The sequence below is a fragment of the Talpa occidentalis genome, unplaced genomic scaffold (assembly GCF_014898055.3).
Source record: "Talpa occidentalis isolate TD23 unplaced genomic scaffold, MPIMG_talOcc4v2.1 talOcc4.11, whole genome shotgun sequence".
In the NCBI taxonomy this organism is placed as follows: Eukaryota; Metazoa; Chordata; class Mammalia; order Eulipotyphla; family Talpidae; genus Talpa; species Talpa occidentalis.
Window position 1 is genome coordinate 96,990,527 of NW_023601104.1, and position 288,358 is coordinate 97,278,884.

Below are 288,358 nucleotides of genomic sequence, written 5' to 3' on the forward strand. Positions count from 1 at the left end.
GAGTCCGAGGGCACCCGAGCCGCAGCAATTTCAGCTGAATTATAAGGAAACTAACCTTGGGGTTGAGAAATCCTGGGCAAGGGAGGGTCAACGTGAGGAAGAACTGGAAAATGCTTCCTGTGGCTCAACAGAGGCCCCCAGATCCCGCAGCAGATACACAGGAGCTGTGGAAGGCTGTAGGAGTAGCCTCCAGAGGGGCGACCACTTCAGGCTTCAGTGCCAGTGGAGGGGTCCACCGGTGGGGTCCACCGGGCATGGCCTGCCTCAGCACCCGCTGTGGTTGCCAAGTCACAGCCCCGGCACGCTGGTCTTGGAAAAGAAAGCTGTTGGGTGGGTGCTTCTTCATTGTGAGAAAAACTGCACACAGACTGGCTTATGTCAAAAGGAAACCGGGCTTCCATAAATGACAATCTCAGAGTTATCACAGCTTCAGGCATGGCTGGATCCAGGCGTTCAATAGATGGTGGTGAGATGGGGTCCAGCGGTCTCAGGCCCACGTCCTGGATACCTGAGAGGCAAGCTTGCCTTCTATCTGTGGCTCCAGCAGGCACCCTGAGAGCAACTCTACTTTATTTTACATTTTATTTTTTTTTTAATTTTTTCCCTTTTTTTTCAACACCATCCTTCTACCCCTTTGACTTTTTCTCCCTCACCCTCTCTTTTAACCTCAGAAGTCACATTTCATTAGTGTCCACTCATTTTTATAAGTATTTCTCTTTCTCGAATCACCTACTTGGCAGACATCTAATCTAATATTTCTATTTGTCCTTCTGACGTGTTTACTACGCTTCACCCTCCAACTCCTTCCATTTTGCCAAAAATGGCAACATGCCGTCTTTCCTTCTGCCTGAGCAGTATTCATGGTGTACACAAAGCACCTCCCCTTGATCCAGTCCTCTGTGGGGAGGCATTTCCCTGTCCCGGCCATTGCAAATAGCACAAACACGGTAAAGCACATGGCTGTTTAAGTTGTTTCAGTTTCTGGGGTAGACGCGGCAGGGGGGATGGCTGGGACACGGCGTTTCAATTTTCAGTTTCTTAAGCTAAGTCCAGGTCACTTTCCCAAATGGCTGCACCAAGTTTGCATCCCCCCGAAGTCACCTCTCACTGAGCCACTTTTGGATCGCACACTCGTCCCTGTGGTAACCAGCCGCACTGACCTGGGGGTGTGATGCAGCGGCCTACCCACGGCACTGGGTGGGGGTGGAGTTGGCCCCTCTCAACCCACGTGAGCAGCTGTGGCCGAGGGCCTCCCCACAGGGACATCCACATTCTATTTCCAGAAGAAGAAGCAGAGGGCAGCAGAGGGCAGAGGGCCAAGGGAGGGACCGGCGACAGCAAGGAGCCTCTTGGGGCTCCTGGCGTACTCGGGATCTGGGGAGACCACCACTGAGGCTGGTCCAGGTCTCCCCGTGGACCCCGGTGCACCAGTACCCCCCAACCAGTAAGGCGGGGACAGTTAACATTCTGGCCACTTGGGGAGGGTCGGGTGAAGGTGCAGCTGGAAGTCAAGAAGGACTGGGAAAGGGGTGTACAGGGGGCTCTGGCCCAGAGGGGCCAGAGGGTGCATTCTGGTGCCCCCAGTGTCCCACACCTTCCCGGGTGGCTCACAGCCTCAAAAAGGCGGACGCCCGCTCTCCTGCCCGTGGCTGGCATGAGCACTGGTCCCACCCACTGGCCAGTGGAGCGTGTGAACAGAGGCCTGGGCTTCTGGAAAAGGTGTCGTGGCTGGTGTAAAACGTCCCAAAAAGACACACAGTCCCGTTCCCCCCGCTGGCTTTCAGGGTGCGCACAGCCTGCCTGGCACCGGGTGGCCCCCTGAGATCGGGCCGCTCTGCGGAAGAAGGCGGGTTGGGGGTGTCCTTGGTGCCTTGAGCGGCTGACCCAGCCAGCCTAGGGCCGCCACTTGGGGAAATCCCGTCAGCTGACAGTGTCCTCGGGCTTGAAGCTAGCTGGGCTGGGGTCTCCGGCTACCCGGCATGGGAAGCCCCTACCTCACTTATTGCCGCCTGCGGGCGGGCGGAGCAGGAAGGAAGGGAGGCTCGGAGGGCTCAGCACAGGGCCGAGGGCCAGGCCACGCCGTCGCCGTGGAATCACCAACGAAGCACCTTTCACCGTCAGGTTGCCTGGCAAGAAACTGCTTTCCCCATCCCTTCGAAGCCATGTGGGGAAAATTGTTTCCTAAGTAACTTTCCTCCCCTGGATCAAAAAAGCCTCCTTCAAAAGGGCCAAGGACATTTCCTTTTTCACCGTCAAAAAGCAGGCCCCCCTCACTGTCCATCAATGGGTAATTAAATCCATTCAACTAGAATCACCTGGCACCTGGGAGCCCAGGCGGGAATGAGGCTGACAATCGATGCTTCCAGATGCGGGAGGGCTTTGTGTACCCTGCAGGAGGGGGAAGTAATCAAAGCCACATCACCGTCTGACCCCACCTGACGTATACAGTTCTTTAAGTTATATACACCCCACGAGAAAGACTGGCAGGAAAGACAGCAGAGCTTCGAGCCCCAAAGGGTAGCATTTAGGGCAATATTTATTTTCAACTTTCTGTTCCTGCCTTCATTTTCTAACTTTCTACAGTGAGCATGTACTCTGATTATAACCATATATATTACGATTATAACTACATGTATTATATGTTATCACTACCTAGCATGACTATAACCATATGTATTATGATGGTAACTAGAGTGAACATCACAAGAAAGCGCTGGAAGAGGAGAAGGAAGCCTCCTCTCTGCTTCCCTCCGGTCTTACACGGGCCCGGCCCGGCAGGCCTGAGCAGGAAGGGGCCTCCTTCAGGTGGGGCGAGCCGTCCTGCTGGGAACAAAAGGGAAAAGGCAGGAGCTGCCTCCTGGCCCCAGGAGCTTAGGAGCCTCCTCCCCACCCAGCGGCTCCAGCACCCCCACCCCGGCTCCCACCCACTCCCACCCGGCTGGGGAGTCTCCCCCTGAGACAGAGAAGCCGCGGAGCCCCAGGAGTGGCTGGTGGGGAGCTGACCCCACACAGGCTGACTCCCGAGAAGCCCCTCATACTGGGGAGTTTGGCACGTGGGAGGTTAATTCTCTTATCAAAACTGTACAAAATCCTAATTTTGCAGAGTGGCAATTTGGGGGGAAAAAAAAACCAGCAATGGGAAAATGTTCGTTATGCAGCACTAGACATTCAGTTCTCAGGGGATCAATTATAAAAACACTCATTCAGCTATTTCTATTCAAATGAACACCTGAAGAGGAGGCCTCAATGGTTTTAAAAGTGTGTGGATATTACTGGATAAATGTTAGTCCAATAAAAGAGATCATCATCCGCTATTTGTGTACATTTAAGTTGACACTAAAAAGATCTTTGTGGAGGATCGCTGCGGCTGCTGTTCTGCCTGCATCTTTTATCTCCGGTTCCCTTAACACTTTAGGAACTGAAGAAAACAGACCCGTCGCGCTGGTCAGGGGTGCTGGTGTTTTCTTCTCCCAAGATTAAAGGGTCCTGTGCTGGGAGGGCCACACCCGACGTGGGAGGGGCCCCCACACTTATAAATATGTCACGTCCTGTAGGAGGCCCAGTCACCGGCTCCTAATAACAATTCACGAGTCTGGGTTTGAAAACAGATATTTGCATTTGCCCTGGGTCACGGAACGCAGGCCATTCTTATTCAAAAATGTATTTTTCTGGTTGTTTCCAAGGCCTGGATCGTCTCTGTCCTTGCCACAACACCCCTGCCCCATGGCCTTCTTTTTGTTCTCTGTAAGCAGATATCAGGAGAAGGGGGCCCAGAGCCAGCACCCCTTCCCCGGCAGCCTCTAAACCTGGGGACGCCCCCCACCCCAGTACTCAGTTCAGAGTGAAATGCAAAAGTAAAAAGAGGGGCCAAAACAAATGGGGGAGGGTTTGTTGGGACTCAATGGCTCCCCAAAAGAAAGGCAGGGTGGGGTTGCCGGGGAAGCCACGATATCGACTCCAGGCGCGGGACTGTCTGCACCTGTTGGCACCATGGTGGCTGCTGCTGCCGCCTCTACAAGACGGTAGGGGGCGGGGGGGCAGGGCCAGAGTTTCGGGTAAATTCCTGGGGAAAACAGCACGGGCTGATCATTTTTGGAAAAGGGTCTTTTCAAAGATGGCCTTTCTCATCCTGAGCCACTAAACAGTTGGCTGTGTAACGAGGGCACACATGCCACCATTTGGGGACCAAGACGCTGAGCTGGATGCCCTGCCTTTACTCGGGGCTCCCCTTCCTGGCTCTGGGGCGCGTGTTCCCACGGGCCCTCCGAGGTCCCCAAGGCCTCCGGGCCGGCCAGCCCCCACCGTGCACCCTGCACTTGCCGGCCTGGTGGCCCTGCTCGCGTCCGGGCTGTGGCTGCGCTCCCAAGCCCCAGCGCGCCCCCTTCCAGAGGTGGCCGAGGTTACAGGGCGAGCCCAGGAGCACCCCAGCTCGGAGCCCCTGCTCGTCGCAGAAGCCTTCGGAGTAGGGCTACGCGGAGTCAGGGTTATCTTTACTTTACCTGGGGATGCCGCGCTGGGTTAGGGCCTCCCTGGCGGAGCTGCCACTCACCTGACCCACCGGCCAGGGGCCAGGTGGTCCTTTGTGGGCACCCCGGGGCCAGCCGAGCCCCTATTCCAGGCTAACAGTGACACCTGCAGTTTAACCAGCCACATGCCACCTGCTGGACAGTCGGCCCCGGAGGGGCTGGGGGTCCTCTGGTCACCACCTTGCCGCCAGCCCCACCAGATGGGGCCAGTGGGCTGGTGTCCCCAGGGAGGGGCAAGAAGTCTCGGGTCTCAGTTCCCTCCCGTTTTCCAGCTCTGACCTGCACAGCCAAGGACCCAGGCCCGCGGCTGTGCCCTCAGGCAGCGCCGGCTCCCCCGTAGCTCACCTCCAACCTGGGCATCAAGGTCAGGGGCACTTGCTGAGCAGGCAGCCCGGGACCAGGCCTGGAGAACCTGTGGGGCAGCAATTTCCTCCTGGCCCCTCCCCACTCAGCCAGTGGGGACAAAGCTGTGCGATGCCCCCACTTCACAGAGGGGCACACTGAGGCTGGGGGAGCAGCTTGGGCAGGTCTCTCCAACAGCCCCTGAGTGAGGCTGACCTCCAGCCTCTGACCCCACAGGGCACCCCTCTGCCTTCCCCAAGGCCCTTCCTGGCACTGCCCCGTGAGAAAACACGCAACTTTTTCTTTTGTTTTTTCAGGTATTATTTTTATTCTAAAAATTATGTTTATTGAGATAACATTGGTTCATAACCGCATATATTTAAGCTATAGGTTTATACCTCCTCAAATGTAGGTATCACCCCCTATCTACCACCAAAGCTCCAGTAACCCCCCACCCTAGTCCCTGGGGCCCCATCCCACTTTGCTCCAGCCCCACCCCATGCACACACACACACGCACGTGCACACACGTGTCCACAGGCCCGCACACCGAGGGCGAGTGGACACTGAATTTCTCTTGCTGCTCGGAACCCAGCGCCAGGCGCAGAGTCGGGCTCCCTCGGCCTCCGTCCACCGCAGACCTAGAACGTCTGAGCCGGACGCTGGGAGCTGGGAAGGAAAACGAACCATCGCAAAGATTTCTTTATAATTTTTCTCAATATTCTGCTGATTGCTAGCGCAGTAGCAGATGTGGCAAGCTTAATGATGCATAGACAAGAAGCAGCCCCTAATCCCTAAATGAACTTCTTATCTCTAAATATATACAGGGGAAGCTATATAAACTCAATTTAGCCCCTGCTCTTTCAGCTATCCAAATGGAGGCGTGGAAGCGACGGGCGCCTGGAAGGCCTGGCCCTGCAGTGAAGGGCAGAGGGGAGAAGGTGGGGCACCCGCAGGGCAGCTGTCCACAGCGCCACCTCTTCCACTGGCCATGCCAGCCCTGACGGACAGGCAGCCCGTGTCCCCTCCCTGGCCACGGGGTTCTGAGGGGCTCCTCCCTGGGGGGCTGTCAGTGGTGCAGCGACAGCAACACAACCCTGCCCCCCTCTCTAACCCTTTCCCCTTTTAGCAGTTTTGCACCAGAGGTGCCCAGAAGATCCCCCTCAGATTGCCTCCTTCCTAATCTCAGCCTCTGCAAAACACATCTGTGGCAAGATCCAGCCAGTTTTAAGACTGAATTCTTGATAAAGGGGGCAGGGGAGGTGAAAGGGGTGTCAAGCACATGGGCCTGGGCCGTGTTCGTGCGCAGGGGCCAGTAGGCGTGAGTGTGAGTCCAAGGGCAGTGTGTGCCTCTGGGCCATGGGGACACAGCCCTGCAGGGGTGCCAGAGAGAGGGCAGAAGGAACAGCCCCCCAAAGGCTGGCAGCAAGAGCGCCCGGCCTGTGTGGGGGCTGCCAGGTAAGGCCTGGTGGCTGGAGGGCAGGTGGAATGGGGGGGGGGGGACCCTCGGGTTGCTGCTGACAAAGACTCCTGCCCCCTGCAGGGTGGGTGGGCAGGAGGTGGGTGCTGGTTCGGAACTCAGGTCCCAGACATCCCAGGCCAGTGCAGGCTACCGGGCCCGGACGGCCTGCTCGCTGGAAGGAACCCAGGAAAGCGCAAAAAAGACGCAGAGGAAAGAAGAGAGAAGGCGCCTCAGCCCCAGCCGCGCAGGCCTGATGCATATGCAGCGCGGCCCACTCGGCTTTTCCATTAGCCGCGCGGCGAAGCCTTGGCCAGGTGGGGGGGATCTATATTTCACCTTACGTTGCACACAGCTGGGTTCAGACTGGCACCAGAGCGAATATGCAAAAAAGGCAGTATCTGTATTCATCAGGACTCTCCCCGAGACACCAGGAGGGGCCGGCTCCTGCATTCCAGAGCCAGCAAACAAAGAGAGATGGGTGTAGCCCGCCAGGGGTGGCGAGCTGGCAGGACAGGGAGGGGCAAACAGGCCACTGGACGCGGGAGAGACCAAGTCTTAGTCAAATCAGCCTTCAGGGGAGAAAACACCCAAGGGAACTTGGACCCCCAGCCTAGTGGCTGGAGGAGAATGTGCTGAGACCCAGGCCTGGGCCTGGGCTAGTTTGGGCTCATATGCAAATGCAGTTGTGTTTGATTCTAACTCTCACGCATACGGGTAGAGAAAGATCCAGGAGATGCTCAGAAGCTCAGGTCTATCAAGGAGGCTTATTCTGCTAAGCAGTGTGGGGGAAAACACGAGAAGCAGAGAGGGGGGCTCGCCCCCAAGGTGTGCAGGCTGAGCGGAAAGGGACCAGCTCCTGTTCTGGGCGTGAGCCCAGGGCGCAGCCACCTGCAGTGACAGTCGCAGGAGCGGGCGCCTGTGTTCCGGGGGCAAGTCATGGAATCGGCCGCTCTCCACGCCAGGCCACGGCTAGGCCACCCCACTCCCCACCCGCCTCGCTGCCGGCAGCTGGCCCCCCCATATTCACCCCGACTGGCACCTGCCTGCCAGTGCCGCTCTCAGCCCTGCTCTTGGCTCCTCTCCCCAACGTCCTTCCTTTGGACTGTGCCCAGGCCGGTGGGGGTGGGCGGAGGCAGAGAACCAGCCGGGCTGGCTCATTGTGTCTCTTGAAAAGTCCAGCCGCCGCCCCTCCCCCCACCTCCAGTGCAATTAGCAAATCGATTAGCAAAGTAGCTATCTCGCCTAGACACATGCACCCTACAAGCCGGACACCTCTTATCTCAACCGGCTCCCTAATCCGTAAGATGCAGCTCAGGCCGCCTCACAGGCACTTTGCGCCGAGAGATCAGGTAAGGGCCGAGGTCTTGGTCGCTGGTAGACAGGAAGCTCTCCCAAGCTAGCGGCGCCTAGAATAATGTGGCGTGAGGATAATCTGGGCTGAGCCCTGCGGACAGCCCTGGCTGGGCACGTGAGTGGCCACGAAGCCCCCAGCGCTGCCCCCAGCGCTGCACTCCTGGAGAGGCCGCGGGCATTTCCTGCCGGCGCAGCTGCTGTCCCCACTCCGGCAGCCGAGCACAGAGGACACGCAGGCCCGGAGCAGGCGCCTCACCTCCCGCGCCTCCCCTGCACCTCGCCCACTCCGTTACCCCCGGCAACAAACTGTTCAGCCAAGAATTGTTGAGGCTGAGTGGGACTCTGCTCCGGGCGCTCTCCAAGGCTCTCAGCGGCCACCGGAAGACGTGAGATTCAGACAGTGACAAAGAGGAATCATCGGCCAAGATGGTTTGGGGGGGACTCACTTACGTGACAGCCAGAGTTCCCGGGGCAGCGCTAGTCCCTCCCGGCGCTAGTTTGGCTTCGCCACTCACAGATTTGCTGAGTCTCTGCCACTTACTCTGCAGCACCTGCCACAGCCAGGGAGGGGGTGACCTGGAAGCCTTTGGGGGATGTAGGGTAAGGTAAAAGCATCAGGCTTTCCTGCCCTCCCGCCATTAGGATAGATGACGGAACCCTGTGGTCCCGAATGCATGCCTGATGGCGGGCACCTGGAGCAGGGTGTGGGCGCATGTAGACGGGATTCACCTGGGCTGAGACTGGGCTTTTAAGGGTGGCGTCACGGGGACGCCAGCAGGAGCAGAGAAGCAGCAGCAGAACCACGAGAGAGCAGAGCAGCAGAGACCACCAGAGAATACTGGAGAGCCCAGAGTGAAGACTTGCTGGGAGGCCTGCCAGCCTCCTGGCCCCCTGGCCCCCCTGCCTGCCGTGTACCTGGTAAACCCCAATAAAAGTCTGAAAAGCCACCGAGGTCTCCAGGACTCTCTCCTCCTTTACCCCGTCTGCTCGGGTCATAGGAAACCTGCTCCGTGCCATCCCTGCCACTACAGGGGACCAGCAATCGGCCCTAGTCCCAGGAAGGGCTTTTGACGATGACCCCTGAGATCTAGAACTTGTAAGTTAACCTCATCCTCATTAGCTGGGCTCCTGTGATGGTTTATTCTGCAGAGAAATGACAATAGTAAGAACTGTTTCCCTTCCAAGGTGGGAGAGCCGCAGGCAGATACAGGGGGACCCTGACCTCAAGGCCCCGGGGCTTGGAAAGGGCCAGAGGTTTGGATTCTGACTTGACTGCTTCCTGGCAGGTGCCCTTGAACTGCTTGCGGCACTTCTCTGGATCCTGGGTTCCAGGCACCCGCCACCGCCCCCTCCACGGGCTGTTCTGAGAACTGGATGAGGTGCAGGTGCGCTCACCAGTGCCCCATGCAAGGACAGGCGCCTCCTTCCCGGCCTCTAGACACGCCCGTCTGAACACGTGGCTCCATCATCTGGAAGGTGTGGGACTTCGGCCAAGTATTGAACAGCTGTGCCTCAGTTTCATCATCTTTAACATGGGAACTATATTATGCGCTTAAAGGTTGATGTGTCAAGATGGAAACCAGCAGGCATTTAGCATCGTGTCTAGAACATCAAGTCTGGGCAAACACTAGTGGGCGTCTCCCCCACTCCCCAAACCTCGGGGGCTCCTCAGGGCAGGAATGGAGGAGACTTTCATTCCCTGAACTGCCATTGCCACCACCCACCACACCTAAGAGCTGTGGCCCTGGCACCAGTCAGACTCAGCCCGGCTCTCCAAGAGCGCAGCGCGTGGGGGAGGCATCAACGCAAGGCCAGCGCTGAAAGACTCGGCCACTGAATGGTTTGGGGGTGTCAGGACCTCACCCAGGCTGAAGGGTCAAGGCTTCTCAGTGAAGATGCTTTCTGAACTCCAGCCTGCAGGGGTGAGTGGAGGTCAGCACGGTGCGGGGGACGGCCCAGCTGGGGCAAGTTTGCAGGGCCGGCCGATGGAGGGGCAGGCGGCTTGCCCCTTCCTCACACCCACCAGGCTCGGGACGCCAAGCCACACCCTCCCCGCCCGTCCCCAGGGCAGACCCCAGCAGACACCAGCCCACCGGTCTGGGCCTGAAGTGGAACCCGAGCAATGGGAAGAAGCCTGAGGGCAGCCCATGGGGAGCTGTGCCCACCCCAGCCCCACCGGTGGCTACGCCCGGCTGCTGCGAAGAACCACCGTCACCCAGCACCCAGGGGCCCGGTTCCCATCAGCTCCTGCTCTCCCGGGTGCCGCCTCCCCTGCAGGCCTGCAGGTATGGGGGGGCCCATCCTCCTGGGAGCACTGGGTTACTCTCCGAGTCTCCTGGACTTGTATTCATTGTCGCGGGCGCCACCGGTATTTCCTATAGAGCACGCGCTTTCGCCAGGCCCGGCCAGCTTTGCTCCCCACGTATGTCTAGCCCCAGCCCCCCAACTGCTGAACCAGTGGACCCACATCTCCAACAGAAAGGGCCTGGGCTTTGGACTCAGCCAGGCTCCACCCGCTGCCGGCCTGGCCCTGCCTCGCGACTGCCCCGCAGGTGTCACCTGCCCCAGTCACCCAGCAGTGGGGGGCTCCGGGGCTCTCGGCTCCTGTCCCTGCCCCCCGGCTCTCTCTGCCAGCATCCGGACACCCACACCGCGGGCCAGCGGCCATTTGTGGAAGGACGGACGGAGACGGCGGGAGGGCCCTGAGCGACAGAGCCTTGTCCACCGCCGCACCGCAGCCCGGGAGGGAGCAGGGAGGCCCTGGCTCAGGGAGACCTTGGGGACACACTCGGTTTCGAAACCATCCGATAGGGCCTTCCTTCCAGCGAGAAAGACAGGCACCACAGCGAAACCCCACGCTCTGACCCGCTCCATAATCAAGAATTCCAGGGGGTCTCCGACCATCACGGGGCCGGGGCTGCCCCCCTCTCCGCTGCCCCTCGCGAATCCCCTCAGGGCCGTCCACAGGGTGCACAGGGTGGCCTCGGCTCCTCGCCAGACCTGCTGGCCTCCCGACACCGTGCGGGGGTGCTTATGGGGTGAGACTGCTCACCCCGTCTCAACCATGTAAAAAATGAAAGCATGAAAGACAAAATACACCAGATATTAAAACCTACCTCTGAGGGGTAAGATGATTGGGGATGTTTATCCTTTATCCTTTTAGTATTTCTCAAGTGTGACAATGAATCTGTATTACCATTACAATCGGAAAAAAATGAATTCCAGATAGCATCGGTTTGGCCTCCAACCAGCTCAGCCAACAATGCATTTGCCAAGCGTCGTGCCCACGAGGCCCCGCAGTTCCCCAGTCCCCGAGCCTCTCCCCAGGCTGGACGCCCCACCCAGTCACCTGCGACATCCGTGTCTATTTCCACCTCCCGCCAAAAAAAAAAAAAAAGTATTTGTATTTAATTCCTCTAACTGTACTTCTGCCTTAATTCTGTTTTAATAAAAATTTATGCAACAAGTCGGTCCAGAGCTGACGCGGGCGGTCGCGCGGCCACTTTACTCGCCCTGCGCCTGCACCGTTGCGAATGCTTCAGCGCTTGTTCCAGGGACTCTTGGGTCTTAACTGGCTTAAAAAGGAAAATTAAAAAAAACCTCCTGATCGATAGGGAAGTTCATTTTTTAAAAATCCAAGTTCTAGGCAACCCAATGGCTACCAGGAACTGGGCACGCATGGGTCCGTTCGCCCCACACTGGCCAGAGCCTGGAACTCCGGGCGCCAACACCCTCTCAGGCTCTCTCCTCAGGAGGACCCGCCCGCCGCGGTCACTCACCGTTCTTCATGGCAGATCTGTCCCTCCCGCCCGAGGCGGCCTGCTTGGAGGCGCGTCTTGGAGGGCGGCCTGCCTGGAGGGCGCCCACACAGCAGAAACATGCTTCGGCCGTTCTGAAACTAGAGGCTGCACCAGGGTGCTCCCAAGCCTGGTCCCCCAGCAGTTGGCTCGCACCCCACGGGGTGGGGCCCCCAGCCTGTGTCAGCACTGAGCTTCAGAGCAAAGCAGATGCAGGCTCCCACCCCAACCCTCTGTGTGACCCACCACTCATTTCACCAGCTACCCGTCTTCCAACCTGCCAAAGGCGGCCACACTGGCTGTCGGGGTCCCCTCACCAAAGGCGGTCAAGGTCCCACGCCCACCTGGCACCAGCTCCTGTCAGGAGCCACGGCTTGCTCCTGTCAGGTCCACTCTGCTTGCCCCTGGGGTAGAGGAATGCAGGCCCCGTCTCCTTGCCTGTACTGTGCTGCACCTGCCTTGGCACCAAGGCAGAAAGAACATTCTCTGGCGAAGTCTGCCCTCACTCCACATTAATTTTTGAAAAAGGGGGAGAAGTTTGTCTCCCTGCTCTGGTCTTGCCCACAGCCGAATCAGGAAGGCAGCTCTGGGTGTTAGGGGGTGCCCCCCAGCGAGGCCTCCCCAGCGCACCTTCACGGCTGCTCACTATTCCAAATCAAGCCTAGCCCATCTCTTAAAAATCTGATTCTCTAAACACCTTATTACGGACTAGCTAAGCCACGTGAGATTCCAAACAGAAACAAAAATACCGAGAATGAGTCAGGAAGGGGATGCGTCCACTGGCTTGCTGGGGCGAGGCGGGACCAGGCTCTCCCTCTAACCGAGGGCAGTCGCACACGCGTGTTCAGGAGCCCACGCGCAAAGCCCGAGGCGTACGGCGGCACAACTCAAGCAGGAAGGCTGAGGGCCGGCAGGATTCAACTTGTCTTCCCCCCAACTCTCACCTGGGACCTTCCAGTGGGGCAGGTTCAGGCCACTCACATAAACCAGAGCGTAAACTCCAAATGCGCTGGTGACCGAATTAGGCTGAAATGATTATTTACAAACAACATCGACTGATCTGACGCAGGGTGGGCGAGCGCAGGGTAGATGAGGCTAACCCTGCACTTGAGCAGAACCTTGAGAACGCAGCCTCTTTCCAATGCCAGATCCCCTAAACGCGGCCTGAGACCCAAGCGCGCCTGGCCACAGCCCCGCCTCCAGGCTCACCCAGAGAACATCACGGGTCCAGGTTTAAGACCCGCAGGTGTTCCAGGTGAAAGCGGACGTGCTAAACTAGACCCCAAAGCAGCGGGCCCGAGAATAGGAATTCTTTCCATCACCGCTCACAAACGGGGTTCCTTGACGTTCCATGTTGACAAAGTGGCAGTCAACATGAACGCCTTGACGGCAGCTTGGCTGAAGACCGTTTCAAGCATGTGCCACACCTGACACGAACAGCTCCTTGTCCCATTGCTTTCAAGCCAGCTCTTGTCTCTCCACAGGGGCCCAAGCCCTGACTGACTTGAGTCCCACCAGCCTTAAACAAGCCGGTGGGGTTCTCCGTCCAGTCTTCACCCCAAGTGACTACCACAGCAGACCTCATCAAGACCAGCACTCAAGTCAGCCCCATTCCCGCTGTAACGTCTGGTCCTTCACTCAGGGAAGCTCTGTTACAGCCAAGTGTAACCAACCCAAGATCTACAAGTGAGAGTTTCCAAGTAATTCTTAACTAATGTTTTACTAATTTCTGTGGTTTGGCCACTAACTTGTGTTACTAAAATGTAACAGTATTAGCTTCCACAGGAATGCAGAGTCCACAAAGCCAGCGACTAGACCAGGGCTGCCACAGAACCTGAAAACATCTCAACAATAGAAGGGGAATTACGTTATTTTTCTCCAGGCTTCTGGCCTCACCTTACTATACATTTGCTTCTTTATCCCAATTGTATCACCCTCTGAAAAATCTCATTCACAGCACTTCAAGTCTAAGCCATTGCAAACCCTTCTGGAAATGAATATTCTCAAGCTTCCCTACAACTTTATGACAGCTGAATCCAGTTCATCAAAGCACCACAAAACCAAGAGGAAGTAAATGGTAGTTCTTCTACCCACCACAGTTGAAGATGCTATTGTGTCGGGATTATAGTTGGGAAGCCAACCTGGGAGCTGCCTGATGAAATTCTTGTGGGGCAGTCCAGGGGCTCTGAGAACAAAGCTGGCCTCAGGCCCTTGAAGCCAAGGATGCCAGCACTCTTCACACCTGGTGCCGTAAATGTTTTTATTTCCTCCCAAATCAAAGGTGGGAACAAACAATGCAGAATAGCAGGAAAAAGCTAGGGTCAGACAGATGTGGGCACATGGTCACTGACAGGTGTTTCCGCTGTGAATTACTGGCTTCTGTGTTCCTCCTCATCCCTGTTGTCAATGGATGCCCAGCTCAGCAACAGCTTTTGCTCACCATGAACCTCCAAAACGCATCCTAAATGCTGACACAACCCTGAAGTACGAGTAACTGCCTAACTCCCATGAGCCCTTTACTTGGGGGATTTGGCCTGACGACACGTCAGAGTTTAGCCCAATTCCCCTACAGCACCCAGTTCTTGGACCATGCAGCCAGGGTGAGGAGCCACCAGCGACCTGCTGATGTCCTCTGGCTCAGGCCAGGTCCAGCCTTGACACACTCTTGACACACATCCCAGCACACGGTTTTACTCAAAAGCCTGCTTGGAGGGCTTCATATTAAAGGTGGTAGACTGGTTAGAGCTTGCTTCTGGAGAGTGAGACTTCTCACAACCAACATGGCACCCAACCTATGACTTTAAATACTGGCCAGCATTAAAAACGATAAGATGCGAACTTCTCCCTCAATGAAAATGGTCGAAGCTGTCACGGATACAATAAATTTGATGTTTCATTGGGTTCTTCCTAGTTCTGAGATTTTTATGAACAAATTTAAATTGTTTTAAGCATTGTGACTCGTGTGTCATTTATTTAAAGTATTATAATTAAAATACATAACTACACTGCAATCCAACAGTTTTGGCAGATGGCAAAAATCATACTAGCAAGATTAATTTTTTAAAAGATTTATTTATTTATGCATACAAGAACTGGGGTGCAGGCCAGAGGTGGGGGGCGGTGAGAGGATTCACCAGAGTAGGGAGAATAGGCGGATCCACTGAAATACACTGCTGAGGGGAGCAGCGGGCGAGACAGGAGAAAGTCTGCTGTGCCATGTGGGTCAGCTCCCTGGCCGGGGATCGAACTCGTGCTGCAGTGGCTGCGGATAGCTTCACAGTGCTGACACTTAACCCCTTGCACCACCAGGGAGGCCCTAGCAAGATTTATAAGAATGTTTAGATTATCAGGAAATTGAAGTGTGTACATTTGGGCCCCTTCATAATACATGGACCATGATAGAACCTTTCTCTCGGAAGAAATCTGACCAACAGTGTCACAATTAAGCAATTAAGGTGAAACACCTGCATTCAGTGTTAAAACAGTAAGACAAACCTGTATCTCTGGAGTATCAGAGTGCCCAAATCCTACTGGGCAGCTCGGAGGACTGGACGGAACGCCACCGCTGCCCTAACCAGCAGCACTACCCAAGAACATGCAGCAACCATTACCACCGAGGAACACAGCTACCCACACACCAGGACTCACAGTGATCAATGTTCTTGGAGTTGCCAGACTTGACCCCTTAAGACCTGAAGGTTAACATGTAGAAAACACTAAGGTTGTCTATAAAATCTATTAAGGTATTTTCAAAATAAAACAATGCTGTCAAACCACCTTGGGATGAATTGTTTTTAAGAATTTGCACCAGGAATTATTTTACAATTGGAAAGTGTCCTATTTGCTAATATATTTGTCCCAAGTATTCCATAAACTCCAGGGTAAACATGGGGATCTGTAACAAGCCTAAACTAGAGAGATGTAGTTGACGAGCAGTCCTGGCACAGTGTCCGGGCACGGCCGGCTCTCTGCTGGGGGCGGCTTTCTTGGCTGTGAAGGCAGAGCATGCCCTCTGTCACTCATGGGGAGCAGTTCTGCCCAACTGTCTCTTTTCAACAACTTTATCATCAATCTCTTTATTAACAGCTCCACTGCAGTCAGAAAACGCAAACAAGGACCTGTTCTCGTGCCAGGTTTCTGGAAATCACACAGCACCAGGCACCACACAGTGTGAAAGTTTGTACGGAGGGTGTCGTGCCAAGACAGAGATGGCACCCACAAGGAACAGGCCTAAAGTCGGGACAGTGTAGATGATTATACTGAAATACTTTTCTAGCCCCGAAGTCAGAAAAGAACCCAAATATCTTTATGTGTACACACAGGGACAGAGGGCCCAGGAGCAGCATGACATTATCTATCCCCCCAAAATAATTTTGTATTGCCAAGATTCCTTGGGGCAGAAAATACTAAAAACATTTTCTGATTCAAGATTATGACATTATTAGAAAATACGGAAGAATGAAATAAATATCTGCAATGAGCTGTGGAACTCATAAAAATTATTCAAAATACATATTTTAAGCATGAAATATGTTGGATCAAAAAATAGCACCTTGCAAATTAAAGGCTTCTAAAAGGCTTGTGAAGTATTTTTAAAGAGACTTAAGACACCTAAAAAACAAAATCAGGGCGCAACCACATAACTAATAGGAAGTAAAAAAAATCCAAGCTAGTAAGTGAAAGCCGAGTAGGCTGTCTGGGTATTTTCAATACATGGAAAACAACTCGAGAAACACAGTGCATAGATCAGAAGCTACTCATCATTTTGCTGTTAATTACCTCATACTCAGGCCTAACACTTAAGCCTACCCCAGGTGAAGATTCACCCCCAATGGGTTTCACTTTAATCTACTTCCAATCTGTTGAAGTAACTGCTTAAAATATAAAGTACAGGTGAAACTATTTTTTCTAAAATTTTTGACCCTGATACTGTGGACTTTAACTGAAATGATAATAAATCTTGCTGTGCGGGGTCACCTGTGTTCTGATGAAAATGGACCTCCCCTTAGGCAGAAGGGGTGGTGGCCAACTTCAAACTGCGAGGCTGAGTATGCTCTGGGGCTTCTAGACCCTTCCTTGTTTATTCCACAATGCAAAACACCAACACCCTTTTGTCTCCCCTGGCCAATTCTGGGCCCCAGTAAGAGGAAGTATGTATGTACTGCATGTATGTGTGGTTTATTATCTGCAGTGACATTCCTTCCCAGAGACAAAGCATGTCTCTGAAGAAGAAAAGCAGAAGTTAAATGACTTCCCAAGAAACGTGTAATCACTTTTAGAATCCAGTACAATCACTTCTGAAATACATGGTTCAGAAATACTGATGCCGTCTTTCTTGATGCCAATGAAGCTATCTCAAGAAATTTTTTTTAAGAATTTTTAAAAATGATTAAGTACAAAGCATGAATAAATTGCTCTGATAGATATAAAAAGGTATTACACAGAATTAAACAGACCACTTGTTTCTATGACTGAAGTCATGTTTATTACAGAATGTACTTAATATTTATTTACCAAGTTCAGATGTGAGTTATGACAGCATCCATTTGTGATTCTGGTTTGAAGAAAATCTAACAGGAGAGGAATAAAGTAGAGAATTAAAAAAAAAAATTTCAGGCTAAAAGGCAACTTATTTTCCTTGTACTATTTTTTTATTTGAATTAAAATAGGTAAAAGTATATCCACAGGACTGTTCAATGCCTTTTTAGGTAAACAGTTTATCTTTTTGTTTAAGATACATTTAAATGAACTAACAGTTAATGTTTCCAAGGCTTGGTCTAAAAGTTTGTGTATATTAACGCTTTGTCCTTTCATATATCAATTACTACTTGAAGCTGATCATTTATTGCCACCTTGAGTGCAGCCAGAATTACTACTACGCAGAGCTCTAAAACATTTTTCTGTGTGGAGAGAAAAACAGAGGTGTTAATTAGAAAAATATAAACTTTATTCCAGAAGATAGTCAGAGCCACAACACTACTTTCAATTATCATTTTACAAATTCAGCAAGATGCATGAAATGCCAAAAAAAAATCACACAGGTGATAAAACTCCGAGTGTGATATCCAAGCCCACGTTTAGGAGTCTTTCAAAGCAGGCAAAGTATGGCAAGCTCAATTCTACTGATGTGAACAATGCCGTCAAGGTAACTGTTAACAATATTTTCCCTTTTGTTGAACAGCCCCAAAATTAAATTTTCTTTTACTAAGTTATTCCATGTTGGAGATGTATTTCTACATATAGTAAAACAAACAGACTTTGGAATTTGGAGAATACACACAACTGCATTAGAATAACAGATTGTATATAGAGGCCTCTCCCTCCATTCAAAACCCTTCAGCCAGCAATACTGGAGAGCTGACCATGGCAGACAGAGCAGTTTGCTCCTAACCCACAAGTTAAATACAGTGTCGAATGGTTGGGGTTTGATGCAAAGCAGTATCTCATTTGCGTTTAGTAAAGTGAGAAATATAGGAATCCTGGGTGGCTGTGAGCTACAACCCTAAATTCACTGAAAAACAACAGTGCCACCTGCTGACGTTCAGTGATTAAGCACCAACTGCTTTGAAGACCAACAGCTTTGCAAAAGCAGCGTGTGGGTGGCACACACACCATCTACCCGCTTGGGCGCGGCCACAGAAGAGGGCTGGCATCTGCACACACACAGCAGGTATTTCAGAGGGTGGGATAGATGAAAGAAAATGAAACATGAACTATGTTCATAGTTACTTGCCCAAGAACCAATTACATGAAAAACAAATACCTGATGATGTGAGACATGAATTATTAGGTTGTTGCTAATAGCATAAATTAACCAGAAACAAATCTTTTCTAAATGTAACCAAAGTAAATTCTTTTGCAAGTCTTCACTTAAGAGCCATGCTACACACTTCTAAGTAGTACCAATCAGATTGCTGAAAAAAACAAGAGAAAGTCAGTCAAAAGAAATGAGCCAACTGTGGGATTGTGCTGTTTTTTTTTTTTATTGTGTTTTCAATGGAGAAATACATCATCTGTTTACAAAATAGCTCTTGAAAAATACAAGGAGTACAGATACTATAAAACAAAGCAAACTCCAGTCATGAGACACTACGTACATCATGCGAAAGCAACAGTCTGATCTCCAGGTTATGAAAACTAGAATTAAAAAGTCACTACACAGAAAAGGTCCAAGTTTCCAGCTTGGCAAAACTTGGGTGCAGTTACATGAAACGTTTAATAAACTGAATTTTTTCCCCAATGTGTAAACAAAATGACAAGACTAAATCTGTGCCTGGCAATTTCAATCTAACTCTGAAGCTACACAAAACACACAGACACCTTGTACTCTTCACCTGTTAGTACGACCGTCGTTTTCCTTACGTGCTGGGAGAAAGGGCAAGGTGACTGTGCAGAGCAGAGATGTGGAAGTAGAAAGATGGTATACTAGACATTATAACGCATGGTGAAAATAAAGCCTCAATTAATGCATAGCCTAAGGGGTAAAGACTACACTCCAACTTTGGAAAATTAATTTAGAAGGACAGGGGAAGAGTTTAAGTAATTGCAGTTTAACATGAAAAATGCACATGTGATAGAATGGAGCACAATGGAGGATTCAAAAACATGCTCATCAAAACAATCTGTTAGCTTTGCTTCATCCAGATTAAGAGTTAAGTTTATCTACATCTGGCATCCCTCATACTTCCTAAAGAAGTGTTTTCTTTGAAGAATGGAGTTCCTAATCTATTGACAGGATACAACCAAAAAAAAAAAAAAAAAAGAGAAAGAGAGAGAGAGAGAGAGCTGACTAGATGTCAAGTGCTTGCTAGAAATGATTTTTAAAATGTTTCTACATGTAAAATTTACTGACATATTTTGGTCATCCACTTAAAAAAATTAGTCTAAAATTCTTGGAGAAAATGCCTTTTTGCCCATGTTTAAAGTTGAAAATCAACCATACTACAGACAGGAGTTCTGTGGAGTGTACAAAATTCCTTATATTTAGAGATCAAATGGCTACCCCAGAGTTACCATGTCTCACAGGCATTCCTTTTAGTCACCTAGAGTTTCAGCCATGGGACCACAATTTAGTGTCTGCGCCACGCAGCTGCCCGGTCACCAGCTTCAACATCATGGCTGAAGAAAATACTGGCATTTTATTTTTTATGAAGTAAGTCTTACCTTACGCATACAAGCAAAAAAGGAAATGAGAAGGGGGAAGAAGCAAACAGCTTTGCTTGTTTCGAAGACAACAGATGGAAGGCAAAAGAATAGGGAGCTTTAAATAAGCTCAAAGAAAAGTATTTGCTGGCTGATCACTGATTTGTATGCACTCTAAAACAACTCTATAAATAAAAACCAATATATCATTTCTTAATCATGACCCCATCAAAAGCGAGTATTTCCTAATTATTCTTCCAATGTCAAATATATATCCGAGAGCTGACATTTCATTTTTATGGATTACAGCTACCTCACTGGGACTGAACGAGCTGTATGTTTATCCTTTCTCTGAGGTTTCCCAGTACACCACTGCACAATGGCATCTAATTTAAAGACTAATGGTAAAGAAAATTCCTTAGGAAAAAAATGAAAATCCATCAAGCTGAAAATCTAAAATTAGTTCTACTTTCTAATAAAAAATACATAAAAGTGCATCATCAGAATAAGGAATTCTTATGCCAGTTTGTATTGCAAATTTTCCAAATAATGTATCAAACATAAACCCAATCCAGATGTCAATTATGGATACAAATATAGCTTGAGGTTGTTTTTTTCTTTTTTTCAAGGCAGTAATTTTTTGAAATAGTTAATACAACTGTTGCTAACACAATAATAATAGTACTCCTGGCTTCACATACTAACCTGGACTTCCGATCAAGTGCTGATTAGCCCAGTAAGGGAGGTCACAAAATTTAAAGGAAGGAAAAAAAAAAAAAAAAAAAAAAAAAGCCCCTAAATCCATTTTCAGTCATGTCTAGTCTTGTACCCTCCATTCTCCTTTTTTAGCATTTGAAGACAACAGGTTGAGTTGGCAGATATTGTTTATGGACCCCTGAGGTGGTTTTTACCGATTCAATCTCAGTTTTATTGAATTCTTGATAACAGGAATAGGATTTGCAGGGAGAGCGGGGATATCAGAAAGGTCTGTACTGGATGTTTTCTGAGAACGAAAGCAAAGAATACAACATTGTTCAAAGCACTGTAACTTAACAATAAGATTTACTTCCTAAGAAATGGGTGGGGCCATAAGCAGTATTATAATTTTAAAGAAAAACAATGTAAAATGTTGTTAAAATGGAGTGTGAATGATTATTAAAAAATTATTTGTTCTATATTTGCAGAAATTTTCAAATAAGAGTATTTTAGCAATATATAGAAAACACTTATTTCAAATACTGCACTAAGAATCACCCATCCTATCAGTAAGTCCATGAAAAGTTTTATTTACTTGCAAATAACACTAACAGTTGCCATTATTAACTGGTATTGGAGCACCCCCGTGTGGGAGAAAACTTAAAGTTCACCTTAAACATAAGCACAGCAGTTATCAGTAAATCTATTACTTTCTGATTGAGAAAATTGTAAAACTAAGAAATATACAACTGAGTGATAAGTTACTCTCAATTTTTGGGAAGCTTTATTTATATTGCAAAACAGATTAAATCAAGGCCTCGTTAACATTCAAAAACATGAATTTTTTAAAAAATAGTTTATTATGGAAAATTCCAAACATACACAAAAACAGCAAGCACTGTATCATAAGTCCCCTGTCGTCTCTACCTGGGCATCATCAACTGCCAACCAAAAGAAGGCCCCTGTCCTCCCACCTTCACTCCCAGATCATTCTGAAGCAAATCCCAGAGATCCTATCATCTCAGCTATAAAGGTCTATAAAGGACTCAAACCTAATTGTAAGCCAAATTGATCTCCAAATAGCATTCTTTGTTAGACCAGGCACAACATTTTAATCACCTTCCCAGAAATAATATGCCCCCTTCTATCACAATACATCAGGATATGTTTTTAATCAATATAAACATTCTTTTTGTATCTGGGGGAGTTTTCTCCCAATGACTCTAGGATCTTTTAATCTGAAAGAAAATCCCACTTACTCAAAAATATCTAAAAGGCTTTTGTGTACTTATCAGTTACAGGGAAGAACTATGATGAACTATGAAACTAGATCCCTAGAGGGTAATGTGGCAAGCAAAAGACATGCAATCACAGGACAGTGTAAGTTTTATAAACAAGTCTGTCCACGTGTCAATATCAAGCACACTTAACTCTGTCTCCCCAAGTTTTAGGAGATAAAGATACTCCAGAATGTAGACATAACATTTCTATCTTTAGGGGCTCTGACGGTTAAAAGCCAGCAAAACACCTCTTAAAATAATCACATTTTAAGTAACTGAATCTCAAAGTAGCAAAATATCCTTCTGTCGGTGAGCAGTATCCCTATTCAGCGGTGGTTATCTCCATTATTTACAGATGTTAAAACCCATCAAATGTCTATTATTTAAGAAAATATTTGGTGTCAGTTTGACCTAGACTCTGGAGTTTACTCAAGTTGAAAAGATTTAAGAGGAAAACAGTTATTTCACAAAAAAAAAATTTTTTTTTTTTTTTCCACAAATCAAAGGAAAAAGATTCCAGGTGCCTGCTGCATACGAAGAATTGTCACAAGCAGAATTTCTAGGACAAATTGAAGACTATTTGCAAAAACTATATGCAAAAACTATTTACATAAAATTATCAGAGATGAAAAAGTCAAACAGAAACACAGTTTAAAAATAAGATCATCTTAACATTGAAAAAACTAAGAATTTCTAGCTGTGTCATAATTTAATTATACCACTCTCTGACCTATAAATAAAACTTCTATACTGTAATGTGACTAGTGAGGATTTAAATGATTGCAATATCAATAATATAAAAGGGTATGAGTTAGTATCTTCACATGCAAAAAGAACAGCTTCCATTAGTCCCAGTCCTTGCTTTTAAACTACAATAAATGCATTTGTGGGCTAGCAAGTAATTACTTTAACAAAGATAATTTTAATAGTCATATATATCTATATATATTTTCACTAAATCATTATACCACACTAATCTTAAGAACATTTATAAAACTCTCCTTGCTTTTTGTACTTAGTACCTGAGAGGCCAACAGAGAAGCCGCTGTCTGAATAGTTTCTGATTGAGTTGTACTTGTCTCTGTATCAAGTTGTTCCTGTGAGACAAAGAGGATGGGGGAGGAAAGAGACTTAAAAAAGAATAAAAGAACATAACTGGGTTTGGTGGCTAATAAGGAGACAAACTGGAAGACAGGAGGGATCAAGAGAAAATTGCAACTACATTACAGAACTGTGTCTCAAGCCTAACAGCAGGCAGTCACACCATTTCAGATGCACACACTTCCTCTTGCCTACTTATAACGTGTGAGTTTAAAATATCTAGTGACTTCCTAACCAAATCCAACAGAGATATTTCAAGCAAACAATGACTAAAGACATATACAAGCACATTGTGAAATGTTGCCCAGGCAGCAACTACCAGAATATAAACCTAAGCTCTTAGCTATGTGAAAACAACGAAACCCACCCAATGATAAATAAAATTACCCCAAAAGATAAATCTTGCCCCCATACCTGCCTTTAATTAAAATTCAGAATGTCTCTAAAACATTTCTCCTTCCTTATGGTGTCTCTTCATGTCATCAATAATCAATGTTTATGTACTGATTCTACTCTAAGCACAACTGGAAAATAACAGGTGAACCATGTAATCCCACTGCTATCAACTTTTTTAAAAAAAGAACACAAAAGCAGTAACACACACATATACAGATAAATGAAAATAAACCTAACTTTTTCAGTTTCCATTAAGCAATATATACAACAACAAAAAAAACCCCAATAAAATACCAACTTTCTCTTATGAAACTGGAAAGGTTATATATAGGGGGTAAGGAGTAGAAATGGAATAAGTGTGGTCTTTCTGGAGCACAACTTGACAATACATATCAAGTTAGCCATAGTAATTCCCCTTTCATTAAGTTATCCTATGAAATAAACATATAATAGATGGCATGTATTTAGCTACAGTCAATACTACAGTAGCATAAAGCAACTTTCTTCTTTTAATGGAAACAATTGCTAACAACAGGGAACTGGTTGAATAAAATATGGTTAATAGCCTTAAGATTGCACTGTATGTAGCTACTAACACTATCGTGTAGAACAAATAATTTCATGAACAATTTTTCTTGATTTACATACTGAGTAAAGATTTGAAAGCAAAAGGTATCAGAAGGTAAGCACACATAAAAACTAGATACCAAAAGAATATATATCATGAGAATTTGGATAATTTGAAGGGAATAGACTTGAATCTTTCTACAGGAAGGGGAAAAAAGTTGAAAGTCTTACTCAGTACATTTCAATTTCTGATAAAATGACATTCAAAGTCTAATAGTTTGGTTACAATCAGTATTCCAGCCATCTACCTTGCTTCATCGCTATGCGTCCCAGGTTCTAGCCAGAAGCTATCAAAAACTGGTTCTCCAAACATGCCACCCTCACCCCAACAGTGAGGTGACTGTCTTATCTTGGACTGGCAAAAACCCCACACTCTCTAGCTTCTATAAGTATCTCAAATTCTACATTTGCCTTCTCTGAGTCTTTCACTGTTTCCAAAGTGAAAAAAATAACATCACACCCTCTCACCCAAACCCCCACTCAATTACTTCAATTTTCTTTGATAATGTGATTCATCAAGTCTTGGCTTCCTCTTCTCACCTTAATTATGTTCCTTTACTCTTCCCTCACCACTACTTCTAGTCAGTGTTCACCACATTAACCGACTGTGGCAGGATCTCAAACACTCGAGGAATTCAATTTCAGCATTTTAGGTAACATTAAAAAAGGACAAACACGTCTCTAAAAATAATAGTGAAGACGATCTAAAACCTACAGAACGAAATACAGTACAATATTCCAGAGACAATTCTAGAGCACATCTTCTGTACTTTTCATATTGTGCATGTATCCCAAGGCTAAATTAGTATACCTTTGTTTCTGTTTTATCATGTCCACTCAAAGCAAGACAGTTAGCATCTTCACTTGTTTCATCCTGTTTTTAAAAAAAAAAGCTTTATTCTCTAAAATGAAAAATTTAGATTATCTGCCAATCAATGCTTTATAATTTTTTAAATTATAATTTAACCTGTAAGATCAAGGATAGCCTTAAGATAACCAATTAACCAATTTAATTTGGCTTTAGTAACTATCAAAATTAAAAAGAACTTAAGGAAAGATGTTATTTTTGATCATCACCATTTCCCACACCACTATGAGGTCATAGAATATTTCTGTAAGAAGAGGACAAAAAAAGTTCCTTGGTCAAACAATTCAGAAACTTAGACTACTATGACACCCCCACCCCAACCCCTCCACCCCAAGTTTCCACACACATTAATTAAAAGTTATAAGAAGTTCCATAAAAAAATACCTCTAACTTCCCCAAACTTAGCCACAAAATCCTCCTGCTAAATAACACCTATTAACATCGGGAAGAACAGGAAGTTTGAGAAATGTTCTCCTCCAGTTTTAATATTTTAATTATAACTCCATTAAAAATAACTCACTTTTGGTAAAAAGGTGGGCAGGAGCCAAAAATAGCTGTACCTTCCCAGTCCTGCAGTGATTTACAATAAACATCACTTTCGTAAGAAAAACAACTCTGACACTAATTTTTCTCTGCTTTATTTACTAAGCAGAACTAAAATTTAATCTTAAATGTTGCTTAAAACAAGACCTAGAAACCACACCCTAACTTATAGCTTAGAGCAGATTTAATAGCAACATTAACTCCCAGAAGGACCACTATTATATCCTGGGAACATACAAAATTAAAAAAAAAAAAAATCTAAATCACAACATGGCAAATTTCAGCACAGACTGGACATGTGACACTGTGGAATTGTTAATATTGGTAAATATACTTATGTGTGTCTACACACACAAATATATGTGGTGATAAAAATACTCTAATTGCATTTTTCAGAAATGGGTATTTTTAAATATAAAATGAAATATGATTGAAATAATATGCCTGGGATTTGCTTCATAACTATGGGGAAGGGGGTTGATGCGTAGTTGAAGCAAGGCTGGCCATAAGTTAACTGTTGAAGCTAAGTGATGCAAACAGGACTGTTCACTATACTTTTGTACATGATTGAAATTTCCCATAAAAGTTCTCCAAAAAAAAAAAAAAAAAGTATATATATTTTTAGCCATATATATAATTATCATTAATCACATAATCCAAGTGAAGGGACAAACCTTTTTTTTTTCCTAGTTTTACCTTACATTCCTACCATTTACATGTATTTGAAAAGCTTTTGGGTAGGATGCAAATTAAGGAAATACTTTTAACTATTCTCATGTCTACTGAAGTAGTAATAATTGATTAATTGATTAGGACCAGAGTTTCTTTCTGGCTTGCTAAAATTGCTAGTATCATTATCATTAAGAGAGAATACAAAAGACCTAGTTTAGGAGAACTACAAAATTAAATATTTTAACAATCTTCTTCAACTTTAGCACCATGAAATTTAGGCCTGAGTTCTAATCCTTGCTCTGACTTTCTAATTGTATAAATGGGAAAGCCACTGGATCTCAAGTTTCTCTTCTGTGAAATAAGGAGATCAGCCTATGAAATAATAAACAAAGATCCCAAGTTCCTTTCTATATCTGAAAATTCTGATTTTTATTAGTCAACTCCATACAACTGCCATAAGCAAAAAACAGACTGTGCAAAACTATATAAAAAAATTGCAAGAAAAAAAAGTCTGTTTTAAAGGACAATAAGACATCAATCAAGGGGTCTTATTTAGTTTCAGATTTAAACAAAGACTGTTAAAAAAAAAGGGGGAGGACATCTAAGTACTGACTAGATACTTGATGTTAACAAATTGTTCACTTTTCTAAACAAAAGCTTGTTTTGTTTACGCTTTCTTTTTTGTAACCCTTATGTTTTTAGATACATTATTTTTAAGATACTAATGAAATGAAGATGTCTGGATTGGGCATTTAATGCAAAGGGGAAATGTGAAGAAGATGGAAAAGGCAGAAGGAATTAACTGTACAGGAACTGGCCAAGAGCATTGTAACTGCAGCTGGATGATGGTATACATGGGGACATGAAGTGATTTCCTTGACTTGTGTTTGTATTTTAAAGTTTCCATATTAACTTTAAATTGCCTCTCTAAACTAGATAGAAAACAAGCATTATTCTACACCAAAGTAAATCTAAACAAAATTACAAGAATTGTGTTGTACCTATTTAGCCAGAGCTCTCAGGGACCATTAAAAAAATTCATTAACATTAAGGAAGTAGGACGACTGGCGTCTACAGTTAAGCTTACGTACACGCCAATAAAGAGAAATGTGATTTCTGAAAGGCTCTGACAACTCCAAGCAAACAGAATGTGGAGTTACACCTAAGCTAACAGGTTCTCAGGCTGCTATACCACACAATTAGGTAGAAACGTGAAGTTTACTAAGAGCCCCAAGCCTAACTCCTGGAGAGTCTGATTCAGTGTACCTGGAAGAAATCCTAAAAATCTGTTTTTGAAAAAGAAAAATTTAAAAAGTAATTCTGATGAACAACCGAGGCTGAAAAATCATTGCCATAAGAGACAGACACACACTCAACTGGTTTTTAGAATATATCTTTTAAAGATATACCCATTTTTTCATTCTCATTTAGCATCATCACTGATAAAAAGCTCATCAAATTATTCGTATTTACTTAGTGGTGACCATTTCCAATAAAATCCAAATCAAAAGGTTTCAGAAAAAAGCTATGGTACCAAACACCAGGGACTGAAATTTTTCACCATTATAATCAAAGCACTCCCTGAAAAAACTTAGGTTCTTTCCCCCATTCTACAGAAATGTTGGTGTGGCAAATTCCTAAATAACAAATTACCAGCCAAAATTCATATGGAAATTGGTGGTCATGGACTATCCTCTCTGGGTCAATGAAGCAGGTCTCAGGAAACAACATGAGAGGGACTCCAGAGAGCAATGAGATTGTGTAACAAGGCTACTTCTAAAACTATTTGACACTGACAAGTTAAACCAGCCATTTTTATAAAAAGCAAAAACATTGCTAGAAAGGTTTTCCTGAAAGTGTTAGGGAAAATAATCATTCAAACTCCCAAAACTAATCTGACTTTGCAGCTTGGCCAATCATTCAGGAAAAATTCCCTGAGAATCTCTTGTATTAAATCATCCTGTAATGCCATGTAAACAGAGAAACTCCCAAACTTCATTTGGAACACAGAAGGAAAAAACTGTGTTCAAAGGAGCTGTCAAAGAATCACTACACGTAAAAGACAGAGTCATGAGAGAATAATAAAGATGACATGTTATAGCTATGCTAAATTGTGCTGCAGAAGAGACATGCTGTAAAAGTTTAAACAAGAGGCACAGCTTTAGGGACGAGGTAATAATAGAGGGGTGAAGAGAAACTATGGCACTAAAGCACAGCCTACACAGTTTCTGAAAGCTTTCCTCCTTGTTCCTTCTCAATTTTCTATGACTGCATCTTAAAACTGGCAAGCTGGTACACCCACAGCTAACTAATACATAGATACCTCTTCTGTTTTGGTTTTCTTGGGACTCTCTTCTTTATGAGGTGAGGCTGTCCTCTTGACTCCTGTAGGGTTAGGTATTTTTGTTGCTGCATTTCCTGAAGGTCTAGGTGGTGGGTTTACCAGACGTGTTGAAGAAACAACTCTGGAGACCGTAGGCTTTGGTGGTGGTGAAATGGCTGGCTGTGTGGCAGTTTGAGGAATGCTTTCACTCGATGTACCTGAATGGTAAGGACACAGATAAATAAAAATTAAAATACATCATGTGGACACTAAGCTACAAGTGAAGTTTTATGTCTGTGAATTTAATTTCACTGGTAATTTTACATGTAAAATAAAATGGCATTAACAAATTGAATTCAAACTTATCAACAATAATCTTTCAAAATGAAGGCTAAAATCAAATACAATATAGTAGTCTCAAATCTATCAAACTAATCTCCTTACCCCCTGAGCTTTCACTGGAATTTACTTGTGGCACAGAAACTTCAGTAGCCTGTATGTTGGTCACAGATGCTGCTGTTACAGCTGGAACAGGACTGTTTCTGCTAAAAAAAGGAAGTAAAAAAGCAAAGAGAAGTATATAAAATAAAATTCATTACAAAATATGTACAGATTTTGTAAAGTAAATGATTAGTTTTAATTCTCACACATACACATAACTGACTTTACCTGATAAAATATAACCAACAACCAAAAGCAGTGTTGTTCACTAGGATTTTAATAATGTAAATATCCTATATCCGCACTAACCACTATGGCAACTACTGTACAAATACTCTGCACCTAAAATACGGATAGTGTGAAACTGAATACTTCATTTTTTTTAAATAATAAATTTAAACTGTCACATGTAGGGCTAGTTACTACCACATTAAACTTAATCTAAAAAAAAAAAAAAGGCTGTTCTTTTCTCATTTGGGTATAAGAAAATCCTATCAAAAGCTATAACCAAGAAAATGGCCCGAGAAATAAATTCCTACATACAAAATCTAACAGCCTACCTAATGGCACAGATAAACACTAACGTCTCTCAAAGTCCAAGTCCTGCCATGTTCTATATTCCACTCCCTCCTGTTATTTTAGGAAACTCAAATCATCCCTCTAATCTCTTAAATGTCTGTTTCAAATAAATACTATAATTAGCATTTAAATAATGAATTAATATTACCTCCTCAAAGAAAAAGGGCAAAAAATACTTCATGGTTACTCTCTCTCCCTCAGCTAGAGCTCATGCTCTGGAGCTGGAGGATGCCATGACAATGGGGGTCAGCACTACAGGATGTAATACTTGGTGTGCACCTCACATTCATATGCAACAACAGGGCAGGTGGTTTATTAAAGCTCTGGAGATCACTAGCACACGTAAGTAAATGAAGTCAACAGCACAGGTGAAAACCATACCCTCAGGGAGAATATGAAGGTGAGATGAAAGACTGAGGACAGAGTCCTGAAGGGCACAAGTATAATGATTAAATGGGAGAATGTGTGAAGAAAACCTAAAATAGCTAGAGGAGAGGCTATTATATAACAAATACTCAATATGTGTTGGACAAATGTATAGTCCAACTTAAAATGCAAAAATGTTATTTATACATGTTGTCTAATATAGTTTCGAGAAACTTATTAAACTTCTGAAATGACACAGTAGTATGTATGTACGCTTTATTTTATAAACACATGCATAAATTCAAAGAACACAAAGGCTTTCATAAATCCCAAAATTCTTATTAGAAGAACTATTAGTGCTTTCTTCACTTAGAAAAAACCCCATTAAAAATAAAATCTGAAAGTTAACCCTCTACAAACACATAATCGTTTTTACGTTCACACTTGAAGTCTTCAATTATGAATGACTAGTCTAAAAACACATCTTGCACTCAAAGTCTGAGGGAAAAGAGAGAACCTAGTCACTGCACCTCAACATTTTCTATTTCACTCTTATCCAGAGAATCATCCCAACCTGTGCCTTTGTCACTGCTTATATTTTAATGATGCAATTTTAAAGTGTGTTTTGTAACAACTGAAATGTAATATGCATTCATAAAAATGTTCAGGTTTTAAGTCTCAACATATCAATTAACAATCTGGTCAGTATAACCATGACAATTTAGAGTATTAGCAGCCCAGAAGTCTACCATAAAGAACTCCCTTCGCAAAAAACATTCTGCAATTTATAGAAGCTAAATATAAGCATTTTTTTTTTATGTTCTAAGTTTTTTTTAACACCAGAGTCTGGTAATAAAAAGTTTTAGCTGCTTTAAATGTTTTTATAGAGACAATTCTTCAACAAAAGGTTCCTCTAATTAAAAACATTCTTCCTTAGAAAATAATATCTTTACAAATATGGTCCCTGTTACACCAGTATAAGCAGTTCCAGGACAGAATGGTGGTTATTCTCCCTCTTACCTATCCTCCTTAGCCAAACAGTTAATCTATAGGCAGGAGATGTCACTATATAAAATGGGAGGAGTAATGGTGCTAAAGTTTATTCATAGCTGACCAAATAAAGACATATCTATCAGAAAAATGGCATGAGACAGAAGAACAAAAGTAAGTTACTTTCCCCAAAACCAGAAGTTAAACTGCTGTTTTAAAAAATGTAGATAGTGGGCTATTCTTAATAGAATGTAGATAGTGGGCTATTCTTAATAGATGACTTTAACAAGAGAACATATCTAACATGTGTTTAACAAACAGTCAGTTCACTTCCATGCCCTCTTTTCCTTACCCCTGAGAGCTGCCAGAACTGTTCAATGGACTGGTCTTCATAGCACTAGTAGGTGAAGGCACAGACATGCTGTTATCACTGTCCATAGACAAGTCAAGGCTGCTGTCATTCAGAGGTGTCAATCTGACACCTTCCGTTGAATGCTGCAATTAATAATCAAATACGTTTTTATTTTATTAATTCTTTAAAATGTATCTTTTAAACTGATATGTGATTTCTACTAAAAAGCACAAATCAAAGTTTTTATGAAAATGAGAAGTAGCTTGCTCACTACCAAGGCAAAGATTTGGGAGACACCTACTTCCTGCCTTCTGAGACCTTCAACTTAACTATAATTCTCCTGTGAACAGACAAAGAGAAGGAAGGAATGCTACATGAACTGTATGCACTCAATTAAAACACTGCAAGTAAAAAACACCATAATATGGAAACACATGATTCTCAAGTCAGTGGGCTATAAACACATATACATACACACATATAAATATCTATCAGAAAACTTTGACTATAAACATGATACCAACAATGAATATTTCTAGCTAGTGAGAATAGGATTTTTATGGTTTTTGATTGCTATTCTACAATGAATACGAAAACTATGTAATTTCAAAAAACATTATCAAGTAAGAATAATTCAGTGCCTCTCCTATGTGTAAACAAATGAAGAGTCACTCAAAAAGCAAGTGTTTTCTAGTGCTCTAATGACCATTTAGGATTTTAACACAATAAAATAGTGTAAACTCCTATGAAAATAAAAGCAGAATTTTTTGAAAAGTAAAGTTGGTTCTTATTTTTAAATATTAAAGCATTTATATTTTTAAAGAATAGTTACCTAATGTAAGAAAACCAAAATAAAGCTAACAGAGTTAAAAATGATATTATGGGATGAAATTTGACTTCTCAAGTGACAAAGCTCCCATCTCTGCAATCAGTGCTATTATGTCACATCGATTTCAACTACCTCCCCCCCCAGAAAACCTCTCACTTCAATCTTCACTTACTCTCAGAGACATTTTAATGGAAATAATTTACTATGTTGACAATAACCCATTCCCCCAAACATTTATGTATAAATTCTCCCACTTCCAACAACAAGATATTCTAACTGTAGATTTAGTACTACAGAGAGACCACTTGCATATTACATAAGTCAATACTGATCAAATGGGTAAGATTACATTTGGCAGAAGTTAGAGGAAGAGAAAGTAATGCCGCCTCTTTTGAAGTCAGTTGTGAAATAAATTTTCTAACATTCTAAAAGAACATCTTTCCTGTACAAAAATGCTACCAAACTCATTCTCCACAAGACAATTATTTGTTCAGTAAATAAATTATACTCAATTATTTACAGTCACCTGCCTGACCAGCCAATCCAACACCTGTGAGCTAACAGACTACTGTTGGGGATAATCTGTGAAGGTGAGTTTTTTCACTAGTTGATCTGAATACCAAAAAAGCATTATACTACTTTGCTTTGCCCTCTGTTAGTCTACCAAGTTTGGTATAAGAGACTTCAATGCCAAAACTCCATAAATATTCTATCTCTAATAGAATAAATAAAATTAATCTCTAATAAAAGATACAGATAGGGTAAACCACAGAGAGAAATAAACACAAACTGTGAAATCAAACCTAAGTCAAATTCACAGCTCATACTACTTGACATTAGGCAAGTTTTTTTTTTTACTGCTGTTTTTCTATAAAGGAAACAAAACCCCTAAATTGTTGTCTCTTTCAATATAGAAAAAGACTGATATAGTACTTTGCAAATAGCAGTAAATAAAAGGAAGCTACTAATAAGAGTACAAAGAAAATATTCATAGATCTAGATTTCCAGATGCTTATTACTTATAAAAGTTAAGTCCTATTTTCTAGTAGAAATGTGGACATAATCTAAATGACGTTGGAGGACAGATTTAATCATACTGTAGTCATAAAGAGATACTGAGCAGGGCCTCCCTTGGTGGCGCAGGCGGTTGAGCAAAGCGCTGTGAAGCTGTCCATAGCCTCTGCAGCGCAGGTTCGATCCTGGCCAGCCAGCAAGATACCCACATGGCACAGCAGACCTCTCCTGCCTCACCCGCTGCTCCCCTCAGCAGTGTATTTCAGTCAGTCTACCTGTTCTGCTCCCTGCTCTGTCTCTGGTGAATCCTCTCACCCTCCCGCACATCTGGCCTGTACCCTGGTTCTTATATAAATAAGTAAATCTTTAAAAAAAAATAAAAAAAGATACTAAGCAATTATTTAACATTAGTAATTTCATGTAATTTAGATAGCCCCACTATTGTAAACACCCCCAAAAAACAGGTCACAAAATGCTATTAAAAATCTTAAAAATAGATACATATGGTTACTGAACACAGAATAATCTGTGTAAAAATAAACATTTAAAATGTTAAGAGTACTACTGGTGATGAGATTTTAATTAAACTTCATTTGATAAACATACTTTTTGGACAAAATTTCTGATCATTAGTGATACTTTTTATAAATTCTACAAAATTGTATCTCCACAGATAGGGCTTCAATAGACTAAAAATTAAATTTCCATAAACTATACACTAGCTGTTCCAAATATCAATTCTATCATGTAAACAGTTTTAAAAGGTAATCTAAATCAAGGACTCTAGAAAATCTAACTACTCTCAGTTATAAATAACTGATTTAACAACACAAATAGGCCAAGTGTTAAAGAATATTAACTATTTATCTTCACATCTAAAACCACATAAGCACACTGAATATTTTTATATATAGTTAACACACATTTAAATACGGTTGCCTTAACCCATTAATAATATAACACATCAAGGGACAATTAGAAGACAAATGTCTGACTTGATAGTTTAGTTTAAAAATAAAATTATTCAGTGGTCAATTGTGTGTTAAGTATATTTTACAACAAAATAACATTGCTTGAGAAAAGACAGTACATCTCTGTTACTTCCTAGATTACCTAATTAACTCATAAAACAGGTTAACAACAGCTAGCAAGTTAAGCCATGTAAAGCTTTAAAGTCAACACATTACTCTTTTAAAGTGAAGCATACTTTCAAAAACTGCATTTTAGACCCAAAAAATCCAAGTTTCTCTACGCCTTAGTTATGAAAAATGGTAAGTGATAAGACCATAGACAAATATGAGAACATTTACAAAATGCAAAAGTACTAAGCTAACAGATAATGACTCATTTTATCTTCACAAAATACTGAGTGAAGTAGGTAAACATCCCTATTTTAAAGATGAGGCAAACCAAAAATGTTTGTTATACAACCTGCCCACATCTCACATCTAGGAAGCATTGAAGCTTAAAATTGAAATCAGACAGTCTACTCTAGAGTCCATACTCTTAACTTCACTGCTTTGTACCATAATTTATTTCATTTTTAAATAAATTATTGACCTCGTGAAGATTTCACCATATATATCAAGAGCAAATCACATTGTACTACATCGGCAACTAATGTCACATGTCAAGTCCATCTAAATTTAAAAAACAAACATTATATTAATTTCATCCTCTCTTCCCAGTCACAGATAACCAACCATTCATTATCCCAACTGCCAGGTACCATTCTCTAGTACATACATTTATCTGAAATTCTGAAATAATATACTGCTTTACATTTTTTAAACTTATGGTACTCATCTACATCCGTTTTGTTTAACTCAGCATATTAATACATGTAGCTCTAATTAATTTATTTTCACTGCTGTGTAAAAGTAATCGAAATAAGCCATTTTTGGAACTACTTAAAGTAAAAATGTAGCTGTCACCTCTGCACTAAAATTTCAACATATCCTCTATCAGAAGTCCAAATAAGAACATGGCTATAAGTTATTAACAGGAAAGATTAATACCAGAACTCAACTGTCAGTGATCTGTATAATCAATAAATTTTAATTTTAAGTAATAGATATGTACAATTCTTACCAAAATAAAGCCATTTTACTAAAAAAGTCACATAATTTACTTTATTCACACATTACCTAATTTTGTTGTCACTTAGAAGAGAAGGATGTTAGCTACTGATGTGGGGCACTAAATAAGAATAAAAGAATAAAAAGGAATTTAAGTCTATAAAATAAGGATACGAAGCATCACTATTAATGACTCTTAGGTCGGAAGCAAGTGTGTGCAAGAAACCTGGCCAGGAGCAAGGCTTTACATAATGGAGCTACTCCAAGTAACTTATTCTTAAAATGCTGATCTAGTTCAAATATGGCTTATTAAACTGAGTCTAAATTTTAACGTGTTGATAAGCTGGGTGCATAAAACAGGAGGTTAGTAATGCTTTTGTAAGTACTTTCTAAAATTACCTTTTTCTTTTTCTGAAGCACATGATTAGGTAGTAGTTGATGGAGTTGCTTTCTTTTTACATGCATTGCAGCAATTTTCATATCCACCTCAAACATCTTGCTGTTTATTGCTTGCCTATAAACTACACAATTAGGAAATTGTTATAAGAAATAGAAACATTTTAATAAAGGCAGTTAAACTAACATAGGAGAAGGTTTTCTAAATCAGAATCCTTTTTCCATCAACACCACTCGACTGTAAAAAGTACCAGGTCAAAAGCTGCCTCTAATCTGACATTATTCATTGCCTGTTACCAAAAGGTGTGCATGATGGATAAAATTCTTCCAGTGCAGTAACTCCTTAAAGTATTAACTTTAAAGAGTAACTCCCTGAAGAAATGCAGAACTGGAGAAAAGGGGTTTCTTAAACCCCAATATTTTTTATGCTAGCAGTGGAATTTAAAATTCGAACCCATGTATGCAACAAATGCAGCAAAACAAGTCAAATTAAGTATACCTAAAGACACCTTTTCATGAATCTGAAAGAAAAATTTTAAGACGTTATTTTCTATTACAGAAATAAGTGAAATCAAGAGGTTACAGAAACAACAACAAAAATTACTAAAAATAAATGGATCCAAACAATTTAGTTCCAAGGGATCCCAAAATGGAAATACTCATTTGTTCAGACCTACAATGAATACTGCTGATGCCCTATTAACTGCATTACACTGTTTTTGACAGGCAGCTTGATGTAGCAGAGAATAAAGAGATCAAAAGTACTTCAGAATCTACATTCTGATAGGGAGAATATAATAAACAGAAAAAAACTAAGCAGAATATATTTCATATTACATGTTGTTAAGTGCTATGGAGAAAATTTGATTAGGAAGATAGAATGGCTCAACCTGGAAACTGAAATTACATCTGAGCGGAGACTTCATGGAAGTGAGTGAAGGGAGAATACCTAGGGGAATAGTACTCCAGTAAGAGCAAACATCAAAGACCAAAGGTCCTGGGCCTCCCCTGGTGGCGCGGCGTTTGAGTGCTGGGCTGCGAAGCTGCCCGCAGCCTCTGCAGCACCGGTTCAATCCCCGGCCACCAGCGAGGGTCCCACATGGCACGCAGACCTCCCCTGCCTGCCCATTGCTCCCTACAGCAATGTATTTCCTCAGTCTGTCTGTTCTGTTCTGTTCCCCATTCTGGCTCTGGTGAATTCTCTCACCCTCCCGTGCTTTTCTGACTGTACCCAGTGCTTGCATAAATAAAAAAAAAATAAATCTAGGGGAAAAAAAAAAAAAGAAAATGTTTAAAAAAAAAAAAAAAGACCAAAGGTCCGGAATGAAGAGGATGCCTAGAATATCCGAGGAACAACAAAAAGGCCACTGAGGAAGAAGAAAAGATCCATAATCCCTTTACCTGTCATTCTAAGACCCCAAAAGCTGTGGACACAGTTTCTCCTAAGACTGACACAAGAGCTGATCTGGCAACAAGTCCTGATGAACTGTTTGAAGCCATTTGTTCTCTACCTTTATCAAACAGTTCCTTGCAGAAATGTCACTGTCCTTCACTACCAAATGCTACTCCAGGTCCCACTAGGAATATTACTAACTTTACTACTCTTCTGGCCCTTAGACATGGATAAAGATTCTGAACGTAAGTCACAAACATAATGAGAAGCCCTGATTAGGTAAATGGTCATAAACTCCCCTAAGGATTTGAACTTGTTATTCCAAGTGAGATGGATAACCATTATTGGTTTTATGCAGGCAAAACATGATCTGGCTTAGTACCATTTTGGATGCAGGCTGAGAATGGGTGAAGGTGGATAAAGGGCAGAACAGGGGAACCAGAGCAAGGACAGCCACCCAACAGGGTAGCGGTAAGTGGTTTGGACTAGGGGAACAGCAATAGAAATAGCAGTAAATCTCAATGTATTCTGAAAGTACACGCAAGTAGTTTAATGAATTAATATCAAGGAGGGGGCAAACAAGAATCAAGGAAGATACCAAAATTTCTACTTTGGACAATTACAAAGATAGAACTGTCAGCATCTTAGGATCAAAAACATTTGAAGAGATGCTGCAGGAGACTGGTTAAGAATGAATTTCCAACACGTTAAATTTGTTTGATTAGAAAATCTGACAAAGTATCCCATTAAAATGTTTCCAGATTTTCTTTACCAAAAACTTCAAAGTTCCTTGAAAATCCTGGTGGTTCATTAGCACAATCTGATAAACAGCTCAGCTTTGATGCGATGTACAAAACAAATTTTCTAATCCAAGTATTTCTCCATGTTTTATTAGTTTATAAATTATTTAAGTATGTTAGAATTCGTACTTTGGGAGGGGGAAAAAAACAACATTTTGATATGTGCTCAGCAAAAGGAGTACCACACTCCAAATCACATCCTCAAGTTCGAGTGCTTTTGTTGCCACAGGGACTAAAGGTTACTACCGTTAGGGACAGTCCTTCGATGCGGACAGTTCTTCACAATGAACAACTGTACCATCTCCTACATAAAGATAAAAAAACCTACCTGTCAACTATTTGAATCAACAGCTCAACTCAACCTTCCATAAAAAAAAATTTTTTAATCTGAATTTTCCAGGAAGTCAACTCCCATTTATATCAAGAGGTGACTTTTTGCTTCCATTGAAATGTTACCACATCCCCAACAACTGCAAGGCTGCTGGTGGTCTCTGAATCACAACAGGTAATGCCTGTTATCAGTAGGAATCCACAGATGTCAACGACAAGTGAGTCTACATAAAGACAAAGTCACCTGACTACCTGTCGTCTACTCCTTGAACTTGAACCTTTACACTCTGAAACACATTATTTTCCTTTTGTATCTCCTTCTGCATGAGACACTGATTTTTAAAAATGTACTGATTCTTGTCTCTCCTTCTCCATGGAGGTAAATAATTTAATGTTAAATCTCAATGCCCTCTGGGGAAAACTTACAAGAACAAGTGAAAATAACACTAAAATATTTTTAAATGGGGGAGAAGGGAGACATATTTGAAAGAAAAACATAGTCCCAAAAGAAGACACAGTCTTCAATGTTCCTATGCATGCTTACCTGTCCCTTGAGAAGCTATGTATCTACATACAACTTTAGCTCTGTCAACATCATTCACCATTTAATTAACACATACCTTTACTCTAAAGGTATGGGTCAATCTGAAATGTGACTCTAACTATCCTGTTCTACACCCACGAATTAACATTTCAGTCTATATTAGACAAGGATAAATTCCTAAGGGTCCAATACTAATAAAGCAGTCAGAGACTCAAGTCTTCTGGAGAATCACATACATTCAAGTGGTTTCTGATGTCACAGTAATTGTGGATAAATCAGATTTAACTTTATTTAACTTTAGGTATATCCAACAAAAAAGTTCACTTAATAACTAATCAAAACAATAAATTTTCATGATCACTGTTCATTATTTCCAAGAAATTTCAATAATTATAGAAAATAGCACTACTGTATAATATGAAGAGTATCAAATATGCAAAGTATCAAATATGCAAATGCATATTTTGATTATTCAAGTAGAGACATACCTGTATCTGTGAAAGACTGAATATCATAGGTAAGATCAACACTGAGATTTTCAGAGTTTTCTGTTTTTTTAAACACTAACCCAATCACCCACATCGTGCGAAATTCTTCCCTGCAAAGAATGAGGAATATTACTTAGTTTATCAGAATTTAATAAAATTATATTTGTGAATGAGGCTGAGAACCTGAGGTACATGGAAAAACTTAGAATGCAAATGTGTAAGCAAACTAAGGCTCTAAGCCCAAATTCCATCAAAATTCCCTTTACCCCCCTCCCTACACTTGTCTTTTATAATAAAGTGTATAATCAGAACATTTTATTATAGCACAATCTTAAACCATTTAAATTCCAATCTTTCTTGAAGCTGACTTAAAAAAAAAAAGTTCAATCCTAATACTTCCCTCACCTTTCAAATGCAATAAAATATAGGCAGTCTCAGAATGACATGGCAACAAACCAGAAACTGACCTATTAAAGAACATTAGAAGTTTAAAGTAGCCTGCTTTTATTACTTTGTATTCTCAGTGTTCTAGAATCCATCATAAACTCTGGTCAAAGTATGCTTTCTTTAAAAAAAAAAAAAAAAAAGATACTGACATGGCAGGTATTCTGACAACCACAATTTAAAACATGGAAGAAAGGGATGTTAACAAATGCTAAAGGGTAGGATCTGGGGAACTTAAACCTAGTTAAATACGCACCTCATAATTACTGATGTCTATCAGAGAAAACAACTTATTTCATTATTGAAGCAAATTTTTCCCAAGAAAGATCTTCACTTTGAATTTTCTAATTAGGAAAATCTGAACTATAAATCTCAAAGTGGATGCAATCAACACAATAGTGACAGCAGTTGCTAAAAATTGCCTGTAAGCTCTAGAAACGCTGAAAAGTGGAAGAGCAAAGAGATTCAAGGTTGCTTACTTGTCAGGATTTTCTTTGGGTGCTGGAAATGACTGGGGATTCACATGAGCCAGTGTAATAAACTCATTCTTCTCCAAACTTCCAACCAAGATTCGGATTTTTGATTCCACCAAGCCCACCCTGAACAAACGTCACTTAGTATTAATGAAAATACTGGTGATTTAAAAAAACTAAATCAAAGGTACAAAATCAAATGTTTATAAAAAGTAGTAACATGAAGATCATACTTAAACACACATGAGGGCAGTTCAACTGTTTGAACCCAATACATAAAACCAAAGTTTTATGCTCTAAGCAAAAATGTTGAAGCGAAAACTGGGGGGAAGAGAGAATCAGGTCATAATTCAAAGTAGGAAAGTTATAAAAAGATATCCCCACAAATAGCTATCTAAAGAAAAAAAAAATCAACATTAAACAAAGCAATGTATAGTTGAGAAATACATGGACCTTATAAAGCAAACCAAAAAAAACATATATCCCCCAAACTCCTGCATTTCCAGTACATGTAGTAAAATTTCATTTATGAATAAAACAAAACTGGATGACTAAAGGACTCTCTCCCATTTCCTACTGTGTTCTCTGGCTACCCAACTCATTTTTTCTGTAAGAACTAGTCTTATACTCACCATTCTAGGCGTTGTTTTTCTGTTGGTGCACTTGCTAGAAGTACAATATAATGCCTTTGAAGATAAAGACAACATGCTATTTATTTCACTTAAGTGCTTTGTGCTGGATATCAACACCATAATGTAATAAGTTTCGTTACAATTATAGATCAGCATCAACTGAGCATGGAGGAATTGCAAAAATCATAAAAGCTAAATTCCTCAAGTTTCTAACTACTGGAGACTTTAATTCTTCTAAAAGAGTTATTTTATAAACAATTACCCAAAAAAGTAATATAATGCAAGAACACTAAACATTGACAATAGCTGGGTGCTTTATTAAAATTTTAAGAACTGCTCATTAAAATATAATCTATGAAAACAAATTCTTTTAATGGCAATAAAGCATCAGGGCTTTGGCCCCCAAAACAGGATCATTAGATACACATTACAGAAATACCTTTAAAAATAGTATCAAACACATCATGCTACGTAATTCAAAGGTAGCAAAGATTAAATTGAACACTGAACTTGGGCCTCATGATTTTTAAATAGCAGTATGTTTATATAATGAAGAAGTTAACACTAATATGAACAAGAAACCTGATTTCTATGTGGAATCCAAACTCATTCAAATTAAGGGTAGGTTTTTTTTCATTTTAGAAAATAGCACAATGACCATATATCTATTTTGTCATTAAAAAAATTATCTGCAACTGAAGTAAAATTAATTTATTTCACTTTCACAAGACTACTAAAAAGTTCAGTCCAATATACTCTCCTACAAAATCAAAAGGTACTGGCAGTCAAACTTCTCACCAGAAGTTTAACCTCAAAAAACCCAAACTGACATCATTATCTAGTACAGATCTTGACTTTGGAAAGTCAGGTATGAACTAAAATTTACCACTACTTTACTCTTCTAAAAGGCTGAAGCCTTTATGGTTTTAATATTCTCCAAATGAAGTTTCCAACCAAAAGGAAAATTCTAACCTAGACCTAAAAAAACCCCAACCCTAATCCCACTTAACCAAAAACGGAGGGAAAAAGGATATTTAGCCAAGTGATACTGAAGATTTGCTAAATTAAACATGTTTTTAAAGTCATGCTCCTTTAGTCTATTTGACTGTTATTCATGCTCACAAAGTACGTGAAATAGTTCTTAGTCTTCATAGGTATGTAACTCTCAACAGGTCTAAGACTTGTTTGTACCATCTATAAAATGGGATACAGATCTTACTGGGTGAGCAACTATGAAGTGCAAATGACTTCAAGTATTTCTAAACTTAAAGTAGCAGAGGTAATATACATACATATGAAAATAAGTTGACAGAAAAATAGCAGCCCAATCTATACAGTCCAGTCAAAACTTCTTTCACCAGGTTAACTGTTCAACATTGTTTGGAGTAAGCCAAATATATAGAACAAACATAGATGGGCCAAGTAATAAGTCAGTAAATGTCACAAAAAAGCACCAAAAGCTTATGCATTTTACAAAGAAAGGAACCCATTTTCAGAGCCCTAAATACTGGAAAACCAAACAAAATCCTAACAAGTTTGGCAACCTAGTTTCTATCCTAGATTTTAAATGGGCAAAAGAACTTTTTAAATAAATAAAAGTGGAGATGAAGGAAGAGTTCTCTGACAGAAGTATAACAAAACAGGAGACAACAAAGTTATAAAAAACAGGCATGCACACAAAAACTTAAAAAATAACAAAGTTGTCTGGTTAACCAAGGATAAGCACCACAATTCAGAGTCTCAATCACTTTGGCCACACTAGTATACTGGATGATCTCAACAGCCAGTTTTCCACAAAAGCCAAAATCATGTACAATGTTCAATTTAGGAAGGCAAAATATACGATCCATTTGAATATAATTTTTGGTGTTTCTAAGTTTAAAGTTTTGAAGTTTGATTTCAAGTTTGGTTCCCACTGAAATGGGGGGAAGGAGAGGTAATTATGGGTGGAAGGAGAGGCAAATTACCTTTTACATTGTTTTTGCACAGAGGTGCTTGTTTACATATAGCTAAATACTTTAAATAAAAACTAACATGTATTTGTGCTGAGGTTAAATGTCCTTTACTCAGCAATAATTAAGCGAATTTAAAGTGGGAGATTATCAATACAGTGAGTTTAGCAGAAATGATCTGCAAATATTTATGTGGATTAGAAATTCATTTACAAAATCCATCTAAGAAAATGAAAACAAAAGCCAACTCAGTTTGTTTTAAAAGCCAGAATATGTATTCAATTCCTAAGATCCCTATCAGAGCAGAGGCTAAAAGTACAAGTTCTTCCACATCTGGGCAATATTGTGTTACTCTCGCTCAAAATGTTATCTCCTATGTCACTTAAAACTATCACACTGGAGATGCTCTAATGCCTTTGTGAGTTCTTTAATGCAACTGTGGTTAACTTTTCCCCAAAGATGATCAGCTTCTGATGAAAAAAAAAAAAAAATTAACTATAAAAACGTACCCCGAATGAACTAAAATCTATTCAAATACTCCTAAGTTAGAACACATACTTCAGTTGCTTTCATCATCAAACATCTATTCAAAAAAAAGCATTGTTAAATAGGTGTGGTCATTTCATCACATTAACATTTTACCTGGACAGATCATACTTCTCCCACATGTACTAAAAATGGAATTATCTCAGGCAAAAGTCCTTGCAATTCCATCTTTAACTAGCTCAGGAACAAGAGTTAAAGTTTTCAAGCACTTTATGGATATTCTATACATACATACATATAATGAATTTAAAAATAATCTTTACACCTCAGAGAATGTTTTTCTAAGTACCTTTCCTTCCTTGCTTCCAAGTGAAGCAGAAAACCTGAAGCATTCAGTTGTTAATGATTTATTTTATTGCTGCTTTATTGAGTATCTTGGAGGAAAAGCAAAAATTTTCTTAGACTTAAAATTTTACCGAGCAATGTACTCTATTTCTGCAGGGACACCATTAGTTTCTGAAAGATGATCTGTATGCTTTTTAAGACAAATGAAATTCTCTACGTTTCCCTCCCTTGCAAGAATAGCAGGTAGTTACTACATGCAATCTAAAATCCTACACAAGACAAATGGCAACACTTTCAGGACATCCTTCCTATACACAGCTGAATAACTTTGAGTCAAGGGAAAACTAAGGATTTCAACTCAGTTGTGCAGCCAACTGCTGGTGTAGTTCATAATTTTTAAAAAATCCGTATGTTTGACTACATCTAAGTCAATGATAGTAATCGCAAGATACCTTGAAGAAGGAAATTTTGGGAGAAAAGTTAAAAACATAAATAGAAATTGGCATAGATAAAACTAGCCTATTGTCCTATTTTCAACTTACTTTCCTCAGAACTCACAGCCGAAATTTAAATGTTCCTGATAAAATATTCTATGTTTGTTGCTATTATCATTTCTAATGTTTAATTTTTGATAACCTAAAATGAGCTTTTTCACTAGAATCAGTAGATAACAATCTATAATATTTTTATTAGTCAAATGAAAATTTTCTAAATATTATTTGGCATAGACTGAAGGTTACCTTAAGAGCTAAAAAAATAAAGCAAACAAAGAAAAAACTTCAAATTCTCACAACACAAACTTCTGAAATGGAATGAAGCTATCATTTTGTGCATTTTCAACAGTAACCTCTCTCACAGTGAAGAAAGTCACTGAGAAAGTCGGTACTTTCAAAACCCTCATTCTACCCACTTCCTGAGATAAGAAAAATAATCTAGCTTCACCTTTGATTCTCAGGGACTAAGAGATGCTGACACTTTTCTACAAGAATTTATTATTTTCTACTTATAGGTAATAATGTACTCTTTCAAGCTGTAGTTCTTATAGTATCAAACATCCATTCATTAGCTTACATGTTCAAAGGTACTTCCCTCAACACTAGTTAAAATAAAAATAAGGAAAAATTATCTGCCAAATGGAACAGCACAATTTATGGGGAGTAATAAACGAGCATTCAATGTTATGCTAGGTTTTTAACTGACATAGCAGTGTTCCCAGAACACAACAATTAAGCTGGCTCCATTATTGCTTTTTCATGCAAAAGATACAGAAACAAAACACAGAGACATAATGAAGGTCATCATTCTTGCTTTTAATTGGGGAAATAGCATAACGCAATCTTGCTTAGATTATTACAAAACACAATCCAACACAAGATCAAATGGTCAAGTTTCAAGTGCTAAAGGAAAAAAAATTTAAGTGGGACTCTGGCAAGATTTCAGCTCAGGGCAAATAAAAGTGCAAGTCCATTTTTTTTTAAAGTAAGATTTATTGTAACTTACAATTTTCATCAAAATCAACACAATCAGGCTATTAACCTGTACTAAGGTATTAAATCATTATATTAAAACCGTTAGTAAAATTATTACACCCACTTAGATCCCATGAAACCTATTTGTAGGAGCTTTAAAGACATAGGGGGGCAAGCCAATCATAACCTTAACTATTGAAAAACATCTGAATATATATTGACATTGTATTAGCTTTGCCTGAGTTATAAAGAATCTTAGAGATAAAGCCTCCAGAACTAGCTGAAAATAATTCTCTTAACAGAGCATATTAACTACAGATTTAACAGTTCCCTCTTTTGTCAAGGTATACAGTTCTGAAGACGACTAGAAAGTGCCTATAAGAACTGGCGTTGCTACATGTAGAGGTTCTGTTACAGCAGGCAGCAAATTGTAGGGGCTACAATTTACCTTGACAAAAAAATAAATAAATAAGGGGTTTACTAAATATAGTACACCCTTTGCGATAAAGAGAATTCTATAGAATGTTTGAAGGAAAGTTCAAAATGACATGAGTCTATAAAGAAGAGATGTCACATATGCTACTATTAAACCATTACTTAAAAGAGAGCAACATGTCCAACATGCCTTAAAATACATACTTGTACTTCTGAAAGAAGTTTGGAGCTTCAAAAAGTTTGGACCACTCTGTCTTACTCAGCAAAATTTCATCTGTGATAGCAAGACCTAAATTAAAAACATATTAAAATGTTTGCATGCTTCAGTCTAACAATCTAGAAATTTTAAATTCTTAAACATACCACATGCATTCAGTATGATCCTAAAATCCTAATTTTAACAGAAATTTTAGCCTATGACTATAGAGCACAGACTCATACATACACATTTTCCAAAACGCTGGAGGGTTCTGGGAGTCGGCTTTCCAGTAAACTACTAGCACTCTAAATATCATGCCGGTAGGATCACTCTAGCAGCTTAGGCACTACAGTTACCCATTTTTCTAAAAACACGCTTCCTGTTGTTTTTTAAAAGGACAGCAATATCTTCCAGTGAAGAGTCTCTTTAGACTATAGAAAAAAATTTTACTCTGCTGAGTTTAAAGATTGTCATCCAATAGCTATTCCCTTGTCTGATGTCACAATCAAAGATCCTGTTCCAGTTACCTTCTCTCAAAGATTGGCAACAGCTAAACCTTCAAATTAATGGTACAGAGATTCAGAATAGTTTAGAGGTTCTTTCAAAATGTCTGATCCCAATCCTGCTTGCATCTCTGCTGTCACCCAGTAGAGACAAACTATGATTAGTCAACTTTACATGGCCACAGTATGGCACTCACCAGCCCAAGAAGGCCCAGCTAAGGACACGGCTTTTACTAATGGTTAATCTTCTAATATATAATCCAAAATAAATTGCCTAAAAGAAAATTAATCTGAATTTTCCAAGGAAATTCTCAAGTATATACTGTAATCAATTAATGACTCCCAACATTCATTTCAGTGAATGCTTTCTTCAGTTTATACTGGACTGGGTCTACAAGGGCATATAAATCCTCGTGTTTAAAGGAGAGCATAAGGATAAACACTTACCTTGTTTAAACTCCTCAACCATGACCATCCGTGTTGAAACGGACACATTGTACGTAGAGTTCTGTTGTGGGTATGCTGGTGTAATTATAGGCATAAGATGGTACCTATCACTGGGGTTTACCTACATACAACAACAGCCAATCAGTTTCTTCAAGTACATATGCAACAGATACTTGGACTTTTTACCCCTTGTTAAACTGAACCAATGATTAAATTTATTTCATTCATAGCTGGAGTTGAGAAAGAAAAACCATGTAAGCAGACACTGCATTTACAGGAATTCTTTATAGAATCAAGAGATTTGGTTTAGAATAATGGGGTGTGTAGCAACCATGTGGGCATGACTAGTCTGCAATCTTAGTAGTAAAAAGTGTGACTATTAAGCTAAACAGATTCTACCTGGGGAATCCACTGAAGTCTGGGTTTCCTTTTTTTTTTCCCCAATAGAAATAGGAGTGCACACACAACTATGCTTTGGAGAAATGTCTTACTATATAGTATGTTCTGTGTAAAACAAATTTTAAGAAAAATGGAAACTTATTTTCTAATATACCCTTAACTTAAAGGAATATAAGCTTATCAACAAAGACTACAACTACATATCCATATTGGTATTTTAAGAGAAAATAAAATGATTTAGTAACTGTTACTCCAGTACTAATGATTAGTGGCATATTTCCACAAAGGAAAATGTAAACTCACACCCCTCCATAACTAAAAACCTTGAGATTTGGAAAACAAACAATGGGTGTGGGGGCCTGACATAGCTTAGCTTGATGTAATTAAGAAGTTAAAACTGACATTTTTGATACTGTAATAAGACGGTAAATTGATGTAAAAAAGACTTTAAATCTAGAAAGCCTTATTCAAACCTACATCTCTTTCATCAATTAATAAAGTGCATGTTATTAGCATTTAAACTAAGCAAACAATAAAGATCATAACTTCCTAAGCAGCAGAGCAGAAGCTCTTCTGTAGCCCAACCGTGCTTTCGTAATCTATAATATCCAAACCAATTGTCACAATTACAGCATACTAATTAAAATATTGCCTAGAAGTTTATCTGCCACATGGAAACATTAAGCAACAGTTTTCCTACAACCCAATTCTGACAAAATATTTAGATCAAATAAAAAAATACAGGGATTTTTAGTATCCTTTTATTTTGTTTTTAAGCACAAATGCCCACACAAGTTTCTCTTACAAGGCAGTTCTATATAGAATAAATTAAAATGTTAGTAAATTTGGTATTATAAATTATGTACAATTAAATGTTTTTACAGAATACATAATGATGCGTCTCACATCAGAGGACAATTATAGTTGAGATTATCAAAGATAGTGTAATACGGATATGTCCACTCATATGTAAAAGGATGGGAAGTCTCCCTGAAGTTTATGCAGATGATTTTTACTTGTTATTGCACAGTGAATTTGTAGGGGAAAAAATAATACACTAACCCTTGGGTCCCATACAGGCAAATTAAGATTGCATTCTTCAGGCTGTTTCAATAGCACTGGATTTGGCCATTCCCTGTTTAAAAAGATTGTAGCACTTGATAAGACTATTGGATATTACCATCTAAACGTACTTTGTTAAACATACAGCATTTGTGAATGTGATCCTTCTTCATTCATTCTGCCCTCTTGGTATATAAAACCTTTTATTGCTCTTTGTAGACATTACATTATTCAAAATACATTTCCTCTTATGAAATTAACCTAAAGTTATTTTGCAGCGGAAGTCAGCCATCTTCTCTGCCTCTCAAAGAATGAATAAAGCACTATAAAATTAAGAAGTAGTATCCCAAGACTTATAATGTGTTCATCTCAACCTTGCAAAGGTTAAATCTCTCCCCAAAATACAAAAGCCCTGCCTTTATACAAGTTCCATCCAAAGACAACGGAGGTTGAAAAAATTAACTGATTATAGGCAAAGGTGTATGAATAATTACAAAAATTGATTAGGAAAACTTTATCTCATAACTTAAAACTTGTAGCATGAATGTGTGTAATAAAACTGTGACATGAATACACTGTTTTTAAGACGCAGTCTGTAAGTTTGTTACTTCATCCTTTATGGAAGAGATTTAAAACTGCACAATGTATGCCACTTTTAATATCAAGATTAGCTTCTTTAAAATAAAGCTTGCTATATATGGGTAGCATTAAGAGAAACTCTGACATTCTCAAGTCTATATAATCACACCTGATTGTCTATGATTAGGTGTAATCAAATCTTGAAAGAAACGCATACTGGAAAGTGTAGCAGAATTCTAAATCATAAATTACCTCCAATAACTCTAGTTTTTATCAAATAACTAGAAAAGAACTTTTTTCCAGAGGGAAGAGATATAGGGGGTGGGGTAGAAACAGGGAGGAAAGACGAATAACTGAGATCAATTCAACGAAAAACCAAGAACTCTGAATTTTTTGGGCCAAAGCAGCCAATATGAAATGGCGATAACCTTTTATCTTTTAACCTTAAAAGAAATAGTGGTTGACAAATGTTAACCTGCCAAAGGGAGCTATTTAAAAAAAAAAAAAAAAAATCTCCTGGATTAATGAGTAATCTCACTTTTTCTTTTCCCCAACCACTGTTAATTCTTAATAGCTTTTTATACACATTTGCATATTTAATATCATGCCAAAAATAAATGGACAGCTGAAAGCAAAAAACAGTCACAATAAACTAAAGGGCTATAGATTAACATGAATTCGAAGAGTAAAAAAAGGTAGTATATATAAGTTTTATCTAAAGTAACTGATATCCCAACCTACCAACTCATCATATTTTAACAAACATTATAGCTCAGAGTTTATTTAAAGAGTAAGTTTATGCATGGATGTATAAATAGCACCTGCCTTACTATCCTGGGAAATCTAGGGGAAATAAATGGTATTTAGGTTTTCCATTTTAGATACATGATCTCCCCAAGACTATCTAAATGACTACCATCATGAACTAAACTTTGAATCTGAAACCAGCTGCAGAAATGTCATAGAAATAAGACTAAACTTCAGTGTCTACAAACAATTTTATTTTAATGTAATCTAAACACATACCATTTAGAAAATACCAAGAAAAATTTATGTACAAGAGTTGATGCTATTGCATTTGGATAAAGCTGGCAAGTTCTTGCTACTAGCATAGCCCAGGAAACACCACCGAGGAAACCTAATATATTGGAATAGATGTTGTGGCCTGTTGATAAGGGAAAAGCAAAAAGAAAAGTTAGTGTTGAACACAAATTTAAACATTTTTAATAAGCTAGCCAACAAATTCTGAACTCACGTTTGGCCCACAGTTTGATAGCTCTCAGAGTTAACCTGAAGTTGTCAATGTTTGGTACTAGATGTAAAATTTCATCGGTTACCCTGCAACCTGATTAACAGGAGTGAAAAACAGAATGTTAAATCATCCCAAGTTTAATGACAATATTCCTTTAAATTTTCTGAAAATGATGTCAAATAAAATTTATTTGGAAGAACCAGAAATGCTAATAACAAATAGAAAAATCTAAAACTTTTATCTCCTATGAAAAGCACTACCTCAACCAAAGCGCTACCTGCCTAATAGCTAGCTTTCAACTGATAATTAAAACTTCTTTTAGTACAGATACACTAAGGAGTCTAATCCACTTAAATTTCCAAAATTCATTCAAGAGTATAGTAACAAAGCAATGCTAATATAAAAGTGTTCAAAAGGTAACCCTTTTGTGTAACACAACAGCTGAAAATATTACAAAGGATACCATGATCAAAATTAATTAGGGTTATAGCAGTGAGACTTGAATCACTTACAAGAGAATACAAACATCAGTTTTTTATATATTAAAAGGTCCCAGGAAGAAAAGTGGCTGAATATGAGGCCAATGAGTAAAACGAAAGAACCAGATTCCTCCCCCCCCCATCATCTATTAATTTAAGTTCACTGTACTGACTTACTATAAACATTAACTATAAAAAACCTTCATTATAAAATTTTAGTTAAAACCTATTTCATGCTTGACAAAAACTGCTACTATGCAGAGAGATATTAGGTTATGACATACCATTAAGACTTCTTATGCATCTTATATCTAAATTTTTAAGTAGACTGTCATCCCGTAGGTCCAAATCTTCTGGAATAGTCTGCAGTGCTAATCTTGCAAACAAAATATCAATCTAAAACAAAACCAAAATGTAACACTCCATATCTGTCAAACTATTTTTAAGGCAATTCTTTAAAAAACACTTAGTACTCCTTAAAGCCAGGCACTTTGATCAAATATGAACAGCGTCTCCAAAAAAAAAAAGGTCAAAACAATATCAAATTATATCATATTTTAAATCAGATGTTAAATCATGGAGATATGAACCAGAACTTGTACAAATATCTATTAATCATTTCATCACACTAGGTTTGCTAAGTTTACTGAATACATCTAATGGGTTTACCAAGTATGTTACATGCATATACTGAATTAATTAAAATTAACTATATGAACTATGGACTATAGACCAAAGGATGCCCAAATATAAGGCAAATAACCTTACAGTAGCCCAAACAAACCTCTGAGCAAAAGAACTTATATCTATAACACTGAAGTACATTTCTTCAATTTAGTTTTGACTAAATGGAAAGGGGGGGAGTAAAACGCTGGCTAATTTTTGGATATTATATAATGCAGTTTTGTTTTTTTTTTCCCCATTGAAAAGGAGCAAGGCAAAGGAAGTACAGATGTGGCAGTTGTTCCTGAGGGTATGACTTCATGGTTCCAAAAAGCTGCCTGCTGTTACAAATAAAACTTTTATAAGATCACTTTAAAAAAGCAGTATTTTAAAAGGTTATAGTGAAAGATGATTTAAATAAAACTATGAGATAGAAAAAAAACTACACTCTTCAAATTAAGTACTTGAAGCAGAGCATACATTTTCTAATGAAACAGATTGCAAAGTCTAGTATTCTTCCCCAATATATACAAAAATAAATATTATTTCACAAAAACAGTTCACTCGAAAAGCATTCCAGTGATGAAGGAGACTTTCTTATGTTAGGATAAAGTATTTCACAAAATGTTGAAATGGAAATAAATTCCTTAAAATAGCATTGTATTTTATAGAATGTGTGGCTAGAAAACATTAAATATTTCATTAGCCATTTGACTTTTCATTTCTAGCCCATAAAGTTTATATAACTGAGGTTGAGTATCCCACCAAAAAAATAAATAAATAAATCTACCCTTTGTTAATATTCTTTTTTAGGGAAATAGGGCATAACCTTGTGTTACATACACATTGTTTCAAATTTATTTAAACACTGGCAGTAAATCATAACTACTTGAACTTGAGAACTGTTTACTAAATTTAACATTTTATGTGAACTTATTAAGGTCAGGTATGACATTTCGTGGAAGATCGAGTTGGGTTATTTTATACAGCAATTATAGAAACTTTTTCATAAAACAATGAATTATTGTTCTTCCAGTTTCCAAATTTTTATCATCTTCATTATGACTTATTAGTGACATTCCAGCACCATTATGTATGTCAGCATGTAACAAAAACTACAGTTGCTTCACTGTCACTTTTGTCCCAATTACTTTCATATGATCTCCAGAATTTAGGCTCATAAATTCCTCCCCCTTTATCAGAAAAATTTTTCTGTTTACAATGTATCATATCACGATTTTATCTCAATCTCTTTAAATATCTAATTTAAAGTCAAGCGAAAGTTCTATTTCCAAAAAGATACTGTGCAATTGCCTTAGAGACTAGAAGTATATAAAATTTGCAAATGGAAAAAACTTACAGGTAAACTATCTTATAGTATCATTTCATAGTCAAAGTGTCACTATTTCTAGCTATATTTCAGTTTCTAATTTCACTATGCTCTTCAAAAAGACAAGACTAAAAATGACATATTCCACAAAGAACAGGCAGTAGATTCTATTTAAAAAAAACTTATTACTATCACACCAATTCAATAATTATAAAACTTTAGATTCATAAAACCTTTACATTTTAAAGCCTTTAACCTACATTGATCAAAATTACACATAAGCAAAAAACATATAAACTATGACCCACCTCTATTCCATCAAAACACAGTTTGATAACGGGTACAAATGCCTCTTCAACAGCCTGTAAGAAATTTAAACAAGCTCAGTTTTTCTGAAACTACACATTTAGACCTATACTTGCTTTAGTACTTTTCAATAAATTTGATACTTGAAATTGTTTAAATGTAGCTTAGCATAATGCTTGACATAGACTAGGTTCTCAGCAATTAATATTAAGACACTATGCTCTTGACTCATACAAATCTAGGTTCAAATTCTTGATTTCTATCTTTCAGATACATATTGTGGTCAAAAATTACTTACTCTGTTTGCCTCATTTCCCAATCAGTACATGATTACATTTATGATAAAGGCTAATATATAAAGAAAAAAATGCAAGCATACAGGCATGCACTTACAAGGGCCTGTAAGAGTTCAATAAATGGTCACTGTATCATAAAATTCACTCAACTAATTTTTTGTAACCCCTCCCCTGAACCCCAAACATTTACGCACTCTTAGATCTTTTACTTCTTCCTGTAATTTCAACTTATCATAAAATGAGGTGAAAAAGTCACTTCGATCAACATGTCTTGGTGCAACACACAAGGCATCAATATCGGCACCTAAAAGAAATTAAGTCCATCAACCACTAATTGTAATTATGAGAAAATTATTTTGTATCTTACCGTAACAGAAATTGTATTGAAAATCTATTAGTATTATACAGGTGAACCACTACAAATACACCCCCTCCCCTTAAAAAAAATATAATAGTAAGTTCAGGAACAATATAATTGTAATTGATGAATCGTTATTTTTTTAGTGAATCAGCCATTAACTGCCCAAGAAGAGCTGGATAAGAAAGGTGACTCGGGTAGGACTTTTATGGTAGAGAGAGGGAATTATTTAAGAAAACACATAATATCTTGAAGTTATCAGTCAGTCACAGTCAAGTTTACTAGTGTTTAAAAAAAAAAGTTCTTTATTTTTATTATTATTTTGTATGTTATGTGTAGAACTTGGGTGTAGGCCAGAGGTGCGGGGGAGGGGAAAAGGGTGAGAGGATCCACCAGAGACATAGTGGGGAGTAGAACAGGGAGATTTTTTTACTGAAATCCACTGCTAAGGGGAGCAGTAGGCAAGACAGGAGAGGTCTGCTGAGCCACATGTGAGCTACCAGCGGGGAAGGGGGGGTGCGGTGTCAAACTCAGTCCATAGTGTTGATAGCCCCGAGGCTTAACCCAACCTAGGCCACTAGGGGGTCCCAAAATACAATTTCTTCTATACATTATGTGACCAGTGCTTACAGATTCCAACCTGGTCCCTAAATAGGATCTATAGAACAAATTTCTAAAACCAATGGTAAGAATCCAAAGAGCAGATTGTGGTAAAAGCAGGCCATGCACCGAGTATATAAAGGGAACACTAAAAGAGAACAAAACAATTGAGACCACAAAAGGGAGAGATCAATGTGGAATCAGGTCAACCTCATCATTTTCCTAAAAAAACTCAACAGCTGAGGCAATACTCGAAAGCTGTATGTTTAGCATATTCCCGATGGGGGAGAAGGGTGGAGAGTGCACAGGATGCATCGAAAGCAAACACACTACCACTGTGGGAAAGAAAGATGTCAAAACAGAGCACATGGTACTGGCAGATGCTTTCAAAACATAGAGGTGATTAGAGAGGCCCTCGGATTGCCCAAGGTAGGAGAGTCCTAGCTCTGCCAAGAGATCACAGAGGGAAAATACTCAAGCTCCATCACCTCATTAAGTCTCAGATGCCTATTTGTTACATGAAAGTACTGCGAGGAATAAATAAGGTAACAATCAAAAGCTTTAGCCTAGGAGAAAGAATTCAATAAATGTTATCCACCATAATATATTTATTGCATATTTAGGCAGAGGAAAAAAACTCCAAGTATACATAACAAAACATTGACAGTGATTATCAGTGGGCTGTAGATAAACTTTTTAACTGTTTTGTTTGTATTTATTACAATTATAATAAACAAATGGAGAAAAAAGAAAATCTACAGCCTTTTTTTAAGCTGTAATTCGTATTTGTTCTGCTTTCCAGACTAATATTCCTCAGAGAGGAAACAATATACAGAGTAGCACTATCCAAAAGATTCTGATGGTAAAGATGTTCTGTGTCTGCACTTTCCACTGTGGCAGTCACTAGCCTTGTGTGGCTATTGAACATACATATTGAAGCTACTTTTCCTGAGGAACTGAATATTTAATTTAGCTTAACACTGCACAGACAGAGCAGGTATAGAAGGCAGCATTTCATATCTTTTTTCTTACCAAATCTATCCTCCCTGAAGTACCCTCTCTTCCATGCAAACCTAAGCTTTAAGATAACACAAGTAACTGACATGAATGCATGAATGTCATTATAATTTTTAAGAAATTAAAAAAAGCATTCCATCTCAAGATAATTATACAGTATTTACCTTTTGTATGTACTCCTAATCGGTAAGATCCAAATGTAAAAATTTTTCCTCCAACATTTTCAATTACAGACTGTGGAAGATTCTGTCAAAAAACCAAAAAGTGGTCATTTTGTTAGTGAAACACAGGGGAAATTATTCAAGTAACACTATATTTAAAAATATAGAAGGGGGAAAAAAGCAAGACTTCAGTGCAAATTTATAGAAAAGGTAAACAAACCCTATAAACGCTACAAAATACCAGGTCTTCACAGAGCAACCGAATTTGAAATTCAAGCAATTTTCAACTCTTAATGAGTGTTGGTTAATGAAGACCCAAACTGTGCTTTCTTCAGCAGAACATATATTAATGAAGACCCACACTATTTTAGAATTTTGCCATATTATGGAAACTGCTATAAAGAGAACTATGGTAGAAGACAGCATGTGATTCTACTGGACCAATGTTAAAAATCAGAGATTTTATTCATGACAAAGATGCTGCAATAAATTATGTCAGAATATAACAAACACAAATTCTGACAGCTGATAACAAAACATTCGATGATCACAGTAAATATTTCAAAGTATACTGATGCATAATTCCACCATATCAAAAGTGACTCTCTTTAAAGGTATTACTACTGTAACAGTTTAGTTGTTTAGATTTCCAAGAAGTTCTGATGGGAAGATTTTGAGCAGAACTTACTTACTGATGGTTTCTTATTAAGAGCAGAAACACCAGGAAGATGAAAGTAAAGCATTTAAAAATCTTCCTGACGTGGGCACTCATCTAAAGTATGATGGTGAGCTCTAATGGCCCTGGTGGTAGGGTGACGACTGTCTCAAAAAAAAAAAAAAGAAGGCATGATTTTGGGCCTCCCTGGTGGTGCAAGGGGTTAAGCACCTCACGATGAAGCAATCTGCAGCCTCTGCAGCAGTTCGATCCCCAGCCAGCCAGGGAGCAACCCACATGGCGAAGCAGACCTCTCCTGTCTCCCTGCTGCTCCCCTCAGCAGTGTATTTCAGTAGATCTGCCTGCCCACTGTCTCTGGTGAATCCTCTCACTCCCCACACCTCTGGCCTGTACCCAGATCTTGTATGCATAAATAAATAAATCTTTTAAAAAAAAAAAAAAGGCATGATTTTAATATGTGCTAGGTCAGTATTTCTCTTTGTAGCTTCTAATTACTCAGTAAAGTCTCCACTCAGTCTCAGAATATGAAAAGATTTCTTAATTCAGGCTGTGGAAAACATTTTCAGTTGCAAAGTAATTTTTTTGTTGTTGCTTATTTCAGGATTACATGGCAAACAAACAACAAAAGAAAATTCAAAAAATCTCCCCAAAATAATATAGCTTAATTATAACTATATATTAAATCAATGGTTTCTTAACCAGGGATGATTCTACACCCCCAAAGGATCATATTACAATGTCTGGAGACATTTTTGGTTGTCACAATTTGGGGAGAAAGGCTGCAGGGGCAGTGCATCTGATAGGCAGAAGACAGGAATACTGCTTAACATAATGAACGGGACAGACCACCTAAAAAACAACCATCTGGCCCCAAAGTATACACAGCATGAACATCAAGAAATCCTGTATCAAGTCTTAAAACTAACCAGACTGAAAAAGAAATTCTCTTCACAAAAGGCAGATACAAAAGATCAAAACTTGTGAAGCCTCACTGACTTCTTTAGTCCCATTTGCTAACCCACTATCTATATAGTAAGCTATAAAGAAAAAGACATGACAAATGTTAAGAGAAATGAGCATTAATTTCACTAACCAAACAATTCTTCCTGCAAGAAAACAGGCAGGAAGAATTGTATCAAAATTTTCTGTAAAAGCAACTAGAAAGTCAAGTGACTGAAACAGAACTATCAATGAGGTAATATTCTTGTTTCACAAATAATTTAAGTCTGGCCTTGTCTACCTGACTATGTTTTACATCTAAGAAAAGGCTATTACAAAGCTATGTTCCCTTATGAATGGTTAAGGAAATACCAAGTTCAATAAAAGAGTAAAGAATACTTAAATTTCAGAATGAATACTGTTTCACTCTGTAGTTGGGAAGGGAAAAAAGGTATATATTTTATTTATTTTTTTAGATTTACTTTATTTATACAAGAGCTGGGGTACAGGCCAGAGGCATGGGAGGGTGAGAGAATTCATCAGAGACAGAGTAGGGAGCAGAACAGGCAGACTGACCCAAAACAATGCCATGGGGAGCAGCAGGCAAGACAGGAGAGGTCTGTCCCGCCATGTGGGTTGCTCCCTGGCTGGCCAGGAATCAAACTTGAGCTGCAGAGTCTGCGGACAGCTTCACAGCACTAAGCTCAACCTGGTGCGCCACCAGGGAGGCCCAAAAGGTATATATTTTAAAACTTAAAAAAAAAAATCTAAACATCTTTTGCTCAGCTAAAACTTCCTTTTCACAATCTGACTTTTATCAAAAACTCTTAACAATGAGAAACATTTAACAGACCCCCCAATTTGGCATATTACCATTACGAAAGCTTTATCAGCCACCCGAAAAAAATACACATAGTTTTAAGAAAGCAGTTATTATCGATTTGACTAGAATTTGAAGACTTTAATTTACTTATCTTCTACCCCTGGTTCTCTTTCCATCAGTTACGGATTAAATATTCATTTGTACCATCCTGAAAAAATCACCACTATTTAGGGGATTTTTAAATGGGTGAAATGAATTCCACAACTCTAAGAATATATTTCCTTTACCAGAAGCTCAATCATGTATTCACTAGCTGTGTGTACAATTTTTCAAAAAGAAATATTAGGAACTCAAAGGTGGTGGTTATAAAAAGAGATTCAGTTTGAAAGTCTAATATGTGAAAACCTAAAAAATTTTCACTGTTGTAGGACTCCTTAAACATTAACAAAATTCTCAGATATGTGATATGTGTTTACATTTTTAAAGCACATTTTCAGAAAAATATCCATTTCTTCTATGAACTACTTAGTTTCAGCTTTAGAATGTTGCAACCAAAAATGTTTATGGCATCACTGAACTCAGTTCAGTTTTTCCTGCTCTCAAAATAACTAGAAACAAAATACAAATTTTGTTATCAGTAGTCTAAAATGAACTGTGTTCAATTAAAAATGAAATCCACTCAAATGAGAACAGACAGTTGCTGTGTTCAACTGGCACATTATTTTATATGCAAATAAGTCACCTTACCTTGCTTTCACTGATTTCTCGTATCCACTCTTTTACCAGGTTATTTAATTTTCCCAAAATTAAAATCCTGTTGACAGAGCAAATACAGTAAGTAATCAAGCTGTTTGTTATTATTTATCACTACCAATTAAAATGAAAACATTTTCAATAGATGTTTTCTAAATTTTAACCAGCGTTTAAGTTATGAGAAAGAACATGGTGCTTAGCGATATCATGGGTACTGTAACATGTGGTACAGCATTCCTTTAGGTGAGCAAGGCCTTCCCATTTCTCTTGACAATACTGTACTACTGCCAAAGCATTAGAATTCAAAATTACAGAACTAGAACTTGGTATAGAAAGTTTTCTCTAGGTATTGCTCTTGTTTAATACATAAATGGGAGAATCCTGACTTTCTGAATGGAGAAAGTCTCAAAAAGTGCATTATATTAATTAAAATTATAAATTAAAAATATGTATGATAAATTTACCTGCGCTGCAGTTCCTCTTCCTCTTCAAAAACCCCAAAGGGCTTCAGTGTCTCAATAAGTTTCTGTGTAAGTATGCAGTCAGTCTCCTTGGGTGCTGCTAAGCTGATAGGAGAGGTAATGCCATAGTGCTTCTGTGGCGGCTGTGTTTGTTGTGATCCCTGCGTTGTAACTGGACTACAAATGAAATTGGATAAAATTATTGCCAAAATAGCTCTACGATTTAAAACAAGTCGGCATGACCAGAAAAACTGCTTAAATAAAGTGCTTTTCTAAATATAGTTGATTCCTTGCCATATCCAAAAAGACTAAGAAACCTAAACCAAGTGACCAAAAAGAAAACATTTCTCCTCCAACCCCAAGGATTTTAACTTTGCCACTACCTAAACATCTAAATAAACTATTGACAAGAATATAGATCAACTATAACACTAGAGAAAAAAATCAATGCTAAACATAGTGAATGTCTAAGAAATTTTACTTCCTGAGGAGGAATGAAAATCTGTTTCATTGTTATTTCTAAAGCACAAGCATACTATGAAAGTACTATTTTACCAATACAACTGGAACATCTGAGTTTCAAGGAGTAAAACCCACAGATAATAGGGCAAATAATATAAACATAACCAATATAACTTGGGGGAAGGATTACTTTATTCACATTAAGCTTTTACAGATTTTTAGTAGCAGATTTACACTTCAACAATGATGCTATAATCTATAGATTATAGATCTTTGCATTTGAAGAGAAATTCCAGATTTGTTCAACCAGCAGGATTTTATTTAACTGGTGAAAAGTTTGTTTAGAAAGAACCATTTTGATTCAATTATTTTTTGGTGATATCCATTGTTGTTTTGAAATAATAACTTATAAGTCAATGGACAAGGACTTCAAAGATAAACAGAACAATTATTTAAAAGCTAACAAATCAAGTATTGTGCAAAACTAGGTAAGGGCTAAGGAAAGAACCTGATGTCTGGATCTGGTATCTCCCCCACATTCTGTTCCACAGGAAATTAAGTGTTCGTTTTCAAACACACACTCCTACACTTTCCCAAGTTCTAAATACATTTTTCTTTTTAAAATTAAAAGTGCAATAATCTACTTAATCAAAATGCAAAAACTAAGAATATTGTGCAGTACTCACCACTGTGTACTACCTACCCACTTGGGTTCTGATTTATGCTGTCACTGCTGGATGTGTTTAATATTTTGTCTCCTAATATTAACACAGAATATTAAGAATGCCAGGAAACCCATAGTGCTTGTTACTTATTAGCCACTGGGCAATCATCTAGTCAATATTTCCTAGTCTTGGCATGTACTGTTTCTCTTTTAATTCAGATTTTACAGTAACATTTACTAAACAAACATGAATCAGAGTCTCTCTTACAGCAATTCACATTATTTCTTCCTACTCCTTTATTCTGGACTGCACAGCTTTACAAGGCCATGATATTAATTCCACAGAACTGGTGATCCAAATGAGCACCACTGTCTCAAGACTCTTACATTAATAATATTCTATTTTCCAAATTTATGTAGCCTCTCCTGTGATGAAAATACACAAATTATTGATGAATTCAAAATTTAACATATTTTCCTCAGGTAACAAATAGTTATCAGGTTCCATAAAACTGACTTCAAAAAGGTAACCCTCAAAACTGCCATAACCATTTGAATTCTCCTTCAGACAATACTTTCAGCCAATTTCAAATGAATACTGAATTATAAAAAAAAAAAATACTTGCCACATTATAGCACAATACTGTTCTCTCACAATGTCTACTGCTTCATGAGTTTAAGTCAACTATAGTCCCCATGACTATCCCAGGATTATGAACAGGCACTTTTATAAATGTTTTGACTATGAGTATAACTAGAAATGAAAACAAGCGTAAAGTTCATTCTAGTTAGAAATGGTTCAAGCTAGTTTTCAAGCCAAGTGTTAAACTGTATTCATGTTTTTATAACTTCAAGTAATAAACCACTACTGGATTGTATTTTGTTTGGTTTTTTTTAAAGATTTATTAATGCATACAAGAGCTGGGGTACAGGCCAGAGATGCAGGGGGTAAGAGGACTCACCAGAGACAGAGTAGGGAACAGAACAGGCGGATGTACTGAAATACACTGCTGAGGGGTGCAGCAGGGAGACAGGAGAGGTCTGCTGAGCCATGTGGGTTACTCCCTGGCTGGCCGGGGATCAAACTCACGCTAAGGAGGCTGTGGATTGCTTCATAGTGCGGTCTTTAACCCCTTGAGCCACCAGGGAGGCCCTTTTGTTTTCTGGTTTGTTTTTTTTTTTAGATTTATTTACATATGCATACAAGAACTGGGGTCTAGGTCAGAGGTGCTGGGGATAAGAAGATTCACCAGACAGGAGTGGGGAGCAGAACAGGCAGATCTACCGAAACACACTGTTAAGAGGACCAGTGGACAAGACAAGAGAGGTCTACTGTGCCCTGTGGGTCAGCTCTCTGACTGGAAATGGAACTAGCCTCAGTGGCCGGTGAGAGCTTCATAATGCTGAGACTTTAACCCCTGTGGCACCAGGGAGGCGCTGTGTTTTTTTATTTTGAGTAGTTATTATCTTTCTCATCAGTCTTTTCCTTTCTAAAGAGGTTTAACAAATTTATTACAATTGAGTCTGTATTGAACAAAATATGCATATCCATTTTCTGTGGGGTTAAGATTCCTTGCTTATTCTCTTGCCCATTTTTTTTTGCCTTCTCAAATATCAGGTTTTTCATCGTCACATGCAAAAAAAGCTTGAAATCTCCGATCTACTTTAACTATCTTAACAAAATAATAGGACACACCAAGTTTGTTCATCCTAATTTGGAATTAAAAAAAGATGTCTGCACTGGTTCCCACATTAACATTTTGATAGCAAAACAAACCATACTCCAGTTGCAAGTTTTTAATTACTTTATTCAAAACATAGTCACATCATCTAAGATAAAATGACATTTGTCCCACCTAACTACAGAACATATACAACATGTATACATACAGGCCATATATCTAATTCAAACATACAATTCGGGGAGGGGGGGAACAAGTATGAAAGAAATCTAAAAAACACAATCAAATATAAAGAAAGAAATACAGGTTTTGAAAGTTAAAGATACCTGCACCCCCAATAAAAATGGCTTAATCTAAGCTAAAGAGGATGGACTAGGAATTCCAGTGCTAGATGCTTTGGTTGTCCAAACTGTCCCTAAAAGCTTCAGTCACAACTGTACTTTAAACAGAGGAAATAAGTTTTTCCATTCAATTTTAATACTAGAAATTAAATAAAGCGATAAAAAACAATTTAAGACATTTGTTAACTATTTCTAACAAAGAAATTTTTTTTACATACTCCAATATTGAGCAATGTGAAAGACTGTGCTTTATATACACATTGAAACACCAACTCTGCCTCTGAAATCATACCACACAGCTATTAATCCCAACAATGCAAAGCCATTTCTTCCCATTCTTGAACACATTAGACATCTGCCCATGTCCATCACTTTCTGGAGACATTTTGACCAGTATCTAAGGTTTTTTTTTTAGACACTGTACCTTAAAAATAACTTCCACAACTATGTGAAACATTTTAAAAAATACCCTAGATGGACAGTATTTGTGGTTAATGAAAATCCTGTTCTGATTTTCAGTATCAAGAATACCTGTGCTTTTCTTCAGCAACAGATATATCTGCACCTCATGACTATAATTTGTATTTACCCTAAAAATACCATTACCACTAGAATACCATGAGTAAAACTGATAGCCATCCAGGAGCTCTCTATTAGAATCCAAACCTACTGTACTTCTGATAATCACATTCAAAACTGTCTACAAAGTCTGATCTCAACTCAGAAGCAATCTGATAAGGCAGCAATAAAGAAAGCAGGGATGATCTCACTTCCCACTAGGTCTAGCACTCTAATTTCACATGCCATTTGGGTACATTTTTCTTATTACCTCTTCTCTGTGTCAGATGGCAAACTAGGAATTTTAATATTACAATAATAAAAAGGAATTTCAAACACACGAAGTTTTTAAGCCAATACTCAAAATAAAGGTTTTCCTTTCCCCAATGGTAGGCTCTCCAAGACCTGACTCTAATTAGATATTTAGGTAACAGAACAGAGACATTTTTTGTGACTATAGGCTGCTTATTTTGCTAATTTGTCATTTCAAAAGTTTAAGCGTTCAACTAACAAATATATACACTCTAAAATATCAAAAGCCACGCTGGCACAATAATTATAAAGCAAACTCAATTAGTGCAAGTTCATAAGATTAGAAGTTAAGTGTTGCTGAGTCGCCATACATCCAAAGAATGGGCAATCTTTGGATATATTAAGCTGATAACCTTTTTCAAGTGAGTGAGAAAAGAATGGAATACGATAGTACCCCATTATCTGTGGTTTCACTTTCCTTGGTCAGTATGTAAACTTGTGATAACACATGGTCCAAAAACATTACATACAATAAGATAGTTTGAGAGGGGCCACATTCACACAACTGTTACTATATTGTTATACTTGCCCTGCTTTATTATTGTGTTAATCTCTTAGTGTACCTAATTTATAATAAAAATTAGACTATCACAGTTATGTATGTATAGGGAAAAACAGTGTATACAGGATTCACTACTATCCACTGCTTCAGGCATCCATGGGGTAGGGGGTGAGGGTTGTTAGAATATATCTCCTGTTCAAGGGGGGACTGCTGCACTAAAACAGCTTTGGGATAGCCACAACAAAACCTAAAACCCAAATATGGTGATATTTCAACATATTTAAGAACTACAGGCTTTTCAAAATAATAAAGAAAACGAACACTATTTTCAGAACCATATTTAAGCTACTCACAAAAGCCACACGCAAAAACAGATCTGCCTACATAAAAATTGCAATTTTTATATTGCAAAAATACATCAAATGCAATGTTAAAGCAAAAAAAGTTTGCTACACATCAGGGAAGCAAATTAAGACAACCATTTTTCTTTCACATTGAAGAAAAACAAAGCTGATATACTAGCAATATATAGTGTAAGAAAATGAGCAATAATCCATAATGATAGAATGAACTTGGCACATTATTTTAAAAAGCAACCTGGCAATACTCATCAAAATTATAAATACACGTATTTCAATTTAACAAGTTTATGTCTAACAACTTCATCTCTAGTGATCTATCTTAGAAAAATATTAGGATACAGGACTCAAACTGAAGGTCCTATGTTGGGCAAGACAGCCTCTTTAATTCACAACACATTTTTAATATATAAAATAGTACATAAAATTCAAGCTTCTAGTTATTCCTGCAACAGGTGTATAAAGGACTAGAAGGCAGGTCAGATATGGGCCCAAAATCGAATAAAGCAAGAATAAGCTTGAAATGAGCAGTGTCTCATTTATCCCTGATAGACTGGGCAAGCTTGGTATTTACAAATAAATACCTCCCCCGACCCCACACTTTCTGGATTTTAATCCCATAGGAATAAGACCAAAAGATATCCAAGGCTGTGCACTGGAGCACTATATGCAATGCACAAAACAAAATGAATACCATTAATATCCACCAATATAAGATAGGTTATATACAAGTCTTACAATGTAATACTATGCTATATATACACGCATATAAATAAATTACGTGGTTATTACATACAATAGCATAGAAAGATGCTCACACTATGTCAGGTGGAAAAAAAGCTGTTAGCAACTATGCTATTAACTAGCACTTATTAAAATCTCAATGCAACTCAGATAGTGTATCAAGCATTCGACATTATTATTAATTGTTCCTAACTCTATTAAATCCATTGGCCAAGATATGAATCCAGGCATCTATAATCGAAAACGTCTGTGTTGCAGTGCCTCTATACATGTCACAAGACACTTTTGTACCTTTAAAAATTATCTATGTATTCGGCCTCGGTGGTGGTACAAAGGGTTAAGCACCACACTTTGGAGCAATCCAAGGCCTCTGCAATGAGTTCCGATCCCCAGCCCGCCAGGGAGCAATCCACATGGCACAGCAGACCTCGCCTGTCTCACCCGCTGCTCCCCTCAGGAGTGTATTTCAGTCAGTCTGCCTGTTCTGTTCCCCGCTCTGTCTCTGGTGAGTCCTCTTACCCCCTGCATCTCTGGCCTGTACCCCAGCTCTTGTATGCATAAATAAATCTTTAAAAAAATTACCTGTGTATTATGTTTATCTATGCATAGACACACCCACGCTTGACATAAGATGGGAGAATTTCACTTTATACTTTATAAACTTTTGCTCCAATCTGTTTAATTATTTTTACAATAAATACTGTTACACAAAGTTGAAAATCAAATTAAAATAATGGTAGTCAGGGAGCTAAAATCACTCCCCAAAAATCATTCTGTGGCAACTAGGAACACCAAACAAGTGCTCAATTTAAAATACTAATTACTTTTCCATTATTAGCTAAAAAAGCTAATCAAAACACAGTATTTTACAGTGAAATAATACAAGACTTTAAAAACAGATTTTTCCATGCAATACTTTGTGATTAAAATAGTAGATACAAAGAAGATCGTACATATTGCTTCAGAAAACTGTTAACTCACCCAAGGTTATCAGTTTTCCGAAAAGCACTTTTTCCTCAATTAATTAATTTTTGCCAGAAAGTATAGTATTTACCAGGCTATAATTTACTGAATTCCTAAATATGTCGGTAAGAATGCTAAAACTGGGAATCCAAAGATTACCTCTGTTCTTAGTGACAATCTTAAATTTTAGTGTGGGATTCTGACCCTTCCAACAACAGGCCATGCTAACAGGTGACGGACGTGCACACTGAAGACAGGACAGGAAAGGCGGACAGGGACCATCTAGGCAGATGACTCGCACACATGGAAAGGATAACAAATCACTAATGCTCTTTTCCCAAACAGTTACTACTGAATGACACTGTATCCCAATTTAAGCAAAGCTCATTCTGATGTGATCCCGACTCCTCATACTGGACACCTGGAAGATGTTGTGGCCCACCTTACTAATTAGAACAAGTGGCTCATTTTATAGCTATTAGCCAACAGAAAAGCACTTCAAGTTCATTTCTCCCTAGTTCAATTTTAGTCAAGTTAAAACTGCAAGCTCAACTTGCTTGACAGTTTTCTTTGGAAGCACATAAATCAGAATAACTTATTGAATGAACAATTCACCACAGTATATTTACTGTTAAGGCTTTAACCTTAAACATACAGTCCCCATTCAGAGCGAGCAGGAAAAAAAGTTTGGGGAGGAAAAGGAATAAGGGATCTCTTTAATGTATCTGAATGTGTATTAAATATTCTTAGGAGAAATAATATAATCTTTTTAACAAAAATTTAAACATTTTAATTGTACTAGTAGCTTACAGTCAATCAATGTATTGCCTCACTGAGAAATTATTCTAAGGATAGCAACACATTGGCCTGCCAGGTGTTCTGTGTAAGATACTAACTATGTAACTATATTCTTAAAATATGTATTCCAGGTGGGTCATTCAGCCAGTATTTAGTAAGCAGCAGCAGAACTTCAAACATAGATGAAGTGACAATTTATGCTAAAATGGAATTATGATGAATCCCAAGGTCAAACTTTGTAAATGCAAGGTGGATTAGAAAGGAAAATGAGGGCCTCCCCAGTGGCGCAGTGGTTAATGGTTAAGCGCTGGGCTGTGAAGCTGCCCGCAGCCTCTGCAGCACCGGTTCGATCCCCGTGGCCCATGGCCACGGACGAGGGTCCCACATGGCGTGCAGACCTCTCCTGCCACGCCCGCTGCCATCCTCAGCAGTGTCCTCCATCTGTTTGCCAGTGTCCTCCATCTGTCTGCCTCCTCTGTTCCCTGCTCTGGCGAATTTTCTCACCCTCCCGCGCTTCTAACTGTACCCAATGCTTGTATAAATAAATAAATAAATCTTAAAAAAAAAATATAGAAAGGAAAATGCTATCTGATACTCCAAAACCAAGTTCGTTTGCCTGCCTTCCTTCGGGGTACTTCCAACTGCCCCTATGCCCTCTTCTCCAGATGGTCAGGACAACTTAAAAATCTAGGCAAACCTGGACCTCCCTGGTGGCACAGGGGTTAAAGTCTCAGCATTATCAAGCATGAGTTCCATTCTCAGCCAGGGAGCTGACCCACATGGCACAGTAGACCTCTCCTGTCTTGCCCGCTGCTCCCTTCAGCAGTGTGTTTCAGTAGATCTGCCCGTTCTGTTCCCCACTCTGTCTCTGGTGAATCCTCTCACCCCCGGCACCTCTGGCCTACACCCCAGTTCTTGTATGCATAAATAATAAATCTTTAAAAAATCTAGCCAAACCACAGCACTCCTGCATCAATTTACCAAGGACGACTTGAAAATGAAGGAAATATAGAGAATCCGAAAAGGTACAGAAAAGAAAGTCAATATACAAGCCACTCTCATTTTATCAAACCTCATAGATCCTGCATTTTTTTACAAAGTGAATGTGGCAACCCTTCGTGGAGCAAGTCTATAGGTACTATTCTTCAAAGAGAATGAGCTCACTTCCTGTCTGTGTCACATTTCATTAAAGTATATACATTGTTCTTTACATATAACTATTATACACTGCATACTACAGTGTAAACATAATTTTTACATGCACTAGGAAGTAAAAAAATGGTGTGACTTGCTTTATTGCAATATTCACTTCATGATGATCTAGAACAGAACCCACCATATTTTCAAGGTGTGCCTATATAAAAGACAAGTTCCAGGAAATGCAACTGACATGTCTCTGATGACCAATATGATCTACTACTCTTTTTTTTCCTTTTTAGGAACACTATTCATAATCCAAAAACTATTTCCAAAAAAACCTGCCATAAGATGTAAGAAGCTGGGTTCTGGATGAAATACAGAGGGAATACAAATTTGAAAGATAACTGTGACAGAAGAGAACAAAATCCATACATATTTGTCCTCCCTAATCCCTTAACTTTCCACAAATGAGAAAGTTATACAATTCTGCAGACCTACCACCCGAAGATTAAAAAACACTACCTTCCCTTCCATTGAAAGACTGTGATCACAAAATACAGTCTGTGATTGGTGAATCTGTACATGACTTTAAATAAATAAATTCCGCTAACACACTATCTTAAGTTCTATAGTACACTACACTTTACGCACATTCTAAGCATGTAATAAATCTTCCCAGTGTGAAAATGAAATTCAAATGTCCTACACACAAAAAACTTGATCATGGAAATTAATTCTATTTAAGACGTAAACAAATTCAACTTAGTTGCTCAAAAATTCCCAACAATGTCCACAGAAGATGATATAGTATTAGAATGTAACTTGGAACACAGAGGTAACTCTCAATTTACAACTTAGCAGCTTCAACACTTCAAACAGGTGACTTCAATTTAACCAACTTTAAGGTGAACTAATGCCTCCGACAAAGTTGGAGACATTCACAGAGACAAAGCTCTGTGAATCATAAATTGAGATTGTGCAATTATTAAAAGTTGCCGGATAATCAGAACAGAATAAAACACATGCCTCCAAAAGTGAGAAACCCACCAAAAATGAGAAATAGCTAGAACTCCAAATGGCCTCATTTTACCTCAAAGTCGCTTTTATAACTTGCCTAGATACAACTGAAGGTAAAATTTAATTGCACTATTAACTTAAAGGTGGCTTAGTTAACCAGTATTATGACAAATCAAAACATCTTTGAAGTCCTGTTGTCAAAGTCAGAAGCCTTCCCCTGGAGGGAAACGGGAATAGGTATACAGATTTCCTCAACTCCAAAACCTCCTCCCAACTGTTCCATCTAAAAGCATAAACTGGGCCTCCCTGGTGGCACAAGGAATTAAGCATTGTGAGGCTATCCTCAGTCTTTATCGCGTGGGAAGCTGCCCACAAGGTGCAGCAGACCTCTCCTGCCTTGCCCACTGCTCCCTTCAACATTGTGTTTCAGTCGGTCTACCTGTTTTGTTCCCCACCTTCTCTGGTGAATCCTCTCACCCCCACACCTCTGGCCTGTACCCCGGTGCATGTATGCATAAATAAATAAATCTTTACAAAATAAATAAAGGCACAAACTAAAAACAGTCTTAAGACAAAATACATTTCAAATCTATTTTTTTTTTAAATAGAGGCATGTTTTATTTATTTATTCATTTATTTGTTTGTTTGTTTTTGTTTATACATGCACTGGGTACAGTCAGAAGCGCGGGAGGGTGAGAGAACTCACCAGAGCCAGAGCGGGGAGCAGAGCAGGCAGAAGGACCGAAGCACACTGCTGAGGGAAGCAGCGGGCGGCAGGAGAGGTCTGCGCGCCATTGTGGGACCCTCCTCCGGTGGCCGGGGAGCAGCCGGGGATCGAACCGGCGCCGGAGAGGCCGCGGGCAGCCTCGCAGCCCAGCGCTCAACCGCTGCGCCACCGGGGAGGCCCCTACATTTCAAATCTATAACTGACATTTACTAAGCATCAAACAATTCACTACAAAATCTCTTAAGGTCTAAAATCTTCAAATCAAAACCTCTCAGAAGTTATTTTCCTTTAAGGCCAACTAACACATTGTTTTTCACAAGAAACAAAAAATGTCTGAAAATAATGTGCATCCACTCCTGCAGACTGTGCTCAGAAACCACCTTACTGCACTGGCACAAGCACTGGAAACAGCAGTGTGAGGGGCAGCTGTTAGCTATTATACCAGAGCAGTCCTAAAAAAGCTCTCTACCTTTTTGGCCTTAGGATCTTTTTATAACTCTTAAAATTTATCAAAGATGCCAAGGAGTTGGGGGGGGGGAGGGCGGCAATATTTCCCACATGGGAAATTATTGTAAATATTTATTCACTTAACAAGATATTAATCACTTTTATAAAATGCTTTCCAAAACAAAAATTAGTAAGAATGACAATGTTTTACTTTTTTGCAATTCTCTTTAAATCATACACAGCAAGATACCTGAATCTGCTCCTACATTCAATCCCTTTCCATAAATTGTTTTGGTAGATACACAGGAAGAAAATGCAGCATCACGCCATTATTAGTTAAGTCTACATTTTCAAATAACTGAATATTCTCCTATGACACTATCAAAACTCCAGAAGTGGTTAATTTCTTAATGAGGAGCTACAGTGTGAAAGCTGAAACCTTCATCAGTGAACCCTATGTACTATGTTGCACTGAAAGTCACTGGCTACTTCGAATGTGCCTTTTACCCATGTAAGATTTTATTACATCATGATTGGTGGCTTGAAAAATGTGGCTTCACTGAATTATGTACATCTTCCAAATGTTGACATGTTATCCCACAACGTCAAAAAAATCTTATATTTATTAACTATCACCACTAATCTAACCAGAAACATTCTTATTGAGAAGCTGTCAAGCTCAGAATGGCAGAAGCAAGCTTTCCAAAATTTGAATTTTTGCTTGAAGGCTCAAATTTTATCCGGGCCCACTACCACCACCATGATCTCTAGAGTGACAGCCTCACTAGTCAAGCATGAATGCCCACAGCTCATCACTTGTTCTTTCAGGTCAAGTAGAGTTCCGGAGTAAAGCACTAGTTTAGCTCACAAATCAAATACACGTACATGTGTTCTTCTCAAAAAAAAAAAAAAGAAAGAAAGAAAACACCGTATCTTTAGTATAGTGTTATGCACAACTTCCACCTCATAGTCTCACAGCTTATTTAAGAAACTCAAGGGTCAACTTAATGAAATTAGCACTTTTTTGGTACTGCTTCATCAAGGGCTGGTGTGAGAGAGAACACGGTGACTCCCTGCAACAGGGGCGCCTCTTCCTTGACTCTTCCTATGGCACAGGCAGCACTACAGCCCACCACTGCTTCTGCACCACAGGTGAAAATGTCCAGAGTAAAAAAATAATATCACTTCAGTGCCATTATTATGTAAAAGTATGATTTTAGCTATTTAACCCCTGAAAGGATCACACGGAACTCCTTCCTTTCCCCCCCAACCCCACACACAAGACTTGGACAAAATCTCACTCCATGAACCATGTTACATGGTTATTACTACCTACTAACAGGTCCCAGTTCTACCTGCTATGAATACACGAAAATACTCCAATTCCCTCGTTTGTGGCAAGCTGACAAATATTTAGAAGTCACTGTTTTCCCCCAAGTCATGCTCTAAATCTCTCTTCCAATAGCTGCAACAAGTCTATGAATGTGGCATGAATGCCAGGTCACTGATACTCGTTACGCGTCTTAAAGTTTTTTTACGTAAGCATAATAGTTAAAACTACACTGACACAAATTATGAGACTAGTACAGTAAAGGGAAAATTAGAATCTAGTTTCCCTAAAGGCACATACGCAGAAGTAATGCAGTGGTTCTCAACAAGGAGGTTTGACCCCAGGTACATCTGGGAAAATCTGGAGACATTTCTGGGTGTCATCACCATATGAGAAAGGGGGTGGGGAGGAAAGACTTGAACTCTAGTAGGTAGCGGCCAGGGATGCTGTTAAACACTTTTCAATACACTGGACAGCCCCCTGCAAGGAATTATCTAGCTCGGTATCTCTAAAGTACATACACAAAAAAACTCTGAGTTAATGGATCCTGAGACTATCAAAATTTTGGGGAGCTTCGTCACCATGGCTCCTAAATCACATCAGTCTTTCAGTATTATTCATACGATTACATGATCTTTAAACAAAATATGGACACCGTCCACAATGTTTTGTAATGACCGTAAACCTCAATAATCTGTTGTGGTTTAATCCAGTCTAACTAATTGACCTATGGTCTATGCCTTACCCCCCACCTCACCAAACTTAACAGGACAGGCACACGAGCAATGAAGTGGAAGTCAAATACAATATAGTCTGGAAATAACTCAAAACACCAAAGAAACAAAATAAATGAGTGTGACACCAGAATATGAAAAACAAAGGAAGGAAATTAATGAGGAAAAAGGCCCATTTAAGTAGGTAACCTTTGGTCACCATGCTGTTTACTAAAGGATTATAATGCCTTTAGAGGTAAAAAGAGAGACAGCGAATGAAAAACTGGCCATATTGTTCACATTTCAAGAAACACACTGCAAAGGCGGTATCTGTGGGTGATGTGCAGTCTTGACTGTCTTCCATTTTATACATTCCAACTAACTTCCAAAGAACTGAAGCACTTAGATCTTTCATGGACATGTATAGCTCCCTTCTGCAAAGAATGCTGGAGAAAAGTAGGTATAAAAGTACTTTTAATCCCTAGAAAGACACAAATTATTAAGTTACGACTTCATTAAAGTCTTTTAAAGCACGTATTTCCTATGGAGGATCAATTTTTAAAACTGACATTGTGAGAAAAAGCATTTTCAAAAACAGCAATAAAATATGCGCTGACAAAGAAGTCACATGGCATCACTGCAAACATTAAGGTTTATCTTAATTGCTGCTAAAATGAAAAATGGCACAAACATCTTGCTGAGACGTAAGTTCTCCCAGCGTCTTTGGACCCTTCTCTGAATCAATTAACAGATATCGTGCAGATTCTCAAGTGTTGGACCTGCATATTTAATAAAAACAAATATTCTCATTAGAGAAGAAACATGTTCAGAAGGTCTCTAAAATGTCAGGAGTGAATGAAAAGGAAGGAGCAGGAAATTCCTTCTTACTGTAAAACGCAAGAGATATTTTTAAAGCCTGTGTTACAACCTCGCCTGCACGCACGCATTTTAAAATCGTAAAATAACCATATTTGCAAGAAAAAAAAAAAAGTGTCCTTAGTTTAAAAACTAAAACTTGCGGTGCTGTTACACATTAGGTGTCCAGAAATCAAAACACTATCAACTCCCCCCCCCTTAAGTGAAACTTCCAGAGTCAATCACATGCTTCGTTTGGGGACCACAAAGATGAATAAAAAACCGTGCCCCTCGTCTCAAAGGGGCACTGGCACACGGGCACCTCCTACACTGAGGAACGCGGTCTCGCGCCTCGGGCCCCGCCAGGCAGCGCCCCGGGGGGGGGGGGCTGCCACCTCCCCCGCTCCCCGCCCCACGACGAGTTCTCAAATTACATCCCGTTCTTTAAGGGAGGGAAAAACTTTTTTAATACCCGAGAAAGTACGACCCAGGCCCCGCGAGCCCAGAAGGCACAAACAGACCAACTTCGAGTCCACGGCCAAAAACAAAAGAACGGGGCGCACCCGGAGACGCGTGGGGCGCGAGCGCCGCGGGGGCCCGGCACAGCCGGCGCGGGGCGCGCGAGCGGGAGGGCAGCCTGCAGCGCGCCCCTTCTCGGGCCGGGGGTCCCCGGAGCGGGGCTCGACGGTCACAAACGGGGGGTTTTGAACGAGCGTCGCGCCAGCTCGGACGCGGAAGGGGCGAACCCGAAGCCCGGCCTGGGCAGCTCGGGGCGGCGCGGGGCCCGGGAAGAGGCGGCGGCGGCGGGAGGGCGGCGACCCCAGCCGCGGCCCTGGCGCGAGGAGCCGGGCCCGCCCGCCGCGCCGCCTCCGGGCCTCCTCCCGCGGGCCGGCCGGGGGCGCGGGAGCCGCGGGGCGAGCGGCCCCCCGGCTCTTCCGGAAGGGGAAGGCCCCGGCCCGGCGGCGGCAGAGGCCGGGAGGGGGCTCGGGGCGGCGAGCGCGCGGGCAAGCGCGGCGGCGACGGGGCGCGAAGCAGGGGGCGCCGGCCCCCCCGGCAGCCCCGCGGCGGGGCCCGGCTCGCGCCCCCCTCCCCTCCCCCGACGCCCCGCGGCCCCGCCGGCGTGCGAGCAGACAGAACCCCAGTCACTTACAACGGCATCGTCTCCTGCGCCGGCACCGCCCAGTCACTTCCCCCCGCAACCGCCGCCGCTGCCGCCCTGGGCATGATCCACTGAGGCGGGAGGGAGGGGGGGGCCTGCCTCAGCCCTGGGTCCAACCCCACTCCCGCGCCCGCTCCCGCCGCTTTAAGCGCTTCTCCTCCTTCCCCTTCGTCCTAACATGGCGCCCGAGCGCTACCACAGCAACGTTCTAGAACCGCTGACGCCGCCGCGCACGCTGTGCGCGCGCCTGCGCGCCAGGGGCCCGGCGCCGCGAAGCCTCACGGGAAGGGTAGTTCGGCGGCCGGCCGGCGCTCAGGCGATTTCCGCCCCCGGCCGGTCGCGCTTCCGCGGGGGCTGCCGGGGGCGGGGCGCCTGGGGGAAGGTCGGCCGGTAGCCCTCGGGCGGGGGCGCGGCGCTCGTCCGCCGGCCCGGGCGGCCCAGACGGCGGGAGGCAGGGCCGGGAGTGCCCGGAGCGCGTGAGGCGCCGCTTCCGGCGCGTCGGGGGTTGCGCGGCCGCGCTCCGCCGGGTCGGCGTGGGCGGGGACGCCGGGAGGGACCCGCGCAGGCCCGAGCGAGGCCGGCGCTGGCGTGGCGTGCGGCCCGCGCTCCCGCCTCGGCCTCCTCGTCCGCCCGCGCGAGCAGCGCCGCTCCCCGGGGCGGGCTGCGGGGCCCTGCAGGCGTCGTGGCCCCCTTCCTGGCCGCGCGGCCCTGCTTGCGGGTGAACGCGGGCAGGACCGGCCGCGACGCCGCCCGGTTCCGGAGCGCGAGCTGAGGCGACGGCCCGACACGCGGGCCCGGGAGCCGGGGTGGCCCTGCCCCGCGCCGGACGCTCGGACGGCGGCACGGGAGCGTCACACGTTCCCCTGAGGCCGTTTTGCACCCCAGTCGATCCGGGGGTGCGGGAGGGACCTGGGAGATGAGCTCCCCACCCCCAGCAAGATTTTGCCAGGGTCTGGGACAGGCGGAACCGGGGCGCCCCGGGCTCTGGGTCGCGTTCTGAAGCGTCACAAGGAAGGCTCAGCAGAGGGGAGAGGCCGGGAGGACCCGCACCGGAAAGCTAGTCGGGACGCGGTAACAGGCGCTTGTGAAACTCAGGAAACTTGACCACGGATTTCCCTCTTTTCACAGAACGTTTAGCGGGACTGGGGTGCTCGGTGGGGAGAGCACAGGAGCTAATCTCGTGCGTCCAGAACTCTAGATTACCACGTGGGGGGAGCCCTGGAAGCTCCTGCAGTTAACATGAGCTGTAAGTGCAAAATAACTGCCCCTCCGAGGAGCTGTGTTGATTACATGTCAAAGTAGGGTTTTGGCTAAATTGCGTTATAGCCAATGTAAGTAAATTAATTTCATGGACAGGGAAGCAGCTTAAATGTTTACGGACAGTTGGTTGGACCAAGAAAATGTGGTGTAGCCACACCGTGCAGTATTCTAAAGCCGTAAGAAAGGTGGAAATGCACCACTCCTAGGTATTTACCCAAAGGACCCAGAAACATCAATTCCAAAGGGCACCTGCACCCCTATGTTTATAGCAGCACTATTTACAATAGCTCAGCTTTGGAAACAACCCAAATGCCCAAAAATAGGTGACTGGATCAAGAAGATGTGGTCCATATACACCATGGAATATTACTCAGCATTCAAAAAAGATAATAAACACATGCAATTTGCAGCAACATGGATGGAGCTGGAAGGGATCATGCTCAGCGAAATAAGCCAGAAAGAAAAAGAAAAATACCGGATGGTCTCACTCATAGCAGGAATCTAGAAAACTTAAATAAGGGACCAGGAAAAAGAATAACGATAAGAAAGAAAATATCAAAATCAGCAAACAACTATGAACCAGAGACACTCTATGGGGGGTGAGGGACAGGGAAAAGAGGGCTTGTGGTCAAAAAAGGGAGTTGTAATTGTTAAGGAGAATATAAAAAAATTTAAATAGTAATAAAAAAAAAGGTGGAAATGCAAACATTTTCAACAAGTGCAGGGCATTTGAGCGAATTATGCATAACAAGGAATGTTAAATACTAGATATTTATATAGCAGATAATTTGATAACGTGATACTCAAAAGCCAGTGAACATCAATAACCATCCTGAGGGATGTGAGGTTAAAGGGGCAGGGAGGGAAAGCGACAAGGGGATAGAGGGAGGTTATAGTGGGGGAGTGGTAGTTAACCTCACCTGTTTTTAATTTTTAATATGTGGCTACTGCAAATTTTTATTTTTTTCCTAAACATTTATTCATTTATGCATACAAGAACTGGGGTACAAGCCAGAGATGTGGGAGGTAAGAGGATTCAGCAGAGACAGTGGGGAACAGAACAGGCAGATAGACCGAAGCACACTGCTGAGGGGAGCAGCCTGCAAGCCATGTGGGCAGCTCCCTGGCCGGGCAGGGATCGAACTCATGCTGCAGGGCTGCAGACAGCATCACAGCACTGCGCTCAGCCCTTTGCGCCACCAGGGAGGCCTGGAAAGTTTTCAATAATACATGTGGCCCTCATTTCCATTCAATAGCACTGAGCTGGAGACAGACTTGCATGGAATCTCAATTCTTCTGCTTATTCCTTTACCCACTTGTCATCCAGGTTGGGGTGAAGGTGTCAGTAGCAGACCTGTCCTTAAAAGCTTGAAAATCTGGGTCTCCCTGGTGGCGCAGGCGTTTTGAGTGCTGCACTGTGAAGCTGTCCGCAGCCTCTGCAGCGCGGGTTCGATCCTGGCTGACCGAAGAGAATCCCACATGGTGCCGCAGACCTCTCCTGTCTCGCCTGCTGCTTCCCTCAGCATTTCGTCAGTCTGCCTGTTCTGTTCCCCGCTCTCTCTCTGGTGAATCCTCTCACCCTCCCGAGCATTTGGCCTGTACCCCAGTTCTTATATAAAAATAAATAAATCTTAAAAAAAAAAAAAAGCTTGAAAATATGAGATCCAGAAAAAATGATAAAATATTGGCTGTGGTCTTAAAAATGACTCAAAGATCAGCACTGATGTCCTTTCTGCATTAAAGAAGGGGAACTCAGAGCCTGACATCTCAGAAGGCAGTGAAAGAAGAGAGGGTCCTTAATCTCTAAGCTTTCTGCCTGTAGTTGCCCCATAACTTTTTGATTCACCCTTCCAAAGAGGGACAAGATAGCACAACTGAGGTATCGTGCTACCAGCTGAAGACTTTTAGAAAGATCTATTCCTGCAGGTGGAGCCAAGTAGACTTCATGTAGGAGGTGATAAAATGTTAGGATTAGTAAGTAGCTGGATGGAAAAAGCATGTCTGGTCAAGGGAACAGTAAAAAGGGAAAGAATACTGCAAAGGATTTAAAGTTTATTTGAAGAAAGGGAGATTTTTGAAGTCATGACCACAAGGTAGATGGTGAAGAGTTGTGGAAACGAAGCTGGAACGTCCAAGTGAGAAGCCAATCATGAGGGGTTTCACTAAAGTGTAACTGCACACGTGCCAGACCACATCGATATCGATGCTCTAAGGGGGGTTACTTCCCTCTGTGAAAAATACAGACAAATGCTGCTTATTCGATGGGACTATTTTTCCCCCAAAATCCTCCAGTTTTTTCAACTCACTTGTATATAGGTATGTTTCCTTTTTTTGTCTGTAAAAGAATGCATTGGGACTTGGTATATTAAAGGAAGTTCCTCAAAGTGCCAAATATGGATTCAGGGAATGCTAAATTCTTCTTAATTTAATATAATGTATCCTGAATAACAAGGTTACTCTCTTGTCACATGAACAAAATAAAATATGAACATTGATCCTCAAAAAAAAAAAAAAAACACTACAGTCAAGATCCCTGACCTACTTAAATACAACATTTAAGAGGGTAGGAGGGAGGCAAGTAATAAACCCATAAATAGACAAGGGGATTACAAAAAAAAATGAATAAAATAAGTGATAGAATTATGGGGGGGAAACAATAGATAGGGTGTCATTCCAGGCCTCTCAGAGGAGCTGACCTGAAAGCGTTAAGAGAGATTTGGATTTTATCTTTATGAATGGGGGAAACTATTGAAAGCTTTAAAACAAATGAAATGACATTCATATTTTTGGAATTATCACTCAAAGGGGAGGGAATAAGTTTGCATAGGGAGAGGTTTTGAAGCTGGAGAATGGGTGAGGTGGCACTTGCTGTAATCGGGTAGGAGATGAAGAAACTTGAAATAAAGGAGCAGATCTGAGATTTAGGGGATGCAGTTAATCCTGGACGCAAGATGTGATGGCGTAGAAGAAGACCAAGTTGATTCCCAAGATTCCAGGGAGGGTGACAGAATGGATGGAGCTGAAATGTAAATGAAATAGGAAACAGACAACCGGCTGGGTGAGTGGATGGAATCTTGAGGGGAGTGTGACACAGGCTGATTTTCAAGTAGCTGTGGGTCCTTCAGAAATGTCTGTCAGCAATGAAAACTATGTTTCAGGAACTGAGAAGAAAAATCTGGCCTGGAGACAGAGATTATCAACTCTGGAAGCAAGAATCGTGTCTTGAGATCAGGTTCCAGTCCCGGAAGGGCCTTTAGATATATACAGATATATCCCCCCAGACACTACAATCTAATCCAACTCACATTTGACAAATGGGTAAGGACCTAGATATCCGCATATCCCCAACATTTAGGAACCCTTCCGAGCCAAGGGAAATGGAGAATGAGATAAAGCCAATTACCAGTGTATTAGTAAGACAGTATCTTGCTGTATTGGTAAGACAATATCTGTGTTGTTATTCTGGCCTGGCTTGTCCTCAAAAATAAGCCTCCAGCTGCTGCCTCTTCACTGCACCCTACCCCAGCGCCTGCTTGCTTTCTACCAATTGCTGGGAAAGGGGCAGATGTTTCTACTGGTCTCTTGGTAGCATTCACTCAACATTTTCCACACAACAAAGTCCTAAGCAGTGGGAGGAATTTCTAAACTGATACTGGTGATATGGAGATTTTCTTGCCAATCATCAACTACAGTGATTCATTTGGCTACTAATGGTGGATTGTAATCAACAATCACATTTATGAGTCATTAAAGTAAAATTAATAAGTAAAATTAATAAACACTTTCAACTAATGAGTACTGTGCTCCCATCTTTTCATTGAATTCTCATTCCCTTTTAGATGCTCATTAGTTTGTTTTGAAGAATGTGTCTTCTACCGTTCGCATGAAAGAAAGCAGCACAATAACATGTTGGTTAGAACTGCCCCGAAACCTGTGCCATCTCTGGTTTCTGTCTCTACGTCAACCCCACTGTCATCTTCCAGACTCGCCAAAACAAGAAGCTGAGTATCCTTTATGCCATCCTCTCCCTCACTACCCATATCCGATCCATCACCACATTCCATTGATTCCACCTCCAAACTCCATGAAATCCAGCCTCTTCTTGCCATCTCTACTGCCACCACCCCCATCCTCACCTTGTCTTCTTTAGCTGCTCCTCCCCTGCTTTCATCATCCTGCTGTCCGGTCCTCTCACCACAGAGCAGCTGGACTTCCATTTTATTTTTATCATCTGATCCTTCTCCGGCCCCTGTCCTCATCTTCCCCACAAGAATGTAAATCTTTGAAAGCACGGGGCTTGTTTGTCTTGATCACCAGAGAAGGGAGTGCCTGGCATTCTGCGGGTACTCAATGTGTACAGTGTGGGGGGGGTGAAGAGAAATTTAGGCAAGAAACTGGTTATTCTGTACTCTGTTCTGACTTCAACTTTCATGAAAGCAGTGTGAGAATTCAGAGCTGGTGTTCAGAGACTGAGATCTGCCCCCTTCTAGACCTGCCGATAGCTGGGTATCCTGATGTCCGCTTTTCTTCTTTCTCCCTGTCGCCATCCTTTATGTCTCCTCATCCCTTTCTTCCTTTCCTCTTCCACTTAACCTCAGAACCCTCACTTTCTTTATTAATTTGTGGTTGGCCTGAACGGGGAAGATGACCCCTGTGGTGGAAGCCACTGTACTGCCTTCCTCCGGGCCATGAACAGGTATTTCTGTTCCTTCCTGAAGCTGATAGCATTGGTGCCTGACAATACCAGAGGGCCTTTTTAACTGGTAACACAAAAGAGAGCAGCAGCTATTCCTGAAATACCAATAGTCTTGTGATCAGCTACGCTAGACTGCCCAGCACCCAGCCCCCATCCTGGACCTGAGAATGAAGAAACTCTTCCCCATGCCTGCATGTTCTCACATCCCTTTCTTTCCTATATAAGCTTCCTTCACTTGCCACTCCAGGGAGCAGATCTTCCCGAGTCCTGACTCTCCTGTCCTCCTGACATGGGGCCACTCACCAATAAAAAGCTTCCTTTGTGGAGACAATCTTGTGGTTCAGGCTTGGACTGAACCATCTTTGTGGTTCAGGCTTGGAGCATGAGCAATGAGAACCAATTAGGGTTTCACAGGTATTTTGCTTTGTTGAATCTGTACTTTTAAAACATATTTCTGATTTTATCAGTCCCCTGCATTAAACCCAACTTAATAGTTTCCCATCGTTCTGAAGTCTAAAGCCTTGTAAGACCCTGCATGATCTGGCTTCTGATTTTCTCTCCAGCGCCTTCTCCAACTCTTCCCCTTTCCTGGTCCTGCTTCAACACCACTGGTCTCTAGTCTTTTTCTTAAATACACTAAACCTCTCTCTGTCTGAGTGCCTCTGTCCTCATCCCCATCAGAGTGCCCCCGAGTTCTCCCTATAACTGGCGTATGCTCAGTCTATCAAAGCTCAAATGCCTTTTCAGATCACCTTATTGAAACTGCTCATTTGCATTATAGTCTTCATTACATAGAGCCCTCTTGTTAATTTTTTTAATTATTAATATTTTCTGTCATCTTCACAAAATCCAAACTCCATGAAGGTAGGGACCTGACTGTACCTGCTATTCAGACTATTCTAAACCCAAAGCACAAGACAGGACCTGGCACATATTGGTATGAAAGAATTACCACTCTTTTAATATTGTCTTCAGAAGTCTTTGTCCACCCTTAAGAAGAAGCCCTCTTATGTTATATTCTATCCTGTAAGTTTTATTATTTTGACTTGTCAGAGCAAGAACCTATCAATTGCTGGGAAAGATGCAGAGAAAATGGAATTCTCAGACATTGCTGGCAGGAATGTGAAATGGTATAGCTGCTATGGAAAATGGTTTGGCACTTCCTCAATAAGTTAACACAAAATTACCTTATGACAAGAGGTATTCCTTTTGTAACTACACAATTCTACTCCTAAGTATCTACTCAACAGAACTGACAACAGGTATTCAAAACAAGAATTTGTATATGAATATTCATAATAGCGCTATCACAGTACCAGAGGTAGAAATCACCCAACTGTCTACCATCGAAGGGATAATTAAACAAAAGTGTTATTGTATCCCTACAATGGAATATTATTCAGCCGTTAAAAAGAATGAAGTACTGATAATATACATGCCACAATGTGGATGAACTTTGAAAACATGCTAACTGAAAGAATTCAAATACAAAAGGCCACATTTTGTATGATTCCATTTATATGAACTATCCAAAATAGACAAATCCATAGAGCTAGAAAGCAAAATAGTGGTTGTTAGGAGCATGAGGGAGGAGATGAGGAGGAGTGACTACTTAGTGGCTACAGAATTTCCATCTGGGATAGTGAAAAAGTTTTGGAGCTAGATAGTGGGGAAAAGCGGATGTGTTATTTGGTGAATGTGCTTAGTGTCACTGGCTTGTGCATCTTAAAATGGTTAGAATTTATGTTGTGCACATTTTATTGTTATGTATGTTATGTATAAACAGTATAGTTATGTTCAGATTACATTATTTAAAGGAATGAAAGATATGTGCAGTTAAAATAAAACTAAACTAATTCAACAATTACTATTATTCTGGGAATTAAAGGAATCTTTAGAGCCAGCAAAGACCATAGGGATTGATTGCTTACACCTATATTAGTTTGTTAAAAATATTCAGCAACTTTCTAATTATCACAAATATCAGAATTACTCAGCTTGTGATAAAATTTTTTCATCAAGAGGTTTACAACTTGCTCTACTCACTGACCCTGAACTCAAAAGCAAGCCCTTGGACACCAAGGATGTTCAACTGACCCTCACTCAACAAAGCATAAACCATTCACATTTATTTTCATTTCCAATTTTGGCATTGGGGCCATAACAGATTTTGTAAATTCATTAGCTTACATATTAGAATAATATATAGTCTGGCTCTCTTCATACTATAAATTACTATAAACATTAATGTAAGAATGAACTATTAAACCATATTTGTCCACATGAGCTAGGCCAATTTACCTTTCAAATATAGCTTTAACAAAGTAGTGACTCACCCATTGCCATATAACTTTTTATAATGATTTCTACTTAATAAAATCTTTGTTTGCAGGAAGAAAAAAAATGGATTTTTCCAAAAACTTGAACTGCACTTTTTTAAAACAATTTTTCAGCCTATAGTGTCTAGCTCTGTGAAGGTGTAGGATGCGAGATCTTTAAAGTTTCACTGCACCTCAGGATTGTTCTTGAAGAGATACTCTGCCTGTAATTGAAAGAAGGAAAAAAGACAAGAAAAAAAAAAACAAAAACAAAACTAAGTTAACAATTTAGAAGATACGAGATATTTATTAGTCATATATGTGTACTACTCGTGTTTACAATTAAAAAATAAAAGTACATAAACCTTTTGCACACAAATGAGTAATAAAAGTCTTATTACAAACCGTGAAGGTATTAGAGGCTGTCTCCCAAATAACCAAACACAGTCTCTCGATCTTAACTGGCTGTTTAGATTCAGGCACATCTTATTTTCAAATTGATATTTAAAACAAAAAATCTCTGGGGCCTCCCTCGTGACCTAGTGGTTAAAGTCTCAGCACTATCACTGCTATGCCCCATTGTAGTGACCTGAATTTGATGCCCGGCCAGGTTGCTGACCCACACGGCGCAGCAGACCTCTCCTGTCTCCCTGCTGCTCCCCTCAGCAGTGGATTTCAGTAGATCTGCCTGTTCTGCTCCCCACTCTGTCTCTGGTGAATCCTCTCACCCATCCTCTCCCCCACACATCCACCTCTGGCCTACACCCCAGTTCTTCTATGCAAAAAATAAATAAAAAACTCTTACCAGAAAATCGACAGGGTCATCTGGCCTGACCGTGCAGCATTCGCTCAGGCCCTGCATGAGAGTGGGCATCACGTAGGTCATCAAATAGTTCCTCAGGGGGAGAGACTGGGCCTCTAGTAATTCTCTCTCTTCTCTTTTCACTTCCTCTAATTGTTTATTCTACAAGTAAAACATTTGGGGGGGGGAGTAAGTAAACAGATTGTCAGAAAAGTGAGAACCCCCAACATAGCTCCCCCCAGAGTGGCTCAGAACTAGATACTGCTGCAAAGGAGCAGCCTGTAGTGGTGATGCCGGCACTTCCCATCAGCAGAGAAAAGATGTAAGTGGTGTTGTAACAACTGCTGAGTCATTTAGAAATAGCCAGCTGGACCCTGACCTCACTTCTTAAACAAAAAAAAAATTGTAGCCACTCAGATAAATCACAGTTTAAAAAAAAAAAAAAAAGATGGGGGAGGAGAGGGAGGGAGGGAGGGAGGAGAGAGGGAGGAAAGAAAAATAAATCATACAAGTGCTAACAGAAAGTCTGGAAGGTCAGGAATACGTGAGCACGTATTCTTCCTTGCTCAGCCTACAGTCCCCCTTTCTCGGGAATAATAACTGCAGTTTTTCTTTGAGAAATCTCTCTTCTCAGTCTAGTGTCTTGGGTAAGACTTAGCCCATGAGTCCATGCCACCTCCTGGCTGTGAATGTGAGTTAAGGCCCAGCACACCAGGGAGAGCCTGAGAATGATGCCAGCATGGAAGGCAGAGAGGAGAGTGGCCTGGTGCTTGCGGGCGTTGCTGAGTCGCTATATCGAGCCTGGGCTGAAGCCAGCCTGGCCTCTGCTGTGAATGTATACATTGTCTGTCTTCCCGAGCCATTTTGACTTTGCTTTTCTGTCACTTGCAAGATCAAAAGTCCTAACTATATAATTTGTTTGAAAAGAAGTCTTTGCCAGTAAGACCGCAACCTAGAAATCAAAATGGGAAAAAGACTGATGGATTTGATTACTGTGCACATAAAGCATTTTGATGGCTAAAAAGCACTGTAATGTTAAAAGATAAATGTTGAGTTGAGAAAAACTACGTGTCACGTACTATAAAAAGCCAGGGTATTGTGAGAATGCACACTATTGGCCAGGTTGTGTAAGTATTAACTCTTCGATCACCACCACGACTCTACAAAGGAGGTCTATCATCATCCTCATTTTACAGATGGAGAACAGGCACACAGAGGAACTTGCACTGGGCCACATACTGATAAAAAAAAAAAATTTGGACTTCAGCAGCACAGTTTGGGAGATCCTTATCTCCCAGGGCCATTCCTGTTTCTGTTACACTACCTTATCAGGAGTTGTTCTTGCAAAATAGTATTTTTAAAAAGGCACACAGCCCACACATGGACAGAGAAAATGTGCAACATGAGAACAAACAGAAATACGTAACACAGGCAATGCCATTAAATCTATGATCAGAGAAATGAACACCAAATAATGAGATAGGCTCGTTTATCAGATTGGCAAGTGTGAGCAAAACTAAGCAAGGAGAGCTGGAGAAGGTGTAGAGAAAGGCACTGCCAGATGGGGTGTGAACTGGTTTAACCTTGCCGGAGGATAGTTTAGAAATATGTATCAAAAATAAACCTATTCTGATCTAGCAAACATTAGGAATTCAGAGTTGATATCCAAGATATATAAAAAACTTATTTGATATGACAATACAATACAAAAAAAAAAAAAACACTGTTAACAAATGGGCAGCAGCTCTGAGTAAACACATTTCCAAAGGGCATATACAGAAGGCCAACAGCAACATAGAAAAACAGTCCTTATCTCTTTTAATAAACGAGAATCAGGTCAAAACCACAATGAGATATCCTTGCATACCAGTGAGATACAGTACATACTGAAAAACAAAAAAGGCAGCATTCCAACGAGTGTTGGCGAGGGCGTGGAGGAAGGAAGCCATCACACTGTTGGTCAGAACGAGAACTGGAGCCACCATTTTGGAAAGTGACCTGGATTTACCTTAAAAAGCGAAGAATGGAAACACCACGTGATCCAGCAACTCCACACTTGGACATCTCTCCAAAACACAAGAAACCATCCAAAATTTATCTGCTCTACAATGTTTATTGCAGCATTATTTACAATAGTAATGACCTGGAAACAACCCCAGTGCCCGCTGATAGAGGACTGGACCCAGAAGAGCTGGCATATGCACACCCAGGAACACCACGCAGCCAGAAGGGAGGATGAAATGTTGCCACATACAGCGAAACAGAAGGAGTCTTGGGGAATGATGTGCAGTAAAGGCAGGCAGAAGGACTAAGACAAATACTGAAAGTTTACATAGCAGGCTATGGGGCAAAGCAAGACACTTATAAAAATGGGTGTATATAATAAAGGAAGTGAGGTTTGTGGGGCTAAGAGGGACAGGAGAGGGAGAAAGGGTCAAAAGATTTGAAGGAAGGGGGTGGAAAAAACTGTTTTTCAGTCATTGGCTGGTGGTGGACTGGCTGGGATGAGCAAAGCAGTGGGCAGTGCGGGACTGGGGAGAGACAGTGAGCTCCACTCTGGAAATTTTGGGTCTGTGTCTCAGGGAAATCCAGACGATGGTCTAGATTGTAGAACACAGTTTTAGAAATTGGGTGCAGTTTGAACTAGGGGTAAAAAAACTGGGCCTCATTTATTTTAGTTCGGTAAGCTTTCATTTAACACATATTCACATACGTCGTGTTAGACAGTTACTGAGGGCCGTACTGGAAATGACTCATCAGTAGCCCGGGAAGATGGCGGGGACATTGCGGAGGACAGAACTCTGGGAGAAAAAAAAGACTTAAAGAAGAGAATGCCCTTGAAGAAGCTTGAGGATGTTATAGGAAAGAAATGGCAGAAGAGTGTTGAGAGATCAAAGATGAGATTGCATTTGAAGGAGGAAGTGGTGAGGTGGTCAGGTTCCATCAAGAGGACAAGAAGGCTAAGACTGGAGAATAGGCTTTTGAACTTGGCATTTCAGTCCTTTGAACTCTGAAAGGGAGGAGTTTGCAAAGCATGTCGGGGTGCAGATGGAATGGAAGTGGTGGGTGAGAAGTAGAACTAGCAAGTATAAATTACTCTTCTGGATTATAAATTATGTAGTCTAAAAGGAAGGGAAGTGGGAAACAAGATGGAAAGTTGAGCTAATGGTGATGTGTTTGTTTGCAGTCTGGAGTGTGTGTGTTGGGGGGGAATCTTAGGAATTCATGCTGAAGGGCCAGATCTCCACCCAGCAATATGTGTGCATGAGGACAGTTTCCTCCCTCCTGTCCTTCTTCCTTCCACAAATATGTGTTGGGTGCTTGTTACTTGGCGGACATTATAAATGCAGTGCACAGCACAGACAGGAATTCTTGTCCTCATGTAACTTAAATTCTGTGCAGGGAAAAGACGATAAGCAGATAAACATATTTAAAAATATATAGTAAATTAGAACAAAGGCAAAGAGGGAAGTTAAACATTATAAAAGTGGATGTGGCATGTTGTCAGGAGCGGCAGGGGTTGAAATTTTAATATGGTGTCTAGAAAAAACCCTGTTGGAATGGCACATTTCAGTAAAGACACTAGGCAAGTGAGGAAATTAACCCCCAGACAGGAGTACTTCAACATCTCCAAAGTCCCTACCATAAATTTCTTTGACCCACTGTTTCTATCAGTGAACTTTTCCCACAGCATATGCATTCTTGAACAACCTTTATAGCTGCATGGGTCCCCTTACAGTTAGACAGAAGAAGCTGCAGGGTCCCCAGGTCCAAACTGATCAGAGCCAGGCATGCGTAGAAAGACCGAAAGTAGCCCACTAGCCAAGGGCTAGTATAATACCAGCATCTCCACTTGTGGGTGGGATTTGGCTTTCATTTTCTGAACATGTGGCATATGATGGAGCAGGTACAGCAACTGTGCAGGTGCCAGGGAAACAGACAAGAAAGAAGCCACCCAGGTATGATGGTGTCTTGTTTGCTTCTTGCCAAAAGCCCCTGAACACTATTAAAAAAATCAAAGCTACAGTTTTGATTGAAGAGTCTCTTCTTTAGAAGGGGACTCCCTGAAGTTCTGGATTTTGCTCTGTTGCTCACAATTAACCCTGGTGTTCTGACCTCCGCTGGGTGTCTCGAGCCCTCTTGAATGAGGTTCTCAGCATGCAGACAGGTGACAGACCCAAAGACAGTCACTCAGAGGGCACTGGGCACTGAGGCATTGTTTAAAATTGGGAAATAGGGGCCTCCCTGGTGGCGCAGGGGATTGGGCGCAGCATTCTGAAGCTGTCCACAGCCACTGCAGCATGAGTTCGATCCCCGGCCAGGGAGCTACCCATATGGTACACCAGACCTCTCCTGCCTCGCCTGCTGCTCCCCTCAGCAGTGAATTTCAGTAGATCTGCCTGTCCTGCTCCCCACTCTGTCTCCAGTGAATCCTCTCACCCCTCCCAGACCTCTGGCCTATACCCCAGTTCTTGTATGCATAAATAAATAAATCTTTAAAAAATAAAATAAAATAGAATTGGGAAATATAAGCCACGTCATAAAGGACCGGGGGACAGGGAGTCACAATGAGGAGTTGGAACTTTTGCCTAAAGATGATAGAAAGTCTGAGAGTTTAAACAGAGCAGCCATGATGGATGTGTGTTCTGGAAGGATGGCCTGGCAGCAGCACAAAAACACACTGAAGCTGAACAGGGGTGGAGTCGCGTCTCAGAGAGACCAGCAAAACGGCTCCACAAAACCCTGGGAAGAAACACTGGCAGCAGAAGTTGGGGAGCTGTCTGGGGGTAGATTTAGAGCTATGTTAGGGAGTGGATTAGGTAAGACTCAGTGATTTGGGCAATAGAGGGGGCGGGATGCGGCTCACCAGCCAGGGGAGATGGGTCAATGGAGGAAAATCAAAAGGAAACCACAGTGCTGACAAGCAGCAAAAATGCTGCACATTAACGGGAGGCAGACGGTGACAAGTAGCAATGGCAAGGGATTATCATTATCATTTAGACAATGCAAAAGACCACAGGCATCTTAGTAAAAATGGTACATAACACACACAAGTGTTTGGGTATTTTGGGGATACTTCTCTAGTAGCAGGCTGGGAAGTGGCCAGCCCCCCAGACTCTCTCTCTCTCTCTCTCTCTCTCTCTCTCACACACACACACACACACACTCACCCACTCCTCCCAGCGAGCAATCCTCTGTGCCAGCTCCAAGGCTTCCTTCTGCTCCTGCTCTGCCTCCATTGCCGCCTCTTTGGCCAGGCGTTCCTCTGCAGCCTGCCGCTCCTCCTCTGCCTTTTCTTCATCCGTCAAACCATAATTCCGTGGCTCCCCAATCTCTTTGATGAGCTGTTTGATAGCAAGTCTGTTCTGAGCATCCTCGAGTTTCCCTACATCTTTAAATACCAGGAGACAGAAAGGAGAGCCACACACATGCTTATATTCTGAGTCTGCCAGCAACCAGGAAAATTCTTTCCTACTCGAAATCCCACGTACTACGTAGTGCAGCCTGTCAATCGCCACATTGCTCTTTCCTTTTCTAGTTGTCTGCGTAGTTCAGAATTTCTTATCTCACTGGCAAATATCGGACTGGCACCTGGGAGTCACGGGAGGAAGTGGGTGCCTAGGGGTCGTTAAGTTGATTTCAGTGGATGGATGAGGGAATGGACCCCCTCAAAAGGAGTGAGTTTGCCATCCCTGGAGGCATCCAAGTAACCTTCACCCCGAACGAAACTGAAACATTGAGCCTTTCACTAAATGCGTGTTCTTCCAGTCATTGTCCTTTTCTGGGTGGAATCTTACACAGGCGCTGCTGCTGTTTAAAGTTCAACCGAAGGGCCTCCCCTGGTGGCGCAGCGGTTGAGCGCTGGGCTGCGAGGCTGCCTGCAGTGCCGGTTCGTTCCCCGGCCGCCGGCGAGGGTCCCACAAAAAAAAATATATATATAAAAATAAAATGTTTTTTAAAAAAATAAAGTTCAGCCGAAGAATCAGCCAGAACAGTTGAAACCTGCAAGTCTAGCAAAGGGGGCAAATGTGCCCTGAGAAAGCATGTGCAAACCCGAACCCCTAAGGAAACCCTGACACCCCACTTGCTTTAAAAGCAGCTCCCTCTCACAACCTACAAGGGAAGTTGCTTGGAAACCTCTGTCCTTCGGAAGTTGTCCCTCCTTCACTGCTTGTCAAGGGATGAGTTCTGCTCTGCTTGTCCCACCCTGGTTATGTACTAACTGCTTGGCAATCACAGATGGCAGACCCAGGGAGACCTGGCACTTCACCACGAGCTTGAACAGAATTCACTCTGCACATGTTGGGGGTTAGGCAGGGTGGACTCCGGGTTTCTTCTGAGAATCAGTGATTCTGGGGGCACGTTTTCAATTCATTCAAAGTAAAAAAAAAAAAAAAAATCACCATTTCAGTTAGCCTATTTGAATAAGAAAAAGTCCCAACTCCAGAATCTCTGACCATGTTAATATCAAGACCAAAAGAAGGAAAACAGACTTGTTGGGGTAACAAGGAATTTCCCCCGGAGCCATGAAGGTAGTAACTTCGACATCACTCTCTTGGATTTGCTTGACAAGTGTCTGCTTGGAAGGGTGAGCAGTGGGTGTGTTTTAACAATGAGCCCTGCTCTTCCTCTGGGTCACTGCCGCCCCCACACACAACCACTGCTGTGCTCTGCACCCCAAGTTTGCACTGCAGAAACTTGACCCAACTGGAGGCACCATCAGCTTCTACTGAATAACACAGGTCAAGGGAAAGAACAGGGCCCTGTATGGGCGGTGGGTGAGGAAGCAAGCCCCTTAAAAATAAAAATCAACAAGCAACTATAAACCAGAGACACACTATGGGGGGTGGGAAGGGAGAAGGGAGTAGAATGAAAACAAGGGAATTGCATGGGGACTATAACCAAAATGAAAATGCATACATTGTGCAAAAATAAAAAAATGATGTAAAAATATATAAAATTAAAGAAATAAAAAAAATAGAAGGAAAAACCACCAAAACCAGACACACTTACATCTGCCACCGCCCTCTTTCTTCTTTCCCCTAAACTTGCCATGTGCTGTTGAACGGGGACAGCTGCCAAATTCATTCTCAATGACACCTAAGAATCCCATCCACTGCACCCCATCATCTGAAACCCAGCACAATCACCCCAATGTCAGAGGATCAGTGAGGTGCAAACTCCAAGCCAGTGAGGACCTCTTTCAGGACTCCACCCCCATCTCCAAATCTCCAAAATTCCCAAGACCTCAAATGCCTAAACTCACAACTCCCAGCATGCCCTGAACCTGACGTCCTGGTCCGGGGCTGCTGGGAACTAAGGGTGCAGCTGACCAGCTGTGTTGAACTAAAAATAACAAATGTGCAAACCCAAGCTTTCTTTTTCTAGCTTCAGTGCTTTGTCAGGGGGGAGGAACCCACCTCTTGAGAGACTCTCTTGGCAGATGACGGCAGCCACCACCTGGACCTCGTTGTGGATTCAACTTGAGTGGGACTTTTTGAACTTTAGCTCTCTTCTCTCGGCCTCTTGGGCTCTGTGTAACCCCCTCGTTTGTGATTCCTACCAGCATTTGTTCCCTGGTAGCTTTGCTTTTTTTTTTTTTTCAGCAAGCTAAAAAGTGGTTTAGAGACCATGTTTTTTTTTTGGCTAAAAAAAGCAAAGCTACCTTTCCAAGGCCAGTCCACTTCAGGTCCTGCTGGTTTGGTTGAACTCAAGCCCACGAGGGGATAGTTAATTTCAGAGTTGGATCAGGAGTCTAGATTTTGAAATCCTGCTCTCCCCTACTCCTCTTTTTCCTCTTCCTATTCCCTTTGAATCTCTCACTTATTAAAAACCCTTCAGCACACAAGAGTCTGTTTACTTTGTTTTTGTGCCCACCAGCGGTACAAACTCTTAGAGTGGAGAAGGTTTTTCCCCTCTAACTGTTTGGGGTCCCTGGGCACCTCTTGGCTTTGCCCAATATTTGTCTTGGTTCCCTGAAATTTTGCTGGTATCACCAGTTCTCCAGGGTCCAATTGTAGCCCCATGTGGCTCTTGGGAAGGCCTAAGGGGCCAGCCTGGGCACCAGGCTGGTGGAGTCTCAGCAAACCCAGGGAGTTAAGAAGTGTCAAGATCCAGGAAACCAGAAAGGAAGGTTGAGGGATCATCAAGCCTAGGGGTGTAAAAACAGCAATGGCAGCTGGGGCTGTGTCCACAAGCAATGTCGATGCAGGTGAGGCTGATGAGAGACCACATTTACAGGGTGACTGTTATAAGCAAAACTCTTGTTTACAAGAAACAAGGAGGAACGCAATGAAGAATTATTTGCTTTTTTGAGCAGCATTAAAAAAGAAACGGACCCAAAATGGAGTCAATGACACTAAGCTCCACCAAGAATTAACATCTGACCCAACTGCAGTTTCAGCTTCTCCCAAAGTGGAATTTTAAACCAATCAATCTGGAATTTTCTGGTTAGTTGTAGGGTGGTAATGATCTCTTGATAAGAACCCCTGCCTTGCCCTGAGGGGAGGGAGCTTTGCCTGAAAAATAATCTTTCTTTCCTCCAGCTAACAATCTTGTCTTATTCTCTTTCTGACTTGAACCACCTTCCATTTGTCAGCTCCTCATAGTGCCTTTCTGCTTTCCAGAGGGAATGTGGCCTAGTTCATGAATTATTTAACAGCATCTCTAAAATTAGATATTCAAAACTTGTCAGGAGTGTTTTGTTTTTTAACAGTAACTATGGGGGTGAACTGGCTGGTCTGAACCCAGAAGGGGCTGCAGGAAGAGCCCAGAGCCCCCAGCACACTGTGGGAACGGAATGCTATCCCCAAGGAACCCCACCAGCAAACACACATATCTCTGACGTGTCCTTTAAAAGAATGCCAATTTGGTGTCTGACATCACAGTATATTCGTGTTTTCAGATAACAACCCTCCCCCTCATCAGACCCTCAAGCAGGTCGACTCCCCAGGAAGAGTGTGTGGTCCAGGCCGTGCCTCCTAGCACTCCAGGCACAAGATCACACTTTCCTGCCCTCCCCCAGCCCCACGAAGACAGGCGCCAGGCCTGGGGGGTCTTAGCATTTGGGGGTCTCATTCAGGTTATCCTGAGTTCATCTCATACCGATTTGTACCGGGTGGATTTCGAGTTCATCAAAGTAGTTGAGGACTGTCTCGTCGTCAGTGTTGATTTCCCGATAGTTGCTCAGAGAGCGGAGGAATCGGTCCTGGCTGTAGTGGGTCCCCGCCACCACGCTCTCGGGCAGGTTCATCACCCGCTCCTTCAGGAACTCATCCGAGGCGTCCAGTGCACAGACGAATTCTGGGGAGAGAAAGAAGCTCCTGAGTCAACACAATGACAGCAGGGCTAATGGGCACACCGGCCACCACTTCACTGAAATGTCTGGTGGCCAGTGGGGCCTGCTATAGCTGCCCGTCACTGACAAACTGAGGACAGAGCCGGTGGAATCAATTCATCACTGTAGTCTATTACTTCCCCTTGCTGGCTCAGTTGGTTTAGTTTAGATGCTCATCTTTGATCATTTGATGTCTGTAAGTTACATTTTGAAAAGTAAGACTGACATCTGGGCACCCCCCTCTCCCCAGTGCTGCATGGTACTTAAATCAAAATTATGCTCCATGATGTCAGAAATCTACATCAAAGCTTAATAATTCTGTTAGCTAGCTAATAGTTTCACAATATGATACTGTATCTTTTCCCAGAGATCAGGAGATGAAAAATCTCAAACAACCAAATATTGTGAATAATAAGTAATATAGCTGGCTTCCAATTTTCAAATAATTGCAATAGGATGAAAGCTATTTCCCAGTCCTCCCCGGTGGCGCAGTGGTTGAGCGCTGGTTTGCGAAGCTGCCCGCAGCCTCTGCAGCGCCGGTTCGATCCCCGGCTGCTCCCCGGCCACCGGAGGAGGGTCCCAGATGGCGAGCAGACCTCTCCTGCCGCCCGCTGCTCCCCTCGGCAGTGTACTTCGGTCCTTCTGCCTGCTCTGCTCCCCACTCTGGCTCTGGTGAATTCTCTCACCCTCCCGCGCTTCTAACTGTACCCAGTGCTTGTATGTATAAATCAATCAATCAATCAATCTTTAAAAAAAAAAAAAGAAAGCTATTTCCCACTATGTGACAATATATTAAAGTCCCTTCTCTTTTATGATTCAGAGAGAACGTCAGGATTTTGCAGTATCTCAAGATAATTATTCAGGGCATCTGCTTGCCTCAAATTGGCTAATCTATTAGCAAGTCATAGATTTCTGCTTGCTAAGATTGTTCATAACAAGGGGGTGAACTGTAGTTGGCTATCTGGAGTCACGTGAAAACGCTTTTCTATCATCATCTCATAGGCGCACCTTTAAACCTGGCTTCTTCAACTAGGAGATCTGAAAAGGATCAAATTGGATACAGGCCAACAGCAATGATAAAATGCATCCATTCATCAATGAGAGGTGAAACCACCTAGAACTTGATTACCTAGATTCGAAGTTCTCATCACTCAGCTCAAGTATGGATGCTTATATCGGTCATATTTATTATTTTCTGTATCTTATGATGCTTTGACATCTTGAGGGAGCAAAGTTCTTACAGACTCAGAGGGGGACTGCCTCTTTCAGGGCTAGCTAATTCCCAGTGACAGCACAGTTTCCCAGGAGCAGGCCTCTCGTGTGCAAATCAACCACTCTTTATACAACTCTCACATGCCTAGTCAATGCTTCCCCTGCTTTAAATCATGCCACGGTTAGCTGCGTGGCAACTACAGACCAAAGTCCACTGAAATGACTGAAACTAGCCAGACCCTTAAAAAAGCTGTAAACGCTGCTCCTCCTCACCTTTCCCAATAAGTCCCAATAAAGGGCATTGACTTCCTCTGCCTCCTGCTTCTGCTTCCTACCAAGCCCTGCAAGGTAGCATCCCCATTCTGGGGAAATACGAATAATAAATTCCACCAATGGCATTAATCTCTCCATGGGGGCAATTAAAATCCTGTGGGCACAAGTGAGACAATACTCTAATATCTTTCAGGAACAAAGAAAATAATGACAGTTTCTGGAAGGAGGGTAATTTACTAAGAAACAACTAAACATTCCAGAAACTTTGGGACTATTTCCATCCATGAGAGGGCAGCCCAGTGGACCAGGATTAAGATCAATCATCACTTTACCTCTGGGTTTCCCATCCTTGTCTTATGGAGGGGTTTCATTAATTCTGGGTTTTGGAGGCAGTGCAGCGAGAAGACCCCAGCATGCTGTCAAGCAATTCCATTTACCAGTTATGTGAACTTGGATAATCTCTGGGCGTTAGCTTCTGGCTCGTGGAATTGTTAGGGGGAAAAGGATGTCCTAAACTTAATTCCATACAGGCTTTGTGGACTCCACCCTCACCCCAGGCCAAAGCCAAAGACACTGGGAACTCCACATCCCATCCCCACCAAAGGGAAGGTAGCTGGGACCTGAGGGTGGGGTTCAGCAGCCAGGTTGATATAAAAGGCAGACAAGTGGGCTTTGGAGGGGGGTCCCCCATTCTGGCTCTCCGTCAGCTCACAGCGTCCGGCCAGCTCTGAGAGTGCCTTTGGGTTTCCAGGTCGTTGGATCAGGTAGGACGCATTAAAGACTTTATTTCCCTATTTTCTCCCTGAGTTGTCCATTTTCCTGATTTCCTTTTCCCTTGTAAATAAACCTTTTATTAACCTTTTGTGTGTGCCTGCAGTGGAGTATTCATAATTCCCTTTTAAGCGCGCGGGTGAGGACCCACAGCCAGGAACCCGTTTAATATCAGGGCTGCTCTATAACAGCATCACGGGGACAATTGCTGCTTACAGGTTCGTGGGAGGTCCAATGAACTCCTGCCTCAGTTGCTGCCTGGCTTGTGACAACTGTCAATAGGGATGAGTTTCATCCAGCGCCTCAGCCAGAGCGCAAGGTCTCAACAGGGTTTGCAGCGAATGGCTATTGCCTAGAAGGGATGAACTCTCAGACAATGCACAGACCTGGCTACTTAAAGCAATAAATTTTTTACCTTTTTCTGAGGTTATTAGGTAAGTTAATGGGAATTCTGAGGCAATCCTTCTCGGCATTTCTTCTTTCTGCCACAGGTTTCAGAGCCCTCAGACCAACAACAAAATCCCAGCCCTGAGGTAACTGCTCTCCAGTGGACCCAGTGCTTTCAGAAGCTGCCATGGCAGGCCTTGCCGAGACCAAGCAGAGGCCATTGCAGTCTTGAAACAATTCCTCCCTAGATTCCAGCACAGCTAAAGGCCCTTTTGAGTTACAGCCATGTGCCAAAGGGCTGAACATGACTGTTGTATTTGCCCTAAGGCCAAACATTATTTCCTATAATAACACCTCATGCAAATTGATCAAAAAAAATTTTAAGCTCATGGCGAGGTCACAAGAAGTGCTGGCCAGGTGCTCAGCTAACCCTTTCTTGCAGACTGCTGCCTATGGTTTTGTTTTCAAGAGCACGTCGTGAAACCCCCATGTAAATATGGTATCGATGAAATCTGCTGTGGAATTGACAGTTTATGAAAAGCTTTTAACCCACTCAGTCTCAATTTTGGACTCTGAATGTGGTCTGGAAAAGCTAATGGCATCACGAGTACCTAACACAACAGCCATCCAGCCCCTTGTGGTCCCATGTCTGACTGAGAAATCAAGGCACCAGCAGGTGGGCTTTGTGACAGGGTTGAGCAGCAGAAGTAAACCCTTCCGCGGGGCTTCCGGCCCTATCATAACTTTAACATCCCTGACATTTACTCCCAGAGCATCCTTCAGTTGAGAAGTTTGGTTTTAAGTGTATCACTTTACACTTTTTCCTAGAAAAAAAAAAAAAACTACTTTATTAACATCCAAAAGACTTTCATTACAAAAGAGATAGTGAATGACATTCCTTTAAATGTCATTTTAGAGACATATTTTAACCTTACCTGGTATGATTGATTTATCGAAGGGAAATGATTTGCCTCTGACTTCCTCCTCCTCCTCTTCATCTTCTTCTAAGAAAACAGAATATATGATTTATCATAGTGGGGTGATTGAACAAGGGAGTGGAGGCTTGTCTGAGTACAAACGGTCAAAGTAAAGGGAACTAGAACTCACGGTTGAACAGGTCTTTGGCTTGATCATAGGTCTTTGGGTAGCCGTCCAAAACATAACCTTGATTCCTGCAAGGCATGGATTTTAGCTTTTCTTTCATAAATCTAGTTATATATTGATCTTCCAGGCGGCCTAAGAGAAAGAAAAAAATTACTGGGAAGGCATGTTCTCCACAGGCACTGCACCCTAAAGGCATCTCAAGAATTTTTGCATCATCTAAGTTACTATTGAAATTATTCATTTCCCCCTTGAAGCGAATAATTATGTGGTTTTGTATTTTGAACACAACCCCTGAATTCTAATGCACGATGAAGTCAGAGAGCCTGGAGGCCTGGCTTACAGGAAGGAACAGAGGAAAAACACGGTGATGGTCTCTCTGGGGTCACGGCCTTTTGGGTAAAGTTGAATGAGAACTCGGGAAATTCAGAGGGCTCCCACTTGCCAGTAGGGTTGACTCAATTCTATTTTGATATCATACCTCTATCAGCTTAATACAAAAGGTTGTTGAGAATTAAGTGAGGCGATAGTCATGTATGTTGGTTTACAATAGCAGGTGCTCATAAGTACTTGTGCATTTGAATACAAATCAAGCTTGATCTGACCCCACAGGGCACTGCTTTCTTCAAAGCTGCAGAACAGGGGTTGTCCTGCCTGCTGAGTTTTCCACTAGGCATTTCTGACCTGAGCCCAGGGGACAGCTCCCTCTCAAGCACTGGACCCTGGGTGCCTGCACTGTTTAAGGGAACTGAGTGGGGGAAGAGTTTGTTCTAAAGGAGGTTAAGAGGCAATACCTACACCCCAGCTCTTGTCTTTTTTTTTTAATTTTATACTTTTTTACATCATTTTTCATTTTTGCACAATGTATGCATTTTCATCTTGAACAAAAAAAGACAATATGATGGCACCCCACTGCTGTCTTCATTTATCATCACTTCATGATTATTGAGCAGCTAACGTTTCTAAGACACCAAGCTCCCCGCCGCTGCTTTGGCAAGTTCAAAATTGATCTCCGAAGCTCTCCCCAGAGTACATGCTCCACTTTTGGCTTATCAGTGAGTCTATAATGTTAAAAAAATATGTTTTTGGCCTCTTCTTTATCACTCTGTTAATGACAACATAAGGACATCTCTCCTTTCTTCTGATTTTCCCTGTGACATGAATCGCTAGGCAGAAACTGATTCAGAAAAGAATTGTGTTTTTGGACATTTAAATATTATGATAGAGCCCTCCCCTATTTCCCCCCCCAAAAAAAAATCAAAGGTGTTCTTTAATATAATGATATTCCTCTAAAGGATTTTTTTTTTCTTTTTCTATTTCTCTAAATGATTTTATATCACTTCCCAGTAAGGGTCACAGCGGTGCAAAGAAATAAAGGCAGTTTTTTTAAAAAGTCAAGGGATTCACAAAGATTCAAAGGGTAGGTTTATTTACACAGTCTAGCCTCCATTGTCTAAGGTGTTGCTGGAAAGTAAAGAGATCTGCTCAGAAATCTGGCTTCCGGTTTATAGTTGCTTGTTGATTTTGATTTTTACTTTATTATAATTGTCTTTTTCCTGGTCCCTTATTTACGTTTTCTAAATTCCTGCTATGAGTGAGACCATCTGGTATTTTTCTTTTTATTTCTGGTTTATTTCACTGAGCATGATCCCTTTCAGCTCTATCCATGTTGCTGCAAATGGCATGAGTTTATCTTTTTGATGGCTGAGTAATATTCCATTGTGTATATGTTCCACATCTTCTTGATCCAGTCATCTGTTTTTGGGCATTTGGGTTGTTTCCATAGCTTAGCTATTGTAAATAGTGCTGCTATAAACCAGAGACACACTGTGGGTGGGGGTAGGGAGAAGGGAGTAGGATTAAAACAAGGCGGAGGGGGAATTGTATGGGGACTATAACCAAGATGAAAATGCATACATTGTGCAAAAATGAAAAGATGTAAAAAATAAATAAAATAAAATTTAAAAAATAAAAAATTCAGGAAAAAAATAAAGGACTTTATATATTACACTATTTTTAAGAGACACAATTTAAAATAAATAAATACATAAATAAAAAAAAGAAATCTGGCTTCCAACACCCCTTAGTTTATTTCACCTGCCAGCTTTGCTGTTTATTCCGGCTTCAGGACACAAGCGCTCAGTGTGCGCGAAGGGACCGCCTGGGCGGGTGATGAGCTCCTGGGAGCAGGACAGGGACTCTGCTTTCAAGTAAACGAGCACAGCCCTGCTGACAGCCTCAAAAATGCCATGTTGTTGTGGTTTTTTTCCATTTTAAAATCTTCCGAACACCAGTCATAATTAAAAAGCTCATCTTAAAAATACCATTTAAAAAGACACAGCAGCAACTGAGATTTTAAAATAGATGCTGTGAAGTTAGTACTTTGATAACCCACCACTATCCAACTTTTTATTTCTAAACTCAGAGAAGTTGAAAGTCACTCCAATGGTCACTTGGAACCCCGCCCGCTGGACCCAACATGCCCATCACACTTGTGAAATATGTAGAGGGAGCTAGAAATACCCACAGCTGGTGCACCCTGGTCTGGCCTGGGGGGCCATGGCGGGGGGGGGGGGCGCGGTCAGGAGGCCGCTGTGGAGGAGCCTCACCAAGGGAAGGAGAAACCTGTCATGCTAGAATCATGTGAAAACAAATCGGGTCTTGCGAGGGAGATGGCAGGGAACTTCTGTGTTTCCTGCTGGAAAATTTCTACGAGGTCTGCGAGTAGGTTCAAAGGTCTTGTTTGGTTCAACCACAGTCAGGGTCCATGTTCCAGGTTCAGGTAAATATGAATAGGAGGGGTGTTTGGACAAACTTGAGGAAGGAAGGAAAAAATAACCCTAAGGTTAGAAGGGATGGGATGAGTATTTCCGGTCTGTAGGACATGGGTGGCTGCTGGGCCTGCCAATGGGGTACAGGGAGGGCAGGGAGGCTGCTGCCTGCAGAGTGTCTGCTCCCCCAGTGTCCCCAGATGCCGCCTCTGCTTGCTCCCAGTGCCCCGCCAGGCAGGGCTGCTGAGCAGTTGTGCGTCTGTAGCTTCTGGGGCAAAAGCTGGGTCTCCTGCCAAGGACAGGGCTTCTCACCTGGCCCTGACTGCTTCTCATTTAATGTGCCCACCGCCCAGGGCTTGAAAAGAGCTCAGGCCTTCCCGTTACATGAAGGCCTTGGATGAGATCTGTGGGTGCCTGCAAAGAGCAGTGAGTCTCTTTGTCAGTAGGTACCCAGCATTTGTCTCGCCGGTTAATCTGAAGAGCCATCCTGCCTTTCCACCGGGGCCACGCGGCTCACAGCTGCCGGCGCCCTGTTTCTGGCCTCATTCCTCAGGCTGGAACTGTATGTCCATATGGCCATAACCTCCTGAGGATGCATAAAATGCCCGGCCCCCTACCATTAATGTGGCCTTGCCAGATTTCCTGCCACGAGCATCCTCATGATGGAACGTCTCATTTTGGGCTTCCCCAAATAATGGGAGCAGGGACTCTGGCAGATGTCTGCTCTAAAGCCAGGACAGTGACTCCCAGATGTCTCAGGGATGAGGCAGAGGAAGCGCTGTGTCTCAGAGCATGGATCTTGTTTGCTGTGACCCTTCCTCTGCCTCTGGGAAACCTCTCTAGGCTTCTAAGTCCCATTTCCTCAAGGACCAGCCACATCCAAGCCAGAGCCACAACTCAGTCATCAGTCAGTTTAAGTGGGTGCTTGGCACACAGACAAGACCATTTTCTCCACCCCAAAACTATATTGGTGTGGCCTGGGGGGAGAAAGGTAACCTGGACTTCTGGGAGAACAAAAGGGTGGAGAGCCAGAAGACTGGGGGTGGGGTGGGCAGTCAAGAGCTGAGCATGGGGGGCGAGGGGGATTCAGTTGGTTCCTCAGGTGTGTGTGTGGGGGGGGCGTCTGGGAAGCATCCACAGAAGCACACCACCAGGAAGGAGCGGCCAGCATGCATGCCTTCTGTCACCCAGGGTCCACTGACACCCCTGTCCTCCCCTATTTCCCACTAGCCCCAGCCCAAACCCCAGGATCAGAAACAGCCAGCAGCAAGACAGGAGGAGGAAGAAGGAAGAAATCACATGTCCTTTGGAGGATGACTAGGATAGGCATCCAAACCCTTGGCTACATGTTGCACTGATCTTAGACCATGCTAGAGTGACCAGTTTGACCAGTCATTTCTTCCTGTATGGATTACTGGTTTACATTCATTATTCATTCATGTTTTCTCTACTAAGGATTTTTCATGATTTTTCTTATTAGTTTGCCTGAGCACTTTACATAGGAAGGTTATAAACTCTTAGTCATATTTGTGGCAAATATTTTTTCCTGGTTTGTCTCTTACTGAGTAATCAGTGATATTTGATGCTTATAAAATAATTATGACCACATACTCGGCACATTTGATCTTTTCCTTCTTAAAAGTAAGAACTTTTTTTTTTTTTGTCGAAAGTAGTTGATTTGCCAATTGTTTACATAACTATATAGTTTTGGGAGTACAATGTCATCCCTCCATGTGTTTTTTTTTTTTTTAATTTATGCAGTTTTTTCCCACCTTTGGATCACATAAGTTACCAAAAAATGTTAAAGGTGATTTCTTTCCCTGGGGGAGGGGTTGGATTACGAAAGCCTTTGCTGCGGCTATTTTTGTCACTAAGGCTTCTGGACCTGAAGACAGTCCAGCCCATGCGGAACAGCACAGCCCCATTGCACGTATTACCTGAGTTCTGCTCCATGCTTTCCTTGATGCCCTCTAAGAGCTCCTGAGCGTCTTCCACATTCTCCTCTTCCTCCTCTTCTTCAACTTCCTCCTCTTCTCCTTCCTTAGGTGCAACGATCGCCTCCTGCACCAGAGGGACATTCACATTGTGTGATGCCCCACCTTGCTTGGCCACTCACAGCTACCTGGCACGTGATCTTGGGAAAGGCTGGTACCAGTTAGGGGGAGCATTCAAGGGCCAGTGACCAGCAGTGGGATTTGAGGCTCTACATCCACAAAGTGGATGAACACCTGGAAGTTTTCTTACACTATCCCTGGGGAAACTATCTGCCCATGCCAGAGCTGCTTAAGCATCAATATTTTCTTGCTTGAGCATCAATACTTTCCTAGCTCAGGAGGTATTACTTGAAGGACCCACATTTTGTGGAAATCAGGACTTTTGGTGATCATTTATGGGAATGTACCTCAGTACCCACCATTCCCAGGAAAATGATAACAAGCTCTTAATTTGCGGGTAGGGGAAGGCAAGGCATAGGGGATGTTTAGGGCAGTGAAACTACTCTGTATGTCACATAGCAGTGCCATCACGGTGGGTACTTGTCATCATACACTCACCCAGACCCATAGGAAGTACAGCACCGAGTGAGGCCTAATGGACACAGAGGCCGGGGGTGGGGAGTGATCATGATGTGCCAATGCAGGGTCATCCTTCGTAACTAATGTCCCGCCCTGGTGGGGGTGCTCGTAATGCGGGAGGAGGTCGTATATGGAGGGGCTGGGGTGTATAAGGCCTACCTCTCAATTTTGCTGTGAACCTGATAAAGCTGTTTTAAGGATATGAAGTCCTTTATATATATATTTTTTAAAGCAGTTACTAAATAGTCAAAGAACCATGCATCAAGAATGAAAAAAACCTAAAAATGTTCTCTTCAAGAGTAAGCACACTAAGAAATATTTCGAGCAACAGCTAGAGACAGACTAAATTTCAAGGGCAATGCATGAAAGATGCTTTCATTGCCCAGAGGAAAGTCCTGTGGGAGTTTGTATTTTCATAACTGAGGCCGACAATACACCCCAATTAAACTAACAGAATCCCTTGCAGGACGTCATGTAAAATGAGTGACTTCCTTATTACAGCACTCAAAAGGCATTTTGAGAACATAAAAACTCCCACTAAAGTAGTTTAAAGTGTTACCAGTCTCGCTATAGCTTCAGTAACGACATCCTTTAATTTGATGTGATGCAGTTTGTAGTGCTTGCACAAAGCCTCCGCGACGCTGGTCTTCCCCACAGCGGGCGGGCCGAGGATGCAAATCTTGATGGGCTGAAAGACAACAGGATGCTCTGGTGGGTTCTGAACCAGCTGCCGCAGGGCAGTGTGTTGGATTTCAGGGGTGAGCCTTGAAAGCCTCCAGATCCTGTGACTGTCAGAGTCACTTCCATCACTGCCCACTGTCAGGGTCATTGCCAGGTCCTCCTGGCAGTGCTTCCCACTCAGCTAGTGGCCGTTCACGTCCACTCATTCGGCAGGTGTAGAGTGAGCACTGACTGGGGGAGGGGACACTCCACAAGCAGCACCTCAAGGGCACCACGGGATCATGTATCCAAGTCTTGCAGCATTGGAGCCATAACAGGGAGGTGGGGGATCAGGAACATGGTGGGGCGTGGACAACGAGAGCAGATTTCTGGTACCTTGGAGGTGGGTGAGGTAACATACATCTGAGGAGGTGTTAGACCCCTAGGTCAGATACAGTGCTGTAAACCAATGTGATCTCAAGCAAAAATAATAATAAACAACAAGCAAAATCCCCAAAAGAACTCAAATCTTAAAAGCTTCCAGCTTCCTTCATGCTTCCTGTTACTTTCATGTTGATAACAAAGAAATTTCTAGCTGGTGTGCAGAACGCTTAATTTATTGCCTCATGACTATTGTTTCTGGGCTGAACTTGGTCTTGGATTATTCTTCCCTTTTTTTTTTAATTATTTTTTATTTCTGCATACAAGAGCTGGGGTTCAGGCCAGAGGTGTGTGTGTGGGGGGAGGGGGTGAGAGGATTCACCAGAGACAGAGTGGGGAACAGAACAGGCAGACAGACTGAAGCACACTGCTGAGGGGAGCAGCGGGCGAGTAAGGAGAGGTCAGCCGCGCCATGTGGGTAGCTCCTGGCCAGCTGGCCGGGGATTGAACTTGTGCTGCAGTGGCTGTGGACAGCTTCACAGGCTGTGTCTTAACCCCTTGCACCACCAGGGAGGCCCGCCTTTCCTTTTTAACACTGCTAATTCATTCTAATTTTTAAAGATAGCCTCATTGTGAACACCACCTCCTTGTCTTCCACTAAAAAACTTGCTTAAATGCTGAGGAAATTCTGTCACATTCATACCCAGTGAGTAAATTAAAACACTAGTTACAAAGAGTCATTTCTTTCAAAATTGCCCAAACTATTATGAAATAGAGGCCTAGTGTATTGCAAGACAAATTAATTTTTAAAAAACATGCCCATGGAAAGAATTCCCATTGCCAGAGGGCTGGGAAGTTGGTCTGATTGTCCCTATCTCCTGGGAGACGAGAAAGCCAAGGCTAAGGAAGCAAGCCTGGACACTGCAGGGGCCCCAAGGAGGAGTTAGCGTGAATGGGCCTGGTTGGCTTGAGACGGGGTCATGACCATGATGGCGGGCAGCAGAGGGTGGGCAGTTGCCAGAGAAAGAGACTGGTGCCGAGGGTTGAAGGGCAGAGCTGGGCTTTGGGGAGCACTAGGGACATTCAATTCGAGCTGAGGTCCTGCTGTCTCTGCTCTGCTTCAGGGGCCCGGTGGCGTCCACACCTTCTCCAGACCCGAAGTCAGGATGAAGCTTATTCATTTATGAAAAGAAAAACAGGGCCTCCCTGGTGGCACAAGGGGTTAAGCACAACACTATGAAGCTATCTGTGGCCTCTGCAGCAAGAGTTCTATCCCCAGCCAGGGAGCTGACCCACAGGGCACAGCAGACCTCTCCTGTCTTGCCCCCCGCACCCCTCAGCAGTGTACTTCAGTCAGTCTGCCTGTTCTGCTCCCCACTCTGTCTCTGGTGAATCCTCTCACCCCCAGCACCTCTGAGCTCAGACCACTCCCAGTGCCCGTGTCCCAGGTGGGCGTTTACTCCCTGGGGGCAGACAGCTGTGGAGACAAACTCCAAGGCTTTTGGTCACAACATGTGGAGTTAGATGAATGGATAGTTGAGTGACGCAGGGCCTCTCTCTCTGCAGGGATGACTGCTTTGAGAAAGGAACTGGGATCATGGAAACCTCCTCTCTTTGGAAGTGCCTGGAAAGGCGCTGACTCACTGCCAGGTGCTGTCTCCTGACTCTGCTTCTGTGCCGAGCCGTGCCCCCAGGGTGTTCAGCTTCGAGCTATGCTTCCTCCTTCTCCCCCTTTTTTTTTTTTTTATCTTTTTTTTAAGTTTTTTTTTTTTTATTTATACAAGAACTGCGGTACAGTCAGAGGTGCGGGAGGGTGAGAGAATTCACCAGAGACAGAGCAGGGAGCAGAGCAGGCAGACGGACCGAAGTACACTGCTGAGGGGAGCAGCAGGCGAGGCAGGAGAGGTCTGCTGGCCAAGTGGGCTGCCCCCTCGCCGACCAGGAATCGAACCTGCACTGCAGAAGCTGCGGACAGCTTCACAGAGCGGCGCTCAACCCACTGCACCACCAGGGAGGTCCCCTTCTCCCCGTTCTTGTCCAGTCTTGCTGACCAGGAGCCAGGAGTTTCTTCCCTTTGTCTGGTTTCACACTGGGCCCCAGGGACAACCCAGGGGAACCCAGGAGAACCCCTGGAGTTGCTTGGTCTGTGTCTCAGAAGAGTCTCCAGGGACAGCCACCTTGTATCTCAGGTGCTCAAGGGACCATTGTTTCTTTTACTCAGTGGCTCACCCCTGACTTATTAATTCGTTTTGATTTATGATTCCTCAGATACAAGGCAGGGCCTCCTTGCTCAGACCCCCACGCAATGTGATTACGCTTTTGGTGGCCCCTGTGACTCATACTCTCCAGTGTTCAAAACACTTCCTCATCTCTTATCCACTTTCATCTTAGGAATGCTAGGACTCCCTGGGCGAAGCACTAAGCAAGACCTGGGCTAGGGGTACACTCGTCTGATTTCAGAGAGGGAGGCGCAGAGGCCCTAGAGTCAGGCAGGCTGTTCTAACTGGGTCCCTCACTGCTGTGTGACCTTCAGGAAGGTGCCTCTCCCCCTGAGCTTTAGTCTCTTCACCCATGTTATGGAGACAAGAACACCTACCTGGAAAAGGTATATATAAACAAGTCCCCCGGCCGGCAGGAAGCGATCAGAGTAATAATCATGCTTCTTGCCGTCCTTTCTCTCCACTGTGTTTACCCAGGGCTGAACAGGCAGCCAGTGTGGCACCTGCTAGATTTCATTGTACAGACAACTCTGTGACGACCTTGCACTAAGGTCCCGCTCCTTGTGTGATACGCCTGGTTCATCACCTGTGTTAATTTGAAGATGTTTAATATTCTGCTGATTGCTACTAATACAACATACAGGTCAGGACCTCCCTGATGGCCTAGGGGTTAAGTCTCAGCACTATCACCGCTACAGCATGAGTTCGGTTTCCAGCCAGGGAGCTGACCCACATATGGTGCAGCAGAACTCTCCTGTCTCCCTGCTGTTCCCTTCAGCAGTGGATTTCAGTAGAGCCACCTGTTCTGTTCCCCACTCTGTCTCTGGTGAGCCTCTCACCTGCTACACCTCTGGCCTACACAGTTCTTCTATGAAAAAATAAAAAATAAAAAAAATACACGTCAGTTTGGTAGACCTCGAGCCATGGGCCAAATTTGACAAAGAATTTGAATTTTGGAGTTTGGACACAGGAGAAAGAAAACACTTTCACAGGCAGGATGGCCCTGGAGGTTCCATGGACCTTCCGGACACCAGGAGCCCAGACAGGGCCGGGCAGTTACCAGCAAGCCTCTGCTCTGCTTGTACTCCTTGAGGATGTTGTTGATGTTCTCCACAAATCCTGACTGTGCAGTCCAGCGGATATTAAAATTCTCCTTCACATACAGCGCTTCCATTCTCAGGCTGACCAGCAAGTGGTCCAGACTCTCTTGCTAAGAGATAAGACAATATGAGTGATTTGTCTTTCTTTCCATTTAGATGGGGGTAACAGCCCCAAACCACCACCAATAGTAAACAAAAATACACATTCAAGCTCTCGATGTGAGAGGAAGGAGCACAGCCCTTAGCATGGGGTGCTCCGGTTCACACCTCCCCCCTGACCCCATTCTCCCCCCCATGACCTCACCCTCCTCCCAAGGGGCATTAGACAAGCAACTCCAAGGGGAGAGACACCTACAGGTCCTCATCTGTTTCTCCTTAAGAAACATTTGTTACATCTACTTTTTGAAGAGTGCAAACCCCATCATTCAAAATCTAAAAGGAAGAAAATTCCAGAGGGAAAAACTCCCTTGAACCCAACGCCCCCAACCAGTCTGCTGCTCGGAGGCTCAGGCCTTTCACAACTGATCCCAGATGCGGGCTTAGGTACTATTTATCCCTAAAAGGAATTCTGTGCCAAAGCAAGCTTGAAGCTGCATGGGTACATGGTGCTGAGTTTTGTTGCAATGGAATCAGAATCTCAGCCCCTCACAGACTGGCTGAAAGGGCCCAGTGTATGCGCCCTCAGTCCCCGCTTATCTACCATTTTGCTCTCATGGCTTTAGTCCTGAGGTCAACTGTGGTTCGAAAATATTATACAGGGTATTTGAGAGAGAGAGAAAACATACTCACATAACTTTTATCACAGAATATTATCAAGTGGTTCTATTTCATATTAGTCATCGTGAATAATCTCTTACTGTGCTTACTCAGAAGACTAAACTTTATCATCGGGGTGTATGCTTATGTTTAGCGGAAGCAGGGTTCAGTGCTGGCCTCAGCTTAAGGCATCCACTGGGGTTTTGGACAAGACCCCCCATGGAAAAGGGGAGAGGACTGGACAGAGCTTGGCTCATCAAAGAGCTTTCAAATATACTTTCTGACCATGACCTCTGAGGTATTTCTGAAAGGACGACAGAGGTCTGCAGACAGAAGACAAGCTGCTTTAGGGTCGATGTCCAGTTATGCAGGAGGAGCAGAAGTTGTGTTGGGAATCAAATATTCTGATCCCAAAGTCCTCAAGAGCCAATGCATTTAGGAAAAGAGTAGGAGGGAAAAAAAAGAAGCAGTTCTTATATACTAACTGTCAAATCCTTGGTTAGGAAAGCATTTTCTTTTGGTACTCTCTGGATTTTCCCAGGGCCAGTATTTTTACTGATGCACTGTTAGGGGGAAAATAGATTATTTAAGACATTAGATAAAAACTTCCCAAAAGATTGCAAACATAACAGAATACAAGAAATCTTTGCAAAATGGAGGTGGGGCATTGAGGCTATTCACTGTTTTACTTGCCCCATTTGTGTATGGAACAGTCACCCGTGCACGCCAGAGAGTAGAGGTCAGGGTGCAGAAGGTCTGCCCCTGTCCCCAAGGAGCTCCCTGTCTGCAGAGGGAGGCAGATGGACACACACTGATGAACAGTGTTTGCGGTTGGCAGAGGGGATGCCTAGGAGCCCCAGGACAGGCACCTGACCTGCCCGGGAGGTATCAAGGAGGCAGGGGGTGTAGAGGTAGATATGGGAGAGGATTAAGAAGTTGAGAAATTAAAATGGGTAACAGAATATCCCAGCTGGAGTCAGAGGGGCATTCCGCAGACACCTGACTGCTGGGTAACCTATATTTACAACCACATTCATCACCCCCACTCCCACTGCACCCGCATCCTGACACCTGGACTTTGGGGAGTTTGGAGAGATGATGGTAGTCTCTCCAGAGGTCAATAAGCATTCTGGGACCCTGGCCTCAAGGAGGACAATCTATCAATCACTGTGCGTGTAAAGCATCCCTCCTTTCTGCATGCTCCTCTTTTAAAATAAAACATTAAGGCAATTTATCAGTTCCCTGATGGGGGCAGCTCTGCTGCAGAGAGTTTGCACAGGAGCCGTAACATGGCCTGGTCCAAGTGGTGACTCCCAGGTTGCAACCCCCTAAAAACCCTGTTCAATGCTTTCTTCTCTCTTGCAGATAAAGGTAGTTATAGTTTAACATGAGCTGAATCTTCAAGGTCAGTAGTGGGTGGGAACAGGAAGGGCAAGAGAAGGCTAACTGGGCTCCCAGGTGACAGATGGCTTTGGCCAGAGGGGCCTGGACAGGAGCCCTCACTGCTGGCTCCCAGAGCCACAGCAGGTTTGGTGACCACACTGACACTTTGGGGAGAACGTTCACATATACACCTTAGGGTGTCCATGTGTGATGCGCATGTGTGAGTCCCCGAGAGCTGCCTCCTGAGCCCCTCAGTATATAGAATGGGGCGAGGAGGCTGTGGGGGCAGTGGTTGCCTACTCCTGGCCTGCAAATGCAGACAGCGAACTTGGTTCTCAGGCCACTCTGTTTTCAAAGTCCCTGGCCTCACAGGCACACCTGGCTCTGTAACTCGATTTTAGGGTCAAACCATTCACGAAGTGCCGTCGGGCCAGGGCTGACACAGCTGTACCTTGATGATGTCTTCGAGGGTGAGAACAGCCTCGTCCACCGCCACCAGGTAGTGTGTCTTGGGCACGTGGTCTATTATATTTTGTATCACTCTGCAGACAACAGGGCAAGCCGTCGGGGAGAGAAAAAGCCAGAGAGACATCATAACAGGATGCATGGGCCCCCACCCCGTGGGCCAGGCAAGGTGGTTGGTGTTTCACTAAGTCGTCACACTTCCCTTCCAACGAGGTCAGAGTTCTTAGGTTGAGAAGCTGGGGGAGCCCATTCTGGCTGGCTTGGGTTCCGCCGGTGTCAGCAAAGGGTGCCTGAGCTGGTTGGTACCAACTCAGTCCACAGACACCCAGATGCCCAGTGAGGCCTCACAGCTGTGCTTTAGAGCCGGTGATGTTACACAAGATAAGACACAGGTTCAGAAGAGGGTGACTCTCCTGGGGATGTCCCTTAGCATGAGTCACTAAGATTTCCTGCCCAGGACTGTCGACAATCACCAGCCCTGAGGGCTGAGCTCCGTCCGGAACCTACCCAAGGGCCTCCGGGTGTGATGCCACTGACTTCTCACAGCCCGATCAGAGAGCAGTTGCCACCCCTTTTTACAAATGAGAAATCAGACCCAGAGAGGTTAAGTTACTACCCCAAATTCACACAGCTGGTGAGAGAACTCCAGAGAGAAATAATAGGGACCAGAAGTTGAGAAATAACATGCACTAGAATTCGACCCCAATGTCGACCCTACTTCCATTTGAGCTTCCTTTTCAGTAAAATGGAACTAAGACAAATGCACCCACCTGAATGTCTACGCCACATTTACTTTACACCCATTTCTCAGCACAGTTCACTTTGAGCTTCTTTCTTTCTTAAATGTTTGACAATTTGTAAGGAAACCTCAAAATGCTACTGAGAAGGGCCCCGAGTCCTGCTGTAATGGAGGTGATTTCATATGTCTGTGTGGGAGTCAAGTATTTTTTTTTTTAAAGATTTTTATTTATTTATTTATAGAAGCACTGGGGTACAGTCAGAAGCACAGGAGGGTGAGAGAATTCACCAGAGCCAGAGGGGAGAGCAGAGCAGGCAGAAGGACCGAAGTACACTGCTGAGGGGAGCAGCGGGCAGCAGGAGAGGTCTGTGCGCCATGTGGGACCCTCGCCCAGCAGCCAGGGACCCAACTGGCGCTGCGGAGGCTGCGGGCAGCTTCACAACCCAGCGCTCAACCGCTGCGCCACCGGGGAGGCCCTGGGAGTCAGGTGTTAAAGACTCACGCTAGGTATCTGTTTTAATAACGCAAAAGATTCTTCCACATCTTTAAAACTGGATGACATCATAAAGTAAAATCTCTGCGGCAGAGGGTACGTTTCAGACAGCCCATGTCCAGTGTCGATTTTGGGCTGATGCAGATCTAAGTTTTGGGTTGAGTCTGAAGCTTATAAAATGTAGGGGCATCTTTTTTAAGAAAACATAATAAAAATTAAGTTTAGGGGCTTGGAAGGGCCCCCTACAAAGGAAGGGCCCCAAAGTTTAAGTTTCATTGTTCACCCATCAACATGTAGATCCGCCTGGGGTTGTGACTAATTTCATAGCGGCCAGTGCCTGAGAGGAGGGGGAGTGTAGGAACTAGAAGCTCGAGGCTGGCTGCAGGTGTTCCCACCTGAGGGACGAGGGGGCAGCGGCAGAATAAGGCCCCTCGGACTCAAAATGTGGAACTGATGAGCCACAAAGTCATCTCAGTGACCTGATGCCTAGGGGAGGGTCTGCAAAGGGGCAGGGCCCTCGACCTGCCTGGAGCTCCGAGTTGGGACTCCCTGACCGTGTGAAGAACGTGTGTGAACCTGATCTACAGTGGCGCACACACGCTCACGGTCTTTGGGTTTAGAGCTCGCCATCTGGTTCTGGAATTTATGCTGGTGGGTTGGGCCTATCGCTCTCATCTGATACAGAAGAATGAAGGGCTAGGTCCCCAAGATGCACATGATAAGCGCTTTCTTTTACAAAACTGGAAGACAATCTTTTCTGCTGTTACATTTCTGAAAGATGAGCTTGAACTTGTCAGAAGTGTAGAGTTTTTAGCTGAAGGGTATTATCTCATGAGACGCAAAGTGTAGATAGTAACAGGTGCTTCTGCACGGTGTTGTGAAGGACATATACGATGGTACATGTGAGGGTTGTAGCGCCTGGTAATCACCCACCAGGTGTTCACCGGAGAAGATGAAACGGAGCCTTGTGGGACAAAATGGATGAATCTCAGGGGATGATGCTGAGTGAAATACGCCAGCAAGTGAAAGGCAGTTACTGGACAGCCTCACTCACTGGTGGACTATAAATAACTAAAGAAAACAAATTAGCAAAACAGAACAGAAATAATTCTTAGAAAAAATCTGTGAAAAATAATTCTGTGAAAAATATACTGGTTACCAGAGGGGATTTGCGGGGGAAGGAGGAGCAGGTCGGGGGAGGAAGAGGATCCCCTGATTCTCTGTAGAGGGTAAGTAAAGCAGGCGCACCTGTGGAAAGGGGAAGGTGTACTCCTAAAATTATACAGATGTGTAAACGACTGACAATACAATTTGAGAACAAACAAACAAACACATTAGCTGATTAATTCTCGGACAGTTGTCTCTCTGGGAGAATGCTTACCCTGCTAGATCAAGAATATGAATTGCTGGGATTGCATTCATTCCATCTCCAAAAACTGGCAGTGCAGGGACCTCGCCCAGCCAAGCTATCTAAAAGAGAGAAAAGCGAAGCTGTGTGCGACTGTTGCAGCTCTCGTACACAGCCCGTCAGCATCAAAAGCTCTTTCCCAAAAGCAATCCCCTCTAAAGATGTTTTTCAATCAGATCTGATGAGTTTTAGTTGCAGACCAAATCCTATTATGAGAAATAATGGTAACCCCAGGTCTGAAATGCTTTTCAAAAAAATCTATAATCTCATCCGCTATCTTCAGTCATCTTCTGCAGGGTATCTACGTAGGAGAAAACGCTGTCAAAGATATAATGCTTATAATTCCCATTTTAATCTACTGCTCTCAATTAGAGGCAAGTGTCATCATTCATAGATGGAACATTTAATAAATGAAGTGTGTTGTAGGGGATTACATTTCTGGTAAGTGACTGAGTCTGAATTTGAACCTTGATCTTGAACCCTGAGTCCAAGTCTATGTCTCTTCCCTTCATTATGTATTTCAGTAAATACACAAAGTACCACAGCCACATGCTAAATGATGATTTTAAGTTTCTTTTAAAGAGTGGAAAAGGTAGAGGTGGAGGCCACAGTGCATCAGGGATCGTGCAAGATGTTTTGGGCTTTGGGAAACCAATGGAGGGTTTGTAGCAGTGAAGGGCCAGCATTAGGCTTATGTTTGCTTGTGAAGGAATGATGAGGAGCAGGAATCCAAACAGGAGACGGGGGCCATGACAGTTGTGCAGACGAAATGACTGAGCCTTGTATGTGCATGGAACTTAGGGGAGTGGGGTGGAGAGAAGGGAGATATGAAGCCGGTGGCTTCTATAGGACTTGGGATTTTTGTGATGGCTGAGAAAGAAGGGGGTGTTGGGTTCTTGTTGGTGCAACTTGGTGGAAGGTGGTTCATTTTCCAAGGAAAGACCCTAGGAGAGGTTTGGAAGTGTCTGTAGCTATTGCAGGGGAGCAAAATGCCCACCCCAAAATATGTCTCACTGGTATAAGGATTATTTTGATCTGGCTATTTTTAAGAAAGAGCAGATATGGGAAAAGCTCTAAAAACTGAGTAGAAATTACCTTTTCTAAGAGAAAATCTCTTGTCTCTAGCTGAGGATATTATTTAAGGAATTGGTTCAAATCACCTGGGGGAGTTTTTTGGGGTCTCTCACGTACGAAGGTGATATACATGTCACTGAACTTTTGTTTTTCTTCTGCTAATCTCTGGTATTACAGAGTGTCAGTATCTTAGATGGGTAAAGGGAAAATGATTTTTCCTCCCCTGCACTATAGTTTGGGTTGTGCAAGGCATCCAAGGTGCTGGCTGGGCAGCCAATCACAGAGCTACAACTAAGGAGGAGAGCCCAGCTACACAATCCATTATTTGACACAGTGGGTCTTTCTTACCTCTTGGGGAACCCTTCTTAGCCTCCCTTACTGAATCCCTCCCACCTTCTTGTAATCTCCAAATATTGGGAGTGCTCAGACCTCCCCCCATGTTTATTCTCTGGGTGAATATTATTTCCTGGGTTGTCATCACATCTTGCAGCTTTAAATACCATCCACATGCCAACCTCAACTGGTGACTGAAATAAAAGTCCCAGTGACAATCAGACAAAGAGTTCATTAGATCATGAACGTGAGGACTCAAACCTGGGCTGCCGCCCAACAGTTTACTCCGTGAGAGCTGCTCCCGCCATCACGTGCTTGAGTTTAGTCTACATAGATGGAAGGGCTGGGGGCTGTGGTTTCCATTTATATGTTCAGATCTTCTGATTTCCTGAGCTATCTCGACATAAAGAAATGTTGCTGCTATCTCTGCACATGGAGGACCAATGTGGGAATTTAATAATTTCCCTGATTTCTGAAGAACATACTGGATATGCAAGTGCTAGCTACCCACCGTTAAATCTTCACCCTGCTTCTTGGCCTTTAGTGGAGGTTGAAAGCTTTTTTTATCCCCCAGCCACAGATTCCTGCTTAGGCTAGAGCGGGGAGCCTGTTCTGACTATGTCTACTCAGATGGTTTAGCTTTCTTGCCTGCTAGACCAGGGAAAGGGGGCTCAGATGACTGCATTTTATATTATGTCCACCTTTCCAAGATTATATCTCTAGTCATGACCACTGCAGTGATTTCCAAAACTCCCTAGTATTTATACTCCCAGAATGTATAACCAGACATCAGTCATCTCAAATTCAACATGTCAACACATCTTAAACTTCCTGTTGCATGTGACCCCCCAATCTCCATCCCATTTTCCCCTTCTCAGTAAATGGCAACCACATGCTTCCTTGTTCTTAGACTCAAGTCCTTGAAGGCACCCATTTCTTTCTTCCTGTCACCCTCACATCCAAGCTTTGAATAAGTCCCCTTGACTCTAACTCTCCTATGAGGGGAGGTGCAGTGCAGTGAACGGGCACCATTTCCCACCTTGGCATGGTGGCCCCAAGTGCCCACGTGCATGAACCAGATTTCCTGAGCAAGGGCACCGGGGGTGGAGGCAAGCAGCCATGCTTGATATTTAACTGAGCCCACGGGGACTTGGGGAATCTTGCTTTGGCAGCCCCGCTTGACCCTGGAACTGCTGGGAAGGATCCTTGAAGGGGACACATGGAGGAGAGTCGTGCAGACACACTTGGAAGAGACACCTGGAGAGACTGCTTTCCTGGTCCCTGGCAGACACAAGGGCAGCCATTGTCTTGATTGCACGGTGGATTATTTGGTATATTTTGAATGACTCTCTCCTCTTGTCCCTCTAGGACTTGCCTTACCCCCCTCTTGTGGTTCCCTGCAGAAGGTGTCTTAGACTTGTGGTAAGCTTTAATGTCTCAGTGGCCCCACTTCCAGTCAACCCTGTTAGGCTGGGGACTTGTCCATGAGCAAACATATAATTTTGGAAGTTTTATTGGGAAACTTGTATTAGGAATAGCAGTTTCTTTTTCTCTCTATGCACACTAATTCTATTAAAGATCGTCCACACTAAGAGTTGCTTCCTTTGCCTTTGTGCACACGGATGGCTGGATCCCTTTCGGAGGATGTACCCCTTAAGTTTGGGGCCCACAGTTGCCCCTTTGCCACATTGTGCTAAAATGTCCAAAATCTGGACAATCTCAGCATCACCACCATTTCCACCCAGGTCTATCTGCTCTCGCTTTTTATGCCAATACAATAGTTATATTTTTATACCTGAGGACAGATTATGCCACTTCTATGTTCAAATAGTCTAGTGGTTTTCCAACCCACTCTGAATAAAAGCCAAATGTCTCACCATGGGCTACAAGGAGGACTTGACCTGACTCCTCCATCACTCCGCTTCACCTATCATCCTCCCATATTTTAGCTACATCGTTCTTACAGGAAGGAAAAATCTTCCTCTATTCTTTAAGGTTCTTTTGGCAGGTCTAATAATTAAATCAACACATGAGAAGTTAAAGGAGAAAAACAAATTTAATCACATACATGGGGAGGGGCAATCATAGACACGATTGATCCCAAAACAGTAAAAAATCAGCTTAAATGCCATCTTGAGCCAAGAAATGGAACAGGGGTGTGGGGCTTCAAGGGGGAGGAGGGCATTTACAGGGTGAGCAGACGAGCAGATGTTGAGTAATTAGATGGTTGGCTGGCCATCCAGATGGGTTGCCGAGATAAAAAGTTAAAAGAAATATAGCAATAGCTCTTCCTCTGGGCTAGACCCCTTATCTAAATTCTTTTAGGTAATTAAGGTTGAGGTAAAAGTTTGCCCTTGGATCTTAATTGCCTTCAGCTCAGAATAATCCACATAGCAAAATGGCATATTTTGGGGAGACGTGTCTGAGCCCCTCAGTCTTCTTGCTGTTCTTTAACACAGCTAGCACACTTCTCTGACCTACAGTTCCCACTGCCTGGAATGTTCTTTCCCCAGAGGAGAAATGAGCCAGCACCTTCATTGCCTTTCATCTTCTCAAAAGCCACATCATTAGAAAACCCTTCAACACCCGCCATCTATAAGACACAGCCCCACTCCAGCATTCTCTTCCTGCCTTTCTTTTTGTTGTTTTTCACATGATTTTTCTTATTTTGTTCATAGCATTCTTCTTCCATATTATTTTATAGCATTTTTCGCATCATTCAACTTTTTCTAGCTAACATATTGATTGATTATCTTCTTCTCCAGTCCTCTAACACGTGAGTTCCACAAGCACAAGTACATCACAGTCACATGTTACTCAACGAGGGGGCTACTTTTGGAGAAATGCATATCATTTTGGAGAAATGCATATCATTAGTGATTTGTCATTCTGCAGACAGAATCCATACCTAGATGGTATAGACTACCAAACACCTAGGCTACGTGGTGTAGCTCATTGGGACCACCATTGTATGTGTGGACCCCTGGATGGAAACTTCGTGATGTTGGTGTATGACTGTTGCTTGTTACTGCACTCCCAGCATCTACAATTATTCCTGGTACATGGTAAGCACACAGTGTTTGTTTCAAGAGTGAAAGGAGAGCTGTGGGGTTTTTTTTTTTTATTTTTTTATTTTTTATTCTGTGAGTGGTGAACACATGTTGCTAGTAATAGGAAAGAAAAAGTGGTGGATATGGTCTGCATTCATATTCTCTTTGACTTTTTGCTGTTATGCTGCCCTAGCCAACTCTAGAAGTAATAAGAGACATCTTCAAATTGTACAGTCTTATTGTTCAAGCCCGCAGAGTCACTGAAAAGTCATACCTTAAAAAAAAAATGTAAGATGCCTCCTTCCATTCCATACTGAAGTCCAGCAGCCACTACATAAGTTGCGAATTTTTTCACCTATTAGATAAAACAGAGAAAAAGCTAAATGTGATATTATTAATCATATTAAACTAGATTATCAGGTAGAAACAGCACTTTAGGACGTGTAGCCAACATTTTGAGGCTATCACTTCCACCACACCACTCGGGATGCTTCTGAGAGCTATTAGAATGTAACTGGGGGGAGGGGGTGGCTCCCTGGTGGTGCAAGGGGTTAAGATGCAGCACCATGATGTTATTTGCAGCCACTGCAACATGAGTTCGATCCCCAGCCAGGGATATGACACACAGAGTGCAGCAGACCTCTCCTGTCTCGCCAGCTGCTCCCCTCAGCAGTATATTTCAGTAGATCCACCTGTTCTGCTCCCCATTCTGTCTCTGGTGAATCCTCTCACCCCCTCACACCTCTGGCCTGCACTCCAGCTTTTATATGCGTAAATAAATAATCTTTAAAAAAAAGAATGTAACTGGACTCTTAATGTGAGAAGAGCCAGATTTTATTGTTTGTGAAAACTTAGTATCTCTAAGCCTTACACTGGGCACTGAGAAGAAAAGAGATATAAAATTGTTCTTTCCATGATGAGCTTTGTTGGGGTACAAAGGAAAATTTCTCTGCCTCTCTGGGTTCTGCCCAGACTATTAAAGCAAAGATTTTTCACATCAGACAGATTAGTAGTGGAAAAAAACTAAATTTAATTATATATGTGGGGGAATAAAAATCTGCTAGCCCAAAACATGCCTTTTTAGGAAAAGGTTGATTTTATTGGGATGGGCCCTGAAGCTTGGGTGGAGGTTGCTTTTGGAAAAGACATTTATATGTATATTTTTCACTGCCTGGGTGTCTCCCTCACAGTAACTGGTAGAATAATCTCCTTATCTCTTTTCAGTGAAGACAGAACTTAATTCTGTATATCTTTGACTGCTGTGCCTTTGGTAAACTCCCTAACTGTCTCCCCTCTCCTCTAACCTCCTGTGTCTTAACTGAGCTACTTAAGATGGTCCTTGAAGTCAGGTGGTGAGTTATTCAGTCATGCTGAGTCTCTCCCATGTCTACTGCTGTTATTGAACCTCTTTTTGTTTTTATCTCTTAACAACCTGTCAGATGCTTCTTTGCATCTTTGCCAGCCTGGAAGAACCCAGAGGGGTACAGGACAATTTCCTTTGCCCCGGAAACACTTCCCATTTTAGTTAAATGGATACACGTAATTTCTGCTCTTCTCAAGACAGCTTGAAGGAGGTCTGATGACTGTTATCACCCTGGGAGATTAGAGGCCCTTTAACAGAAGTGGACGGAGGACTTGAGACTGGGCAGCATGGAGTGCTGTGCCCCAAACCACTAATTTCTGTGAGCAGTAGCTTCCTGTGACTTACATGGCAATGAAGAATAAAACATAAGTCAAGGCAAAACCCAAGGAAGAAAGCTAAAGTCTGGCTGGTTTGTTTGAATTCTGGTGAAACTATATGCCATGTGTGGGAAACTTATGGGAACATAAACACTAAGTTACCGGGAAGAGGTTTGCTTTTCCTTTCTGTGATTAAGTCATCAGAGAATGTGAAATTGGGGATACATAAACAGAACATTTTCATTTAATTAAGGTCACAGATATTTGTACTAAAACTTTCAGTGGCCATTCTGTACTTGTTTGGGGAAAAAAATCAATAAAGTACATGACTAACTGATTACAGGTAGTGCATCAATAAAACATAGCCATAAAATTGCATTTCCAATGTATCATAATTCACAGACACAGGTGTCTTTTATGAGCTGGGTCTTGTGGAAACATATGTGAAAACCGTGAGTATCAGAAATTATTCTACTTTAATTATGGATAAGTTGTAAAGTCTCTGGTAATTTTGGGCATTAATTCTTAATTAGCTTTTGATAGCCTGGCAAGTTTCAGAGACCATGAATATTTGTATTTATCTAAAGATGTAAGTTGCCAATGACTACAGATCAATAATGATACTGGGGCTCAGATGTGGCACTGTGATTTATAATAAGAAAAGTATATTTGGTCTTAGCGCAGCTTCTGGCTTCCAGATTCTAAAACCATTGGAATCTCCTAAGTGATAAAGTTGTCTTTTGTTATGTTAATCAGGTAACTGGGTGAGACCAACCTAAGATTGGAGGCTGCCTGCCAGCGGAAACAACCCGCACATCTAGAGGGTTGATGTTGGGCTGATGGCTCACTCTCTTAATTCACCACCTTCAGCTGGCACCCTGGTCTCGGCTCAGAAGGCACACTGGTAGGAAAAACACATCCAGACACATGCCGGCCAATTAATCTATCTCTCTCTCTCTCCTCACTTCCCTGGTAAAAAAACAAATTTCTTTAAGCGCCTCCCTGCGGGTGCAAGGGGTTAAGTCTCAGCACTATCAGGCTAATGCCAGCCACTGAGGCATGAGCTCCATTCTGGGTCAGGGAGTTGATCCACATGGTGCAGTAGACCTCTCCTGTCTCACCTGCTGCTCCCCTCAGCAGTGTATTTCAGTAAATCTGCCTGTCCTGCTCCCCACTCTGTCTCCGGTGAATCCTCTCACCCCTGCACCTCTGGCCTACTCCCCAGCTCTTGTATGCATAAATAAATGGAAAAAATCTTTTTTTTTTTAAAAAAAGGTGGGCCTTCCTGGTGGCGCAAAGGGTTAAGACGCAACCTGTTGGAGGCGGCCACCCTGCGTAGTAAGCAGAAGGGCCTTGACCCGAGTCTCTAAGGCATGTGAAAACACATGTGTCTCGGAGGAAAACCTCTGGGTGACAGGACTTGGTGTTGAGAGCCTGGAAGTGAACTGCGTACATCTCCACAGATTGACAACAACAAAATAATGAGCGAACTTCCCAGGCTCAGGCTAGGAGGCGATAAGATTATGTGTGTGAGAACTAACCGCCTGGTATCCTACTGTCTGAAGTAAATAGATAATAGTAAGAAAATAGACTAATCATTCATACGTGTTATCATTATGTGGTATGCTTTGATGTTACACCTGCTACAATTAAAATAGTATATAATAAGCACTAAGACAATAAAGATTTGCTGCATGCTGGACATGACAGTCCCCCATGTCTGATTTCCTTCACCGTCGCGGGTCAGGACTCACTAAAAGTCCACAGCAACCTATGAAGCAATCCACAGCCACTGCAGCACAAGTTTGATCTCCGGCCAGGGAGCTACCCACATGGCGCAGCAGACCTCTCCTGTCTTGCCCACTGCTCCCCACAGCAGTGTATTTCAGTCAGTCTGCCTGTTCTGCTCCCTACACTGTCTCTGGTGAATCCTTTTACCCCCACACCTCTGGCCTGTACCCTAGTTCTTTTATGCATAAATAAATAAATCTTTAAAAAAAAAAGGTTTAAAATTAAAGAAAATAAAAATAAAGAATGTTTCTCTGCCTGTCTGCTTTTGGGTCTTGTCTGAGTTTTTTTTTTTTTTTTTTTTTTTTTTAAAGATTCAGTGGCTGCTGGGCCTCCCCTGGTGGTGCAGGCGGTTGAGCGCTGCGCTGTGAAGCTGTCCGCAGCCTCTGCAGCACCGGTTTGGTCCCAGCCAGCCGGTGAGGTTCCCACATGGCGTGCAGACCTCTCCTGTCTCACTCGCTGCTCCCCTCAGCAGTGCATTTCGTCAGTCTACCTGTTCTGCTCCCTGCTCTGTCTCTAGTGAATCCTCTCACCCTCCCACACATCTGGCCTGTACCCCAGTTCTTGTATAAATAAATAAATAAATCTTACCAAAAAAAAAAAAAAAAAAGATTCAGTGGCTGCTGATAGCTTCAAAGTGCTGAGACTTAATCCCTTGCGCTACCAGGGAGGCCCTTCCTTGTCTGAGTTCTTAAGTGAGCAGGTGAGGACTCACATCCTGGGTGACCCCTGTTTCCTGAGGGTTCCCTGTAACAATGTGGGTAGAGGAGACAAGGTGTTTGACCTGGTGGGTCTGGGAACCGGACCACAACAAAGAAGGGTGCACCCACAACAGAAGGGTGAACTAGACAAACACCAGCCTGCTCAGAGAGAGGCGGCAAGGAAACATGACCCAGGCCCTAGGGGGAGAAGAGAAGCTTGATGATTCCTAACTTAGCTTGCCCTTCCCTTGGCTTCCTCTTTCAAAGTTAAATTACCTGCTTAATCCAGGGATCAGAGAACCTTGAAGTGGACAGAACTATTGGTTTTAGGCAATGGCACTGTATAGAGGCAAATACAAATACAATTTCCCTATTCTTAGACCCCTAGTAAAGGGACATCAGCTGGGGCTGAGGTGACACTTCGTGCTGACAGATGAGTGTTGGTTTGAGAGCATAGCATTGACTGCCCTGCAGGCCCAAACTGTAGGGTAGATTCTCAATGTGTGTCACCACCCAGTCCACCAACTTACAGAAGCTTTTAGAGCAACACTTTGGAAGACAGACTTTGCACTAATTCACTGTTTTCTAGGAACTCATTTGAAAGAGAATTTTTTGGGTGATAAGGAGCTATAAAAAGATGGGTATTTTTAAAAATCTTTGTGAGATGACAAGGTTATTTTTATAAATCACAAGAAAAGATGGTTATGTTTACAAAAAGAAATTTTACAACTTTTGCAATAAAAAAACACACTGGGGGCCTCCCTGGTGGGTTAAAGCCTCAGCACTGTGAAGCTGTCCACAGCCTCTGCAGTGCGGGTTCGATCCCAGCCGACCAGGGAGATACTCACATGGCACAGCAGACCTCTCCTGTCTTGCCCACTGCTCCCCTCAGCAGTGTATTTCAGTCAGTCTGCCTGTTCTGTTCCCCACTCTGTCTCTGGTGAATCCTCTCATCCCCCACATCTCTGGCCTATACCCCAGCTCTTGTATCATAAATAAATAAATCTTAAAAAAAAAGAAAGAAAGAAACACAGGTTTTCCCAGGCCATATGGAATTTAAAAGCAAATAAATGGCCATGGGCTCTGTAGCAAAGCATCTCACCAAATACCGCAGAATCAGCAATACAGAGACCACAGCCTCTGAACAAAGCTGAGGTAGAAATCAGTAACAAAAAGATAATGACCCCTGCATATATTTGGAAAATTTAAAAACATTTCTAAATAACGCACAAGTCAAAAGAGAAGTCTTAATAATTTATAAATGTTTTAGAAATAAATGATGGAAAGATTATTCAGGGCACTTCAAAATTTCTGGGATGCAGCCATAACCACATTTGGTAGCAAATTTATGGCCTTATATGTTTATTTTAGGGGGAAAAAAGACTATTAGTGAACTTAGCATCTAACTCAAAAAGCATAAACCCAACTTAGAAGGAAGATGTAATAGAGATAATGTTATAGTCATTAATGATTTAAAAAACAGAGATAAAGAATGGATACAGCAAGAGCTACCTTTTGATAAGAATAACTGAAGTATTGGTTATGATTGATGACAAAAAAAAAGTGGGGGAAAGGCACAAGTAAACAGCATAATTGGTGCTTGAGGGGGTCAAAGAGACACTATTTTCCTTCTGGGGTTCTGAAATAAGAGAAAGAAAGGGAAAGACAGATGGAGTTCAAAATACTATCTTTACTACTGATGTGGGGTGTTAGGCCAGGGGCCATGCCTCATGTGAGCAGCGTTGATGGATTTCCTAGTTTCAAACTCCAGAATAGGAATCCAGACAAAGATTTCCACTGGGGACAGGCGGCAGCCCGGGACATCTTCTGGCCTTTCTATTGGCCTGGACCCAGCATTGTATACTCAGGCCGTGAAGACAGAATGAATGGAACTTGCTGCGCTGCGTCAAAGGGTGGTGCAAGAAGGGACGAGTATTTAGGAACTGGCCTGAGGATCTGCTGGGAGGCCAGTCAAGTAGGAAAGGTGATGACCTCACAGACGTTAGTTTTGAAAAGGGAGACAAACTACAAATATGACAGAGATTCAGAAAGTCCTGCGGGACTTACAGACAACTTCATGCCAGCTAAGTTGAGAACTCAGCACGATGTGCCAGTTTCCTGTCCCTTAACCTGCCGCTACCTTCGCACTGTCCAAGACAGCTTTACAAGGAGCGTTACCAAATATTCAAGGGATAAGGCCAATTTCATACAAGTTGGAGGGTATAGAGAATTTTGTTCCCAGTTAACTGTATGAGGATATTTATGTGGATTAATTGCACCAGAGAAATACTAAAACCAGAAAGAGACAGTATGACTAAGAAAGATGAACAATCTCACTTGGTAGGGATACAAATATCTCAAATAAAGCAAACCCAGAAACGTTTTATTTTTTTAAAGATTTATTTATTTATGCATACAAGAACTGGGCTGTAAGCCAGAGGTATGGGGGGTGGGGGGTGAGAGGATTCACCAGAGAGAGTGGGGAGCAGAACAGGCAGATCTACTGAAATCTACTGCTGAGGAGAGCAGCAGGCGAGGCAGGAGAGGTCTGCTGTGCCATGTGGGTTGCTCCCTGGCCGGGGGCTTGAACTCATGCTGCAGTGGCTGGCGATAGCTTGATAGCGCTGTCCACCCCTGCACCACCAGGGAGGCCCCCCAGAAAAGTTTTAATTGAAAAAAAGTATCGTGAGTAACTTGGGCTGGTTGGAGAATATAAGCACCAAAAAGCATTATCCAGTGGGATAATGATCAGTTACAAGAAAGTTTATAAACTGCCACTGAAATTGACACAGTAATTTTTTAGGACCATATACACAATAGGTATGTTGGGACTATTTAAGGATTTAGTTTAAATGAGTTTTGCAACAACAGATGGCCAAGTCTGGTTGAAATCAATACAATAATATTTTTTTAATTCACTATTTTAAAATATTCAAAATAACCAGTGCAACTCATTTAGAGATGGGAGTGCCCAGTGAAAGCTATGTTAGGTGTGAGACAAATCAGAATGGTTTTGGCAAATTGTATAATTAATAGGGTTCCTCTTTGTCTGAAAAATACTGAGTCCATCTTGTGTCTGTGCTACAGTACATAATCAGAATTGTGCTGAAGACCACATCTGTTTGGCCCAGGGCTGGGAGTTCAGCTCGTGGTCACAGTGCCTGGAATGTCATAGGATTTAAATGCACAGGTGGTAAATGAATGGGTCAAATGATTGCTTCCAGACCCATCTACACGGTAACCAACTACAGGTTTAAAAAGGGCCATTGAAAAAAAAAATTAAAAAGGGCCATTGGCAGGACCAAGTTGACCAGATCTACCTTGTCTTATTCACAATTCAGAAGAGAGTGATGAAAAGAAAGCTGGGAATAAAAAGAATAGATGACTATTCACTTATTTTTGTTTGTTTATGTTGTTGTCAGGAACATATTTGTTTTTATTTGTTTTGTTGAACCATTTGAAATTATTCCCAAACATCATACCATTTTACTTGAATAGACAGACTAGGTCAGCATGCTTGTCCTAAAAAATATGTTCTCTTCAAAACCGCAGTATCACATTCAAGTTAATTAACGATTGACAATCATCCTCATTATTGTCTGATATTTAGTCCAGAGCTGTCACCCCAACTGTTTCAGTCCCACCTAAGCCTCCCAAACTGGTTTGCTGGGCAAGGATTGGGAGCTTACTTTTTAAATTTAGTAATGATTCTGATGGAGTTCAGGTGATGGGGTTCGGTGCGTGGAGTATTTGGGTCCCTCTGAGAAAGAATTCAGACATGGCATGTTTAATGACGAAAGGAAAACAAGGAAGAGAGATGCCTGCATAGACATAGGCGGGCAGTCTTAAAGAACTCGAGAACTGCCAGGAGAAGATTTTTTTTAATGAGATTTTCATAGTATCATTTAAAATAGGGGGCATATTTAGAGTTTTTATAATAAAGATATGAAAATGATAATAATTTTCCATTTAGATTCTCCTTCCCGAAGATTATTTTGTGTTGTGTGATCATGGATTTTTCTATCGTGGGTAATAGTCAATGTTTAATTAGGAGAAAAATATAGAATTAGAACTGGAAGAAATGTATGCCTTCTAATTAATTAAATGTATACCTTCTGTACCTTTTTGTTTCAAGCCCCCAGGGTTTAACGACTTGGTTAAGGTTGTAAGTTAATGGGCAGAAAAGAGGCTAGAATCCCTGACCCCACGTTGCTTCCAACAGCTTACACGGACAGACACTTGGATGGGCCAAGTTCCCACTGTAATATCCTCCGGGGCCACTAGGTGTCAGCTTAGCGCTATAATTACATAGCGCTACCTCAGGTGTTCTGGGATGGGTGGTGCCTGGGGGGTCTTCTGGGAAGGGCAGTGCTGGAGGGGTGGGATATGGGGCAAGAAATGAGACCTTTAGGTTAAGTTCTCAACTAATTGAATAAAATGAAGCAGAATCATTATGGGGCTTGGGGTTCTAACTATGTTCTACATATGTTAAATGTGGATTGATGGGCCTCCCGGGGGGCACAGGGGTTAAGTTTCAGGGCTCTCAAGCTATCCCCAGCCACTGCAGTGGCTCAAGTTCAGTCTCCCCACCTGGGAGCTGACCTTCCTGGCTCAGTGGACTGATGTAGGAGGTAAGGCTGGAGACAGGAGCAGCTCAGACTGCAGTTTTAAGTGTAGAACAGGTAGGATAATCTTGGAGGGCTGCAAGGTTCTCTGGAGGTCTGCAAAGGTCTGTGGAGGTCTAAATCCAGATGAATGAAGTCTGAAATTTTGAAGTCCTCAAAACCCCTGCTTATAGCCCCCTCAGAGTACCCGCCTTCAAGCCTGATTGGTTCCTTTACAATTTCAGCTGCTTGATTGGCGCAGATCAAGCTCAAATTTGATTGGTCTCTTTACAACTCCTGAATGGTCTCAAAATCTTTGAATGGCATCAGTGGGAGCTTGAAACTGTTTGGTCTGTTTTCAATTCCTTTGTGGTATTCAAAAGTGAAATTCCAGGGACCTCTCTGGTGTCACAGGGGTTAAAGTCTCTGCGCTATCAAGCTTTTACCAGCCACTGAAGCATGAGTTCTATCTCTGGCCAGGGAGCTAACCTCATGGCACAGCAGACCTCTCCTCTCTCGCCCGCTGCTCCCCTCAGCAGTGTATTTCAGTCAGTCTGCCTGTTCTGCTCCCCACTCTGTCCCTGCTGAATCCTCTCACCCCCGCACCTCTGGCTTATACCCCAGTTCTTGTATGCATAAATAAATAAATCTTAAAAAAAAAAAAAAAGCCAGTGAGCCCCTGGGAGCCTCCTGCTCCTTTCTTGTAAGATGAAGTTAAGATGTACTTGTCAGAGTTTTGTAAGAAACAAAGTGGTAGATTCTGGACGCAGGGAAATTCTGGGCCTCCTCTTCCCCTTTCCTGGAGGGGAGGGGACTAAGGGAAAGGCTTGAACTCTGCTGGGGCCCTGCTACGAGGCTTTCAACTAAGTGGGTTAGAGCAGAATCTGGTCAGGACCTCAGGACAGTAGGTCTTGGATGAGCCTGATGCTCTGAGGTCTAGAAGGGAAGGCAAGGAAACCAACACAGGTGGTACTGGACCAACACAGGTGTGTACTGGACCAACACGGGTGTAATGGGTTGGGATGAGGCAGCTGAGCTGGGCAGCAGTCCTGGACACCCCGCAGGCTGCCTAAAAGGGCCATTTCTCGCTCAAAATGCTTTACTGCTTCAGACTTACATTTTTTCCAAATTTGAGAACCATTTTTTCAGCATTTATGTGGTCCAGAAAATTCGGATGGTTCTTTCTTCTTCGGTAATCTTCTTCGGTGAATGGAATCTCTGAATCGTCCTGTAAGAAAAGTGACAGTGCTTCAGAAAACATCAGTCTAAAGAGGCTATCTGATTAAGTTCCTCTAGGCTCAAAGAAAGCATTCTCAAAGGTACTACTTACTGTGATAGTGATTTAATTTCCTGGAAAATTCTTTAGCTGGCTGAATGTTATCATTTAAACCTAATCCAGGCAAAAAGAAAATGCGGTTGTCCTTTATTTCATAGAGATGGTGACAAGTTTGTAATTGTTATCCCATAAGGGCATGAAATGTCATTTCCTATTTGCTGTCACCATGTCTGTAGTTTTGCTTTTGATCTAAATTGTGATTTGTTTCTTCCTTCCCACACAGCCCTTCCCCTTAAATCAATCATATGTTAATAAGAACATGCCAGGTGCAACCTGATGTCTGGGACCTTGAGAATTGGTCTCAGGAGATAAGTGAAATAACAAGTTGCCCTGAAAGCCAGGGGTGGAAAGTATTTCCCAACTCTCCCCTGAGCTGTCCATGACATTGAGTCTCAGAGATGATCCGAATGAATCTTAGGACAAGAACACTTAGGCTGTTCCTTGGGATTGACTGGACGAAGGCCTTTTTAGTAGCCCACAGATACGAAGAGGAAAAGGAGGACTGATGATTCATTCTGGACGGTGATTGAGCAGAACATGCTGCTGGATGAAAGGCGTGAGGCTAACAGCCAACAAGAGCGCACCCTTCAGCTTCTGAGGGAGGTTAAGAGCCGAAGGTCTTCCTCAGCTGCTAAGGTGGTCTTCCTCTACCACCTGCCCTGAAGATGGGAAGTTTGTTGTTCTTCTGCATGAAGCCGATTAGCTAAACAGACGGTCACCCCAATTACCAGGTGAATTTAGGACAAACTATGGTGACAACCATTCCCATTCAGGCATCCACGGTGACCTCTTGAGAACCAGTCATTGGTACCTTAACCACGGGCATGTAATGGGCGGCACCTGCTTGCTCACATACAGGAGAGCCCTATTGTCTTTGCAATCGCTTAGCAAGGTATGCATCACATTCCCCATTGATGCTGATTCAATAAAAAGACTGTTCTCTGTCCCCTGCCTCGTGGAGAGCTTGCCTGGGTTGAGTGGGGGGTTTGTTTTTAACTCTCTCTTTCTCATGGCACACATGTACTGTCATCTGTGTTTTGGAATCCTCTGAGAGTAGGTTATGCCATGCCCTTTCCTCTTTAACCCCAGCATGTGTTTTGTAGGGCGCTTCCCCTACATAACCATAGAGCAGTTACACAATGCAGGGAATTTCATATTTATGCAATGATTTTAACCACTGTATGGCCATACTGCAGTCCTGCGATGGGCCATGGGCAAAGTAGGAAAGAGCATTAAAGTTCTAGGGAGGTGAGGCTGTGTAGCTGCTGGGGGCCAGAAGGAAGGGCAAGCTGGCCTGAGAATGAAGCTCACATGGAGGAAAAAAGCAGCAATGGTGATAAAGATGGATGAGTGAGTTGTGAGGACAGTTTCAGCCTCTAGATGCAGCTGTGCCTGAAGTCCCTCTTTCAACATGACAATCATGTAAGTCAACAAATTCCCAGTTTGCTTAAGTCCTAGGAGTGAGCTGACAATGGAGTGGGTTCAGGCAACTGGGAAGTCAGCAAAGTGGCCAAGCAGCCAAGTGACCAGTGAGTATGTAGCAGACACTTTCCCAGCTGCCCGGGCAGCAGGAACTCTGTGAGGACTCAGATGACAACTCCCTGAGGTGCTGGCATTCAAGTAGAGGAGGCGTGTGAACTTCACAACAGGACATGAAACCTCCAGTCCTGCCCTCGAGGCGCTCCTGTTCACCCAGGGAGACATCACCAGACAAACAGCATTTGCTACCATGTAAGAAATTCGAAATGTGCATTTTCATTCACTTATTTTTTATAACTTCTTATTTTATCATCATCGAAGCAGCACTGCATGATAACAGTGTACACATTTCATGTGCGCCATTGGGAACTTGCACTTTTTCCACATGTTGACATTTCTGAAGTTACAAAGCGTCTTGTCAATGGGGGAGTCCATCAGGAAGCGATGGGTGACCTTGGGCACCACTGCTCATGCTGACTTACTTGCCAACTGAGTGCTGACCCAGTTGCCTTTTAAAATGTCTTTTGGGCCTCCCCTGGTGGCGCAGCAGTTGAGCGCTGGGCTGCGAAGCTGCCCACAGCCTCTGCAGCACCGGTTTTATCTCCGGCCGCCCGGCGAGGGTCCCTTATGGCTTGCAGACCTCTCCTGCCGCCCGCTGCTCCCCTCAGCAGTGTACTTCATCAGTCTGCCTGCTCTGCTCCCCGCTCTGGCTCTGGTGAATTCTCTCACCCTCCTGCGCTTCTGACTGTACCCAGTGCTTGTATAAATAAATAAATAAATCTTTAAAAAAAAAATAAAATGTCTTTTAGATGATATTGGTGTTGATTCAGCACATAAAGCAATCAGGCGGTTCCCGGGCAAATGTTGATCTGATATCAGTAAAGAAAATAAGCCTTGCTAGGAGGAGGGCCATGAGCCTGTGTTTTCCTGCAATGCAGTAGCCAGGTGCTTTCCAGGCAAGGAAAGTACGGCAAAGTAGCTACTGTGAAGTGACACACACAGGCTTGGCACTGAGTGAGTGTGTGGAGGTGGACAGAACGCTGGCGTGATCCAGGGAGGCCGTACTCGGAAGAAGTTAGGGGGATAGAAAACCTCTGTATTTTGCTCATGTTTTCCTTTTAATGTGTGCACAAGAATGTGTATGACAAAAATTTAGGTCTAAGTAAGTCTAAGAGGCAGCGCTTTTCAAAATAAAAACCACAAGTAAGAAGCAGCCCCTGGATAGTTTAGTCAGCAGTGTTGCAGTGAGAGCAGGAAGGGTGATGGCTAAAGAAAAATTAATGGCCAACATACCCAGGACCGCAAGAAACATGTGCCAGAGCCGATGAAGCCAGGGGGGAGTCAAGAACTGCCCAGAGGGGACCAGGCAGCCCCCACCCCACTTACAGGCAGGACGCTAAAGGCCCAGGAGACTGAGAAGCACCAAAGCAGGGAAGGCAGACCCTGACCCAGTAACTACTCCTTCTCCCCCCAGGACAATAGAAGGGGAAGTGACTTAGAAACTCTTGCCTGGACCTATGAACCAATAAACACCCCAGAAGTGCCTGTGCACCCTGAGAAGGGATAGAGTGATCAGCCCCTGCACCCCATTAAAGCAGGAGGCCCCGCCTTTCCTTGCTGTTGTTCTTCCCTGGACCTCTTCCCTGTCCTTTCGCTCTGTCCCCGACACAGTTTGCTTTGCTTGGCTTTGCTGAGATGTGGCTTTGAATTCCTTCCTGGCCAGACTCAAGGACCCAGGAAACCCAAGCCAGGAAGCGGGCAATAGCTCCGTTTTCTTTCTTAGCAGCATTTACAAAATGGGACCCCTTAAAATGGAGTGTGCTAGGGGTCAGGGCTGTAAGAAAACCCAGCTCACTGCAGAAAGGCCCCTGGACATGCAGATGACACAGAACTAAGGGTAAAATGTTGAGAAAAGAAAAGCTCAAGTTCTACTTACTGGATCCAGGGGTTTGGATCGGGCCCAGGTCATCACCGTGGATACCAAAATAAACATCTTGCGCTTTTCAAAATGGCTGACTTCTTCATTCAGTGCTGCAGGGCCAAAAAGCACAGGGGTTATTCAGTCCCGGCAGAAAGCGTGCCCTGTTAGTTACCAGCCGGCCTTCCAGTGACTCCTGCTGGGAGAAACTTGAGAGAGTGGTGCCAGCCCTGGGCCTCACTGTCCCCTCCCCAGGTCTGTTTTTGGTGTTCTCCCTTCCACGGCCTACCTCCTCTGAACCCAGCTCAAAATTGTAGCCCCTTTCTCTCTCCTGGCCGGCAGCTTTGCGCTCTCCCTACCCTGTGGTCCTGCTCCGCTCACCACAGGCTTGGCCTTGGGCACCATGATCACTGTTAACATCATCCCTGTTTTACAAAGGAGGGGACTGAGGTGGGTTCATGGAGGTGTGTTCTCTCCATTGTGCCTGAGGGCCAGTGGAGCAAGAGGGCCCCTAGAATAGGGGCTGAGAGGGTGGGCTGGAGAGGCCCCTAATTAAAAGGTGAGGTGCACTTATGGTTTTGCTTCAAGCAGTTCCGTTCGCTTAAACTGTAGTGTAAGAAGGTAATTTGGAGTGTGTCTGCCCACCCTCCCCACTCCACCTGGCCTGGGAGCATGGCTGGTGCCTGGGGGACTGCACAGGTTGGGGGGGGTCGATGTGAGGGGGGAAGGCGGGGAGGGGGGGGGTTGGTGGGCAGGGATGTCTTGGTGGGCAGGCTTGATTAGAAAGAACCCGTAAGAGTCAGGATGGAGGAGAGTCGGGGACGAAGACCCAAGGGTGAGCAAGTCATTTCCTAAGGGCTTGTCACTTTCCGGGCTGCTTTCCACACCTCGGACGCTGGCTCTCCTTGAGTGCGTTCAGCATGTGATCTACTGTAGTATTCTTCAGGACACATCATTCTTCTGAATAAAAATATCCAAAGTGAGGTCTAACTTGCCAGAGGAGCTAAGGGATTCTTTGTTTAAATAAACAAGACCAGAAAATGCTGAAATCGGAACCTGATAAACCTATGGATTCCAACCCTGCCATGAGAAAGGATTCAGACCCTACCTCCACATGTCAATCCCAAACGCAAATGTTACTTTCAGTTTCTATTTTCTATTAACAGCATCGCCTGTCTTCAGTTCAGTCTCGCTTTCTTACCCTTTCTGCTCTGTGGCGCTTCAGACTGGCCTGTTTCTGGACTGCGTGGCATCCTCAGCTGTCCTCTAAACTGGGTTATCCATTTTTTTTAAATGATCGTTTTAATGAGTCTAAAGTGATCTGCTTGCTCACTTGTTCATTTTTGTCCAAGCACGCAAATGTTTTCTCCCATTCCTGGCACTTCATTCCTTTCTCCTGTCATTTTGGCCTTCTTTAGCTACTAATTACGAAAATCAAGGCAGGAGAAATACTTTATATTAAAATATTTACAAATAATTGAATAAGGTATTAACAATTGTTGGGGTGTGGGGGGCATACTTCCTGCCCCTCTGGGTTTTTCCTGCCCCTCTAGGTATTTCAGGGGCTGGATGAAGCATTGAAACAGCATCAGGAAAAAGACAAAACTTGCAAGCTGACCATAGATCTGAGGCATACTGCAGGGGAGAGGGAGGGAGAGGAATCAAAACAGGGGAGGGAAGAGCACACAGGAAGGGGGAGACGGGTCATGGGTGCTGTGCTGGTGGGAGAAATACGGGGACTACACCTGAAGGGATAAATCAAACACCGTCCAAAAGTTAACAAAGATGTAAGAAAATAAATTAATTAATTAAAAAAAACCCAGCATCAGATGGGTCAACGAAGGGAAAAATCAATGGAATAATGTGCAGGGCGGAGGCGGACAGGAGAGTTAAACGGCTCCAGATTCTGGCCTGGGAGGCCAAAAACCACCTTTACTTACATGAGCGTTCCTTAACCTCCCTGACTCGTAAAATAGCCATAGGGCAGCTTTCCTTAATCATGGAAGAGTGAACGCAATTATTTGCATATGTGCCATCATTTGATAAAATACTTTGTGAACTTGAAAATAGTCTCTGCAAGCGTTATCATTTGAAAATAGTTTTTTCTTGATTACTTAAAGGTCTTTATTAGAATGAAAAGGGAAGGAGTGAAACATATTCTCTTAATTCAAGTTGATGAAAAGAAATGCTGTGTCAACCATTGAGAAGCAGTAAGTTCCCTGCAGGGGCTGGGGTGTGGGGGCTGTGAGCTGTGAGAGGTGAGAATCTCTTCTGTTCCTGGAGGAAGGCAGTGGTTCCCCTCTAAAATTCAGAGGACATCAACGCAGGCATTTAGTGTATGAAAAGGAAAAGTAGGTTAAATGAGGTTCCTCTGAAAACACAGGGAAGTTTACCTTTTTATTATAAGCCTTATTATACTTTTTAATTTTCAAAATATGTCCAGATTTTATTTCAGAAAAAAAAATAAAGAAAATGACAAGTGGACATTCTGTAGAAAAATCCATTTTCAAAGGAAGCCTGGCACAAAACAAAACAAAACACAGGGAACATTCATGGGATGGTGGTTTTAGGTGGCTGGATTATTTCAGAAGGCAGTTACCATCATCTGCAAATATTTGCAAAGGGACAAAATGCAGGAAGTAGGCTTCAAACAGGCTGCATGCCAAGAGCTGAAACAACGTTTGTGTTTCTGATTTGTGGCTTTCCTGAATGAAAGTCATAACTGAGAAGTCAAATCCCCACACCATGGAACCCTTGGCCATCCTTATTTCCCTGATTTTGATCAAATCGTTCCTGAGGTTCAGTTCTATTTCTTTGAATTTAAGCCAAACTAAAGTTACACTGTTGATTTCATTCAAGGGCCGCAAAGTTCAACCTGTTTTGCAAATCAAGTTTTTTGGAATCCAGCCCCTTCATTTACATATCGTCTATGGCTGTTTTCTCACAATTATGATAAAGTGGCTAAAAAAAAAAAATTCACACTCTGGCCTTTTACAGAACAAACTAGCTGACCCCTGACCTAATTCGCCTAAAAAAATAAATATTGAAGTGTTAAAAATAATATTGAAATGTATGGTGCTGAGTTTTCTTGGCTTTCCCTTCTAGCCTAGAGGGATGATTCATTTAAGTTGATTTGCTTTCTCCTCTGCTCCCAACTTAAAGAGGAGATGAGTCACACAAAAGTGTGACTACCAAATTACCAAATTGCTAATAACATCACCTTGTTCCCTTACACCCAAGGTCCTTACAACGTTTTACAGTTTCCGAAGTGTTTTAAAAGAGCAAACATTCCCTGCATGCCCTTCTTGACCTTTGCTACAGGGAGTATTTGTTGAATCAATCAGATCCTCACACAATTTCGCTCCTCTTAAAATCATACCCCTCCCGTGATTCCTTGCTCCTGAACATCCCTGTCTCCCATTAAAGTTTCTTGTTTGCTGCCTTAGCTTTCCTTTAGGGCTAGGGGACCTTGAGGGTATAATCTTTTTTTTTTAATGATTTCTTTTTCTTATTTATCTTTGCATCTTCCCAGTACATTCAATCCTGCCTCCCCTGGCAGTGCTTCCAAGAGCACTGAATTTTGAAGTCAACGATCTTTTAGCGATCAAAAAACTCCATTCTTTGGAGGCCCCAACTGTCTGCAGGTTGGGGTGGTTCTAGTAGCTCAACAGTCTACCTAAGCAAGTCAAAACCTAAATCTGCAAATGCTTTAAAGAAACCAAACCTAAGGACAAATCTGCAAATGCTTTAAAGAAACCAAACCTAAGGACAACCAATCAGAGCGCCAGCGAGGCGCCTCCAGACAAGGGGATGCTTCCTCAACAGCCAATCAGATCATTTCCTTGCTTTGCTTCCGCCTTTCATCTATAAAGGCTCTCCCCGCCTCCCTGCTGCAGCGCTCCTGACCACTGCCAGTGTTGTGGGCCCAGTTCGAATCCATTTATTTTCAATACGCCCCAGTTCCTCTTTTTGCACTACCTGCAGGCACAGTCACTGACCCGATTCCATTTCCTGTTTCAAGTGAGTCATGGGTTTAAGTGAGTTCCAGGGTCCTCATTTGCCTACTGTTCACTAAGACTCTTAGGCAAAGTAAACTGCACAAAAATAGTGTTTCTGGAGGGAAACGCCTAGACCCCACTGACCAGAGACTGCCCAGACTGCCTCTTCCACTTGCTGCAGGTTCTCGGTGATGTTGTAGATGATGACATCACACTCCATCAGACGCATGAGGAGGTCTTCTCGTGAGATGGCCTGCAAGAGGAAATTGACAGTTGTTGCCAGAAGGTAACAGCAACTTCAATTTTTGGATGGAACTACAACTTCCCAATTAGATATGCTGCACTGAAGTGTCCCACAGGAAACTCTTGCAGAGAGATTTCTAGTTAAAATGGAATTTTGACGCTCTTATGTGTGTAGTTTTCAAGTAACAAAGAATTTATGAAAATGGCCAGGAACGGATGATTAACAAATTGTATAATGATCTTAGGTACTATTTCTATATGCTGTTTAAGCCCCAATTCAGAAGGGAAGAATTAGTACACGCACTGAAAGAAGACGTGCCAGGCATTTAAATGGAACTCAAACTCTATGCAAGATTATTTGAGCAATTACATGTCTTGAATCACTTAGAAATGTTGAGGAGTGATTAATGTGGATTGTTTCAGAATCCCCAAGATGGAATTAATCTGCTCCCTTTCTAGATGTAAGGTACCTTATTACATTTGACAGTTGGGAATGTTTTAAACACACAGAAACTTTTAATGGTTAAAAAATATAAAGTTCTTACATTAGACAAAAGTAACTTTGGTGATCATTGTGTTTTAATGAGCTGCTCCTGGCTGCGTGAATGGCGGCACATTTCCCAGTAGTGCGATACCACAGCTGGGTATTAGCAGAACCGTAGAGGATCCTGCATTTCCAAGCCAGGATTTGCACTTGTTATTTTCATTGTCCTGAGGGTCAGCTATTCCCCACAGTTCCTTGACCCGTTGTATTAAAGCAATATTTTCAGATTAAACTCAGTTTCCTGCCACACAACTTGGTTAGAAAAGTAGATGAGATGCCTTTTCCTTGTGAAATGAGATGACTTCATTGGCCAGGTTAACACATCCTTGTTAAATTCAACAGCAGGAATTGCTGATTTCTCTAGCCCGATTCTATGAAGTTCTTTTGTATTCCAGCTGTTTCAATTTCCTAGGGCCACTGTGACAAAGGAGTGCAGACTGAGTGGCTTAAACTACAGAAATTTTGTCTCATAGATCTGGAGGCTAAAAGTCCAAGATTGAGCTGCTGGTGGGGGTGGTTTCTGCTGAGGGCTGGGAGGGAGGATTTCCTCCAGGGTCTCTTCTGCTTCTGGTGAGTTGCTGCTCCTTGGCTTGTCAATATATCACCTAACTCTCTGCTTTTATATACATGTGATGCTTTTTCTGTGCACATGTCTGGGGCCAAATCTCCCCCTTTCCTAAGGACATCAATCATGTTAGATGAGGGGCCTACCCTAGTAACCTCCCATTGACTTGATCACCAAATAAAATCACATTCTGAGGTCCTGGAGGTTTGGACTTCAGTGCATCTTTCTTGGAGAGGATGCCTTTCAACCCAAAACATTGTCCACTCAGTTTATTTTCTGGACGGGAATATGTAAGACAAAATGCTGATCCAAACATGGATTTTCTTATTGTCAGTAGCAGGACAATGTGAGAGGACACTGCTTTCCCAGTACCCCAGAGAGCAATCTAGAGTCAGAAATGACCTGCGGGAGAAAGAACACTGGGAGAAGTCAAAGACATGTTCTAGATGTGGTGTGTTCCGGGCAGGGTGTGTTCCAGATCTCTTTCAAAGAAGGAAGATAGAGCATCTGTGATTTAACCTGTAAAAAGTAGTGAGAGTGGTATCCAGGCACATACACTCATTAAATCATAATCATAGTTAGGATGAAACAGGAACATTTTCAAGAGGGTGGTTGTCCTGACCAGATGTTAGTGACCACATTCATATGCTCCTTTGTTCACCCAACACACATTGTGGGCCCTGTTCTCACCCTAAGGGGCGAGGCAAAAATGGATAGTATATGAGTGCTGATACTTAGGAGAATTGTGGTTATGTGTCTCTGAGTGTGTTATTGGTAAAACTTTTAGTAAATAACTATAGTCTAATGTAGACAGGAACACAGCTAAACAAACCCATAGACTCTGTACAACTTAGAAAAAGGTAACCTATTCTTGATGGAAAAATTATAAGAAGGCACTCACTACAGGACACATTGTAGCCAACAAGAGAGGTTACTTTACAGCTTCCTACTTAGCTGAGCACCCAATATGGAAAAAGCTATCCAAGCGGTGTATTTGAGGTTTGATGGACTTTTGGGAGAATGTAATTATGGCTCATTGGAGTTGACATTTGAGCTGGGTCAGAAGGGTGAATAAGAACTTACTTAGCAGTGTCTGGGGTGTTCAGGGTTAGCCGGTGGTTTACTGAGCCAGGCAGAGGCACGTTTCACACCCTGGACCAGTATAGTGTTTTCCATCTTCTACTCTCGATCACCTTTAATGTCAGTCTTTCTTCTTCCCTGTGGCTTCCCTCCCCACAAACCGTGCTCTACTACACAATGCTTTATATTGCAAAGCACCCCCTTGTATGCATTTCCTGCTTCTTCATCTGCCTGGCAACTCTACTCAGCCCCAGTCCCAGCATCTGCAGTGGAGTCCAGCCTCCTAAAGGGAGGCCCTTTGCACTGTGCTGATGGAGGCTACAGGATATCCAGATCAGAGGGGTTTGGGGGCCTTCATCAGTGTGGTAGGGAGAGGTTTAAAACTCCCTTTGCCTGGTTGTTTAGAAAAGACTGAGAACTCACGGACTGCCCTTTCCCCAGTGCTGGGTGCCCACCTCCATCATCATGTCGACTGGACTGCTGTAGAGCAACTGATCTCAGAGTCCCTGCTGGACTGGGAGCGAGAGTCCCATGTTCGCCTGTGGATCCTCAGGGTGCTCAGTATACATGCACTGAGCCAAATTCAGGCACACAGGGAGAGACGATGGAGAGCTGAGCTAAAGCAAGTGGCTGTGGGGCTGGAAGAAGGGGACTGCTAGAGAGTACTGAAGAGATAGACCGAGGATCCCTTGGCCAAGAGGATATGCAGAGAAGGGGGGCCAATAGCTCTGTGACTCCCAGCTTCAGCTGTGGGGGTGGGGCAAGTGCATGATGCACAGTGTAAAGGAGTCTTTTGGTTTTCTACAAACATGCATTTCCTTTTCTTCCTCCCCATCAGAACCCCAAATTTGTTTAGATACCCCCCTTGTCAGCCTGTGGGAAACTTACTCTATCATTAGCTTAAGGGATGGACCTTATTTATTGAGGGCTAAATGGTTCAGAAACGGCTGTGTGTTGTGAGCTGGCAGCCCTAAAGGGAGCTGGGGTTTTTGGAGAGCACCCGTTTACTCTGCGTATGGAGTTCCAGGACATTAGAAGTTCTGCAAACAGAACTTCTTCCTAGAATGACTCCTATTCTCTGAGGACGTGCTGGCTTGTGTGCATGTTCCCTACTAACCAGGAAAACTTGTTTTCAGCAGTAACTCATTAATCTGTATAAGCAAAAACAGAATTGCGTTCTATTTTCTTGTTCCTTTGTTCATATCTTTAATAAAAGCTTGGGCTGGGAGAGTGAAAGGCAGAACTTCTCTCGATGGCTCTCCCCAGCCTCCCTCTGCTGCAAATTCATTTAGACTCCGAGTCTTTGTTAATGCAAAGAACTTCATCGGCTGTCCTATCCACAACAGCCATGTAACTCAATTCAAGAAAATGAGAATCAAGGACTTTCTCTGTGGTGAGTGGCTACTGGGATGTCCATCCTTTCTCTGAGACAGTCTGTGTGTGGCTGTGTATGAACACAAAGTCCAGGACTGTTGCAGCCTTGGTGCTGGTCTGAGGGTTAAGTTGCCTCTCGAGACAGGCAGAGCCCAGGAAGGGGAAGGTAAGGGAGCTGGAACCCCTGGATCATGCCAGTCCTGAAGCCTATTCGTCCTTGGGGCTGCCAAGCTCCTAAACTAAGGAATTTCCTTATTTATGAAAGAGTTTACATTGCCTTTTATTTTATTATTATTATTTTTTTATTTATAGAGGCATGTTTTTATTTATTTATTTGTTTGTTTGTTTTGTTTATACATGCACTGGGTACAGTCAGAAGCGCGGGAGGGTGAGAGAATTCACCAGAGCCAGAGCGGGGAGCAGAGCAGGCGGAAGGACCGAAGTACACTGCTGAGGGGAGCAGCGGGCGGCAGGAGAGGTCTGCACGCCATGTGGGACCCTCCTCCGGTGGCCGGGGAGCAGCTGGGGATCGAACCGCTGAGCCGCAGAGGTCGCCGGCAGCTTCGAAACCCAGCGCTCAACCGCTGCGCCACCGGGGAGGCCCTACATTGCCTTTTAACATTCTTCCTATTACTCTCAGACAAAAAGAACCCAAACTGATAGAGACTGCAAGGTCCTTAATAAAAATTAGGAGTGAAACAGGCACAGAGGTTGTGTGGAATGTGAAATTTAATTTGGGGTATGTTGACGCAGCAGTGTCTGTAGAACATGAGGAGAGTAGACTGAGAGGCAGCTGGATTTTCAGGTCAACAGGAACTGGAGACTGATTGAAAGGCACTGGCGTGTGTGGGGCACCTGATCCCATAAGACTTGGAGCGATACCATTTGGGAAGGATGCTGATTATGCAAAGAGGGGAGTTCTGGAACAAGGAGGCAGGGAAGAACCTGAGGAAGAGCAGGAGGTACATAGGAAAGTCAACTTGGAAAGGCTGCAAGAGGTGGGAAGAGAGATTCCCCCCAGGAACCAGCAGGCTGCTGTGGGGGAAGCCAAGGGAGGTAGGCCATGGGAATTAGGAGCTCCCTGGGGACATAGACCCTGGCATTTCCTGTGATGTGGGAGGGACAGAACCTGCTAGCACTGGCAGACCTGGGAGACCTGCAAGTGTGGTTGATCCCTCTTCAAGTTCAGTGATGGCAGGAGTCAGGGGAAGAGGAAGAGGCTGGTAGCCGGCGGGGGGCCAAATGGAGTATTTTGTTACAGTGAGGAAGGTTTGAGCACACATACAGTCAGAATTCTATAACCTTGGAATCTGCATTAGTGGCCTCAACCCAGGGAAGATGGAAAATGAGTGCTGTGTAGTTAGGCCTGTGATGGTTGCAACTGTGCTGAACATTTATTATTTTTCTTGTCATTATTCCCTAAACAATGCAGAATAAAATGTACTGACATGGCATTTACATAGTATGAGCCATTGTGAGAAATCTCAAGTCGATTTCAAGTATGTGGGAAGATGTGCATAGGTTATATGCAAACACAAGTCCCTTTATAGAAGGGCCTTGAGCATCCCAGAGCTAATCGTGCCTGCAGCCCCCACATGAGGGATGACTGTATAGATGAAAAGAAAGAAGCCAGTGGAAAGTGAAGACCCAGTAGAGTGTGAAGGGGGTAAGTGGTGAGGAAAGTTCCCAAAGATGGCAGTAAGGGACTCACTTCACTTTTGCCTGTGGCTGGGCTGGGTGCCCAGGATACATGGGGAAACAGAATAAATGAGGTGCAGTCTCTGATCTAAAGGAGCTGTCAGTTACAGTCAGTGTGACCCACTGCAGAGAGATTACAGCCATGGAGTGTGACCAGTGCTATCATTTAGGCAGGTAAAGGATGCACTGGAAGCACAAGAAAAGAGCTCAGAATCCAAGCTGGGAGTGGGGAAGAAATGGGAATCACAAAGGGCTTCCAGGGGGAGGTGGCACCCTCAGTTAATATTTTTTTTTTTAGTGGTGAAAAGTTTTTATTTAGAATTAACCAGCTGGACTTAGCTTGATTGTCCCAAATTTCTTCACAACATCTAGAGCATCCTAGTCAGATGCCAGTTGATCACGGTGTTGACCTTGGATGTGTCAATGTCACAGGGTTTCTTCACAGCCTGTTTGACTGGTGTTTGTGGGCCTTGACATGCACCATAAACACAGGGTGCTGCTGTCATCTTCCCCATGGCTGACTTGGCACATGGTGTAGTTGTCTAGCTTGTTCATCCTGCGGGCACTCTTCACAGGCTATCTGGGCCACATTCAGAGTCTCAAGGTCTTGGGCTGTCAAAAAGTGGGTGATGTGCAAATGTTTTCTGTGAGTCTGCTGGACACCTCTCAGCATGGCTTTCATGGCCTTCAGAGCCTTTGCTTTGGCTTGACCTTGGAAGAAACAGGGACTTCCTTATTTAGACACATTCTTTGTGGAAAGTCTTGAAAGATGACTGGGTTGGTTGGATGAGGGGGAAAAAGTCTGTTCCAGGGAACAGCACATGCAAAGCTGTATGATAGGTCTGGAAGTAGCAGGCAGGCTGACGGAGGAGTTGGTCTGGAGGACAACCTTCTCTGAGGTATATTTAAATGTCTCAGATGTGGACCATGTGGAATGTGTCACGTGGAGGCTGGACTATTTCTCCACAAGACAGCAATATGATGGCATGTTTTCCCTGAGCATCTGGGTACCAAAGGACTGTTCTCCTTTGCAGACATCACCACCAGGCCCCTGTGTGGTGCTTGGGGCAAGGCAGGGCAGAGTACATTCCTGGGAACACCTAATTTATCACTATTTTCTTTATAAACACGAATACAGAACGTCTATTTGAAATTTTGACTTACTACAAGTGTACCCTTTATGGGGCCCTTCCTCCTTAGAGACAATTAGAAAAACAACAGAAATTCAGGTGTCATGGGGACATGGGGGTCTCACTGTTAAGGACAGACTGGCTGTGGGATCAGAGCCAGGGAAGGGGGTGGTGGCTGGATTAAGCAATTGTCATGTCAAGTCATATCAAGCAACATCCCAAGCCTGTGGGGGAGGTGTCAGTGGAGTTCTCCACCAGAGCCCACCTTGCAGTTTAATACTAAGAGGCTTTGTTCTCAAGGTCTGGGAGTTGCCACCCCGCTGGAGGACTTCTTTTCCGCGAATTTAAATAGATAAAGAAGTGCTTTGGAGCTCAAGCAGTCAAATTCAAACTTGACAGAAAGAAGCTGAAACCCCGTTTTGTGTTTTTATCGAGACCTGCCATCCAAGGGAAGGAAAGCCACTGAGCGTTGCTGAAATGCTGCTCTCAGCACTCCTCGTGGGCAGGTGCTGCCTGCGCGTCCTTCTTACAAGGCCTCCCTGACCCTGTTCCTCCCTCCCCCAGGGACTTCCAAGGCTGAGGAGTCCAGGCCGATGTGAAAGTCCCCCAGGCAGGCGGGGGTCCGCTGAAGGCCCTGAGGTCCGCTGAGGTCCCCACCGGGTCCGCGGACGCCCGAGGCCTCCCGCCAGACTTCCCGAGCGTGCAAACTCGTCTCCAGGAGCGCTGCGCCGTGCGTGCGCCCACGTGGGAGGGTGGGAAGGCTGGCGGGGAAGAATTCAGCGTGGAGGCCGGGTTGCTGTCTCCATCACAGGCGCAGGCGCACGCTCGCCCTGCCCCCAGGCCCCCCAGCTCCGCGTTTGCAGAACAGGGGGGGCGCTGGCTCCCGGAGGGGGGTGCAGCGGGCGCACTTACGTGGTAGGTCTCCAGGGCGAATCTGGTCCCGGCGTTTTCGGGCTGGGGCTGGGACACCGTGCCCACCACCTGGAAGGTGCCCTCCTTCAGCTTGGCCGTCGAGGCATCGGGCATGACAGACTTGCTTTCATCCTCCTCTTCTTCCTCTTCTGTAATTTCTTCAAGTGAAGCCCCCACGACACAGTTGGATAGAAACTGCAGGAAAACGGAAATTCCCCCAATATTAAGCACAACTTGCAATATGGCGGGGGGCTCATGGTGCTCCCAGGCGAAGCTCCCCCCGCGTCCCTGTGACACTCTGAGATGATCGTAGACAGGCGCTCAGGCAGCTCGAAGAACTTGCTAAAGGATGCGGCCGGCCCTGCTTTGGCATCGGACAGGTGTGTGCCCGGTTCATCTAACAGGACTGTAGACCTGCAAGGGTCCCACGTGGGTAATTTAAATTTGCTAGTAGCCACCTCTCTGGTGGCGCAAGGGGCTAAGCACAGCCCCGTGAAGCTGTCCTCAGCCTCTGCAGCGCGAGTTTGATCCCTGGGCTACCAGGGGGCTACCCACACGGCGCGGCAGACCTCTCCCGGCTCACCCGCCGCTCCCTTCAGCAGTGTAATTCAGTCAGTCTGCCTGTTCTGCTCCCCGCTCTGTCTCTGGGGGGTGGATCCTCTCACTCCCACACCCCTGGCCTGTACCCCGGTTCTTGTATGCGTAAATAAATAAATACTACAAAAAAAGGTAAAAGAACTAGGTGGGCTTAATTCAAGTAAGGTTCTAATGGACGCAATATCCCCAAAATTAATCTTTTAATCAAGTTAACACGTGACCGATGCAGACACTTCTAATGAGCCCTGGGCTGTGCGTCCAGGTCCTGGGCCCACTCCGCGGGAGCGCCGGCCCTTCCCCCTCCTGAGCCTGTTTCCCCCATTTACAGGGAAGGTCGTGGCCGGGCAACGGACACCAAACTCCGGGCTTCCAAGGGGGACGCTTGTCTATTCCGGGTGCGGACGGGGCCAGGCGGCACGGGCCGTGTCCAGCATAGGGACTCTCCCTCTGGGGAGACCCTGACAGCGCCGGGGGTGGGGGGGGGCAGGCCCCGCTGGGGTCGGGAACTGGGGCGAGGCCTGCAAGTTGGGGCCAGGGTTCTACTCTGGCCCGCCGCGCTCACCTTCCCGATGTTTCCACTGCTGTACGAGTCCAGCAGGTTTATGAAAACCCTCTGCACCCGGATCACTTTCTCAGTCGGGCCAGCGGCCTCCTCGTCCTCGGCCATGCCGGGCGTGGTGGTTGCTAAGGAGAAGGCGTCTCGTTGCCCAGGGGGCGGGCGCGCGGGCCTGCGGGGCGGGGCCTGTGGGGGGCAGGGCGGGGCCTCCCTTCCCGCGCTCGGAGGACTTTCCGGGGCGCCGGGGGGAGTCCCCCGGCCCCAGCGGCCTGCTACGCGTCGTCAGCCCGCCGCCCAGCGCGCCTTCCCTCCGGGCCCCCGGGGTTGCCCTGCGGCCTGTTTCCTCTCACCTTTCAGAAACTGCGGGGCACGTCCAGGTGGGCTCCGAGGGCTGAAAGGTGAAGCCACCGTCTGGACCTCTCTGGGATGTGGGAGTTAGCGAACCTCACCTTGTAGGACGGCCTGACCCGGAGGCTGTGGTATCCACCTCTACTGCAAAGAAGAGCTGCTGCCATGGGGGTTGAGGTCCAGGACACCCAAAGGGCGGCCTGAGGGTCCCCACCTTGCGGCCAGTTGCTGTCTGGCCCACGGGGTTCCACTGGCTTCAGAGTCTCTTTCGTGGGGGTGGGGTGGGGTGGGGCCATTTGTGCTGGAGATTCACCCACATTCACAAAGGAAGGGACTTGGCAGTTTTGCCCTTTGACCTTTTTGGATGGGAGTGGACACGCAGTTGGCTAGATTAATGCGCAATGAGAAGACCCATTCTTTTTATAGTGGAGAACTACGAAAACATCCTGTCTCAGAATAGCCTGATGCTACTGGATTATTTTTGTCATTTAAACATTAACTTGCTAACTGTTTAGCACAGGGAGTGATCGTGTTTCCCTCTCCCCACTGCCCCTCCCTCCACCATTGCTCATGAAGTGGAGGCGACTCCTGACAGCTTGCAGGCTCTGGACAGTCGGGAGATGGATTGGCTTTGCGTGTCAGCTCTGCAGTCGCTTGTGGGAGATTGGGGCCATGTTTTAACCTTCCCCAAGCTGTTCTTTTGGCTGTAACAGAGAAAACCACCAGTTTAATCGGGCGGTTAGGATCACCTAAGATATAAATGGGAGAATTTTCATTATTTTTTGTCCTTCCCTCTCTTTTTGTATGTCTTGTTAAAACTCTTTTGATTTGATAAAATAATGAACACTTTGAAATTTTGCAAACTCAATTTGGGCAGTTTTTTCATACAACAAAATTCTTTTTATCAACAAGAAGGTGATGTCAATTTGAAGGTTATTCACTGCAACACCAGTGCCAAACTTGAATATACGGCAGTACTTTACAAATGACTTATCAGTTCAAATATTCTAGAATTCATGAGCCTTCATTTCCTGGTTTTAGTGTGTGTTGCTGCATATGGAAATGCAGTTAAGCACTTTGAAAGATATTCAGTGGGTCTTGCTACTATAAAATATAACTCTCCTTTGTTTCATTCTCGTTTATAAATACTATGGTAACAGGCAAATAAGCTAGCACCACAGCGACAAGGGGCCGGCTTCCAGAGAATTTTATATCAAGTCCATAGATTAGGAAAGGATATTCTGTTCTACCAGTGAATGCATCTCTTAGTAGTTCCTTCCCTCTTTCAAAGTCAGCTTTCATAGAACCGCAAATTTGGTGATGGCTTTGATCACCACATACTGTGGGGATAGCTGGTGAGTCCTATCTGGGTTCTGATCCAACTCTACTAGATGGGCTGCTGAGCAGTCCGCAATCTGTTCAAGTCTCAGCTAAATCATCCACGATACAAAGGGACTGAAGGCAGAGTTGTGAAGTCCACATGGTGCATTATCAGAATCTCGGTATTTTCCTATCCTGCCCACTTAGTAGCCCAAAGGCACATTTTGTTTTGGAGCCCTGGAGTGTGTGGGGTGATCAGTACACCATCAGCTGATTTGCTGTGCAGGAAGCGTTTAATGATCGATTCTGGACCTGGAGGAAGGGTGGGAAGAGAGCCATTATGGGAAATGAGGTGTGTACTCTATTCTCTTCATCACCATCCTGCCTCCTGAAGGACCCTGGGCGCAGCCCCAACTCAGCAGGCTTGGTGCATTTGCTACAGAGAAACATCCTTACAGTATCTATTGCATTTCCCCTCCAGTGAGTACATACCAGCTAATGTGGAAAATGTGAACAAGAATAAAGGAAATGAAAATTACCTATTGTACCACTCACTGATGCTAATATTGTAGATTTTATTTCACTTTTCCTGTTACATGTAAGATTATTTTTCAAAATATATTATCGTTTCATAGCCTTTGTCCCCATAGTATAATTTCCCCCTATTGCCAATTTCATCACACTTTTTAATGGTTGCATATTTTCTCATCAAAACCATGTGGTATGACTTAACCACTTTTTAGAGCCTTTCCAATTTTTCATTAGAGAAAATGAACATCCTTGTAATATATCTTCTGCTATGGCATTTCCTTTGCTAGGACACAATCAGGATAGAAATTACAAGCTTTGTAAAGTTTTTTTTTTAATACGTTTATTTATGCATAAAAGAGCTGGGGTGGAGGCCAGATATGGAGCGGGGGTGTGAGGGGATTCACCAGAGACAGAGTGGGGAGCACAACATGCAGATGTACTGAAATACACTGCTGAGGGGAGCAGTGGGTGAGAAAGGAGAGGTCTGCTGCGCCGTGTGGGTCACCTCCCTGGCTGGGGATCTGTAGCTAGCTTCATAGTGCTGCATGTTAACCCCTGCGCCACCAGGGAGGCCCCACTTTGTAAAGATTGCTACCAATGTTTTCCAGAAAGTTTCCATCAATATATCCTCCAGGAGGATGCAAGAGTGCCCCCTCCCCAAATTCTTCTTGGTGTCATTATATTTAAATAAATGATTAAATCAGGTGAAATGGCCCAACATCGGTAGAGCTACAGCTATTTTCCCTTCTTGAGTTACTAGGCAGGCTGAGTAGCATTTAAGTAGTTACTGGACACTTGTTTTTTTATCCCCCCTGACTTGTTTAATCATATTATTTGCTTTTTTTCTTACCGATTTGTAAGCATTATTTTGTTTAGAGGGACCCCCACCTCTGGAAGTTAATTTATCAGGTTAAATTCTTTAAAATAGCCAAAGTTGAGGTTTCAGTATCTAGAGAGGGGCTTTGTATCTGTGTATTCCCTGTTCCTCTGTCATGGCAGTAAAAGAGCAACTCACTTCATATTATGACGTCATACCATGACGTACCAGCATGACATTCACAAATGGAAACGGAGGCTCTCAGAATCAATCATTTATCACAAAGCGAAGAATTTTCATTTTTAAACATACAATCACTTTTCTTCATACTTAACTCAAAATGAGTGAACAGAATTTTATTCAAACTTTACAAAAATCCTTTAGAGTTAGCCTGAGATTAAGCATGAGAAAGTTCAACCTGAAGTTAGACTTCATTGCCCAAACAGTTAAGCATCTGGAAATAAAGCTGAGAATGAACATGCACTTAGCAAACATAATTAAAGCATTCCAGAGCAATCTGACAAAGAACGGTGACCCCAACTGAACATGAATTTGCTCTGGCCCACATGATCTTCAGAGCCAAAAAAAAGTAGCTATTATTTAATAATGATTAAAAAAAGTCCGCAACTGACACATTTATGAAGGTGTGTCCAGATGTAGAATTTACTTCAATATTTCTACAGCTGCTGCTTTAGACTACTATTAAAAAAACAACTCCCCAATTCTTATTATTCAACATGTACTTGAAAACATTAGCAGCATGGTATGTATAGTTTATTAACTTCATAAATTTCAATGCCTGTAAGAAAATATAAAATACAGAGTCTTCCTTTTCAAATATTAAGTCTCTGAATGCTTCATTCATCCTTTGGTTTCAAACCCATACAATGCACTCACATTACATTGTAGATTTAGCATTGAGACGAACACTGTACATCTGTGGGGGAAGAGGGGCGCCGTGGGAATACCAAAGCACTACAGTATAGAAAGTAAACATCGCGGCAAAAATACTTTCTGAATATATACTGTACATTATGTAAACAAACATTCAGAATAAGAATCAACACAGGCCAAAATATTGTTTTTCAGGAAATCAGAATCTCCTTCCTTTTAAATCACACATATTGAAGATGCCTTTTGTTATTAGGAAAAGAATGGAACCTGTTCCTACATTTGCTTATGTGCTTAAGTATCTTGGAAACAAGTAATTATTACATTCATTTGCTAACGGTTTGTCCTCTTAGTTGGCTGGCTTTTGCAAATAAGGAATACAGAAGGATTTCAGTCTCTTCTTCATTTAATACTAGCTAAGTAATATATAGTTAATTCATGTGTATCAGTCCACATTAATATAAACAGATTAAGTGAAGCAGTGATTTTCAAATTTTGTGCAGGGGAAACTAGTTGATAATTTGTTTCCAATAAGGCTAGTAGCAAAATAATTACTACAAAGTCAGTTCAAGCTAGTAGTAAACCCCTGATTTAGCAAGCTGAATCAAAGTTTGAAGTTAGGTCATTTTAATTCCTATATTACTGTGCAAATCTAGACTTTCCTATGTAAAAGAGAGTGCTGGCAGCATCAAAGCCCTGTAATAACAGAATGAAACACTGATTAGGTTTTGAAACGCAGAGCTACTATAAAAAGAAATCTGCATGGCTTAATAACGATGGTGTGACAGCAACAGTTTCAGGATTCTCTTAATGAATCAGAAACAGAAAATGCCAATTCATTAGTCAATAATGTTCTGAATGAGTCAAAAGCCTAAATTTGAAGAAATGATAAAAGACAGAAAACCAAAGATGTATTTTCTACTATGATCATATGCAAGAACTTCAAGCCTTATTTAGTACTGGCAGCAGCCCCTTCTAGAAGGAAAAAGCTTAGTCATGACTGTCCGTCCCTTTGCAAAGCTTCTAGTCTCTGAAGAAGGGCGTTTCCGAATGCTTCCCGGTAGGCAGGGCTGAGGGTATCCAACAAGGAGTAGACTGTTTCATGGTAGGGAGTCTGTAAATGATCGTCCACCTGGTCAAAAGCATGACCGACCACCTACAAGAGACACCAGCAGTGAAGTGAAGAATTAATAGAAAGCAAAGCCCAACATTTATGTGACTCCTTCTCTAATGACAACTTCTCAACCAACAGTACTGGCATCTTAAATTTACCTTTCCTATTTAAGCAGTTTGTAACAGAGACTGAGAGCGGCAAAATGCTCTTTAGAATTCTTTTCTCAAAATTTAAAAGGTCTGATTTACCTACCTGATCCTAAGGAAGCAGAACATAAAGAATTTTAAAGGCCCACAAAAACACGCCCTCATTTTCACAATCTATAACGTGCTTCTGCTTAATTCCACCTATACTGAGGGTGGAGGCACTAAGACAGATAACATACTGTTAGAACATATTTGTGTCTTTCATTTGGACTCTTTTGATAAAGAATCTAGAAATTGCTTATCACTTTACTTTTGGCTTTATAACTAGTACGTTACTTATCTAATAGGGAAACGAATGCTTCCCTTAGCCACGTAAGAGGGCACAGTATTCTGCGTGTTTCCCCCTTTATGACAGCCAAAGCTTTTCTCCTGAACAAGATTACACTCTCTGTCATGCTTGACCAGCACAGTATAAAGCGCAATCAGTTTTTGTTGATAAGGTTAAAGCGACATAGCCTACATTCTATGACACTGTTTAAGCCACAGCTGACACATTTCATAGAAGACACAGATGAAAAAGAGTGGTGCTGTTGCTGTTTTTAATGCAAAGCAGACACCGACCCCAAGGAAGGTGAGTCACACCTCTTCAGAACCCCACTTTTGACCATGCATCACAAAGTTCCACTCGGGCCCTTCCATCCCCGCTGGGCTCTGTTCTTCCCGGTGGACAGAGGTCACAGGGGTCATGGCTCACCTATGGTTTGATTTCCAGTTCCTGACAGGGCAGCTACTCAGAAAATATTAATTGAATCAGACTGAAAAAACAAATATTTAACTACCTACCATCCAGATCTTTCTGGATAATTTTATTCATATAATTATCCCTCTTATCCTGGCTAGCTTTTTATCCTTCAGATTTTATAGATTAAGTGGCTAGAATTCAGAGAGGTTGGCTGACTCAGCCAAGATGATTAAAATTTCACCGTTCAGATTTCTGACCCATCGAACCCTTTTTCACCACAACCACTTCTGCTCAGTGTGGGAGAGAATTAATTTCCCCTGGGGCTTTTATCTCAACTTTCCATTTGCCTATTTTTATTTAAGATCTACTTTCAAAGATTTCAAGCTTATAGTACAAATTTAGGGATTTAGCCAAAAGCGAGCTCAGGTGCCACTCTCCCAGCCAAGCAGCTCTCCCTGTCGTTGTCGTGAGGGCTGGAGAGGCAGAGATGGGCCTGCAGCGTCTCCACGGAGGTAATCCTCTCACCTCCATGCAAGCTGAATCCAGCGACCAGCCCCGTCCTTCTTGAACAGTTCTTGAACAGTACGAGGTTATCCTACTTCAGATACTGAGCAACTTTTGGGGACCAACATATGCAAACAAGTCAGAAATCTGTGACCAAGACTAAAGATCTGCTAACTGTAAAGTACCACCAAAGTGTGGAGTTTCTACTGTCTGCTTCTTTGCTCACTGGGCCAAGAGCACCACCTGCTCTCAGAGAGTGCTTTCTACTACTGTGAACTCGGGATTATGATTAAAGCCACTGCCTTGGAGAGCTCACAGGCAGTAATGAGGCACTTGGAATAAAGAGCCAATGGAAATTGGAGGCAGGGTGCTCTGCTGTGACTTGACTCTGATCTAACACTAGAGAACCGAGGCATCAAGTATGTTGCTTTAGCAGAAGAAACATTTCAAGGGAATGAGAATGATCCTGTTACCAACTCACTGTCAGCGCAGCCAGTGCAGAGTGCGCCTCATTTTGGTGGGCATATTCCGTTACAGACAAGAGAGTAATTTGGGGGGTGATGATCAAAACAAAAGAACACTCTGAAAGTCAAAAATTTTTTACTTCCAAAAAATGCTCCTTTTCCACATTGGTTGAAAGGTTCCAGCATTAACAAAATTCTAGGAAAAAGGTTTTCCTTCAAAAAAATTCTGGGTGCTACTGAGTGCTGAATGCTCTCTGACCACCCTTTCCAGGTCCCTCCCTAGAACCCCTCTGGATAAAGTGGCCAAAAGTAACTATTTTTTTTCCTAAGAAGACTTACCCTGAGCCCTGCCTCAGTGAGCTCCAGGCAGTACCTGGCCCGCTCTCTTGTCTCCACGTTGATGTAGGCCACGTCGTCTGCACAGCGCAGGGTCTTAGAGACGAACATGTCGTTCACGGCGAAGAGAACGTCATTCACCACGGCTTCCGCTTCCAGCCTCATGTCTTTCACGTCAGTTCCTTCAAAACCATTAAGCTCTGACTCGTCTTCAAGTCCTGACATACTGCTGAGCTCCATGTGATTACAGTCGGTTTCCATTCTGCAAAAAGGTAGAGGCAGAGCTTGATAGATAGACCCTCCAAAATGAATCAGAGTAGCCGTGTGAAACAGAAGGGAACAACTTTTAGATAGACACATTTTCAACAAAGGGATCTCTTCTACTTCCCCTAGATGGATAAATTAGATATTCGAAACAATGTCTCAGTAGAAATCCTGGTACTTACTTCTTAACTAATTATTTTTCTAGGGTATTTAGAACTGGAATTGCTCAAAGTATATGTTCCCTTTACATAGATGGGGCCGATTCACCCTCCCCAAAAAGGCTGTTCAGCCAGTCCTCGCTAAACCTTGATGACAGGTTCCAGGGACACCGACTTTAAGAGAAACCTGATTAAGGGTCTCCATTAACAGTCACTTACAGACTTGTGGGGTGTTTTTTTCTCTCAACTTTGTATTGATACAATGAACATTCACACTGCAGTGATACCAGAGGGGGAATGCACTCCTAACCACTTGCTAATCTTTTCTAATATATTTGCCAATTAGAAAGGCAAAGAATGTTTTATTGTTTGCATATAATCCCTTGATTAAATACCTTTTGCACATTTTCAGGTATTTTTAGTTCCAAGATCACATAGCTATAAAAACCAGAAACAGAACTGCACCCGCCATCTGAGACCAGATTTCTGGTCGTTAACCACTCCAGCACACTGCCTCTCAGAGACGCCTCTCATGACTTCTGGATTTGGGGTTTTGTTTATAGTCTTTCCCATCCTGTGATTACATTTAAAAAAAAAACAAAACACCAAAAACCAAATTGTCTTCTCTATCGTAGTTCTCTATACCCCATCTCCCGCCTTGATTCATCCACTTACACAGCATAGCTTTCCTTTCCAGATGGCTAGCCTGCTATCCCAACACTGAAACGACTCATCTTTTTGCCATGTATTTGCTGGCCCAAGCACGATAATCTGAAGAAATTATTCCTTGTGATAACTTGATTCAATATCACTGCGAGGCTGCCAGGTAGTTCTGGATTCTCTTCTGTGACTGGGTGGTAATGAGTAATGTTAAAATTCAAAATATATGAATGAGACAAGTTAATGAATATGAGATTGCTTCAGAGTGTAAAGTGGGCCTTTCAGAACACATTATGCTTTCTTTTTCACCTTTGGGCTTTAAAAGTTAAGATTTCATTTCTCTGATATAAATTAAGAATTCACTGTCTTGAGTGTAGTATGGCTCCCCAACCTGTAATTTATTTATATCATTTACCTATTATCTCACAAATTCCACCTTTTCTCCTCACATTACTAACTCGTGCCCTATTTGTATGATGTTTAAAATCCTCTAAGTGGTTTTCAAACTTCACCGTGGACTCCAGAGAAACGGGATCAAAATCTGGGAAATTCTAGTGCACAGCCATTGCAGAAGATTATGAGCAAACATCTTAATGAGCCAGAATTCTTCCAGCTACATGTTATTTGCACACTATCAAAATCAAAACTATTTACTGAAAGCAATTTATGATAAACTAGAAAGCTATTTCGAAGAATTATAGAGGAAATGTACAAGTAATTTATTTTCCCAATCCTATTTCAACGTATGTGTTGAGTCTTTTAACTTGTCTCCTATAGCACTTTATAGAATTAGTTACTACCAACAATACACGTTAAATGTAAATTTACCAATTATTACCAGAGCAATTTGTCAGATAATTGACATTTACTATTTTTTTTTAAAGATTTATTTATTTATTTATACAAGCACCGGGTACAGTCAGAAGCGCGGGAGGGTGAGAGAATTCACCAGAGCCAGGGCAGGGAACAGAACAGGCAGACTGACTGGAATACACTGCTGAGGGGAGCAGCAGGCGCAGCAGGAGAGGTCTGTCGCGCCAAGTGGGTCCCTCCCTGGGGCCGGGGATCGAAACGGCACTGCAGAGCCTGCAGGCAGCTTCGCAGCCCAGCGCTCAACCACTGCGCCACCAGGGGAGGCCCTATTTTTAAAAAAATATTTATTTATTTATGCATACAAGAGCCGGGGTACAGGCCAGAGGTGTGGGGAGTGAGCGGATTCACCAGAGATAAAGTGGGGACCAGAACAGGCAGACTGACTGCAATACACTGCTGAGGGGAGTAGCGGGCGAGTCAGGAGAGGTCTGCTGTGCCATGTGGGTTGCTCCCTGGCCAGCCGGGGGATTGAACTTGGCCGGCGGACTGAACTCGTGCTGCAGAGGCTGTCAACAGATTCATAGGTTGCATCTTAACCCCCTGCACCACCAGGGAGGCCCTAATTGACATCTACCATGGTCTTACTGTAGAGGAAAGTGAAAATATTCAATTTTCTGAAAATTTCTGCTTTACTCCGAAAATAATCATTATATTCCTTAATATGACATTTGGTGTTATTTATAAGAAATGAACACTTTTGGGCCTCCCCTGGTGGCGCAGCGGTTGAGTGCTGGACTGCGGGGCTGCCCGCAGCCTCTGCAGCACCGGTTCAATTCCTGGCCACTGGCGAGGGTCCCACATGGCGCACAGACCTCTCCTGCCGCATCCGCTGCTCCCCTCAGCAGTGTGTTTCGTCAGTCTCCCTGTTCTGTTCCTCGCTCTGGCTCTGGTGAATTCTCTCACCCTCCCGTGCTTCTGTCTGTACCCAGTGCTTGTATAAATAAATAAATCTTTAAAAAAAGAAAAGAACACATTTTTTGTAATGTTAATTTTGAATATTTTGCAATGTGACTGTCCTCTATAATCTCAACATCAAGAATATCAAAGGTCTTTATTTGTTCAAGTAAACTACTAAGTGCTCAATTACAGGTGATAGAAATAATCATTACCACACAAAAAAGGTGTTTATGTGAGAAAGCTTAATAATATATAAAAAATTTAAAGAGGGCCTCCCTGGTGGCCTAGGGGTTAAGTCTCACTACTATGGCCTGAGTTTGATCCCCGGACAGTGAGCTGACCCACATGGCGCAGTAGACCTCTCCTGTCTCGCTCGCTGCTCCCCTCAGCAGTGTATTTCAGTAGATCCACTTGTTTTGCTCCCTGCTGTCTCTGGCGAACACCCTCACCTCCCGCACTTTGGGCCTGCACCCCAACTCCTGTATGCATAAGTAAATCTTAAAAAAAATTTTTAAAGAGCCTAATTCATTGCAATGAGAACCTCAATGATGGAGATAGATGAAGGATAGAATACTAGAGACAGGGCCTCTCCTGGTTGTGCAGGCAGTTGAGCGCCACGCTGTGAAGCTGTCTGCAGCCTCTGCAGCGCTGGTTCGATCCCGGCTGGCTGGCGAGAGTCCCACATGGTGCAGCAGACCTCTCCTGCCTCGCCCACTGCTCCCCTCAGCAGTGTTATATCGTCAGTCTGCCTATTCTTTTCCCCGCTCTGTCTCTGGTGAATCCTCACACCCTCCCGCACATCTGGCCTATACCCTGATTCTTGTATAAATCTAATAAAATAAATAAATAAATCTTGTATAAAATAAATAAATCTAAAAAAAAAAAAAGGAATACTAGAGATAAATCCTCATAGGTCAGTAAAGCAGGTTAGCAAGCATTTTGTCATAATCATCACCATGGGGCAGGACAGGATAGACACTTTTCCTAAGACTATGGACCATTAGATTTTTTTCTGAATTGTTTTTGAATGGTGCTTTTAATACAGACATGTTCAGAAGTGTCACAGAACATTTTAAGTTACCATTTTAAGGTATTATGGTAACACTTCCCCCTTCTTAGCAGCACCAAGATTTTCCAACGGAAACCATAATGCCCCCTTACTCTATTGAGTAAAGTAGGGAATTGGTTACTGGGTGAGATGGACCCCATCCCCATAACACATGGCCATAAACTAATCAATTCATGGACTTTCATGTGATCACTTTAATTCAGAATTGCTCAGAGCACACAGCTGCAATGGTCCCTGGTAGCCATCCTGAGATGGGGAAAGCAGTTGAGGACGATGCTGACTATGGGAAAAGAACAGGGCCAAGAGAGTCACATAAATGGCACCAGAGCCTGGGAGGCTGCCCAGCCTTTGTAATTTTCAGTTATTGGAGCCAATAAATTCCATTATTTTACTGGCAACAAAAAGCATCTACCTAACTTGGGAACCTACTCCAATGAACAAAGATTGATCTAGCTTCTCATCAGCTTACAGAAGTAGAGAGGCTAACACTGGAACCCTGATCATATTGCTGTAGAAACTGCTTAATAAAAGAGAAGAATTTGGGGCTTCAAGGCAGAATGTTTCCTTGTCTTTTTGAGTTTCTGGGGCCATCAACATGACCCCTTTTTTCTGACTCTTTGACACTTGTACCCTGCTTCCAGAGACTCTTGTGATTATATTGGGTCCCCCGGATAATCTGGGATATTGTCCCCAAGCAAGGTCTTTAATCACATCTGCAGTTCCTTTTGTCATATAAGGACGGTAACACACCCAGTTACTGCAGATTAGGACACGGGCATCTTTGAGGGTCCACTATCTGCCTGCCAGGGCCGCTATCTTATCAGCAGCGATTAGTTTACTTGTAACAAGCACACTGGCTGGGAAAAGTACAGAGCAGGGCAGTAGACATGGTCTCCTGAAAGGAGGCCTGGTGTACCTGCCAAGCTCACTGCCTTTGAAAAGGTGCACTGTCACTCCAGATGGCAGCAGGATCTACTGGGCATGGGTGTGTCAACGAAAGGCACTACTGAGAGCCTGGCAGGGCTTATAAACCGTCTCGAATCAAAGGCTATGTTCTGATTCTAGATGTTTTGATGCTCAGGTGGTAACTGGTCTTTCCAACCAGGTCCTCTCAAGTCTGAATACAGAGCCAAATAATATGAAGCCAGTTAGCCAGGAACTGCCTAACCCTTTTACTGAGGTTCCCCACCAGAAGGTACCTTAGACTTGTGGCCAGTTTTTGGACTTCAGCAGCCCCACTTTGGGCAGAACCTGCTTGACTAGGCATTTGGCCATGAGGGAATGGGTAATTGTGGGAGTTTTACTGAGAATCCATTATTTGAAATCCTTTCTTCTCTCTATACACACCAATTCTATTAAAATCTTTTACATTAAGAGTCTGCTTCCTCTGCCTCTGCACATATGGATGGCTGGACCCCTTTTACAGAATGCATCCCTTAATAGTTTGGGGCTCCTGGGTACCCAAGTTGCACACTAACACAATTCTTTTATTTTGCAATCTTTCAAAGAGTTTCTTAAACAAATATCAGAATCCACATAATCAAATATATCCAGGACTTTTTTTTTTTTTTAAAGATTTATTTATACAAGCACTGGGTACAGTCAGAAGTGCGGGAGGGTGAGAGAATTCACCAGAGCCAGAGGGGAGAGCAGAGCAGGCAGACTGACATAGTACACTGCTGAGGGGAGCAGCGGGCGGCAGGAGAGGTCCGCTCGCCATGTGGGACCCTCACCCGGCTGCCGGAGTTCGAACTGGCGCTGCAGAGGCTGTGGGCAGCTTTGCAACCCAGTGCTCAACCACTGCGCCACCGGGGAGGCCCTGTATCCAGCACTTTTCTAAGCCTGAGAATACTAATTGCCTACTGGCAGCTTGCAGTCTAATTTAGGAGCTTACATGTTGGAGGAGATAATCAAGAGGATGTGCCCCCAGGCAACCCTCAAGCTGGATCCAAGCAACTGGAGCCTCCTCATCCAGCCCTTGCTTGGAATTTTACTGTTCCCAAACTGGAAGGTGCTCCAAGCACACACACAGCCTTCAGAGTAAGGTGTTGGTCAGACCATCTGAACAACACACATGAACAAGTTAAGTCAAGGCCTCTATACAGACTTTGGTGGGTGTGGAAACTGCTCCTCTGGCGGCAGCCCTACACAAGCCTCAGGGGGCTGTCCTCTGGTTCACTGAAAATGCTATCTACACTCCCACCTGGAGTGATGATCCTCTTCTCAGTTCATTCCTTGCCTTTCTTGGGGGAGGAGGGTAGTCTCCAATTACACCTGGAAAACTGCTGAGGTTGCTATCCAACAATAAGACAGGCAAACGAAATATGTACACAAATATTAAAGCCATGTACATGCATTATAATTATAACCTCAGCGATGTCATAATAGTGAGCGGCAGATAATTAGAGAAAATGACGACATGTCTTGGTCCCACTACAAACTTACCAATTTGTATGATCTGGGGCAGGTGATGTAACTTAATTGGGCACATGGTTTTCTTATTTATAAAATAAGAGGAAATGGCCAGGAAATTCTTTACTGCTCTTGAGGGTTCTTTAGATAATGCTTCTACAACCCTAGGATTCCATTTGTCTCTGACAGAACATTTGAGTGAAGAATATTTGCAACAAAAATATGTAAGGGTTGTACTGCTGTAGCCCAAGGAATTTGAAAAGCTGTAAATTCTAGGTGATAGGTTTGAAGATATAAAATGACTAGGCAGAGGCAGGAGCTGGTAGGTTAGTACTGAGGAAGACCTCTAAGTCTTTATAGATCTCCCCACTTCAGTTATGATATTGTTCTTTGTTAAGAGTTAAGGTAATTACTGATAGCTCACCTGTTGGTATGTTTTTGGGGGCTCATGGAACTAGTTCTCAAGATAGTGATTAAATCCTTTGTCCTCTACTGCTTCACATTTTTTATTTTTTATTTTTTTTTTAACATTTATTTATACAAAGAACCAGCGTACAGGCCAAAGGTGTGGGGGGTGAGAGGATTCACCAGAGACAGAGTGGGGAATAGAACAGGCAGACTGACCGAAACACACTGCTGCGGGGAGTAGCTGGGGAGACAGGAGAGGTCTGCTGTGCCTTGTGGTTATCTCGCTGGCTGGCCAGGATCGAACCCGGGCTGCAGAGGCTGCGGACAGCTTCACAGCGCTGTGCTCAACTGCCTGCGCCAACAGGGAGGCCCCCTGCTTCACATTTTTATTCTTAATTTTTTAGGGCAAAAAGAAAACATTGTAATAAGACAAGAACCTTTAGTTAGCAACATTTAGAATCTGGGCAAAGCTAAAGGTAGTTTAACTCTGGTTTTCTGTAATATAACATTTCATCTGTTTTCAGCTCTGAGATCAATGTTTATTTTGAAATAAAAATTCTTAAATCAGAAACATTTGATGCATTACAGATATAAAGTATTTGTAATTCAATACAAAAGGCTAATTTTTCCATTTATACACTCAGTCATAAATTTTTTCTGATACCACTTTCATCGAGGGACACCTATAAATGACCCAGTAATAACAAATTAAGCCAAAAGAACTTGGCGTGCTTTTGTTGACTAAGGAGGGAAGTGAAGAAACAGTGTTAATTTGAGAAGTCTTTTAAACTGTATATAAGCAGCAACATGACAACCTGTAAAGAGCCTTTCCTTCAAATCCAGAAATTATAAATGAGACTCTAAGAAGTCTCCTGAAAACTTAAAAAAATAATTCTAGGAACTAGAAAGGGAGCACACAATCTGCCACCCCTAAAATATGTCTCTTTGGCATAAGTTAGATTATTTCATAGGGCAGGCTTTGAAGGCTGGGTGGAAGCTGCCATTTTGTAAGAGACAATCACAAGTGCTGAGGAAAATTCCCCTTTATAAGCACTTCTTGCTCCTGTAACTAGAAGACCCAAGCTCTTAAGTCTTATCAAAGGAGAAGGTAGCAGTTGAAATCCCAGCTCGCTGGGTCTCCATGGTGGTGTAGCGGGTTGAGTGCAGCACTGTGAAGCTGTCCACAGCCTCTGCAGCACAGGTTCGATTCCTGGCCGGCCAGGGAGATTCTCACATGGTGCGGCAGACCTCTCCTGCCTCGTCTGCTGCTCCCCTCAGCAGTGTCTTCAGTCCATCTGCCTGTTCTGCAACCCGCTCTGTCTCTGGTGAATTCTCTCACCCTCCCATACCTCTAGCCTGTACCCCCATACTTGTATAAATAAATAATCTTTAAAAAAAAACCTCCCAGCTAACTGACCTTCCCCTTCCCCAACATCTTTAAGGTGGTGAACGAAACCACTTTCAATTACTGACTTAACTGGGTTTCGCTCATGCACACATGCTATCCGAACACACAGAAGTGCTCTGGGAACTCCCCTCCTCGGCCTTGCAGGCAAGCCAGCAAAAGATTTTCAGTAATTTTTTAAAAATCCACTGATTTATCATTTGTTTACAATAGTTTGTATTTGCATGAATGAATATATAACATTAATATCAGTTACCGAGGTGGTACAATTCCTAAAATGTGGGTGTAATGTTTTATTGACTTCTACTTAAAACACTGTTGAGATCATAGTACTTTAAGATCACTGCCTAATTTTAATTTACGGTTCTCATGACATCAAGCACAGCAAAGGGGGATCATTATGTTAAATGTAACTTTACAGCAGGAAATGACCTATAAATCTAAGAGACATTTGATTCCTTTTTAGCATTTTTTGCATATATGTATAGATTAAGTCTATACACTCATACAACACTCTCATGTTATATGAGCATATAAACATTTTAACTTTATTGACAGAAAATTAGTAAAAAATGAGATATTTTAATTTTTTTATTTTTATATAATTTAATAAACAACATTTGAAATGTTACTGCTTATGTCTGAATTTTTTGTTTGTGTTTCTGTCCCTCTGAGTCATTGGTCTTCGAGATATTTTAATTTAAAAGTACATTTAAAGCCACCAATCTGTATCTGAAATTAACTGTAGCACATGAATGTTAATACTGAACTGTTCACTATTTAAATTACAAGTGGACAGTATTTTTGTTTTGCATGCAATTACTTGGTATTATTTAAGAGATTGTTATTTTTAGTATTGTACTGTCAAAGTATCTTAATTTAAATTTCATTGCTTTATTATCTCATTTAAAGGCATTTTGACTTTTATACAAAAATATTTAGAACTAAAAAGATACATGTTTAAACTAGCTATTTATGTTAAGAGACTTTGCTATAAGATGTAAATAACTTGCACAGCAATACAGCATGTTATATACAAGATACACAGAAAAATAAACCACTATTACGATAATTTCCAAGGGGAAAATCAGAATTATCCAATAGCTTCCAAAGACTAAATTCTTTAAGACTAAAAATTGTAGTCATTTGTATTGTTTCTGATTTTGTTGTTAAAAAAATGATAGTTTTTATGGCCTCCCTGGTGGCGCAGGCAGTTGAGCGCAGCGCTGTAAAGCTGTCCGCAGCCTCTGCAGTGCCAGTTCGATCCCTGCTGGCCTCGGAGATATCCACATGGTGGGACAGACCTCTCCTGTCTCGCCCACTGCTCCCCTCAGCAGTGTATTTCAGTCAGTCTGCCTGTTCTGTTCCTCACTCTGTCTCTGGTGAATCCTCTTACCCTCCCGCACATCCGACCTGTACCCCGGTTCTTGTATAAATAAATAAATAAATCTTTTGGGGAAAAAAAAGGTAGTTTTTAACAACATAGTTTTCAGTGTCATCATTTTGGTCTGCCTAATTCCTCATGGGAAAGATACCTCCTTTGGCTCCTCCTAAAATGCTATCAATGATCTGGTTTACAATACAGCTTTCTGAAGAAAGATAAATACTTTTTTGCCCTACCTAATCCTCCCAGAATTTGAAAACTTAGTTAAGTATTCTCATTTCATGACAATAAAAATCTGGCTTATTTGTACAGATATTACTTTTAAAATCTGATGACAAGCAGTAAAACCGACTGAAAGCAACTACGCCACTAATGTTAATGTTCATACACAGGAAACTGGTCATTCATTAAAACTAGATTTGTGGGGCCTCCCCTGGTGGCGTGGGCAGTTGAGCACAGCGCTGTGAAGCTGTCCACAGCCTCTGCAGTGCCGGTTCGATGCCGGCCAGCCAGCGAGGGTCCCATATGGCACAGCAGACCTCTCCTGTCTCGGCCACTGCTCCCCTCAGCAGTGTATTTTGTCAGTCTGCCTGTCCTGTTCCCCACTATGTCTCTGGTGAATCCTCTCACCCTCCCACGCATCTGGCCTGTACCCCAGTTCTTGTATGGATAAATAAATCTTAAAAAAAAAAAACAAAACAAAACTAGATTTGTGTAGTCTATCATATGTCTGATAGAAATGGGGGTAATTATAGGAAGAATAATTATGCTTATATCTTTGTAAATGTGGATGCTAAGAGTCTTTGAGGGTTTTTTTTTTTTAAACCTGCAAGGTGGACTGGACACTAAATTCTTCTAGCTTCCTTAGTATAGCTGGATTCCTGGTTATGCCTACATCATTGTGTGAGCAATCAGAAATTTAGCAGTGGGTCACAGCTTTAAATCTACATCTACATCACAAAATAAAGCATAAAACAGATTATAAGCTTTGCAAGGGTGCTCATTACCTACCCGTGTCAACCCAATGAAATTGCCAGGCTTAAAAAAATATTTTTTTCTTCTTGGGTAGGCACTGCATGGAGGGAATACACAACCAAACATTTATCTAAAATCAGAGGGAGGGCCTCCCCGGTGGCACAGCGAGTTGAGCGCACCGCTGTGAAGCTGTCCACAGGCTCTGCAGCGCGGGTTCGATTCCAGGCCGGCTAGGGAGATACCCACATGGCGTGGCAGACCTCTGCTGTCTTGCCTGCTGCTCCCCTCAGCAGTGTTTTTGGTCCATCTGCCTGTTCTGCTCCCCGCTCTGTCCCTGCTGAATTCTCTCGCCCTCCCATGCCTCTGGCCTGTACCCCAGTTCTTGTACAGATAAATTTAAAAAAAAAAGATAAATCAGAGGGAATATAACGGAAACTGTCACAAAAGCAATAGCTATCTCCCAATTATTCCTTTGCGTGGGTTGTACTGGGCAAGAGAACAGCTCTCATATTCTGGCTTAACAGGTAGTGTTCCTGCACAAATACCTCTAGCTGTACTTAGGTAGACACCTCTGGAGAGGTAAACAGAGCTAGACAAAACCCAGACACTGGCTGAATGGTTAAACCCAGACACTGCCCACTGACACCCCACTGTTCTTTCTCCTCTTCAACTGGCTGCTTTTGGGCACTGCTTCCTGGTTTAGAGCTATTCTCCATTTTGGACTCAGCCTTTTAGTTGCTGTAAGAATTTTTATCATTATAAAACTTTGTCTTCTCAGTTTAACTTTTCATTATAAGGTCACTACTGGAATAACGGTCTCTCAGAGCTTTGAAATGGCTACTAAGATTTATGAAATGTCACTTAAGGAAAGAGCTTCCAGAAAACAGAAAAGATGCCTGCCCTGAAAATGAACTTGAACTTAACACTCTTGTTGCCCAAATGTGACCTAAAGGCCCACATAGAAACCGCTTCCCTCTGTGTGGGACATGACCTACCAGAAATGTGTCTTCTGATGACATGTTCCACGACATGTCAGACATGAGCTTTTCTGAGAAGAAAACTGCTGCACCCCCCCCTGCAGTGACCTTCAGGGCTAATGGCTGTTGCCATGGTCCCTGAGGTCCAGCGTGGGCAAGGAACCATGCGCGCAGGGGGAGAACAGCAAACTCCCTAAGATGCAGAGAAGCCGAATGCCTGCCAAGAGATAACGACCACCAGAAGCTGCCACAAAGATGATTAAAAGAAATGCTGACCACCTGGAACCTTATCTCGCTTTCTCAAGGCCCACAAACTTTATTCTGCTACAACTGTCTTTCTAAAATCTTTCCTTTTTCTGGTCATTGATTGCTAATTAAAAAACATACGTAATTTAATAATTAGGCTAATGCAAATGAAACATTACTAAACACTGTGTTATAATAGAATTGTTGGTTTAATAATCTTTCTGTTATGTGCTTGACTTTAGTACCTTTGATATTAACTGCATGATAATGTAAATTCACCCATGACAATTAATTATGAGTAAACATGAGTAGGTAGTAGTAGTAGTAGTAAGTACAACAAGAATATAATTATGTAGAACAAGAATATAAAGAGTTAATAGCCTGTCTACTTAGAAATACAGCTAGGTCCAGATGTATTTTGGACATAAATCACTGCCCTGTCAATGATAAGCTAAACCTATGAGCAAGCTGATTTCTTTGATGTTCACTGTTCTATGCTTTTAGAAAACATATATATACTGACCACTGACTCAAATAAAGTTGCACTCAGATTTACACTTTCTTGAAGTGTGTCTGTTTGTCATTTCTTTAACCAAATCCCTGACCACCCTGCGCAGTCTCTCCACCCTGAGACGGCCTCATCGTCTACTGCTGTGCTGGTCCGCGGCAGAAAACAAACCCACCAAGCATATTAAACAGAAAGATCTCGGTCAAAAGCAAGAAATGTAAAAATCAGACCTAAGTCAAACCATTTAAAAGTAGGACTATGATGGTGGAAATCTGTTTACTGTTCATTTGTACTGAGCCAAACAGCAATTCTTGCAGAAACTGCTGAATATCCAACAGGAGATCAGGCCCCTTGATTCCAAAGACTGCTGATGTGCACTTTTGCAAGAGGACAGAAGCGGTAACCGATTATGTATAGCCAAGAACAGTTTAAGCCTGTCAACAATTCATTCTTTTCTTGAATCATTTACTTAAGTTGCTGCTTCTTTTTCCAGTAAAAACACCCTCAGGGCACACCTGAGGTCTCTACTTGGAAGTATGTGTCCTGAACTGCAATTCTTCATTCCAAACAAATGCCTGGCTGTCTCATTTTGGTTTTCCATTTGCTGGTTAATGGCTCCTTATACCAGCAGACATAAATTATTTGTGAACTGGCTCTCACTCCATCTGTTGGTATAATTTTTGGACTATGTGATATGTTTTGGGTGGACTCATGAATCTGGTTATCATGATATTGATGTAAGTTCTTTATTTTCCACGTCTTTAGTAGACTATTTTATTTCATCACACATTTAAAGTATCAAAGATCTGGAAAAGATAGAAATCTGCCTTGTCCCTGCTGACAGAAGAACGAGCAGAGGACAGTCATATATAGGGTATGACAAAAGACAGTTCCAGTTTTCAAGAGTAGTATACAGTTTCGAAATTGTTACTTTGAAGGAATGTTTGACTTTTGCTTTGATATTGCAACAATCAGGTGAGGGCTAGAACACACTATCTTTTATTTATATCCCACATCACAATCTGGAAATACTCTCCATATGAACAAGTGGCCAGCTTGGTGCAGCAGTTAAAGGGCTCTTGAAACAGACAGACTGGCGCTAGGGTCTCAGCTATGCCACTTAGATACTACTCTGTGGCTTGGAGGACTATTTAAGTCTCTCTAGTCACACAGTCTTCCTTCTCTAAAACAAGTGAACAGTCGCATCTATCTTAAAGGCAGACTGAGAACTAAATGAGTGAGAGCATTAGCAAGGTGCCAGGCACACAGTAAGCTCAAGAAAAATCCCTGCAAATTATTACTTATAAAGCGTAAAGTATTTAGAAATATCTTAAACGAAGAGTTGATTCTGGAACTCACCTGTCTGACTCCAGTTTGCCACACTGTGTAGGGGGGTGGTGATGGGCTGTGGCTGCTGCTTTGTGTTCTCTCAGAATCATGAGACAAGGAACTGAGCGCACATTCCTGTGAGCTCAGGTGTAAACCTTTAAAAAAGGTCAATAATGTGTCACCGGTTTTTCTTTTATTTCACATGTTAACATGGATTTCCTTGAAGGATGATTATTTTGACATGACCCATGCAGCTTCTGGTATTCAGCTTCTAACCTGCCACTTCAAATCCTTTTGCAGAATTTTAAAGAAATTGACAACATTTGACTGGTAATTATCTTCACCTTTCTCAGTTGATGTTAGGTGTTAGCATTTTGTGATGGCACTGTCTTTGATGAAACACAACAATAGCACTGCGATTTGGATGAACTCACACATTATTTGAGCTAAAAGGATAATGACAGGCCCTGAACCTTAACATTTACACCAAGTTCTTCTAGAAAACATAAACATGCAAGGCAACACACTTAACATGTTGAAGGGAGTATGTTGTTATAAAATCTTCCAGCTTTTATTTTCCTTTCCTAGTATGTGAAATTTCAGGCCGTCTATGGACAGCCTGAATGCAATTCCACATTCCAAAGGAAATTTGACTTGGAAGAAGTCGACTGTATCCATCTGTCAAAAGTACAGTTCAAATTTCCCAATTTGCTCTGTTTCAGATGAGAGCCTACCTTTTCACACCACCTTTGCTCATGCTCCTATGATGGCAAGTAGTAGTATTCACAAGGATGTGGTCTTGCCTTCAAAGTAGATCCAGAATCTGCTTCTCACCATCTCGCTGCTCCCACTCTGGTCCAAATCACAGTTCTCTTTTGCCTGGATCACTGCAATATCTTCCTAACTGGTCTTGCTGTTTTCCCCTTTTCCCTCCCACCCAAATTCATTCTCAACCTAGCAGTTAGCATGATCCTGCAAAAACTTAGGCCAGATGATGTCACACCCCTTCTCAAACACATTCATCCACCCAGAGTAAAAGCCAAAGTGGACTGTGGGACCCTGTGGGACAACTCCCTGATCTCCTGCCTCTGGTCTCCACTCCTCTTTCCTTTACTTCCTCCACACGTTCCTTGAACTCACCAAGCATGCTCTTGCCAGAGAGTGTTCACTTTCTGTCCCCTTGCCTGGAAAACAATTTCTTCCAGGCATTCAAGCGCGTTGCTCCACAGCTTTCTCCAAAGTATCTGCTAAAATGTCACGCAGAGGACTTCCTTATGCCTCTCTACAAAAGTGGCAGATCTTGCCCCTCTCCATTTCCTTAATACCCTTTGATTCTACAGCACTTAACTCGGAAGACATGTGAGCAGATTATTGCTTGTTTCCCCTCCAGTAATTAAAATGTAAGGTCCATGAGGGTAGGGACTGAAGCTGTCCCTTGCTGTATCCTCAGTACCTAACAGTCTCTGGCACATAGCTGGCAATCGATCAATATTGAGTGGATAAAGAAATGCACCTTTCACTCTAGAATGTAAGCTCCCAGAAGGTTCCACCGAATTCTTCCTTGTTTTCACATCACCAATCGTGGAGCCCTTCATTTAATAGACCTGTAGGTAATTCTGAAAGGATGAAAAGCAAGGGAGTTCTAGAGAATGCTTGGGCGAAGTCTACAAAGACAGAGGATCACTAACAACCCAAGCAACTAACTACACAGACTGGCGAGTGCCCGTGCTCTAAAATGAAGAGGGGGTAGCGGTATACGGAACAGGGTCTTTCTCCCTCTGTCAACATTTCTGGGCTGAGTTAGTAGTTCCAGGTTGACAGTTGTCGACCCATAAATGACACGACCCTACAATGATCGTCTGAATTTACCAGCCTTCATTCAACCGTGCGCATCAGGGCTCTGCTGGGGCTCACTCCCTACGCCTTTTCTAAGCTTCTAACCACCCTTGGTGATAAGGTCTCAGGAACCCGCTCACTCTTGGCAAAGGCTCAGAGAGGGCAGTGGCCGGTTTCAGGCGGCTCGGCTCCTAGGTGTCAGCGGCAGGATCCGAACCCAGGACCTCCGGCTTCCCGGCCAGCGAACACCGCACCCGGGCCTCTCGAGGCGGACTGAGTCAAGAGCCGGCTCCGCCGCCGCAAGAGTTGCCCGCTCCGAGGCAGACATCCGCCGGCGCAGATGCCCAGACAGCGCAGGGAGTCAGTCCACGTCTGGGGGTGCGGGGGCTCGGGGGACGCCCCTCCGCCGCCAGAGCCTCGGAAGCTCCCGCGGCCGGTCGCCAGGGACGCGCGCCCGGGACGGGGCCGAGCCCTGGAAGCGGGGAGCCGCCAGCCGGAGCCGCCAGGGGAGCTCGGGAACAATACCGGCCAGGGGCGGGGACCACGGCGCCGACTGTGGGCTCGGGGGCTCCCGGAGGGCGGCCGGGCGGCTGCAGCCCCGCGCACGCCCCCGCGCCCGTTTCCGGGGTCGGCGGTGACCCGGACGGCGCAGGCCGGACCCGCCCCCAGACCCCGCGCCACCCGCGCCGCGGGCGCCTTCCTTCCGCCGGGCGCCCCTCACGGCCCGGCCCGCGCGCCGCGTCCAGCGCGGACCGGCCACCGCTCGCTCGCCGGCCCCGGGCCCGGCCCAGCGCCCGCCCGCCCGGGGTCCGCTCACCTGCGCGCGCCCCGCGTCCTCCCGGCGCTCCCGCCCGCGGCGTCTGGCTCGCCCCGCGGCCCCGCCCCCGCGCCGCCCCGCCCTCGCCCGCCCCGCCCCTCGGAGCCGGAACGGCTCCCTTCCGGGTCCTGCTCCCGCCTCCGTCGACTCCAATGTGGCGTCACTTCCGCCCGCGCCCGGCCGCGCGCCAGGAGTCTGGTCTCGCGAGCGCGCTCGGAGCGTACCCGAGGCGGGAGCGCGCCCCGCGGATGACAACAAATTGGTCGCGCGGCGGCGGTGGGAGCGCCCGACTCAGCCCCGGCCTCGGGGCCCGCCGCCGCCCCTCGCGCTCGCCCGCGCGCCGCCCGCGAGCGCCCTCGGGCTCCCCGGAAGGCCCCGCGCCGGGGGCGTCGGGGGTCCTCGCGCCGGGCCCCCGGCAGGGCGAGCGCGAGCTGCGATGGGGTCGCCCTGAGGGGCGCCGGCGCCGGGGGAGCGTGGAGGGGCCGCCCCGGGCTTAGGCCCGTCGCCGCCGTCCGCCGCCCCGAGGCGCCGCCGCCGCCCGCCGCAGCGGGAGCCTGGGCCCGAGGCCGGAGCCGCCGCCGCCCGCCGCCCCAGCCGGCCCGGCCGGCCGCGCTCATCATGCCGTGGCCGTTCTCAGAGTCCATCAAGAAGAGGGCCTGCCGGTACCTCCTGCAGCGGTACCTGGGCCACTTTCTGCAGGAGAAGCTGAGCCTGGAGCAGCTCAGCCTGGACCTGTACCAGGGCACCGGCTCCCTCGCCCAGGTCCCCCTGGACAAATGGGTAAGAGCCGCCGCCCGCCGGGACCGCTCTCCCCAGCGCGACCTGGACGATTGTCACCCCGATGGGTGGCGCTCAGCTCTTCCCTGGGAAGTGTTGAGGTCCGAGCGGGGCAGGGCTCAGAGAAATGTGCCCAAGGATCGATTGATAGTGAGTTTGTGCCCCCAATCACGTGTCCCAGAAACTTAAGAGGGACGCCATTGAGGCAGGGGGGTGTCTGAAGGAGGAGGTGACGGGGCAGTCCCTGGCGGTGGGAGGGGCCGTGGGGTTCTGTGGCAAACAAACCCTATTTCCTGGGATGACACTCCGATAAAATTAAGGGCGAGAAGGGCTTTTGGAGGCGGTAAGCCTTTATTTTGGGCAGGCTCCATGCCCACCACCTGCTAGGTTCAGCTTTGGCCGTGGGGAGAATCAGGTGGAGGCCTCTGTCGGCTTGCCCGCTCTTGCTTCGGGGTGTGTTTACAAGGCTAGTTGGTGTTTGCCAGCCTGTGAATGGTGGTGTGGCCTCGTCGTGCTGCTGAGTTGTGCCTGTTGATTCACGTGACCGATCTCAAAGGCAGGTGTTGCAAAAGCGCTGAAGCTGCAATTTTCAGACATTTTAAAACCTGCTTTCTACTTGTCATCCAGAAGCCGTGAGCTGACTCGTGTGTCTTACAGGTGCTTCATGTATATTTCAGCTCCTCTCATGCCGTTGTACTTGGGTTTGTATCTTCAAGGCTTTGCGTTTTAATGAAAGCATATTCAGCCTTGATTTTAACAAGAATGGAGTGGCTTCCCACCTTCCCGCACCCCTTTAGTTTTTTCATTAGTTTGCTGCTTACAGCTTGAATCCGTTGTACCAGTTTGGAGTTTGACTATTCTAAAAGCAGTCCTACCCGTAGTTTACATTTAGGAAAATCATAATAAATATAGGTTACTCTCTTAACGTAAGTTTACACAATGATAGGAAACCTTCCTCCTAGCCCCCCATGAAGCAGTGTGACAAGCTTAAGTGTTTTTTTTTCCCTTTTATGTGAAAGTATTTTAACAGAGTATTCACTTCCTTAGCTATAGAAACCTGAAAAGCTTGAATTATGGTCCCACCTTATTATGATCCTTATGTTAATTTGTAACACTGTGAATAATCACATAATGTGATTATTACCAGCATGTAGATGACAAACTAGGGAGAATACTTGAGACAGTGGAAGGAGCCCTGGTTTGACTCCAGTGGGTTGCAGAAAGACCCACTCTCACACTTAGGTAGTCCCTGTTGTCATAGGCAGCCAAATGACATTGGACAGTAATTCATTTGAGCATAGTAAACATCTGTGGAGTATACACTCCGTGCTAGACACTGTCTGGGTAGAATTCTTACCAGAAGATTGGGATTCTCATGGATATTTTTGATTTACTGAAGTAAACTGCTGAGGGGAGCAGCAAGCGAGACAGGAGAGGTCAACTGCGCCATATGTGGGTTAGCCCCCTGCCTGGGGATTGAACTCAGGACGCAGAGGTGAGATCGCTGAGACTTAACTCCTAGGCCACCAGGGAGGCTCCTCTGATGGACAGTTTTGAATTCAAGGATCCATAATTCCATACTTTTGGTACAGTTATGAATAGATTATCTTGAGGGAGACAGGTTAGACATTAATTATTGTCTCTTGTGGGTTGAATAACTTTATGCATTACTTTTGGATGACTTCACATTAACACTCTAAATTAGGTATTTTCCATTTTCAGATGGAGTTAAAAATTTGCCCCATATCTCACAACCAGCAAGTGGTACAGAGAGAATTAAAACATGTCTCATTTCCAAACCCATTGTTTTCTCATTAATCACATGGTTTAACGCCAAGGAAAGGACAGCTAATGTTAACTGAGCATCTGTATTTTAGGCACTGTGCTCAGCACTCTCATTTGTGTGGTTTTACTGACTCCTCATGGGCAATCAGAGGGTGATATTTGAAGTTTACAGTTTGATTTCAGGATTGTTGGCAGAATAATTTGGCTAGACTTCCATCCCCTTGAAGATAAGCTGCATGCCCAACCAAAGCCGTGATGTCAAATAAAACATCCAGTTAGCATTTGCTGGTGTTAATTTACTTATTTATTATTAAGTGTGCTGTGTTAATGACAAAGATAAATCTTGATATGACAGCTAGATGTAACTATCCAAAGTTCTGATTCCAATTTCACTTTCTTTTGATCCTTGATTTTTACAGCTTTCACTACTGAAAAAAGATACAAATATTCATAGATCCAAATGGAAGACTGCATGGATCACTGGGAACATTACTGTTGCAGTTCTCAACCATCAAGTGTGCTGAGATCCTGTTGAAATTGACTGTGACATCCCTCCTGTGATCTCAAGCAGTTATTCTTGCTAGTTAGCTATAAGGCATTGCATCTATATGTGTATGTATATACATAAATACACACACACATACAGATTTATTTTATTTTATTTATTTTTAAAAGATTTATTTATGCATACAAGAACTGGGGTAACAGGCCAGAGGTGTAGGGGGTGAGAGGATTCACCAGAGACAGAATGGGGAACAGAACAGGCAGACTGACTGAAATACACTGCTGAGGGGAGCAGTGGGTGAGACAGGAGAGGTCTGCTGCGCCACGTGGATATTTCCCTGGCCGGCCGGGATTGAACCAGCACTGCACAGGCTGTGTGGACAGCTTCACAGCACTGTGCTCAACCCGCTGCGCCACCAGGGTACACCTTCTCAGGGGATGCCCTATCACTCACTATTAAAGTGATACTTTTTCTTTGAAAAGATAGTTTTGTTTTTTGGAATATACCTGTTAGGTAGCATGTACTGGTGGTAGCCATCTGTTATCATATAAATGGTTGGCATTTGAAACTCCTTATGTAGAAGGAAATTGCTGTCATCTTTTAGTTCAAACCATAAATGCTTGAACATAAGAAAATCCAGGAAATCAGAAAGTTATTCTCACTTTCTGTTAACAAAGATCCTACTTTTTAAAGGTCTGTTTTTGTTCCATAGAAAGTGTCCTCGAGTGTTAGCATGTTTAAATGAGCATCCAGCCAAGGGTACTACTCTTTATTCTTCCCTATTATGGGACTACGTAATCTTTTCTTTGTACCAGTCTGTAGGGATGGCCAGACTAAGAGTGCCAGTGCCCATTTGTGTATTAAATATTAGTACAATTCTTAAATCTAACAATGTGAAAGTTTACATAGAATGTCTAGTTTTCTTTTCACATCCCTAGAGGCCACCTGTTATACTCACTGAAGTATGTTTATAAACTGCACTTTGGAGATTACTACCTTAAAGTGGCTTGAGGAGGTAGCGAGCCAGTAGAAGCAAGGGAATGGGAGCCATTCCACAACTGGATTGGACTCTTACTCGTTCATGAATTCTTTTACCCTTGAAGTGGTCAGAAATGCAAAGTGTTGAAAGAAGGAAATTCTATTTTGGTAGGAAGTTGGACTTGATGACTCATTCTTTTCTTTTTAAATTTACTTTTTTTCTTCTAAGTGGAGCTTTTTCATTAATTGATTCAATATGTGTATTGAACCATTAGCATTTGCCACTATGAGGGAGTGGGGCATGTAAATGTGAAATCGACAACATGAAGACTTTTCTTATAGAAGTTCAGTATGTCCATCACAATAGATGTTAGTTAATGATTTGTTATATTGAACCTTTTATTTTCAATTTAATAATATTCATTGCCTAGTTGCTAGTGCTATACTGGTATATGTAATAAAAATAAATAGTGATCTTCAGTTTCTAAATGCTGTAAAAGAGATTAGTGCTGTCTTTTCTTTTTCTATCATATACATGAAACATTGATGATGATTGAAAGCAAAATGTCCTTAAACAGAAGGAAAACTCTAAGGTAATTGACTCTGGTTTGCTGAGCAGCTCAGGTGGCTCTGGAATTATTGAATCACATAGATATTCTTAGTAGCGTCATAAGGAAATGTTGCCTGAGTAGATAATGGGGAGTTATTTGGCCAAGTAGATTGAAAATTTGTCCTGCTAATACATACTGTAGTAGATCTTGGGGTTTCAGAATGAGTGAATTTCTAAGTACCTTCCAATACAGGATATAGGAGATTTTGCACACCTGCATATAACACTGTATATAGGTGTGACCCATTTAAACATCTTATACTGGGGGATACATTATATTGCATGATAGTTTAAATTCCTGAACTGTTGACTCTAAAGCTATTTTCTTAACGTTCACCATATTATTTATTATGATACATTGTGGACTTTGAAAAATATTTGAGTTTTTGCCTGCTTTTGTTGCGCTGTCCTGTTGGCTTTCTACATACTTGTCTCTCTGGTACTTGTAGCTCTTTTGATTTGCCTCCTATACCTGTTCCCTTTTTTATACTTTACTTTGCCGGTTCCTCTTTCTCAGCCCCTTTCTTTAACATAATTCTACCCATTCCTTTGGTTGTGGCTCTCGCTTCACTCTGTGGCTTCATTTACCAGTGCCCTCTCTCTCTCCACCCACATGGCCTTCTGCCTTCAGGACCAGGGTATCCAGCTGCTTCCTGTTCAATAGTCAGCGTGCCCTACCTGTCTACCTAACTGTACTCTGGGGAATGGAATTCCTCCTCTTCCCCTAACCTGCTGCTTCTCCAGGTTTCTCTTTCTCAATAAAGGGCATGCTATCTGGCAACTGCCCAGGCCAGCAGCCTGGCTATCATTCTTTCCTTTCTTTACCCCCTAATATGTAACAGAGATTCATCTACTTCTAACTGTCCTCAGTGTCTTTGTCTTTGCCAAGCCAATTTCTCTGCCTTCTTTTACTTGTAACATACAAGAGCTGGGTTTAGTCCAGAGGTGTGGGGGGTGAGAGGATTCACCAGAGACAGAGTGGGGAGCAGAACAGGCAGACTGACTGAAATACACTGCTGAGGGGAGCAGCAAGTGAGTCAGGAGAGGTCTGCTGCACCAAACGGGAAAGTGCTCCCTGGCCAGCCGGGGAATCGAACTCTCGTTGGAGAGGCTGCAGACAGCTTCACAGGTTGCATCTTTACAGGTTGCATCTTTACCCCTTGCACCACCAGGGAGGCCCTGTAACAACCTTCTTGCCTGAGTGTTGCTTTCCTCCAATAAATGCTCTCCCTGGCAGGGGGAGTTGCCACTAACAAATTCTAACTTGACATGGTGTCCTTGCTTAAAATCCTTCAGTGGCTTCACATTACCCTTGAGTTAAATTTTATACTCTGTAACGTGATTTTATACTCTGTAACGTGAATTATAGTTGACTCTTGACAAACATGGGGGTTTGGGATGCCAGTCCTCCTCCCTAGTTGAAAAATCCATGTATAGCTTTTACTGTTTAGTGGTGAGATGAATTGCAGGGAGATGATTAGCATCACACAGCACAGAGACTTGCAGCCCGTGAGCTCACTGCAATAGCAACCTGAGGTGGCTACGAAATTATTCCAGTAGTAACTTTAACTTTAGGCAGTTATGATTGCATGTTTGTTAACATCTCTGTGGCGAACAGTGCTGTGTGCAATCTGTAAATGTGTGCGTAAACTTTGTTAAATTTTAACTATATAATGTGTGTGTGTTTTATGGTAGTAAATGATAAAATGGACCATTATCTACTACATATATTTTATGCAACGATGACAAATCTTTGCGCTTTTTTAAATAGTTGTAGACAACATAGTTTTGACTGATTTTTCCACAAATCTCCAGAATTTTTCCAATATATTTGTTAAAAAAATCTACCTTTAAGTGGACTCACACTGTTCAAACCCTTGTTGTTCAAGGGGCAGCTGTACAAAGCTCTTTGGACCTCACTCACCCTTGTCTGTGTAGCCTTATCCCTGGCTCATCACCCTGTGCACTGCACCAAAGCCTAAGGTAGCTTTTCTCCTTTAAGGAGCTGTGGAGTTCAAGTATGTGCGCATATTTTCTCACCTCTGCTTTCTTTGCATATGCTGTTGTTTCTGGCTGGATCACTTCATGTGGCTAACGGGCCTTCCAGCCTCCACTTAAAGTAATAGCATATAGCACTTCCTTGGGTGACTTGCCTTGAATGTCCTGGTTTGGTTCCATTTCATACTCAAATTGAAAAATGTATTTCCTTTGCCATGTAATCAGCATGATTACATGTGTCTTTCAAGGTAACATTTCTTGTAAGTTTAGTGAGACCGGGGAATCATTTTTATCTTTGTTCCTGCTTTCTTTATATTCATGGTTCCTGAAACATGTTCAAGCATATTCGGCATCTTTGAATGAGCTAACAATTTTGAGTTCTTGTGACTTTAGAATGCACTTGGTATTTCTCTTTAGTGTCTCAACGAGATCCTGGAGTCAGCAGATGCACCTTTAGAAGTCACTGAAGGATTCATACAGTCAATTTCTCTGTCAGTTCCCTGGGGCTCCTTGCTACAGGATAATTGTGCGCTGGAAGTGAGAGGGTTAGAGATGGTCTTTCGACCGAGACCCCGCCTAGGTAGGTGTGTTATATGTTTGCTTTATTTTATTTTTATTCTCCAGAGATCGGGAAAGTATTCTAATTAAATTCAATTAAATTGAATATTTGTGAGATTTTCTGTAGATAAAATACTAAGACGGGTCAGGGTAGGATACGTGTGACTGTACTGCGATGTGAGCTTTATTCCTCACTCTGTTTGCTCACAGCAACTGGAATGTAGAGGTGATTTTGTTTGCTTAATTATTTGTTACCAGTCATCTAAAGTGACTTTTAAAAATTCGAAGTATTACACCAGAGAACAAGGAAATGCTCAAATACTGATGGAGAAATGTTATGGGATTGGCTTTACGGGGCTCCTGTTGGCCAAATCTGGGAAAACATGAGTAACAAAAAGAAAAGTGACAATGATGACACTAAATTAAAAGAACCCTAAGTCCACGTTACTATAAATAGATATGGAAGGGAGGCAGGGAGAAGGGAGAACTTTTCATTGCAGTAAAATACCTACTTGTAAACATAGAAAGAAATGAGAGTAAAACTGATTTAGGCAGGAATTATCAATGAATGCTAATATCATTTGGTAAAAGGAACTAGATATTTGACAGTATCAGACTATCTCCAGTGACTTCTTACAAATAAATAAAAGTTTGCTTTATAGTGGAGAAAATTGAAAGTCACCACCATCACGGGTGATTGAACTTAACCAGATATTATTCTAATATCTCCATTTTACACAACAGGAAATTAAAGCACACATAGGTTAATAACTCGTGCAGGGTCCTAGCTTGTTAAGTGGATAGAGGGAGCTGAACCCAGGCAGTCTAGTTTTGGGGTCTCTGTTTTTAACCACTGTTCTATCTTGGATCTTATTTTTCTCTACTGCAAGGTATGTGTGTATGTATTTTACAAGCTAGTAAAGTAGTAACTTAAGTTTCTTCTTTTAGTGACAAATGGTACTTATAAAGATACACTTGAAGAATTATAACCCCATGTGCTGTCCAAAACACCAAAGTTTAAATCATACATAGTAGGATTTTGTACCTTTATTTTGAAAATTGGTTATCTGCATGGAAATCTTACTCATATTTTGGTATTTGATTAATAAGAATATCTTATCTTTTAACTCTCATGAGTAGATACAATACTTACCTATGGAAAATAGTTTCCCCTTTAAAAATATTCCACTGGAAGATAATAATGGTGGATTTCTGTCAGTTTGTTTGGAATAATGTAAGGAAGTGTGGTGGAATTCTCTCAGAAGGGGAGATCTGGAAAGGATTTTTCACAGTTCATGGGCTTCTTCCTCCAAGGATGCTTTTCTATTTTATGGGTATACTAACCTGTCACAACCCAGGTCAGCTGCTGCTGTCTCTGTCAGATTTCTGATCAATTCCCAGAGCTAGAAGAATTAACCTCTTCTAGTTATTATAGTGTGTTCTAATGGCATTCATTTGTTGCCTACTAATTTTTCTTTTTAGTCATATCTACTATATATTGCAGGCTCTCTGAGAGCAGAATTCGTAATTATTTTATTTTTTTGGTACCCTATAGCTAACTTATGGCCTGCCATCCAAATCCGGTCTGACACATGTTTTTGTAAATACAGTTTTATTGGGACACTGCCATACTTATTCGTGTATTTTTTCTCTATGGCTGCTTTTGTATTAAGCTGAAAGAGTTAAGGAAAAATGCGAGAGACACCAATGGCCCATAGCGCCTAAAATATATATACCCCCTGATGCTTTACAGAAATAGTTTATCAACCCCTGCTCTGCAGATTTAGGACAGTACCACATGTGTGTAAAATTGCTTGTTAGTTCCTTGTGGAATGACTATATGAATTAACACTTGGCAAAAATAGATCATGAGAGCACATGTCTCTAGACTTTTTTCAGTGATCTGGGTTTTACCCCCCTCAGTTATTATAAGGTGATGTTTAAATCTCAAGAGTAATTTTTAAAATATTGTATCTCTGGGTAATACCATGGTTTTACATATTTCATGGAAAATTAAATATCCTTTTAAAACATGTTATTTTAAGAAGTGACTATATTGTAACTGAGAAATTACTTAGGATTAATTTGTTTTCTGCAGCAACTGGTTCTGAGCCTATGTATTGGTCAAGTTTCATGACTAGCAGTATGCAACTGGCAAAAGAATGTCTCAGCCAGAAACTAACAGATGAGCAAGGAGAAGGATCCCAGCCTTTTGAAGGACTTGAAAAGTTTGCGGAAACCATTGAAACAGGTTTGGCATTCTTGAATATTTTCCAAAATTTTAGATTTTATTTAGTAATTCTGTACCATTATTTACTAATCTTGTGTAAAGAAATCCACTGGAGTGATTTTTAAAAGAATTACTGTCCTCACTTCAGAAGTTTAGAATAGAGGTTATTTAAATATTATATTCAGTTTAATTCATATGTGTTTATACCATGGTTCTGCCTTCATTTATTTTATTATACTTGCATCTTGCATAATGGAGGGATTAAAATCACCGATAGTGTTAGTCGTTGCCCCAAGTCTCTGTTGAAATAGACATGGGGTGGGGTAAGCGCTCAATAAAGCAAAATATTTATTATAAAACTAAAGATTTTGGGATTTTTAAGGCAAAGAAATTCATCTTTTTAATTTGTTTTATTTCTTATTGGATTAATATATTGTTTGTTCCTTTCATTAGAAGATTTTATTTAATATACAGTTATCTCTTATGCTGATGGTTACCTGTTTGTTTACGCTAGTACTGAGAAGAGTGAAAGTCACTTTTATAGACACTGTCTTGAGAATTGAGCATGTGCCAGAAAATTCCAAAACTGGAACTGCACTTGAAATTCGAATAGAAAGGTAAGACTGCGTCTATTGGAAAACAAGTGACCTTATTCTTTTCTTTTATAAACAAATCTAATATGACTTTCAAATTAGATTTCATGATAATTTTGGAGATTGGAGGTGATGATACTAAATTAATATGTTGCATAATTTTAGAGGAGGGGGCTACTCTACAAGGCATATTTTAATCCTATTAATGAAAACATAAACTGTCAGCTGGGATATATTTGTATATAATACTTTGTTGAATTCAAAGCAAGTAATTCTCTATTAATATGAAATTGAAATAATGAATATTTAGTGCTACTAAATTTAAGGCACCTCTTGGAGTTTTTCAGTTTTGTCATGTAAACAATGCACTGTTTAGGCAGTTTACTTAAGGCGAAAGACTTTTTTCTTTGCTGTGCTTGATGTAAGGGCTACCTCTAGTATCCTTAAAAGATAAACACTTCACTTTCATTTTTCTGTGTATGCCCACTTGGAGCCCCTATAAATAAGTTGAAAGCAGGAATTGATCTAAACAGTCACACCTGAATGTTGATTTGCTGTGGTAATTGTTCATGCCAGGTGAAGGTTCAACAGAATAAGTAGAAAGGCGCTTTGTACCTGCTGGAGGAGATGGATACATACTCTGTCGCGTCTGTGGCCCATATCTACTAGTGGCCTTTACCAGATTTGAAGCTTATGTTTTGTGGCTTCTGTCTTTCACCAAACATGCCTATGGGCAAAACAGTTTTCTTGATGAATCTCTGAAATTAGGTTACATTCCCTTAAATGGTATATTTAAAAATATCTAAAACCTCATGCATTTGGAATTATGTTCTGGATTTATTTGAAGTGAAGATTAGTCTCATAAATTCATGTAGTAGTCATAAGAACTCAGGAAGTGTCAGACTTGTGACCGGAAGCCAAATGCTGTCTTACTTTTACCCAGAGATGTCTGTGAGGGAGTGCAGGAATTATTTTCTTGGAGCTGACTCCAGGAAGTTGTTAATTTCCCCCCACATTTTGAAGCCTCATAAAATTATCCTTCTTGGGATTAAGTTTCTTCATGAAAATAATTACTATCGTTAACTCTGTGGGTAGTGCTGACACACTATATTTTCTATGGACTGCTAACACTTGAAAAATCCCTTTAGCTTAAAAAACTATGCATTTCTCTAATTGCACATGGGTTTCTCTAGGGGTCTTGTACAAATGCGCTTTTGTTTTTGACTTCCAGAACTGTATACTGTGATGAAGCTGCTGACGAGTCCTTAGGAATTAATGTACATCAGCCCACAGCTTTTGCTCACAAGTTACTTCAGCTCTCTGGAGTGTCTCTCTTCTGGGATGAGTTTTCTGCATCAGCAAAATCTTCCCCAGTGTGTTCAACTGCACCAGTGGTAAGCAAAACAAAACAAAACAAAAACATAAAAGTGAAATCATAGATTTTTTATAAGTTTAAATGAGGACTGTTAAATAACTTTGCTAGGGTATAATGTTTTAATGAATTCCCATCTGATCTGGGAGTTAATACAAATATTAAGTATTGGGACTTATGTTTCAGAGATTAAAAAAACTGGCAGATGTACTTTCTGCCTGCCAGCTTACTGTGTATTAATTTCATAAACATTGAATACTATGTCCTGGGGCAATGGTATATTAGCATCTAATACCCTTTTATGGTATAGGCAGGAAATAAGCAGTGTTTGTGCTTATCTTACATAGTGAATTTCTGAAAATTTATCTAGAAACCATATCTGAAAAAAACTTCCAATTCGGGAACTCTTTGTCCCTTCCAAGGACAGAGAATCCTTTTATAAATTAGTCATTCCATAATTTATCTTTTACATTATTTTAAAATCAAATTTTCTTTTTTGTAAATATCAAATCTGTTTATTAGAAGGCCATATTTCCTTATAGAATGATAATTAAATTTTATTGCTATAACCTGGACAGAGAATGTGCTTTTTTCATGAAGTTCCTTTTTATTATTTATTTATTTATTTATTTATTAAAGATTTATGCATACAAGAGCTGGGGTACAGGCCAGAGGTGTTGGGGGTGAAAGGATTCACCAGAGACAAGAATGGGGAGCAGAACAGGCAGATTGACCAAACGACACTGCTGAGGGGAGCAGCGGGCGAGTCAGGAGAGGTCTGCTGTGCCATGTGGGTTGTTCCCTCGCTGGCCGGGGATTGAACTCGTGCTACAGAGGCTGAGGACAGATTCATAGGTTGCGTCCTAACTGGTTACGCCACCAGGGAGGCCCATGAAGTTCTTTTTTATGATTTGCCTTTATTATGAAGATGCTGTGCTAATATACTGTTGTGTTTCATGCTGGCTGTGTGATACTGATCTATCCACTGTACTGTAATAAGAGTTTTGTATGTTATATATCTTGCTCTTATTAAATTGACTTTATGTTTGCATTTCAATTTACTTACACTAAAGTATTTTAAAGAATCACTTTTTTCTTATTGCATTATTGTAGGAAACTGAGCCAAAGTTGTCACCTAGCTGGAATCCTAAAATTGTTTATGAGCCACACCCACAGCTAACTAGAAATTTACCAGAGGTAGCACCCTCTGACCCAGTGCAGATTGGAGGGCTAATTGGTAGATTGGAGTTGAGTCTCACATTGAAACAGAATGAAGTACTTCCTGGAGCTAAGGTCAGTATTTGTTTTATTTTCATTAGTAAAGAGCAAAATAAAATTATAAGTATTCTTTGATACATGCAGTGACCCACTGATAGGCTAATGTAGATTATTCTATCTCCAGGGTACCTGGTATTCTTGGGTCAGCATTTTTACCCTCACTAGGTTGCAGAATTCACATGAGAACTGCCTTTACCCTCTGCCCTAACTCAGGTTTTAGAGCTGCTTCCTCCACTCATTCCCTCATTCTAGCAATTCAAAAATCATTAGTTCACCTAACTAGGAATTTATTAAAGAACCTCTGTCATAAAATTAAAAAGTTTAAAAAAGAGATTTGCAAAGCAAGAAATTGTAGAAGATGTTTAAGTATATGTATATAAAAAAAATAAAAATATCCATCTCTGTGTTTTGAACAGAATATTTGTTTTCATAGTTGTGTAATATTTATGAAAAGGAATTGACTCTTCTCATGATGCATAGTAGCTTTTTGAAGACATTGTAAAGATGGCTATTCCTGTTTCTTAGGGAGCAACATTAAGCAGTCTGTTGGAGAATCAGTCAGTTAAGTGTATTTGTCAAGTGCTATATTTATCCTTTTAAAACTACTTTTCAATATAGTCTCTGTAAATTGAAGTTTAATTAAGAAGATACCAAGGTTTATACTTTTTTGCTTATTTGCTGATCTAACTAGTGCTAGATGTTTGGGTGACTATTACAGCCAGACCCTGTGAAGTCTGAGCAAATGCAGAGATGAGTGGAATGCAGGCCTTTACTTTAATAAGAACTTTAAGAAGGGGAATGGAAATAGTTGTGGAAACATGGCAGAGGGAACCATTGAGTACGCGCGAATGTATGTACAAAGTTTTTCAGAGGTTTGACGGGTCTCCAGAAATCCTCCTTGGCTGGGCAAGTCTGACTCCCATTGGAGAAAGTCATGATTAGGATGGCAACGTTCTCATTACTGGTCATGGGCCCTCCCCTTTTCCTGTTGCTCTGTTATACCTGGTATGTGACAAAATCCCTTCACTAGGTTTTAAGCCGCTCATAAAATAGCGTGATGGGGGTGTGGGGAAGGAATAGCATGACGGGGAAATCTCTGCCATGGTAACCTGCTTGGGAGGCTAATACAGCGAAGCCTTTGGGGATGGTATTTCTCTATGAGGAAGAACCATACCAATAACTTTCATAGTTCTGTTTTGATTAATTATAGCCCTCAATATTTGCATATTTGATCTGTGTGCAAGCCCAGATTTCATGCATTGATATGTATTGATTAGCATTAATGCCTCTTAGGTGTTAATTTTGCACATCTGTATATAACATGACAAGTGAACATCTAGACTTTTGCATTGTTAGCCAGTGTTTAACATTTGGAGATGTTACTGTTTTTGCCTGTATGGTGATTTTCATCTAACAACTTGAGTGTTTGTGTTCTTAATTAATAAAAGTTCATACTAAATGGAATAATAGAAGTTTTGGAATATTTGCATTGAGAAACAATGCAAATCTTAGTAGAAAAAGATGGCATCACGTAAGTGTGCTCCAAGTATCAGCTCTTTACTAGTTCATTAGGCTTTAAGTCTTTCAAGTGGGTGATCAAAATGTTGGAAGTTTTCATACTTTTTGGTTGTAAGACTTATTTCCCCTGCGATGGTGTGTAAGTCCATTTTAGCCTATGTTTGCAGGAATGCATTATATATAAAAGTAGGGAACTGCCTATATTAAATTTAGAGACATTGGGTTTCAATTACCATTTTACATTGAGTTTGTAGTTAGCTTAGCTGATTTAATTTTTGTATTTCTGTAGTCCTTGTGCAGATCACTTTATGAACTTGTTTCCTGATCTGTTAAATAGGAACAATACTTAGAGGAAATATAGCAAGAGCTCCTAGCAGAGTGCTCCAATACAAAAAATTAAAAGTGATAGTAATTATTAATATTACTTTTGGAAAGTTCATTATATTCTTAGTTCAAGGAAATTTCTCAAAGTCACCATGTAATTCATCTTTGCCTGATTTATTTATTTAAAAGATTTTTTTGTTTATGTACACAAGAACCGGGGTACAGGCCAGATGTGTGAGAGGGTGAGAGGATTCACCAGAGACAGGGCGGGGAGCAGAACAGGCAGACTGACCGAAATATACTGCTGAGAGGAGCAGCGGGTGAGACAGGAGAGGTCTGCCTTGCCCTGTGGGTATCTCTTCGGCCGGCCGGGATCGAACCTTAACTGCAGAGGCGGCGGATAGCTTCACAGTGCTGCGCTCAACTGCCTGCACAACCAGGGAGGTCCTGATTTATTTATTTTAATTTGCGTTTTTAAAATTACAAAATCCATAAATAGGAGTTAGTATTAGCAGAACTAAGAGGTGAAGGAAAAGTTTAGGCAGGTGTATTCAACTCTTTAGAATGTGATGTAAAGAATAGAGGTGTTGCTTTTGTCAGTGTATACTCCATAGGAATGAGATGAGAGTGGGATGAGGCTTTTATTCTAGAAGGAAAAATATGCAATAAGTTGGAAAAGAAGAGGAAGTCCACATGAACATCTTCTTCCTTCAGTATTTCTGCTGTGGTTTCCCCCTGCGCCCTGCCAGAGGGTGGGCTTTGTGGATTTCAGTAGGTGTTCAGAGATTCTGTTGGTAGAGAAGGTCCTTATGTGCCCTGCTAAGGAATGAGATGTATAGGCAAACTTATGAAAGTCGATTGTATTTGCTCTTGGTTTGAATCAAGCTTTAAAGATTAAGTCTTTTGAAATAATGGTGGGAATGAATCCTCTTCTACTGCTTCCTTGACATTCTTTCTTGGAGACTCTCTTAAGGCCTCCTCAGTTCCTTAAATTCTCGGGAAGCTTAAGTGGCACAAAGTGTGACATTGGACTTGCCAACATGGACTTTCTCAGGGAGATTTTTGCTCTTAGAACAACAGTCTAGTGACCTTTCAGTCTTTTCATTGAGATTGTGTGAATTAGTAGAGGGAATCTTAAGTAAATGAAATCTAAGATTAAATAATCATTATTCATCAGTACTTTAAAATAAACTGGAATTTGTGGATGTTTATCCTGAATAGTTTTTATTTTGTTTTTTCTTTTGGAAGTTGGATGTTGACGGGCAGATAGACTCTGTTCACCTGTTCCTGTCGCCACGCCAGGTGCACTTGCTACTGGATCTGTTAGCAGCTGTTGCCGGACCAGGCAAGTAAACTGTTATTGCTTTTCATTCTTTAAAATTTTTTAGTTGAAATACAGAAATTCTGTATATAGAAAATTCTATTATATTGGAATGCGAGAAGTTAAAGATTTATTGTAAATAGCAATCCTAAATACTTAAATTTGATTAGCTCTTTCAAATAGTGCTACCATGGCATAAATTGGAACTCAGGTTATTTATATCATATTCTTAATTTAAAAAAAAAGATCTGACTTTTATTTCCTGGGTTGGGGATAGTGCCTCATACAACTGAGTAACACAATTCTTGAACACAGTATGTAGCATACATTTAAAAAATATTTTCAGTGCCTCATCTCTCAAAGACAACACTTTGTGATTCCTACCTAGCTGCTTAAAGCTATTGCTTAGATCTCTGGTTGATGTCAAATAGTGAGGGCTTTGTATTGACTGTGCTGTTAAGTTGTCATTGGGTCAACTTAATGGCAGTTGGATGGTGGGTTTGGGAAAAGAAATAATTAACTGACTCCACATTTAATTACTGTTTTGCTTTCTTTTTAGAAAATTCTAGCAAAATGGGGTTAGCTAATAAAGAGAGAAAAAATCGACCCATGCAGCAGGAAGATGAATATCGAATTCAGATGGAATTAAACCGGTATTATTTGAGAAAAGATTCTCTCCCAGTGGGTGTATCTTCAGAGCAAAGCTTTTATGAGACAGAAACGGCTCGTACACCTTCTAGCCGTGGTAAGCACCTCATAAAGTTGACATCAGAATCATTCAGTATCATAGTAGAGCAAAGTAAATTTACTCTTGGCCACTGTTAAGTGGAGTTTAGTAATGAGAGAACAAAGATTCACACTGTGAGGAGGTTTGAGCTGGTAAGTTGACCTAACCCCCAAATTCCAGTGATGTACTGGCACTTGTGCTGGTGTCCTTTTTTGATTGTGTACTTTTATTTTGTAAATCAGGGCTTTTTTTTTCTGTAGAAAGTCAATTTACAAAAGTGTAGCTTTATATGGAAAATATTGGAGGTAATTATTCATTTTGTCAGATTCACATAATTTACAGTGGATTCCTTTAAATAGTAGCCCTTATGAATTTATCAATTATATGAAAATGTAATCTTTATCTAGTTTACCTTATATTTGCAGTTGTTTCAGAATGTATATGAGCATATGAGCACTAATACCATAAATAATAATCAATTTAAGTAGAGAATATTGAACCAAACTAAAAATTTTAGGTTTACTCAAGAAATTCGGGTATTATATACTTCATGTGCATCAGGGTAAACAACCTTCAAAAAAAAGGAAGTAAAATATAAATAGAATCTAATAATGTTTTCAGCTTTTTTTTTTTTTTTTTTTTTTTAAAATATAGAGGCATGTTTTCTTTCTTTCTTTCTTTCTTTGTTTGTTTTTGTTTATACAAGCACTGGGTACAGTCAGAAGCGCGGGAGGGTGAGAGAATTCACCAGAGCCAGAGTGGGGAGCAGAGCAGGCAGAAGGACTGAAGGACACTGCTGAGGGGAGCAGCGGGCGGCAGGAGAGGTTTGCGCGCCATGTGGGACCCTCCTCTGGTGGCCGGGGAGCAGCCGGGGATCGAACCGGCGCCGCAGAGGCCGCGGACAGCTTCGCAACCCAGCGCTCAACCGCTGCGCCACCGGGGAGGCCCTGTTTTCAGCTTTTTTAAAAAAATAAATGGGTAGATGCATGTGAAAGGAGTTTGCAAGATCTTTATAATATTTTAATCTGGACTTTAATTCCTCAATTGTCATGTGACACTGAAAAACATTGCATGTAATACTACATATCATATATATATTAAATAAAAAACATCATTGGGGTAACTTGACCTTTTGTTAACCCATCTTCAGTTGAGTTTTTACTATGTCATTAATAACATGGCTCTAAAGAAATGACTGTGTTGAAAGTTAACATAACGTTGAAGGCATTGCTGTATTCCAGATGATCTAAAAGAAAAATATTATGTTAATGTATATTAATTTACTCTAAAGATATGAATCACGGGATTATGAGTACAACTGACAAGGTTTCACTCTCTCTAGAAGAAGAAGTGTTCTTCTCCATGGCTGATATGGACATGTCCCACAGTCTCTCTTCTCTTCCACCTCTTGGGGACCCACCAAATATGGACCTTGAGTTATCATTAACCAGTACCTATACAAATACTCCAGCAGGGTCTCCTTTAAGTACTACTGTGGTAAAGTATTACTTAATTTTTGTTCTTTCTTTAAAAAGTTATTTCTAAATTTATGCATTTTATTCATGAGCTTAAAAAAGATTCTTTTATAGCTTCAGCCAACATGGGGAGATTTCCTTGATCATCATAAAGAACAGCCAGGAAGAGGGTCCACATTACCATCTAACCTAGCTCACCCAGCATCTTTGCAGAAGACTTGTAAGTGTAAATGACATTTGTTGGTAGTTTCCACTGGAATGTAATAATTTTAAAAATTATCTCTTTAAAAGTCACCATTCAGGTGCTTTTTTTTTTTTTCCATAATTTTTTACCATCTATTCCATTTAACAAAGTGTAGAAAGAAAATGAAGCATTGTTGAGCACCTTGCTGTCAGGTGTTTTAAAATAACCATTCATTTGTGTAAATATTGAAATATTTTTAGTGAAAAGTTCACCATACATTTCATATGATTATTGCAATTTAAGAGTCTCAGTCAACCACCTGATTTTTGATTCACTTCTTTATACTTTCCTTTAAAAGAGTACCTTAGTTTTCTTCTCTGAAAAATTTAATTGAGGCTTAAAGGAAAAATTGGTGAGCAGTTTTTGGTTAATCTCTGACTCTTTCAATATGCTTTTATTAATGCAAAAGCTTTGTTTGTACATTCCCCTATTATACATCTCTTTCATACTTCAAGTATCAGGGGAGGGTCCTGGATATAAAATGTAGAGAGGTAACATTTTATTTTATCTTACTTGTTTTATACCTCTCAAACTGTTGTGTTTTCACCTGATTTTTAGAACTGATATATGGATAAATGTTTTAGAATTTTGTTATAATGGATTGTTTTTATACTTTATATAATTTTAATACATGTATTTCAGCTCTCCCTTCTAGGTCTGTTTCAGTGGATGAATCCAGGCCTGAACTTATTTTCAGACTGGCTGTGGGAACTTTCTCAGTCTCTGTGCTTCACATTGATCCTTTATCCCCACCCGAAACATCATTGAATCTTAATCCATTGACATCTATGGCGATAGCTTTCTTCACTTGTATAGAAAAGATTGATCCAGCAAGATTTTCAACTGAAGATTTCAAGTCTTTCCGAGCAGTATTTGCAGAAGCTTGCTCTCATGATCATCTTAGGTAAACACTTATTTATTTATTTATTTTTTTAAGATTTATTTATTTATTTATACAAGCACTAGGTACAGTCAGAACCGCGGGAGGGTGAGAGAATTTACCAGAGCCAGAGCAGGGAACAGAACAGGCAGACTGACAAAATACACTACTGAGGGGAGCAGCGGGCAGCAGGAGAGGTCTGCGTGCCATATGGGACCCTCGCTGGTGGCCGGGGATTGAACCCGTGCTGTAGAGGCTGCGGGCTGCTTTGCAGCCCAGCACTCAACCGCTGCGCCACCAGGGGAGCCCCTTAGGTAAACACTTATTAACAGTCTTTGCAAAAGAACCAAATGTGGACCTCTTTACATACCCACCCGCTCATTTCCATTTGTTTTTCTAATTCACAGTTTATTTGTAAGTGAATGTTATGAGTAAGGCTTTCTTGCACTGCTCAGAGACACTCACCATAGACTCACTCATTCAAGCTATTTGGCATGCAGAACAATTTAAATATGAGATCAAGAAGATCTGGAGCTTTCTGACTTTTCTTTAGGCCCCTGCCCTGCTCTTGTCAAATTTCTTTGACTACATTTTGCCATCATCCCCACTGACATTACAATCATAAAAACAGTTTTTAGTGTTTTTGGATTAGCAGAGAAGGCAGTGAGGATAAAGGTAGAATGAACTAATGAGAGTGGACATGGAAGTAATCCACATGCCACTGGCCATGGGGTGGGAAATGATACCAAGGCTAGTCCTGAGCTTGGATGCTACATTTAAAATTTTTGCTTTAAAAAGATAGCAAAACTATTGCACAATGCTGATCATATTACAGTGTATGGGTGTATCAAAGTAGCAGGCTACATACATCTTAAATTTTCACATCATTACATCGCAGATTTTCATTTAAAATAACTATCCAGGGCCTCCCCGGTGGCGCAGCGGTAGAGCGCTGGGTTGCGAAGCTGCCCGCAGCCTCTGCGACACCGGTTCAATCCCTGGCTGCTCCCCGGCCACTGGAGGAGGGTCCCACATGGCGCGTAGACCTCTCCTGCCGCCCGCTGCTCCCCTCAGCAGTGTACTTCGGTCCTTCCGCCTGCTCTGCTCCCCGCTCTGGCTCTGGTGAATTCTCTCACCCTCCCGCGCTTCTGACTGTACCCAGTGCATGTATAAACAAAAAACAAACAAACAAACAAATAAATAAATAAAAATGCCTCTATTAAAAAAAAAAATAATAAAATAACTATCCAAATAGCTGTGATTTTTTTCATGGATTGAGTCCTAATAGATGAGGAGATAATGATATTTGTAAGTATAAGATTATTAATGTGAGAATACTGATATTTTAACATGAAAGTGACCCATGAAATGTTGAGCCATAGTTATTTAATACATTGGTTTAGACACACACATATTAATATTTTTAGAAACCATTTGGGCTTTTTTTAACCTTTATCTTTTTTTTAAATATTAAAATTAATATGCAAAGTAGTTTTCATACCTAGCAAAAAATCCCTACAGGTTCGTAACAGTATTTATAGTCATACTTCATAGTCATTCTTACCAGTTTTGACAAGTTTTCAAATATCTGCCAGTAGGAAATACAACAAGCAACAAAAACTAGAGGTAGACCCTCATTTGAGCTTCATTGATTGAAATTTTTAAAATATTGTGAGATGCTTTTAGATAATTTTAGAAATGATTACATATGTTTTATAGATTTGAAAAACTTTACTCACTGCAGTGAAGATTTTAAAATGTGAAAGAAAGAAGGGAACTGTTGGGAAATAAATTGATTCTGGGTAATTTCTTGTCTGCAGAACTGATTTCTTTAGCTTTTGTAAGGGAATGGGAAATTTAAAGCAGTCTTCCTAGTTAAATTCTCTGCTGGGGAATATTAGGTTTAACAGAGGAGGGAAGCGCACAAGAGACTGGTGACGGTACACGGGTGTCTTAGTGGTGGGAATCTTACAGGGATTACACCTGAGAGGGGAAATCAAACTTGTACAAAATGAATGATAATGTAAAATTATATAAATAAATTAAAAAAAATAGTTTTTAGTAACAACTTGAACTTGTCAGAATAAATAGGTAATTGTTATACTTTATTAATATTGTGTACTATTCTTTGATATGTTTTTTATACTCAAGTATATGAATATTCTTAAATGCTGCATTTTTAATAATAGATTTATAGGTACTGGCATCAAAGTATCCTATGAACAAAGACGGAGATCAGCTTCCCGGTGTTTTAATACTGACATGTCCATTGGGCAAATGGAACTTTTGGAATGCCTGTTTCCTACTGATTTTCATTCTGTTCCTCCTCACTACACAGAGGTATATGCTTCTTCCTTTAGTATTATTTTTTAAACTTATCTTGCTTTTTAAGAATTGTATGAGTAGCAATGATTTTCTGTAAAAAACAGGTAAAGAAGTCGTATACATTTGAGTTTTGTTTAATTAGATTCTGAGTATGGCATTGAAGACTATTAGTAGAGTCTGTTAGAACTTACGCTTTAGAGTTGACTTGTTTTTGAGTGACAGGCAAATGACAGGACCAAATGACTTTAGTTCATTCATTTTTCCAATCACTCTTAATTTTGGAAGAATTCAGTTATTCAGCATATACTTACTGGATGCCTGCTATGTGCTTAGTGCTGTTAAGACAAATGAAATGTCTTGTGTTCATGTATTATTAATATGATTTTTTCCCTAGCCTATAAATGTGTCCTAGAGAAACTTTTTTAAAGCTATTAAAATAGCATTTATTACTGTTACTTCATCCTTGTATACTATTTTTATTTTCAAGCACTTCTTTAGGCATTAATTTACTTGAATTCTCATCTACCTTTTGCAGATGAGGTACTAAGAAGTTAATTTGTCTAAGAGTCACTTTGTTAATGACAAAAAATGAAATTTAAAATCAGCTTTTCTGACTTCAAAAAGTTCTTTCTCCTACTATATTAGCATGTCTGTTAATTCATGTATTAATTACAGGTTAATATCTTACATTTGTCTTCATTTTTAAGCTTTTAATGTTCCATTCCAAAGAACGAACTGATTCCCATCCCCCTGTGTGTCTTCAGCTTCATTATAAGCATTCTGAGAATAAAGGACCCCAGGTAAGAGATCTTTAAATTTTGATTTGATAGGTAGTTTGTTATAACTGTCAGATTTTTCACTTCATTTTGTGTTATTTTTAGTGATCATATTCCTACTTTCTTTTTTTTTAAAGGGTAACCAAGCAAGACTTAGTTCTGTTCCTCAGAAGGCAGAATTACAAATTAAATTAAATCCAGTATTTTGTGAGCTGGATATCAGTATTGTGGACAGGTTGAATTCCTTGCTTCAACCACAGAAACTCACTACAGTGGAGATGATGGCATCTCACATGTATACTTCATATAATAAGCATATTAGTCTGGTAAGTGTCCTAAAAATTGCAAGTGCTAATCATAATTATAGCTAATTAATAGGCTAATTGAAGATCATTTCTAAGTTCAAGTATTCTTAATAGATTAAATGGCATGTTTTATTAAAAGAGCATTATTTGTACTAATGAAATATTGGAGACCTTTTATCTATAGATAGTAGTTAAATAAGTTTTGCTAATATACTGAGAGGAATTTTATGTGGCTATTTTAAGTGATTGCTATAAAGATGATGCAACAGCACAAAGAGTGCTCATGAAGAAGTATGTGAAAAAGTAGAATATATTTTCCACATGAACTTTTATTATAACTGTATAAATAAAATGGGAGGCATAGAAAAGAATAGGTAGAAATATACCAGTTGATAGTACTGATTATGTTAGAGTAATAGAAATAGGTTTTCTTTCCTTTATGTGTTTTTGGAATTTTATAAATTATGATCCTCACAAAATTTCATCTAGTCACTTATTCAATAAACTGTTAAACCACCTATAAAATGTAGCCTATGCAATATAAGATACAGTTTTGAAAATGGAAACATCATTTATAATATTTATAATACTGTTGTTATTGAGCAAGTCACTCTATCACTTTTCCCTAGATCTGGTCCTGGTGTCCTTTCTAAGCAAAGCAGGCGAGTCAGATTTGCGAGAAGTCTATTAGGGACTTTGGGACTGGAATTTGGAGCCTATAGGACCGGGAACAAAATAGGCAATTTTTGTTAAAAAGAAAAGGGAAAATATATTTTAATTTTCTGCTTATTTGCTTCTTCCTTAATTAGTGATCTGTACTCATGTTAAATCAGCATTCTTTATCTTATGTTGTCACAGTTGCTAGTTATTTCCAGTTCTGTGGGGCTAGTGTCTGTATTTGCTATTAGCCATGGATGTGTTGGGATAATGATTTAATATATTGGGTTATTTTTTCTGAGAGGGGTTCAGTACTAGAGAGCCAAGAAGGGGAGAAAGAGCAAAGTCTTGTTAAAAATCCAAGTTTCTTCTGACACAAGATGGGAACTTTCTAATCTGTGAGATTAGAGACTGATTTGTGAAATTGAGGAGTGTTAATACCAACCGTAGGCTAAAGCTTAAGCTTCAATACATTGTAGAGAAAAAAAAAAATACAACAGACTTTTACCTGAAGAGCAAGTTCTTTGATCCTTTTATTATAACATGACTTTGAGTAAATGGTGCATACGTGTTTTGGTTTCTGAGAATCATTTGATAGGATCATACCCTTAGGTTAGGTGGGGAGTTCACGGTGAATCGTTTAGTAATTACTTATTTAGAACTGATGACGTATCAGGCATTGGACTTAGTCCTGGAGATACAAAAATGACTCAGGAATGAACCTTTTTGCATTTGGCACAGTTTATCCAATTTCACATTCAGTCTGTAAAGTGGAATATTGGTGGATAAATCCTTCAATTGGTTGAAATTGGTTGCTATGGTTATCTTTAACCATATTGAATAGTTGGTACATAACTTAACACATTATTCTTTTTAGTGTATAGTAAGATGTATATGCCTTCTGTGGTGCTGGTGTCTTTACTTTGGTTCACTTTCTATTTTAATTTGTGTTTTTATGTTAGAGCTTAAGTTTGCCAGTAGTTTTGACTTTTGTCAATAACTGTTCCAGTATAAAATTTCGTGATGGTTTATTAACATGGTAATAAATGAATAATGGAATTGGGTTTGAATGCTTTATATACTGAGTGAGGAAATAGTGATTATACCTATTGGAATGTTGAATACTAATGTCATTTATGTTTATTTACTTAATATAACATTTTAGTGTATTTTTGATGTTTTGTGTTTTAGCACAAGGCTTTCACTGAAGTATTTCTAGATGATTCACATAATCCTGCAAATTGTCGGATATCAGTACAAGTTGCCACACCAGCATTAAACCTTTCTGTACGCTTCCCAATACCTGATCTTCGATCAGATCAAGAAAGAGGACCATGGTTTAAGAAGTCGCTTCAGAAGGAGATCCTTCATTTAGCATTCACAGATCTAGAATTTAAGACTGAATTTATAGGAGGATCAACCCCAGAACAAATTAAATTGGAACTTACCTTTAGAGAACTAGTTGGTAAGATTGAACATGCCTGTAAAAGAGCCAGATTAAAAACACAACTGCTACTGAAACATGCAACCCAAAAAAGTTCACGACAGCCCCCGATATAACAAAATATAAGAATATTATGTTGAAATACAAGAGCAACAATTTTTTTCAATATTGTGTACAAAAATGTGATGTAAACCAGTTTTAAAGAGAAATTACTAAGCATGGTGATTTATTCACTTTATTAAAATACTTCATTTCTGCGGGGAAGATAGTTCTTTAACCTACATTTTAATGACCACTGACCACATGCTTGTTCAGGGCTCACAGTAGCCAGGCTTTGAGAGTCATTCTGTGTTAGGTACTGTGCTAGACACTCACACATTGTTCGATTCCTTTAATTATCATACTGATGATAGGCTTATTATTTTTAATGATCTTTATTGTTTATAAAGACTTGAGAAGAGGTGCCTTCCAAGGTCATGCAGCAGGAAATGCCAGAATCAAGATTCAAACCTAAATCTGACCCTAGAGCTCAGCATTCAACTGCTAGTCAACTAGTGACCCTTCTTTGTAAAGCTTATTTGAAATGCTTGTGTCTTGTCTTGCTGTGTCAGCTAAGGAAGAGAATATGCAGACTTAGAGTGAGCTAAGTCTATGCAGAGCCCTGGCGGGTCCTGACATTTAACCTGTGGGACCTAAACAGCCTGCCTTGTCCACACAGCCCTGCTACCACAGTCCTCCTCATGCATCTCCCTCTTTGGGAGTAAGCTGCAGAGGTTCCCCTTCCTTGTTCTCAGTCTCGCACATCTTTAGAGATATTTAAAGCTGACTCTTGCTGATGATGGCTTTATGAAAGGGCCCTGAAGGGTTAATTGATCTTCTCTCCGCTGGTAAGAAACTCATTATTCTGGAAGAAGGTCATTCTTTATTTGTAAAATAGAATACACAAACAGGTATAGGGTTATTGTGAAAAGAGGTGCTTGATACAAAGTACATATTTAAGGAGTATACTTATTGCTGTGTTCCTAGGTGAACTGCACAGACTTTCAGGAAGAATAATCATTAAGCAGCACTCAGTAAATGATAGCTGCTGCTTTCCTCTGTCACGACTGGCACCTTGCATGTTAACAGTGCTACTTAGGAATTTGAGTTTGAACAGAAAACAGCATTTTTAACTTAGCTGCTTATCTGGTCTCCCCACATGTATACATGAAGTAGGAACAAATGAATAATTGCTGCACAACTGAACATTGCATTATGTCCCTGGGTTAGAGAATCTTTCCTCCTCTAAGGAGGAAAGTTTGTTTTTTTAAAATAGAGAAGAAATGCATTTCATTTAATCAGTCTTGTTTTATTAGGGTCATTCCAGGAAGAGAAAGGAGAACCATCTACTAAGTTTTTCCATGTGTCTGGTGGAGTAGATGGAGATGCAGCAGCATCAGATGACTTTGACTGGCCACGGTGAGTAAGCAAGTGCATGGGACAGGTGGGTTGAGTGAGAGTTTCTTTTCAAAAATAAATTGATGTAATCCCTTTAACCAACCTTTTGTATATTCAGTCTAGGCCAAAAAATGTTCTTCCTTGATGAAGGAACCCAGAGGTAGATGGACAAATTAAAACAAACAAACAAACAAAATATATATATAGACTACTATGCTATGAAAGGTATAAACCTTTAGATACTGTGGGATACTGTTAGATACTGTGGGAGATGGAGTTATGACTGTATGGTCTCAAGTTAGCCAGTCTACCTAGAGGGACAAAGAATCAACCATTTTAAAAATATTTCAAGGTTACAGGAGAAGAGATAACATATGGCACCATTTGGCTAGTTGTCAAATGAATTTTGTAGTCTGTGAGCACTCTAGGACAATGTATTTCACGTCTAAGGCTTTCACAAAATAGTTATTCTTGGGCCCCATCCTGATTCTGGGGTATAGCCGGTCCATCATTATATTTTTAAAATTACACCTGGTGATTCCAGTGTGCAGGTAAACCTACAGAACCATTGTGCTAGGGTTTCTTAGGCAGAAGAATTCTTCCTTAAATTCAGTTAGCCCGATAATGGGTTTATATTACTATATTTGAAACAACTTAGTTTGCTGGAGGTAGTGATTTGTTATATTGAAAACTTTTCTTTGTTGAAGCCTTTCTGTGAAATAACGTCACTTTTGTTGTGCCATCTTCCTGCCATGTCAGACCTACCAGGCTCTTAGAACAGCCATTGGCATACATGCCTGATAGTGACGGGAGTTTAGAGTGTGTGTTTGCATCCTGAGATGTGGATGTGCTTCAGTCAGGTAATTTGGAAGTACAGTTTACATTAGGATATTTTTTAATTAGGAACAATTATGATACTTTATAACTAGAACCAACTGGGACCACCTCCTTAGGTAGGAAAACCCTAAGTTTCAGATGCAGCACAGCTGTTTGGCTGGAGGGTGCCCTGGCTCATACCACAGTGGGCTGATGCGATGGAAGGAGAACAAAGCCTGTGCCGGCATGAGCCACAGAGGACTAAGGGAGGAACGGTTGTTACTTTGGAGTCAGAGCTAATGTCATCGAAGCTAATGTTAGCTCCTGATAGTTTGGGTTTGAAGGTACAAAAAACAATGCAAGTCTTCTATTGAAATTCCTGAAGGGAAAGATTGTTTTGTTGTTGCAGTTCTGAATCTTCCCCCAGTCAGTCACTCCTTTTTTCTGCTTGAACAATTTACATAACATGAGGTTTCATGGGTATGCAAGTATTCCATAATAAAGAACAGGAAGGATTTGATTTAATGATAATAAATAGAATTCATAGGTATAATTGCTGGCTAATAAAATATGAAAATAAGTTATCTTCAAAGGTCAGAATTTCAGTTAGCCAAGTGTAAATATAAAAAATGTCAAGGCCCTTCTGTTAGTTTTACTCATTTCATCAGTTCCACACTTTAAGCTTACAACTTCTCAGAAGTGGGTTATGTGAGACATAAGAAGTCTTGTAGAGAAGCCGAATCCCACCACCAGTGATTTCATCAGCAGTGTTGGTAGCAGTTTGCATAAAAGTTAAAGTCTTGCTGTTTACCCTTACTTCTTGTTTTTTTTTTTTTTTTGGATTGTCTTTGCTCTCAGTATTGTACTGAAGTTAAATCCACCAGCCATGCATTCCATCCTGGAGAGAATAGCAGCTGAGGAAGCAGAAGAGAGCGATGGGCACTATCAGGAAGAAGAGGAGGGAGGCGCGCATTCCCTGAAAGACGTCTGTGACCTGCGAAGACCCGCCCCTTCCCCCTTCTCCTCCCGTAGAGTCATGTTTGAAAATGAGCAGGTAAAATAAAAGTGAGTCGGTGACAAGGAATCGTAGCAATGGTTTTGATGCTTATCATTGAAAAGATGCTTTGTTTACTGTTTTTGCTAGACTTTTAGCTCCCAGATGAAATAATACCTGTTTTTTTCCTTGTTTAAAAGTTAAGAATGAAATGCATACTAATTTACATACTAAGTTGTATGGCAAGGGTCATCTGATGCTTTTCCTTCCACTGTTGTGTTTCAGATGGTGATGCCAGGAGACCCTGTGGAAATGACAGAGTTTCAGGATAAAGCAATGAGCAATTCTCACTACGTACTGGAGCTTACATTACCCAATATTCATATAACACTACCTAATAAGAGCTTTTATGAGAAGCTTTACAATAGGTGAGTTTGAAAACATTTTGTTGCATTTTTGGGATTGGACATTTCTGCCTAATTGCCTTTGCACACCACTTGTTTCCTCTTTTCCCCTTTTTTCTCCTTGTTTGACTGTCATTTGCCATCCAGTGTGCTTTGTGTGGAGTTGATTATAGAGCCTTTGCTGTGATGATGAGCTATTACAGTGTGGTGTTCACTTAGCAGTATGTCTGGTAACGGGTCACCAGTGTGTGAGGGACCTATTCCCTGTGCCCTCACATGGGCTGCTTGCCTGCATTCCCCTCACCTCAGGGTAGCTGTCTTCTATGTGTGCAATGACATGAAAAGAGTTGGGAGATACTTCTTGAATGCTTAGGAGCTTGGCTGATGGGGGAAGGGTAGGGACAGAAGCCCTCTGAGGAGGGACAAATATTGCTTTGGGAAAGTGGATGTGATGATAGCTGTCCGAGAGGTGTATTACTGCATTAGTCACCATTATTGACGTGGCTGCTTTAGCTAGTTCTGAGCATTTTCCCTCCTCTTCCCCACTCCACGTACATTCTTCATCTCATACGTGCTTCTTGATGAAGAGAAAAAAAGTGTGCTTTCTGTTGAAGAGAAAAAAAGTGATATCCCTAGAGAAAGCATGTAATGGGGGAGAACTGAGTTGGCAGCTGGATATGAATTGGGCACAGGGTGCACTTCTCCCACTAATAAGGGTCTGCTTGACCTGTGGGGTGGTTTCAAGTGTAAAGTGAGAATGGTCCTCCCTTGGCCACCCCACAGGGTTGATGGGAAGATCAAGGGAGACGGTGCCTGCCCTGTTACAGTTGGCAAAGTGCTCTCGGACATGTGAGCAGCCTTCCTTTAGTTCTTTATGGGTTTTTACATCTAACTAACTTCCTCCTTTGAAGTGCAGTTAGTAATTTGATGCACGTGACAGGTAAATGAGGCAGTATCTAATGGGAGAGATTCTTCTCACTGCCTTCCATCATAGCCTTATCAGTTATTTTTGTATGAAAGAACATAATAGCTTAAAAAACTCTCTGGTAGACAACTACAAACAAGATTTTGCCACATAAAGTCATCTCTTCCTTATTGTGTGAGACCTCCCTTGAGGTCATCTGATGTGTGTCTTTCTTGCAATGACCTGTTTCACTGAGCACAATACCCTTGAGCTATTCACATTGTCATAATTGGTAAAATTTCCTTCTTTTTGCTGCCTTATCTAAGACATAAGACCAATTAGTGGTAACTGGAAGGAAAGGGGAAAGGAGGTGGGTGTACTAGGTAAAAGGGGTCCATTGTTTGGTGAGGAGAGAATTGGACTTTTAATGGTGAACTTATGTGGTATATATACATGTTGATTTCAGTGATGCACACCTGAAACTTATATAATGTTGTAATACAATGTTATAACAATAAAAGAGAAATGAAAAGAGAAAAAAAATCTCTGGTAGGATCTATTTTCTGTTTCACAATTTAGAAAAATTATCTTCAATTTTTTTAAGGGCTGTTTTTTAGTTTGCTTATAGCTAAACTAGGCAATACACACTTCTCAACTTTTGTCTTTGTAGGATCTTTAATGACTTACTGCTGTGGGAACCAACTGCTCCTTCACCAGTGGAGACATTTGAAAATATTTCGTATGGTATTGGACTTTCAGTCGCCAGTCAACTGATTAATACCTTCAACAAAGACAGCTTTAGTCCATTTAAGTCTACAGTTCACTATGGTAACATATTTTACATTTGTTCTGAGTTAAAGTATCTGGTCTGTCAGTAAAGTAGTAACCTTTTCAACTGATGGATTTAAGTGTGTTTTTTATTTGTAACTATATTTTATAACTTAGTAATTTACAGTATTTCCCCACTTATCTGTATATTGAGCCTATCACTATCAGTTACCAATCTTTGTAGTGACAGCATGTAAATTGTATGAGTTCAGTGGGAAAGAGGCCAACAGAGAAAGTACATTTTTATTATAGTGCCGAATTCTTTGTGAAAGTAAACAGGTTGTAAATATAAAGTAAACAGGTTGTAAAATATAAATATAAACAGGTTGTAAAAATATTACCACATGTTCTTGTGGTAATGTTCAAGGTGCTATTTTATTTTAACAAGCAACCAGAACCATGCCGTTGACATTTCTTCCCACAGATGAGGAGAGTGGATCTGAGGAGGAGACGCTGCAATACTTTTCTACCGTCGATCCCAACTATCGGTCCCGTAGGAAAAAAAAACTAGATTCTCAGAATAAGAACTCGCAGAGTTTTCTCTCAGTTCTTCTGAGTATTAATCATGGCCTCATGGCAGTGTTTACAGATGTAAAGGTAAGAGTTTACAAACCCAGTGTTTACTCAAGTGTACCCAACTTCACTGCCATGCTACACACCCAGAAATGGAGGTGGTTCGTGCTTGTTCCGGGGCGGGGTAAAGGTCCCTTTCCCAAGGCAGGCCTTGGTGGTATCAACATTGGGACATGCACATTCGTTTCCCATCAAAAGACAAATGGCACATGGAACTCCTTTTGGAAACCATGTGCTGGCTGTCTTCCTGAGGGGTGACTAGTGATCTGTTTGTAGTCTAAAGGTGGGAGAAGCTCAGGGATTTGTGTGGCTCGAGACCCCTCGCACTCCCATGTCACATCATTCAGGATTAGGCCACTTGGCTCCCACTTGGGGAGCTTCTCCTCAGCTGAATCCAGAAGGAACACCCCAGTGGTCATACTTTTTCTGCATTTAATTGATGACTTCTGTGTTTTTCTAATCTTTCTATTAGCAAGATAACGGAGATGTGTTGGAAAACAAGCATGGTGAATTCTGGTTAGAGTTCAATAGCGGTTCATTATTTTGTGTGACAAAGTATGAAGGTTTTGACGACAAGCACTACATCTGCCTTCACACTGGCAGCTTCAGTCTGTATCACAAAGGTAGGACGAATGTGAAATGTGTGTGATTTGTTCACTTCTATTTAGACAGATTCAAATTTTGTTTAGTAAAGAAAACCTATTGGTAACAGGAATCTGATATTAAAAATTGTTTTCTGTGGGACTGTTCAGATTCCATTGCCAAATACTTATTGTAAATTAGAAACTGACTTTTATGTTCTTTCTTCACAATGAGCTTATTGAGATATAATTCACATACCATACAATCACTTGTCTAAAATAGATGTTTCCTTGGTGTTTATTATTTCACATGTTGTGCCATGTGAAATAATGGGGATTGCAGTCATTCCCAAAAACTTGAGAACATTTTTACCACCCCCCAAAAAACTCTGTATGTACCCTTTAGCGCTCAGCCCTAAGCAACCTTCCGTCTACTTTCTGTATCTATGGACTTTCGAACTCAAGAAGCTTCATGTAGTGGAATCATGCAGTATTTGGTCTTACCCCACTGACTTCTTTCATTTGCCATGCTGTTTTCAAGGTTCATCCAAATGTACCAGTACTTAATTCCTTTTTCATTGCCAACTTATACTCAGATTTATAGATTTTATCACATCTTAGCCATTGTTCAGTTAATGGGACTTTATATTCTTCTCTCTCAAGCAGTATTTCTTTCATGTAACACAGAATAGACCGTTCTTTTGAAAGCATTCCCTGTGTTACACTGGTATAGAGGGGAGATACTTGGACATTTTTAATGTTAATCAGATTTTCCCATTGAAATTTAATTTTCTTTGCATTTCTTTTTTCTTCTTGGGTCCTGTTAGCCATACCAATACTAGTCGAAAATTATGGCTTATTGGCAGTTTTGAAGTTGGTTTTTGTTTTTTCGTCTTTAGGATTTTGATGAATTCAAAGGAAGTTTGTTGTTTTTGTCTTCAGTTATAGAAGCCCATGAGCTCATTTCAAGTAATAATTTTATTTGTTTTCATTTCATTGTGTATGTAGGCATAGTGGATGGAGTGATTCTTCCTGCAGAAACACGTCTGCCCAGTGCAACCCGCCCACATTGGTTGGAACCCACTATTTACTCCTCAGAAGAAGATGGTATGAGTAGAGCTTCTTCAGATGGTGTTGGAGGAGACACCTTGAATATGCTGTCTGTGGCAGTGAAAATACTGTCTGATAAGTCGGAGTCCAATACAAAGGTTTGTTTTTTGTGCTTTTATACCATTAAATACCTGCTGTTGATTTGATTACCAGCTAGAGGAGATTGTATAAAAGTCAACACACTTATTTTCTTAGAAAAATGTTCTCCAGTTTTAAGTGAGAGGGTTGTTTGGGTAATAAATGTAGCTCTTTGTGTTGCTCTGTTTAGGAATTTCTCATTGCTGTAGGACTAAAAGGAGCCACTCTCCAGCACAGAATGCTTCCTTCTGGGCTTAGCTGGCATGAGCAGGTAAGAGAACTGTTGCGTATTTGTGTACCAGTTAGTTTTTAAATTTATATTGAGATATACATACTGAAAAGTTCACAAACCATAAATGTTCACTCAGGGAGTCGTCATGAAGTTAAGTGCTCCTGTGTAACCACCTCTTACTTCAGGAAACAGACATTATTACCAGTCCAGGGTGGAGTTGCTGCTTTATTTAAAGTTGGATCCTTAAACTTTTTAAAAATTTGTCCTTTATGGGCCTCCCTGGTGGCGCAAAGAGTTAAGCACTGCACTGTGAAGCAATCTGCAGCCTCTGCAGCATGAGTTCGATCCCCGGCCGGCCAGGGAGAAACCCACATGGCAAGGCAGACCTCACCTGTCTTGCTCACTGTTCCCCTCAGCAGTATATTTCAGTCAGTCTGCCTGTTCTATTCCCTACTCTGTCTCTGGTGGATCCTCGTACCCCCCTCATCTCTGGCCTGTACCCCAGCTATTGTATGCATAAATAAATAAATCTTTAAAAAAAACCCAACTTATCCTTTATGTCATTAAAAGGAAAGAAAGTCTGTGTCTCAGTTGCCTGGCCCAGTAGCAGTAAAAGCCTTGTACTTTTAACCATATAGTCTCTAAATGCCATAACTCAGATGACTCCCTTTGACCAATAACATACTTGAGGCATTTCTTAAAAGGAATGCTGTAGTTAATTTTCAGTTTGACAATTCTATATGGTAATGACATAGTCAATTATTTTCAGAGAAAACTTTGGGTAAGAAGTTAACTCTCATGTGAGAATGAAAACTAGGGCACTATGATTCTTAGGCATCTACCTTAGAGGAATTTTTTCTTTGTGTTAGGAAAATAATTATTTTAAAACTTGAAAGAAAACGTTTCCCACAAAGGCATGTAGGAAACATCAAGAGGCAAACTCCTTATCCCCTTGGCTCTCTCCTCCCCCTCGGCCCCCTCCTCTCCCATGTGCGTGTGTCTGTGTCTCTGTATGTGAGAGCCGTCACGTGTGGACGGCCGGGAAATGGATGGTGTGGTGTGGACATTGATCTGGCCGCAAGGGAGAGATTTAGCCTGACCTTATTTGCTTACATTAGAAATGGGGGAGAATAGATGTTGGTAACAGGGGACTCCTTTCCAGATTGATTAGTTATAAAATAAGGAAAAAAGAGCTTCCCCCAACAGTGGACTATAGAGAAAGCTAGATGGATAGTTTTGAGTCATCTGTGACACAATTTATTATTTTCAAGAATTGTTCCAAGCAAACTAGTATGAAAGTACGTACTTTGTTAGTTTCATTAGCTATGACTTTCCTGAGATTTCTGTAGCATTGCCGTTGTGGATGGGCTGTACATTTCAAAAAATTCTGTTTTGCAAATACTTTTTAAAATGAATTCTTTCAAAATGATGATTTTTTTTCCCTTTAGCATTATGATTTTCCAATAAATCATTGCTTTTTCTGTGAGATTCTGTGTTTTACATTGGTATTAAGAATATCATATCAAAACTTTTTTTTTCTTCTAAAGCAGGGCATTTTATATTTTTGTGATTATAGATTTTATACTTCTTGAATATTGCTGATGAACCTGTTTTGGGATATAATCCTCCAACTTCATTTACAACTTTTCATGTTCATCTCTGGAGCTGTGCACTTGATTATAGGTTAGTTTACAAATGAACAAAATAACATTTTCTTTAAAATAACATCTTCTTTAAGTTTTAGGAAAAAATGTAATTTTTTACAGAGTTAAGGTTCAAAATGACTTTAAAATATTTGTTGCATTGGACTGATATTCTGTTGTTTCTTTTTGGTATCAGGCCGCTTTATTTGCCAGTACGATCTCTTCTTACTGTTGAAACATTCAGCGTGTCTAGTAGTGTTGCCTTGGATAAATCATCTTCTACTCTCAGGTACCCAGGCAAACTTCATCGTATACTAGCTGTAACTATCCAAAACATACCAGTTGATGTTTATCTAAACCATTTGATTGATGTTTACTTTGCTGTTAAAATCAACATTCTTTTACTAATAACTGTGTCCATTTATTTAAATCACTCAGTTTTTCTTTCTCAGATGGTTCATCTCTTTTGTTCACTATTGTATTTCATTTTTAGGAAGGAAATTAATTCTTGAGATTTCTAGTTTACTTTTTACAACATTTATATGCATACATGAAAATGTTTATGTGCATGTGTACACATAATGTGAAATCAAAGAACATCAGATATGGGGAGTTTGTATGCACATTTACACATGTATGTGCATAATCATGCTCTCAGTTCACTGTGCTGCTGTGTGTGCATATATCGTGTGTATACACACACACACTTTTTATGACACCTGTTGTACTTTATTTTCATAACTTGGACTTAAATTTGGGCATCTGTTATAGGAACCTGCTGGGAATTTAGAATTAATTTGAGCAGATGATTTAATCTTCTTCTTTAAATATTCCTAGCATTCAAACAGTGAGTTATAAAGAAATGTTAGATGGCATTCATAAGTTAGAAACTACATATAATATTGATAATATTTGTATCAGAAGGAATGATACACCCATGTATATAGTGGCCATGTGGCTTGTGTTTGACGTTAGTTTTTCAAATGTTGATTTTATTTTATTTTTTTCCCCCCTCAGAATAATCTTGGATGAAGCTGCTTTACATCTGTCTGACAAGTGTAATACTGTCACTGTAAACTTGAATAGAGGTAAGAGTTAAACTGTGGATGGATGAATGCTCTTTTATTTTTCTGTATATTTTAAAAGCATTTTAACTCTCGGGTAATAGTAGGGAACTAAAGATCTTTTTAAATATCAGTTTGAAGTTATAATGTCCTTATAATATCACTTAAGTGCATTAAATTATATATACTCTATTTAATGAAGACTTTTTTCTAATTAAGATAAGGTGAATTGCAAGTTTTTTAAAAAGGATAAAACTGTTTTTATTACATTATAAATATTTGTAGCACTACCTGTCATGAATTTTAATGAAGTGTTAGTTTTATTGAGAGTTGGTTGGGTAAACATATTTTGAGAGCTTTCAGATATTTTATTAATTTAAAATTTTAGACTATGTTCGTGTGATGGATATGGGACTTTTGGAATTAACCATAACTGCAGTGAAGTCTGATTCTGATGGAGAGCAAGTAAGTTATTAAAAGAAATGGAAATATTTAAGACCTATTTTTTTGAGAGACTAAAAAATTGAATTTATTGTAGTTTGCCTAATTTTAAAGATTTTAAAAGTTACTATCAAGTTTTAAAATGAAAATATTTTAAAATTGTGTTATAAATGTTTCCCATGGCAAGATAAATGATCATGTTATATTTTATTGAATGTAAACCTATGCCAAAAAAATTATTTTGTCTTCTGTTTGGAAAACATTTTCTCCCTTTTTCCTGTGTCCTGTCCAGACTGAACCGCGCTTTGAATTACACTGTTCAAGTGACGTTGTCCATATCAGAACGTGCTCAGACTCTTGTGCTGCTTTGATGAACCTCATTCAGTACATTGCCAGCTATGGGGACCTGCATGCAGCTAACAAGGCAGAAGCAAAGCCTGGAGCCCCTCAGAGAAAGATGAAGGTATATCTGGCAACTCCACTGATTACAGAGCTCTCCCTCCCACCCCTTCAGCCATGTGAAGGCATGTTTGTGACAGCAAGGTTTTTATGACAGTCCTAAATAGAAAAGTGACTCTGAAAAATCATGTTTCTGTCCTTTACCTTCAGAGTGATTGGTTGCAGAAAGGTGAGCCTATTGAACTTTTAGGAAAGATCATTCAACTTCCTGTTTTACCTTCTTTGTTACTAAGCTTCTCAATCAACATAATGCTTTTTTCCAGACTTAAGATTATTGTCATCTGGAAAAACCATTTATTGTGTAAGAGTTTGTCATCTGGGAGTTATATGTAAAAGTACTTTGAGAAGGTTGATGACTCGTCTTGGTGACTTGCTTACGTGTGTAACCTTCTGCGCGTGTCTTTAATGCTGTCTGATTTTCAGTATCTGTTTTCACATGATTTCCTTTATCCCAGGGCAATAGACAGGTTAGAGATTGTTATTTCTGCTTTTTAGATGGATGTTAAAACCCAGAGAATTTAGGTAATTTCCCCTGATTTATAGTGAATATGGCAATAAAACCCAGCTATTTTGATGCCCAGTTCAGTGCTTTCTTTTTTTGTTAACCATTTTTTTAAAATTTTTTACATCATTGTTCATTTTTAAACAATATTTGCTTCCCCCCACCCCCTCAGGTGTAGTCCCCATAGAGTTTCCTTCCCCAGTGCACCCGTGCACTGTCACCTCAGTCCCCTGCGCTCCTCCCTCCCTCCCTCCCTCTGATCCCTCTCCCGCCTCCTCCCCTGCACTATGTCTCTGATTTGTAATTGTCCGTTTTTGCTTTGTTGTGTTTTGTACTGTTAGTATTTTTTTACTCTGTTGTCTTATTGGCTTCCCCTATATTCCTGCTATAAGACCATCCGATATTTTTCTTTTTCCTTCTGGCTTATTTCACTGAGCATAATTCCTTCTAGCTCCATCCACGTTGCTGTGAATGGCATGAGTTTATCTTTTTTGATTGCTGAATAATATTCCATTGTGTATATATGCCACATCTTCTTGATCCAGTCATCTATTTTTGGGCATTTGGGTTGTTTCCAGGTGTTACCTATAGTAAATAGTGCTGCAATAAACACAGGGGTACAAGTGTTCTTTTGAATCAGTGTTTTTGTGTCCTTTGGGTAGATCCCTAGGAGTGGAATTGCTGGATCATATGGAAGCTCCATTTTTAGTAGACTGAGGAGCCTCCACACAGCTTTCCATAGTGGTTGGACCAGTCTGCACTCCCACCAGCAGTGCAGGAGAGTTCCTTTTTCACCACATTCTTGCCAACATTTGTTGTTGCTAGTTTTTTTGCTATGTGCCATTCTTACTGGTGTAAGGTGGTATCTCAGTGTGGATGTAATTTGCATTTCCCTGATTATAAGGGATGTTGCAGTTCAGTGTTTTCTTATGTCCTCCACTGCCACCTCTCTGCCCTCTCTCATACCCAGATTGAACAATCTGAACAGTTTCAGAAAGTTGAACAGTGTTTTCATTTTTTTTAATGTTCTCTGTGCACAGAATTCTCACCCTCTAGTTTAAGGCATCTCTAATAAGGGGTCTGACTAGCCTCTGTGTTGTCTTTCATTCAGGGTGATCTTACTTCTGGGCCACACTTCTGTTTTTGATTCTTTTTTCCTGCTCTATTCTTACCGATCATAAGGTGACTTATGACACTCCCCCGTAATGTTTATTCTCTTTTCAAAAACATTCTCTGGTTTATTACAAGTTATTTTAAATTGTCCCTTTCAAATTAGATCTTTCTATTTTAGACATTTTATTTTATTTGAAGATTGATTTATTTATGCATGTAAGAACTGAGATGTAAGCCAGAGGTATGGGAGGTGAGAGGACTCACCAGAGAGTGAGGAGCAGAACAGGTGGATCTACTGAAATATACTGCTGAGGGGAGCAGCGGGTGAGACAGGAGAGATCAACTGTGCCATATGGATAGCTCCCTGGCTGGCCAGGGATCAAACCCTTGCTGCAGTGGCTGGCGATAGCTTGATAGCACTGTCTTTCACCCCTGCGCCACCAGCGAGGCCCTATTTTAGACATTTTAAAAGTATGATTTGGATTTGATGAATGCACAGTTCACGAGCCAGAATGGCTAAGCATCAGTGCTGGTATTGAACCCTGTGGATCGCCATTTTTTTGGTAGTCTTCCCCTCCTGTGTATACGCCCTGTTGTCCTTAGCCATTAGCCATTTGTTCATTCTAAGAGATGAACTCTGACCTATAGTGACTTCATCTCCAAGCAGTGTAAAGCACTACAACCTTCAGAGGCAAGCAGATCAGATTCAGTTATCCTCTCTCCCCCAGCTTTGTGTGGTTAGTTGCAACTTCCCTCTCTTCTAATGTATTTCTTCTTAAGATCCCACTTCACTGTAGGCTTCGAGGCAGTGACACATTTATTTCTGTTTGGTTGTAGTTGTTAGGGTGATAATGATGATACTAAAAGCTTTCAGTGAAAATGTAACAGCTGCTGGGCAGAATATAGAAAGAAGAATATGTTCCTATTTCTGGTGTTTTCGTAAAATGTAATGTATTTCTAGGACAAAGTAAATGTTAAGTACTTTGCTTCTTAGAGCATTTTCAGTCATTTCTAATTAAGCTTTTTGGTTGTAGGTAGATTCCAGTAGTCACCCATCCTCACGTGGTCCAGTACTTCCTGATGCAGACCAACAGATTTTACGAGAGTTGATGAGTGACGCCATGGAAGAGATTGACCTGCAACAAGTCCCTTCGTCTATAAAACCACAGTCTGATGGTGAGACGGAGCAGGACTTTTTTCTAGGAGCACTGCCGTTGTATTGAGGCTTACAATATTTGTGTTCATAGAAATAACAAATACCTTATTTTTTTTTAAAGATTTGTTTATGCATACAAGAGCTGGGGTACAGGCCAGAGGTGTGGGGGGAAGATTCACCAGAGACAGAGTGGGGAATAGAACAGACAGACTGACTGATATACACTGCTGAGGGGAGCATTGGGTGTCAGGAGAGGTCTGCTGCGCCATGTGGGTATCTCCCTGGCCAGCCGGGGATTGAACTCCTGCTGCAGAAGCTGCAGATTGCTTCATAGTGTGGTGCCTAACCCCTTGTACCACCAGGGAGGCCCAACAAGTACCTTATTAAAGAAGAAACACATCTGAGTTTTGGTGATATTTACTAGTCAATCACTTTATGTTGATTGAGTGTCTCTTAGGTAAATAATGCTGGCTAGTGTGTAACAGAGGAAATGGAGTAAGTAGAAGACAGAACTGATGTTTTCTGGTATCTTATAGTTAAGTAAAACAAAGTGGTACTAAACCACATTGATATTAGTTTAGGAGGGTTGAGAAATGATATAAGAAAACATCTCAGGATACGGTGAATATGATATATACTCTTGACTACTGTTCAAAAATGGTTGGAATAAAAAGTTTTATTATACTTTAGTGAAAGTGAGATGAGTTGGCTTTAAAAAGTAGGTAAGATTGAGGTGTGCAGTAGGGGAGAGAGAAGCTAATGTTGACAAGGTCTTTAACATCAACAGAGGCACAAAGAGTTGCATAAGCCCTGACTACTAGCAGCCCAAGCTGTTCTAGAACAGAAGTTGCATAAAGTTGGATAAGGCAATAAAGTTAAGTAGGGATAAGTAGGGAGGCACCAGACAGACACCTAGAAAGCCATGGGGGAAACACAGAAATATTTTGAAGCTTTTATTTAAAAAAACATTTTTTTTCCAGTTGGATGAATGTCGTTATTTCTATATGTTGGAAAATCTTAATTTAAAAAATTACTTCATAGGGCCTCCCCGGTGGCGCAGCAGTTGAGCGCTGGGTTGCGAAGCTGCCCGAAGCTTCCGCTGCGCCGGTTGGATCCCCGGCTGCTCCCCAGCCACTGTAGGAGGGTCCCGCATGGCACGCAGACCTCTCCTGCCGCCCCCTGCTCCCCTCAGCAGTGTACTTTGTCAGTCTGCCTGCTCTGCTCCCCGCTCTGGCTCTGGTGAATTCTCTCACCCTCCCACGCTTCTGACTGTACCCAGTGCTTGTATAAATAAATAAATAAATCTCCTGGAAAATAAATAAATAAATAAAAATTACTTAATGGTGTTATAAAAGTATAACATTAAATGTTTTCATTCTAACTTAGAGTCAATTAGAACTTAGGAAGCAAATGGAAACTTTCAGTTTCCTATGTACTACATTTTTTGTTACAAATTTTTGTAGCTAACTAATGTGAGAAAGAGAATTTACTGAGCAGCTGTGGTATACAAGATTCTGTACTGGGTACTAGGCATTTATAAGGGTAAATAAGTCTGAGGAGCTGCCATAGAAGGATTTAGAATCTAGTCTCTGCGCCTCTTGAGACCAAAATGTCATTTTATTCATCTTCACATTCTCAGTTTGGTTTGAATGAATGAATGGAGAATTAGTGATTCTAATGTAATATAAATGTATGTCCACATGCCCTTTGGTACACATGCAATCTTTGCTAAACTTTCTATTGAGAGAGCTACCCGAGGTGTCTATTTTGATTGCCTTGGGCCTCCAAAATTGTCTTCTTTTCCTTGCTTGGGATCACTGCCTTTTCAGGCTGAAGACACACTCGGCAATTGTTTCCACTACCCACTCTACTATCAGAGAGTTCCTGTGGTTTTAGGTGAGGCACTGTTGTAACTGTAAATAGTTGCCTCTCCCCTTGCAATACTGTCCAGAACGTTTCTTCACAGTTCACCCCTCAGGCAGTCTTGTCAGTCTGAAACACAGGTTAAATGTTTCCGCCAATTTCCTGAGCTGCTTTAAGGCCAGATGGCTGAGTGGAGACTGTCTGTAGCTTTATATGACCATCATTTACTGTTTCCTTAGGAATTTTAAACTTTTTAGTGTTTTTACTAGCAGTCAACCACTAGTACAGAATCATTATGAGAATGAATGTAATGTCCTTGTTGAATGTGCTCAGCATGCTGTGTATCTGGTCAGATGCCTGGTAAGTTGTCATTGACGTTTGGAAATGCGCCGAGACTGAATGTTGTCATCTTGTTACCTAGGTATTTTGGATGAAAAATCACAAATTCAGGAGCCATGCTGTTCAGACCTCTTCTTGTTTCCAGACGAAAGCGGGCATGTGTCCCAGGAGCCCGACCCCACTTACACGCCTTTCACCCCCCACTTGATCAGCGACACGGTGAGAGGTGTGCCCACTGAAAATGATGACTTCTGTATTCTTTTTGCACCAAAAGCAACCATTCAGGTAATAAAAATTGATAACATTATCAAAGCCTTAAAATAATGTTTCAAATTGAATTAGCCAAAAGGTATTTGAAAAATATTCTTTAGATTTTGATGACTTTTTGCAGTTCAGCAGTACAGTTAAGACTAAAATGTTTGTTATACTTTACTATGTCTATGTCACATCTCTTAGAGACTTGGAATAATGCTCTATATTTGCAAAATTTCCTAAGAGGTTATTGTACTACAGATGTTTTTTGTAGTAAGTTAACTCTTCAGGGCAGTGAAATTAAATGGCAGAAAGGATGCTGATTTAGAGGTGGTGGTCCAAATAGCAGGAAAGAAAGATGTGGTTTGTGTGAAGGTTGGTGGGTGGTGATATATTTAATTTCCATTTTAGAATCATGCTTATATTTTAAAAATATGATTTCATAGTTCATGATGAGTTCATAGTTCCCTAATCTAAATGGTTAGTTACTGGAACTGGGCCCGTGAATCACCGCTTAAAATACATATGTATTAAACTACCTGTGGTAACTTAGTGAGTGTGTGTGTTTTATCCAGTTCTGGGAAATAAAAAAGAATCAAAGCAATCAAAATCAGGATAAGCCTATTTTCAGGAACATGGTATTTTTGGTCAGTATGTTGCAATATGTCAACTTTGGAATGCAGTATTGATTTTGAATTAAAAGCGCACACACACCCCACACAGTTGTATACACAAACCCCCACATACTAAATCTATGCCTTTTTTATTGTTAAACGAGTCTTAAAAGCTAATTTGTAGGGCCTCCCCGGTGGTGCAGCGGGTTGAGCGCAGTGCTGTGGAGCTGTCCACGGCCTCTGCAGTGTAGGTTCGATTCCCGGCAGGCCAGGGAGATGCCCACATGGTGCAGCAGACCTCTCCTGCCTCTCCCGCTGCTACCCTCAGCAGTGTCTTCGGTTCATCTGCCTGTTCTGCTCCCCACTCTGTCTCTGGGGAATCCTCTCACCCCCCCACTTCTCTGGCCTGTACCCCAGAGAAGTGGGTACAAATAAAAAATAAATCTTTAAAAAAAAAAAAGCTAATTTGTAGACTATAAAAAATTCTTATGAAATGGTATACATAGAACAGAAAGTTTATTTTATCACTAATAAAGCAGAATATCTTGTGTTAGGATTAATGTCAGCAATTATACCTTTTTATATAATGAAATTATTAAAAGTGATAGAGAATCAAGAAATCCCTTTGATATAAAAGCTGTAATCAGAGGTTTCTTTAGGGATAAAGTCTGTGATGCCTGTTTTTTTCATTTTAGGAGAAGGAAGAAGAACCAGTTGTAAAAATAATGGTTGATGATGCAATTGTGATAAGAGAGAATTATTTCAGTCTGCCCATTAAAAAGACAGATACAAGCAAAGCCCCATTACATTTTCCAATTCCTGTAATTCGGTATGTTGTTAAGGAAGTCTCTCTTGTTTGGCATCTTTATGGAGGAAAGGATTTTGGAACAGTCCCTCCTACTTCTCCAGCTAAAAGTTATATGTAAGTTAATTTTGACTTTATTTATTTGGTAGTCTGTTGCAGAAAAATACATAGATTTTTATCATTTTAAGAACTCCCAACTTTATTATAATTCTTTTCTGTATTAGGATTTCTAGGACTTGTAGTACTCTGAGTATAAAGGGTTTCTGAAGTGATGAAGCGCTTATTGGGAGTTCTCATTTCTAAGCCCCATGATAGGAGCTCCAGCATCATAATTCGCATTTTCCCTATAGGTCTATCTAAGTGTTTCTAGGGAGATGTTGCCCTCATGGCAGAGATGAATTCATGTTCTCAGATGTCTCTAAGGTATAAAAAATGTGGTTTTGATTTGTAGTAATACATTGGTAGCAATGCTCTGATAGTTCTGTAATCTTATTTTCTTTACATCTTCTTTGAATATTCCTTATTTTTCATTTATAGTAGTCCTCACAGCTCACCTTCTCATACGCCCACAAGACATGGTCGTAACATGGTATGTGGTGGAAAAGGAAGAAACCATGACTTTTTAATGGAAATACAGTTAAGCAAGGTAAGATGGAATCTTGGCAGGAAAAACCCGCTGAATTAGGGAGCATCAGTGAGGATTCTTTGGTTACTCCTGCCTCCTGATTATATTTCTGTAAGTCCCTGCCCTTCAGATAAGAGAAGAGCGGGTTCTTACATGAAATTCTTACCTCTTCTTTCTTCTCAATTGTTATGAGAAGTTTGAGGTCTTTTGCTTTTGCTTTCTCAGGCTGCCTCATTGAGCAGTAACTCTAGAGCAGTAACTATCAAAAGAACCCCCTTGAGCTTGTTAAAATCCTGGGTGCTAGGCCTGAGGTTTTGATTTAGTAGGTTTGTGATAGGGCCCAAGAACTTGGATTTTTTACCAGTTTCCTGGTGATTCTGATATTGCTTGTCCCAATACCGTACTTGGTGAACCACTGCCCTAGGGTAGCCTGGCTGAGGAGGCTTACCCTTGGAGAGCATGTATTTTGGCTCCTTGTCAAACATCTGGAGAGCAGGAGGGCCAGGCCACCAATGATATTGTGTGAATTTACTCTGTCAGTTTATCTGGGATTGAACCAAGTGTCATATGTTAGGGTGCTTAGTATAGAAGTACATAGTGATGGCAATTTCATATATTTAATTCCCATCCCCCCTTTGGAACATAAGCCCTACCTCCACTGAATCATTTTCAATAATGTCATAGATAGGTAAGATCATAATCTTATATCTTACTCTGTTGAGGGTTTTGCTTGAAAGGGATAAGGAGCTTCACCAAGGCCAAACAAGATAGGCTTGTCAGGCTTCTCTTGGCATGATGAGGTAAACATCGATCAGTCAGGGAGGGAACAAAGGAAGAGATGTTATGTTCTCTGAAAGTGGAATTGAACGCTGAGATGGAATTCAGTGAAAATGAAGTGATATTTTGCATTTTAAAGAGAAAATCAGATTTAGATAAAACATAAAGCTTGCTCCCTGTTCTTCTCCTTGCCCATGAAGGTGAAGTTTCAGCACGAGGTCTATCCCCCTTGCAAGCCAGGCTGTGAGTCCAGCCTCTTGGAGCACCCCGTCTCCAGGCAGGTGCTCATCGTGCAGGACCTTGAAGTCCGAGATCGCCTGGCAACATCACAAATGAATAAGTTTCTGTACCTGTATTGCAGCAAGGAGATGCCTCGCAAAGCTCATTCCAACATGGTAAGTGTTTAAACTTCATATTTTTTTGTTATGTTAATTTTGCGAAAAGGTTTTTATTATATCTAACTGACGAAGAATTAGATTGGGGAAAATTTCTGGGTAGTTTTTCTCATTTTAATGTGAATCCCTGTTAAATATGCTGCTTGAAGTTTTACGTTTCAAATATTACTTTGCATGTCGCTTCTAGGGTCCATTAACTGTAATTGCCAATATGTTGACACCTGAGGAAAACTAGAGCCCGCAGTGATCTTACAGAATATTGGTGTTGCTGGAAGTGAGCCAGTGTGGGAACACTTCTTAAATAAAAGTTGTCTGTGGAGTCTTGCACTGTAGATTAGCTGCAGGGGCTCAGCAAATGCCTTTGAGACTGCAAGTACAACATTATTGCTTGCATTTTTCCCTCTGTAGAGTCCATAGCTTTCATCAGCTTCCTGAGGCAGTGTGTGACCCAGAAAAGTTTGACTCAGGGTTTTTTAAGGAAAGAGGTTAAATAGTTTGGCTTTTTTGTTCTAATATAGGAAAAAGAAAAATATTTTTTTTTCTTTTTACTTTTCCTTTTGAATGAAAACAAGGTCAAAATATCATGAGGGGCAAAATATCTTTTTCTTTCTTTCTCTGTAGTTGACAGTTAAAGCTTTGCACGTGCGCCCAGAGTCTGGCAAGTCCCCACAGGAGTGCTGCTTGCGGGTGTCGCTGATGCCGCTGCGTCTCAATATCGACCAGGTGTGTGCCACTAGCCTGATTGTGGAATTATGATTCAGTACATAGCCCACATTCAGAGAGATATGGCTTAGTAGAATTACAATTTTTATTATTAACTTTTGCGAAGGTTGTGTAATTAAAGCCGAGATCTCTGCTGGTAAAGAACAAGGCAAACTATTTAGGCTTTTGGATCTGACCTGTTGGTAGTAGATGTTATTAACTGTTCCCCTGCAGTCTCCTGCTCCTGGTGTCCATGACATAGCACTCAGTGCTTGCTTCTCCTCCCTGTTCCTTATGCTCATGCACCTAATTCAGCCAGCAGGTCTTCTCAGGGAGTGTGAAGGACTCCCTGACACGTGTGATTGCAAGAAAGGGGGGAGTATGTTTTAATCACAGCATCTGTGAATTCCTTCTGCCCTGGACAAAATGGCAAATTAGCAACGGAGATTTATGGAAAGGCATAAAAAAATCCAATTTCCCATAACCTAGCAAGCATCCCATCGAATTGCTCCCATTCAATTTGCTTTGACCCATAGAGCTGTTCAGACACCATTATTACCTCTTCTGGAGTCTGTATGCAAGGTGTGTGAGATAGGACGCTTGTGGTAGTATAGAGGAGTGAAGAGATGGGTTTGAAGGGAGACCTGGCTTTAATTCTCTTTTACTGGTTGTGTGATTTTGACTAAGTTAACTTTTTCAAACCTCAGTTTCTTCATTGATAAAATGGAAGAAATACTATATGTATCATCATTTTTTTAAAATGAGACAAGTGGTTGTGAAAGCTTTAACTTGGTACCAGGCACATAATGTTAAAGATCAAAACTGTTATTATTATTTAACTGAAGCATATACCAACTAAAGAAAAGAAATGGAGTTTTGAAAAATAACCTGTGTTTGAAATAACCAACCCTCTTGCTACTATATCTTAAATTGGTTTAATTCAGATCAGGTTTGAAATTATGTAGGAATATGTGGGCTGTTGTTATTTATTGCTTAAGTAAGAATGATTAATGTTGATTAGTTATTTAATAAATAACAGGTATTTCAGGAATATACTTAAGTAATATTTACATTGTAAAGTACAGGCATCTCAGAGAAAACATACTGTGAAGCACAGAAGTTTAGCATAACTCCACAGCAATATTTTTAGCTTCTAAACTGGTCAAAGTTATCAGTGTGTACTTCAGATTTGTGTTTTCTCATTATGAGAAGAATACTTTTGATATCCATATTTTAATTTGATTTATCCAGTAGGAATATGTTGAAATATTTATGGGAAAATTGATTTCTGTGGAAATCACCATTGTGAGCAGAACTTGAGCAAGATAGAATTTATGGAATGACTTTACCAGACTTAGTAAGCCCAGTTTTCTTTATAGACTTTTTTCCTTTAATATTACTTTGAGCCAAAAAGAAAAAGAAAAATACCGGATGGTCTCACTCATAGCAGGAATCTAGAAAACTTAAATAAGGGACCAGGAAAATGAATATAAGAAAGTGAAAATCAAAATCAACAAAAAACTATGAACCAGAGAAACTTTTTGGGGGGTGGGGGGCGGGAGGGGAAGGATTGGGGTCAGAATGGGGCGTTTGCAATTGTATGGGGGAATATAAAAATAAAATTTATTATTAAAAAAAAATAAACTGTAAACATTAAAATAGTGAAATGTTAATCTTGTAGAAAATAGAGAAATAAATGTTGTGATTAACCTGAGGAGGAATGGGAAATAACTGCCCACAATTTGAAACAGAGGAAGACAAAGCCCTGCTTCAGATACACTCATGGCGAGGCAGAGTGTAGTACCGAAACCTCCTTCCAGTCTGCATCTCTGAGACTGTTGGTCTCTTTTGAGATAGCAACTGGTGAGCTGAAGATAAAACCAAATATTTGTGTTCGTGAAGTCATCAAGAACCTAATTGAGTTTATGAAATGAGACATGAGATCGTTCAGTAAAAGGAGCCAGTACTCTATTGAGGTTGGAGATGACGCGTATTGGAAGTACCAGCTTGCACATTTCTACTTGGTCAGCGTTGTTGCTCAGTTGCCAGTGACATGAAAAGTAATTTTTTTTTAAATATTTTAAGTCATATTGGGCTGTTAATATATTCTCTACTAGAGAATCTTAAGGCTAGAAATAACTTGTGTGATCAAAGTTTAACAAATAATTAACCAGTTTTTAAAAGTTAATTTATTGAGGTGTGATTTGCACTTAATAAAATCCATATATTTTTTAAAGTTTTATTTTCTTTTTTTAAGATTTATTTATTCAAGAACCGGGGTACAGGCCAGATGCACGGGAGGGTGAGAGGATTCACCAGAGACATAGGGGGAACAGGACAGGCAGACTGACAAAATACACTGCTAAGGGGAGCAGCAAGCGAGACAGGAGAGGTCGGCTTGCCATGTGGGACCCTGGCCAGCCGACCGGGATCAAACCCGTGCTGCAGAGGCTGTGGACAGCTTCACAGAGCAGTGCTCAACCGCCTGAGCCACCAGGGGAGGCCCAAAATCCATATTTTTAAATACAGTTTGAACTTGACAAATATATACACTTGAGTATCTACTACATCAGTTGAAAGACAGAACATTTCTTTATCTGCAAAGTACTCTATCCCCTGTCATCACCACTCCAAAGTAGACACTGACCTCATTTCCATCCCACAGATTATGGATGTTCTGCAGCTTCGTATAAATGAATTGTATCTGGTTTCCTGTGCTCATCAGTAGGGCCACGAAGTTCATCCAGGTTGTCATATGCATCTGCAATCTGTTCATTTTTATTCCTGAGGAGTGTTCCATTATATGGATATACCAAAATTTGTTTATCCATTTATTGATTTCCATTAGGGTTGTTTTCTTGTTTTTGGCTCTTGTGAATAGAGCTGTTAAGAAGTTTGTGTATGAAACTTTTTGTGGACATATGGGCATTTTTCTAGGGTATGTGTGCATATACACACACACACACACAGGGTTGATACACTTGTAACTATTATAAGAAGCTGCCAAGCAGCTCTCCAGTGGTGGTGCTGTTGTATGTGTCATTATTTTAAAGGATAACAGAAGAGAACTCATCTGCTTCACACCCTGACCAAACTTGGTGTCTTGTTTTAGCTGTTTTACTTGATGCTCATCGTGATTTTACTTTGGATTTCTCTGATGACAAATAATACTAGCACCTTTTCAAGTGCATATTTGCCATTCCTATATCATCATTTATGAAATGTTGTGTCTTGCTAGCTTTAAAATTGTTTTTTTTGATAAGTAAGGAGCACAACATAATAGCATAAATGCTGAAATCAAGAATTCTGAGAATGTTTTGAAAAACTGATGATTAATATCCTTTTGTTGTCTTGTGTTTATGAAGCAAAAATGGATAAAAACCACTGTCTCTTTAGTCTTCCATTATTTTAAAGAGCAGATTTATCTGGAATTGTCTTTTTTTTTGAAGGCAGTCATAGAATCAAAACATTTACAGGCAGGTCTCCCCTGGTGGCGCAGTGGTTGAGCGCTGGGTTGCAAAGCTGCCTGCAGCCTTTGCAGCGCCGGTTCGATCCCCGGCCACCGGCGAGGGTCCCACATGGCGCGCAGACCTCTTCTGCCGCCCTCTACTCCCCTCAGCAGTGTACTTCAGTCCTTCTGCCTGTTCTGTTCCCCGCTCTGGCTCTGGTGAATTCTCTCACCCTCCCGTGCTTCTGACTGTACCCAGTGTTTGTATGAATAAATAAATAAATCTTTAAGGAAAAAAAAAAAAACCACTTACAGGCATTTAAATATCACCACCTTGTGGCCAGAGGATAAAATTTTTATATTAATAGTTTATATGTATAGTAATATATAATAAATATGTGTAGTATAAATTATACAAAATATATGTATGAAGCTTAATAACACTAAGAGCAATTCACAAACCCACTGCCCTACTGCAAAACCAGGATGTTTCCATTACTGTTGAAAGCACCTGCTTGCTCTTTAGTCCACTTGTCAGCCTCCTATAAGCCAGTTACCTAGAAAAATATTTTTCTAACTTGCATCATTTATACTTCTGATAAATTTCATCAGTAGTAGATAAATTCCTTTGGAATTTTCTGTTAAACTTTTGGTGTGCTAATAAATATTGGTAGCCCTCATTCATTTTTACATTGCATTTGCTATAATATTAGTTTAATTTAGAACTTCTTTAAGTGGAAGGAAAGGATGTGAAAGAGTAGGACAGACATTTAGTTTTGATATTTTCTAAAATGAATTTGTCAGTTTCAGTGAGGTAGACAACATTGCTATACCTGGCAAATGTGGCTTGGGTGTAGTATAACATCAATCCAGACATTTTTTTTTTTTTAAAGATTTTTTTTATTTATACAAGAACCAGGGTACAGGCCAGATGCACGGGAAGGTGAGAGGATTCAGAGAGACAGAGCAGGGAACAGAACAGGAAGACTGACGATACACTGCTGAGGGGAGCAGCGGGCGAGACAGGAGAGGTCTGCCGCACCATGTGGGATTCTCGCTGGCCGGCTGGGATGGAACCCTCGCTGCAGAGGCTGCGGACAGCTTCACAGTGCTGTGCTCAACCGCCTGAGCCACCAGGGAGGCCCCAGACATTTCTTTTGTAATTAAATAATTTCTGAATAGACGACACGAAATGGGCAACCTTATTTATTTTTAATTTTTATTTTGAATATCATGTTCAGTAAAAAATGTATGAAGACAATAGCATAATGGTGAAAGCAGAAATAAGACATTAAGAACTTTTATGGCATGTGGTGAGTAGCCAGTAGCTGTCTCCTCTGATTGTCGTTAGTGACATCACCACTGCCAGCTCGGGATGAGGACAAAGGGAGAATCGGAATGCGGGTGCCAGGAAAAGAATGGAGAATGCTGGACTGCTAAGAAAATGATGATGTGCTTTGACTCAAAATCTTCCCAGCTTGTAATTTTTATCTTTTGGGGGTCTTAATTTTCACATCTATAAATCAATTTTTTTATAGAGTTGTGAGAATTAACAGTGTGTGTATTATAGTGTGAAATAGAGAAATTAGGAAAGGACTCATTGAAATACAGCTGTATGTGAATAATGAGTAAAATGTGAGTTAACTTATTTCATAGCTTTAGAAATAGATGTACCTTTTTCCCTTTGAGTTCTGATCACATCTCTTAATTTTAGGATGCTTTGTTCTTCCTGAAAGATTTCTTCACAAGTCTTTCTACAGAAGTAGAGATTCTAATGGCTCCAGATCCAGAAGGTATTAAATATGGTAATATTGAAAATATTGAAAAAGTCTGTAACAAGTACTTAGGTTGATTTTGATTGTTATGAGACTGTCTTTATTTTCATTTCTATAGTAATGTCTTCTGTGTTTATTTTTGTTAAATTACACAGAAGTTTCTGTAAAAATACTAATTTGAAAGGTGAAAGACAATTTTCCCTGTAGAATTATATTTATTAAATGAAATTAGCAAAACAAGTTAAATGTGGATTGATTTAGTGGTTGCTCTAAAGAAATACACCTCAGTTTTCTAATGTGCATGTTCTATTTTCAGTTAAAAAGTCCCCTGGAGCTGATGTCACCTGCAGTTTGCCAAGGCATTTAAGTACTTCCAAGGAGCCAAATCTAGTTCTTTCCTATCCCGGGCCAAAACAGCCTCCCCAAGACCAGAGTGCCAGTTCAGTGGAAATGACAAATGGGGAGGAAGAAAAGGACTTCTCAATGGAAGAAGCATCATTTAGTGATCAACCTGTGTTTTTTAGGTAAATTCTTTAATTTTGGTAATAAATTATCTTAAGAGTTTTGAAGATTGTTTTTTGATATTTTGTATAATTAAAAGGCTACATCAGCTTTTCTTTGCACTGCCAAATACTCACTTGGTGTTATTTTATGTGGTTCCCACCTAATCTGTACCCTTATTTGCACCAAGTAGTGCTGGTTCAGGAGTCACCACTCTGCTGATTCCACGGCAGGGGCTTCCTTTGCCTTCTAACTTCTTCCTTTTTCCTCCTCTTGTCTCTCTCTTCCCAGGCACTGTTAAGGCCTATTTTGTACTTGAAACATGCTGCTCTTTTTCCTCTTTTCTTTCACACACCTCAGCTTCGCCATTTCTGCTTTTTCCCTTATGGAAATTTTTTGTCCTGTTTTCTGTTTGCCTTTTCCCATCACTGTTGAGCTTTTCCTGACCCTTTGCTCCCTAGCTGGGCGGCACCCAGGTCTCCTGTGCTGCCACCATGTGCTGTGGCCACGCCCTGCCACTCGGCTAACTGGTCGCACGTTGCGCTGATCCCTTCTCCCCAGCCCCAGGCAGTCTCCCTGCTTTTCTTCCCCAGCCCTTGAAGGTAGCGCAGGAGTGTTGACTCCACGGGAAGGAGAGATGAGATCAGAGGTCCCGAGAGATGAGATCAGAGGTCCTGTGTGTGAGGGACAGGGGGCTCCCTTCACTGCTCTTCTGTACCCTTCTTCCCCGGGGACATCAGCATTCCCCAGTTTCCGCCTTTCTTCTAAATAGTGGGAAAGTAAAGGTTAGATTTCTGGCATGGCCCAAAGTAGGCAGAAAAGTGTTATCATGGTTTGATGTCTTGTGGACTGATGAAGCAGATAGAAAATACGCAAAGTAGTAAAGAAAAAAAATGATAGCATATGAGAATTGGAAAGGTGCTGGATGAGGATCTCTGGTGACTGACCCTTCATGGTTTTCCCACAGTGACCTTAAAAAATATATTTTTCTGTCTAAAATTGTAAATGATAGTAATTTGGAATATTCATTTTAAATTTATCACATGTAATTTGCCAATTTGGTTTCTGCAAGTGTTATAGAGCAACCCCGATATTAAACAACCCAAAGTCACTCTCAGAGCTGGCCGGACGCTGCGAGCTGGCGGAGAGCCCACAATGGGGGATCCCCAAAGCCCACGTGTCTGCCTTTTGTATCCACCTGGCTGCTTAACCCCACCCTCAGGTCCCAGCCACCTTCCCTTTGGTGGTGATGGGATTTGGAGTTCCCAGTGTCTTTGGCTTTGACCTGGGGTGGGGGTGGAGTCCACAAAGCCTATATGGAATTTGCTTTGGGACAGCCTTTTCCCCCTAACACAAGCACTGGATAACCAGCATAAGACATACTGACTTGTTGCAATTCTGGCCTGAAAGCAAAGACATTTGACACTTTTAGTCATCTTAGGTACATGTTCATTTCAATTAGGTTATTTAAAATACTGAAAATAGCTTATAGATTTCCATTTCTATTCTTGAAAGCTCCTAGGGGTTCCAGAACCCTGGAAAATTAATTTGAAATATAGATCACATTACTCACTTTACAGAGGGGAAAATTCTGCCCAGAGAGGTGAGTTAGTAGCTGAGCAAGGACTCAAACTTGGTCTTCTTAATCCCCAATTCAGTGTATTTCCCCAAAATGATGGCGTAATAGTCTTCCCCTTTACCCCCAAACATCTATTCTTTCTACAGTTGTTTACTGAGCACTTTATGTATGCACAATGAACAAAGTAGAGAAAAATCCCTCCTTAATTGGGCTCACGTGATTTGTACTGTTATGTGCCATGGGAAAACAGGGTGAGAAAGGAGGAGACAGGTGTTGGTGGTGTTGCCCAGAAAACCAGTGACATGAGTTATGGAGATGAAGGTGGAGCTAGGGCCCCAGGCTTCCTGTAGCCGGTTGCAGCGGCAGGATGGCACAGTGCAGGTTTTCTATGACCCAAGCAGACTGGTGAAGGAGGCGTCCTGGAGCCCTCTGTGGCTTTTTCAGGCTTTGACATTTTACCAGGTACTCAGCAGGCAGGGTGCCAGGAGGCTGGCAGGCCTCCAGCCCACGGTGAATCTTCACTCTATCTGGGCTCTCCGGCCTTCTCTCGTGGCCTCTGCTGGTCTGCTCTCTTCTCTCGTTCTCTGGTCTCTCTTTCACTCTGCTGGTGTCCCCATGATGCTGCCCTTATAAACCCAGTCTAGACCAGGTGTATCCCACCTACATATGCCCACACCCTACTCCAGGTGTCCACCATCCGGCAGGCATTAAATCTAGTGGTGGGAGGGCGGAAAAGCCTGATACATAACTTACCCTACACCGGTAGGGTAATGTTAATACAGCATTTCTATTTCATTGTAGGTTAAAATGGATTTTTGTGAGGTGTCTTACGATCCTGTATCCTAAGATACAGCCATTGACATTATGTGTCTCAAATTTGAATCCAAGTTTACACTCCAGCTTTTGGAAACCATTGTCTTTTGCTTGGTGTTCCATCAGTATATAATTTCATTTCCCACAGAATTCCACTACCATTTTAATAACCTACTTACAAGCATTAATTTTAAGAAAACTGACCAAAATTCAGCAATGTGGGTGGCATCTGAAGTATGCTGACAAGGAAATGGCGACTTGGAGAATTGTAGCTCCTTGCTCACCACCGCAGCCCATGTTCCTGAGACACTGGGTTCACGTCCCGGTTTTCTGACTCTTTCATCATGAGTGAAAACAAATATATCTCTCCTTTATCACTTTTTGGTGATATGATTATATTCATCCTTAATTTTTAATCTTGAAGTTTGCTTTTATTAATTTGCTTTCTGTGTGAATTGGGAATATCTGGCAGAATAATTTTTTCTAAGATAAACGTGTAGGAACAGTTTTTTTGTGAGAAAATTTAAATATAGTAAAATAAATGCAATTTATACGATGATTGACATTGGTTTAGTTGTTCTGTTACTTTAAGAAAAAGGTAGAGCTAATGATGTTCTCTTTTATTTAGACCTCAAGATATTCCTTTTTTTATTTTCTAGTTGAACAATTGATATCAAATTTGAACATTTAGTAATGTAAATAACTCTCCTTTCTTTATCTTTAGAGAATTTAGATTCACCTCAGAAGTTCCTATTCGACTTGATTATCATGGCAAACACGTATCAATGGATCAGGTTTGGAACTTTGAACAAATTGCTATACACAATTACCTCATTTGTTTTTCTAATGGACTCAATTTTTAAAAACTTTGCTCTGTCGTAGTTTATTGTCATAGCTTATATATATGTTTGAAGTGATGTGCAAGATTTTTTAATTTTTTAAAGTAAATTATCATTTCTGAAGAACCCATGAATAAAAAAAAGACTATAAATTTTTATCTAAATTGTGTAAAATAGGTATTTTTTGCTGATAAATACTTAGTGTTTTAGCTTCATTAGTGACTAGTGCTTGACTTATCAGATAACAACTATTTTAAATGTTAAGTCTCTCAATTTGCAGATTAACCTGGCCTTTGTTAACTTTAAAGGGGACGTTAGCTGGGATTTTGATTGGTCTGGCCCAGTTGAACTGCTCTGAACTGAAACTGAAGAGACTCTTCTACCGGCATGGGTGAGTCGGTTATCCGAGGGCCTTGGGACAAAGTCACTAAAGTCAGTTCACCACAGATTATAAAGCGAGTTCTCAGCACACATACTTGATTGGTTTTACCAGACTGCAGAGGGCTCCTTTTTAGAGGATCTTTATTGATTATGGGTAATTTTTATTCTGTGAGAGTAGAAATAGCTTGTATAGTAGTGTTTCTCAAAAACGTCTAGTTATAGTTTTTAATTTTCCAGAGTGTAGAGGCCAGGAACTGGCCACAGTGCAGGTTTTCTGATCCAATGCAGACCGGGTAAAGGAGGAGTCAGAGTCCTCAGTGGCTTTTTTTGCAGGTCTTTTATTGGGGTTCACCAGGCATATGGCAGGCAGGGGTGCTGGCTGGGGGGCTGGCAGGCCTCCCAGCCCCCAGCAAGTCTTCACTCTATCTGGATTCTCTGGCATTCGTTCTGCTGCTTCTCGGCTTCTGCTTCGGCTTCTCCTGCTGCTGCTGGCGTCCCCGTCACGGCGCCCTTAAAAGCACAGTCTTAGCTCAGCTGAATCCCATCTACCTATGCCCACACCCTATTCCAGGTACCCGCCATCAGGCATGCATTCAGGACAAGGATCCATCATCTATCCTGATGGCGGAAGGGCAGAAAAGCCTGACATTTTCTTTACCCTACACAGAGTTATAAATTACCTTTTTTAGTGAAAAGATTGGTAGTTCACAAGGTAAAGCTTTTTAATAGCTAAGACCCATATGGCAATTTATAGATACTGAGTTAACCCTATGCCAGAGCTTCAGATATTTGAGAAATTAGAACAGGAAAAAGCAGTTGTACACATATGATCTGAGCCTTATAGAAATTACTAACCTGGGCCTCCCCTGGTGGCACAGCAGTTGAGTGCTGGGCTGCGAGGCTACCCACAGCCTCTGCAGCGCCGGTTCGTTCCCCAGCCGCCGGCAAGGGTCCCACAAAAAAAAAAAAAAAAAACCAACAGCCTTACAGTTAAATTATATGTATACACATTACCATATATGTATACATAGATGTACAGTACTGTATATGTATACATGTACAATTCAGATTGAACATCTATATTTTTTCCTTGCAATTTGTGAATTATGTTGTATATAAAAAAGAAAAAACACTAAACTTAAGCCTATACATTAATTTCTCCTTTCTATACACTAACAATCATTTGCTCTAGTTTGCTAGGTGTTGACAAACTATTCTCATATGCCATCACTGAATGGCTTACTGACATTAAGAAGAACCAGCTACCAGGAATCCTGGGAGGTGTTGGGCCTATGCATTCACTAGTCCAATTAGGTGAGTTTTCTTTTACTCAAAAAATAATTGTCTGGTTTTTTAGTTGCAGAGTCAACATGAGGAATGACTTTTTAGAAAACATACATGAGCAGACATTGCCTCCAGTTTTAGGGGCTAAAATCCCCAGAGTTAGAATGATAGCAGAGATCAGTGCTCCAGCGCCCCCACTGATTTCTGTGTGTTGACTGTTCCAGTGCAAGGCCTGAAGGACCTGGTCTGGTTACCGATAGAGCAATACCGGAAGGATGGCCGCATTGTCCGAGGGTTTCAGAGAGGAGCTGCTTCCTTTGGCACCTCAACAGCGATGGCGGCTCTTGAACTCACAAACAGGATGGTTCAAACCATACAGGTACCACTCTGTGGCCTGCCTTAATCTCTGCAAAGAGGAGGAGCATAACAATATAAGGAAAATACACAAAATGTTGAGAATTCTTTTATGTGTATATCTAGTGTTAAATAAGCAGTAGAATAAAGCAGTGGAATACTGTGAAGTTTACCTTTTTCAAGTTAGTTATAACCGTTAAGATAGCTGAGGATTTATTTTACGTTGGTGTGAAAAGATGCTAGCTAGCTGCTGCCTGCGTTACCGAATCAAACATAGTCACATTCAGGTGTGTCACATGAAGTACTAAGTACCAGTTGACATTCCAGTTGTTCACAGACTGCATTCTTTATTAACCTGGTAACTTGGAAAGTGTTCTCAGAGGACAGAGGGGGGACTAAAATAAATGAACTCAGTCCAGATATTAGTTTTTAATGTACACTTTAATATTCTTGCTATAAGGTAATGCTTGTAAAAAATGCAAGCACTGCAGAAGCACCTGATTGGGGTGTGTGAATCCCTTTGTCCTTCCTCACTCCCTGGGCATGACTCTCCAGACATTGTCTAATTAGCTCTGCTTTCTGATTAAAATAATCCAGGCAGCAGCAGAGACTGCTTATGATATGGTGTCTCCTGGCACCCTTGCTATCGAGCCCAAGAAGACCAAAAGATTTCCTCACCACCGATTAGCGCACCAGCCAGTAGACCTGAGGGAAGGCGTAGCCAAGGCCTACAGCGTCGTGAAAGAGGTGAGTGAGGACCGGTGGGGACAGGCTAGAACCTGTCACATTTTTCCTGGTATTCACCTGAAGAGCAGTCACTGGTTGGAATTTGTTTAAAAGAAAGCCCTAGGAGTGGATTTGGAACTCGTAGCACGTGCACGTGTCTGCACGGGGAAGAGAAGAGGGCCAGGTTGTGCCTGATAGACTCGGATGCTTGCGAGGAACAATGGAAACAAACACCCGTGTGCCCACCAACTAGATTTCACATCTATTCACACTTTGCTGTGTTGACATCAGATTTGTTTAAGAAATATAATTTTTCAGGTGAATTGCTCACCCTGATCTCATTCCCATACTTTCACGATCCTAAAAATGGCACATATTTTTTTCTGTACGTTTCTATGTGAACATGTACTCATAAACAAGATAAATTACTGTTTGTGTTCTAGAGTTAACATAAATGGTATCACATCGTCTTGCACCTTTTTTCTTTTAAGATGTATCCCTGTGGACTACATATAGCTCTAGCTTGAACTAATTTTATAGGAGTTCATTGTGTGAACAGACATACTTTATTTTCCTGTGGGTGGACATTGTTTCTGTTTTTCCCCGAAACACTGTTTGCAGAAATATTTATCTAAATGTACCTTTGTTGATCTATGCAGACGTTCTAGGGGTGGAGTTGGCTCTTTGTAACGACTGAATCTGGACATGGATCAAGCGTGGCCCAGTCGCAATGGGGGTGCGCACGCGAGCGTGCTCCTTCACGGGAGTGGTCAGGAGCATTCTCTGTCTTAATCTTCTTTGACTTTTTTTCTTTTTAATATGACACAAAAGAGCTTCAGGTCATTTTGCTTATGATTCGTGTGTTAGGATTTCCCATCATACTCTGTTGGCAGGCAGAAGGGCTGAGGCAACCTTCTCTCCCTTTTACGAAAGCTGCATCTGTGGGCCGACCACTGAGATGGGCCCGGATGTGACTGAGCAGATAAAGAAAGGCATGGCCATGGGCCCCTTTCTTAAAAATAGTGGCGACAGTAGAGAAAGAATTTCAGTGAGACCTGTTCTTACAGACGCCGGATGTTATCAGCAGCCATGTTAGAAATGAGGCTGTACACTGACTCTGGCTGGAGCTCAAGCAGTGATGGTGGCCAGCCAGCCCATGGCCTTTGCAGCCTGCAAAACGCGTACCTCGTGTCATCCTTTCATTAGATGTAAATACTTCCATGCTTACTTTGCACCAGGTATATGTGGTCCTTACAGCAAGGTGGTGTTGCCAACTCACAGGTGAGAAACAGGCTCAGCAAAAGCCACCTCCCTGGCGTGTGGTCCGTGGGGCCAGGGGAGGTGTTTGGGTGTCCAGCTGGGAGGAGTGGAAGAAGGTGGGAACAGCAAGCGTGGTTCTAGTGGAATCTGACTTCTGCATTTAACAACTTTTTAAACAGAGCTTCCTAAGGGGTGATAACTATTTCACAGACATTAATAACATAAATATCCCGAGAAAACACCCCATGTGTTTCACCGGGAAGTGTGTCCTTTGGGTCAGGAGGGCGGCCTGCAGTCAGGTCTGCTGTGCCTGTTTGCATTGAGACTTGCTGGCTCAGGATGATGGTTACCATTTTAAGGATTGTAAAAGGAAGAATAGATCACAGAGACTGTGTGGCCCACAAATATTTACCATCTGGCCCTTTCCAGAGAAAGTTTGCTGGGCTGTTTTATATAATCCCATGTCCTGGTGACCAGGTAGCTGTGCTGAAGGTAGTGGTAGTTAGTTAGGGATGATTCAAGGGACACACAATACCTGCTGGGCTGTGCCAAGTTCTGTAGATGTATTGTGTTAGAATTGTTGATTCTAACAGTCACCATGGTATTTTAATTCCCTATTTAAAGGCCCTGTCCAAAGTCAACAGCTAATGGCAGCGCTGAGATTTGAATCTGAGATTTGAACCAGACTTGATGGTGTTAATCATCATAGGATAACAAACTATTACCTACTGGCCATCTGTGAGTTAGGGAGGGAGCTGGGGAAAGAAGATAATGTGGGCAGTATACAAATTGTGAGCATTTTCTTCACTGTGTTCACAGTTTCTCTTCGTGGCTATGTGGATGCTTTAAAAATAGCACTTAGATTTTTTTTGTATTTCTTCTGGACTTTTTCTTTTTTAACCCCCTATGCCTTTATATATTTTGCTTGCTGTGCTGTGTCAAAATGACATTCTTGGTAACATATCAAAGTGTTGGCTAGATGCTAGGTTTGGATAAGGTGCCTCAGTTTCCCTGGAGAGCACAAGGGACCCTTTTCCTTCTCTGAAGACATTGGAACACGGCCTCATGTCCCCTCTAGGATTTCTGAGTTACCACCTAGTAGAGAGTCAAGAGTCCTGTGTGAAATGTGACCTTTGCATTAATAAACTTGGCTTCCAATCTTAGCAGTTGCGATTCTCTAATGTTGTACAGGCAGTTAGAACCATGAGAATATTACCCGACATGCTTTGCTTCTAATTATTAAACATGTTCCTGCTTTATGTTCTCAGAATTTTCTCTATTTAATTCAATAACTTGTTCTGTTTAGTCTGTTACCTTAATTGAATGTTCTGCAATTATCTTTCTAGGACATGATAAGTAACTTAAAATGAAATAATGATTTTCTGGAGCTTAGTAGAATTAGTTTTTCTTGTTATAGTCAAATCAAAGGCGCTATCACCATATTCCTTTAGTGATATTATTTATGCAGGAAGCTTTGTTTGCTAAGTTTGATTAATTACAATGATAGCTCTAGAAAAGCTACTCTTGGATCATTGAAGCTTTCTGTAAGTTTCTCTATGTGAAATCATATTTTGACTAAAATTTCTGCACATAAGTGTTGCAACAGATTACTAAATCTTAATTACCTCTTTTCTTTATAATTAGAATATTGTCATAAAAATACCCTGTTCTCTCAAAACCAGTTTTTTTGTTTAGTTACAGACATCATGCTGATGAACTACTAAGTGTGTGTTACAGGCTAGTTGCGAGGGTTTTCTGACCGTGATGCCCCCGCCCGTTGCAGGGAATCGCGGACACGGCGCAGACCATCTACGAGACGGCGGCGCGCGAGCACGAGAGCAGGGGCGTCACGGGCGCCGTGGGCGAGGTCTTGCGCCAGATTCCCCCGGCGGTGGTGAAGCCTCTGATCGTTGCCACGGAGGCAACATCAAACGTGTTGGGAGGTATGAGAAACCAAATTCGCCCTGACGTCCGGCAGGACGAGTCGCAGAAGTGGCGCCACGGGGAAGACTGAGCGGCGGACGGGCGTCTCCAGAAGATGGCCAGGCCGCGAGCGCCCCGGGACCCCGCCGTTAGTTTTACTGTGCCCATCTCAGGAACAACAGCGTTTCTTAGTTCAGTGATGTCATAGCAGAACAACATGCAACCAAACATTCTTGACGTTTAGGCTAGTCTGACGCTTGCCTGTGGAAATGTTTGGTGTCAAAAGTCCTTAAAGCATTTGCTGCCAAGTTAGGGGCGCTTGCTTGCTTTCAGCGGCCGTGCTGCTCCTTGTCCCGGTGAGACGTCGTGCAGGCCTCCTCGCTCAGCAACCAGGGCTCAGGAACACTGGAGCTTGTGAAAGCACTGTGGCTCTGAGGAGCCGGTTTTTCTCAAGGTCTAAAAAGAATCACAGCTTCGAAAGTTTCATTGGCTGAGCGACAGAAGGCGCAGGAAAGCACAGCGAGTGGGATGCCCAGTTTGGACTTCAGTCTGTGGGGTAGTGTTGGTGCGCTGAGAGCTACGGTGTCCCGCGCTGGCCCGCCCCTGGGGGTGGGGAAGGCGATGCCCAGCCAGGCTCTGTTGTGTTGCACTTTATCCCGTATGTGTGTAGATTAATGCAAGTCACGTGCTGTTTATGTTATTTACAAAGTCACACAAAATATAAAAAGTCAGCCTGAAAGTTTCTGGCAATGGTAGCTCAAATGTAATAGCTTCCATTTACTTTAAGTGTAAATGAAAATGTGCATTCTGTAACGACCTGGGGCCCACCTAATTGTTTCTATGTTCAAATTTGAGCAGGTGTAGTGCACACTTGTTAGGGTCGTGTGGAAAGGGAGACTTTTTATGGAGACGTGTGGAAGTGGTTTCTACTCTTTTAAAATTAACCAAAAATCCTCCAGGTATGCCCTAGTCATTTATTTCAAAGTACCGTTTTTACTTGGTTAACAATGTACATTTTGATAACCTGTCAGGAATGAATAAAGTATTTTTATTTAAAGGTAATGTTGTTTATGCTTCCACAAATATTTTGCTTTCTTAGAGTGTGTACATAGATGCAATACTGTGATTTATCCCAGGATACTTGGGAGCACTTTCTCAGCCTTTGTCCAGTTAGTATCGAGTGAGTTGTTACCCAGGAGTGAGAGCTCCCTGTGCCCCGGGGCATGGTCACCGACCTCAGCTCAGTCTGGAGAAAGTACCCGCAGGGCTCGGCGCTCAGCCACTGCGTGAGGTTGCGGCTGCCACTCACTTCCTGAAGTTGGGCTGTATCAAGGAGGTGGATTTGGATTTCAGATCTTCCTTTCAATTTGGGGTTTGGGAAATGATCGAGATTTAGAGATTTTGGTCTCTAAATTTTCTAAACAAAGCAATCAACGCAAACCAGCCTGCTTCTCAGGAACATTCCCACTGCCTGCTCATCAACCCCAATATTCTCCGTTTTCCCTTACAATGAATGGGGTGTGCTGAGTATATTCTCTAATGGTGACTCAAGCTGAAAGAGTTTGAGCAAACCTAAAAATTTTAAGTTTGCTTAATGCTGAAATGTTTTCCATAAATATGTTTAGAAAAGTGTCTTTAAACTTTGATATTACAGTGACACAGCTGAAAAAAAAAAAGGTGTGGGGCAGGGTCCTCAGGTGCCGTCTGCAACTCAGCTAGTGGACAACTCGGCCCAGACATTTTATTTCTCTAAGCTGCTGTGTTCCTCTCTATAAAGAAGGTGTGTTTCATGGCAGAGCCCACCAGAGATTTGGGGTGTTTAGGGGGTGTACATATGTGAGTGTGTGTGCGTGCACGTGTGTGAATAATGGTACAGGATGTGACCCTGAGTGGCGTGCCCCAGGCCTGTGGCACTCAGACCCGTGGCTCTGGCTCTGGTCACCACACCCGCAGAGTGGAGCAGGCTACTTGGGATTTTGCATTTCTGAGCAGTGGTTGGTGCCTGCCTGCAGGCTGGGCTATGTATGGGTGTGGTAGTGATGACTGGAGCAGCCTGCTTGTGCTTGCTCGTTGCTGGCCTCGGAGGCATTTCTCCCAGGAGCCAGGTCAGCAAGCTGGATCCAGATCTCTCCTGAGTTTGTGAACCCCCCCACCCAGTGCTAGGAGCACGTGGGTCTGCGTGACCTCACCCTGTCAAGGCAGACAAGACCACGGTGATGATTTCTCTTAAGTGGGGCTTATTTGAATCCCCAGTTTCCCTTCCTGCCTGTCCCCAGATTGCTGTTACTTACAAGTGGAGCATTCACTCCACATTTGCCTTATAGGGTAGATAGAACACAATTTTTTCCCTTCATCATAGCAGTAAATGTAGGTTTTAATAGTTTGGATGCAATTTGGATTCCCATTTAAGCATAGATACTTAACATCTATATTTTTATAATGCAGAACTCACCTTAAGGGAAAAAAAATTCCCAAATAGCACTTTAGTTACCTCCCAAGCACCTAAAATGGCAAAAATACAAAATGCTAGTGTTTCCTGCCTGCTGTCATTTTAAAATGCTATTGAAATATTAACAGTATTTAACCGAATTACTTTCTTACCATTTCCATTTAAGCTGTTCTGTAGACTTGATAGCTTTGTTGAGTTTCAAAACAGTCCAGAGCAGCTGCTGGTTGGACTGGTTCTGGCCTCTCACCAGGGGGCACTAAATGGCTTCAAGACTAATGACTGTCTTAACAATTTACATTTTGCATATGTATTCAGCTGTGTGAGTTAAGAGAAATCATTTAACTTTGCCTCAGTTTTCTACACCCGCTTGCGTGTCATGCCCAGGAGCGTGGAGAGGGCGGCCGGGTGGGCCTGCTGTGGGGCAGTTGCATGCTGCACCCCTCACATCCTCTTGACCTACTTGGGTCAGTAGAGAGAATGTAAAGTGTTTTAAGTTCCTTGAAAGTAAGGAACTGTTCAAGCACAAGTGAGACTCTTGTATCTGCAAGTGCACCAACTACACGTACCAACTGTCATGAAGCAGATTAAGTGTAAATTTGTGAGTCTGAAATTTAAAGGAGGCTCTCTGTAGAGTATATAGATAATGGAGGGGAAAAAAGACTTTCTTCATTACCAACAAATCTTTCTGTTTACTGGAAGTTACAGTCAGTCTTTTCATATATGAATAATTGAGTGCTTCAATGCCAGTTTGTTTTTATCTCACTGCTTTTGGGATCATCTAGTCACACTGCTCTTTTTAATAGACTTTATACGCACAGTTCAAGTCAGCCGGTTTTAATCAGAAATATTTTCACGGTAGCGCCTGCCAATCAGAGAAGGGACACATGACCGGCCTCTTCGGGATAAGAGCTGTGGCTTTCAGCTGTTCATATTTTGCATTGTCAGCAACTTTTGAAACCATGTATTAGAGAGACATTTTTGCCTCCCATGGTGACTATCGGCCCCTGGGCCCTGACACAGTGCCCCCTGAAGCCGCAGCATCAGGCCCTGCATTTCGGGAGCTGGGAATGCGCCTGCCTGGCGCCCTGGCACCCCACGCTCTCGGGGTGGGAGGAGCAGTCCCTCCTTTGACAAGTAGGTTCGATTTGCAACCTCAATGTGCTTGGTGTAAGGTGGGTTCCAAGCTCCGAGCCAGTCTGTCTTGTCTCGTGTGTATGACTTGTTTGTCACGCGGGTGTGCGCGTTCCCCATGGCTTCCCCGAGGGCACTGGCTCGGCCCTCATGCTAATTCACCCCGACCCACCTCCCGACATAAGAAACCTGCCCGTGTGCACCACTGTCACTGCTGTCTCTGAATTTTTCTAAAGTACTTATGGATGTGAACACGTAATACTGACTCTGTACCTGTATTTTTGTGGCAATGTAACTTGTTACGTGTGACTTTAAAATATGAAATTAAGAATACTCTTGAAGAAAATTAAAATAGTTGCTCTTTGGAGTTTGCTTTAAACACTATTGTCTTTCGCCGAGAACTGTTCCCCAAACCTGTATCAAGGATTTTTGGGCTTGGGGCGGGGTGTCAGTTCCTGTTGTTAGAAAGTGATGTTCCTACAGTCTGGACCTTCCAATGGCAGGTCAAGTCTCGTCTCTCTCTGCTGCCAGGTTGAGCCGACAGGCAGGTGGTCGCGAGTTAGGGACCCTGCCCCTCAGTACACGCGGCAAATGCATCTTGTAGCTTTGGCCTTGGGGACTTAGAATACCGATAAACCCCTTCTGCGTGAATATTTTTCTTTCTTTTTTTTTTAAAGATTTATTTATTCATGCAAGCACTGGATACAGTCAGAAGCGTGGGAGGGTGAGAGAATTCACCAGAGCCAGAGCGGGGAACAGAACAGGCAGACCGATGAAATATGCTGCTGAGGGGAGCAGCAGGCGCTGCAGGAGAGGTCTGCGCGCCATGTGGGACCCTCACCGGCGGCCGGGGATCGGACCCAGGCTGCAGAGGCTGCGGGCTGCTTTGCAGCCCAGTGCTCAACCGCTGCACCACCAGGGGAGGCCCAATATTTTTATTTCTGATAGGAATGTTTAAATATTTATTTTTAAAGTCAATAAAAGAGATTTGACAGGTATCACTGGAAAGCCATCCACTTTGGACAACCAGGGAAAAGTCACATGTCGCACTTCACTCGTGGCTCTGTGGAAGGAGGAAGGGATCCTGTGTGTGCCCGATGTTGCATGTTCTCCCTGCGCCCCCACGGCCTCCCTGAGAGGCAGTTAGGAGAGCCCCTGGACAAGTCAAGGAACTTGTTCAGTTCATGGTTTACCCCCAAATTCCATGCCTATTCTAGGACTTAGAAGGAACTTAAACAACTGTCTAAGCTAGTGGAAACTTTATTAATTAGGAAACTAAGAAAGGAAGAGTGTAGTTAGAGGCCCTGAGAGTGATTGCGGCTCCTCCCTCTGCACGCTTCTGGCTCCAGCCCCGTTAGCCCTTCAGTTCTGCCACATTCCTGCAAGCAGGATTTTATTTTCAATCCTGAAGCTCCGGTCCCACTCATACCTTTTAAACCCGGACATGGGGTTAACTCAGGGCCTCCCCACCTCCATACTTTTGACATCCAGTCTGGACAATATTTTGCTGCATTCTGGGCGTCACAGGGAGGTGAACAGCATCCTTGGCCTTACCCCCGGATGCAAGTGGCACCCTCTTCTCCAACTGTGAAACCCCAAAAATGTCTCAATATAGTCACATCTCCTGGGTGGGGAAACCCCCTGGGTAACAATAATATACAGCCTGGCAGAAGAGCAGGGCAGGAGGCTCCCCAAGGCCCTGTCTAGAATTCTCTGCTTGCTTCCTCCCCCTGTCAGCCTAATGGTTATCTTCTTCAGATGAGACCCAACTCCCTACCTACTCCACAGCACGTTCCCTTTTTCCAGGGAAATGACTTGTAAGTGGCATCTCAGCACGTTTGGAAATCAAAGAGAGGGTGCTTGAGCACGTCTTTTGCATTTGGAGATAGCTGAGAAGAAACGAACGCTGGTACTTCCTTACAGTAAGACCTTCTAAGGTGATCAGAAGAGGGCAAAAGAGTCTTTTTTTCAGCTTCTGAGATAGTAAGGAAAACATGACTGTTAGGTGCGAAGTACTAGCTGTTTCCAAAACCCTTATATGAGCATTGTGTCAGCTGAGATGCAGCCGATTATTTTTAGAGTGTTGGAGACCTCAAGGCGATCCCTCCAAGGAACATTTAACATTTCCTAGAAGTTCAGCAAAATGTTTCATCGGGTTCAGTATCTGTGGAATGCACGTCTGCAAAGAGAGGCGGTCTCACCACTCAAGCCAAACACACATGCTCACAATGTGAATTTGCTTGTGATCCACATTACAAGGATATAAGCATATAGTTCAATTGGCAGCAAAAGAGGGTAATGAGCCTCTTGGCAAAGTTCGAGATTGGACTTTGGTCCAGGCGCTCCTGGAATTTGTCCCTCTGCAAGGGAAGCTGCCTCTTGGGACCTGATCCCGTAGGCTCTCGCCAAACCTTTGGAGTTTGGGGGGACCTCCACCCCAAACATCTCCCTTGAGCAGGACACACTTCTGTGCTGCCCCGGGTTCCTCCTGCTGCATCTGGTGCACAGAATCCTCCAGGAAGAAACGCCATTAGCAAGATATGAGACCCACTTAAAATTTAGTGGAACTGCCAGTTACCCTCCTGCCGACCCCGCTCACATATACGGGGACATCAACCAGGTCAGTCACTCAAAAAAAAAAAAAAAAAAGAAATCTTCTGCAGAGATCTTGAAACAACCCTGTTAAGAGAAATCGGTGCCTTTTCCTATGTGCACCGCTGCGCCCTGGACAGACCTGCGGGAACCTTGGTGGGACGCGCTGCGCCGCCGGCGCCAGCAGGGGGCGCGCGCTCCCCTCCCGGCTGGCACAGGTTTCGCAACAGCCCCCCCCCCCCCCCCCCCCGCAAAGCTGCAGGGGCACCTCGGAGGCTGCCCAACTGCCCCACGCACCGCAGGGAGGCTTTGGAAAATTCCCAAGCGCCCTAACCTTCACCAGGCCTCTCTGTGCCGGCTTCCTCTCGGCGGAGGCCACTGCTTACGTTTAAAATTAAAATGTCGTTTTATTGCATGATTAATTTCTCCTGCACCTGCCGGGCCGTTTGGGGACACACAACAGACCCGTTTCTCCCTCCCGGAGGCCTGGGAAAGTTGCCTCTGGAGAAGTTTGCGCAGCTCCAAATACCGACAGGCAAGGCTTGGGGCGTGAGATGACAGAAAAGGCCCAATATTCAGACAGAGAGCGTTGGTCTCCCCTGCAGGGCCGTGGAAAAGGGATTGTGAAACAGAAACCCGCGCCAGTCTCTGCCGGATCCTTCCTCCCCCCGAAACGCAGCCCCCAGTCCCCCACTCGGGCTGGGGTGGGGGTGAGGCGGGTCCGCACCGTCCTGGGGCGCGGAGTGGGGGAGGCGCGTCCGGGCTCGTCTGCAACCGAGAGAAACAACAATTTAACGCGATGCGTTTAAAAAATTCAAACGAATGCAGAACACCCGCGAGGAGCCAGACACCAGCGTCGTGCACAGGGTCGGGCTCTGCACCCCCCACGCCCCCACCTCCACCCCCGCTCTTGAGGCACCCTCCGGGCTCTGCGGGTCCTGTCTTTACTGCAGGGATATTTGGTCATTGGGGATGGATCTCATTCTCGCTTGGCTCATCCGTCCCAAACTCCCCTCCACTCCCCCATCAAAAGGTGGTTTGTGGGACGATGAGGGGAAAGTGACATGGGGGGAAACCGGGGGGCTTGGCGGGGGGCGCTGGTGCCAAAATCAAAGCCCTACGTCGCTGCGATGAAGACTCGAGCAGAGGCCGATTTCTCAAAAAATGATGTTTATGCCATCACATCGGTTTATGACAGTGTGTGATTTCGGGGTGCAGGCTCTCAGGCTGGGAATGCGTGTTATACCAGGCTCACTGCCAAAGCCCCCCAGTTCTCCACCGCAGCCCGGCGACCCTTCCCCTCGTGCATCCCCTTCTGCTCTGGTAGCCTCAGCCCTGCAGCTGCATCTCAAGGGGCTGCTTTTGTCTGTTCCTTTGCTTTATTTTCATGCTCCACATGTAACTGAAACCAGGTGGTGTTTGTCTTTCTCCCTCGCCAGGCTTGGGTGTGAGAGGGGGACGGTGCTCGCGCACCAGAGGCCGCTGGGCCGCTGCGCCAGGCTGCTCTGCCCTGACTGTCCTGTCTTCTGCTCTGCGAAGGAGCCCGGCGCCAAGCCCCCCCTTGCTTCTGCTTCCCCAGCCCCCCTGCTCCCCTCCCCTTTGTCCAGGTCAGCCCTTGAAGGCTGCAGTCCCACCACCTGCGGGAAGTCTCCCCCAGTCTCGGGCCTGCCTTCCGGGAGGGAGGCTGCTGTTGAGCAGCTGGGCCAGATCAGCTTGAAGAGTTCTCAGCTGCGTCAGGGGTCGTTCCCAGGGGACATCGAGGCTGTCTGGAGATTTGTTTTTGTTGTCACTATCGGGGGAGGGTGACTGCTCTGGCATCTGGTCCTATGAGGCCCCACAGCAAAGAACTCCCTGGCCCCAAATGTCCATTGTAGGGTAAGGAAAATGTCAGGCTTTTCTGTCCTCCCGCCATCAGGATAGATGATGGTCCTTGTGGTCCTGAACGCATGCCTGCTGGCGGCACCTGGAGCAGGGGGTGGGCATAGGTAGATGGGATTCACCTGGGCTGAGACTGGGCTTTTAAGGGCGGCGTCACGGGGACGCCTATAGAAGCCAAAAGAGAAGCCGAGAAAGAAGTAGCAGAAGCCGAGAGAGAAGCAGAGAAGGCGGGAGAGCCCAGATAGAGTGAAAACTTGCTGGGGGCTGGGTGGCCTGCCAGCCTCCCCGCCCCCCAGCACCCTTGCTGCTGTGTACCGGGTAAATCCCAGTAAAAACCTGCAAAAAGCCACAGAGGACTCTGACTCCTCCTTTACCCGGTGTGCATGGGATCAGAAAACCTCCATGTCCTGTTCCTGGCCCCTACAGTCCATGAACCCAGAACCCCCGAATCCACACCCGCTAAGATAATACCAAGGATTTTGTGAAACTTCCCCAGGAACCAGATTTGCATTTTCTCACTGGACTTGCATGTTTTTGCCCATATTTTGGGACTTGAGGACCGTGTAGGAAGGGGTGGGTAAGACAGCAGGACACCTTGTGAGGACCCAAGGGTTCCTCACCTGCGTCTGGTCGGCAGGAGGCCAGGTGGGGGAGTGCGGTGGAGGGGCCTCGAGGCCGTCTTTGTTACTGCGGAGGGGCTTTGTTAGGCGTGTGGCAACGGGGGGCTTCCTAGTTCTAGATCCCAGGCTGACTGACCCCCGGAGGCTGGGGCGGTGCTGACAGCTTCTCCCACTGGGGCGGAACGCAACCTTCTGGCTGACCCCGTGGCAGAGGCAGACCAGAGTCTGCAGACTGGTGCTCCCCGAGGGAGCCTGGAGAGCTGCAGGCTTAGTCTTGTGCAGCTGGCCGATTAGAAAAGGCACCTTTCTCCCCAGAAGGGTCAGGGGGTGGGGCAAGGATTCCGGAGGCAATCCCGCCTCATGACCCGGCAGCCATCAGGATGGACTGGCTTCACTGCTGTAACGGACTCACCTGCCTAAAACAAAGGTTGAGTTCTCAGACGTTCATGCAGGTGGGTCGGGTTCTGCTCTGCTAGTCATGCAGGGGTCCAAGCTGATGGTTTGCGCATCTCGCCGACACCAGCCTTCAGACACAGGGCTTCAGGCTTTGCTACCGCAGAGGAACGGAGCAGGGAGAACATTGTTTAAGGGCCTCTTCCAAGAAGGGGCACACAGCCCCTTCTCGCTGGCCAAGGCGAGCAGAAAGGCCACTCTTAGCTTGGACAGTGTGAGGAAACTCAGCCATTCCATTTCCTGGAGGCACAGGAGAACCAGAATTGTCCGCGAGCACCTGCAAGTTCTCTCATAGAAGAGAGAAGAGACGCCTGCCTGTCTTGCCACCACCACCACCATCATCACACACACCAACATCGGGCAAAGAGGCCCCCACCTGAAAGACAAGAGGTTCTCAGCATTTTCTAGAGGCCACTGGACAGGGCTAAGTGCTGGGCAGAGGAGCAGTAGAAATGGCTGGATCTAGACCCCAGACCTCACACCCAGGGTGTCACTGGAATGGGGTTAACCATTCTGGGCCTCAGTTTCTCCATCTGTATAGTGAACAGACTGCGTTAGATAATCTCTTCCATGTCCTGTGAACTCACAAAACCTAGAAAATGTCTTATTTTACTGCCAGCCCCATGCCTAGCACAGCACTGGCGCATGTGGGTGCTCACAGGTGTGGTGAAAGCTGGGGATGAGTCAGCTGCTCTGTTCTGTCCTGACGCGGGGAGGTTGGTTCGGGCGCCAACCTAACCAGCTGCTGGTTGTTAACTCCATGTGAGGCGCGCTCCGTGCCTGCTGCGCGCTCCTGCTCAACCCACAGAAGCAGGGCCACTAACTGACAGGCCGGGGATCACAGGCACTTGAGGGAACCCAACCGAGATCAGCAAAAGAACCCACCAGATGAACCCAGCTCAGTTGGCTCCAGAAATAAGAGCTCAGGGGGTTGTTTGAACAATTAAGGTTTTGTTTTGGTTTAGTGTGTGTGTGTATGGGGGGTGGTTATTTTGCAGGATGGTGGCTAAAGCCATCATCCACACCTAGTGGCGTGGCCTCTCTAAGGTGCAGGTCTGACTTGTGCAGCTTCAGGGGGACATGAGCCTCTTTGCCTTGACATTATTCTTCCAGCTCTGATTTCACTGGCTGAGAACTTGGGTGAGGCAAAGCCTGCAGGTGTTCAACACCCTCGTTATCTTAATTTCCAGACCCACCGGGGGTCTCTTTCTCAAATCCCCCCGCCAGGCAGATCGTCACCCTGTGATACATCTCACACTGAGACAGGATCTCTGCTCACCTGCCTCTCCCGCATGTAGTAAGCACCTTAGGGTGGGCGTGTTGTAGATGCTTCTGGATCCTGTTGCAGTTTCTGACTGAGAGAACCTGCAGCTTGGTTGTCACCTCCAAGTGGCAGGGAGCCCTCTGCTATCTAAGTTCTATTGTGGCCTCTCACGGGCCAGCTCTACACCTCAGAAGTTCTTCCTCAAATTAAGCCGGATTGTGTTTCTTAAGTATTTTTGGTCTTTGGTTCTCATGAATTTGCACTAGATCCACTTCCCCTCTCCCCACAAGTCTTCTTCATGCACATCTCCTCAGGCCCTAACTGCGCCATAGAGGGTATAGTAGTAAGTGCCTTTACCAACCTGATCTCTTTCTTCTGACAACCAAGACTGAACACAATATTCCTGTCCAATACTGAGCACGATGGGATGTCACCTCCCCCACACCCTTAGTAGTGTGGCCTGAGATCCAGCAGCTAGTTTTGCAGCCACAGCACACTGAATTCCTGTTAAATCCTGGCGTGATTTCCCTCCATACTTGCTGAACCCCAGTTGACCCTTCTGAAAGTTTTCTGTCCCCTGTGCTCTCAGAAAGTAGACCTGGCTTTCTGCTCAGTGCCTTAAATTCAACCCCAGCCCCAGGGAGTCTCTGCATCATCAATGACTCCAATGGTGGGTCCCCACACTCAGGCCCCTTCTCTGACCTCACAGCCTAGTGGGCACCCCTGAATCTGGGCAGAATACTGCCCCAGGAGTCCAGCCCACTGGGTAACTTTGGGCAAATCTCAGTCCATCTCTGGGTCTTCATTTCCTCATCTAAAAAATAAGATTCAAGCTTCCCAGAACTTGGAAGCTAAGAAACAACAGGGGCATTGAATTTAATATTTTCCCCCCAAACCTTTTATTGGGTCACATGCAATACAGAGCGATCCTTTGTACTCTTTACTCAGTTTCCCCCAGTGCGACATCTTGCACACGTATCGTACAAGGCATGCCCAGGAAACTGACGTTGATGTAGCCCTTCAGATTTTACTGGGGCTGTGCCAGTGACATGCATGCACTTGGAGGCGGTCTAAAGCCCCTTCCAGATCCTAGGGGAAAACTTCCCACCTGCTCCCCATTAGCTCATGACTCAGCCCTGGAGGACAAGCATCTGCCTGTGTCTATTGCAACACCCGGGAGTCTCCCCAGGCTGGGAAGTGTGGGGGCTCAGCGTTGTTCAGTGCCTGTGCCAGATGGGGTGATGGATGGGGGGTCAGCGTTGCGCAGCAGCAGTGAAATCCCAGAGTGAAGCTGGAAGTGACTGGGGAAGGCACGCTTCTCAGAGAGGAAGTGGGACCAGGTGGGTTGCGGGAAGACCATTTGCTACCTCCCTCCGTGCACGAAGTGCAGCCTCCAAGGTGAGGCCTGGCCTGGCCGGGGCCTGAAACACTGGCAGTGAACCCACACCAGCTCCCTGGGACGCAGAAATATCTTGCTCCATTCAGCAGCCCTTCTTTTAACTGAGACAGGAAGTGGGGGTCGTGGGGGGGTTGCCAACTTTTCTCCTGAGGCGGGAGGGTGGGGCTCATACCTGCCCCCCTCTTCTACACACCACGTGACTGGCTGATCCAACTGGCTGGGGACCAGACTAACTGGCTGGGGACCGTTAGTCTGCCTCAGGACCCAGGCCTAAGAGATGTTTTGATTTCTCAGGCCAGCACACTCTTCTAGAAGGTTGTAGGGTAAGGAAAAATGTCAGGCTTTCTGCCCTCCCGCCATCAGGATAGATGATGGATCCTTGCGGTCCTGAATGCATGCCTGATGGAGTAGGGTGTGGGCCTAGGTAGATGGGATTCACCTGGGCTGAGATTGCGCTTTTAATGGCGGCGTCACGGGGACGCCAGTAGAAGCCGAAGCAGAAGCCGAGAGAGAAGCAAGAGAAGCAGAAGCCGAGAGAAGGCCTCCCAGCCCCTCAGCCCCCCAGTACTCCTGCCTGCCGTGTACCTGGTAATGCCAATAAAAACCTGCAAAACCACTGAGGACTCTGACTCCTCCTTCACCCGGTCTGCTGGATCAGAAAGCCTGCACCGTGTCTATTCCTGCCCCTTACAAAGGTTGCTTTCTTTTTTTTGCTACCCCTAATGCACAGGCCGGGGGAGGAGGGACGTGGCTCTGGATCAGCAGAGCAGGCCAGGCGGGCCGGGCCCACTTCCCACCTCTCTCTCTCTCTGCCGCAGGCACCAGGTCCTGCCCCAGGGGGCTCAGAAACTGCGCAGAAGGGGCAAGCCGGCTGACCCCAACTTCTGCTCTGTGTCCACACGCTGACTTCCTCACCCCCTGCCTCTCACCTAGAAAGTGGACATGAAATAGACCTCGTGGGGGACCCCAGAAGATGGGAGGAGAAGTCTGGGTCTGACCGGGGCTCCGGGGTTTCTGTGGGCATCTCTCCCAGGCTGAGACCCGGGGGCTGGGCTAGCTCAGGGGCCACAAGCTCCAGCGCCCGCAACGCCGAGACAATTGTGAGCAGGTGGGGTGGCGCCTGGTCCTGTGGCCTGGGTGCGTGCTCAGCAGGAGACCCCGCGCCCCGGAGAAGCGCTGGGGCTCAACTCCAAGAGGACCAAGGGCTCCGGCCTGTCTTGCTCCCACTGCGTCCCTGCCCAGCACAGCGCAGACCCAGGAGACACCGGCTGAACAAGGGGAGGCCACTCCGTGCAGCCGCACCTCCCAAATGTCCAAGGAAGCCCACATTTGGGGCTCGAGGGGAGTGCAAGTGTCGTGAACCAAATCAGAAACCTCCCCAGACACCACGGGGTCCAGACTGGTGTGTGGGCTCGGGAGGGAGCCAGGCTGCCCCAGCCACGCTCTGCTCTCCGGGAAGCCTACGGGGGTGCAGCCCGACAAGGGTCATCACTGATGGGCTGGGATGCTGGTGGCCAGGCCCTTGCCGGCTTCCCACGGGCCATCACCAGGCCCCAGGAACTGGCCTCCTTCCCTTTCTTTGAGTGAATCTGGGTCCTGTCCCAGGGGGCCTGATGGTGCAGCAGTGGGGCTGCTCACGCCCGGTCTGCCCTGTGCTGGGGAGACCAGCCCTGGCACCCTCTCTCCTCCCAGGTACTTCCAGCATCCTGGCTGCTTGCTGGGCACCATGGACAGCCTAATCCCCCCCTCAACTGTCTTCTCTCTAGTCCAACAAGCCAATGCCAAGGCCACACCTGGACCTTGTCCTCTCCTGGGATGGCCCTGCTGCTGGAATGTTCTGCTGTGTGTCCATGACCCTTCTTTTCCCACCCTATCACCTAGGTGCCCCCCCAACACCTGTCCTTCGCACTCTGCTTTCCTTGCTCCCCTGATTCAGCCATTCCCCAGAGTCTGATCAGCACCCCCAACACCCTTGCACTAGGCCTGTCTTTCCAAATCTCCAACTCTGGAGCTAACCAACAGGCTGCCTTGCTTGGGCCAGCCGAGCATTGCATAACGCACACGGCATATCCACATGGGTCCTCCAGGCGCCTGGGGCCACCACCATGCTCTGGACCTTAAGCCTCAAGCTCCCTCTACAACGTCCCTTCCTTTATCCCTCTCCCTCCTAACCTGAGCCTCTTGCCTGCCTCTGGGTCTAGTTTACTTCTTCTATGAGAACACTTCTCCGTATTTTGTTGGGCTAACTGCTTGTTCTTTGGAATTCAGCTTAAATGTCTCCTCCTCCAGGAAGCCCTCTGGACACCCGGCTGGGTGCCTCTTCTCTGTGCTCTCTGGGCATCTTCTCTTGCCCTGGTGGTGGCAGCCCCCACTCCCTGGTGCTCTGCAATTACCATTCCTGCTGCCAGAGCTCTGGGAGGGCGGCCCTTTCCAACCTCACCTCTGGTTCCTGGCAGCCAGAGAGTGCAGACACGCCAGGAGTTCAACAACGTTCTTTTATCGCCTGTGAGTCCCGGCCATGCCTGCACCAGCCCGTCCCCTGCCCGCGAGTCCAGATTCTATGCTGTGTAAAACCCAGCTCAGGATCTGCTCCCTTCATGCCAACATTTCGACAATGGGGGGATTCCGGCCCTTTCTCTTTGGGTGCTCGAGGTGCTGACCTGGGGGCTGCTCCCGTGATTTCTAATTTTCTCCTTTTATACTATAATTATTCTGCTCCCCAGGTTCCCTGTGGACAGGATCTCTGGCTAGATCACCTGTCTTCCTAACAGCCGAGATTTGGGGGGAAGAGCTAGTGGCTGTGGCCAGGAAACCCGTGTTTCCAGTGTCTACTGTAACAAACTACTACAGACTTGGTGACTTAGAACAACAGAAATTTATTATTATTATTACAGTTCTGGAACCAGAAGCCCAAAATCAGTCTCCTGGGGCAAAAGTCAAGAGGTCGGTGCCTTCTGGGGCCTCCAGGGGAGGGAGGGTCTACCTCCCTGTCTTCTAGTCAGGAGCCGCCCACTGCTCTTGGCTCCTGGCCCTGTGCTTGCCTGGTCCAGCCTCCTGCTTCTGTGTCACGCAGCCTCTGGCTCTGACCCCCGCCTCCTTTTGGAGAAACTTTGTAGTTACATCGAGGTCACCCAGATCAGCCAGGAAACTCCCCACCTCAAGATCCTGAGTGCATCTGCAAAGTCTCGGTGGCCAGAGAAACAGTCCGAGGCCCCGGGACTGGTCCCAGCTATCTCGGGAGGCCATTATCCCACCATCGACAATAGTGTTCATTTTGTCAGAACGGATGAGGAAGCTGAGCTGCTTGGCTCAGCGCTGTTTTATTTCCACCAGCGAAGTTGGAGGACTTCTTTCTCATGGGCCGAGGACTGGACAAGACTCCTCGGCGTACACTGTTTATAAAGCTCCCAGGCCTTGGTCCTGAAAGGCCGGCCCACCAGCACGTAGATCACTGGGTTCAGGCAGCTGTTGATGAAAGCAAAGAAGTTGGCAAACTGCAGGCCCAGGTCTACCAAGTCCTCCCAGGGGCAGCCCTGCACGGCGCGCACCTGGAACAGGAAGTCCAGGAAGGCAAAGAAGTGGTAGGGGGCCCAGCAGACCAGGAAGGCCACCACCAGCGTGAGGATCAGCACGGTGGTCTTGCGGCTGGTGGGGCCCCCGCACCTGGTCCTGCTGACCTCCCGCTGCCCGGACCGCCGCAGGGAGGCCAGGATGTGGTAGTTGAAGAAGACAATGGCGGCCAGCGGGAGGAGGAAGCCCAGCACGGTTAGCTTCACGATCTTCACGTAGTGCCAGGCCTCGTGGGGGAACTCCAGCATGCAGGCGGAGATGTTCAGGTCTGGGACAGGTCGGACAGTGCGGAGCAGGAATGTGGGGACACTGAGGAGGCCGCCCAGGCCCCAGATGAGCACGCAGGTGGCCTGGGCCTGCCGCCGCCGCCGCAGCCTCTGGCTGGCCATGGGGTGCACCAGCGCGCGGTACCGGTCCTGGCTGATGGCCACCACCAGGAAGATGCTGATGAACAGATTGGCCTTGATGACGCCATTGACGATGCGGCACAGGAGGACCCCGAAGGGCCAGTGGAAGTTGTCCCAGATGTTCTTTGCCCAGAAGGGCAAGCCCAAGATAAACACCAGGTCGGAAGCTGCCAGGTTGGCCAAGTAGATTTCTGCCACTTTCAGACGCCGCCGCGGCAGGAGGAAGAAAGACAGGACGAAGAGGTTGCCCAGCAGGCCCAGGACACAGATGGTGATGATGAACCCAGGCAGCACCCGGTACAGCAGGTCCCAGGCTTCCTGAGTACCATCACAGAACGTCGTATTTGGAGGTGCCAGCTGGCTCTGGTTGTAGGACCCTAAGGCCAGGAGGGTGGGAGATGCCATCCACAGGGACCTGCAACGAACAGCACTTAGTGTAACATGGGAGAGGCACACTGCCCCCTGCAGGCCACGCCAGCCTGCCTCCTGTTCAGGAAAATAAAGTTTTATTGGCAACTGGCCATACCTGTGTTATCATTCCTGTGTTATCCATGCCACGTTCATGCTGCCAGGGCAGAGCCAAGTGGGTATTTGTGACTCTCACGGCACAACTCACACTGGGTCTAACTCACCAGCTCCTCCCTTCGCTTGCCCACGGAACACACGTTTACTGAGCACCTACTCTGTGCCAGGCGTTGTTGTGGGTGAATCAGATAGGACAAAACCCTGTCCTCCTGAGTGTCTAGCCTCTGGGCAAGACCATCCTGGCAATAGCACCCTGAGTATGTCGGCAGGGAGGGGAGCAGTGCAGAGGGTGAGACAGGGTCAGGCTCCAGATAGATTTTGGAGGTAGGGCCACCATGGATTTCTACTGGATGCAGATTGTAAGAAAAGAGAGGCAGAGGATGCCAATGCTATGGGCACAAACACCTGGAAATACGAAATTGCCACCAACTGAAATGGAGGCGGCTGAGTGAAGGTGGAGCAGGGTTTCGGGGGTGGGAGGTCAGGATTTCCTGTATGGACCTGGGAAGGCTGAACTCTCCGCCAGCCACCCAGCGGGCATGTCCAGTGGATGATGAGACAGACAGTTGATCTTGCACAACTCGGGGTTAGATGCCGACCTCCATGCAGTGGGGATGGTGTACGGCTTAGAGCTGACCCTCCACGTCTGCAGGGTCTGCAGTCGAAGCTTCAACTCACGCACCTTGGTGGCTGTGTAGGTGTAAGCGGAACCACACAGGTCAAACCTGTGCTGTTCAAGGGCTCACAGTACCAGTCTGGCCTTAAGTATGGCATGTGATCAGGAGCTGTGACCTCAAGGATGGGGTATAAAGCCACAGGAGGACAAGTGTAGACAGAAAGAGGTCAGAGCGGAACATGAGGATTGATGGGTTGGAGACTGTGACCCCAAGCAGATGAGGAGTTAGGATTCTCAGTGCAAACATCCACCAGAAAACATTTATTTTGTTACTTGACAGTACTTTTCAGTGTTGCATAAGCCCTCTGGCCGCAATGAGATAAACATGAATGTTCTATGAAAACTTAAGGGCTGAACCTCTATTTCTCAAGGAAGCTGCTGATGAATATGTCACTTGCACAAGATATGTGCCGAGGTATGCATCAGCAAGGGGCTCTGGCCACTGGCCACTGTGGTTTCCTGACCACAAGGAAACCCAAAACTGAAAGTGATTACTTCAGAAGTTGGTGATTTCAACTCTGCTGCCTGAGCCATCAATTGCACTTATAATCCCTATAGATATTTCAGGAAGTGTGACTTTTCCTCTCCTTCAAGTGAGCATTAAGTTTCTGCAGCTCAGTTCTAGTTCCAGCTACTTGTGCTCACACAACAGTGGACAGGGTGGCTGGTCACAGGCAGGGACACGGAGCCAGTGTGAAGCCAGCATCCCAGGTCCTTCAAATATAAAAGCCAGGGCCTCCCCGGTGGCGCAGCGGTTGAGCACTGGGTTGCGAAGCTGCCCGCAGCCTCTGCAGCGCCAGTTCAATCCCCGGCTGCTCCCCGGCCACCGGAGGAGGGTCCCACATGGCGTGCAGACCTCCCCTGCTGCCCGCTGCTCCCCTCAGCAGTGTAATTCGGTCCTTCTGCCTGTTCTGCTCCCCGCTCTGGCTCTGGTGAATTCTCTCACCCTCCTGCACTTCTGACTATACCCAGTGCTTGTATAAATAAATAAATAAATCTTAAAAAAAAAAAAAAACAACAAATATAAAAGCTGGCCCATGCCACTCGGCTTCCATTCTTTTGTCCAGTTCATGGAATCATAGCAAAGTTTGGGTAGTTCACCCCTGTGAAGCAAAACCACCGACTTGGTGAATGCTGTTTTAAGGTCAATTTTCCAAGTGGACAATGGAAATCAAGTTATACTAATGCATATTATACCAGTACACAATGTTAACACACATACACTACAAACATTTTGTGATGAAGTGGATGATGAATTAAAAAAAAAAAAAAGCCCAGCATTTATTATTATCCTTGCTGCCATTATAATCAATTTTAGAAGACATTGAGTCTGGTGCCCGACGATATTATTAAACTGTTAAAACAGATGTCTAGGGCCTCCCCTGGTGGCGCAGCGGTTGAGCGCTGGGCTGCGAAGCTGCCAGGCAGCCTCTGTAGCGCTGGTTCGATCCCTGGCCACCGGCGAGGGTCCCACATGGCGCGCAGACCTCTCCTGCCACGCCCCCTGCTCCTCTCAGCAGTGTACTTCGATCCTTCTGCCTGTTCTGCTCCCTGCTCTGGCTCTGATGAATTCTCTCACCCTCCCATGCCTCTGACTGTACCCACTGCTTGTATAAATGAATAAATAAATCTTTAAAAAAAAAAAAAAAAAAAAACAGATGTCTAAAGTTTTTGTTGAAAATTTTCCCAAAGCAATTGGAAATCTTTAATTAAGGTATTTGGTGAATGGACTGTCAAGATATCCGCTTTTGCAGCTTTTAGGAGATAATTATGAAAACAAAGCTATTATGCAGAAAATCATTGAAATGTATTGCTGAAAGAGCAAGGGAGGAAATGGTCTAAAAATTAAGTGATGAGTGCTCAGGTGGCACAGAGATTTAATTTTGAAATTCTTATAAGAGCTTTGGGATATCTCAATTGTGGGAAGAATCTTTTCAATTAGAAAAATCCATATTTCTGTCCAGAAACAAGATGGAGTTGAGAAAGCCGAAGCTCTGCGGTATCTAAAAATGACAGAGCATGCAAAGCTTGTAAGCAGCTGTGACTTATTGAAAGAGAGGGGGCCCATAAACATGTTTGTTGAAGAAAGGAACTCTTAACTAAAGCAGAAAGGCAGCACCTGTGAAAACACCGGGGTGGAAATATTTACTTAATTCCATATACAAAAAAACTGGACTCGAATATAACCCCGCTTGATAGAGTTTGCAGAGAGCTTGTCAGGTGTCTCAGCGCCGGCAAAGGGGCACATCTTAGTTCAATGCGTTCTGGTCCAAGACAGAGTCCGTGGAAGGGGCGATTTAAATGTATTAAGGCTTAAAGTTGAAGAAAAGGACTTCAGGCCTTAGGTGGAACAACTAAAATGAATAAGCCCACACTGCATGAAAAACACAGTCTTCAGGAGAATGCCAGAGAGATGGGGGAGTCAGATACCAGCCCAAGAATCTCAGTGCAGCACGTGGATGTGTGTCAGGAGCAGCTATTTCGCTTCTGTTCTTTATCAATGTTCAGTTCAGTTCATGTGAAAACATATAGGTATATTATATATATTTATTATCATGTTATAGATTAATATATTTGAAGGAATAAAATATATATTATGTAATTCTGTTTTACTACACAGAGATATTTTAAATAAATACATGTATATTTAAAGGCACAATTTGGGGCCTCCCCGGTGGCGCTGGGTTGCGAAGCTGCCCGAGGCCTCTGCAGCACCAGTTCGATCCCCGGCTGCTCCCCGGCCACCGGAGGAGGGTCCCACGTGGCGCGCGGGCCTCTCCTGCCGCCTGCTGCTCCCCTCAGCAGTGTACTTCGGTCCTTTCGCCTGCTCTGCTCCCCGCTCTGGCTCTGGTGAATCCTCTCACCCTCCCGCGCTTCTGACTGTACCCAGTGCTTGTATAAATAATAAATAAATCTTAAAAAAAAAAATAAAGGCACAATTTGGGGGAAAATAATGTTTGAGTAGAACTATTTTAGAGCCCATCAAAATAATACAACCAGTTGGTTGGTGTGTAAGGATATAGATACACTTACATGTATTTAACTACCTACATGTCCATACATAGTTAAATACATATTTTTTACAATATAGTTTATTTATACATATTTTACATCATTGGTCATTTTTGTACGATGTGTGCTTTCTCCTCTCAGGTCTAGTCCCCGTAGAAATCCCACCGCCACGTCACCCTGCCCCACGGCCATAGTCCCTTGTGCTCTTCCTGCCCCTGTTTTATCCCTCTTCCTCCCCCTCGCCTGCAGAACGTCTCTGATTTATAGTTGCCTGTTGATTTTGGGGTTTTTGGTTATTATTTTTCCCCCCTGATCCCTTATTTGATTCCCCTATATTCCTCCTATAAGTGAGACTAGCTGATATTTTCCCTTTTCCTTCTGGCTTATTTCACTGAGCATGATCCCTTCTAGCTCCATCCATGTTGCTGCGAATGGCATGAATTCTTCTTTTTTGATTGCTGAAGAGTATTCCATTGTATTAAATACATAGTTTTTGAAACAGGTTTTGACCAGAGCAGCCCCATCGCTCTGTCAGTTTCCTACAATACAGCCTACCTGCCATTTCCAGCCCCAGCTTGTCTTGGCCCTGCAGCCGCGGGACACCAATGCTCCCAGCAAACCTGCCTCCTCTGGGCTGGGGGCGCCGGCAGCCGCCAGCACAGGCATGTGGGGCGCAGCTTTTCACCTGGGCACTGGCCTCCCGTCCCTCCAGAGAATGCTCTGCCCGTGCTGAGGAAGCCCCCAGGGACAGTTGCGGGTCTGGGAAACCCCCGCATCTGGGTCTCGGCCCCTCTCTGCCCTGCCCACCTTGGGGGCACCAGAAAGAGACCCGGATCCAGCGGGGGTGGGTGGCCATGAGGGCTTCAGGTGACCTGAGGCTCACCCTGTGCCTTGGACGGAGAGAGGTGCTTTGTTCGCTCTGCACAGATGGGCAAATTGAAGCCATGGGGCCAAGCTCATGTGGCAAAACAAGCCCCTGGGTTTGTCTCCAGCTCAGAGTTGGAGAACCCAGGCTTGGGGCTTGGGCTCACCAACCTGTGTGATTCTGGGAAGGTCCAGCAACCTCTCTGTGCCTCAGTTACTTCATCTGTAAAGTGGGAATAAGGGTGTCTCCCGCCAAGTGTGCTGTGGGGCTGGAAGGAGGTCACTGCAGCTCCCTCCCTGGGGGTCAGGCATCGGGCCGTCATGGCAGTGATGGAACCGCCACAGTGCGATGACGATGACCATGGCCGCGTGTCCTAGCTCCCGGGCGATGAGCCTTCTCTCCGTCACAGGCCAGCCCTGGGCTGTAACCCCAGGTTCTGAGCTCTACCGGGACACACACATTAGGATCTAAGGTATTCAGTCTGGAAGGCTGGCTGAAGAGGTCTGGTTCTGGGCGATGGGTTCTCACTGTCTGCAGTCTGGGAGCTTCTGCACGGGGCGGGGGTGGGTTGAGAAGGGACTGGAGGAGAGGGGAAGGCACTCATGGGAGTTGGGGTGACCACTGTGTGGTCAGCTTTGCTGCCCTCTCTTTCCTTCTCCAAGTGCCCTTGAACATGCAGGGGGCTATGTCCCTGTGAGTCTAGCCCCTTCTGGGAGCTGAGAAGGGGGCTGTAGGGTAAGTTAAAAAGTGCCAGGCTTTTCTGCCCTCCCGCCATTAGATTGATGATGGATCCTCGCGGTCCTGAATGCATGCCTGATAGTAGGCACCTGTGTGGGCATAGGTAGATGGGATTCACCTGGGCTAAGACAGGGCTTATAAGGGCGGCGTCACAGGGACGCCAAAAGAACCACGAGAGCAGCAGAGAACAAGGCCACCAGAGAAGGCCGGAGAGCCCAGGTAGAGTGAAGACTTGCTGGAGTTGGGATGCCTGCCAGTGAGAGGCCAGCAGGAGCTGCCCAGGCACCACCAGGCCAGAAGGGGGGCCCGTGCCCCAGTTCCTGATGGGAGGTGGGGTTGGTAGGATGCGAGCCCCCGAAGATGTCCACACCCTAGTCCTTCAGACCCATCACTTTCAGGGCAAAGGGGGCTTTGTAGATGTGATTAAGGGCCTGGCTATGGGGGAAGATTCTGGATCATGAAGGTGGGCTCCATATAATCACAAAGGTCCTTATAAGAGAAACAAGGAGGTAGGGGTGAGTCAGAAAGAGATGAGAAGATGCTGCACTGCTGGCTTTTAAGACGGAGGACAGGTCCACAAACCAAAGCGTGCAGGCAACTTCTAGAAGCCTCTAGAAGCTACAAGAGTCAAAGGATAGATTATCCTCTAGGGTGTCCAGAAGGAATACAGTCTTGCCAACACCTTGGGTTAGCCTATTGAGACTGATTTTGAACTTCTGACTTGCAGTAAGCTGATAAATTTGTGTTGTTTTAAGTCACTAAGTCCGTGCTGGTTCGTTAGAGCAGCAGTAGGAAATTAATGAGGGGATGGTGGGTGGGGGCTGCACCTGGTCTAGGAAGTCACAGCCAGCCACCAGTGGCTCCAGCAGAGACTTCTGACTACAGCTCACGTACCATTGCGTTAGCAGACACTGCCCTCCACCCCACCGCATGTGTGGGTCAAGCCGAGCTTATCTTGAAAGGACAGTCTTTGCCAGCTGCTGCCAGAACTTTGGTGAACCTCACCAGTAGAGCAGCAGTGCGGGAGGAGCCCAGCCAGCTGGCTGCAGAGTGAAGAGGCCAGGCTCGCCAGGTGGGCCTCCTCCAGACACTCAGAACCATAGCGATGCAAAACAAAGCCAGCAAGCCCAAGAGAAAACTGATCATCTGTGCACGGGGTAGGAGAGCCAGCCTGGCTACAAGGGGGAGGAAGGACTCTAAGTGAGCTTTGTTTAAAGTAATAAGGGAGGAGTGGCTGCCAGCCAGAGCCTCTCGCCACCCCCCCAAGCTGTTGACTCAGGCAACAATTGGGATCCTGAGACCTGCGCTCAATAAGGGGGTGCATGAGCAGGCACCCAGGATGAAGGGTCCTTGCGGAAGACTGCAGGGGTGAGTGCACAGAGTGAGGACCACTGGTTGAATCAGGCTCATAACATAGACAACGGTAGCCTGAGCCGGGTCAGTGCACTTGGACTTCCTCACAGAGGAGACAGCTGCTCAAGTCAGGCTGAGACATTTAAAACACCTGCTACCCCTTACTGCAATTATAATTGCTTCAAAAAGATGAAATACCTCAGAATCAACCTAACAAAGGAGAAAAGAGAACTACAAGATTTATTACAGGATTTAGATAGTGATGTAGGAGATCTTACACTCTCCTGTGCTCATGGATGGGGAGACTCAATAAAAATGACTATCTTACCTAAAATGACATACAGATTTAATACAATCCCTATCAAAATCCAGCAATATTTTTCAAAGAAACGCAACAATTATCATTTAAATTTGCATGGAATCAAAGGCCTCAAATTTTAAGAAAAAAGGATAGAAATGTTGTCATACTACCTGACTTCAAACTTCACTATGAAGCAACAGTATTTAAAACAGTATGGCATTGCCACAAAAATAGGTACATGGACCAATGGAACAGATGCCCTACTGAATTGGACCAAAACAACAAGAAGCCCTACTGAATTGGAAAAAATATTTACACAATATGTAACTGATGAGGGATTAATATCCAAGATACATTAAAAACTCATAAAATCCAATAACTAAAAAACAAGAAGCCCAGTTACATGGGCAGCAGATATAAATAGACAACTCACTAAAATGATACCCAGAAGCCACAAAAACAAGAAAAAATGTTCCCCATCACTCCTGCATGAGACACGCAGATTAAAACAGTTACGAGCTACTGTTTTCACACCAGTGAAAACAGCCCAAACCAAAAAGACCCCAACAGGAGCTGAGTGGATGCGGAGGGAAAGAGGCTCATCGCACTGTCTGTGGGAATGCTGGTGGGGCCGACCATTATGGAAAGCCATCTGGATTCACCTTAGAAAACTAAAAATGGAAAGACTCTATGACCCAGCAATCCCACTTTTGGGGCATCTATTCAGACAATATGAAACCATCAATGAAAAAATTCCCGTGTGTTCTTCAATGCTCGCAGCAACATCATTCACAGGAGCTAGGAAATGAAGCAGGCGAAATCTCCAATGGGCAAAGCACACAGATGTGGCACACACATATCATGGAAAATCGTGTGGCTACAAGAAAGGATGAAATGCATCCATTTTCAACAAAATGGAGGGAATTTGAAAGGATTATGTACAGCAAAGTAAGTGGGAGTGATAAAAACAAAGAGTGGACATTCATCTACCAGACAATTCATCTAAAACACTTTCACCAAACATCTTGAGGGCTCTGAGGTTGAGAGGGAGGGGGAGGAGCAAGGGACACAGGGAGAGTGGGGGGAAGGGTAAGCAGTGCATTTACCCTTCCAAAAAAAAAAAGTTCCAGAGTAATTGTGAAAAAAATTGACCAGAAAGGAGAAATATTCATTCACTGGTAATTTTACTTTTAGCTCTGATATTTGCCTCGCACATAGTAGGTGCTCAATAAACAGCAGCTATTGAGCTTATTAGTAGTATTTGATCCCATTTGAAAAACTCAGAAGAGACCCTGGGTAAGTCTACTCCAGATGACAGTTCTGTGATTTCTGTGCTATTTTCTGAATTCTGTGCATTTTTGTATCATTGTGTGCTTCTCAGTCAGAATTTGTGGGTCTAACAGAGCCCCACAGAGCTCCAGGTCAGTCCCCACATGTCTCACTGGCCTTGGAAGGGATCGTAACTGGCACCCTCACAGGTCTTCCAAACACTCCTCCTCCTCCTTTTCTAGAAAAGCAACTAAAATCCAAAGTGGACGTGGAATATATACTCCTTAACTAGATTGAGAATTATTTAAAATGGGGGCCTCCCCTGGTGGTGGAGGTGGTTGAGCGCAGCACTGTGAAGCTGTTCGCAGCCTCTGCAGCACCGTTTTGATCCCAGCCGGCCGGCAAGGGTCCCACATGGTGCAGCAGACCTCTCCTGTCTCGCCCGCTGCTCCCCTCGGCAGTGTGTTTCATCTGTCTGCCTGTTCTGCTCCCCGCTCTGTCTCTGGTGAATCCTCTCACCCTCCCACGCATCTGGCCTGTATCCTGGTTCTTGTAAAAATAAATAAATAAATCTTTAAAAAAAAGAGAATTATTTAAAATGATATACTTACAGAAAGCTGAAAAATCTGCCAAATCAGAGGTGCAAAAAGATGCTTGTTTTCTTCTAAGAATCAGGGATCTCCGCCGATATTAACTTTCATAAGAGAAAAAAGGAAGCCGGTCACTTACGTAGAAAGTGAAGGAGCCAGACACTCAGCGGGTGCTCTGGGAGTGGAGCTGACTTTTGCTCTGGAAAGCACCGAGTGGTCTTAAATTACATAAATCCCTGCTCTGGTGATGTCATCCAAGGGACGACCCAAAAAGTGAGTCTTTCAGGAAGAAGTGAGCCGGGCTTGGAAAGGAAAACTGCTTTGCAAAATTTGGGACTGGCAAGAGGTGAGTCAGCAAGCTGCCCTCTCTCCCTTCACCTTGGGGCATCTGGGGCCCTCAAGCCCACCCAGAAACCGTTCTTCGGCCGGCGCGGCCCCCAGCATCTCTCGTGCTCACTGGTGCCCACCAGCCTCCGGGACCTTGAGTGACCACCTTGCCCAGCTCCCTGGGCTCTGCATGCCGCCTTCGTGAGAGTGGACTGGAATGTTCGAATTGGGGCTGGGAAGAAGACAGCGCCAAGAACCCATGCGTGGGACCCCATTAATCATGGGAAAGGGGGAAAATTTGAAACATGCAAAGTCCAGAGCTGAGTAAGAGCAGAGGCGCTTTTTCCTAATCCTCCCTGCCAGCTCCGAAGCCTGACTGGGAATGAAGCCTGCAGATGGCGGGACAGACTCCTCGGAGCCAGGATTCAGACAGTGAGGAGAGTCTGGTTTTAAGAGTCAGGCTGTGATTCCTTCCCACCTTCTATCTTGGCTCCTAAAATCAAGCTCCCCCCTAAATGCAGGGCTGGGCTTCTGGGCTCTGGGAAGGTGACCCCAATGGCTGGCCCTCAGCCTGCCTCTTGGACACTTCATCTGCGCCTCTCGGTCACCTGGGAGCAGAAACTGTCCCTGTGTCTTGAGAACCCGCGTCCCTTCTCTTCTGCAGACTCAGTGGGGACAGCCTCCTCTGCCCATTTCCCAGGAGCTCTCTCCTGTTGCTGGGTATCTCAAGACTGGAAGCTGGGGTGGGGGCGCTGGTAGGAGGGGCAGGGAAAGAACACTCTAAGGATTCAAAGGCTTAGAAGCAGATGTGCATTTTAGGGAGGGGGCTGGGCTTTTTGCTGTGGACAGGAGAGAACTAGGACTTCTTAGTCACCCAGATGTTAGCTGAGTTCTTTTGGGGACCAGAGCAAGGCTCCAATCTCAGTTCTTCCTAATTAGCAAGGTAGCTGGGGTTCCCCCCAGGCAGACCCCCTTTCAGAAAGGGCCTTTTCTCCCTTCAGTGTGAGCTGGACTGGACTCTGAGCAGCGTCTGCCCTGGGTAGACGCTTTGCCGCCCCTACTCGGGCTTCCTGGGGAGGGCGGGGCATGAGGCCAGTTCTGCTGGAGGCACAGTCAGGTCTGCGCCTGGTCTCGCCCCACGGGGAGGACAGACTGTGCAGAGCAGCAGCCGTGCACGTGAGGGCCATGTGTCCTGCACGCCCCGGTGAGGCCTGAGTAAGCTGCTCTTCGGGGAATGACTGTGTCAGCCTGGCCCAGACCACGGGGCCCCAGCCTGTGAGCGGAATGGAAGTTCTTTGCAGAAAATGCACCTTTGGTCGTCTCTCCTGCAGGAGGGGAAACAGGACTGGCCCTAGAGAGGAGAGTCTTTTGCTGCTTCTAGGCAGTGGGGAGGGGGCGTCTAAATTTGGGGGGCTGAGGGCCAGATTGGGGAGCCCCAAGTCTGTGAAGGGACAGCTGGCTCCTGTAATGGGGGACACAGGGAGGAGGCAGGTGCTTGGGCTCCGGAGGCTGGTTAGCCCTTCCTGCTAGAGTTGATTCGTCATCCCCTCCCTGTCCCTGGTGAAGCCTCAGCCTGGCATGAGCCGCATCTGGTGAAAGCGTCTGGGGCACCTGGGCACCTGCGGGGGTGAGGGGGGCAGGGAGGACAGCAGCAGAGACGGCGGGAGGCATAAACCCAAGTCTACGACAAAGAATTACAACCAGTTCCCTGCTTGCTGATTTTTGTCTTTCAGTCTGTCCAGCTGCTAAATTCATGTTCCAGAAGCACTTGACTGGTCACTTCATAGAACGGCAGCCCAACCCCTTCACATTCACAGACTCCACCAAGGTCCTGCTGTAGCGCGCAAAGCCGCCCACGCCAGGGTTTCCGGTGCCGGCTGCAGGGGTGCTGGGGGCTCCTCATGCATCCTGTCTTCCCAAGGGTGCTTGCTGGAAATCCCTGCCCACCCCACTCCTGCCTGACATCCACCCCTCTGGGGCCCGCTTAGCCCTCGGGGCCTCCGGGAGCACAGGGCTGAGTGTTCATCCCCGCAGGCCTGGGGGTACAGGCAGGTGTGGGCTGGGGGCCGGGGAGCCAGAGGCGGCTCAGCGTGCCCTGGGCCGGTCTCACTCTGGTGGGCAGAGCAAGCAAGGAAGCAAATATATGCAGCCAGGTGTGACCAAAGCCGCCGCAGAAGAGCGTGCAGCGTGCCTCCAAAGGGGTGGGAACGGCCGGGGTGAGTGAGGGGTCAAGGGGGATAAGAATAAAACCCTCCAGTCGATGGCACAAAGGCCAGGGCCCTGCAGACGGGAGGTGTGTCCCAGGCCCGGGCAGCCCTAGCCGCCACCCTGCTTCAGCAGATGACCTGCTGTCGGCCTTGAAGCCTGGGGCTCTGGGTGCTGGCCGCTGGGCCGGAGAGGCTGGACCAGGGTGTCCACAGACCAGGAAAGCTGTTACAAATCCACATAAACTCCCTGTCCCCAAGTTGGTCCTGGTTAGGAACTGCAGGTTCTCACTTGGGCGGTGGGAGAACCCCAGGAGCTGACACAGTCAGGGCCAGCTCGCAGGCCCAGCCAGGAAACCTCCCGGGACAGCACCCAGAGGAAGGACCATGGCAGGGACGGGCAGCCCTGCTCCTCTGTGTCCCAGAGCCCACACCAGTGCTCTGCTTGCAGCCCCCAAGGTGCTATCCCAGGAAAAGGGGACGCTGAGACTAGACAGTGGCTGCCAGACCCCCGTGTCCTGCTACCGCCTCCACGGGGCTTACCGGTTAGCTGCGGTGGCCTCCTCCTCCTGTCTACACATGTCCTCGCCCACCTCAGGGCCTTTGCACCAGCCTTTCCCTCTGCCTGGAGCATGTTTCCCCACAGAGAACTACTACCTTGCTCCCTCAGGAGTCTAGCCCCACAAGTCCCCCCCCATCAGCGAGCCCTGCCCTGCAGTAAGTTCCCCTCCTCGGCTGCCCCTCCATGTTCTCATAGATGTCAGCTGCGTGCATTTGTCTATCTCGGGACCGGCGCTGTGGTCCTTGTTTCCTCCCTCGCGCCCCTGCTGGAATGTGGCACAGGCAAGGGGTTTAGCCCCATCCCCCCAACAGGACTCCCAAGGAGCAGGTGCTTAATAAATATTCACTGAATGAATTCAGAACCCTCTGTGTTTGTACGTAATAACATCAGTAGTTTATGTCAACACAACCCCTTGTGGGTGCCGGGTCCTGTGTGGGCCATGGGGGTGGGGAGACAGAGCTGGATGGCTCCCTCCTCTGCCCCTTGGTCTGACCAAAGGGCAGGACAGACAGACATCCAGCAACTGTGTGTGTAGCAGGTGGGGTGATGATGAAAGGCCAGGCTCTGTCCCAGTATGAAGAGTGAAAAATTTAAATCTGCTAAAGGCAAAATCTAGAAAGAGCTGATGGTTGAGGGATGGATATTTGAGCTGGGTTTTGAGGCATGAGTAAGAGTTTGGAAGGCAGGCAAGCTGAGAAAAGAGCTGCAGGAGAAGGACCAGCATGTGTGTTATAGACATATGTATGCACAAATGAATTTGTGGAAGCCTCACCTGGCCTGGGAGTCAGGAAGCCCATGTGCTCATTCTTTCTGTGAGTATCCAGTATGCAGGCGCGGTGTGTGGGTGCCCCAAAGGCTCCTGCTTGTTGCAGAATGAGAATTAAACCATTTCTGTGTAAAGCCAGGAGTTGTCTGACAACAGGTACAAAGAGGGGGTCAGCCACCTGCAGGACTCCCTGCAAGAGAGCTGGGGCCTGGGGGGCTCTGGTGCTCACTCCCTTCATCCAGCAACTCTCCCTTTTCCCTTTTGGGTTTGTGTGAAGATCAGATAAATGTGTGGAAATGGTCAAGATTGCGTGACGTGGGTGTTCACAGGATAAGGCAAATCATGGGTGTTGATGCAGTTTTATGATGTTTTCCTTTGTGACTTGGCAGAACAGGCCCATTTGAAAAACCTCTTACATCATCTGCAATCAGTCTAGATGCCAAGTGGATCCAGCAAAAAATGGGGGCTTGGAATAAAATGAGATTTCCTTGGAAATCAGTAGTTCACAGAATGGGTGCTGTGAGCGCTGTCTTCAGCCTTCAGCACATGGTCCCATGGTTGGAGCAGCTTCTGTGAATCCTAAGACTCTACACAATGCAGAGAAGACTTGGGGTCACCCTTGACTGTCCCAGCCTTGGTGGGGGCTGTGAATTGGTGACAAGAGACAGACAAGAGAGGACCACGTAGGATTCTCCTCCTGGAGCCTCGGTTTCTTGGCCTGTGAGGGGGCCCCTTCTCAGAGTTCGGAGGTCACACGAGCTAGTGCCATCACGTCACTAGTGGTGTTGCTCGCCTCTTGCACAAGCCTGTGGTGACATTGCCATGAGGCTGCGTGGCTGTGCTCTGGCCTGGCCGGGACCAGGAGAGGAAGCAGTGGGCTATGCAGGGCGACTCAGCCCGCAGAGTGTCCAGAGGAGGCTCACGTGCCTCCCAGCCTATCTCCAGGTAGTCGGTACCCCCTCCCGCCCCCATGGCTTGTGATCGGGCCATCCAGAGCCAGCGGCAGGGCCAGCGACCCAGCCTGGTCTGGGACTTGACCAGCCTGGCTCTGGAGTCTGGGGAAGGAAGAGAAAAGCCGGACAGCCTGGTGCTGGGTCAGCTTGCTGGCCACCCAACACTGTCAGTCCTGTAATGCCAACACTCTGGAGGCCTGGGCTGACCTTGACTGTGTTGCATGGCCTTGGGAAAGGCCTCAGTCTCCTCTTGAAAAAATCTGTAAAATTCTGTTATATGGGTTATTCTATTCTCAGGAATAGCCAGCATCTCCAGTCCCAAGGAGACCTGGGCAAAGAGTGACCCTTCCATTGCTTCATCACCCCAAACTGATGGCACCTGTGCCCATCACCCAGGCTGCCAAAGTGGGGCTCAAAACAGCAGACACGCCTTGTGACCCACCTGAGTCTGGAAGCCCAGACTCTGGTGTTGGGGTGGGGGGGTTGGGTTCAGCTAAGGCCCCAAGGGCGAGTGTTCTGTTCTCCACCCCAGCTTCTGGGGGTTTCAGGCAATTCTTGGCCATGCTGGGTTTGAGCAGCATCTGTCATTTGCTCATGGCCGCTGTCTGTGTCAGTGTGTCCGTGAACCCCAGTCACTGGATCTGCAGCCCAGCCTAACCCAGCATGGCCACAGGAACTCAGTGACTTCAGCAAAGGCCTTATCCCCAAACTAAGTTACATTCAGGGGTTCCATTAGATGTGGATTTTTTTGGGGGGGAGGACAGGGAGCACTATTCAACCCACGAGGTGAAGAAACAGAAATGCAGAGAATGCAACTGACCGTGCCCACAATCCCACAGCCAGGAAGTGACAGGGCTGGGGTATGGCCACTGCCTGGTTCCAAGTCCAGGCAGCCCTGTCCCCTGCTGCTGCCCTTTGTAATTTTCATAGCTCCCTTTTCGGAGCCCAGGGTGACGCAGGCATGCTCACTGTATCACCTGCTCGTGGTACAGATGAGGACAATTTGGTCAAAGCTGGGGAGGCTGGGGGTGGGGTGGAGAGGAGGGAGGAGCAGGCCCTGTGGGCCAGGATCCCAGGGTGAGCGGTGTGGTGGAGGCTCCAGGCCTGGCCTCCGGAGCTCTCTTCCGTGATGAAGTATCACGTCTCCGTGCCAGCTAGCGGTGAGAAGCCAGACACAAAGGCACACTGTATGATGCCTCCTAAATGAAGCACCCAGAGAGGCAAACCTTGGGACAGCAAGAAGACCAGACCACAGAGCTGTGGGCGGGAGAAATGGGAGGCATCTGCTCATGGGTGGTGGTTTCATTTTGGGGTGATGAATAGGTCTGGCCAAGGAACAGGGGTGCTTGCACAACCTTGGGGATTTACTGAAAGCCTCAGGGGTGGGGAAACTGAATGGCAGGCAAACAACAGCTTAACAAAGTGGCTATAAAAACAAAATAAGGGGGTTGCAATTGTATGGGGAATATAAAAATAACATTAAAAAAAAAAAAACAACCAATCTCAAGGTAAGGCTCTGGGGAGGTCAAACTGCAAGAGACACATGCTCATGGCTGAGCAGATGCAAAGCCTGTTGACGGGGTGGAAACAGCCAAGCCCAGGCTCCGAAGCTCTTCATGCGAGGAGACAGCTTGCGGGCTCTTTTTATGATGCAATCTGCACCCCTGTTCAGGTGCGAGAAGCAGGGGAGCAGGTGGGCTTCTGGAGCACCCCCGCCCCCAAGAACACAGCAGCCTTAGCAAGCACTTCCCTCTGTTTCCACAGTGTGCACTGGCGACATGCAAGCACCTACCGACCCGGGTGGCCTGAATGGGGCCCCTTGGACAGGAGCCAGAAAACCACAAACCACCATCCCATTTTCAGCCAGCTCTGGCCAAACCATGACCTCTGGCACCTCCCTGATCCCCTCCAGGGCTGTGCCTCGTGAGGCTCTGCCATGGGCCCAGGGATTGGGTCACAGTGGGCACGCTGAATGCGGGTCTACAAATGGAGATGTCGCGGGGTGCTCAGAAGCCCACAGCCCAGCCCTAGTGGCCACGGTCGCCAGCGCGAGCTCCTGCCGGGTCCCAGGCGGCCTCACCAGACCGCCAGGGGCAGACTCGGGAGCTGGACCAGAGCACCAGACACTCCGCTGCGTTTCTCCCCATCACACCACTTGTGGCAGACAAGGAGGGTCTGAGCTGAGGGTCTGCTTGCGCTGCCCAGCTGGGCTGGGGAGCCAGAGGAGCTTCGCTCAGCCGTTTCCACCTGCTGAGCTCCCTGCTCAGATTCCAGCGAGCGGCTTCCCTTGAGTCAAGCTCATATATGTGACCCAGGTCCTCGGTGAGTGAGTGCCCTTGGGCGCTGGCGGGAAACTTTCTGCAAGCTCAGAACTGTTGGTGGGGGCTGTAGGCTGGGGGTGGGCAGGCAGTGTGGGCTCTGGAGGGAGCCCAGGATACTTGCTGGGTCTGCAGGTCCTGGGGTCCCATACGGCTGGAGGGGGAGAGACAAGGCCAGATCAGGGCAGGTCTGGGGAGCCGTGTTACATTTGCGGAGCTTTGTGCTGAGGGTGGCGGGTCCACTGAAGGACTCCCTGCTGGGCCGTGCCAGCCTCTCCTGTGCTGCCATCTTTATCAGCCTCATCATCACGATCTTCATCCTCCTCCACATCACCATCCCATCACCATCCTCATCACCACCATCCTCATCACCACCATCCTCATCACCATCATCATCACCACCATGCTCATCACCACCATCCTCATGACCGTCACCATCCCCCTGCCCACATTAGCCTCCCATCCCCGTCACCACCAGCACATCCCCTCTCTTCCCACCATCATCGCCACCACGGAAACACACATGCATGTTGCCAGCTCTGCACCAGGCTGTGCTGAACACTTTCACACATTAATCCTGTGAACCATCCCCTGGGGTAGGTAACACTATCACCACAGTTTACAGATGAGGAAATATAGACTCAGACCACACAGCAAGTAAGAGCTCAAGCCAGGCCAGAACTGGAATCCGGGTCTGCCTGACACCAAAACCTTGAACCCTACACGCCTCTGTTCACCTTCACAGCCTCCTTGTGATGCTTTCAGAGTCTTAAAAGACGTCCGTGGCTGCAGTGTGGAGAATAAGATTGGGAGGATAAGATTGGCGTCAGACATGGGAAAGTTGATAAGAGACGAGGTGGGCCTGGAAAGAAGCAGAGAGGGCCAGGAAGCACGCGGCAGGTGGGGTCTGAGACGCGCTGACCCACAAGTGCATGGGATGGAGGGGGCTTCCTGTAAAGAGGAGCCCCAGGTTTCTGGCGTGGGTCAGGGTGCCATGGACGGAGGCTCAGAACGCAAGTGACATTTCATGGAGTAGGAATGAGGGAAAGCCAGGGTCACCGAGTCCCTCCTCGCTAGGAGCAGGGAAGCAGTGGCCGGGCGGCTGCTTGATCTGGATAGTGTAGTGGAAACGCCTGGTTTGAAGAGGAGGCGGGGTGAACATATGTGCATTCATGAATGATCAAACCATGCCATCCTATGATTCTAGGGTCTCATGGGGCCTCATGGGCCCTGGGGGGGAGCTGGGTGATGAGTTACCAAGGTAGGACACTGTGGGGCAGGGAGAGGGATGGTCAAATCCTATTAATATTCTCAATTTCTACTTGAGTATATTTTAGAATGTGCATTTTAGTACATGTCAGTAAGTATATGCGTTGAGTAGAATATAATAAGTATACTCCATTGTACATGAAAGAATGCAAGTCACATCAGCCTGCGCACCACTGCTCTACAGCACAGAAGCCCTAAAGCAGCTTGCGTGGAAACCAATGGAAGCTTCCTCCCGCCTTTACCCCTCACCCCCCAGGTTTCCAAGTGACCGAGGCAGTGTCCCTGACAAAACTCAGGGTTTGGGGGAGTTGTAACAAATGAAAAAATTATGCAAACACTCTTCATACATTTATTATGCTGCACAGAAAAACACACGTTTACGCCACTCGTGCAGACACACTTCCCCTTTACACAGTCAGCGCTTCCGGCCTCTCCCAGGACAGATGTTCGCGGCGCATCACACAAGCCACAGGGCGGCTTGCCTCCCGCTGACCGACCGACTGTCCTCAGACCACAAGAGCCCTGGATGACCATCAGGAGCCCAGGCTCTGCCGCTCAGGAGCTCCGAGCTCTCCAGGCCTCCTTCCTCCTTCACAAAGGGTGCACGACTTCATACTGCTCATTGCACGGGTTTCCTTCTCCAGCCACACGTGTTAACTGGGAGGCGGGTGGGTGTTGGGGGTGAAGAGGGTTGGGTGGGGAGGGAATCTTTTTGACTCCTTTTGTTTTAAAATCTGGAGCTGGACCGGCCAGGATTTATGGGCTCACGAACCCCGCCCCTCCTGGTCCTCTCCTCTCTAGAGGTAGCTGGCGAATAGATGCTCCTTCATCGGGTGAGCCAGAGCTGCCTGCGCGCTGCCCACTCCACTGTCCCTGCAGCCCCTGGACGCCTTGGGTGTGGCCCCAGGTGCCTGCCTGGAGTGTAATTCTTGACGCTGGGGCCTGGCGCTGTGTTCCCCCATCTCCCGTGGGGCTTGGCGCGGTGCTAGTCACAGGACCGGATAATTAAATTGTGTAGAAAAGGAAGAAACAAATTCTTCTGGCAGGAGTCAGGGCTGGGGCCCGGGCTGTCTCCAGTCTCTGGCTGAGGACGCTGGTCCAAGCTTCCTCCTGCCCGCTCGTGGGACGGCAGTCTGCCTCGCCCTCCACCCCTTCCAAGGGCAGCAGTATCCCGGCCCCTTTGGAGTTGGTTCTATGGACAAATGAAGAACTGAGAGGCCTCTTGGGGTAATTCTCCCGTCTCTGTTCAGCACCCCACCTGCCCATCATGTGGGGTGTTGTCCTCAGGGTTTTCTCATGGTTGTATGTTCCCAGCTCAGGCAGCTCAGCTGGGAACCTGACCTCACAGCCTGGCAGCTGCAGGGGACAGGGATGGGGTGCTTAATGCCACCTCTCTTTACCCCCTGGCTACATAGGGGAGTGCGGCCCGGGAGCTGAGACAGGGATGTGGTGAGCAGACATGGACTACTCCTGCCTGCCGCCTGGGCATTGGGATTCCCTGTGCACGTGGGAGCAGAAGACTCTGCCTCATCACAAATCAAACACTGAAGCGAGGGCCTGCCCGCTAAATGCCAGGGTTATGGGGAGGGAGGGTGGAAGGGAGCTAACTTTATTGAGCACCTACTACGAGCCACACAGGGAGGGGCTTTACACCTTCTCCTTGTAGGGCTCTTGTTAGCCCTCCCTCCTTTTCCCGTGTAATAAACTGATCTGTGTTCTGGGTGCATAAAACCAGCTCACATTTAAATAGCACCTTTCACTTTTCAAAGTACTTCCAGGCCTGTTATCTCTGTTAATCCTCACAAAACCCTCCTGTTACAGAGGAGGAAACTGAGGCCGTGACAACTAGTTGTTGGCTGAGCCGGGAACTGGGCTCCTCCTCACTGGTCTGCCCAATGCCAGGGCCCGCAGGTGGAAGCCAGGTCTCCGTCATCCTCACGGATTTGCAAGTTCCTTTAAGACAGAGACCGCACTTGCCCCTTCCTCTGGTCCACGGAGCTGAATGCTGCATCAGCAGCAGGTGCTGAGTTCGTGCTTATTGGGTTTCTCTTTGGCACAGATCTCCTTGTGCGTTGGCGAAGGGAGACACGGAATCCTGGTCTTTGAGTTCTTACCAGGGATCCCTCAGAGTTCAACCCTCATAGGTAAAAAATCCTCCTCCAGAGGCCTAGTCAAGTGCATTAAAGAAACTGCAGGCAAAACGCAGCCAACGCTGCCTTCGCCCTCAGCTACGGCTCCAAACCAGGGCGACTGTTCTCCACCAGGGCTGTGTGCTGTGAAGGGGGGGATGCAGGGAGGGCAGCTCAGTCACCTCTGTCCCTGTTCCTGGGGCCCCTCCATGCCTGGCGGGAGCAGCCTGGCCCAGGGGTGGCAGCTAACGGGAATAGTGAAGCAGTGATAATGTAGTGGGGAGACTTGGGCTGGGCCTGGGGGGCCCCATCCTCACAGCTATGCTCACTGCCACTTGGGCCGGGCAGATGCTCCTGTGTTTTACCAGAGACGCAGGCTCATCGTCCAGAGTCACTGGTGGGGCGCCTTCCAAGCTGCCCCTCGGGCACCTGAAGACTGTCCACGGACCCTCATATGCATGGATAGCAGCCGTGCTGCCTCTGCTCACTGGCTGCTCCCCACCCACTCCGGCAACTTCTGCATCTGGCGGTCCACCGAGATGGAGGTCCGCAGCGTGCCCATGGAGCTCTCCAGCTGGCTGGGTCTGGACTCACAGCCCCCACTCCGGCACAGTCTGCAGAACACCTCCCGCGACTTCTTACGGAAGCGCTTGCCCACGATCACGTACACCAGTGGGTTGAGGCAGCTGTTGCTGTAGGCCACATAGGTTGATATTTGCGTGAACACGTCAATGATCTTCTCGTCCCAGCAGCCCGAGAGGACGCGCAGGCGCAGCAGCGTGTCCAGGAAGGTGCTGATCTGGAAGGGCAGCCAGCAGATGATGAAGAGCAGCAGCACGGCCAGGACCAGCACCGTGGCCTTCCTCTCCGTCTGGATCTCCTTGAACTTCTGCATCTCGTTGTTGCGCAGCACCTGCATGATCTGCACCGTGCAGAAGGTGATGATGACCAGGGGCAGCAGGAAGCCCACGAAGTTCAGGAGCATGTTGGTGAACACCTCCCACGTTCTGGATGGGTAGATGATCATGCAGGCAGTGACATTGTAGCCCTCTTCTCTGTACTCCTTCATGGTCCTGAAGACCAGCATGGGTGAGCTCAGGAGCAGCGTGCACCCCCAGATCACCAGGCTGTAGAGCTTGGCACAGCGGACCCCGCGCATCCGGCCCATGGACATGGTCTTCACCAGGGCCAGGTAGCGGTCAATGCTCACCAGGATCAGGAAGCAGATGCTGCTGTAGAGGTTCATGTACACCACTGTGTTCACCACGCGGCACATGACCTCCCCGAAGAGCCAGTCAAAGTTGTTGGCGATGGTGATGGCCCAGAAGGGCAGCCCGCAGGCCAGCATCAGGTCCGCCACCGCCAGGTTGCCCAGGTAGATCTCTGCCACGGTGCAGCTGCTTTTGTGCAGGCAGAAGACGCTGAGGACGAAGATGTTCTCGAGCGCTGCCAGGATAAAGAGGACCCAGAGGAAGGGGGCCTGCATGGTATTAAGCCAGACGCCCCACTCCAAGGGGAGACATGAGGAGCTCACGTTGAGAGCAGGCGTGAGGGCTGAGGAGGTGGCGTTGAGCATGTCGCTGCTGAAAGAAAGTGGAAAAGAGGCTGTTACACCTCAAGGTCACAGAGAAGGAGAAACACGAATGCAGGAAGAGAAGGGGGTGAGGCCGCCCGTCTGTCGAGGCTGCTTCCAGGAGGTGAAGGCAGGGAGGGAACTCGGGTTCAAGTTCAGAGGCTCAGGTCCGGCTTCTGGGAGGTGTCCTTGGCCACTGTCCATCACCAGCATGAACAACCCTGAGCCGTGGACCCCGGGCCTCCTGGAAGCTTCCAGCAGGGGAGGAGACGCAGCACATTCCTTCCTTATCACACGGCTCCTCCTCCCAGGGAGCTGGTCATCTTGAGCTTCTCACAGCCTGGCCGTGGATGAGTAGTTTATTAGAAGACAAAAATGCTATCATGCCCATGGGGAGATGCCAGCCTGCGCCGAGACACGCCCAGCTGCCCAGACCCTGGACGTCCTTCAGCAAATCTGGGGGGATTAGGGGTGCGTGATAGAGGAGGCAGGGGCGCTGGTGCCAGGCAGTCCTCCCAGGCTCAACTCCCGGCGCATTCCTGAGCTGTGTGACCTTGCGTGAGTTAATTAGCTTCTGTGGATCTCAATCATCTACCTTGTAAAATGGAACTGACAGAATGTAGCAGTCAGGGGGGTGCTGGGGATGGGACGCAATGTACAAAAAGCCCTGAGCACTTGGATGGGTCACACAGACATTGTCTGCTTTTGTGAGCTGAGTGAAATAGCCCAGGTCCGGCTGCAGCGCCCCGTCTGCAGGCCCTTGCTCCCGTGTGGCCACCTCGTTACACTCCCCTGGCTCCACTTCACTCCGGGCGAGACTCAGACCACGGGGCTGTCCACCTTCGAGAAGGGCCACGGGCAAGGCTAACTCCCTTCAGCAAAGAGCATGGGCTGGGAAGGCGTAGACTGGCTTGCAAACCCAGCTGTGTGGTCTTGGGCAAATTACGGGCCTCTCTGAGCATCCAGGTGGTTTTCTTTGGACTAGAGTGTTACTGTCTTCCTGGCCCACCCGGCATGACTGTTGTGAGGTTCAAATCAAAGCGTGGGGATGAAGACTCCTGGAAAAGTTGAAGTACGACCCTAGATGCTAGGACTAATTGGGGATTTTCCTAGAGCCGAGGGCGGGTGAGAGAAGGCCGAGGTAGAAAGGCTGGTCCCTGGGGGTTACTTGTTGGGCAGTCTGAGGGGGGTGGGGGGAGTTGAGCAAGGAAAGATGGGAAAGAAGCTCCTGGTTGTCTGGGAAATTCCCAGAAAAAGCCCCTTGCTCATGGGCCCGGAGGCGCCAGATGGAGGGCCTGTGATTAACGCTCTCCTCACGCACACGCACTCACTTGTGGCAGCTTCTGAGCTCTGTGCTGAGCCCCATCCTGGCTGCGGGGAGCCAGAGGGTACGACCCCCTCCCTGCCCCTGCCCAGCTGTGACGACACAGCCCTGTGTGTGAGGAGGGGCTGAGGAAGGGGGGCTCTGCATGCAGAATGGGGGACAGAGGAGGATGGAGGTGACTTTGGAGATGGGTCTGGAAGGATGAGGACGGTATCAACAGGGCACAAGAAGGAAGGAGGGAAGACCAGGCAGAGGGGACAGCTTGAGCAGAGGTGCCGGGGAGGGAAGCTGCTGGCATGTTCTGGAAGGTGAACTAGGGCTTGAATGGGGAAGTGGGAAGTTGCAAGAGATGAGGCTGAATAAGGGAGTGTGATGGTCTTCACAGGTGCTCAGAGGTGAGGTTTTGCCCTGAGGGCTTTAAGGAGGGCGTGATGGGATGGGACATGTGCTCTGGAAAGACCCGTATGATGGATCTTTGTTTCAGTATGTCCAACAACTCTTTCATATTTCCAAAACTTCCTTGCTGTTCCTCACTTCACAAGCAGAGATTGATTCCTCTTCCAGTGAGTGTGACGGGGCTCAGTGACTTGCTTCCCACCCACGGAGGCAGTGACAGCCGTGAATGACCTGCCTAGGGCCTGAGGGCATTGCGCCCACTCACCCAGGGAGAGAGGTGGTGGGGGGTTGTGACTGTGGGAGGGGTTTGGAGGGAGGGGCAGCTGCCATGTTGTGAGGATACTCATGCAACCTTGTGGAGAGGAATGACCTAGTACCTTGGCAGTGGACCTTCTGCCCTCAGGTAAGCCTTTGTTAATTTTGATCCCCCCACTTTTGAGTTTTCCAGCTAACACACACACACACACACACAGAGACATTGCAAATCCATCCCCACTACATTTCTGACCCATGGATGCTGGTGGGCTTCTCTGCAGGGAGCCCTCTGAAGGTCAGACCTCTCTTGGTCCAGCCTTTGGCTCCATTTCCTTTTCTATCTCTTCAGTGCCCGGTTTGGGGAGGGGGTCTGTCACCTGTTGCCCAGCTCTCAGAGATCTAGCCACAGCACCTGAACACCACGTTCATTTCCCAGCAAGACATTCCCCAGCCAGCAGGGCGGCACCTGACCCGCAGCGGGCACTGAGAAGCAGGTCAGGGAGATGCATAATTGGGGGGCCTCTACTGACAACCTGGCTGGTTGTCCTGAGGGCCAGGAAAAGGAACTCTCCCTTTTGCACTGCTGGAAAGTGTCTGCCGTGCCAAGGCTGCCCCCAGAGGTCAGAGTCAGCAGAATGACTCTTGTTCACCTCGAAGAACCCTGGGGTGATCTCCACAAAGGTCCAGGACCAAGCTGCGTTTGCAAGTCGCAGGAAGAAGACAGATGACAGCAACCTGACTGCACCGTCATGCCCACAGGGGCACCAGTGTGAGAAGAGATTCAAATGATCCTTGGTCCCCACGACTCCTGGACACAGGCAGCTCTGCCTTGTCTGTGCCGTCAGATCAAGGGAGGACTTGAAGTCAGGACAGTTTCTCCTTTACCAGTTCTCTAAGTTCATTAGAAACCAGCCTCGTCAACAAACCCAATGTGTTGGCAATCACCTAAACGTCTGCTCTCCTTTGTTAAGTTGAGCGTCCTTTCTGAGCCTGTAACCACGGCCTAACCCTTGAACGCGGGTCCAGTCTCTCCGAGCCAGGACCTCCCTTTGGCTCTGAACAAGCTTTTCAGTACATTTCTCTTTTACCAAACTTCGGTAAAGTTCATAGCGGTGAGAATTTCAGCTGATGTCCGAGGTCTCACATGGCCGCCTCTGCCACAGGACTGAGAGGCCAGGCTGGGTCCTCCTGCTTTGTCCTGCTGACATTGCTCCCCAGCCTGGCCGACCCTCTCCTTCCTCTGCTTCCACTCGAGGCCGGCTCCCCACACCCTCCCCTCAGCATGTCCTGCAGCCGCTGCCACGTGTCGCCTCCCTCTGACTCTGGGGCTGGCCTCAAAGCCTCACTCTCCTCACGTCCAAGAAGGCTCATGCAGCTTGCAGTGACCCCTAGTCTGTGTCCTTCTGCACCCCCCCTCACCCCTCTCCCTGAGGGTCTTTCCCTCCACTCCTGACAGGCTTGTGGGGTAGAACCCTGGCCTCACAGCCCTTGAGAGGCTTTGCTTTGGGTTTGACATCGCTACTGCCCCAACCGTTGTCGGGAAGATGAGGGTCATGCTCTCCCGAGAACTCACAGGTTGTCTGCCCCCCAAACAGTCAACAGAAGAATCGGTCAGACTTACCTGACGGAGGCCATGGTGGGTGTGGGCTCGTCAATAACAGACAGGAACATGGGGTTCCAGGAGAACATTTGGACGTGAGGGGTGCCCCGCCTGGCTGATCAAATGAGAAAAGATGGTTAGATGGGGTGGGGTAGTTTCCACAGAACACACGTGCACATGTGCTCCCCACCAGGGGAGGCGAATGGAGACCTTTGCCTGACGGATATTTATTAAGCACCTACTGCCTACGGGGTGCAGGGCTGTCGTGGTGAGAACAGGACCACAGTCCAGTGGAGAATCACTCAAGTGATTTCTAATGATTGCAGACGGACATAAGTGCCATGAAATGAAATGAATTACAATATACAGCAGGGGTCCGAGAGCAGCCTGGGGCAGGAGGCGAGTGGATGGGTACTGTGATGAACAGGGTGAGGGATGGCAGGGAAATCTGGGTGGAGGAGCAGCAGGTGCAAATGCCCTGAGGCAGGAAGAAGCTTGGTGAAGGTATGTTACACCAGCAGGTGCATGGGAGACAAGATTGTGTTGGGGTGTGGGGGCGAGCAGAGTGAATACACAGAGACCGTTTAGTGGGCACTGCCTGTTAGCCCGGGCACGGAATGCGGAGGTGGAAGATGATGCGTTCCGCGGTATTTGCGAGCCCATTTGGGGCAAGATTGGACATGGAGGGGTTAGGGATGAGGCTGAGAAGGGTGTCAAGAATGCCCGCACCCAGGTGATGCCCTCTGCTACCAAGGGGAGGGCTGACTGGAGAGACAGGGTCATCATGTTTTGAGACTTGAACCTGTTAACTTTGAGGTGCTTCAGGTGGGGATAAAAGGAGTTGGTGGCTCCAGCGAGGGGAGGCATCGGGGCTCGAGTCCGGCTCGCTCTGATGTGACAGAAGTAAACTGGACACTAGGTCTCCAGAGAGCATGAGGGAGACCAGTACCGAAGAGTAATTCTAACCCACTGTGAGGGTCAATGCTTTCCCCCCGCAGCTTCTTCCTCCCCGTCCAGGGAGGGGCACCAGCTGCACACTGGCCTTGCAGAGCACAAAGCCAGGTGCAGAGAGATGGTGACATGTCTGAGCACCGTCACTGCTGGCAAGACCTGGAGGTGGGACTAAACCCCCTCTGGTGTCAGACCTCAAGCTCTTTCCAGGATCCCACGTAACCTCCCGCTCCCGCCTAGGAAGTGTGTGCAAAGTGTATGTGTGCATCCACGTGTGTACACGTGTGTACCTGCCTCCCCTAGTTTTCCACCTTTCAGCTCAAGAGCGCTTGGCTCTGGGTTTGCAGAAGCCCCCTCTCCTAACCCAGTTGCAGGAGGCGGACATAAGGCAGTGGATGATTCTGGAAACTTGACTACAGTAGAAAAAGAAAAAGCCGAGTGGACAAATAGGAAACTAAATGGCAGGTAATCAGTTGACAGCTGGGAAAAGTTCAAGAATCCCAAGAGCACTGGGAGTCCATGAGCAGCCAAGTCCTGTCGTCCTTCAAGGAGGGCGTTGGGGGGAATGAGGATAGGCCCAGAAGACTGTCTTTCAGAGGGGCCCTCGCTGCTCACCGAAAGACCATTCAATGTGGTCACACATGTTGGAATCATTCTAACCTCAACAATCACTGCACCCCTCTCACCTGCCGGGACACAGTGGGGACAACTGACGATAGCCCCCCTCAACCCCCGGTCCCTGGGCTCCTTCTCTTGCTGGGTTGTCCGATGAGGGAGCTTAGCCAGCCTGAATTCCCATCTGGACATTGTCAGCCATCCAGGGCCTCCTGACCTGAGGGGTGTCTGGCCATGGTCCAGCAGCAGCCCTCCTGTGGGCGCACCTGCCTAGGTGTTCCTGGGCCTAGCCCAGTCTGCCAGCTGGAACCTAACTGCCTGACAATGCTGTAAACATTGTCCTCTGTTAATTTCAGAACAAAGTAGCAGATTTTCTCTCTTGAAGTGTCCAAAGAACAGGTCCTAAGAGAACTGGGGAGTCTGAGGGTGATGGGAATTGCTCCTCTGCATCTGATTTGCAGGCCTGCCCTGGGTGGGGCCTTGGCTGGCGGCTGGTGCTGCACCAGGCTTTCCTGCCATCTGGCTTCCCCGTGGGGCTTGACCAGTGGGGTCACCAGCAGGAGGCCCAGGGAGGAAGGGGATTGAGGGTGGGGCTGTGGCTCCCAGCTCCCTCCCCTGGGGCCTCAGAGATTGGCCCATCCTGGTTCAGGGCCCCACAGCCCTTACCAGGGTGCTTTCCACAGGCCTCACTTCCTGGTGATGGTCGTCAGGGCCACCTCCTTTCGGGCTCAGGGGGCGGACCCCCAGCTGCGGCTCTGAGACACCTGGCAGTGTCCCTCACACTGCCTGCCCCTGCAAACAGATGCCCTGTTGTGGTTCTCTGGGGTCTAATACAGCCTGGGGCTTAAGCACCCGGGTGTCAGAGGAGTGGAGTGTGGTGAGGCGCTCAGGCATGGGGCGCTGTGTGTGATATTGGGGTCCCTTTATGTCCCTGGGCATCATGCTCAGAGCTGGGTGGTGGTTTATGTTAGGAGGGGGCACTTAAGCCCCTCGCAGATGGACCCTCCTGCTGGGGTTTGGTGCAGATGAGCTGACCCACCACTAACTTAAATGAAAAATGAGCATCATTACTCTCTCTCTCTCTCTCTCTCTCTCTCTCTCTCTCTCTCTCTCTCACACACACACACACACTGTAAAAAATAATGGAATGGAATAGAACACTATGAAAGCCTGGCTGGATTCAGGGGCCACCAGGCCTGGGCCCACTATATGGGCTGAGGGGGAGATGACAGACCCAGAGAGGAGCTCAGACGCCAGCCCCCAAGACCGTGATGAAGGAATCGAGGTTCTTTGGCTTCCGGAACATGACCCTGGCTCTGGGCAAGCCTGCGGCCCGAATAGACAGCCACACAGCTCAGGACAGGAGCGGGCTGCCAGGGCGGGCTCCCTACAAGGCAAAACTCTGCCCCGGAGGTGACGAGGGGTGTGATGAGGCCGGACAATCATCCTGGGAGCCCAAAATAGGCTCCCTCTGAGACCAGGGTGGGATTTGCTCCTGAGGGCGCTGAGATCCAGTATTTACATGATTCAATGAAGGGCGATCTTTCTAAAGTGAGTGTTCTTGGACAGAATTCCGGCGCAGACAGCACGAGAGTGTCAGAGGCGGCGCGTGCTGCTGCAGCGTCAGCGTGAAAAAAGGGGGTGATGTTCCAAAGCGGCCGCTCTGAAACAGGAGCCAGAGCTGGAGCCTGTGGGCCTGGGATGCACAGCCCCAGGGCTGCCTCTGGCTGGAAACCGGCCCTGCAGACAGGGAGGCCCAGCCCCATTCTCCTCCACTCTAAAGTGGGGCTAGCATAGAACAGACCCCTCCAATTCCATCCACCACCCCCCCCCCCCGGCCCCCCGCACCTCCAGCTCCCAGCCTCCCAGCCCTGCTGTAGGAGCAGATGAATTAACACACTTTGGCTGCAGGATGTAACGTGCTCAGGAATGCGAGCAGTCATTCCTGCCCCCAGAGGGCCCAACACTCTGGCCACATGGCGGGGATCAAGGGGCGTCTCCCGCATGGTCTGCTCTGCCGCTCACAGCACTGGACACTGCGCAGCTGTATGTGACTCAGGGACACCACCTGCCGGCTGTTCTGGGGGCCCCTCGGAGACACAGGGTTCCGCACTTGGTCCCAGGGGCTGTTCTCTTTTGTCTCTTGCATCCCCAATTCAGTGACAGCTGTAAGTGTGTGTGTCCTTCTGTCTGCCCCACGTCAGGCCTACCTTGTGTCACTGCATTTCCTTTCCTGCACTCCCCAGAGAGCGGGTCTTTGACACATGGGAGGCTGGAGGCCACCCTGCGCCCAGCAAGTCCATCGGGCTGCTTTCCAGCAGTCGCTGCTCTCCTCCCTTCCGGTGCCCCAGTAACGAAGGCCTGCGCGTGGTTGTCCTGGGCGTGACTCTGGCACCCCTAAGAGCCCCAAGAGCCCCCCAGCCTGCGTCTCCTTTCACAAACCTCTTCGCTTTCCAAGACAGCCCACTTGTGTCATGCAAGTGTCTTCTCCTTCCTGACACACCTGTTCTTTAAAAATGTCAAAAGAAAAGACGACCCTAGAGTGTCACATATAACTTTCAAGCACACTATGATTTCACGTAGTCTGAACACACCCGCACTGTCTCTGACCGTGTCTGTGTCTCCTCCAAGGGAAGGCTCCTGCCTCCCTCCTCTTGCCATGCCTGCTGCGGTGTTTCGCACATCCTGTCCCAACCTCTTGAAAACCATGTTCTCCTGGGCCTCCCCAGTGGCGCAGAGGTTGAGCGCTGGGTTGCGAAGCTGCCTGCAGCCTCTACAGCGCCAGTTCGATCCCCGGCTGCTCCCCGGCCACCGGAGGGTCTGCATGGCGCGCAGACCTCTCCTGCTGCCCGCTGCTCCCCTCAGCAGTGTACTTCGGTCCTTCTGCCTGTTCTGCCCCCCGCTCTGGCTCTGGTGAATTCTCTCACCCTCCTGCGCTTGACTGTACCCAGTGCTTGTATAAATAAATAAATAAATCTTTAAAAAAAAAAAAGAGAGAAAACCATGTGCTCCATAAATGAGTCCAGGCTCTCAGAACACCCAGCAAGCTGGAGCCAAGCCAGACGCTCCAGGACACCATCTCCTGGGCCCCAGGGCAGGGCCCTTCCCTGGACACCAACCCTCAGGCCGTTTCCTTTGAAGACCTGATTTACAGGGTCACCACGTGACAGGCTGCGTGGAGCCTCACAAAGTAAAACTTCAGCTGCAGTAAACACTGGGGTGCTGGGGGAGGTGGGAGCCCCACTAGCAGGGGGCCATGGCCCCAGCTGCTTCCAAGGCCCTCTTTCTCCTTTTCCCTGAGGAAGGCTGAGCCCTCTGTGTGGGGTGGATGGGGTTCTGGGAACCTCCAATCCAGGACCTCTTGCAGAGAGCTGAATCAGAAAGTCCAAGCCCCTCCAGCATTTGGACACTTTATGGGTCTGGAATGTTTTGGAAACATTTTCAGGGGAGATGAGGTGGGGCGGGGGGTACCTTGCAAGCAGAGCTCCTCTCCGCAGTGCTCTCTGCAGTAGATCAGGACTGTCCAGACTGGGCTGGTCCCAGACACCCCGCAGTTTTTAGTCTTAACTCTTTCCTGCTTGTCACGGTTAGGTTACTCTGGTAGGGTGTCTTGCTTCTTGGGTTTTGTTGTTACTGTGAATGAGAATGTCATTGACATCCTAACACCACACTTCCCCTGCCCCCCAAACAAACTCCCGCACCGTGAGGAGCGTTCAGAGATCTTAAAATCTTCCTATGTCCTATTGCAGACAACCTTTCATCCCCTGTTGCTTTACAGGAAATATCCATATTGTTCTGTGGTTGTCATGGCGACGCCTTCTAAAATGCATTGTGCCCATTTACTGTTGTTTGGGAAGCCGTCCCTTTACTCCATTCCTATTTCGGTCATAATTCTCACAGCGCCTCAGCCACGTGACGTGCTCCTGATCCCCACAGCTCCCCGTCCCATGTCACTAACTCTGGCTTCGCTTGGGCCACCCTCTGCCTGAAGGCCCTGGTGCTCAGCTGTGGTGCTGCTGGGGCATCAGCACAGGACTGAGAAAGCCATATCCCTGGGCCTGGACCCCGGGGAGGCCTTGGCAATGGGGGCCGCCTGGACAGACACCTATCGCTGGTTACCTTTGGCTTAGAGTTTGATTGGATTTGGGTGGGGGACTGCTGCAGTGCTGTGTGCACAAGTACATGCACCTCTGTGTGTGTGCATGTGTGCATGGGTGTGGAAGAACACCAGCTGCCTGCTTGGATGTGTCCCCAAGGAATTGGAATAAGGATCCGTGATCCACACCGAGATCAGAATCTCAACTCAGATGCCTATGCCTGTATAACTTCCATAGGCTGCTGAAACCTTCAGGGACTCATTTTCTCCACCTGTCAAATGGGACCTACTTTTTGGGGTTGCTGTGAGGTTTAGGAGGTTATTGAATGGAAAGCTTCTAGAACAATCCTCCACATACTTTAAAGACTCCATAAATGTCAAAGATTCCATCCTCTCTGTCTGTCTCAGTTTTCTGCAAACAATCTTATTGGAGAAAAGATTTATATTGATAAAAAAGAAAATGTCCCATATCCCTTCACCCTCTCTTTTGCAGAGGGGGAAACTGAGGCCCAGAAAGGTCTGAACACATCTAAAACCACAGCAGACAATGCCAGCTTGCAATGAGAGGGAAGTCCTTGCCTGTTTCATCCTGGAGTGGGATTTTAGGGGTCCGGGCCAGACCTGAGGTGACTGGCATCTGGGGGTCTATGGGTCTGGCCCCCGTGGGGACATTATTTGAGGGGCTGTCTTAACTGAAGCATAGGATTCTTGTACCAGAAGAATCCTTCCACCCCTGAAACTCTGCCCAGGGTTAAGCCTCCAGGATTCTAGAATACTAGGGTGGGAAGGGTTCTTGGACACTCATCAGACCCCTCATGTTTCAGAGGTGGACACAGAAGCCCGGAAAAGGTGTGTATTCTCCCAGCACACACAGCCAGTCAGAGGCGGAGCTCAGCCTTGGACCCAGGTCCGGGAATCCAGGCCCTTGGCCCAATGTGCTTTTATTTTCATCTCACTGCTGTCCCCATCCCATGGGGAAGACAGAGCTAAGGTCGTAAACCTGCTTAAAAGCCCAAACCTGTCGTCCCACCCCACATGAAGATGCGGAGGGGCAGACACAGAAAGCTGACGAACGCAGCCTTTGCATGATTACAAGGTGCCCTCTTTCCAGTTTCCTGATGTTCTGGGCTTTCATCAAGAGCATGTAAATAATTTATGATGGGAGGAAACAGAAATCCTTGCAGAGAGTAAAAGCACAAATGCAGAAGGCAGGAAAGCTGCAGATCCAGAGGGAGCAGGGTTTCCAGAAAAGCACTTCCTCTGGTCCAGTCAGGCCCTGGTGTGCAGGAGGAAGGTCAGGTTTCCCACACTCTTCCCCTGGGCCATCCCGGGGAGCCCGGGGAGTGGGGTGCCCTGCGCTGCCCTGGCTGCCTGCAAGTGCCTGTGTGACCTTAAGCCAGCTGGGTTTACAAAACAGGCCTGAGGAAGACACAATAAACCCACAGGCAGAGCCGGTAGCAGGTTAAAAACAATCCTTCTCCAGTTCTTGTATGCATAAATTAAAAAAAAAAAAAATCCTTCCCGGCAACAATCCTTTTGGTCCTGCCCAAAACACTTGCCAGAGCAGCAGTGGCAAACATCTGTTCAGGTGTGACCTTGGACAGATGCCTTGAATAATGTATCTGGGCTTCATTTCCTCATTAGGAGGTTGTAGGGTAAATGGTTTTCAGGCTTTTCTGCCCTCCCACCATTAGGATTGCCCTGCCTGCTGGGGCACCTGCAGTGGTTACATTGTTGTAAGCTCACTTGTTTACTTCTGTGGGCCATGGAGGGGGTATGGAGACAGGCACCAAGAGCAGCAGAAGCAGGAGAGAGGCCGGAGAGAGAAGGGGCGGAATAAGCCAGAGAAGACTTGCTGGGGGCTTGGGGGCCTCCCAGCCTCCTGGCTTCCCGACACCCCTGCCTGCCATGTACCTGTTTGCCACACTACATGTAAAGCTCAATAAACGTCTGAGAAAGCCACTGAGGGCTCCAGGACTCTCCTTTACCCACCCATCTGTGGCATTATAGAGAACCTGCTCAGTGCCTTCCTGACCCTACAGAGGTGGAGAGGTTATAGGGGGTGATTCTGGCGACCTTTGCACAACCATGTCCCTGAAGGGCTACAGTGGGTGTGACACCCTGGAATTTCAGGGTGAATGAACGTCAGAGAGGATGCGAGCCTCAGAAAGTCACACAGCTCCGGAGTGCAGCGTTCAGCCTCAGACCACCAGAGCACTAGAGCAGCTCTATCACGCTCCCAGCACCCAGACTGCCTTCTGGGGGACGACGTGGCGGGCAGCAGGGGCAGAAGAGCACTGATTTCTCTGTTACGCCACCTACAGCTCAGTTGTTCCCAGGATCTTGTGACCAAGTCCTGGGGACTACAACGAGGCTTTCTTTAGGGCCTTGAACATAAGTATTCCTTGGAATATATATTCTTTGTAGAGTAGAAAGCAATGTCTATCTATGTAGTATGTATACTTTCTAATACACACCTGCTGTTCTAAAGTTTATCTTCGATTTTTTGACCAACATCTTAAAACCTGTATCATATATTAGAATGTGACAAACATTAAAACTGTGTCCCTGGATTATTAGCATCAAGAGTGGAAAAAGAACTGTTCTTCCAGTTTTGAAAAACCTTGACATACTTTTCTCTCTCTCTCCTTTCCCTTCCTACTTCCAGGCTTAGTTGTTACAATGAGAATCTTTAGTTCCAGATTGTTACCTAATTTTTCATTTTTTTTCTCTTTCAAGCATCCTTTTACAACAGTTGTCAAGCTCAACAATCACACCTGTTTCATTAGCTGTAAACTTCAAGTTTAGTGGGTTTCATTGTTTACAATAATTTTTCTATAACACATCTTCCCCATTCTTGAAATATTCCACTTTACTGGAATAATGAACCCCAGAGAGGGTATTTACTACAATGAATGAGGCTGCCTGGACACATCATAGTCACCCAAAGTCCGTAGTTTATGTGGGGATTCACCCTGCAGACTCTGCACACAGTAGATGCTCAGTAATGCATTTCCTCAAATAGCCTCAGAGCAAGCCCAGGCCGCCTGTCATGCCCCCCTGGGGTCCCTCCCACCCTTGGCCGTGCAGCTCACACACAGATGTGTGAATCATCTCCCCCTTCACTTTCAAGTCCCCTTTCTCCAGCCTGGAAAGAGATTCAGGACAGACGCCCCTGGCCCCCACCTGGCTGCAGAAACTGCAGTGTTGGAGGATTTCTCTTCTTATTTTCATGTCGGTTTCATTTGCTTTTCTATTTAAACATTTGCGAAGGGATATGCATGCTTGTGATAAAAGTTAGAGCGTTCAAACAGTACCCTGGAGGCAGCTTGCCTCCCGCCTGCCCCAGCCTGTCACTTCCTACAGGTGCTCTTCTTGGTGTCTTTCTCCTCCTGGATGGTGTCTCCGTGTGTTTAGGAGCAGTCGCTCGTGTTCAAGGGGGCGACGCCAGCAAGTCACCCAAACACATTGTCCCCGCTTTGCCTTTTGCAACCATTTGACCCACCTCATTGTTTTCATGGCCTTGAGTGTTCCAGCGTGGACTGTACCAAGTGCACCCTCCGCCTCAGGGAATCCCCAATTTATTTTCCTGGTAGTTTCCACTTCTAGTATTTACAGAGGCAGGAAATAAAGCCTGAGGGCTTGGTGGCCTGTGTAGGTCTATAGCTGGGGAGGAGTGGTGGAGGCGTCAACCCCTTGGCTGGCTCCTAGAGCGGGAGGAGGAGGGAGGTAGCTGGAGAGGCATCGGCATGGACAGAGGAGTCTTTATCCCAACGCACCCTATTGATTGAACCAGTCCCTATTTCCTGGTGTTTGGGCCACCAGGATGATCTGTGCAGGCCGCTGCCCTGTGTGGGCACGTCTACCAGGCATACACACCTTTCCCCACCTGGTCTGGCTTCCTCCACCCTGTCATGTTGTGTCCCAGCTGTTCACTTCTGATGTTTTCAGTCATAAGAGACCCAGGAGGCCCTTCTCCCCCTTTTGCTTGCTTGGGGCCAAAGAGGGTTTAGTGAGGAGGGACTTGTTCAAGGGACAGCCAAGAGGGGACACCCTTCCCTGCCCTCAGCTTCCTGGGGGTGGTGCCCCTGCTGGGAGAAACAACTTCAGTGGCTCCCATTCTGGAGCACGTGTGCTGAGAGGGACACTCGGGGGTCAGGGGCACCTGATGGGGGGTGGGGCGCTGGCCGCTCTGCAGGCTTGGTGAGTTCTGATCGGTGACCCGAGGCTCTGAGATTGTCTAAATGCCCTCTGAGTCCTCAAAGCACGAAGATCTCCTCTGTGTGCCTTTGCTTTTCTTTTATAAATGAACTATTTCTAAGACATTGGGTTCACAGAAAAATTGAGCAGAGATTACAGAGAGTTCCCTTATACTTGCTGCCCCCACACATGTACAACCTCCCCTGCTATCAACACCCCCCTCCCCAGGGCATATTTATGGCAAAGGATGAACCTGCTTGACACGTCATAGTCACACAAACTCCAGAGTTTACACTGTGGTTCACTCTTGGTATTGCACCCTCTTGGTATTGCACAAATGTTGAGTGTGGTACATCTACCTTACAGCATCATGCACAGTAGTTCCACTGCCTTAAACAGCCTCTGTGGTCTGCCTGTTCACCCTCTCCCCTCCTCTAATCCCACATGTCAGTGGCAACCACTGATGTTTTTACTGCCTCTGTAGTGTTGCCTTTTCTAGAATGTCATCTAGTTGAAATCATACAGAATGTGAACTTTTTAGATTGTCTTCTTTTACTTAATAATACACATTTTATGCTTCTGGGGCCTGTCGTGTGACCAGTATTCATTTATCCACCCATCCACCCATGCGCCCATCTACCAGTCCATCCATCCATCTATTCACCCCCCCATCCATCCACCCACCCACCTGTCTGTCTGTCCATCTGTCCATCCACACACCCATCCGTCCGCCCATCCATCCATCCATCCATCCATCCACCATCCACCCACCCACTCACTCAGCAAGTACAGCCAGAGATTGCTTCATGCCGGGCACTGTTTTCGGGGCAGGGGCGGGGGAGGCACTGTGAACGAACAGACATGTGCCTGCGTTCATTGTGAAACTCAGAGGACAAGGTCCTTTGCTCTGGGGGACCCCTGACCACAGGCAGCACGGGCGAGAGCGGTAGCCCTCAGACCCCCTCTGAGCTCTAGCCAGTCACCGTGTGAGCAGGGGCCACGTGGCACTGCTGTCTGCCCTGCTCGCTCCCACGGGCCAGGCGTCCGGCTTTCGGTCTAACTGCAGGTCCTTCATCTCACCACCCAGGCTCAGTCAGTCCTCTGAGCCTTCCCAGTTACAAGTGACAGAGCCTGAGTCCCCAAGAGATTGAGGCTTGTCTCCAGAGGCAAGCAAAGGGCTTTGCTAGGGTTTGCCTTGCTCTGAGACTCAGTTTCCCTGTTCACACTGAGAAGGGCTCAGAACCGATGGCAGAGGTCCCGTGGGTTCAGGGAAGAACTGGGATGAGACCTTGGGGTCCTGCCTGTGGGGTCACATGGGCGCCTTCATGTTTTCCGTGTTTTCTAAAACCCAGTGTTCTCCACTCTCCCACCCAGCAGGGGAAAACCAGCAAATTCTTCCTTCCCTCTCATGAGGATGGCAGGGCCCCCCAAGAGCATGGAACAGACTTGCTTCCGGGGAAGAGGGGTGGGCAGTGTGCTCTGGGGCCGCTCAAGCGGTTCCCTCCCTCCTGCTCAGAGAAAGAGTAAGAGGGGGATGGGCCCAGGACCCCCCACTGCTCCACCCCCTGGCCAGAGCTCCCACTTCCTGTGGGCTGGCCCCCTTTGGGTGCGTGACTCAGGAGGCACATCCTAACCTGCCTGGGGAGCCACGCCCATCACCAATCGACCCGGGCTCGGGAGCCGACCCGGGCTCGGGAGCCGACCCGTAGGGCTGCAGCTCTAGGCCACCATTGACCGGACACCCACGGCAGCTGGGGCCGCAGCCACCCCCAGGTCATCTTTAGGGGTCAGGAGATGGGGAGATGTTAAAAAATGACACCTGGGAGGACGCCAGCCCAGGACTGGAGGCAAGGCACATGCTCTGAACCTGTGCACCGCTTTGTCCCTCTGCCTGGGATGGGCCAGCAGGGCAGGAAAGGCCACACCCATCTGAGCAACACCCCTGCCACCCATTCCTGTCACCTGCATTTACATATCCCCTGCTCTCGGTGACCTGCCAGCCACTGTTGGCAGCAGGTGAGCAGGGTTACTTTGCAGACGGACACCGAGGCTCAGAGAGGTCAAGTAACTTGTCCAGGATCACGTAGGACTCAAGAGCAGCCCGGCTGTGAGTGAAAAGGCAGATGGCAGCGTCTCAGTCTCAAGCCCACACCCTCCCGGAGGCACCGCGCTCCCTCCTGGCTGCTCTCATCCAAGGTGTCCCCCCGGCGCCACAGATCACATTACTAGCCGCTCACACAACACACATGATGGGTTTGGGCCCTCCGTCCCCTCCATTCAGGGAGAAGACAGACCAGAACAAGCAGGACAGTCGCTGCGGCTGGGCACCCTGTCACTTGCCAGGGCTCAGGAAGGAAGCGAACTTTCCAAAGTCCCGGGACCCAGGCACACTTCTGCCCCAGCCTGGGACTCAGCCCCGGTCACACCCCCGACTGCCTCCAAACTCAGACTGCCCAGCCCAGCCCCGCCTGGCACCCACCTTGTCTGGAGCGAGCCGCGGACACCGGGTCCTTTCCTTCCCGCGCAGGTCCAGCGGGCTGCCTGCCGTCCAGCCCTCCAGGAGCTGCCTGAGCGGAGCTGGAGTGGCGGGGAACAGCTCATCTTTCAAGGGTTGGGTGGTGATGTCATCGCCTCCTGGCACTTCCTCCCTCCACCTCCGTGCCTCCCGGTGGCCTGGCAGCCCTTTCCAGCCTAGGCCCCACTGGGTCGCCGCCACTGGGTCTCCCCCCACCCTGGGAGCCCCGTGGGGGGAGAGGTCCCCCAAGGCACAGCCTCCAAGTGTCCCCAGCTCAAAACAGCCTTGCATTTCAGCCCCTGTGCTGCCTCCTCCCCAGCCGAGGGCCTCAGGCAAGTGACTTAACCTCTCTGAACTTTGAAATGGAGCTGATGGTGGCAAACCTCAGAGAGGGTGTGGTGAGGGTTAATATCAGTCCTGACACAGAGAACTTCTGCTGTGCCAGGCACTTTGCCCCATCCTTTCGGGCACCCAGGGCTCCAAAGCCCACGTTCAGAACCACGGGGCTACCCTTGTTCTGGGTAAATGAAATAATGGGTGTGAATAGCAAGTGCATAGTGGGCGGTGGGGCCCTCAAAACCAGATGTCGTCTTGCTGGCATGGAGGTCAGTGGCAGCACATCCGTAAGTGAATACACTTGTCTGATAGAACACACACGGCTTCTCATTCACTTTCCCTCCGTGTTTTTGTGTCTGTGTTTAGGTGTGAACAGAGGCTGGCCGGCTTGTTTGCCTCCCAAGGGAGGAGGGCGGGGGAACTTGAAAGATTTTCAGGGTGAATCCCTTTCCCTGTGCTGTTTCGGGTGACAGTTTCGGGTGACAGTTTAGGGTTAGTGCACCCTGGAGACACACAGCCTTTTCCTTCTTTTTTCTTATCATGTTTATTGAACTTGCTTTGGTTTGCAGCACTGTACATGAATTAGGGGTACAGGTTCACACCTCTTCAGACACGCCACCACACCACGCCCACCGCCAAAAAGCCACAATTATCCTTCACCACAGTCTGTGGTGTCCCCTCTCCCTGGCCCCTTGCCTCCTCTGATAATCAAAAATCTGCAGTAGGATTTCAAGGGTTTGTGTTGGATTATTTCTGTCTGTTCTTTTGTTTTTTTTTCCCCTCTATATTCCACATACAAATGAAGCAATTTGGTGTTTGTTTTTTTCCTTCTGACTTATTTCGCTTAGCATAATCTCCCCCAGTTCCACCTATATTGTGGCAAATGGCAAGATTTCATCTTTTTTTATGGCTGAGTAGTATTCCTTTGTGTCTATGTATCACATCTTAATCCACTCGGCTGTGTTTGGGCACTCGGGGTGTTGCCATAGCTCGGCTTGTAAAGAGTGCTATGATGAACACTTTGAAAGGAGTGCATGTATTCTTTCAAATGAATGCTGTTGTATTTTTTTTGGTAGATATCTAAGAGTGGGTTGCTGGATTGTATGGTAGATCTATTTTTAATATTTTGAGAAACCTCCATACTGTTTTCCACAGGGGCTGTACTGGTCTACATTCCCATCGACAGTGTACAAAGGCTCTTTTTCCTCCTCACCGTCACCACCACTTGTTTTTGGTCTTTTTGATCTAGACCATTCTCATAGGTGTGAGGGTGTCTCACTCTGGCTTTGATTTGTATTTTCCCCAGAATAATGATGATGAGCTTTTTCTCGAGTGCCTGCTGGCCATCTGATGTCTTCTTTGCCTATTTTTTTAAATACAACTTTTTTTTTTAAGATTTATTTATGCATACAAGAGCTGGGGCACAGGCGGGGCGGGGGTGGTGGGTGAGAGGATTCACCAGAGACAGAGTGGGGAGCAGAACTGGCAAACTGACTGAAATACACTGCTGAGGGGAGCAGCAAGCGAGACAGGAGAGGTCTGCTGCACCACCTGGGCTGCTCCCTGGCGGGCCGGGGATTGAACTCATGCTGCAGAGGCTTCGGATTGCTTCATAGTGCAGCGCTTAACCCTTTGCACCACCAGGGAGGCCCCAATGTCTTCTTTAGAGAAGTTCCCATTGAGTTCTTCTGTCCATTTTTATGGGACTATTTGTTTTCTTGCTCTTGAGTTGTATGTGTTCTTTCTAGATTTTGGCTCTTAGCCCCTTGTCGGCTGTATGGTGTGTGAATCTCTCCCCTCTCGTAGGAGACACGTAGCCATTTCTTTGGGGATGTTTGGAATGGTTTTCTTCCACGTCAACCCTGATCATCTTTCTTGGCTTCCTTTTGGAGACTTACTGACAATCCACAGCATTTATCATTCCCAGAAGCTTAGCAGAAGGAACACGTGGGGGCCTTTCATCAAAGCTACTTTTTAAATTGTCTTAAAATCTTTTCTTTGACAGTGGCCACGTAAGTCCCATCTACTGGGGGAATCAATAAGAGAGTGAGACCACCGCCCCTCCACTGTCTCCCCTTCCCTGAAACCTCTCTGAATGATGTCTGTGAACCAGGGATTGCATCTAACTCCATCATCACAGAGGTGGGGAAGCTGAGCTTGACAGTTTATGGGGGGCTGAGGTTGCAGACCTGGCTCCCAGTGAGCTTAAGTCCTCTTCTGACACGGTGCCTCAGTTGACTCCTCTACATGCTGAACTTTCTACCACATTGGGGCTTCTTAACCTGAGCTTTGGACTTCCCAGGTGGGGACAGGGCTCTGGGTGGGCTGCCAGAGCTCATGAGTCCTGTAAGCAGTCTATAGGCCGCCCACATGCGCTTTCTCCAGGGGAGGGGAGTTATGTATTCACCAAGTGATCCAGAGGGCCTTCTGTGATCTAAGGCGTGTCTTGAGAACCATCAGAATAGACAGAGTCTTTGTGAAGTTGCCTCCAGCCTGGACATTTTAGTGTTCCAGATCTGTGAGATAGAGATACCCCGAAGATTTGACTCCAGTGTTGACACTTAGGTAAAAGCTATTGATCAAGAGCTCTGCAAGCATCCGTTCATGAACACATTCTCTACCTGTTGCAGCAGAATTCCATCAGGGAAGCAGGCAGCACTCAGAGAGGAGGAGGGAAGGTCTTTATTTACGCAGGTGGGTTTACACCGGTAGGGCCAGAGATCTCGCTCCAAAGTCTGAACCCCGAGCAACTAGGTTACAGAGTATTTACTGATGAAAGCAAGGGGTACAGTCATCTGGGAATGCTTGAATCAGGGTGCGTGTGGCCTTGAAATTGCTTATCAGCTGTTCCCTGGAACTCTTAGTGTCCAGGCTCTGTCCCCAGCTAATCAGCAGGTCAGCCTGACATTTTCCACTTCATTCCCACCACTGTAATACAGTTTTTTAAATGCGATCTTGACCCAGTTTTGAAGTCCTGGCTAGGGGCCAGCCAGTTTTTCTTGAGCAGCTATGTTCACAACTGCAGTCATTTCTGTTCTGGGGACACTTATACTCTGAGCCACTATGCACTGGCCCTGATCACCTCGGCAGGCACCAAACAATGATGATCAGCCCCTATTCCTTGGAACTCACAGAATAGTTCAAATTATCCAATACATAGGAAATCTGAGACACTTAGCTAACTCCAAACTGCTTGCCATCTATGAGCTTTTCCCTATGAGCTTTTCCAGCCTGCTGCTGCTCTGTCCCTGGGGACAACTCCTAGGTGACTGCCTGAAGGAAGCCTTCTCTCATTTGGAATCATAAAGTAATGGAAAGTTCTGTTTTTCATCTGAGTGTCCTTGTGTTGTATACTGCCATCAAAAGAATCTTTGAATCGTATGAAGCAATCACCCACTCTTGCATGAAATACTTACATCCACCTATTCATTCTTCTACCCACCCATCCACTTACCCACCCACCCACCCAGTCTCCCCTCCACCTACCCACCCTTCCACCCATGTACCACCCCCCCACCCATCTACTACCCATCCATCCATCCACCCACTTATTAGACAATCCCTTAACTGGGCCGTGCATCGTTAGAGTGAGGGACTCTAACACACCTGTGCTGGGCGGAGTCTAACACTGAGACCGGTCCCACGGCTGTGGGCAAAGTCCAGATGGGAAACCATTCCAAAAGGAGTTCCTGTGGATTCAGTAGCAGCCCACATTAATTAATTAATTAACTTAAAAAAAGATTTATTTATTTATGCAGACAAGAGCTGGGGGTGCAGACCAGAGATGCGTTGGGTAAGAGGATTCACCAGAGACAGAGTGGGGTACAGAACAGGCAGATGTACTGAAATACCCTGCTGAGGGAGCAGCAGGTGAGACTGGAGAGGTCTGCTGCACCATGTGGGTAGCTCCCTGGCCGGGGATCGAACTCGTGCTGCAGTGGCTGTGGACAGCTTCATAGTGCTTCGTCTTAATCCCTTGCGCCACCAGGGAGGCCCCCCCCCACATTAATTTATTGATATATTTGGATTCTCATGTCTTTTGTACATCTTCATTTTGCTATGGGAAAATTGGGCTAAACATTCCTGAAAGATCGCTGAAGACACTGACTTAGTCAACCCCTCAACATCCAGACCACTTGATGGGGCTTGAAGGGTGGGGGTGGGGAGCTCGGTCCTGCCTGCACTCAGAGAGAATTAGAGGAGGAAATAAGCTTTTCCTGCTAACCCCAGTGGCCTCTCCACTCTAGACTCCGTGTCCTCCAGCTACCTGGCCTCACGGGCTTTTCCTGTTGTCCCATCTAAGGCTGCTGGAAGCGGCAGAATCACACTCGTCTCTGGGCTTCACCCATGCCGTAGCCGCAGCCTGCAGCCTTTGCTGATGCACCTGACCGGGGTCGTGTCTTCTCTGCATTCGACAGCCTGGGGCGCCTCTGTGCCCCCACCAGACTGTGAACTCCCTCAGCAGGAGCCCCTCTGTCACCGATCTCTGTCTGGCACCCAGCACATGGCAAGCACCCTGCGGGCACCTGTGGATGGAGTGAAGACATGGACCAGTCTAGGGGAAAAGGCCCCCAAACCTAAACTCACTGGGGGTGAGGAAAAACCCACTCTAGCGTAAAAGTGGATCATAGGCATGTGCGTGCACATGTTTACGAATGTCTGCCCCTCCACTCTAGTGTTCTGGAACATTCTTTCCATCGTCTGTATGTGAGGCTGGGGTTCAAAAGACCCCCTGGGAAGGTCACTTTTCACTGGCCTCCAGAACTTCCAGGTCCCACCAGAAAGCCAACTCCCATCCTTGGTCAGCCTCCCTGCCAAGGGCTGGTCTGTCCTACATGCCTCAGACACACCCGTTCCGGAAGCCCAGAGGGTGAATCGGAAGGTAAGTGCAGAATTTGATTTAGAGCAAACCCCTTAAGACTGCCGTTTGGACAAGTAGGCAGGACGCCCACACCTGTGAGCCCTTCAGAGCTCTTCGGGCAGCGCCACACCCTGCCTCCTGCCCCACCCTCCTGGGAGGCATCTTCCTGGGCACTCCACCTCCCAGCCAGCTCTGACCCTACCTGCTCTCCACCACGCAGTGCAGATGGGTGTCCTGAGTGAAAACAATTAACGTCCTTAGTAAAAACAACTGGATTTTAAATTACTGGTGTGCAGTTACTGCTCCTCATCATGGTACTCAGTGCCCATGTTGGGTCAAACAGGGGGTGCTGAGCTAAAGCAAACAGAGGGTGCTGAAACACCAGCATTTCAAGCGTCTGGACTCGCGGCTTGTATGGCATGTGGATTTCATTCTCACCGGAACTGTGGAAACACTGCAAAAATAAGCCCATCTGTTTGCATTTTACTACTATTGTATTTTAAATAGAATTTTTATTGATTTACCATTTGGTTACTAAGTTTGTTATTTCGGATGTCGGCAGCCTCACACGGGCACAGCCCCACTCACCTTCCACCTCGCCCCTTCACCCTCTCCTCCCACCCCCCTGCCCCTGGCTCCCCCACCGGCTAACAACTGCATTTTTCAGAATTCAGAGCTCTTTTTGTTATGCTTTGCCAGATTTTTCTTTCCATTTAATTTCTTGATATGCCCCCACCCCCATCCCCCAGTTTCTGTCTGACTTGGCTTCCCTTCCCACACCCACTCTCCGTTTTAGCAGGAGGGCGAGCCTTGCTATTCCTGGTGCGAGCTCTGTCAGAGGGGAGCTGGCGCCAGAGGCAAGGAGCGGGACACCAGTCCCTCTGCCCATCTCCCTGCTGCCCCGGTGGGGGGAGCTGGTGCCATGGGCTTGGTAGGTCGTCCCTCACTCGGGCTTGGTGGGACGGAGCCCCGGCTCTGCCGTCAGCCTGGTCGTGGTCCCTAACTCCGTCCTTGGCCCTTGAGCTGTTGCCAGCAGGTCTTGAGAGGTGGTTACTCACTTCCTGCTGCTGGGGTGGCCGCTGCGGGCTTCCGAGACTGGGAAATCCTTACGGCGAGAGGTGGAGGCTGGTTCCTGGCACCCCTCAGCTTGTCTCCTCCTAGAACTGGCCGCTAAGCCAGGATCCCCGGGGAGGTGGCTCTGCCAACATGGTCCTCGTCCCTCCCGCTGAGCCTGGGCTCCAGCCTGGGCACTCGGCTGTCTGATGGACTGGCCTGGAGCCCACCAGGCTGGCACAGTGCCCGGTCCCTCTTCTCGCTCCACTCCCTCCTCCTCTTTACCAGGAAACGGAAGCTCAGAGAGGGGGCTCACTACAGGGTGCGGTGGAGTTGGGGTTCTCTTCACAGGGTTGGAAGCTCTCTTGTCCTGCTGGGTTGCAGGCTGGGGTGACTGACTTCAGTGTTGAGCCATGTGGAGGGAGGGGGAGCTGGATTAATCGTTCTCCCTATCCCCACCTGCCCTCCCTATACTATCAGTAAATTCAGGTCCATCCCCTTGGCTACTAGCGGTGGCGTGGTGGTCTCCATGCTGGGGGAGATGGTAGGGAGGGCTTGGCAGCTTGGTACCTCCGTGACCTGCCTGAGTCCAGCAGTCCCATGTGTCTGCCAAGCAACCCCTTCACCACCCAGGTCTCAGCCTCTGTCGACACCCTCCCTGCCTCCTTTCCCCTCAGCCCTGCAGAGCAACCCCAACGGCCTCCAGACGAGCTTGTGCCTGCTCCGAGAGCCCCCACCTCTCCCAGCTCCGTCTCTATATCCCCTCACTTTCTGGCTGTGCTCCTGGGCCCCGTCACTTGTTACTGGGGTGGCTCCATGCCCTTGACTCCAGGCTCTTTGTCTATCAGTTTCCTTTCCTGACATGGAGACTCTGACCCCTGCCTCACTGGGGACCAGAGCAGCCGGCATGCGGTAGGGTCCACGGCGGAGACCCTGGCCTGGACTCCAAGCTCGGTGCTGCCATCACAAGCTGCAGGAACTTAGACAGAGGCCCTGGGTTCCTCGTGGTGACATCGGATTTTTTTTTTTATTATTTTATTTTATGTAATTCTTACATCATTTTTCATTTTTGCACAATGTATGCTTTTTTCATTTTGGTTATATTCCCCATACAATTCCCACCCCCTCATCCTGACCCTAATCCCTCCTCTCCTCCCCGCTCCCCGTAGTGTGTCTCTGGTTTATAGTTGCTTGTTCGTTTTGATTTTTACTTTATTATAATTAGTCTTTTTCCTGGTCCCTTATTTAGGTTTTCTAGATTCCTGCTATGAGTGAGACCATCCGGTATTTTTCTTTTTCTTTCTGGCTTATTTCGCTGAGCATGATCCCTTCCAGCGCCATCCATGTTGCTGCAAATGGCATGAGTTTATATTTTTTTTGATTGCTGAGTAATATTCCATGGTGATTTAACCAATCCACCAGGGCTTCGTGGATGGCCACAAGAGGTTTGTGTAACACTCAACCCCAGCACTTGAGCCCTCTCTTCTCGGTGTGAGGGTACAAGCCATCTCCCTCATTCTCCCTCATCCTTTAAAAAAATCAAGGTGGAATTCACATAACAAAACTAACCATTGTAAAGCCTGCTATTGCAGGCCATTTTGGACACTGGCAGTGCTGTCGGCCACCACTGCAATCCCCTGCACGGCCACTCCACACTCTCCTCCCCCTCTAGCCCTCCAGCCTTTGGGGTCTGGCTTCTTACACTCAGTGTTCTTAGGTCCATCCACTTTGTAGCCTGTGTCAGTGCTCCATCCCTGCTTAGGGGTGAGCAGTATTCCATTGTCTGGACAGGCCACATTTGCTTGCCCAGGCACTGGTGGACAGACATGGGGTCCTTTCCACCTCTGAGCACTGTGAGGAGAGCTCTGTGAGCTCCATGCCTGAGAAGTGGCCTGGGCTCTCTTTTCAGCCCTTAGGGGGATGTGCCACAGAGGGTGCCCACAGGTGCAATCACAGCTGTAACAGTGAGGAGTGGCCCGACTGTTCTGCACAGTGACCCCCTCTCACTTATTTCCACTCACAGTTCCAAATGGCTCAGTGATGCTGTGGGGTCAGGGGGAAGACTGGCCTGGTGTTGGGGCCAATAGTTCCGCTGAGGCCTTGGGCAATCTACCACATTGGCTGCAGCAACCTTCCCCTCCCAGCGCATGCCAGAGTCTTTCACACTCACCAAGGGACACCCCATGGGACTTTTATAATGAGGTGGAGAGATTGCCTCACCTTCTGGGGTTACCCAGCTAACCAGGCCATGCTGTACGGGATCCAGGCCTCACCCCTACGGCCTGGCCTGTGCAGCCCAGGAGGTGGCCCCAGGCAGCCAGGCTTCCCCGGAGCTGCCAACCTCCGAGTTCCAGTTAGATCCAATTGTAGCCAAATCCCAGCCCCAGCCTTCCTAGGAGAGGGAACTGCAGGAAGAACGCAGCATTCTGGGCTGCGTTCCCCTGCTGGGCAGTCCCAGCTCAGGCGCCAGCCTGCTGCCCTTCACTGCTGAGTGGTTCTCCTTTAGCTCTCCTGCGGGGCTGTTGTGAGAACGCGGCCCAGCCCTGCACCCCACAGACAGCTCGCAGAGGCCAAGGCACCCTGAGGTCAGGGTGGCCTCGCCCCACGAAGCGTGGTCAGTCAGCAGCTTCTGATGCTGGGCTCTCTAGCCAGGCCCTGCCAGTCAGGGTCCAGGCGCCCCCTTCACTCCCTGGTGGGGATCATGGCATCATGTCTCCAGTGAGGAAACCGAGAATCCCAGAGGCTGGCCTGTCCGTGTCCCACAGTAGCTCCCCACACGGTCTGCCTCTCTCCGCCAGGTCCCCGCAGTGAGCCCCCAGGACTCCCCCTCCACCCTTCCTCCAGCTGCTGATACAAGGATTTTTTTTAAATAAAAAACTTCTAACAAATTTGCCTGCAGTAAAGTTCACTCCTCATAGTGTCCGGTCCTGTGGATTCTGGCCAAGGTAGAATCGTGAGTCCACCACCCTCACGCTGCCTCCACGTGGCCTATTGGCCCCTTTGAGTTCAGCCTGCCCAGGGCCCTGCTCTCTGGCAACAACTGATTTGTTTTCTGTCCACAAGGATTGTTAGGATGGTGAGTCTCCCTCCTGTGGTTTCTGCATCTAAAATCAAATTCAGCTCTAGGCCCTCCTCCCCCACCAGGGCTTTGCTGCCCACTCTGTCCTCTGGGAATGTTCTCCTCTCTTCTCCACAGTCCATCCTCTCCTCCCCAATTGCAGCCTTAGTAGTTCCTCCTCAGGAGCCCCGCCCTGACACCCTGGGTCAGGTGGTGCCCTCTCCTCCCACCTGTTATTCTGTCACCCTGGGGGGGCTCTTCCATGGCATGTTCACGTGTGTGATGTTGGGTGTGTTTGCTCATGTTGTGTCTGCTGTGAACTCGTGGTTCTGTGAGGGCTGGCACAGCACCAGTCCCCAAGGGGACACACAATAGGTGTTCAATAGATACAAATGAACAGATGAAGGAGGCCACAGGTGGTTGTGAATCCAGTTTTTGTCTGCTCTCCCCATCTGTGCCATTTCCATTACATCTTGTGGCCACCTCAGAATTCTTACTCATCTGCCTCTTCATCCATCTTCCCACCCACCCACCCATCCACCCACCTGCCCATCCATCCAGCCAGCTAGCCAGCCAGCCGTACTTCCGTCCACCCATCATTCATCATCCATCCATCATCCATCATCCATCCATCCATCATCCATCCATCCATCATCCATCCATCCATCCATCCATCCACCCATCCATCATCCATCCATCATCCATCCATCATTCATCTATCCATCATCCATCCATCCATCATCCATCCATCATCCATCCATACTGCAGGGGGCTTTGTGGCCCCAGCCAGATAAGACACTGACAAACAGGGAAGTTAAAGGGGCTCACACCGTGGGGCCGAAGTTAAAGGGCCTCACACCGTGGGGCCGAAGCTATAGAGCCTCACACCATGGGGCTGAAGATTCCTTGTGCCTTACACCGTGGGGCTGAAGATCTAACATTCCTTCATTTTTTGTTCTTGGTCATAAAGAGAGACAAAATTTCTCAAAAAGTACGTTAGGCAATAAATTATATGCATCAGTATACTGCAAATAGATGGCACAGAAAATTATCTGTTCAGAAATCAGTTATTAAACAATTTGGCCCACTTGACAATGGGAGACAATTTATTATACATATCTGACAAGCAATCCAACACAACAATTATAGTAAATCCTTCTTTTGCTTTTTTTTAGAAGTTTCCTTTTTATTTTGAAGTTTCTTAGGGAAGTTTTTAAATGAAGTTAACTGTGTTAAGAAGTTTCTAGGTAGAAAAAGTTCTGACAGCTGAGTAGCAGCTGGTCTCCGGCTGAAGGTCATATGAGTAGAAGAGTCTTTTGATGTTTAGGCTTTAGCTGATAGGGATGCACTGGCGGCTCTCCACTGTCTTAGGTAGCTGTCTAGCTGAAATCATAAGTTTT

At 44.6% G+C, this 288,358-nt stretch overlaps 6 protein-coding genes and 1 long non-coding RNA gene across 27 annotated transcripts; 2 read left to right on the forward strand and 5 right to left on the reverse strand.

The window, feature by feature from the left end:
* Positions 1–17,097: 17,097 nt before the first annotated feature.
* Positions 17,098–73,235, reverse strand: PAPOLA (poly(A) polymerase alpha). 7 transcript variants are annotated; one of them, XR_008550811.1, is made up of 24 exons: positions 73,031–73,234; positions 58,270–58,443; positions 57,800–57,866; positions 54,618–54,699; positions 52,673–52,782; positions 52,185–52,238; positions 50,168–50,279; positions 49,408–49,497; positions 49,179–49,317; positions 47,574–47,646; positions 46,113–46,233; positions 45,168–45,252; positions 40,277–40,330; positions 39,651–39,770; positions 38,728–38,837; positions 35,176–35,297; positions 30,856–30,998; positions 28,572–28,672; positions 28,128–28,345; positions 24,533–24,595; positions 22,620–22,694; positions 20,327–20,624; positions 18,243–18,393; positions 17,098–17,379 (listed from the first exon to the last, which is right to left on the reverse strand). XR_008550811.1 is itself a non-coding variant. In XM_054692523.1 (22 exons), the coding sequence occupies exons 1-22, from the start codon at positions 73,102–73,104 to the stop codon at positions 20,529–20,531; spliced, it is 2,280 nt and encodes a 759-aa protein (XP_054548498.1). In that variant the 5' UTR covers positions 73,105–73,235; the 3' UTR covers positions 18,444–20,528. The 7 variants fall into 7 exon arrangements, 4 of the variants coding, with proteins under 4 accessions (XP_054548498.1, XP_037359832.2, XP_054548512.1 ...); XR_008550810.1 differs by lacking the exon at positions 18,243–18,393 and having other exon boundaries at positions 17,099–17,379; XR_008550809.1 differs by lacking the exon at positions 17,098–17,379 and having other exon boundaries at positions 17,388–18,393.
* A 622-nt stretch (positions 73,236–73,857) lies between these two features.
* LOC129145346 (uncharacterized) lies at positions 73,858–78,367 on the forward strand. The gene is made up of 3 exons (XR_008550843.1): positions 73,858–74,285; positions 75,627–77,617; positions 78,139–78,367. It is a non-coding gene; the product is annotated as an uncharacterized LOC129145346 (long non-coding RNA).
* A 3,024-nt stretch (positions 78,368–81,391) lies between these two features.
* On the reverse strand, positions 81,392–140,955 carry AK7 (adenylate kinase 7). Of its 2 annotated transcripts, none has more exons than XM_037503937.2 (18): positions 140,811–140,955; positions 139,652–139,846; positions 132,250–132,358; positions 128,126–128,220; positions 124,492–124,602; positions 114,876–114,956; positions 110,118–110,206; positions 107,491–107,581; positions 106,142–106,219; positions 104,861–105,010; positions 101,100–101,228; positions 99,905–100,028; positions 95,203–95,331; positions 95,031–95,096; positions 91,221–91,418; positions 87,287–87,507; positions 82,119–82,277; positions 81,392–81,537 (listed from the first exon to the last, which is right to left on the reverse strand). In XM_037503937.2, the coding sequence occupies exons 1-18, from the start codon at positions 140,913–140,915 to the stop codon at positions 81,499–81,501; spliced, it is 2,169 nt and encodes a 722-aa protein (XP_037359834.1). In that variant the 5' UTR covers positions 140,916–140,955; the 3' UTR covers positions 81,392–81,498. The 2 variants fall into 2 exon arrangements, with proteins under 2 accessions (XP_037359834.1, XP_037359833.1); XM_037503936.2 differs by having other exon boundaries at positions 95,031–95,099.
* Positions 140,956–143,348: 2,393 nt separating this feature from the next.
* On the reverse strand, positions 143,349–164,269 carry GSKIP (GSK3B interacting protein). Of its 6 annotated transcripts, XM_037503938.2 has the most exons (4): positions 164,236–164,252; positions 161,613–161,737; positions 148,021–148,279; positions 143,349–145,867 (listed from the first exon to the last, which is right to left on the reverse strand). In XM_037503938.2, the coding sequence occupies exons 2-4, from the start codon at positions 161,690–161,692 to the stop codon at positions 145,706–145,708; spliced, it is 501 nt and encodes a 166-aa protein (XP_037359835.1). In that variant the 5' UTR covers positions 161,693–161,737; positions 164,236–164,252; the 3' UTR covers positions 143,349–145,705. The 6 variants fall into 6 exon arrangements, with proteins under 6 accessions (XP_037359835.1, XP_037359837.1, XP_037359839.1 ...); XM_037503940.2 differs by lacking the exon at positions 161,613–161,737 and having other exon boundaries at positions 164,236–164,269; XM_037503942.2 differs by lacking the exons at positions 161,613–161,737; positions 164,236–164,252 and adding an exon at positions 162,723–163,804.
* A 548-nt stretch (positions 164,270–164,817) lies between these two features.
* On the forward strand, positions 164,818–228,458 carry ATG2B (autophagy related 2B). The gene is made up of 42 exons (XM_037503944.2): positions 164,818–165,015; positions 171,306–171,468; positions 173,545–173,697; positions 174,191–174,293; positions 175,501–175,663; positions 176,755–176,934; positions 180,010–180,106; positions 180,642–180,827; positions 182,152–182,306; positions 182,399–182,504; positions 183,171–183,432; positions 185,598–185,748; positions 186,441–186,533; positions 186,647–186,835; positions 188,663–188,936; positions 190,271–190,373; positions 192,027–192,222; positions 192,448–192,590; positions 194,141–194,298; positions 194,723–194,895; positions 195,344–195,494; positions 196,461–196,660; positions 196,831–196,911; positions 198,449–198,555; positions 198,712–198,804; positions 199,533–199,603; positions 199,968–200,044; positions 200,313–200,483; positions 203,129–203,270; positions 205,535–205,737; positions 207,014–207,240; positions 207,661–207,769; positions 208,726–208,920; positions 209,542–209,643; positions 214,785–214,863; positions 215,162–215,369; positions 218,463–218,532; positions 218,886–218,968; positions 220,151–220,272; positions 220,467–220,621; positions 221,194–221,343; positions 224,366–228,458. Exons 1-42 carry the CDS (start codon positions 164,854–164,856, stop codon positions 224,594–224,596), a joined length of 6,237 nt encoding a protein of 2,078 aa, XP_037359841.1. The 5' UTR covers positions 164,818–164,853; the 3' UTR covers positions 224,597–228,458.
* A 10,694-nt stretch (positions 228,459–239,152) lies between these two features.
* BDKRB1 (bradykinin receptor B1) lies at positions 239,153–265,334 on the reverse strand. The gene is made up of 3 exons (XM_037503956.2): positions 265,295–265,334; positions 249,619–249,701; positions 239,153–240,683 (listed from the first exon to the last, which is right to left on the reverse strand). The coding sequence occupies exon 3, from the start codon at positions 240,671–240,673 to the stop codon at positions 239,612–239,614; it is 1,062 nt and encodes a 353-aa protein (XP_037359853.1). The 5' UTR covers positions 240,674–240,683; positions 249,619–249,701; positions 265,295–265,334; the 3' UTR covers positions 239,153–239,611.
* Positions 256,721–277,703, reverse strand: BDKRB2 (bradykinin receptor B2). 9 transcript variants are annotated; one of them, XM_037503951.2, is made up of 4 exons: positions 277,615–277,703; positions 270,311–270,472; positions 265,295–265,388; positions 256,721–261,708 (listed from the first exon to the last, which is right to left on the reverse strand). In XM_037503951.2, the coding sequence occupies exons 3-4, from the start codon at positions 265,360–265,362 to the stop codon at positions 260,610–260,612; spliced, it is 1,167 nt and encodes a 388-aa protein (XP_037359848.1). In that variant the 5' UTR covers positions 265,363–265,388; positions 270,311–270,472; positions 277,615–277,703; the 3' UTR covers positions 256,721–260,609. The 9 variants fall into 9 exon arrangements, with proteins under 9 accessions (XP_037359848.1, XP_037359843.1, XP_037359845.1 ...); XM_037503946.2 differs by lacking the exon at positions 270,311–270,472 and adding an exon at positions 274,441–274,642 and having other exon boundaries at positions 265,295–265,384; XM_037503948.2 differs by lacking the exon at positions 277,615–277,703 and adding an exon at positions 274,441–274,478.
* Positions 277,704–288,358: the final 10,655 nt, after the last annotated feature.

Bases quoted from the DNA above. Each gene is read 5' to 3' on its own strand.
- PAPOLA (XM_037503935.2), bottom strand. From the start codon at position 73,104: ATGCCCAGGGCGGCAGCGGCGGCGGTTGCGGGGGGAAGTGACTGGGCG. The intron at 54,700-57,799 runs GTAAGGTGACTT...GTTTTTTGACAG, and splicing joins GAGAAATCAGTGAAAGCAAG to AATCTTCCACAGTCTGTAAT. The intron at 22,695-24,532 runs GTATACTAATTT...TTTGTCTCACAG, and splicing joins ATGATAAAACAGAAACAAAG to GAACAACTTGATACAGAGAC.
- AK7 (XM_037503936.2), bottom strand. From the start codon at position 140,915: ATGGCCGAGGACGAGGAGGCCGCTGGCCCGACTGAGAAAGTGATCCGG. The intron at 124,603-128,125 runs GTAAGTAGAACT...CTTTTCTTACAG, and splicing joins GATCCAAACCCCTGGATCCA to GACGATTCAGAGATTCCATT. The intron at 101,229-104,860 runs GTAACTGCCCGG...GTTGTCTTTCAG, and splicing joins AGCAGAGCAGAGGCTTGCTG to CCCATCAAGATTTGCATCCT.
- GSKIP (XM_037503938.2), bottom strand. From the start codon at position 161,692: ATGATTCTGAGAGAACACAAAGCAGCAGCCACAGCCCATCACCACCCC. The intron at 148,280-161,612 runs GTGAGTTCCAGA...ACCTTTTTGCAG, and splicing joins GGCAAACTGGAGTCAGACAG to AATGGAAACCGACTGTAATC. The intron at 145,868-148,020 runs GTAAGTCTTCTT...TGTCTCTTGTAG, and splicing joins TCACTGAGGCAGGGCTCAGG to GTGGTCGGTCATGCTTTTGA.
- ATG2B (XM_037503944.2), top strand. From the start codon at position 164,854: ATGCCGTGGCCGTTCTCAGAGTCCATCAAGAAGAGGGCCTGCCGGTAC. The intron at 182,505-183,170 runs GTAAGTGTAAAT...CATGTATTTCAG, and splicing joins AGCATCTTTGCAGAAGACTT to CTCTCCCTTCTAGGTCTGTT. The intron at 200,045-200,312 runs GTAAGTTATTAA...TGTCCTGTCCAG, and splicing joins CTGATTCTGATGGAGAGCAA to ACTGAACCGCGCTTTGAATT.
- BDKRB1 (XM_037503956.2), bottom strand. From the start codon at position 240,673: ATGGCATCTCCCACCCTCCTGGCCTTAGGGTCCTACAACCAGAGCCAG.
- BDKRB2 (XM_037503946.2), bottom strand. The intron at 261,709-265,294 runs GTAAGTCTGACC...ACTTTCTTTCAG, and splicing joins CCCACCATGGCCTCCGTCAG to CAGCGACATGCTCAACGCCA.